The sequence below is a fragment of the Podarcis liolepis genome (genome assembly GCF_965112155.1).
Source record: "Podarcis liolepis genome assembly, chromosome: 1".
In the NCBI taxonomy this organism is placed as follows: domain Eukaryota; kingdom Metazoa; phylum Chordata; class Lepidosauria; order Squamata; family Lacertidae; genus Podarcis; species Podarcis liolepis.
The window spans coordinates 50,897,558-51,185,915 of NC_139554.1; the positions used below are offsets into that span (position 1 = coordinate 50,897,558).

Genomic DNA, 288,358 nt, shown 5'->3' on the forward strand with positions numbered 1-288,358 from the left:
TGATGATTAAATGGCACTTCCACTGTGCAAAGGACTTTGTCATTCCTATCTTATTTTATCCTCACTTACACAATGGAATTTCTCAAGAATTGGTGAAACCAGCCCATTAATAAGATCAACCAGCGCAGTCCTCAGTCATGTATACTCAGAAACAAATCCATTTGATTTCAGTGGCATTTAGATTGGAGCCCAAGCACACTTACTCAAAGGTAATATCCATTGCACAGAGGGAAATTTGGTTCTGAGTAACCCTGCTTTGGATCTGCATGTAAATCTCCCAGAATGCTAAGCCATGTCATTGTGTCCACCCAACAACATACTGCAGGCTGATCCTATGCAAGAGGGAGTCCTGCTGAGTTCACCAATATTGACTGCTAAGCAAGAGTAAATAGGATGATGAGCCTAAAGGCATTTCTGCACCTGCTTCTATTAGAATTCCAACCTGAGTCAGATCCTAAGAGGGTGCAGGAGGGAGGTTTCTATTTGTCACTCCCTGCCAACTAAAAAACAAAACACATGGCATTGGCATTGCCCTTATTTGAAAGGAGGCTATCCTGAAAATTGCCAATGGTTCATGCTAGCACGGGATCACCATCCTTTTTGGACCCATGCGTCAATTGCAAACCAGAGGAACGGTTGTGGGCATCACACACACACACAGCCCCTGCAACCACTGGCTTAAATAGAAAGCTTCCTTCAAGCCTAATTTCAGCCGGTGTGGAGGGCACCCAGTGGGTGCCAAGGAAGACATTTGCAGACACGTGGGCACGCACAGACATTACGTCATTGACCCCTGCCCCAGCAGGTCTCCTGTGCCTTGGACATGGACTTCAGAGGCAGCAAAGGAACAGGTGGGGTGGTGACCCTTGTGTAGTGGCAACCCGGCTCCATGTTGAAACACCTTCACCTGATGCAAAGGCGATTTGTTGCGGAGTGTGCAAGGGTACACAACCGTCCTGGAGCAAGCAGGTTTACCAACTTCAGGGAAGACCAGCTGGAACCAGCTTGGTCACAACTGCTGGCCATGGCATGGGCCTCCCTTTTCTTCATAAACAGGATGGACAGGATCCTAGGGTGACCCTATGTAAAAGGAGCGAGGGATCCTGCACATTTAATTGATATGCAGAAGGTGTGGCTTACATAACAATGCAGCACAGTGGTTAAAGGTCCTCCCCTGACTACCCATGTCCTATATTTGTAAGAGTTCAGCCTGCAGAGAGCAAGGAGAGAAAGAGAACAACTAGGCCACCACTTCAATACTCCACTAGGTCTTATGCTTCAGTTTGTCCCTGCAAGGGGCAGCAGGAGTGGAGTGGAAGACTATAGGAACTCTGAATGGAGTGCTTCCCCCTTTGGAGCTGTTAGCAAAACCCAGACGGGATTTGTTCTGCTGCAGATCCCTGAGCATTGATCCTCACACATGTTTAGCATGCAGTGGCAATGGGTGGAGTCGCATGACCTGCACACGGGGATGAGTGTTTCTGTTGTAGTGATTATGCTGCCAGCTGCAATAAGAGGAATGTCATTCAAAGAAGATGGAGTAGTCATATCTAACAAAAGCAGGTATGGGATGCCATGGCAGCAGTTTGACACAGCAGCATGTGCTTCTCCCCCCCAGATACTGGTGGTTGTTGTGCTGTGATTGGGTGCTGAGTTCCGTCATAGCCTAGGCTTTGTCGTGGTAATGCTGACATTGTGGACAATGATGCTGGGGCAGCTATTTTTTAATCCCCCTCACACACTTGGGAGGGAAATTCTCTTCATCCAGCCTGGGGCTTTGGTATCCTAAGGGAGGGAGTGCAGGATATGGTGCAAGTTTGTTTATCCCCATCCCATCTATGGCTCTGCCTTGTTTCAGCTGTTCTGCTGGTGTGCCTTCACCAATGTAATGTCTACCTCCCAGCATGCTCCACCCACTGGCAGACGAAGGTGGGGGCGGCGGGAGCAGTCCACCCTGGTTGCCATCCTGGGGGGGGTGACATCGTGGCCACCCATTTGGGACGCGTGCTGCCCACCGCGCACCCCAGGGACATGCAGCACAAACCTGGGACGCACGCCAGCCATGCCCCTGCAGGTTCACCACTCCGGATGCTGGGGCATGTAGCTCTGCCCCTGGCTCCACCAGCATATCTGTTTGGGCAAAAGGCATAGGAAGTGGCCTTATATACTTAATCAGATCAATGGTCCATCTACCCCAGTATTTTCTGCACTGACTCACAGTGGCTCCCAAGGGTTTCAGGCTGGAGTTGCTTCCAGTCCTCCCTAGAGCTGTTGCAGTTTGAACCGGAGAGCTTTTTGCTTGCAAAGCAGGTGCCCTTTGCCAAAGCAGCGTAAGTGGCCAATTTTGAACCTAAGACAGCACCTTTGGTTTTACATTTTTAAAAGAAATGTTTTCAGTGGTTGTGAGCTTGCCTGCTGTGCAAACGCAAAGCTGAAGTACTTGTCCAGCACTAGTGGTTTTTAAATAAATAAATAAATACACAGAAAACAGCAAATGTCCTTCCCTACCCTGTACTTCCTTACAATTTTAGGAACTTTCATTACAATTAAATTTTAAAATGTCCTTGTTTTCTGTACGCTTCCTTGCTGTGCAAAGGCAACACTGCAGTACTTACTCTGTTCTGCTGTGTTGTGTGTGTTGTTTTTTTAAAGTTGATAACAGCAATGCATTTCTTTCTTGTTCCCCACCTCCATGCTACAAAATAACTTCTATCTATTATATGGAGTATGATGACATTGGTGCTGGACAAAGGGAATATCTGGGAATATCTAGCAAATGGTAAAATGCAGTTGGGATGCTATTTTTTTGGTTTTGCTACAATTGCGAAGAACAGCCCTTATGTTGTGGCACCCAGGTCATCAAACCTGCCTTAGTCTTTTCTGCTTGCAGAATTGGTGTAATATCCTTGCAGAGCAGGCACAATGCAGAAGAACAGAGGCAGCTGCCTCATTCCAGGTCAGGATGCCTGCACTATCTGCTCTGACTGGCAGTGGTGATCAGGAGTCTGAGCTGGAGGTATTTCCTGTTACCTGCTACTTGAGCCTTTTAATAGGTAATACCAGGAACTGTCTGAAACGTTCAAAGGGGCATGGATATGCGCATGTGTTCATGTGCATGCATGTGGGTACAAGCAACGTATCTGGTTTCCTCAGCAGTCTGCATATGGCCTTTATATCTATGGGCCAATGAGCGAGGGCACTGCTCTTGGGTCCCTCTTCTAGCTACACAAGGGGGATAGCTCAGTGGGAGAGCACCCATTCTACATGAAGAAGGTTCTAGGTTCAATCCCCAACATCTCAAGTTAGCATTGGAAAGACTCCTCCCTGAAATTCTGAAGAGATGCTGCCAGCCAGTGCTGGATGCTGACTTAGATGGATCGCTTGTCTGAATCTGTATAAGGCACCTTCCTATGTTCCCACAGTAGTTCTCCTACAGTAGTCCTTTTGTGCAGTTCCCATTGTCTTCAGGGTGTTTTTTTTTTGCCAGAGATTTCCCCAGTGGATTGTGCACAGAAGCCATCAGCCGTCATTAGGATCAGGGAGTTGGATAACAATGGTTGAGTTTTCTGCATGTCTTTTCTATAGCGAGCCATCTATGGAAAGTTCGATTTGTCTTCTGTAGCTGCTAACATTTCCATAGTGATTTATTCAATTGTGCTAAGCCAACAAAAGAATCAATTTCGAAGCATGGTAGACTATAAATTTTTGAAAGCAATCATGTCACTGCATCAAGCATCTACCGGTATCATTTGCAAACGGGTCCACACAGCAGGCTCCATCTTTGATCTCCCCAAATTTGGAAAAGTATGTAGAAGTTCAAGGCTTTCTACAGTATACGTTTTTAATCAGGGGACAGGGCTGAACTGGAACTGGTGCAAGGAGCAGCCAGCCTTCAGTGTTTGCTTTCAGAGACATCTAAAAGTCACCAGAGACATTACGTTCACAAGTTAGCTCAAATTGTACCCTGTTGAAAAGCAGGAAATGTTGACGTACTAATGCAATATGGTTGGGAACAAGAGTGCCTCGTTAAGCTGGTGCTGCCTGTGGCTTTTATGGTGATTTTATTGTAATTTTATTGATGCGTGTTGTATTTGGTCTAGTTTTATATTGTTAATTCTTGGTTTTAAATGTCTATGCATCTTCCACCTTGGGAGCTTTGGGTGGATTATAAACGGTCATAATAAATAAATAGCCCTCTCAGCACACAGTGGAAGAAGACAAGCGCTGCAGCCAAGTCTGAGTTCATTTTATAGCTATTCAGGAGCAGGCTGATGGATGCAAAGGCAGCGCAAGCCTTGAGAACCAACTCTGGGTTGCAACAAGATGTAGCACCAGCAAGAGGAATGATGGTGGTGTGTTGGGAGAGAATGGCAGATGCAGACCCCCTTGTGGGTCCAGCTCATTTTTCCGAATTTTTTTTTTAATGGTGTGTGTGAGAGAGGCAGTAATGTTTCTAAATGCCAGTTGGTTGAAAGTGCAGGAGGGAGACTGCCCTTGTCTTGCCTGCATGTTTTGCACAGGCATGTGGGGGACCAGGTGGGTCACCGGCCTGATCCAGCCGGCTCTTCTTGTGTTCTTGGCGATTCTGTTTTTGAGTAAGTGGGGGACATTCTCCAAGGGAACTTCGTAATAGCTTCTGAGACCTGGATAAGTGCATTAGAATTCTTGAAAGAGAGAGAGAGAAGCAGCAGCAAATTGTACTCTGATTGCATTTGCTGAAACATTTACTTTTACACGCACAAGAGAGCCCCAAATTCTTCTGACTAATGAGGGTGGGTGGAACTAGTGTATGAGAGTTAACCATGTAACAGCTCAGGTTTTTCCACCCAGTTTGATTACACTTTTTGATCTCGGTGTCTGATCAGCTCTGGAGGAAGAATCCATGCTGTTCATTATGGTCTTGTGTCTATCCGTGGGGAGTCAAGGCTTGAAACAGGAATCCAATCAACTAACACGACTCCAGTGTAATCAAACTGTCTTTGAAGCAGAGCAAGTTGAGCTTCTTTCCCCTGCTGCCTTCAGATGAAAGTTCTCAGAGTTTCTGTCTAGCTTTGTTGTTGACATTGGGGAGGGCTCAAGATGGGGAGGACAGACAAGAAGCAAATTAGTTGGCTTGAAGTTAACTTAGAAGAAGACTTGACAGGAAATGCTTTTGTCAACAGGTGTTTTTATGGCAACCATCCCATCAAGACCACAAGCTGAAAGAGGTTCCTTGGAGTTCTGAGATCTGCATGCACGCTTTGGTTGCGCCCATGGATGGCCTGTTGGCAGGATTGCAGTTGTTTTTAATGATGTAGGGGAAAGAGCCATAGGTCAGTGGTTATGTGCTTCGCACACAGAAGACTCCAAGCTTAGGTTAAAAAGACCTCAGGTAGTAGGACCGAGGAAGAGTCCTCACTGCCCAAGATATTGGAGAACCAATGCCAGAGTATATAATACTTTCCTAGAAAAACCAATTTCATGCTGGGCACAAGGCAGATTTGCATATGTTCATTGATGCTGGAGAAGATAAGGGACAGGACATGTGGACAGGAGCAGACTTGCTTGTTCATAGATCTGCACTATTTCTCAGAAGCTTATACAGCAGGGGTGGGGAAGCACTGGCCCTCCATCTATTGCTGAACTCCCACCAGCCCCAGCAAGTATGACTAATAGCCAGGGATGCTGGGAGTGGTAGTTCAGAAACATCTGGAGGGCCAAAGTTTTCCCCACATCTGATATGCAGTTGGTAAAGTTTTAACATGTTGGGACCAGTTGGTCAGGCTTGAACGAAAACCATGCTTTTTTTAATCACTTGATGTAAAATGAGATGGCTTCCCAGTGTCCAGGATGGATGGAAAGAAGGATGTGAGAACTGTGGCATGTGAACAACAGAGGAGTGAACGGTGGGATTGCAGCTGGCAATGCTAGTCCAGCATTTGAAGTGCACTTGAACACAGATGAAGGGTCCCTCCTCAGCAAGAACGCAGTGTTTCCTGCTATGGTTCTTTTCTTCCCAACGGTTTTTAACCCCAGATGACTCACCAATATAAGCAGTGCTGAGAAACAGCCTAGCAATATGACTCAGCATGGCCTGGTCTTCTTTTTTTGGCAGGCTTGTGAAATGTAACATTCTGGGTAAGCACACGAGTGCCTGCACCACTCCTTCATCCCAGCAGATAAATCGGCTAGATTTGCCCTGGTGTACATCTCCAGAGTTTTTTTGGATTCAAGGAACTGGAGATGGAATTGGAGGCTGAAGAAACTAGACGCAGCAGGAAAAGCCATTTTTGATGTTCCATGTGTCACACAAGTGTGGGGTGTGGAGATGTTGTTTGTGTCTGATTTTGACATCAAAAGGGGCAGGAAGGGGAGGGGAGCTAAGCCAAGTCTTCCTTCTGGGAAGCTATCAGGGCTGGAACCAGAAGTTGTTAGCTTTGCATGTGACTGTCACGGTGAGCCCAGAAGAGTCCTGGTAGATCAGACCAAAGTCCCATCTAGTCCAATATTCTGTTCCTGCACACTGACCAACCAGGTGCTTACGGGAAACCCATAAGCAGGGCATAGAACTCATGTTCCTCAGCAACTAGTATACAGAGGCATACTGCCCCTGATTCTAAAGATAGGGCGTGGCCATCATGACTAATGGCCATTTGAGAGACAGATTTATGGAGGACGAGAATTCATGGGTAGGCAAACTAAGGCCCGGGGGCTGAATCTGACCCAATCGCCTTCTAAATCTGGCCCACGGAGTGTCTGGGAATCAGCATGATTTTACATGCTCAGAATGTGTCCTTTTATTTAAAACGCATCTCTGGGTTATTTATGGGGCCTGCCTGGTGTTTTTACTTGAGTAGAATGTGTGCTTTTATTTAAAATGCATCTCTGGGTTATGTGTGGGGCCTGCCTGGCGTTTTTACATGAGTAGAATGTGTGCTTTTATTTAAAATGCATCTCTGGGTTATTTGTGGGGCATAGGAATTCATTAATTTCCCTCCCCAAAATATAGTCCGGCCCCCTGGCCTTAGGGACAGTGGACTGGCCCCCTGATGAAAATGTCTGCTGACCCCTGGATGAGATGATCAGAACTGCTGTTCTGTATCTTCCTGACTATGAAGTATTCTCAGGTTGTAGAATGGCCCACCCAAGCTGGCTGCTGTTACACCCCAGCTTCCCAGACAGGAAGAGCTGTTAAAAAGAGCCTCTTTTCTGGGCTAGGACCTTATATGAAAGGCAGGCTCCTTTTGCTCCAACATGGTTCTGTGCAGCCTTTGACCCTGGCTCAAGTCCCAGTTCCCAGCCCCAGGCTCAACCTTATTGCTAGCCCTGCTTACCTCCTTGCACTTCATACACTTTACTCCCAAATTAGCTGATAGCAGAGACACACTATGAGAAGAGTGCCTGGACTATGGAGCATGGGGAGGGAAGAGGAGGTTAGCTCCCCTCACCCCTGCCTCATTTTCAGTGTAAAGATGACCTACAATGCTCTTTTGACACAGGAACGACAAATGCAGTTGCTATTGTTTTTCATCAGATTAGGCCCCTGGTTTACGCCAGTCTTGTCTCTCACTCTCTTTTGCAGAAGAGCTTCCCCACCTCTTCCTAGAGGCTTGCTGGACAATGTAGGGAACTTGCCTGTGGTGAGGAGAACAACAAGCATTTCTGTGCCTTGCCTCCAGTGTCCAGGGAAGATGGATTTGTCCCAGGTAGGTGGAGTGAAGCACAATAGGAGCTGCGGCAAGCAGTTTCTGTGCCTGACCTTTCCCAGAGACTGAATGATGCATCTGAAGTGTCTAACGCTGACAAAGTGACAGGAGTGAAAATGGCCTCTATTACAATATGTTATTATCTTTGCTGTGACTCAGAAATGTCTTCGTCTCTCAGGGCAGGAAACTCCAAGCAAGGGCACAGCTGAGACAGCAAGCTCAGCCTCCCCCCCCCCCAGCTGATGTCCCTTTAGATTCTGGGTTCTTGAAATACTGACAGTCTCTTAACAAGGGGTTCCACAAAATCTGCTCCATTTCTCAAAGGAGAGGTTCTGGGGCTCAGACTTGCGTGGGAGTCCTGCTGTCTGCTTGGGAGTCCTGTAATGAGGCAAGATGAGGCAGCAGCCTCAGGTGACTTGTCTTGGGTGTCATTAAGGGCAGTAGAGTGAGAAGCAGAGAGTTCAATAGATCTCAGGAAGAAATAATCAACCAGGAAGTTCTCCTACACAGACCTCATTGCAAAGAGCTGGAGTTACAAACAGACAATGCACCTTCTTTTCCTTTCAATAAACTTTGTGCAGCAGAACATCTTGGTAATGTTCCCTACTAATTAGTAGGAGAGAGGGTACCATTTGGATTTTCTGCCACAGGCACCAAATTGTCTTGGAACTGGCTCCACTGGGAATGCCTATAAAATATGTCAGGAAGGGAACTGAATTTTGTCATTCCTTTTATTTCACTAACAAACCACCACATGCAAGTGAGGAATCGACATAAAGGGAGCAAAGAAGCTGTTTAGGTGTGGCAACTCATTTCTGGAAAAGTGGACTTTGTCATATAAAACTTCATTCTGTGTGAAAAATACAGAAGTCTTTTTTTTTTTTTAATGGATGGCCTGTTCCCTGTGAAAGTCTGCTGAGCATTGTCCATGATTCTTATTCATTCCACTCACAATGCAATTTCAACTTCGCTAGTTTTATGGTGATAGAGAGATTGGGTTCCACAAGAGAGAGGGAAAGTAACCAGCCCAGTTTGGATGAGGAGTATTAATCTGGCTTCCAGACACTTGACTCCCAAATCAAATTAGCTAGACCTGGTGGAGCGAAAAGAGACCATTGATCTTCCTCCTGTGAGGGATCTGGAAAGGCAATGCCCCTTTAGAGTCTTATGGTTCAATGGACTATATTGGATATGATGAACTGGTACCTATAACTCTTATTGTGGTTGCCCTACAAATTGGAGGAGCAGGTTGCTAGGTCTAAAATGGCAGGGAGGTCATTTTTTTAACTTAATATAGGTTATTCTTCTGTTTTATTTGAGGTACATCTGGTGTACATCTCAGAAGACTCCTCTTCAAGAGCTGAGTAATGTATATGCTTCCACTTCATTCACACTTCAAAGGGTGCTTTTATTATAAACCAAGCAATGAATCAAAGCAGTGTCTCTTTCAGCTCCCCACATTACAAGTTTCTCTGTTGTGTAGGTGTGGACCCTCTGTCCGTGGTGCTGAATTGTGAGTGGCTGTTCTATGGAGAGATATGCAGCATACTGAATTCCAGAGTCAGATTTCCCCAGTGATGCCTATCCACAAGTGTTCTGTTTAAGATGACCACTAAACAGTTTGAGTTAAGAATACTTTTGTGTGTGCATTAACCTACAATGACATTTGAGGTGGGGAGAGGGGGAGAAAGGTGCATTCAGAGAGAGAGAGAGAGAGAGAGAGAGAGAGAGAGAGAGAGAGAGAGAGGAAAAAAATCCCCCATCAATATTTAAAATGAATGTCAGGTGAAATTGCAGGGTTTCAGATCAATGTGTCATCTGCTGAAATGTGAACAGCTGCTGCCTTTGTGGATGTATTTCCCTGTTTTTTTTTATTATAGCATCACTGATCTCTCGTCTTCCTGATCTGTTGTGCTGACAGGAGTATTTGAGGAATCTGAGTAGGAAAGCAGAATGAGAGACAGAGAAAGAAGTGATAAAAACAACTTGATGCTATGCCTCTGGAGTGAAATTTTATCCCCAGAGCTGGAGGATTTATAGCAGGTTCTGCTGCAGTGATGGAGTCCTGCTGTTCTTACCAAGTGGCTCCTTAGAAGAGATTCTCTTATAACTGAGGGATTTAAGGTAGATCCTATTGCATCTCAGCGGAATGAACGAAAGTGTCCTGACTTAATAGGATTGCATGCATTGCAAGTTTTCCATTCCAGCAATGCAGGGCAGGGTTCAGACCTATAGAGGGGAGTTTTATGGAGGAAGGCCATTGTAACTCAATAATAATAATAATAATAATAATAATAATAATAATAATAAATAAAACTTTTATTTATATCCTGCCCTGCCCGGCCAAAGTCGGGCTCAGGGCGGCTAACATCAAATATATAACATTGGTATAAAATCAAACAATAATTAAATTACCTCCTAAAACAGGTCAGAATCAAATTAAAGTCTAATTAGATGGCTTTCCGCAGGGTTAGGGTTGGGAACAGTAAGTGCTCATCGGCCCATATGCAACAGCAAACTTTTAACTACAAATAGCTGGGTAGATTTAAAGTGATTTAGACCAAATTCCTGCCATAGTTAATCACAAAAATCTCTTTCACAATACATGGACATAAATGTGCCTCTTTACAGCTAGATCTTGCCTTTAACTTACTGACTACATGTGTGCTTACTTGGGCCCTGAGCTCATCACCAGAGGCATTCCCTTTGGCAGAAGCTTGGAGAGCCTTTTCAGTGATGGCTCCTCACTTGTGGAATACTCTCCCAGATGAGATTTGCCTGGCTCTTATATTAACATATTTTCAGTGCCAGGCAGAGACTTTCCTCTTCTTCCTGGCATTTGATTAACAATATATTTTGCTTTCTTTGGGCCTTCCTTTTTCTACTTGGTTAACCTATTGGTGATCAGGCTTATGCTGTTTATGGGGAGGGGCAGTTTTAGTTTGCTGGCTTTTTTCCCCATTTGTGTTATAAGTTGTTTTTGAGACTCTCTTGTCATGATCAAATGTAAACAAAACAAAACAAAACATACAAAAATTCAAACATATATGCAAAGTGCTTGTCAATCACATTGCTTCCATTCATTGTCCAGAACACTAGGAGGTATGTATCATATATCTCATTAAGTACAAAGGCTAAGGGGTTACTTCTTCTAAGAACAATACCTGAACATTCAGAGAAGGGGGCTGAGATAACCTGAACATACAACCCCCCCAAAAAAATATTGTAGGTGGTCTAAGGCTTGTACAATGATAAATTGCTAAACACTGCACAGTTTCTATGCTGGTTCATATTCCCAGTCTTTTTCATCTTCAACTCAACTGTGCTGTACTAGAATTGGCTCTGAGTCTTTGCTCATTACCCAGCCTTCCCTAAATAGTTCTAATAGTGAACCATAGAGGTCTTGGTTGGCACCATTAGAAAAGCCTTTCTGGACTACTGGGGGCGGGGGGGGGCACTGAAGCCAGTTCATTCACCTACAGTGGAACTCCCTACCCATTGATATTAAGCAGGTGCCTTCACTGCATTGTTTCTGACAACTGTTAAAAACTTCTTTGTTTAGGTAGGTCTACCCAAACTTGTAATTTTGGGTAATTTATTTTATTTTGTGTGTGTGCATGTGTTTATACTTTATATTTGACTTCCTCCAGTAATGTTTTCTTCTGGGTTGTTTTATTTGATGTTTTAATGTGTTGCAAACCGCTTTGAGGGTTTTTTTTCTTAAAAACATAAAGTGGTCCAGAAATGAAATGTGTTTTTGTGTGTGTGCATATGAAGGGTTACACTTGGTCCCTGAGATCCCCAACCCATGTTTTACTGGATTGACTGCTTCGATGGCAAGCTTTCCACACCAACAGTGGTCTTCCTTGGACAGAGCTGGCCATTGTTATATGTAGCACTTCAGAGACCATCTCTTATCTCAGTAACCTCTGCACCTGAGACAGGTCCACATTATCTCCATATTATAGGTTGCATAAAGGCCTGAGGCTAATATATACAGCAGTATCCCTCACTCGCCATGTACGCTATGACAGAGGGACTCCCAGTCTCTGGGCTGCTACCCTACGAAGGCCTCTTGCTAAGAGTGGGTCCACAGAGTCAGTTGGGTCATATTAGATGCCTGCCTAGTAGTAGTATTAGACGCCAGGCTAATGGATCCCTTTGTTTTATAGATGAAGTAAACGAACCTTGCTGCGTCTGGGGCCTTTTTCCGCAGAGTGGGACGTTGAACTTCTGCCCCCAAGCCCTACAGTGAGGGCTCTCTTCACGCCAACAGCCTCAAAACCCAGCCAAGGAGAGATGAGGAAACATTGAGAGCGACGTTAGCAAACCTCTCCTCGCTGCTCAGCTGCGTGGTTGGGCTCGTTTGCGCGCCCCGCTCCGCGAGGAGCTGTCCAGTGCTGAATCGCCTGTCGGGCGCTTTAGCCTTTCTGGTCCTGAAAGCACCCGGACGTGGAACTGGCAGGGCGTTTTCTTCCAAAATAACAACCAGCCTCCCTAAGGCTTCCAGAACAGACACGCTTCGCTCCACCGGAGTTGGCAAATTGCTCTGAGCTCAGGCGAGCCGACGGAGCCACCCCGGCCCTCTGTTTAATCAGGGCTTAACCGGCTTTCTCAATTTCCTCTCCAGCTCACGGACGTGAAAGCTTTCCTGCCAACAGCCTTAGAGCACGCCTTTGTCCCCAACTCATCTCCGTTTAAACAGACGTGAACCGGCGTCCTTTCCAGGTCGCGCTCATTCAAGCTTTCCCTACTGCCAGGGCGGAGCGCGGGGAGGCTTCTCCAGGTCGCCTCGCTCCGGTGGCTAGCTGGGGAGACCCCTCTGACCCGAGGAGATAGTGGAGATAGCGTGCCGAGTGAGTGGTGAGACGGATGACCTCGTGGGTGTCTCCCCTGGTCTCTCCGCTCCCCGCCCCTGTTTTCCAGCGGCGGCCCCAGTTCCCAGGCTGAAGGGGAACAATAAAGAGGAGGAAAAGTAGCGCTCGCAGCGCCCTAATGATTGGATGAGGCGCCATTACATCATTTTCCCCCTTTCCTGGGCTGCCTCGCTGATTTTCTTGCATTGGGGAGAAAAGTGCGCGCGCGCTAGTTAGTAGGAGCGGGAAGCACATCTGGGGAAGAGGGAGGGCTGGGTGTCCGCACCACACACACACACACACACACACACACACGCCCTCCCCCAGAGCGGTGGCCAGCGGCTTGCCCGCTTCCCAGCCCCAGGTGGTCAGAGAGGAGTTTGGAGAGCAGGAAGATGCTCCGGAGAACGTCCCATGAAGCGGATCCTGGAGGGCGAGGGCTCCTCCGTCTCCTCTGATCCGCGCCTGCCGCCCAAGTGCGGGGAAATGGGTTTTGAGAACGCCACGGACAAGCGGTGGGGCATGGCTGGTAAGTTTCACTCGCGGAGAGCGGGCTCTTGCCTTGGGATCGGGGCCGCTGGGAATGCCTTTACCCCTTTAGCGTGCGAAAGGGTCCAGTAGGTCACCCTCCGAGGTGGCTTTTGTGTGATCTCGACCCCCCGCACCCAAACCCCGGGGAGCAAACGAGTTCACCGGATTGAGAGACGGGCATCCGTTTGGGTCGAGCATCCGTTTCCCTGCTACTTTCTCTGTCCGGTAGGAAGCACTGGGGCGCCATGGGGTCCTCCAGCGACCTCTGCTCCGGAACAAGGACACTCCGGGTACTACCTAAGGCACACTGAGAAGGGGCAAGGTTGGCACGTGGGATCTAAGGAGAAGCGAAAACCAAAAAACACAACCCACCCCCAGCCTCTGGGAAGGGGGGGTGACATCCAGGAGGCGAACATCTGTGGGGAGAGGGAGCACGCGGTTGTGTTCCCTCAAACTTTGCGTTGAGGGACGATCTGGAGGAAATGGAATCACCTTTCTTCATTGCTCCCCCACAAACTTTCCCGAGGTCCATTTGTCTGCAACGTCTATTGCGCGGCTTCTTCTGCTTCATTATTTCTCTAAGCGTGGTGATTGTAATAACACCCACGAGAAAACCTGGTGCAGGTTGGATGGATTTACGCCTCTCAAATTGGGAATTGTAGAAAGAGTATCTGGGATTCCTACCAGCTGCCCCCAACTCTTGCCTTTGCTCTGGACCAAACGTCCCGCAGCACCGTGATACGTCTGACAGTGGGGTTCACTCACAGCAGTGAATGTAAGGCAGTAGGATGGAGGGATGGACACCAAGGGCTGAGTTCGAACCAGGACCTACCACATGTTTTCAAGCAATGAGTGAGCGGGCGAGAGTTTCTGTGCGAGTGCAGAGTTCATTTAGTTCACTGCTAGAAAGACACCTCCTTCCCCACCCCCAAATAAATATCTGGAGCGATGGGGTGCAGGTTCAAGGTGAGAGGTCTGAGCCGCTCGGCTGGCTTGAACCAGCTGATAAATATGAATGATAAAGAACAGTCCTTTCCCCAACGGGGACGAGGGGCAGTTATACTGCCCTTGTTCCACCCACTGCCCTCCTGCCTTCAGAGTCCTGCGTTCTCCCAGAGAGAAAAAGCTCTGAGGCAGAGCCCCGCGTTCGGGGAGTTGTGGCATCGAGCTGCCCTTGTGGCAAAGCCACCTGGCTATGGAAGTTGCGGGAGGATTAACCTGACTTCAGATCCAGCTCCTTTGATTCTGCTGGCTGCAGCATTCCAGGAGCAGGATTCAGGATTATGTAAATGTGGATCGTCCCTCTTGGCTAAACGCGTGCTAATTAGGGGATGAAGAGTTGCAGGGCTTTGTCCCTTTCTCCTTGGTCCTTCAGTGGGCTGGAACTGTGGGGATGCGGGGGTGGGGGGCCTTTGGTCCCTGCCCCACGCACCAATAAAAATGGAACTGATAAGAGGGACGGCTGTGGGTGAGATATGACCGTGGTGGAGTTGGTTGTAGCTCACTTAATGCAGGCGCTCCAGTTGCTCTGTAACCAAGGCTAGATGGTGGCGAAGTCTAGGTTCTGTCCCATGTTACCAACGGTGACTGTGACTTGATTATTGCTTGCACATTTGCCATCTGTTTACTTGGCACTTTATCCATGAGCAAAAGCAAACTAGGACCCTGCCCCATGGTAGAGCATAAGCCTCTTAATCTCAGGGTCGTGGGTTTGAGCCCCGCATTGGGCTAAAGATTCCTGCATTGCAGGGGGTTGGAATAGATGACCCTTGTGGTTTCTTCCAACTCTACAGTTCTGTACTTGAACTTTCAACAGTACAGGGGCAACATAAGGGATAGAGGGAGAAATAAGGTTCATGGTGAGAGGCGAGGCATGGTAGGGTTGGTAAAGGGTGAATGTTAGCAAAGTTGTTTTAGATGAAGGACACATACAAGGATGTGATGTGGCATACTCTGTCCTGTTGGGAGTGACCACTGTTCTGGTGACAAGTGTGCGAGAATGTCAATATATGTGTCTGTGAATGATACATTTTGATAGGACAGTAACTGCGGGGTGGAATCAGGATAAACTCTGAGTCCAGTTTAGGCAGAGTGATTGCTAGGATCTCTGGATGAATTTGCAAGAGTGATGGGGGGGGGGTTAGTGGTGGAAATGAATCCCCACTAATAGGATACCAACAGGACAGCTTTGCTAGCACCCTGCATTTCAAAAACAAACAAAAGTTGACCTCTGGAACTCAACAGATTGACTCATAAATTGTGAAATTTACAGCACAATTCTATACATCTATTCTTTACTTAGTAAAGTTCAATGCAAGTTGCTGTAGCCTGAAAGACATGCAATATGGACTACTTCCCCTTGCCTTTGCTCCCAAATGACTTGGAGGCATGCTTCTTTTCAAGAATTTCATCAATCCCAGCAGTAATTCCCCTTCTTTGAACTGCATCCATTTGTTTTAATGTAGCTTTTGATCCCACCCATCCATGTGGCATTGCCCAGAAGCCCTTTCTTTTCGTTTTGCTCTATACATTGCAGGGTATAAAATGACTCAGAGCAGTGCTGGATAAACAAACAAGACAGAAGTATAACATGATGTTCTAGCTATCACTGTGCTCTCATTGCTGCGCTCCTGTTTAAACAGCGGCTTAATTTGGTGTAATGCTTACATTGTTCATTTCGAGGGCAGACCCATAATGCAAAGGTTGAATTTAGTGACATGAGAGCAAGCACCTCTTGGTATCCGGGCATCAAAGCAGGCACCTGCCTTTCTGTCCTCTTTGCCAAAGAGAGGTCTTTTCCCAGCAGCAAACTGCCTGGATCTCAGTGGTTAATTTCCAAATGAATACCTGCCTCCAAAAGTCTGTAAGTAAATGATGTGGGTCATGATGTACAAAGTGAACGGGTTGGTGAAAGTGAATCAGGTCCCATGTTGCAATCTGATTGAGTTAGATAAGTCACAACTATTCAGATAAAATAATACAAAAACACCTGGCGTCTCCCTCTCCTATTTGCGCTGGGGAAAATTGAAAACACATTTTTCTTATTAACAAAATGCCATATGCATGCAAAAATAAGTGTTCGTGTGATGCTCATCTAGAAGATATTTATGTACGGTTGGGCTAATTAAAGATAAATGGAACCTTGACTTACCAGAAATAACCCAGATTTGATGATGTTTCAAATAGCATGGTGTTGTTTTTTTAAATAGGGGAAAAAACAATTGTTGTTACATGTTGAAGTCAAGATGGTTCAACTTTTTCAGTGCATGTGCTGAACTGGTATTTCCTGAACTCTGGATTTGCATATAGTTCAAGGCATCTGAAAATATACATTGAACCAGAATGTGGGGGTTGGGGGTTGGAGAGGCAACTTTAATGTACTGGACCATTCTGAAGCTTGGTTTAACCATTGCAAATCTGATGAAAAAGTCAACTCCAGCATGTTACAAGTGCTACAGCCAAATGACGGCCTGCCCTTCAAATGCTGGAAAGGCAGCAGGGATGAGGAACCTATTGCTTTCCAGATGTTGTTGGACTGCAACTCATATTATCCCATGCTGGCCGGGGCCAATGGGAGTTGGAGTCCAACAACACCTGGAAAGCAATAGGTTCCCTGCCCCTGATTTGCAGCCTCCTGACCAGTCACAGTTCATACAGAGCATATTGCTTTCATACATGCATATACTGCTTGATTGCAAGAAAAATACTCAAAGCCGTTTATCTGCACCAGATACTTATTTTGGTTTTATACTGTTGTGGCTTCTCATAAACAATCCTGGGAAGTGTGATTAGGAGAAGTTGTGGAGAAGTTTCCATTACCTATTTCTAGCCCCCTGCACAGAAAGGCGGATCCCAAAGTTCTTTGGGGAAAACACTGCTAAGCCAATAAAAACCTGGTGTGTGTGCCTGTAACTTACAACGTTTACACAGCTCATGCTGATTGCAAGAACAAAGAGGAGGCTCCTATGTCAGGGGAAATGGCCACTAGGAGTTCTAGCTTTGCGGGAGTAGGGATGGTCCCTCTCGGGGCAGGTGGGGAATTCGTCCTCCAGCTTAGTGAAACGCACCCATAGTCAAAGGAAGACCTATTGACAGGGATGCCAGTCCCATTCTGGGAATATCATGTCTGTTTCCGTAAGAGGCTCCAAATATGCTGTCTAATTGGTAGCTTCTTATAAGGTAGTTAGTTAGGTAATTAGTGTGGAAGTCAGTAGGGCATAAAACTCATGCCAGCAGTGGAAAAGGGTGGCTACGTGCAGGTAAGGATGGGAGGACAGACACTTTTGAAGTTAAGCATATGCCTTCTAATACATGGCTCAAGCCAGAAAGGCACAGCCTCGGAATGCCCTGCCGTAAGATTTTGGTGGCATTTAGAAGCACGGCTCTTGAACAGAAACATATGTCACGTGGAGGAGTTAATATTGCCATGAAAAGTGCTCCTGGCATTGGCTTTCTTTGTCTGACTTACAGTTCACAAAGTCTATACAAACTGACAGAAGATCCAGACAGTCACAGAATGATCTTGAGGGAATATAGCATTTAAGGGGTTTGATGCATGGGTGCCGTGGAGGCTGGCTCTGTGAAAACGAGGGCTAATGCAATACACTTAATAGGTTTCCTTGGTTTAGATGTATACTGACCTCAATGGGCGACCGTGGTTTCCTTTAACTACAATTCCTTTTTAATCTAAATTTAGAAATGACGTATCGTTGGCGTGGTTCAGTAGAAAAGGGCAATGTTTTCATGCTAAAACATGCCACCTGCTGCAGTCTATTAATCTGTTCAATTAAGTTATCTGAGGGTCTTGAGACTTCCAATTTAATTGACAGGAACGGGATGGGCTAGTTCTTGCTTGCAGTTTGTTCCCTTGCAATGCAGGGTCAAAAGCAACACATCATTAATATAAGGCATTCGAATTATCTGCAGAGTGTGCATGTGGAGGGGAGGAATAAGGCATAAGTCAAACTTTGCATGAACATAGAAGCTGTTCACACAAATGACAGTTTATGGATCAAGCCACTTGTGCATGTAAGAACAGGGGAGGGTTTTCATGTGTTACTGAAAAAAAGTCTTCCGTTCAATTTCAGCCTAAAGAAAGCAGGTTGGTGGTGAAAACTTCTGCACCCTCTTTCATGAATTTTGTTTTTTTACAAAAGCAGTGCTGTTATGGATAACTAACTGGGGCCTTGTTGGTGGGCTTTTGGCTGCCTAGGATTGCTGTGTGTCTCAGCTGCAGATTGAGCTTTCCTAGCTTGTTGTCCATAAGCAACTTTGGAACTTTCAATACAAACTAGAAAGTCCATTGTTCCGAGGCTCCGTTCAGCCACAAACACACTTCAGCAAGGTCATTTCCTTTGCCTTGGTACTGTCCCTTCTCCATGGCTTCCCACTGCCCACTTGTCCTGCTAGCTAGGGATGATGGGATTTGTAGTCCCAAAATGGCTGGAGACCCATGTTTCCAAAACCCTGGCCTAGCTAATAAAGCTTACTGGACATGGGAAACACTTAGAGAGGGATTCTACATAGCACAATGGCAATAATTCTGCCAGATGAAACAATTCCATCCACTTTTCACCTTTGTGCTGCTCTGGGGGCAGCCAATGGCAGGGGGGCACAGAGGGAAGAGGTGAGCGAAGGTCCCCTTGTGTGGTGAAGGTTTTTGTGTGGGCTTCCACCAGTGGGACTTGCTAGCTGATTCAGAACCTTAGTATTTATGAGAAATGTCTTACTTGCCTAATATTACTGTCTAAGGCAGTTGTTGTTAATATATTGTCCACATTTCACCCTAATGCCCCAGGGTGGCTTACAGCCTTAAAGCACAATATCAATAACAACTCAAAACAACATGCAATCCTGAAAGCAAAGACGTATCCTTAAAACAATCACCCGAGTGTCAAAAGTCAGGATATAATGAACATGCCAGACATGCCTCTTTGGGGAGGGAGTTATCTAGGGCCCAAGGTACGTATACATATGGAAGTCTGTATGTAATTGCCCTAAATTGATCAAGACAATATTGGCTGAGACACAACCAGGGAACCAAAATTGGTGGCAGGGATGAGATCTGGTATTAGCACACCTGCTTAATGACTTTGAAGACTGCCAAATAGCAACCCAACAGTGTGTCCCATTAAGCAGTATGAAAAAGGAATGTTTATGTGCGAAACTCATGTTGCAGGCATTTAGAAGTAAGGAAATGCCCCGAATAGGTTCATACTTTTTTCTCTAGCTGTTCTCTATATCAGCTAAAGCGATTTCTCATTTTGAGATATAATCACAAGTATGTGAATAAAATACCATATGTTGTGTGTTGGCAAATAGGTGTTTAGGGCTGAAGAGCAATGTTGGTTGTTTGGCAACCGTGTTGCAATGCTGTAGGATGATGGTGCACCCCCTTCCCAAGCCCCCCGAGGAAGCTGCTTGGCCGCAGGTGGCTGATTCAGAGCTACAGCAGGAAGAGCAGCTGGATGTTGCCTGTCAGTGCAGTGCAAAGCACTTCTTCCCTCCAGATGTTTGTGGAGAAGGGGCACCGCTGGATCGCAGCTGGAGATCGTGATTCTTTTACATCTCACCCCAAAGGGATTTTCACTACCATGCAGCCAACTGCTTCTGTACCCCCAATACATTAATACTTCACATTTATCTGTGTCAATTTGATTGCAACAGACAGACGTGGTAAAGAAAGTTGTTTCTTGAAAAGTGAGGCTGTAGCTACATTAGCAGCGCAAAGCATTCTGTGTAGTCACACCATGGGTGTAGCCAGGATTTCTGTTGTGGGGGGCAGGCCTTTTGGGGGGGCAGAACCGCAGTTAGCTATGTATTTTTATTTATTTTAATTGATTGGGGGGCAGCTGCCCCTCCCTGCCCCCCCCGGCTACGCCCATGAGTCACACATCTACCTTTTTCTTTAGAATTGTTCCCTGGGCTGTCCAGGAGGCTTTGCAAATTCATTTTCACCTTACAGAAAGTGGGTTGGCAGTGAAAATGTCTATGCCATGACTGTTCCCACTTTTATTGGTTTTATTTTTATTTTTTACAAAAACAGCATCAGTTGGGATTTTTGTGGCTTTCAGATTCTCAAGGTCTAATTGCTACCCTACATTTGTTATCAGGCCTGTTCATTTGTGACCCAGCAAGCCAAATGCTGCCTGACAATCCGCCAGGGATTTGATAAATCTCCTGCTTTTGTCACCAATCTGGGACTTCTAAAACTGGTCAGTGGGTATGTGTTGAGCACTGGGCAGGCTGTAATCGATGGCTGAAGCACTTATTGAGCTTGGTGGATCATGTCTGCAGGTATATTTATTTACACAAAGGATTTGAAATAATCAGCCCTCACAGCCTCTCTTGCAGGAGTAATGGATAATTGAAAATCATCTGCTTTCTTAAGGGTTTCTTCCAATATACCGTACTTTTTTAAAAAGAAAAAAAACCATCGTCTCAAGAAAGGCTCTGTTCTGCACAGGTCTCATCCTGGTACTACTGAGGGTAATGCCACAGTGCTGCATATCTAATTAGTTGATGCATTAATTCATTGCAAGCCTGGCCATAGCAATTTATCATCCTAGTCCTGTACTGAATGCTCCTGAATGGTAACGATACATTCAGTTAGATGACTCCCTGAACCCTTAATTGACTGGATTTGTTCCTGTCCACTCTGCTTCTCTTGCCATGTCTTTGTGTTTGCTTCTCTGACTGATCCTGTGAGCAGACTCTTGGTTTTTGTTTTTCAAATTACTGTTTGGCTTTTGCCCATGACTTCAAGCCAGGGAATGTGTGGCAAAGCTCCACCCACCTTTTCCCATGATGGGATTAGATACCGAACAGGAGGAACCAAGCTGACACCAATGACAGTGTACAGAGAGTGATTAGCAGAGCCATATCTTAGTTAACCTAATCAGCTTCCTCCTGTAGAAGATTTGCTTTTCCTGCTGAGATGTGTGAGAGGAACCATTTTAGCAACCAGCAAATGGCTCCGTCTTCAGGCAGATATGTTCACAGGAACCTTCTGTACACAGCTATCATGCATATTCTTTACACTTTCCTTGACTGCTGGTCAATGTGTGATTTTTTTTATATATATAAAAAAGCTATGATTTTTACTGACCCCACTAGTTTAACATGACAACTCTCTAGGAGGGCATATGGACGAGAAGCTTTCCATGGGTGCTGTAGTGCTTTGAGTGTTATGCAAGAAGAAAATCTGAGGGCAATTGTATACATTACCGGAACATTACCAGAGCATTCCTGGATCCCAGTTCTGTCCCCCTGCCAATAATAATTAGAAGTTCTCACATGATCTTATGTGATTTCGCTATTAAAATGTTGCCTGGATGGCATGGGATCTAGCCATGGGGGAAAGGTGGGTGTCTCTGGGTGCCTTAAAGGCAGGGCATACATTTAAATAATAAACAAATAAACCCCTGTCATTCCAGTATGAACCAGTCCTTGCCACAGCCATCTGTAAGAACAGGATGCTTGACTAGATAGGCCACTGGCCTGATCCAGCCGGCTCTTATGTTCTTATTAAGCTAGGCAGTTCAGCTTTTCATACTAAGTGGGCTGCCAGAGGACATGGAACCTGCGGGTCATAAACTGCCTTGTTGTGAGGGGTGGGTAGTGGGGAAGAAGGCCAAAAGCAAAGGAGCCATGAAGCTCTGGCAAAGTCCTAGAGCCCTCCCACACCTACTCCCAAGCTGGGAAAGCGCTAAATAGGCTTTGGGAAGGAGCCGTGGGGACTCGAGGACCCTGTCAGGGTCATCTAGTCCAACCCCTGCAATATTTTACCCACTATGGGGCTAGAACCCACAACCCTGAGATCAAGAGTCTCATGCTCTACCAGTTGAGCTATCCCAGGGATCTTCCAGTGTTAAATGGTTACCCTGGGGGCTAAAACATTTTGAGAGGGCAAATGATTTTGGTTTTTTGAGCCTGGATGAACACAGCTACTTGCCTGAAGACCACTGGGGACTTGGCCACAATCCTGTAAAAATGGGCTCTTTTCATTCTGCTGCAACACATCCTCTGTGCAGCAAGCCAATTGTGAAAATATTGCTATTCAGAGTAATCTTCCCCAGCCAGGGCTCTCCAGATATTTTGGACTACAACTCTCATCAGACACCAGGCAGAGGAAAGCTCAACCAAGCTCACTTTAACACCCTTGCTGAAGAACACTTGAAACAAGAAAAAGATAGGATGCAGTTCTTGGGAAGCTGGGTGGGTTTTCTTCACCTCTCAGCCAGTTGTCCTCTTGAGGCCCAGTGGATTAAGGCCTTTTTAGTAGACAAGGACTGCTTCCCCCACTTCCCATCCCCTGCAGTGTATCTGTGAAGAGCACAAGCACCGTGTCACCTGCCCTGTAATTACTCCCTTAGAATCTGGGAGGGAGGAGTTAATCTCTCAGGGCAATACGAACAGCTCTGGCTCTGGCATAGCAGCCAAGCTTCTTGTCTCTCAGATAATGCAGAACAGGGCTGCTGGCAGGGGGGGATATTGCTACTTACAAAAGGGCACTTCTCCAGTGTTTGGAAAGTGATATACACATTCTCCAGATCTATCTTATTGCATCATGTGCAGATACTCTGTGCTCGAGTCCTAGCCTGGGCCTGTCAGCTGCATTGCTGCAATCAACATAATCAGGAAGCAATTGTAGCTTTAATATTTCGGCTTAAGAATTGACTCCCACCCCTCCAAAGCATCTCATTAAACAGCCTTGCTTGATTTTCAAATTAGAACAAAAATGCTGAAAACTTAGAAAAGGGTTCATGCACAGAAAGCAAAGAAGGAAGCACCATCTCCTTCTGGAATGACACAGGTCTCGGTCCTACGCACATTTGCTCAGCTTTAAGTCCCAGTGGATTCATAGGACTGCCTCCTGTACCACTGATGGTTTCAGCTGATGATTAATTAGCTGAAACTAAAATCTGCTTAAAATTGGGGAATACTCAAACTCAATAGCAAAAACACACATGAAATTACTGGTAAAAAAATATGGGGATCCAGGAGAAAAGTGAACTACAAGAAATTTGTGGTTTGGAAATTAGCAAAAAAGTAAATTATCTGGGTATTTGACTCACGACAAAGAATATCAATCTATTCCAGGACAATTACGTCAAGACCTGGAAGGAGATATAAAAAGAATTTGGAGATTTGGAGCAGGCTAAACATCTGCTTTAGGGGAAGAATCTCTACAATAAAAATGAACGTGCTCCCAAAAATGATCTTTCTGTTCCAATCAATTCCAGTGATCGGGGGAGCAAACCGTTTCAAAGATTGACAGAGGGACATCTCAAGATTTATCTGGCAGGATTAAAAACCCAGGATTAAGCACAAACTATTAATTAATGTTAAAGAGAGGGGTTTGTCCCCTACTGCCAGATCTGAAACTGTATCATGAGGTGGCTTGTCTCTCCTGGATCCAGGAATGGTTGACACTACAAAATACTGACTAGAAGGATTCGATAATAGATATGGTTGGCATGCCTATTTAAGATATGAGAAGGTCAAAGTCCACAAAGGCTTCTTGAACCACATAGTTAGGAAATCGTTATATATGGCATGGGCTAAGTATAAGGACTTATTAGAGCCAAAAACGCCATGGTGGCTATCCCCAACAGAGGCATTCTTGGTTAAAAAAATGAGAAGCAATTGGGCAACTTACAAAGATCTATTGGAAGAAAAAGAAAATAGGCTAAAAAAAAAAAAATTAAATGAAGAAATTTGGACCCATTTGACTGATTGGTTACAATATTTCCAACTAAATGAAACATTTCCAAAGGACAAACAGAAAGGTTTTCCACAGAACTTTCAAAACTCTCTAAAATGTACAGACTTCTCCTTGACTGGGAGATCAAGGAGGAAGAAGTAAAATCAGTAATGGTACAATGGGCCAGAGACTTTGGTTACAATATTTAAATGGAATCATGGGAAAGGTTATGGAGGGAGGACCTGAAATTCACTGCGTGTTTGATTTGACAGTGAATTTCATGAAAATGCTCTACAGATGTAAAAATGGCCAAAATGTATAAATCCAGGTCAAGCGTTTGTTGGAGATGCAGGGAGGCAGAAGGCATGATGATCCACATGTGGTGGAACTGCAAAAATATAAGGGATTTTTGGGAAACAATGTATAACGAGCTTAAAAAAATGTTTAAATGTTCCTTCCCTAAGAAGCCTGAAGCCTTCGTGCTGGGCATAATGAATAACGAAATTCTGAAAAATTTAAGGAGAATTTTTATGTATGCAATAGCAGCAGCAAGAATTCTAATTGCAAAAGGATGGAAAGGAAATTCTATTTCCTCTAAATTGGATTGGCAGAACAAAATGTTAGAATATGCAGAGCTAGCAAGATCGACAGCGAGATTCCGAGACCATACAGATTCAATAGAGAGTGGAACATTTACAGAGAATACCTAAAAGAACATTGTAAAAACTTAAATTCTTTGGCAGGCCTGGAATGACCTCTGCATGAAATAAGCGAACATTACAAACCTAATACAACTGAATAACTTAGGAGAGATAAAGTTAAGTGCGTAGTCAAAAAAGTAATTTAGGAACCACAATGGGGGGGTTGGAAGTCATGTTGGAATTAGTTATGTGTGAACTTAAATTTTTTTTTGTAATAAGTATTGATTTGTGGTCATTTTTTATGACTGTTTTGTATTGTTTTGTTTTTAAAATCAATAAAGCATTAAAAATAAAATAAAAAAATAAAATCTGGAGTGTAGCTTATACACCAGTTGTTGTTCATTTCTAGCAATGCATACCATCTACTGGTAGGGGGAGCTGCTGGTAAGTTTCCAGGCAGAGAGCTGATGAGCTGGGCTAATGCTAATGATGCACTATCACGGAGGTCACCAACGCAGTGCCTGTGGGCACCAGTGCACCCCTAGAAGATTTCCATGGTGTCTGCCAAGCCATTTGCTCCCCGTGTACCAGATTACCAAAACAATTTGGATTTAAATACTCTGCTTATGCAGTTTCTCTGGCTGCTTGTAGTTCCTTGGTTTGGCACAAGTCCACTTCAACACTGATTGAGCGGCAGCAGACCTCTGGTTTGGTTGGAGGGCAAAGAGGACCAATGGTGGTCGAGTTGTGCCTATCTGTGCATGGACTGAGGGGAAAATAGGAAATGTGGAATGAGAGGGCAGCACCAGTCAGTATCAGACCACAGGGAGCAACATAATTATTTAATTGTAAGAATCTCCCTCTAGAATCCTCAGGCTTCCTGGGATTTACAGCTCTATGGTGTCTCCGTCTGAAAAGCCTTTCAATTCACTCCGTAGTTATAACTTTCTAGAACAGGAGGAGGACAGAGATGGGTGCAAGAAGACTTAGTGGGCTGTGAGGTTTTACATGGGAGACCCAGCTTTAATTGAATCATAACTCTCACTTGTTAGTGGTTTAGTCAGATTTCTATTGGGGGTTTGCATCCACTTGGTGTGTGAAGTGCAATTCCTTAAAATCTCTAAACTGGATTAGGACCTCCACAAAGCCTTGCGTCACTATGTTTACCTGTCTATTTCTATGTTTCCCTAGGTCCATGGGCTTTGCAAGAAGTAAGGATGTCCAAAATGGCTGCCTGTGTACAGGGGCGGAGGAAGGGGGTGTGATGGGGTGGGCCGCCCCAGGTGTCACCACTGAGGGGGGTGACAAAATGCTGGGCAGCACTCACCGCAGGGCCTGCAGCACGCCTGAACCACACGTCTCTCTTGGGAGTGATGCGGTGGCTTGGGCACCCGCAGGCTCCACGCTTCCCCAAACGGTCCGCCCACTGCCTCCCCCTCAACTGTTGGGTGACTGAGTGGGAGGAGGCAGGCAGACTCCTTGGAGGCCCAGCAGAGCGTCCGGCCCTGCCCACCCCCACCCCTGGGTGCAGGGCACGCACGCTGCCCCAGGTGCCCAATCAACTTGCTCTGCCACTGACTGTGGAGCACTTGGCAACCTCTGGATTTTTGTTGTTGTTGTTTTAAAGCGCGGCAGCAGAGGATTGTCTTTAAATGTTAAATGTTGCACTTAAGTTTTTTAAAAATCCTACATTGTTTTACTTTAATAATAAATAAGTAAAGCCACAGCTCCTCAGTACTCCTTAAGCAGTCTTCTAGGCAGCCTCATGTTGTAAGGCCTACAAGAGGCCTGTGGGGAAATACAAACAAGCACTGGAGGGGAAAGACCAGTATGAAGCTGCAAGGTATCAAAAAATGTACCTACAACCAAAGATGTCACATGGCTATCTCTTAATTATATTAAGATATGAAAGGGCAAGAGACATTCCCTCAATGAAGGATAATGGAGGAAAGTAAATCCATTTTACTTCCTCCACAAAAAGCCTCCTGACCTATTTGTTTGCACTCTGAAGGGAGCTTCTGTGCCTGGAAATTTCATCCACTTTGGTCAAAGAGGTTTTAGCTGTTTTAAGACCCCATACTATAGTGAACGGGGACCACAGAGCTTCATTTTTATAGAACTGTAGAGTTGGAAGGGAATCCAAGGCTCATCTAATCCAACCCTTTATGCAGAGTGGACCAGAATTCAAATTAAAAGCAGAAAGAGCGTAGAAAAATGTACATATACAATATTAATCTTAGGGCCCATGCACCCCCCTGTTATCTATCAGCTAAAATGGGGCATGCTATGTTGTAACCCACCATTGGCCATAGGAAGCTGCCTTCAACTACGTCAAACATTTGTCCATCTAACGCAGTATTGTTTACATCTGGAGTAGCCAATGCGATGTCCTCAAGGTGCTGTTGGGCTGAGGACCTATTGGCCCCAGCCAGCATGGCCAGTGGGCGGAAGTGCTGAGAGTTGTTAACAGTGGATGCTGGTCTATTAGTGCCCCACCAAGCTCAGTCTGCCCTCAACCAGCCTCCGCCTGCTTACCCCCTAAGTTACAATCAGTCCAGGGGCTGCCACTGACTGTCAGCTTCTTCCTTAGTCTCCATGTTGCCTTTGTAGAATTAATCAGGGAGGAGGTTAGAGACAAAGCCGGAACTAGGGTTCATCCACACTTGTGCTTGTCCTGTACCAAGAAAGCACAGGTCTGAGCAGTTTTCCGCTTGTCCCAAACTTTCTAGGCATGGATCCAAGTGGTTTTGCCTTTGTTCCACCACTTTCCCCCAGAAAATCCACTATTTATCTATAAATTAGAACGAACAGCAATATGTGGAAAACCCGATTGCTGTTTGCTCCAATTCAGTGCTAAACCATGGGTTTCCCTTAGGGGAAGTAGCAGGGCAAACGGAAGTGTGGATAAACCCTTAGTTGACCTTTCCTATAATTGGGTCTGGCTCCACCCACTTTAGGGACGCGGGTGGCGCTGTGGGTTAAACCATAGAGCCTAGGACTTGCTGATCAGAAGGTTGGCGGTTCGAATCCCTGTGACGGGGTGAGCTCCCATTGCTCAGTCCCTGCTCCTGCCAACCTAGCAGTTCGAAAGCACGTCAAAGTGCAAGTAGATAAACAGGTACCACTCCGTCGGAAAGGTAAACAGCGTTTCTGTGCGCTGCTCTGCTTCGCCAGAAGTAGCTTAGTCCTGCTGGCCACATGACCCAGAAGCTGTACGCTGGCTCCCTTGGCCAATAAAGCGAGATGAGCGCCGCAACCTCAGAGTTGGTCATGACTAGACCTAATGGTCAGGGGTCCCTTTACCTTTACCACCCTCTTTGGCCTCCCCGCCTTCTTCCTCACTCATCCAATGGACATCAGGAGTTGTAGTCCAACTACAGTGGAGGGTCCCTGTTGGTTGTGACTGGCAGTAGTTCTCCAGGAGTTTTTCCCAGCTCTCCCTGTAGATTCCAGTGTTTGAACCACTGAGCTGTGGCCTTTCCCCAAGGGAATATTTAGATTACTTTGGACTGGAGTGACAAAGTGATATCTGCTTACCAATCTAGTTTAAAGACCTTACAGAATTCACTTTAAAGCTATTCTTAAAGTTAATTAACTAGAAGAGCCTGGTTTCCCAAAGGTTAACTAGATCTTGTCTTATTGAATGTCTTATCTGTCCGCATAAAGCTGAAGGGAGCACACAGATAAACTGCTGGCCTGTTCCAAAGGAAAGATACACAAAGCATTTGCTCATCATGCCCTGACATTAGTCCATTGACTACGTAGTCTGGCTACCCTGCAGCATCTTTTGGAGAAGGCATAGCTTTGCACAGAGGGAGGAGGTGATACAATAGCATTGGCTTCTGGGTGGCATGCAATGCGTGATACAGATCTTGAAAAAACCTGGTACTTTGACGCCTGCACATCGTTAAAGGCTTCAGTCCTAAGCCATTTACACAGAAGTATGCTGCAAAGGGACTGACTTCTGAGTCTTTCTATACTGTACACAATGCTACAACTGGGAAATGAATAGGTAATCAGGCTGTGAAGATTATATTTTTTAATGTAGATGTAAATGATTGCAAGCCACCCTTGGTGTACAATTCATTTAAAAAACAGCTTTTCAATTCTATGTAGATATTGCTTAGGGAAAGCAGATAGGTCAGTTATACCACAAGATATTTCTTACTCTGATACCTGAGCACTGTATCAATTGCGAATGTTTCCAGGACACTTTTTCCATTTATAATACACAGCATTGGGGTCCAGTCCTTCCCGTCTCACATCTTCCATGTATTGTAATGGGAATGCTGCATATGAAACACACAGATGTCCCCTTCCGAGCTGACCTAGCTATGCTACCTCTGACAGTTAAGTCCAGTCGCGAATGACTCTGGGGTTGCGGCGCTCATCTCGCTTTACAGGCCGAGGGAGCCAGCATTTGTCTGCAGACAGTTTTTCCGGGTCATGTGGCTAGCATGGCTAAGACTCTTCTGGTGAAACCAGAGCAGCGCATGGAATCACCATTTACCTTCCTGCTGGAGCAGTACCTATTTATCTACTTGCACTTTGACATAAACTGCTAGGTTGGCAGGAGCTGGGACTGAGCAACGGGAGCTCACCCCGTCGTGGGGATTCGAACTGCCGACATTCCGATCTGCAAGCCCTAGGCTCAGTGCTTTAGACCACAGCACCACCAAGTGATTTACTTAGGCCCATTTATTTCAGTGAGTTTACTTTGAGCCAAATTTGGTTGAATACAGCCCAGTCTCTGTATGGCAGGTGGCCCATGTATGCCCTCCAGATGTTATGGGCTATGACTCCCAGCATCTCTGACCATGGACCATGCTGACTGAAGTGGGTGTGAGAGGTAATCCAAAACATCTGGAGGGCACCACATTCATGACTTCTGCAAATATCCCCAGATATTAAACCCCCAGATATTAAACTCAGAGCCTTGGGTTCCAGCCCCAGGCTGGGCAAAAAAGATTCCTGCATTGCAGGGCTTGCACCACATGCCCTTCAAGGCTCCTTCCAACTCTAGGAGAGTATTATTTTGTGATACTTTTTTTCTGTGAGAACCTCAATGCCTGTTTCATTTCTGTAGCATCTCCATCCACAATTCTCCCGAGCGTCAGCACCTCTCCATTTTCTCATTGCTTGCTCCTAATGACTATGGTGCTGAGCGTGGGAGGGGATCCTACACGATAGATTGATGGATACAAATGTGCAGGGCAGAGCCTTTGAAAAGGACACTGTGGATAATTGCTTGTGTGCATGAAGACAGAAGTTGCTGTTCTGAATCCCGGAATCACACGGCACCTTCAATGCCTCCGGGGTTCTAGGAACTACCAGTGAAAGGCTCCACCACTGATAATTAAAATCTGATTTCATTCATGCCAAACCCACACTGGGCAGAAAGTGTGTGTGCTTTTGTGTGTGTGTGTGGGGGGGGTGTCCTGCAGAAGCCGCTCCGCTAGCAAAGCTTTTGGGTGAACACAGAAATCTGTTTTCACAGATTTAAATGCATTGTTGTTTGAATAGCAAGAAAGGTAAGAACATAAGAAGAGCCTGCTGGATCAGGCCAATGGATCATCTGGTCCAGCATCCTGTTCTGACAGTGGCCAACCAGAAATCTATGGGAAGCCCACAACAGGACCTGAATGCCACACCACTCTTTCCTCCTGAGGTTTCCAGCAGCTGGCATTCAACAGTGGATATGTAATATAGCCATAATAGCTAGTAGCCATTGATGTCCTTCTCCTACATGAACGTGTCTAATCTGTGCTTGTTTGGTTGTCTTTTTTTGGTCTAATCTGCTTTTGAAGCCATTCAAGTTGGTGGCCATCACTGTCCCTTGTGGGAGTGGATTCCATAACTATACTTAAAGTTCCTTAGTGGGCAGTAGCACAGAGGGTGCCAGCAACAGTTTTTCTTTGGGAAATTATGGGTAAACTGCCCAGAATGACTGGTAGCTGGGTTTTTCTAGTGTTCTTTATGAGGTAAAACAGATTAGGACTAGGAAGTATGTAACAGGGGCACCATTAATTTTATTTAATTTATTTCATTTGTCTCTGACCTTTCTTCTAATGAGCTTAGGGCAATGAATAAGGGCCTCCTCCACCCACTGTGGTCTTCCAGATGTTGATAGGCTGCAGATGGCCATACTGGAGCCCAGTAACATCTGGAGAGTCACAGGGTGTCAAGTAAGTCACTCCATCAGAGCAACATTTCCCAGAGTTCCCTGGGAAGAAGGAAAACCTCTCTGAGAACAGTAGGTCCGTGAAGGGAATAGGGGTCTCCCATACCCTCCAACATTTCTCCAATGAAAATAGGGACGTCCCACTCCATAATGATAATTTTTACTATTTATACCCCACACTTCTTACTGGGTTGCGCCAGCCACTCTGAGCAGCTTCCAACATATAAAAAAAACCATAATAAATCATTAAACATTTTAAAAAACACCTCTCTGTACAGGATTGCCTTCAGACGGCTCTGGGGTTGGATAACTCCATACCCTCCAACATTTCTCCAATGAAAATAGAGACATCTAAGGGAAAGCGGGACATTCTGGGATCAAATCAGAAACCAGGGCGGCTTCTCTAAATCAAGGATGTCCCTGGGAAATAGGAACACTTGGAGGGTCTGGTGTCCTAACAACTTTCAGCACCTTTAACAAACCTCAGGTCCCAGGATTCTTTAGAGGAAGCCATGTCTGGTCTGCTACTGCTGATGAAGGAGAGGTTCATCTATGGCTATTCACCTTGATGGCTATACAGAAACTCTGAGTTCCATGTTTCTGTGCGACTGAATGTTGGAAGGCCACTGCCTTCATGCTTTGCTTGTGCATTCCCAGAGACATTTAGGCGTTGACAACTGTGGGAAGGAGAATGCTGGACTACATGGAGCGCTGATCTGATCCAAAAGGGCTGTTCTTTCAGCGCAATGTTCTCTCAGCTACAGCAATGTGGGTATAGCAATACTCACTGCTCAAAAGGACTGAAGCCATGCTTAAGGAGCACTTGGAGCACTCAAAGGGTGCAGCAGACAGGCCGAGTATTATTATTATTAGATTTATAAACCAATCAAATCCTGAGGGCTTGAGAAAGATAAAGATCAAGAGCCGAATCTCTAGCAAAGCAGTGCTGGGGCTCCCGCCTGGCTGGAATCAAAGCCCTTCTTTTCTCTAATCAAACATGACATTGTGCTGACTACGAGCAGGAGAGAGCCCTCTGCATATGCCCAGAGGCACTTTGGACTTTGCTCCACAGATTTGCAGGAGGAAGCCTTTTGTTCAAAACTGGTTTCGGCACTGAGCTGAAGTGAGCCCTGCCACCATCAGAAACCCTGGTAGCGACCCCAAGGTAACAGCCAAATAAAATCAACGCGTTACGTAAAGTGTCGATTAAAATAAAAAATATTCCACCCCAAGATACACGAGGTTGTCATTACTGTAGAAGAAGCATTGTCTTTAAAAATGGGAAGCTACTGTCATGCTAATGACCCTGCTTCTGCTGCTGATAATAATGATAATAATTGCTAACACAAATCTAACCTAACACAATCAAAGGATTAATTGAATAAGTTTCATAAAGTCATAATGTCGAGGAAATAATGTACTATGGTAATGTGCTGTGGTTTCCATCCCACCCTATTCTAAATGGAGCAGGCTGTGTGGTGTTGTGCTGTGTTGTGTTGTGTTCCTCCCGGGAAATTGCTGTTAAGTATGAAGCGAAGGAGCCAAAGCGCACTTAAAATTAGACGTGTGATCATGTGTGACATGTGTCACTAGGTCAGTCACTCAGCTGGCCTGCTGAGTCAAGGCATTCCTTAATCCTCCCTCAAATAAGCTCTTGCCACTACCTACTGATTTGCGGAGGGAAGCAGGACTATTTATTTTCTTCGCTGTGTAGTTCAAAGTCAGCGTGTGGGAGGAGATCTCCTAACCTACAATCCCCCAGAGCACAACACATGCGTGCATTTGAAAATCGGTACATGCATTTATTTTATGGGAAACAACCATCAGTGCAAGTGATCATTTAATACAGAATAGCAAAATAGTTCTACTATCCTGATGTGGCATACCTGGTGCTCCTCTTTAACCCTCATTTTCCCCTTTGCCTCTCCTCCTCCTCCTCCTTCCCTCTCTGCCTCCCTCCCTCCTTCCTTCTCTCTCCTGCCTCTGTCTCAACTGCCACTCTTCCCCTGTCTTTCTCAAGCGACTTTCTCCACCTGTCACCAAGCATTTTGCCGCCTGAGGCAAAGGACAAGATGGTTGTCACCCCCTCCCGCCCGTGCCAAGCTGGACTGGCAGCTACATCTTAACTTTAATGCTGGTTGTGGAATTGCATCCTCCACTGCATGTGTGAACATAGCCAGCTAGTATAGTGGCGCTAAGACAGGCCCCATGGCAGATACAGCTCTGTATTCCAAAAGAGGAGAACAGGCAGGAGACTATGGAGAAATGACTGAGGGTGGTGGCTGCTACTGCCTCTCCACAACATCTGCCACCTGAGGCAACTGCTCACTCTGCTTAATGGTAGGGCCAGTCCTCCTTGGAGAAGGAAAGACTAAGGCTGTGGGGAGGAGAGACATCATAGTGTTCTTAAAATACACGAAGAGCTGTCACACGGAGGATAGAGCAGACTTGTTCTCTGTTGCTAGTGACAGGCCACTCATTCTGACTCCACCCACCATTCCATCATGCTCTGCTGTCACCCATTCTTCTGTTTCAATATGTCTGGCTGTGTTTTTCATTACATAGCAGCTACAATGAGTGTGATTAGGACTGAGGGAGCAAGGGAGGAAGGTTAACCCTTTCCCCCATACTGAGCTTCTGCAGTTGAGTATTTTACATGAGGTGGCAGTTCATAAACACTAAGTAAATAAATAAATACTGATTAAGTTGCTATTTGGCATTGGAGGGAAGCCACTATTGAAGGAGCAGAGGAGGGAGGGTGATTTTCATTGGGATCTTGGCAAAGGGGTAAAGAAAAATAACCCGTTCTGCACAGTGAAGTTCCCTGATCCTGATCTCCCCATGGCTTAAATTTAACCAACAACATCCAGGCATGCTGGGTGCAATTGTGCATTTAACATAATGTGTAGTTTGGCCTTGAGAGCAAATGCTGTTGGAACCCACGAGACTTGCATCTGAGTAAATATGATTACAAGTGAGCTGTACTAGTGGCAATGTCACACTCGTGCCATACGTCCTCCAAACATCTTTCCTGCTCGAGTTCTTTGGGAGCTCCCTGTGCAGACTGATATGAAGGCTTATGTCAATCAACTTGGCATCATTTAAACAAATTGTCTCTTTCCAACAGGAGTCCTTAAACATAAGTCTTGATTCCATCGAATTGCAATATTACTTCAAGAGAAGTATATTAAATTACAGCTTTACTGTCAGCTATGGAATTGGAATGAGATTCCTGCAAAACAGGCTCATAAGTCATTCTGCACAGTCTACCCTGCCACAGAGTTATTACTAAGTCTATGAAAAGATGTGTCCCCTGGTATTCACATGTCTGTTCTCCAGAAGGAAGTTGCAACATATACAATATACAACTATACTTCCATTGGCAGTATTCTGGACAGGAAAGAACTAAACATTTATCATATTTGCAACCTGACTCAGATCAGCAAGTATGGGGTTATCCAACTTTATCCCCACATCAAACCTATATTGTGAGTTATAGTGAACAAGTCAACAAAAACATCACTTTTATAAAGCTTTAACCTTATTGGCTCCTCCCTGTTCCCAAGGAATTCTGGGAATTGTAGTTTGTTGACTGTGAGTTGGCATTTCTTTATTAGAGATCGTTGTTGAGGATTTGGTTCAGCATAAGAATGAGTAAGAGGGCAAATCCTTATCCTACCTCTTAAATTACATATGAGAGCCAGTGTGGTGTAATGGTTAGAGTGTTGGACTATGACCTTGGAGACCAGGGTTCAAATCCCAATCAGCCATGAAGTTCATTGAGTGACCTTGGGCCAGTCACTATCTCTTAGCCTAACCTACCTCACAGGAAGAAACGGGGAGAAGGAGAACCATGTGCCCCACTTTGAGCTCCTTGGAAGATAAAAGTGATATATAAATGTAATAAATAAATACATTAAAAAAAATCTCCCATGCAGTTCTTGTGCAGCCATTCCTGACAAATATGTTTCTGAAGCCACCCTGAAGATGATCCACCTTTCCAAAATGTATTTGGGAAATGTCTACCCAACTTAGCACAAGACCCCTGCCATAACAATGGCAGAAGAGAGGAGGAAGACTTGAAGCTAGCTTTTGCATTTCGCTGCCTGTCTTCCAGCCAAAGAATAATGTTGCTGTTGCAAGAATGCACAGAAGGCTGAATCAGGGGGCAATGAAAGGGCTTATAGTATGCAGTGGAGGGCACAAAAGAGATGTAATGTCTGAATTAAATCTTGTTTGCCCACATAAGTCCATTGCCCAATCCAAACACTGGTTGAGGACCTCAGCCTCTCTGAGATATGTTGGAAACAGAGACATGGTTGGTATGGACAATGTGCCCCAAATGGGAGCAGAGGAAGAATGTGACTGTGGAGAGTCCTGATGCTCCACAGCCAGCCTGAATAGGTGATGCGCTAGTCTAAGCTATATAAATAGGTGTGTTGTCTCATTTGGATTGAAGCATTAAGGATATTGACCATTCCTGTTGCAAGCAGTAGCCTGACATCTCCAGCCAAGCCGCACTCTAGCCTGGAGGATGATTGAAGCCAAGAAGTTGACTGGGAAGCTTGTTCTGCTAGATGCCTTGGGTGTCATCATCAGGGGCATCCTGCTGGACTGCTGGGCCAGGATGGAACCTGGGTTCAATGTATTCTTCTGGTTGTAGTCCTTTAAAGAGGGCAGGTTTCAGAAAGGAGCACCAGGGGACTGCTGACTGACACCCTGTACATTTCCACTTTGTCTCCATGCTGTTTAATATCTACACGAAACAACTGGGAGATTTGGGGTGTACATGGATGACATCAATTTTCTACATATCACAGGCAGGCTGTTGAGTTCCTGAACCAGTACTTGGATTTGGTAACAGACCAGACATGGGCCAACTAACTGAGATTTAATCCAGACATGACAGAAGAGCCGTCAGTCCCAGGAACGTGAGCTGCTGAAGAGCAACAGCAGGAGAGGGTGATTGTCTCCATTCCCTGTTTATAAGCTTCTTCGGGGTCTTTTTGGTTGGAAAATAGGGTGCTGAACTTGCTGGGCATTTGGTATGATCCAGGGCTTTTTAAATGTCCTTCTAGAGAGGCACAGAGTCGAATTCACAGGCAGTCAATTAAAAATATGCTTAACATCACGAATTGCTTAGGCAGATGCCTTTCTTCACTTTGGGGCTGGGGTGTTAATGCCAAGTCAATTCAAGACTTGTGTATGTTGTCTGAACTTCAAAACCCAGCATGGCTACCTTTCTTTTATGCACTGTCTGAGAGTGCTTCATTTCAGTCCCACTATTTAGATCCTTTACACCAGCATAAGCTCTGGAGCAGCTCCAGCCAGGCTTTGTCTTTCTCAAACATAGATGCTGAGACAGAGTTCATTTTTTTAAGATTGCTCCCTGGATAATGATCGTATTTCCACACCTATAGACCCCTGGGTCAATTAAACATGAATGACAACTTGCTCCTGGAGCTGAGTAAACAAATTCCTGCTTGCTAACTAACTTATTAGCATTTAAATCAGGAATCCCAGAAAGAATACAATTTCTGACAACTCTCCAGGGAAGGTTGACCAGTGCCTTCTTATTGTTGCCTAGGTGACAGACACAGCAACACACATACCAAGTAAGAGAAAGTAGCGTTGCCAACTCCCCAAATGGAGTTGGGTGCTTTTCAGCTAGAAACCTAGAGGGCCAAGCAAGTGCAGGATCATCATGTTAAACTCCAGATCATCACAGTCCCAGTTGGTTGTACAAAGGGAAAGCTGAGGTGCAATAAGATCTGGGTAAAGATCTGACCATTATTCAGCAGCTCCCCAGCCACCTGCTTACAAAGTTAATCAAGTAGAATTCAAACTTACTGCTCAGGAAATGTTCACTCACGCATAGCATAAGTGTTCCTTGGGTTGTGGTCATTTTTTATTTGGGGGCATCTTTGATGACGATCAAGTGTGTGTGTGTGTGTGTGTGTGTGTGTGTGTGTGTGTGTAATTTGTAGCCATTTACAAATCTGACATTTTATAAGTCCCGTTTAATGTTGTGATTTTCAGACCTCAGCCTTGGCCATTGTTTCTACCTGATCATCACTTGCATGTGATGGGGGGGGGGAGGAAGTGGCTGACGCAGGGGATGTTGCAAGAGGGCAATGAGTTAAGCCCCCCCTTCCTCACTGGTTCTCTGCTTCATGTTGGCCTCTCCCAAAGCTGCTTTTCCTTGGATTAAGTGTCTGCCTTGGTTCTGCTGTGGGTTAAACCACAGAGCCTAGGACTTGCCGATCAGAAGGTCGGCGGTTCAAATCCCCTGCTCCTGCCAACCTAGCAGTTCGAAAGCACAAAGTGCAAGTAGATAAATAGGTACCGCTCCAGCGGGAAGGTAAACGGCATTTCCGTGCACTGCTCTGGTTTTGCCAGAAGCGGCTTACTCATGCTGGCCACATGACCCGGAAGCTGTCTGCAGACAAACACTGGCTCCCTCAGCCAATAAAGCGAGATGAACGCCGCAACCCCACGACTGGACCAGGGGTCCCTTTACCTTCACCTTTACCTTGGTTCTGTAACACGTGTTTGAAAGATCAGTGCTCATATGCACACTTTTGTCTCTAATAAATGGCATATTGGCTGGCATATTTTTGTTTGTTTGCTTTCTCGGTTTTTTGCTAGATTTTGTATTGTTTCAAAGGAAAAAGAAGTATGCATATAAACCAGGGCCAGCCAATATGGTGCCCCCAGAAGTTGTTGGACTCCAACTCCCATCAGCCTCAGTTCACATGGCCAGTGGTCAGGAGTGATGGGAATTGGAGTCACGTTAGCTGGAGAGCATCATGTGATCTACCCCTGGTAGGAGCGGCCAGCAGCAAGGGATGCTGCCATGAAGCTACTACATCTTCAATTTTGATTAAAATTGCTGTACTGGATTATCTCACATGTCAAAGTCACCAGTGTGAATAGAAAAAATCCTATGCCTTATAGTTTTTGAGTAACAGGTCAGTTGGTAGACCATGAGTTCAAGTCCCACATGGGGTGAAATATTCCTGCATTGCAGAAGGTTGGACTAGATGACCCTTGTGGTCCCTTCCAACTATTCTCTGATGTGGGGATGAAAATTAGGGAAATGTTATATACATGCATTGTGCACCTTTTAAAGCAAACTTTTTAAGCAATGTAGACTAAAGTCACTTCTGGGGCCCTTGAAGCTTAAGCTTCATTACATACGCTCCAACATTTCTCCGATACAAAGAGGGATGTCCTATTCAATAATAATAATAATAATAATAATAATAATAATAATAATAATAATGTTTGTTTGTTTGTTTATACATAACCCATCCATCTGACTGGGTTGCCCTAGCCACTCTTGGTGGCTTTCAGCATATATAATAACATAATAAAACATTAAATATTATTTTAAAAAACTTCCCTATACAGGGCTGCCTTCAGATGTCTTCTAGAGGTTGCATAGTTACTCACCTTTTTGGTTCATAACTCCATACCCTCCAACATTTCTCCAATGGAAATAGGGACGTCCTAAGGAAAAGTAGGACATTCCGGGATCAAATCAGAAACCAGGATGGCTTCTGTAAATCCAGGACTGTTCCTGGAAAATAGGGACACTTGGAACCTCTTTCATTAGTTTCATAGTAGATCCATCCCTGTCTCTGAGCAGCACTGAGCTGCTTCTCTATCCCAAGACATTTCTAAGGTGCCTAGGAGGTACTTACTGGCATGCACAAGAGCGCTCTGTTCACACTCTCGAAGGGGTGTACATCTGTCAGCTAGAACAATCGCTTGCTAAATGTAAACCGGGTGCCGTGACTCAGTAACTAATTAACGACTATTAGATAAAGCTATTATCGCTGAAAACCATCCCTGACTGCATAGCCTCTCTCTCTCTCTCTCTCTCTCTCTCTCTCTCTCTCTCTCTCTGCGAGGCACATGCTTCATAAGCATAAATATCTGTTTATCATTCCAGCCTCCTCCCCCTCACTCTTCATCCTGCCATCGCTCCATCCTCCTGCTTCCTCTCTCTCTCTCTCTCTCTCTCTCTCTCTCTCTCTCTCTCTCTCTCTCTCTCCCACCTTCCCTCCCTTCCATTTCTGGCTCCATCCTCAGGGGTTTAGTTCTAAATGCTGAAACCTGCATTACAGCCAGCAGTTTAACATGACAGAACTAATCCCTTTAGATCTTTACCCTTTTAGTGCTTTTTGGCAAGCAGAGATAAGCAGTGTGGGTCTGGCAATTGGGTTGGAATGATTCTCACTCAGACCATCTCTGGGTTTTGGGCAAATTTTCTCACTGGCTCCAGGAACCTGACTTCTCATGGCCTCTTGGCATCCCTTGACCTTGTTCTTTAGTGACAATTCAAAGCAGTGACCTTTGCTCCAGGCTCAGCTTGGTCAAGGCTCACTAGAGCTTAGCTCCAGATCTGACTTTCCATAACCTGCTTCAGCACTCAGTTATGGACTAAGTGAAACATTGGCTTTAAAAGAGTACCTCTGATCATGTACAGAGTGTATCCCCTCACCAGTGAATAATGTCACTCCTCCTACACCCGTGGGATTTGGGTTGGGGTCCCCCCCCCCCAGTATTAGGTGACCCATTGCCCTAATGCAGTGGAGCTCTTATGTTCTTGATGATGGGAACATTTCCCTTCAGGTGTTATTCTTGCATAAAGAAAGAGCCAGGGCTTATCCACACTTACCTTAAAAATGTTTTCCCTTTTCTTACAAATAAAAAACTTGTTTTTCCCCAAATTAATGTTACACAGATTAGTACACTCTCTGCATTGATACGTGTTTTCTGTAGAGACTAAAGTGTTAATATTTTCTTTTTATATCTGTTTCCATGCACAGGTATAGCTTAAAAGTTCCATGTCCAAGTGTGGGTCTCTCCACCTCTAAACTTTCCCTATGAAAACCTACTCTTTAAAGCTCAACTGGAACAAACGGCAATTTGGATTTTCTGCGGATTGCCGTTTGCTCCGATGGAGCTTTAAAGAGTAGGTTTTCATGGGGAAAGCGCCAAGGGTGCTCGGACACAGAGCCTTAAAGTGCTGACCATGCCTGGAAAGAGCGGAGGAAAAGTAAGTGTGGCTAAGCCCTCTTAGGCATTATGGAACCGAGCTATGCTGATTGCGGGAAGTGGAAACATGTGCTGGAGAGCAAGTCTCCTGCTAAACTGCCTCCAGCGCTCTCGCTCTCTCTCCCTCCGTGTCCCAGGGGCAAACAAGAGACATTGCACAGTTGAATAGGTTAATTCATTTAAATGTATGCAAATTTCAAATTGCTCATTGCTTAGCATCGAGGCAGAGCTAAAGAGGAATGGCTGAGTGCCAAAAAAGCACCCAGTCAAGCTGCATTAAAACTAAGTGGCAACTCGGCGCTCCATCTCGAGTCTCGAGGTGATGCTCCCAACTCTTCATGATTGCCGCCTCTGTCCAATCATGGCAAGGCGGAGTTCACAATCATGGTAATTGCATGGTGGAGCAACATGCTTTGTGCGAGCAGATCTTCAGCATCTCAGGTGCCAAGCAAGGGCTCATCTGCATGATGGGTTAAATTGATACAGGGTAATCTATGTCCCTCTTACCTAGGCATTACAAAAATTAAAGTAGACAGCACTTGATGGGGGAAGAATGGTCTGGTGGCACCTGAAAGGCTAACCAATGTGTTGTGGTATATGCTTTTGCGGGTGGAGTCAACATTCCCAGCATGTTCAGTGATGTCTACACTGGCTTTGTCATGTCCACAGAATGGAAGATAGAAGGATCCCAAGGATGTGCCCTGTGAGGAGCTGGCTTCAGGCACCAGGCCAGTTGGCAGACCAAGGGTGGATCTATACATGGGGGGACGATGCTATAAATAAGTCATAAATAAAATTGTTATAACAAAAGGGGGGAAATGCTATGTAAAATCACATAGAAAAGTTTTGTGCTCTATGTACAGCGCATCTGGTGTTGCATGTTTATAACGCATTCCAAATGCTGTTTTTTGACTAATACAGCTGAGTCCCAATTCTGCACTACAAAGGTGCTTGAAAACATGACATGAGGGCTGGCAACTTCAACTCCACCATGTGGGCAGGGGTGAAACTTGGCTTTAGCTCACCTGGGTCAAAGACTCAGTTTGGCAAAAAACAACAACCATGTGCATTTGTGCAAAAAACAACAACCATGTGCATTTGTTGCACACACAGGCTGAGAGCCTCAATGCTGCCCCTCTGGGGGAGGCTTCAACCAGGGCAAAAAACCCTGGCTAACCCTGCCCTACGCTCTGCATGTGGGAATCCCTTGCAGATGATCGCAGCTCAGCTCCTGGAGATAGACAGGTTTTGCATCCACAGTACTGATCAGAGGAGGAATGATGAGTGCTGGGATGAGTGCAGAGAGAAGAAATGCCATGTTGCACTTGGAGCATCCTTCATCTGCCCCAGCTGCAACAAAACATGTCTCTCCTGTATCGGTCTCTACAACCACAGCAGGCGCGGCAACCTTTCGGCAGTTTGACTTCACCCCTAAGGGCGCATTCCTCCTTTATCTCCCGAGACAGACAAATGCCAACAACTTCAGGAATGGGGAGCTGGTGGTGCTCCAAATTTTGCTGGATTGCAATCTTGACCAGTGGTTATGCTGGCTCGGGCTGGTAGGAGATGAGGCCCGATAACATCTGAAGGACCACAGGGTTTATCCCACCTCCATCTATCTCACCACTTCATGAAGAGCATCTTTAATGGGCGCATACATAAGGCACAGAAAAAGGAGAAGGGGATATTACTGCAAAGTGAGGCCAGAAGACCGAGGAATGGCAAAGGGAGGTGTGATCCACTATTATGAGGAATCAAATCCTACCAAGGTCCAGTGGAAAAGGGGAGGGGAGGGTGACTCACTACCAGCTGCTAGTGAACTGGCAGAGAATAGTGTACAGATCTGGCAAAAGACGATCTGGCAAAAAATAGACTAGAACTCCCTTTAGTCCCAGCCAGCATAGCATCACTTCTTGTAGTAAGCTAGCCACTCCCAAGCCCTAGTCCTATGGACACTTTACCTGGGGGTAACCCCAGGGAACACTGTCTTTCTTCGAAGTAAAACATGCATAACTTTATGCTATAAGGGCTTAGCCACACTTCTGCTTGTCACACTGCTTTCCCTCAGGGAAGATCACTCTTTGCCATTTGTTCCGATTTAGAGCTAAAGAGTGGGTTTTCCCTGGGAAAGGAGTGGGGCAAAGGGAAAATGGCTTCGGCCTCTGCTTTCTAGGCACAGGACGAGCAGAAGTGTGGACAAGCTCTTAGCCTCTATTCCATGGGTAGGCAAACTGAGGCCTGGGGGCCGGATCCGGCCAACTCACCTTCTAAATCCGGCCCGTGGAAGGTTCAGGAATCAGCATGTTTTTATATGAGTAGAATGTGCCCTTTTATTTAAAATGCATCTCTGGGTTATTTGTGGGGCCTGCCTGGTGTTTTTACATGAGTAGAATGTGTGCTTTTATTTAAAATGTATCTCTGGGTTATTTGTGGGGCATAGGAATTCGTTCATCCCCCCCCCAAATATAGTCCAGCCCCCCCCACAAGGTCTGAGGGACAGTGGACTGGCCTCCTGCTGAAAAAGTTTGCTGACCGCTGCCTATTCAGCCCTTGTCTGATGATGTCAGATCTGGCTTTGCACAGAGTCTTTTTGCTTGATTTTTGTTTCTAATGCTTTTATTTATTTTGTATGGCTACTTTCAAGTTTTGTCCCGAATGCTCTCCCTGAGTTGTTACCATTTGTCATGCCTGATTTGTGCTCATTTATTCTCATGCCGACAACACATTTGGCCAATGTAAATGGCAGAAGGCCATGGCTGGCACATGATGGCATATACATCATATTAGCTGCGTTTGCCCAGAGGATGAAGAGACACAATAAAGTTGAGTTTATTATCTCATAATGAACACTGTATTGGTTCATGTGTAGAAGCATCTCCTCTGAGCTATTAATGATGTTTGCATTGATTAATAATGTTCTCTCTCCATGCCGTGCATCAGGGCTGGTACAAAACATCGCTTTCCTACAGAGCAATTTGAAGGTCTTAGTTCTAGTTGTTGACTTCAGCCCAGATTTTGCAACACTTGTAGTTATAGGAGAGGAAGAGTTACCCACCCAGAGCTGCCAGTGCTATTGCTGAACTATTTGTATTCAGGCTCATCCTTGTGGGTGTTTGTGCCAACCTTGGCCACCTGACAGCTAAGACTGCTGAGAAGTCAGGTCACTTATGTGGACAGGTGTTGCCCCCCCCCCAATGCAGGTGTGCATGGTAATTTTTTTTAATGAGCTAAACCATTCTGTATATTTAAAACCAGTTTCATAACTGTGCACCTCAGTTGAGGTTTGGGGGAGGAATAATTTATTATCTCATTATCGGTGATGTCACAGGCACTGACAAGTAGGTGCTTATTGTACTTCCAAAAGAAATCATTGTATTTGGGTTTTTAATTTTTTTTTTTTTTAGCAGATAGCCTTCACTTACTACAAACCCCTAAGAACATTTTGCCAATGACTGACATTCAGTAGCAATAACTGAATTGTGAATCATACACAGTGGTGTAGCGTGGGAGGTGCAGGGGGGGGCCGGCCGCACCGGGCGCAACATCTGGGGGTTAGGGTTAGGGGGCGCAAATCCACGGGTTAGGGGGCGCAAATCCACGGGTTAGGGGGCGCAAATCTACGGGTTAGGGGGCGCAAATTACTTGCCTTGCCCCGGGTGCTGACAACCCACGCTACACCACTGATCATACACAGTACTAGGAGCACAAGTCGCCTTCTACATCTTTGAAACACACAACATTTGCACAAGCCTTCAGCTGCCCTTCTTCTGAGAAAGAGTTTTAAACGGCAATGTGGTCCATCTTTCTCTTGTGTTTTATGGTGGAAGCTACTTTGAGGTTGGAGATCATGGTTAAAAACCCAACCTTTCACCCAGACCTAGTGTTCTATATTGCAAGATTCTCATCTACAAGGTTGAAAGGGCTAGAATTAAGTATGTATTGACAAAAAGCTCATAATCCAATATCTGCTTTAGTTTACTGGCCACAATATTTGGCAAGGGGACATGATGGAGTACTGACATAGGATACTCCTAGTGATCAGACCCTGCCAGGGAAAAGCAGTTGCTCACACTGCTTCAGCCAAATGAGACTACCAGCAGGGCTTCTCCATCATGACAGCAACACAGATCCTGGGCTGCAGCCCCTCCGAGTCAGGTCCTGCTTTTCTGTAGGTTAATTTGCCCTGCAGATGAAGATGCCACCAAACCCAAACTGGATGCATCCTTTCATTAGCTGTGCATGAATTTTGTGTTGGAGTGATTGAATGTGACTGCAAAGCACATCAGCACTGTTAGAAAGCAGCCAAGCCCTCAAGCTAAACTATAATGAGAGCCTTAGGAAGGAGGGGTGGGGAATACACAGAGTACTCTGTCTGTCCACCACAGCAGTCTCAACCTTCCCATAGTATGCACTCACATGGACAAGCATATTTATCTATATCTCCTCTCTTTCTGGAGGGGAAGCTGTCACTGTGCTTTCAGCCATTCAGTTATATTTTGCTGTTGTTTTGCCTGTTCCCACAGTCACTTACGGAGGTCTTGCTATTGGTGTTGTCTGGTTAGCCTTCTTGCCTGCTGATCATTAGATTTACTTTGAGGACCAAATTGTTTTCATTTGTGAATTATTCCGGTTTGCTTTGATTACGATGGGAGAGGGAAAGCATTTGACAAAGTAACTAGACGGATAGACAGACAGACAGATGACGGACAATAACATGTGAAGCAAGCAGTGGATGTCACAGCAATTACTGGGAGCCAGTGTGGTGCAATTGCTGGGAGCCAGTGTGGTGTAGTGGTTAAGAGCAGTAGTCTCGTAATCTGGGGAACCGGGTTCACTTCCCTACTCCTCCACATGCAGCTGCTGGGTGACCTTGGGCTACTCACACTTCTCTGAAGTCTCTCAGCCTCACTCACCTCACAGAGTGTTTGTTGTGGGGGAGGAAGGGAAAGGAGATTGTTAGCTGCTTTGAGACTCCTTCGGGTAGTGATAAAGCGGGATATCAAATCCAAACTCTTCTGTGACAACGGGAGCTGGGGAGAAAGTGCTACTGAGTACTTGGGCATTATTGTGGTCCATAGTTCTGACGACTCATTTCATACATTTATGTTTTCTCACATAAGCACATGCCTGGCAAGGTTAAGAGGAATCTGTGGAGCATCTGTTTTGCATGCAAATGCTCTCAGGTTCATTCTCAGGTAAGAATGGGAATATCTCCAGCCTGAAACTCTGCTGATCAGTATAGTTGACGCTGAACTGGATGGACCAGGAGTGCTCCTCTATGTCAGGAGTTTCACCGCAGGCGAAAAGTGTATTGTCCAAATCAACCTTTGCAAACAACTGTCTAGGGCTCAGCTGGAGAAGAACCCTGCCTGTTAACAGGATCAAAGCTGTTATCAGTAGGATGCCATAGTCTTGGCAGTACCACACTGATCAATCAGATGTAATAGTATTGACCTATCAACACCACTTACTGTTAGCGCAGCAAGAGGAGGCTTTCGCTTTTTAAAGCGTATTTCCCAGAATCAAGTGCGCCACCTAGTGGCTGTTGGCCACATGTGCCGGTGAATCTCTTCACCAAAACCAGGTTCCTATAGAAACAGGATTCCTTAGACTCCTGGCACATTCCATGAGTAGGGCACAGGGGCATTAAGGGCTATGGACTTCACAGAGGCAACGTCATTTGCCAAAACAGAGGCTTCTAAGCAGGGATAGACTTGCACTGGAAGGAGGGCAGGCTTATTGCACACACACCCACACCAGATCCTACCTATCTTGTAGAAGCTGCTCAGGATCTTTCCTCAAGCTCATGTTCCAGTGAAAAGGGCCTGGGCATAGACAGGATTTTTGTTAGGGGGAGGCAGGCCTTTTGTGTGTGGGGGGGGGGGCAGAACTTCAGTTAGCTATGTATTATTATTGATTTTTATTGATTGGGGGGGCACTGCCCCTCCCTGCCCCCCTTGGCTATGCCCATGGAAAACGGCCTTAGTGTGAATCCTTAGTGCACATTTGCAAAGGCTTCGTTAGACATCTACATGCAGGATCTTTTTATCTGCAGATTGCTGGTGCAAGAAGTTTCCATACACTAAGAAAGCTGCTTAGATTTTACAGAGCAAGTCTATATAAGTCCCATCAAATTCAATTTGACACCTATCCCATTGAATTCAATGGGATTTACTCTCAGGTTACAGCTTTTAGCTCTGCTGGCAGGAGTACCAAGGAGGGGAGAAATGCCCCACTAGAAGCCCTGCAGGCAATAACTACAATCTCTGAAGAGGGGAGGTTGATCTACCTCTGCTTCCTCTGGCTGAGGTAATTTCTCTGTGCTTTTGTGGAACAGGTCAGGCGTTGTTTGTGTTGTGTAGTGGTTAGCACATCAGACTAGGACTAGGGAGATGCAGGTTCGAATCCTCACCTAGCCATGAAGGTCACTGGGTGACTCTAATCCCCTCCACAGGGTTTTCATGAAGATAAACTGGTGGTGGTGGAAGATCTGCAGTATGTACTTTGCTCTGAACTCTTTGACATAATACAAAGGGAATAAATCCCTATGGAGACTTTAAACATCTCGTGTATGAACAATACTATCAGGCCCCCTTGCAGGGGTGCCAACTTGAATAAAATATTGGGGGGGGGCAGGTAAGCCCTGTCCCCATAATCAATCTCACACATACCATTTGAATGCCCATCAACTTGGTGGAAGGCCAGCCCCCTCAAATATTTTTTTGGGGGATCCAAAGGGACCTTGGCCCCTAGGAGTTGGCTCCTACACCCCCATGCAATGAAAATGTATCAAGATACATTTCTGAAAGTTTAGATCTGTTATATATGTCATCTCTTAATCCCACATCCTGATCATCCCAAACCTTTAAGCTTATTAAGACTGCAACCCTATTCATGTCTGCTCAGATGTAAGAGCCATTGAATTCAATGGGGCTCACTCCCAGGTAAGAAGGGTTAGGATTCCCACCCCTCTTTGGCTGTCTACACTTGACCCTTTGCTCCGGGCTCCAGTGTGCTCCCACTATTGGTGTTTGAAGCTGACCACCCATAAGGTTAGTCACAATCCATATGTATCCTGCAGTTTCTTGAGAAGCATTGTTGCCCAATGAGTTTTCCCTCAAACCAGCTTCCGTTTCATTAGAAATTGGAAGCTACGGTCAAGCTGAAGTGTGGCTGTTGCACATGTGTGGATGATAGCTCCACTGACTAGGAGATAGCTGCAGGTGAAAGGAAACGAAGGAGACAATGTTCATCAGGTGGTGGCATCCCTGCCCCCCTCTCTGGGGTGTAAAGCGATATAAAAAATGTGACTTGAAAGACAGTGGGGAGAGGGACACACGTGGCCTTTGTCTACCTGATTCCAACCCTCCCACCCCTTTTGCATGGCACATAGAAGCACGTTTAACACACCAACCATTACACCGATAGCAACAAAAAGCACGTTTTTAAAAAATACTTGCAAAGTGCCTTTGTCTACGAGCGCTCCTGCTAAGGGAAAAGGCGTAATGAGGAGGCGGGGGAAGGGAGAAGGAACATGGCATTCATTATATTTTTGCACCATTATCTTATTCATTCCATCAGTGTTCTCCCTTCCACATGAAGGTACAATTTCATTTATTTTTCAAGCACTTATGCAGTTCTTAGTTCTGTTTCCTTCTGAGTATTCCTTGGTGGCATTTTCTTCTCCTTAGCGACTGTAGAACCATAGACCACGATATGTAAAATCCATGAACTAACTGGCTAAGCAAACAACCTCCTAACAGCATTGCTGTGTGAACAAAAGACTGAACCACTAAACACCTGGAGCAAACTTCTGAAGGAATGTCTAGGGAAAAAATCTATTACTTGATTTCTTCACATTGATTATTGTGTATTTGGTGCCTGGCAGCTGAGCACTATATCTCTGATTCACCCATGTGTGATATAATTGGCTGTTGCTGTTACCAAGCAAGCAACATGGATCGAAAACCAAGATTCCACTTATTGAAAGTAAACCCGTGTGTGTGTGTGTGTGTGTGTGTGTGTGTGAACTGTATGTAGTGTGAACAGCAAGTTGATGACGTACAGGGAATAGTAGTTGATGACTGGCTTCTCAGAGTCACACACTGTTTAGTTTTTGTACCATTAAAGATCTCCTTAGTTTCACTGCTAGAGCTAGTTCACACAATCTTCCAACCTGTATGTGATGAAGTATGCTCCTTGCCCTCCCCACCCCCTGCCCCGGCCACCATGAGGCTTGAACAGGTTGTCTGAATTGTTGATCATGACTTTACACATTTTGCACGTTGCCATCGCTCTTTTCAAATGTGGGTAGAAGGGGTGCGAAAAATTGCAGTTTGCAGTTGTGATGAATTATTTATCCAAACAACCTGTTTGACATAAGCAGAATGAAATCTGGGCGAGGGATAAAAAGCAATTATTCATATGCAGAGCAGTTATATGAATTGCAGGCATTGGAGGAGGCGGAATAGGTTTGGTAGGAAATGTGAGAGATCGTCTCGAAAACTGTACTCAGCTGACCATTGTTGCTCGTTGTCTCTGAATCCATCATTCATTTCACGAAGATTGTCCGCCTTTTGATCAATTCACTTACAATGAGAACAACAATCATTCTTGGCGGAGTTTTAACCTTTTTGTGTGTGCCATTAATTTCCATATATTTAGCACTTTTCACCAAACCAAACCTTTTCACCAGCAAAGGTGTATGGAGTCTGTTCCGCATGTGGCCACATCATAGATTTATTTCAAAAATGTCTACTAACTGAATATGCATGGACAGGCCCTCCTCCAAAACACCACATACCCTAGAAATCTCCATAAATCACTTGCCTCCTCAAGGACTCTGCTCATGCCTTAAACCTTCACCAAAAGAAGTGCCCTACATCTGAAGCATTCCTCCTCCACCACTCCAGCCCTAACAAGAGCATTACAATTCTTCATTGCCTTGTCACAAATTGTTGTTTTAGAAACCTACCGCAGATCTCTTGTTCGGGTTATGGCTCTCAGTGCGCATTCTTGCCACATTTATTGACAGCAAAATTGAGTTTCCTTAGAGTCCAAGTTTGTGATGAGGGCTCTGCCCTGGTTTGTTTGTTTGTTTCCTGGTAGGGAGAGGTATAGAGTTGACATGGGGAAAGGGGAATATGTAGGTTTCAATGCTGGAGGCAGCCTGCTGATTTGGATGGGTACCAGAAAGCCTGTTTTGTTTTGTTTTGTTTTCTTATAATGCATCTAAAAGGAAATAAATAATCACATCAACCCTTTTTGCTGTCTGGGAAGGAGACAGCCCACCAGCCTACCTCTTCCCAAGCTCTGTTCTTCTCCAAAGGTCCTGATTTAATAACCACAGATCAGAGGCCAATCTCCTCTGGGAGGAGATTACATTCATATGGCTTAGAGAAATTAATTGGTTTATCTAATTCATGTTGTTCCCGTATCTACATGTTCCTCCTACAGACTTATTAGTGTTTGTCCTTTTTCTCCCCCTGGTGATTATTCTTATTGGGCAGATGCTTCCACTTAGCCTGTTTTTAGTTGCTGCACTTTCCCATTTAGAGAACATATCTGAGGGTATTCTAGCAAGACGGAAGGAGACTTAGGCTGTATATGTACTTAGCTGGGAGAAAGCCCCGCTGAACTTGGTGGGACTTACTTCTGAGTGGACACACATAGGACTGTGCTGTCATTTGTGTGCATGCACACATCCGTGTGTTTGCAGTGTGCAGGCATGCACACATCCATACCCCAGGAAGTTCAGCATAGCCTGAGGGGCTCTAGAAAGAAAATAAATAAATTGGGAAATCTATAAGCACTGCCTTCACAGCAACGAGTATGAAATCTAGTCACTTGCTGCCAGTTTGGGTAGCATACTGAAAACATGAGATTTTATGGTCTGTAAAATCTTTTTTATTTTCTTTTTCCTGTCCTTCTGATCTCTTAAAAAAATCCCGTCTGGGCAGTCTATCTTCCATGTCTCTGTACTGTAACTCTGATGTTTGGCAATTATGTCTTTGAATATTTTTGCTTTCTTGTGTGCACTTCAATCATTGCCTAAATGAAATGATTTTTTTGCCTTACAAGATGGGTTTTCTGGGGGAGGGGCATTCTGCATGCTTTTTTTTTTTTTTTGCTAAAACATCTCTCCATTCTGGGGACCTGAACTAACATGTTGCCTTCTAAAGTCCAACACATGCTAGATGCACAGAGCAATTCTCCTCCTGCACAAATTCATAGGTGTACACAGACATCTCAGGTTGGTAGTCCTTATGGCATGGAGAAAAGTGATAAGTCGTGTCTTCTAAGGACTTGAAGACATATCAGAATGATGCAGAGTTTCTAGTGCTCAGGCAGAGGGGCTTATGTACTCTCCACATGCAATATGTCTGCATGGCTATAGCATGCAAATTATTGAAAAGCATTGAAAGTACTCAATTAACTTAGGTTCTGTCCCCCTAGCAGATGCCTGCCGCCCAACCAAAGTCTTGGGGGTATATTTACCCATGAAAAAAGCTCAAAAATTTGGGCTGCCCACCCCCAACAAAAATCCTTGCTATGCCCATGTATGTCTGTGTATATGTCTTATTATGTTCACTGATGCCTACTCTCCTAGTAAGTGTGTTTAGGAAAACTATTTCCCCCATTTTCCCACCCAGTAATAGCCTCTCTGACTTTTTGGATTTCTTTTCTTGAACCATACAGCTCAATCTTACCTCCCAGGTGTAACAAGGCCACGAAGGTGATGGCAATATATAGGCTGTGAATCCATTACCTGCTTTACACGCAGCCAGGTTGTTCTTCTTTCTCAATTTGGATCAAAGCTGGTTTGGAGGGGAAACGCATCGAAACTCAGAATTTCGTAAGAAATGACAGGATAGATATGGTGGAGGCAGAGTAAAGAGCAGTGTGAACACAACCATAGAGGAAGCCAAACCATCTGTAAAACACAAAGGTGGGAGGTAGGGGATGAGGAGGACAGAAATTGAGTTTGTCCCAGATTACTGGTCAAAGTGTGTCTGCGAAGCCATCTGCTGACCTCTCCAGAAGAGTGGCGAGGAGCAAATCCAATTGGCATCTATCTTTATCACTCCCAATGGTTATCATGCCCAGAGAACCTTTTTCAAAACATCATTGCGTCAGATCTGCAATTTCTCCTGGGCCCTTGCACTCTACAGATATGCCAGACAGCAGTAAACAGGGGAAAGAGACACAAGAAAGGGGATGGATGACACTGGGGGCAAAGGGAAATGGTCAGGGTTAGGGAAACGTCATGAACAGAAAACGCACTCATGAGAGAGAAGAGGGAGAAACTGATTTGTTGATGTTTTATTTCAGCTCACTAGAATGCTCACTTTGTGCCATGCAAGGCTAAGACTCAGAAGCCAGTTCCACTGGCTTGGTTGGCACATAATGCTAAGCAATGGTTTGTTAAACTATAGTGTATTAAGCCATGGTTTATTCAAGCATCCAAACCACAGCAGCTTAGCTATGGTTTGTTCATTGCCTGTTGTCGGCTTATGAACCTCAGTTTGTTTTAATTATGGTTTGGCATTATGTGCAACCTTAGTCCATATGGCGTGAAGAAGCCATTACTCAAAAAGTAAAAAGAAACTGCATCTGAATTCCAGTTGATTCTGATGAAAAAGGGGCTTTTCACAAAAGTTGGCTTGCTGACTTACATTTCTCCCAGTACTTTCACTGCTTCTACCTTTGGCAGAAGAAGAAAATGATCTAGCCTCCATCTCAACCAAAATTAGATTCTGCAGCTAGAAATTTGTCAACAAACCAAATTCCCATGATCTCCTCGCTCCCTCCTTCATATTTCTACCCAGTCCTATTTCAAAGTGCTCATTTTATCCTCTTAACAGCCTTGCGAGGTTGTCTAGGCCTAGAGATAGTGACTTAGCTTAAAGGCATTCTGTCGGCTTTTTGGCAGATTCAAACCGAGCTTTCCACTGCCCAAGTATAATAAGCTGTCTTGTAACTGAAACATTCTTGTCACAAAACAGGATATTTCCACTGGGAGTTTTCCTATATATATTGTTCAGTTCTGTTCTGACTTCACAAGACCTTGTCTTATTAAACCAGGCTAATAAGTAGAAAGATTCTTCTATTCTATGACTTGCTAATGTTTTATTATTGCCCACACAGCCTGGTCTCATCCACAACATCTTCTCCATCCTAATCTCACTGTGCGGAAAAACTTAACTGGGGATATGGCACTGTTTCACCAGCTTTCTCTCAGGCTGCCTCCAAGTGGAGTTCATCCTTCATTTATTCCAGCTACGGGGCCTTGGGTGGCTTGGGAGGTTGAGGAGAGAGAAGGAAACAGCCTCAGGCTGTCAGAACTGTTTCCCATCACATGGGGATTGTGCAAGGATGATACACTGAAGCCATCTCTGGAGGAGCTTGTGGAAATGGGGGAGCTGCCGGTTTACAGAGCAAGGATTTCATTGTCCTATTAAAATCTGCAGAACCTGGCCAGGGCCGGAGGAGATAATTGGTAGCTTCAGGCTGAGAAGCTGACCTAGAAACGGCAGCCACTTCTAGGCAGTGAAGTGACACAGCCTGTCTCAGAGACTCTCTCTCTCTCCCTCTCCCCCCCCCCCCGCTGTCCCCCCTGTCAAGAGTTAGGAATTATCTTGCAAAGGCTTGTTCATGTATGTGATGGAATAGTCAAATTGCTTTTCTGATTGGGCGAGAGTTTTTCAACTAGGACTGCAGGGTTTAATTGGTTCAATTGGTAGATTAACCGATTAAAACTTTGTCTGATTAACTGGTGGGTGCCAATTTTAATCAGCGAGGGCAAATGAAAGACCTGTCGCTGCATCGCACCAATTGCTACTGATTTGGGTTGTTTTACTTACTGAACTTTGTATTTATAAACATAGTATGAAATTTGGTTTTTCGTGTGTTTTGTAAGCTACCAGAGGAGGTTTATTGATAGCCAGCCATTTAAATTTAATCAAGAATAACAATAATAACTCATTCAGTCTCAGCTGAATTTAGAGTAAATAGATGTAACCTTGTCTAGAGGTAGATTTCACCATTCCTTTCAATACAGTATTTGTTTCATCGCCATTTTGCTCTTCCCCCCCCCTGCCCTTTTCACCTCAGAGTTGCCTCCTTCTCTGAACAGGGAATATTAATATTATTCTCACTTGCTTCACTAGCCTGACTTATGAGTCACTTGAGCGATCTGGATTATTTTACTGAACTATTTGTCAAGAGACCTCTGGTGCAACCTGGTACCCGTGATTGCTTGCTCCCTTTTTTCTGCCAGCATTCCTACGCCTTTAAGAGCTGCATAACATGCAGAAATTCAACAGGTAAAACTTTCCATCGCTGCATTGCTATGCTCAGAAATTCCCCCCCCCCCTTGAGCTGTATGTTCTGTTATGCCGCTGCTAAAAGCAATCCTTTCTACCCACTCAGATCCTGCTTCTCAGAGACAGATCAAGGAGGCTTCCTCTTATTGTTCTCTTGAATTTTAGAAGCACCTGGGGAAGACAAATAATAATGAAAACAAAATCTTAAATTAGAATTAAGGCTGCAGTCCTAAACATTTGTATGCAAGCCTTATTTTTGTAATATTTATTTTCATTACATTTTTGCACATAAACTATGGATGGAAGCAATATTGAAACCAGTGTGACTTTCTTCTGAGTAAATATATTAATGATCAGAATGATATGAAGCCACTTTTCCCAAACTAGTGCCCCCCCCATGTTTTGGGACTATAACTGCCATCAGACCTGCCCATTGACCATGCTGACAGGGGCAGTCTACCAACAGCTGCAATCACAGATTCCCAACCCCTCACTGAGGAGGAACTTGTGCCTTCCTTATCAAAGATTCCTAAATTGCAGGGGGTTCGACTAGGAATGACCCTTGGGGTCCCTTCCAACTCTATGATTCTTTTATTCCTAGGAAGGCCGGAAGTAAATGCAGACACTCTGCCCCCTGGGGCAACTGAACATTTGAAAGGGACCCCCAGATTAATAAGTTGTTGAGCTTTTTTGGGCAAAATTGCAAAACAGAATATGCCGTTTGGGAGCTATTTTTATGGGAAATTGGCATGGGCTGCTAAATGTCTGGATTTTCCTAGACTTTTTTGGGAGGGCTGATTTCTGCCTGGCCACTGCTGCCGACTGCAGTATTCCGGATATGTCTTGGGAATTCTGGATGTATGGCAGCCCTAATGCAGTCCACAGTGCATTTGATAAGACAGGAAGGAGAAAAAGGATTTGCACAAGTGTGCTTCCCTCTTAAGCCAGGAATGGTGTAATGTGGTGCAGTGGGTGCGACAGTGCAAAGAAACAGTGGTGGACTTTGGGCTCCCAAATTTCAGCAGTGCCCTATGCGATGTGGAAATTCAGCTCTCCCTGCCTCTCACGCTCCACCCTGCAGTGTTGTTTTCGTGCCCCTGCATTGTGGCTCCCACTGTGACTGCACTGGTCGCTCCGCCTTAAAACCGCCTCTGTAGGAAAACTAGGCAATTGCTCCCCAAAAGCATTTGCAGCCATGCTGAAAGTACCAGTAAAATCCCACAGGTCCTGTGGGGTATTCCAGAAGCCCTGACAGACTGTCTGCACACAATTTAGGGAAACTGACTCATTTTAAGTGGCTACGGTGGCCAAATGATGTATCACAGGCAAACAGCAACATTTCTCCAACTTGCACAGAAGAATGTGTCCCCAGGCTGAGGAAAAGTCTTCTACTGTGGTACCTCGGGTTAAGAACTTAATTCGTTCCGGAGGTCCGTTCTTAACCTGAAACTGTTCTTAACCTGAGGTACCACTATAGCTATTGGGACCTCCTGCTGCCACCGCACGATTTCTGTTCTCATCCTGAAACAAAGTTCTTAACCCGAGGTACTATTTCTGGGTTAGCGGAGTCTGTAACCTGAAGCGTCTGTAACTTGAAGCGTCTGTAACCCGAGGTACCACTATATAAGGGCACACTCTGGTGGAAAAGAGGCGGACTTTGCAGAAGTCCTCGGACTGCTGACTGCAATGGTACAATACCAAGAATATCCAGCAGAGGGTGGGCTCCCCTCAGCAAAACCTTACAGAATGCAGGATCCACAGGCCTATTAGATGGTCACAACCCCCCTCCCCAATCTCACTTGCTTTCTCTGGAGCTCTGTGCATCTACATAAACTCATGAAATAATTTGAAAAAGGTTGTGGGCTCCTTCTGAGGCTGCCCCACTCCACCAGGCAAGCTGCTGTCATAAATAGCTCCCTTGGAGAGGGCCGGAGAGATTTGGGGGCAGAAGGATTTTTCAGACATGGGTTAAAGATAACACAGGCCTGGGAAAATGCTGGGCTTTGAAGAGACGTGGCTGTTCTGGCTGAGCTGACAATCCGTCCAGGGGTGGAACAGGACACCGGCTTCTTTCCCAGTTTGCTTAGCGCCCTCCTACAGCTTCCTGGTAGTAACGTTCAGGTTTGCTTTATCTATTGCTGGGTAGGCTGGCCAGGTTGAACTGTTTTCTGAGGTGGCATACACACTAGACCTTTAAAGCCCATGGCATCCCAGGAACTAGCCCCCACGGTGCTACAGTTCCCAGCAGCCTTAACAAACTACAGTTCCCAGGAAGTGGGAAGTCATATGCTTCAAACCCAGACCAAGTCTAGGAGATGGAAGTGCCCAGATACCTTTCAACAAGGTATTGTTCCACATCTTAATGCCTGGACTAGTCAACAGAGCCTAGGTGTGAGCTTCATTACTGAGTGGGGATCCAAACCTGGGTCTCCCCAGTTCTCATCTGACCCATTAAGGCTTGCACCACACTGACGTTCCTGACCAAGTGTTGCAGATGCATAATATTTCTTCAATGTCTTTCTCTCCCTGCCTCTCTTTCTGCAGATTCTGCATACAACTTGTCTTCTCAGCTGATAAAGATGCCCAACTTCACCAATGACAACTTCACAAAGGAGGACACCCCCAAGTATAAGACGGTGGAGATGGTCTTCATAGCCACCGTCACAGGGTCGCTTAGCCTTGTCACCGTGGTAGGGAATATCTTGGTCATGCTGTCCATCAAAGTGAACCGCCAGCTTCAGACTGTAAACAACTACTTCCTCTTCAGCTTGGCCTGTGCTGACCTGATAATTGGAGTCTTTTCCATGAACCTCTACACAGTCTACATCATCAAGGGCTATTGGCCACTAGGGGCTGTGGTCTGTGACCTCTGGCTGGCTCTGGACTACGTGGTGAGCAACGCCTCTGTCATGAACTTGCTCATCATCAGTTTTGACCGCTACTTCTGTGTCACCAAGCCCCTGACCTACCCAGCTAGGCGGACAACCAAAATGGCCGGGCTGATGATTGCAGTCGCTTGGATATTGTCCTTTATCCTCTGGGCGCCCGCCATCTTGTTTTGGCAGTTCATTGTTGGGGAGAGGACAGTTGAGAAAGAGCAGTGTTACATCCAGTTCCTCTCCAACCCGGCGGTGACCTTTGGCACAGCCATCGCGGCTTTCTACCTCCCCGTGGTCATCATGACTGTGCTCTACATCCACATTTCGCTGGCCAGCCGGAGCCGCATCAGAAGACGCAAGCCTGAGAGCAAGAAGGAGAAGAAGTCCAAGTCACTCGGCTTCCTGAAGAGCCCTTTGGTCAAGCAGAATAACAACAACTCTCCGAAGAAAGCGGCGGAGGTGAAGGAGGAGGCAAAAAATGGGAAAGTAGAAGAGCAGCCCTTACAGCAGTCAGAGACCACTGGCCACCAAGAGGAGAAGGAGACGTCCAATGAATCCAGCACAGTGAGCATCACCCAGACCAACAAAGAGAAGCCAGTGCTGGAAATTGCACCGGCTGATCAAGGGCAGAGCCCAGCCCCGACACGGCTTAACCCTGCCTCCAAGTGGTCCAAAATTAAGATTGTCACAAAGCAAACCGGAACTGAATGTGTCACCGCCATTGAGATTGTCCCAGACAAAGAAGCCAGCTCCACTCCAATCACCTTGTCCAACAGCCGCCCGGCGAACGTTGCCAGGAAATTTGCTAGCATTGCCAGGAGTCAGGTCAGGAAGAAGCGTCAAATGGCAGCCCGGGAGAAGAAAGTCACCAGAACCATCTTTGCCATCTTACTGGCCTTCATCCTGACATGGACGCCTTACAATGTGATGGTCCTCATTAATACCTTCTGCGATTATTGTGTCCCTGACACAGTCTGGTACATCGGGTACTGGCTGTGCTATGTCAACAGTACCATCAACCCAGCTTGTTATGCTCTTTGCAACGCCACCTTCAAGAAAACCTTTAAGCACCTTCTCATGTGTCAGTACAGGAACATCGGCACGGCAAGATAATCTGGAAGCGAGGTGTTGTGGAGACTTGTTCTTTTATTCTCCAACCAGACAGATGTACTGCTGCAACTGTGTCACTAGATTCCAGAGGGAGCCTTTCACCAAATGCAAAATTAAAACCAGAGATAAGACACAACCCTTTTAATCCTGATCGGCCTTCAAGTCACAAAGCAGTCCTTGCGCCTCTAGGACCCTTGACTGCGCTTCTCCAGAAAACGAAGGAGAAATAAGTCAGGAACTGGATGCTGCAATAAGGTGTCATGGACAGACTTCGTGGATCCCACTCCCTGCCTTGTTCCTCCTGAAATGCTGGCTGAACTTCCATTAACCTTTGATATCACTAGATAAAAGCCGTGTCCCCTTCTGATGCCTATGTGCTAAGTGGGACACACAAACATGTAAATGGAAGTTATTCCTTTCCATGGATGTCTTGTTGGTTTTGCACTTGTGGTGTGTGTGTGTGTGTGTGTGTGTGTGTGTGTGTGTGTGTGAGAGAGAGAGAGAGAGAGAGAGAGAGAGAGAGAGAGAATGGGAAGGTTCAGCAATGCTAACAAAGTCATAAACTATGAATGTGCAGACAGAAGGGGACTGTCTCATCGCCAGCCACCAAGCTGGCAGTGGATTCTGCTTGGAGCCTTAGGCAGGGCATGCTAAGACTAGATGACCAACCAAGGCACACTTAATCCCTTTCATACATCCTAGCCCTTTTCCCAGTTGAGTTTCCAGTGGGATTTGTTCCCCTCAGGGAGAGTACTCTACAGCTGGAACCAAACCTGCCTGCTTAAGAGGCTTCCTAAGGAACTTTCATCCTGTGCTGACTCCATCCTGTCTCCCCGCGGCAGGCAGCTGTGCCCGCCAGCCAGCCTGCTGAACGGAGAGACTCACGCCTACCTTGAAACAATGACACACCTGAGTTGTTTTGAACAATAAAAAATCGCAAACGGCACATGTGCGCACGCACAGAGAGACAGTCAGCACTGTGACATTTTTGACCACATGCCAAGGGAAATGCTTCTGCAAAGGTATTTGTGTCGATGTGAAGAGCGACTGTCCTTGAGGCGGCAAATGCTTGACAAGGCCCTTGGAGGATAACGTTGCACCAGGCATCTGCGATAGCGGGATATTCCTGTACTGGGGAGACTTTCAAAGGCCATGTAGCCTCTTTTCATGTAAACAGGGTTTCCCTTCATTTTGGGTTGCTTTTTTTAGATGCCAGCTGCACCACAGTGTCCTCCTGGCTCCAAGCACTTGGTTAAGGGAGGCGCCCTTAACGAAGAGATTTTTGATTCCTCTGTAGAAGCCTTTCTCAACCTTGGGTTCCAATATGTTGTTGGACTACAACTCCCATCATTCCTAGCCAGCATGCCCAGTGGTCAGGGATAATGGGAGTTGTAGTCTGAGACCGTCTGGGAACCCATGGTTGGGAAAGGCTTCTCTGTAGGGTAGGAATGGGCAACAGGTGACCCTCATCATGATGTTGGACTCCAGCTCCCATCAGCTGCAGCCAGCATGGACAATGGTCAAGGATGATGGGAGTTGTAGTGCAGCAACTGCTGGAGGGCTGCAGTTTCTTCATCCCTGCTTATAGGGGCTGGGGGAGGGAAACTAGAGACCTCCCTGCTTGCTTCTGCTCCAAGTGCCTGTGGGCATATCAAGAAGATAGCCACCGAGCTTTGTAAATGGATTTAACCTCCCTTCTAGTCGGTGTCGTCATGGAGTCCTCAGCATGTGGGCTCCAGTGTAAAGTGTACAGCCTAAATCCCAGGATATTCATGATGTCCAGCACAGAACAACCCATTCCAGCTGTTGCTCAGTTTCTCCAGAGCCCAGAGGGTATCTGCACCCTCAGGCACGTCAGCGAGAAATGCAGATCAAGGACCTGGCATAGACTAGGCCAGTGTACACAGGCACGGAAGTCTCCGTCTCATGGTGAAGGACTCTCAGCCTGCGAGACGCCATTGTAGTTGGCCAAAGGCTGCTGCTTCTTTCTGCTGGGGAGGCAGCCATACTGCCACTGCCTTTAGAATAATTTGCATCATGTTGCCCCAAATGCCTTGCAGGTTTTTTTAATTGTTACAACTAACAGCGGGCCCCACTTAAACCAATAAAGTAATTGAAGTAAATATATTAGCTCTTTGGGTCATTTTTTGGGGTCCTCTTTCAATACTCACACGCAAGCAGTTTAGGCATAAAGTGGATTAAATTTGAAATTATGAAACAAGGATGGGGCTCTGTAGCTCTCTCAGTGTCATGGGCTCCATCTTCCATCAAACCCATCCCAAAAGGCCAATGGTTTATGAGAAGTTCCTGGTTGAGTGCAAGAATCATTGCCGACTGACAAGGACGCCAGACTTTTCCTCTCCAGCATGGACTGTGCTGAGTAAACTTTGCAAGCTTCTTCTGCTGGGTCGAGGCAGGAAACCTGCCCCCACAGGAGCCCACAAATGATCCTTTCCTGTGATTAGAGGGTTCCCCGGGCAAAAGGAAATGGACGCCTCACTCGGCCAAAGTAATGGGATTGATCTGAAGAGGGTGACTCTCTGTCAAGTTTTCATGGCTTTGGGACCGATCCTGAATGAGCTCCTCTGGGACCCCTGGAGACTCAACCCGCACTTTGACCCAGGTTAGCTGGGCACTGCCCTGCATGCTGTCTGCCCAAGGGAGCTTCCCCTGCCCCAGAGTCTGGTTCCAATCTTCCTGCAGCATTTCCAGCCCTGTGCAGGTCTGGTAGCAATTATGCCGCATTAACTGAGGAATTCTAGGGAGCTCAAGCGCCTGGGGCAGGGATTTTGTTCTGATCAGCGAAGGGGTGCACTGGGGGGAGAGTGAGGAGGGATGGGCAGGCATTCAGGCAGCTGTCCCTGCAGAAACACAAAGACCCTCAGAGGCCCCTTTGTCAATAGGTACTGACTGGGCAGCGTGCCTGCACTCCCGACCATGTGGAGGCTCTTTTGCTGGCCTCAGCAGAATAGCCGCCTAAACCTACAAACAGCTGCCTCCACCAAGAGGTTGAGAGGTTAGGGCAGCTTTAGTGCCAAGAGTTTCCCAATCTAGGTCACTTGACCCACGTGAGAGAGGAGTTGCAGGGAGGCAGAAGGGCAAGCTGTGTCATCATGGAAGTAAGAGGCCACTGGGATACAATGGTGAGCAGAGAGAAAGATAAGGTGCGGTGTGAACAGATCCTAGAAGGGAAGACAAATAGATTTTGCACCAATCCAGTTGTAATAAATGGGATTTGGTGTCTGCAGCTTTTCAGTTTAGGGAAAATGTAAGAGAGAATATGGTAGAGGTACGTAAAATTATGCAGGCATAGAGAAAGTGGGAAAGGTTTGGAGGGCCTGGATAATAATAATAATAATAATAATATAATTTATTATTTATACCCCGCCCATCTGGCTGGGCTTCCCCAGCCACTCTGGGCAGCTTCCAAAAAAAATATTAAAATACCGTAATACATCAAACATTAAAAGCTTCCCTCAGTTGGTTAGAGCGTGGTGCTGATAACGCCAAGGTTGCAGGTTCAGTCCCCATATTTGACAACTGCAAATTTCTGCATTTCAGGGGATTGGACCAGATGATCCTCAGGGTCTCTTTCAACTCTATGGTTCCCCCACATCTCATAATATTAGAACTCAGCGCTAACCAATGAAGCTGAACGTTGGACAGGCAAAAGAAACTAACAGCGCAGTTAAACTGTGAAAATCGCTCCGTAAGAGGCAGCAACGGCCACCAACATGGATGGTTTTGAAAGAGAATTAGGCGACTTCATGGACATTAACAGTGCCTGCTAGCCCTAATGGCTAGACTCCCACTGCCAGAGTCCGTAAGGCTCTGAATAGGAGTTGCTTGGAATCACATGTGGAGAGAGGGCTGTTGTGCTCAGGTCCTGCTCGCAGGCTTCCCATAGGCACCTGGCTAGCTGCTGTGAGAGCTGAATGATGGATTAGATGGGCCATTGGCCCGACTTGGCAGGCTCTTGTTATTAATTTCAATGGAAAGCGCACAGGGATGCCCAATAGCTCCAAGCTGAGCAATATTTGAAGCGCTAGAGCAGAATGAGCCTGGGCTAGGAGCATAAGAAACGAATGGATATCAAGTCAAGACTATTGATCCACCTGGCTCAGAACTGTCTATTGTGGGCAACTAGCAGGCTACTCTCCAGATGTTGTTGTTGTTTAGTCATGTCCTACTCTTCATGACCCCAAGGAGCAGGGCCCTCCAGGCACTTCTGTCTTCCACTGCCTCCCACAGTTTGGTCAAACTCATATTATACCACGATAGCCACCATCCCTGATCATTGGTCATGCAAGTCCAGGTTGACCGTTCACCAAATGGAGGGTTACTCCTGGTTTACACTGATTGGCAGTGGCTCTCCTTGATTTAAGACAAGTGTCGTTTCAGACCCAACCTGGATATGGAATCTGCAAGGGGCCTTTTGCAGGTGCAACAGGCACTTCACCATTGGGAAACTGGCCTAAAGCTGTTTCTGCAAAAGAGGTTGGAGCATGCAAATTCTGAATGTAGAAAGAAATCATATGTGTAGCACTTCTATGTTGCAAATTGCACAGTCCTGATGCATTTCAGATTCTACAGATTTCCAGAAGCATGGCCATGTTTCTTCCAGCGAAAAGAAGTGTCCCACAGCACCCTAAGCCTGATACATTTATTATGGCAAAAGGTGCCACCAAAGCTCTTCAACAGTGTTTGATACTGAGGCTGCATTCATAAAGCACAGAGAGAAACCCCTATTTAACACAGTACAGCCGATTTCTGATTTCCAGCTATTCCCCTGAACTCACCTTTGCCCATCTGGTACTCTGCAGATGTTCTCGACTACAATTTCCATCAGCCCCAGCCACCGCTGGGAGTTGTAGTGCAAAACCTCTGTAAGGCAACAGATTGGCAGAGGCTACTGTAAATTTCTAGAGCTCTGAATGCAGCCAAGCATGGCCAATGTATCAACTTCTTCTTTCTGGCACTTGTAAAGAGCAGCAGAAGGCAATGCCAGGAGATACTTACCCAAATCCACCCATTCAGTTCATGCAGCATAAAATATGGCATTCTATTGAATTGCTTCTAAGGTAATTTTATTGAATTGACTTTATGCACTTATATATTTTACCTTCTGTAGAAAAAGAAATAAAACACTATGCAGTTTAGAAACTTTATATTTTTTTTAAAGAAAATCCTGTTGCGAGAGAAAGCAGCAAATGACTTAATAAGCTTTTGACAACTCACCCATCTCTCTCTGACGGTAATATGAAAACAACTCAGGATAGAAATGAGTTGAAGGAATCCAGGGAGCAGCTGGTAAAATATTCATGGCATTTGCACTCCTGCTTTCTTAAATGTTTGTGGGGCGGGGAAAGAGGAATGCCATGACACCTGCCTGTCTAGTTAATTGGAAGCCCAGGACCTTGACCCACTAGTAATCTCTGGTTCCTGCCATAATGAAAGTAGCAGCTTTGTGGCATGGAGAGCATGAGGAATAGGTGTGACTACTTTAAACAAAGCAAAAACAAGGAAGTTGTCCTGGAGAGGGGGAAAAAGCAGCCTTCCAATAATTAAACAGGCCCACAAAATGGAGGGCCGCTGCCAGACAACACGACCACAAGCCAGTGAAAGTTCCAATGATTTTCATACAAGAATTCTATATGAAAGGAAAATCTTGCTGTTGTTTGCTGCTTGTTAAAAATAAAATATATATGTTAAGTGCTTCTGCACATGAATCATTTCATAATGAATCACCAGCTCTCTGAAATAAAATGTAAACTGTTATTTCCTAAAATGAACTTTGGGACTAGTGATCATCCATGAAAGACACTGAAGACATTTCTCCACACTGGTAAAATATTGGGTTGATGACTTGTTTGGTGCCCATTTACTCAACAGCAAATTGAGGTTCTTTGCTTTCCTCGCCCAGGACAGATGGGATGAGAAATCACCCAGTAACACTTGACTTGGTTTAAGATGCAAGGTTAGTTTCTGCTGTGGGATTTAGGGCCCATTGTGACAGCCATGCAAATATGTGCACAAGTTACTTACTAGCTGACAAATAAAATACCATTAGTCTGCTTGCTCACACATTCCCTCTCAGATATTTGAGGTACAATCAAAGCCTGAAGGAATCCACTCTCCTCCAGTTTAGGAATGCTGCCTTCCCTTGTTACCCACAAGGTATTCTTAAGTTGGTGCAGGCAAGACTGCATTGTCTTCTATAAGAAGCCCAGTTAAGAATAAACACTGAGGGATGGAATGAATGAGTCCTGTCAGTGGAAGCCCTGTCTAAGGGCTATGGTTTGCACACAACAAGGCTCCCCCCCCCAAATCTCCTAGCTGCCCCATACCCTGAAATTGGCTTGGGGGAGGATGGGAACAGCATGCAGCAGGAGGAAAGGAGGGACTGTTTCATTTAGCAAGCCAAAATGCTTGCGCTGACAGAACAATCCGACAAGCGCAGTGTGGAATTCACCCCCTTCTTAATTGCTGGACTAGATAAAAATCATGTAAGAGCTTGGGCAATTAAGGAACAAAGTTCTGCCAGCAGTGGACAGGGTTAAAGCCATTTCCACACCGTATTCACACAAATCTCTCATGGGCAGTTTGACGGCAAGATGCTCTGAAGCCCCACCCCACTGCTCGGACGGTTTCTCACCAGTCAGCCAAATGTGAAGGTGGGTGGGGAGAAGGTTGCCCTGATTGAAACTTTGCTTTGTGTGAGATCCCCCATCCTCAGCCCAGTGCTGCTCAGCCTATTGGGGAAAAAAGCCAAGCAGTGAAGAAAATGGGGATGCAATAGGGCAGAAGGGCGAAGGAGGGTGTAGGCCCTTGGAGGAAATGACAGTAGGGGATCCAGTGGACCAGAGGTTCCCCCCTCCTACTGCAGGGGAAATTCAGTCTCCAGAACACCTACAATCCAGTCTAAGAGGAAAGGCCCTGTTGCCTCATCCTGCTTTGTTTAACTGTCCTCGGTCTTAGTCCAAGCCCTTCTTTACCAGCCGAGAGGCAGGAAACTCAACAGAGACTTTTCCTGTGACAGACCATTTGGCTCTGGAAAGCTGACAGGTATACGTATCACTCAACGCCGTATCACTCAAGCTCTCCTTGGCAGAGAAACCCTGTATTTATTCTCACCTTGCCCAAAGCGGTTGTTTTAAATATCCCTGACGTCAAGTTTGTTTCACTCCATCGGCCTAAAAAAAACACAACAGCAGGGAAATCTGAATGGACAGCAAGCTCCTTACCCCAGCCCTGCAGTCAATGTCTGTCAGATTTTTCCTGGCCTACTGAGCGTTGTCAAGCTCAAAGTCGCGGCCTTCCTCCAGTGACAGCTCACAGTGTTGTTGTGCTCCTTCCCACGGTGGCACTAGGCCCAGCGCGGCCTAGCTAGCTGCGATCCTCCTACACAGCCAGCACTTCTCTACCACATGGGCTTGCAGCTCTTTGACACAGAAATACGGCATTAACCCACCCCACCGCCCGCAAAAAAGAGGACTTTCCTTTTTTTTTTGTAAAAAGACTTTTATTGGAAAAGAGGGGGCATTGTAAAAAGCAAAGAGGGCTTACCCAGCACCAGTAAAAGGAGGACAAGGCCACAGTGTCCCAGCAAATATAGAGACAAGAAGGGACAGAAGGAATGAGGACATTGTGGCTGAAAAAGATAAGACAATGCTCATAACTCTAGGGAGATTCTTGGGTGGCGAAGGAAAGGCAAAAGGTGGTTTGTTGACAAAAGGTCAAACACAGCTCATGGAAAACACACACCTTCCAGATGGTCTGCTTATGAACAAGCCTGTACTGGATATATATATTTATATATACTGGAGCGGGGAGGCAGAAACAGACATTCACACACAGCACCCTGGGCAGCAGGCACTGATTTAGCCCCTTGTAAGTCTTGAGGGGCTCAAAGCGACACCAAAGTAAGTCCTACTGCACACAGTCACCTTATGAGGAATGTAAGGCAGGCATGGGGCTCCCCCCTTCTCATTAACTCCCCCCTTTCCCCTCCCCTCCATTACACACTCCAAATCAGTTTCCTTGGCTAGCTTAATTTGGAGTTTTGCCTATGGGAAGTTGCATGGGGGACGAGGAAACCACAGGCCTCGCTGCCAAGCTTGCAAGAGAGAGAGAGAGAGATGCGCCAAAGGGCCATATGGCTTCAGCCAAGGAGCCCAAAGGTGAAGAACTCTATCCACAACTTATCAGAGCCCAGCCCCATCTCAAAACGCATCGTGCGGAATTCCGGGGAAACAAACCAGAGCAAAGAGCACCGAGATGCACAGATCGGGAGGAGGGGAAGCATGGTAGAAAGGAGATGTTACAGGGAAGGCAAAAGGGCGCTTTCTTCACGACAGGGTGGGCTTGCTCCCTAGGAAACTAGTGATTAGAAACGGTGTGTCAGTGAAGGGCAAGGTTGTGGAGGCAGAAGAGGGGTGGGATGTGGCAAAAGGGCTGCCAAGCTGGGAGGGACCACGCTGGAGCTCCAAGTGGTGTGTGTCCAAGAGGGTTCAGGCACCATGCCCTGAAGACAGTGGGGCTGCATCCATCGTTCTAGTCCTTCCCCTTTCCTTTTCTGGCTGCTTGAAACAAATGGAAGATCATTAGTGCAACACACCACATACAGGGGCCCCACACATTCTCATTTATTTCTGTGCTGGTCTGGCATTTACTAGCACTCTTAACATGCCAGTTGACCACTAGTCTCCTGGACTTGCATTAGCATACAGGCTGTGCATCTGGAGCACATCCAGTCTTGTCGCTTTTTGGGTTCCTCCTGTCTGGACACTTGCACTTGCCTTGCAGGTGGGAAGATTCTACCATTTATTGGCACCTCACTCCAGCCTCTAGCTTCTCCCCATTCACACAAATGCACCCCTGGGGGGCAGACACTGTGGGCTTTAGATTCCTCTCAGCACCTGAAGCACCATATAATTGCAATCTTGTCATTACCGGGGTGCTTGTGAACTATCACGGGTGTTTTCTTGTAAAAGGTCAGCACGTATAAAGACACCAGTGAGACAAACACTCAGCTCATGAGTCAGCTGTAGTTCTCCAAGCAATACTGTGTTGCCAGTGTGTTTTAGAGCAATATGGCAATTGCATAGAAAACTTCATGTTTCCTAATTTGCCACCCCTAACGCAGGAGTTATATCCTTCTTGGATCATCAAGAGTAATGCGTGGCAAATTATCTAAGGCAGAAAAAGGGAGCCTAAGAGCTGGGACTCACCTTTGGATTTTGACTTGGCCTTAGGAGAGCAGGGCTTTGTCACTTGTATAGTTTCCTGGCACTCGGCATTGTAGAGGGCCTTCTTCAGAGTGCCCGAACGGGACTTCAGACCTGTTGCCGAGTCACAACCACCCCAGCTCTCAAACTTATACTTGCAATCAGCTAGGAGAGAAGTTAAGAGCCATTAGATCTGTTATAGCAAACAAACAATGGTCCTGCCCGTGAGACACCTAAGATCCTAAAGAGTGTTCACCATGGCTATCTACCAAATTGCTAAGAATCATGTCCATGCGGCTCAACAAGTAGCAGATCTAAATGTTACTGGGACGAAATGTTAGCTGGATCAGGGTAAATGGACTGGCAGTGACTGCTGCACAACATTGTCATGGAACTAGGAACTTTGTGGTTTGTAGGCCTGACTCTTTTAAAATACAACACCAAACAAACAGGTAATTTTCAAGGGCCTGGTACGTGGATAAACACCAATGCAGCATGACCATACCTCTTGTATATTTTCCTATCTGCTGTAAATAGCAAGCAAACAAAGGGGAGGAATCCACAGTGGAGGGAAACAGGAAGCTGCAAAGCTAGCACTGACTGCCAAACCTCTCCTCCAGCCAGCCACAACCTAATTCCTCACTAACCTAAATAGAGAAGAAGCAGACACAGGAGCATGGAAGTAAAAAGGAAGTGGGAATAGCAAGACAAAGGGAATGTGTGAGGTGTGGCTTAAAAGTGTAGAAAGCTTCCACTCGGCATTCAAGCCACTTAATTGTCTGCTCAGATCCAAGTTATTTTCTGGAATCTACTATCCTCTGTATTCCTGGATCCTCCTTGATCCCACTGCCCTGAGAGTTGTTGGAAAATGCTGGCATATCAGGAGTCACTCAGAGTATTGGACTGAGTATGGACAGATAATCTGGTATCTCGACAGAAGGCAAGTGACATGGAAGCTGTACGTTATCTCTTGGTGATGGCAACCTTTTCAGTGGGACCCAGATAAAAGGGACTCTGCCGCATACTGCCATCACCATCTTGTTTCCCTTTGGATCCAAGACCCCCTACCAGAATCTCTCTGGCCATCATACCACCATATTCTCTCTCAGATAAGGAGTAAGGTAGAAAGGTAGAGTGTGTGCTCTGCACCCAGAAGATTCCAGGTTCAATCCCTGGCACTTGCAGGCTGGATGAGCCATCTAGGCAAAACTGAGCTTGAAGGACTGATAGTCCAGCTTGGTATAAGGCAACCACATCTATGTTCCTAAGCAGAAGGACAGTCTTCCCCAACCGTCTGCCTCCAGATGTTGTGGACTTCAACTCTCATCAGCCCTAGCCAGCGCAGTCAATGGTCAGGGATGAAGGGAGTTGAAGTCTAACAACATCTGGAGCGCATCAGGTTGGGGAAGTCTGCTTCAAATGAATGACAGCTGCCAGAAACCACAGTCAAGTATCTCTGCGGAAAGCCCAGTTGCCTCCAGAAGCCACAGGATGTGCTTCTAATGCAGAAGTGCTGGATGCAGAACGAGCACATTATCAATTGCAAACTCACTGTAAACAGCAAAAACCGACACTGCATTAACGTCGGCAGTAAGTTGGCATACGGTGTGCACATGACCCCCAAGACTGCATGCACACTCCTCGCTAACTGCCTGCAATCGTTCCAGGCAAAGAACCACAATTTCTCCAGAACTTGTTAAGCCGGTGGGCTGGCTGGCTTCCCAAGGTCCCATTTAAGACTGGTGTGTCATTCCCTAAGTCTCACCCTTCTCTCTCTCAGAGCAAGACACACACTCACCTCCAAATTCCTTCTTCCAGTTGCAGGGGATCTTGCACTTGAGTTTCTTGGTCTCTTCGTTACAAGTTCCCTCGCGGAAGCCAACACCACAGTCTTTGCTGTTGGGAACGCAGGGGCCCCAGCGCCATTCCTCGCAATCCGAGCCATTTTTCTTCACCTTTTCTGCATTGGTCATAGGGGAGCCAGCAATCATTATAACACACAACAAACAGCTTCTCCTTTTCCCCCAGGCCACTGTAAGGCATTAAATGCAGCCCCTGCCCACGCCCTGCAAGCAAGCCCTCAGAACATCAAGCTGCAGACAGGGCCTCATCCCACTTGCTAGCCAGAACTCTCCTAGTCAGCTCACCTTTCTTATTCTTGCCAGCCTCAGAAGATGCAGCCAGAAGAATCAGAACCAAAAGCAAATAGAGTCCACGGACCTGCATTCTGTAGAAGGAAAGGATAAGGAGTCAACTCATGCATCAAAGCCCTGCAGTGATGGCTGGTGCTCAATGGAACTGCTAGGGCGAAAGGCAGGGAGGCCAACAGTAGGTGGCGCCAGAGCCAATGACAGGAAAAGAAAGGCAATTCTAGTTTTATCCCCATCCACCTTCTCCCTGCTGACTTCTGCAAGAGCAACATTAAGAGTATGGAAACTGAAACCCAGAAGGTTTGGGAATCAGTTATTAGTACTGGCTGTATGATTTGCAACATATTTTGAGCAAACAGCTCTCTTTCTGAGGGCTGTTATCAATGGTACTTTCTTTAATAACTTGTGCTAATAGACTGGCAACCCCAGTGACTTCTGCAAGAGTGACTCAGTTTGGAGCAAGGAGATACAAACAGTGATCTGACAAAGAGCTATTTGCCTGAAACACACAGAGAGTAGACCCACTGAAATTAATAGACCTGGTTAACTAAGAGGTCCATTAATTTCAATGGACCACTCTGAGCAGGACTAGCACTGGAGACGACCCACTGGGATTAACACAATGCCTTTGAGAGCATTTCTTCCCTGCCATTGCTGGGATGTCTGTCTTTTCTTGCTCTGTTGTGCTTCCCTTTTTTGGTGTGTTGTGCCACTTGGCAAGCCCGCACAAGGCCTGCACTTACTGAGACACAAACACGCCATTCCCACAGTGGTGCGAGTCAATGGGCACTTCCCCTCACAATGAGCCTTTGGCCCACAAGGTAAAACAAAATGACGTTATTCTCCTGTACCTATTGAATCCTGTAGGCCTATGGTAGAAACTGAACAAGACTCGGGGCCTTTCCCCCCTTTTAATAAGCAAATAAATAATCCGAGGAGCACTGCAAACTTTCTACCCCACCCTGGTCTCTGACACCCCCCTTTCCTAGACTGCAAATCTAGAGCAACGAAGTGGAAACTGGGAAAAAGCAAACCTGCCAAAGGGATTTATGCTGCTGCTGCTGCTGCTGCCTTTCGGAAGCCAGAAGGCTTCTGCGGGCTGGCAATAGTGAGGCCCTGCTCCCCACTCCCCTCAAATGCTCCCACATTTCCCCTCATTTCCCACTGCCTCTTTTATCTGGTGCTCAGCGGGCTGCCTCGCCAATGCCAAAGCTCCCCGAGGTCGGGGGGGATCTCAGCTGCCATGGAATCTTTATCCAGCTCAAAAAGAATCCAGGGTGGGAAAAGAAGCCCCCAACAGGCAAGAGTTTTTGAGAACTAAAACAGAAGATTAAAAATAAAAGCCCAACACAATTAGATCTCATGTGGAGCTTTAGAAGGCAGGCTGCTCCCCCTGCTGGCTCTCTTAATGTCAGCCTATTACCATATCCCCACAAAAGGTCTATCTATGGAAACAAGGCTCAGCGAGAGAGCGCAAGCAAGAGTGTGCCCGTGTGTGTGTGTATGTGCGCACCATAAAGAAGGGGAACTGCAGGTGTAGAGAAGAAGCAGGGGAGTGTGTGCACTGTAGCATTGCAGCATGTAAGCTAGGATGTGTTTCTGCCCACAGACTCAGTGCAGTACACCAAGAGATCTGAACTGCCTCCAGGGCAGATGTTGAGAGTGGCGGAGTATTCAGCAGGCAGTTTGGTGAAGCACCATTCATCTATGGCCTAGCTAGAGTGAACTAGTGGCCAGCCTTCCGATTCTCTTCTTAAAACAACAGCAGCACTATTTTGTTTCAACAAAGAGTCTCACGAGAACACTGGAGGAAAGACATGTAACTCAGGTTGTTTTATTTTTCCAATACCTGGGAACAGGTAACAGGGCACAAATGCAAATCTTACTCACCTGGAAGAGTCCAGCAGTAATGAAATAATAAATAAAGGTAGATTCAGCATACTCATTCACCTGGTGCTCCCACACTAAGAGTGGTGATGGAGAAAAGTAGGGATGTACCAGAAAGCAAAGGGACTGCTTAGTTCTACAGAATCTGCAAGAGCATCATTTTCTGTATGTGCAGCGCTTCTCAGTGGCACCAGGATGACAAACTGTGAGTATGTCTATACCACGGAGGGGGAGCTCTTTTGTTTGCCACTGGATTTTGGTAATTTTGGCCTTAATTTATCAAGTACTGGAATGCTGAGGTACTGCACTGCCAACAACCACAGCTGATTTCAGCTGCAGTTCTGCAAGTCCTGAAATGGTTGCAGGGGCCCCCAAAGAATAAGTGGATGGCACAACTTCCATCTGGGTTTAAAATATAGATCCTCCTACTCTCCCCCACAGTATTTGAATCACAAAACTCATAAATTAACTTGGAACAGAGAAGATTGAGCCACATGCAAAGCACCAAAATTATCCCCCCTTACACCTCTGAATTCTGCAATTTGCATACATGATGCACATGTTTATGCTTGTTTTGCATGTTTTATTCTAATTCCCATAGGCACGAAGCAGACTACGCACGGTACCAAAGATCTATCCTTGAACCAATGAAAATCCTGATCAGCCATTTCCTGGCTTCCGGGTTGTTAACAGTCTACAGAGCCTAAAGCTTAGAAATTTTTAAAAAGATACATAAAAATAAAAGGTGATTCTCAATACCATGACTGATACATGATTTCAAAGTTGCATGGTGCTGCAGCGGAATTTACATAGTTCTATATACTAAAGGTGAGTGGTAGCACTCTAGGCTGAAGCTAAGGCCCCAGGGACCTGGGCATGAGGACTGGAAACTTAGCTTAGCTGTTTAGTTAAGGCTTCTGGCAGATGATGGGTCTGGGGCTTTTGCAGTGCGGTGGTTTTGCATTGACTTTGCAGACATGCAACAACTTCACGGTATCTTTGTTGTGCTGGGGGATCTAACTAGCACATGTCTTCCATTATCTGCACTTGTGGGATATTTAATCCTACTTCCAATATGTCCGTGAAGAGGAAAAACGTGGGGGAAGGAGAAAAACAGGTTATAAATGGTGCTTTGGACGAGGCAACTTGGAAGTGTATCAGACACAGTCCTTTGCCTCTGCCCCCACTGCCAGAGCAGTTCAGAGGAACCGATTGCATCACAGACTGGGATGAAACATGCCGTGCTCAGTGTAGGGGAAAGAAATAGCCCGGAGGACCGAGGGAAAAGAAACACTAGGTCAGCATTTTTGCCCCTTCCCCCACAGTGTCCCCCAGGCAGCCCACTGCAGAGAGCAGCTCTCTTCATTATTCAGGCTCCACTGGGCTCACCTTTTGTATGTCTGTTGCTGTGAAGCGGCCGGATTCATTCTGAATTGAACTGTCACAGAGAATTACACAGGCTGGGGAGCTGAAGGCAACGCCTAAGGGACGAAGGCCACTTCCCCTGCCCCCTTCAGCAGGGGAACTCCCCTCAGGGGAGACAAGGGCCTGTCAAGGCAGAGCCCAAGCCTCTCTTACTCCAGGAGCCCAAGAGCTCAGCACCAAGAGTGGTCCAGATCCAAGCTCTTCCATGACTGGAATATCTGACAACAAGATTTGCCAGATGTGGGTCATGGCGGTCTGAGCCATTTGTCCCCCTTCCAGTGGGAGTTAAGGAGGCAAAGAATGGTTTCTTCTAGGCTCAAGAACAGATACCTAGCAAGTAGAAACCTAAACAATCTCTATGACCATCTACTGTAAAGCTTAAGTCATTTAGGAAAGAGTAATAGCAAGAGTCTAACATGAATAATACCCTAGATGAATATATTGTGTTCATTTTGCGGGGAGGGGAACACTTTCTTTCTGGACCAATTCTCACATTAGGGTTTGCAATCTGGTTGCTGCTTCCACTTGGTCAAGTTATGGTAAGTTTTGAACCAAGCAGGAATTTAATTTATTTGTTACATTTATATTTTGGCTTTGGCTTTGTGGGGATCAGAGCCTGGGTTCTTCAATCTGAATCGAACACCCTTAACCGCCACACAATGTGCGCTGGGCAGATGTTGTTTAACTTTCTATGATAGCCCTGTGGCCTCCAAGAAGTGCTGGCAGTGATGTCAGAAGTAACCCCATGTTCTGCCAATCCTTGATGCGTCTTCCTGCTTCAGAAGCTGCTGGCATGGCATGAGACCTGGCTGCACAGAGCAGCAAACAGACCACAAAGGTAACAAATCAATCCAGGCTGAATGTCCCTCCCAACCAAACAGTGAACATGGATTATTCCCCCAGGAGATCATCTTCAACTTCTTCTTCTTGTTATTAATATTATCTGAATAAATTTCACTGTGGGAAAGTGCTGCACAGCAACCAGGCATGGCCTGAAGGCCAACTCAGCTCACAAGATCTCTGTGGGATTCCTTGTTTCTTTCCCTGCAGCTGATGATATCTGTAATGACTGAAACTAGTTGCAAGAAGGTAGGGAAACTATAGCCTAAATATGGAAGCAACGGCAATACACATTAATGTAGGTTTACTCAGTGCACTTCTGTCTTGAGCTGGCATTTTAAATCGGATCAGATCCTGGCTTATCCTAATCTGTTTGGATGTTATGGAGAACTCTGACTTAAATGCAAGCAAGATCTCCACACTGAAATCAGAGTATAAAGGAGGGGCAAGGGAGGAGTACATGACCACAGTACTTGTTCATGGCTTCATCTTCTACTATATTTTTTGGAATGTTACTTTTTCTGTTTGCTGTGCCTTTGGACATTTCTTAACATCTCTTAACCAAATTTTATGTGATGGTTCCTGAGACTGAGGGGCAAGTCTTTCTTGCATAAAACTGGATTCCATTTTGAATCAAGATGGAGAACCGAACCTTTCAAAAATGTGCATTTTTAAAATTATTCATTACAAAATTGCACTATTTTCTTCTTCTTAGCATTCCCAATCAACATGAGGGTACAGGGCTGCTAGTAAACTATGGTATATGAACCCTGGGACAAATGTCTGAACCTGGCCTATTTGGTTAAGTGCAAAAGCATCACTACAATATCCATTTTGTTCTTCATTTTGCCTTTATTCCTCTTTCTAATGCTGCCTGGCTCTTGTGTGCTACAAATTCCACAGTAAGAGCCTCATCTCCTCTGGACTGGCCTATTGTAGTTCTACCATCTTGGTCTCCTGGAGCTCTAATTGTCCTTTTCTTCATGCAAAAAGAAAAAAGAAACACAGATAATTATCATCCTCAGTTTCCTCCTTTGACCACTTCAAAATCCAGCAGAAAACTGTTGTTCTTGTTTAAATATGCTCCATGCACTTATTCTGTCCTGTGGCATGGATCCTCTGCCCTTCCCTTCTTGGCATCAGCCTGCAGTCTGCTGTTCTCTCCAGCTTCAGCAATCTGCCTTCTCTGCAGTGACTGCTGTCAGGAACATGGCCAATCTCCCAAACGTGCAGTGGGAGGATACACCTTCCTCCGTTAAAATGCAACAATTAAATTAAGAGCAAACGCAAGGAACACATTTAGCATGTATGCTAGATGGGGGAGAAATATGTGGCAAGACAAACCCACCTGAACCTGAGCACGTTTGGCTGTGGAAGTGATGTGGTCCAGTAGAACTAAGAGTAGCCATAACTAGGGCTAGAAGCATGGGAATTTGCTCACCTTGTTGCAGAGTCCATTTTTTAAAAAGTAAACAGAATAGTTATATGCAAGTCCTCGAATGCAGACTCTGATAGGACAGGTGTACAGTGGGCAAGGAGAGAGGGGAAGACACTAGTTTGCACAGTAAACAAACAAACAGCAAACCAGCCATGCAAGTGACCTGTGTAATTCAATAGCGTTCTTAGAAGTCAGGACTTCAGGACTCTGCTGAAGGCTAATTTTGGGAGGCTGCACTTAGTTCTGCATCCCACATCACTATCACTGTCCTGTTTGCTGGTAATTGTGGGAACAGTTGTCTTGCTGCCCCTCAGCAGAGTGCAAGCATTAGGTCCTTTACCTTTCAAATGAGTTTAAGGTAAGAGATGGGCCGGTGGCTACTGTGAATTCATCTGAAGTGAAGAGAAAGCAAAAACCAGAAGAATAAATCGGCTTATTCCTCCTTTTCAGTTTTGTTTTTCTGTGCGTTTACTAAGCTTCCTCTCCCAAAATTGAAACATTTATTTCAATACTCCTTCTCTCCTTCATCCCTCTTGCTGATCATTTCAAGAATGTACTCTATTCCCTTGTGGGACAAAGCTTTACAAGTCGAACAGTGATACAGAACAAGACAGAAATTAAAAGAAGGGAGTACACCGACTATCAGATATTCTATTGCATGGGGGGCAGGGAGAGACACAGTTTAAACAATCCCAAGTGAGAAATTTATTGTTAAGATGAAACTAATATTTGGGGCAGTTCCCCCTCCCCTGCAGAACCCCTGATATTTTTGCTCTCCCTGGATCCTCGACATTTCATTATATGCCTGTCGCATTTAACTTGTCCTGTATCCAGGTCTTAGAGCATACCTCATTTCTGCTAACGCTTTCTCCTCACAGGCTGCACATGCTGAGCTGCAGCTGAAAATTTAGACATACTTTGGCAACAGTCAGGATTGCCAAGGATTTGTCTAACCCTGGACCAAGTCCATGGAAAACCTCTGGGTGATGCTGGAATGGGGTCGCAGGTGCCAAACACAATAACGAGGGGCCCTTTCACTTTCCCTGGCCTCCCTTCTCTGCCAAGCAAGATCTGTTCCAGGTGTCACTTCTAACCCGGTTGTCGGCACTTGGAGATTTAGATGCTGCACTGCCTCCTCTCCACCAGATGAGTCATCCGGCATGAACTGAGCTCCTTCACAGTGGCAATGCCGCTTCAAGCTCACCTATTTACTTGGAAGTAAGTCCCCTTCAATCAGTGGGACTTACTTCTAAGCAAACACAGAACTGGGCTCAAAGTGTCAAACAGCAGTGTCTTGCTATTCACACCCCTATTAGAGCCAATCTACCTCTCTGTTTTCTCCAGGTGCCCTGTCTCCTCAAATAAGTGGGATGGTAATCAGCAGCTCTCCCCTGCCTCTGAGTTTTAGTGCTTACTGCAGTCAAGCAACTTGTATATCGCCTCTGCAGGGATCTCCATAAAGGATGGGAAGAATACACAGCCCTCTGCTCAGTCACAGAACACATTGCTGGATGCTTTTTACAGGAACCATCCAAATCTCTTGTCAAAACAGGAAAAACTGTCAAGTCCCCATCCATCCAGCTGTTCTGGTTTGCTTTCTTTGTCCTCAAAGGCATCTGCACTTGTTCCAGAACGTAAGCACTGCTCACCTGTCTTACATACAGAATCTCTCAGGATGGGCTGTTCCCACTTTGGGGGATAATTATCCATGCTTCTCTCTTCTTAGTACCAGCTTATTATGCAAAACTAATTTCTAATCATTACTAGTTCTGCTGCTGCATAAATGCTGAAGGAAGGACAATGGAGCAAAGGATTAGAAAGGTGTTAGCAGAGCCACCATATGCAACACCTGACCCTGGGGGCGGCGAGTGAATCCCACAGAGCTTCTTTCTCAAACCTCCCTACAGAGTTCTCCTCATTCACTATGCCAAGCCAGCCACAGGGCACATAACTATCTATATGAAAACCTATATAAACTGCAAAATGCTTATTTGTCATTATGGTACAACCACCTGCAATCCTGTACCCTTTCCTGAGAATACACCCCATTGAATACAACAGGCCTTACTTTTGAGTAGGCATGTGCATGTCTCACCATATGGTAGGCTAAGCCCAGAAGGAACTTCAATAGTTGCTTTCAACCCTCAAAACTAGCACATGATCCACTACATTGCAAGTGACCCACACTCCAGTTTTCCCTTATTTCTTTGGCTCCAGATTTCCTTCACATCAGGGTCACACCCACACCACACATTGAAAACACTCTTGTACCACTTTAAGAGTCATGTCTTCCCCCAAAAAATTATAGGAATGGTAGTTTATTAAGGCTGTTAAGGAGACCCCTCACAAAGGTATAGTCCCCAGCACCCTTAACTAGGGCTGCCATACATCCAGATTTTCCTGGACATTACTGGGATTTCAAAGGCAGAATTGACATTGGGGGGGGGGGGGAGCCATGACTCTTAAAGTGGTACAATAGTGCTTTAAATGTATGGTATGGATGTGACCCAAAGTTCCCTCCATGGCAAGAAACAGATTTTCTTCATGATGCACTGCAGATGTCAACGTGATTACATGCTTATGTGGCAAGCGTCATTATTAGCTCATCATCTAACAACGTGAGGAAGGCAGGAATATTTTAAGAAAAAGAGAGGCACCGCTTGCACACAATAAGATAGCGGTGGTACATCATTCAGAAAATGTTTGGATTTATCGTGTTAACTCACTCCGAAACTAGGTGGGAATAAACAGATTCACAAAACTTTTGAACTATTTCACCAACACTCCTCGGTGAGTTTAGAGAACCAGGCCAGACTACATGGAGGTTTGAGAGAGAGTCACGAAGCTCGCTTTCATCACTATGCAGGACTCACATCTAACTTCTTCCCCTGCATACAGAAATGCTGCCAGAACAAAATTACTTAAACACTGGCCACTTTGAAAACCATGGGCTCCAAAACAAGGGACGTATGATTTCTTTTGTTTGTCTGAAGGGACAAAGAACTTCAAATAAGAGAGATCCATTAAATTAAAACATAGGGCATTTAACGGCAGCTGCAGCCATTCTGAATTGCTAAGGTGCCCTGACCACCCACCTTCTTTCTGGTGTTTGCTTCCTGCTCTCTCGAGAGCTACCATATGCCTTCTTCTCTCAGCCCTCTCCGACCTGTTTTACCATGAGCTCTTCCTCTTGGGTCCTTTGTGTTTCTGCATCTTTGGACTTGCCTTGTTCCTTCTTATAAAAATGCAGGAAAGGTTGGCCTCAACAGTCCCCTCAGATTTCCATTTCCTACAGCCAAATGCAGCTTCAACAATATGCATGATTCTTCCACTCCCTCCCACCTCCTTTCCCTCAGGCTGTGTCCAGGCAGGTTTCAGATCCTTCCTTCCCTGCCTCCTCTCCTACCACCTTCTATTCTCAGGCCCCCTCCTCTTCCTCACCAATGCAAATGTTTCCTGGGGTATACATGGCACAAGCAAAATCTCTGTATAAGCCTGCATCCCACCGAGATTCCTTCCCCACTGACTAAGCATCCATCTGGAATGAGGACAAAGCTTACCTGGGAGCAAGCCCCACTGAAGTCAATAGGACAAGACTGCATTGTCAAGGAAGAAGCACCAAACATTGCAAATGTTTCCATTTACCTGGGCTGCCCTACCTAGCATCCATCCAGCAAGATGGATTCCCACTATTCCCATGCGGCTTGCTAGCCTTGGATGCCCTGAATCAGCACACCTGACACTTAAAAAACAAGACAAAATAATCCCACTGGGAGGCACCCAATGAAACCACCACAACTTTAAACAGGGTGGTCACACGGTGAAATAAAAAATATGTGGTGCAGTCTTTTGGGTATATGACATTTCAAGTACTGAAACCAAGGAAAGTGATGCTCACTTGGGTGACCAGGGACCACCCAGTCTAACCTGCCTCATAGCAGGGTTGTGAGGATAAAATGGGGGACAGGGAGAACAACATACACCAGCTTGAACTCATTGGGGGAAAGGTAGCGTATAAACGTAAAAATAAATTAAGAAAAGTGGTGATTAGCTAAAGAGGCTAGGGTACATAAAGAGGCTTTATTCTCTAAAAGGTGGAGTGAACCCATAGAGGGCTATGCATAACTAGCCTCAGGAATGGTTGGTAAATGGTTGAAAGGCAGACACAGGGGCTCCTGACTAGGGATGGATGGATCTGTCAATTTCGGTTCTCCCTGTTTCTCGTTTTTCCAATCTCAAATTCAATTCACTACATTTCGGTAGCAATTTTCTATCCTCTTTTTTAATTCTCATGGAAATTCACCAGTATTTTAGTGTGAATTTCTCCTAATAAATCCATTTTTGTATGCTGTTTTGCTCTAATACATTTTTCCCCAAAGCAACTTCCCCTAATATTTTGCATTTTTACGCGTGTGTTAGTTTACCCAGTACATGCATTTTCTTTACACCTTTCTTGGCTGGAGAACTGCACTGCAAAATTCAGGGAAGTGTTTCTGTTTATGTATTATTTCAGAAAGGATGAACTTGGTTAAGTTCAGCTTTGGATGCAAACCTCTCCCTCATCCCTACTCTTAACATGACCTTTCGGCCAGCAAAATAACAGGAATGCTACCCTGACAGAATGGAAGAAATGTTGCTTTTCTGATTGAGGTCTTCCGTATTGGTTTATCGTCACCATGCAAAACAGATCAAATTTTAACAAATCATAATGGCATGTGGAGATGCAGAGAGAAATTGGTATCATCATCATCAAGAAACTCAAGGGTAGGAGAGCATTTAGAGACACAGTCAGAGGTCTCAACACTATCATGGCTTAAAATCCAGTTTCAAATTCTGCAGAATTCCAAGATTCTTGGCTTTAATAAAGTGGCCACTTCCCCCAACCCCACCAACTCATTAGGACTGCAGATTGAAATGAAAGACAGGACCTAAAATGTGTTCTTGAACACCCTCCTAAACACCTACTACAGCTACTCAAAAATTTTCAAGAACATGGGAAGGAAAAAACAGCAACCTTGCAAACAGAACACTGAATCTAAAGTTGGTAAATATATGACAAACTGGCCTGAATTCCAACTGTAGAAGTAGTTTCAGAAGGTTTTTAAAAGTGCACAGCTCTGTGCATTCTGGCCATAGCCCAAGATCCTCAAGAGTAATTGAGTGGGGGGGAGAGAGAGAAACAGGAATTACCTCAGTACCTCCTTGTTGCCAAGAGTTTTCAGGCTTTGGGTGTGTGGAGACCATCCCAGAACAGGAGTATCAGAAGAGCAGGATGCAGCCTTGCATCTCTGCTGTTACATCTATCTATAAGAAGACTGGATAAAGACCCACTTCAAAGAAACATGGATCAAGGCTTGGTAGAGGAAACACGCTGAGCTCTGAGGGAAGCCCCCTTTACGAAGGGTTCTGAACCATGGCTGCAACAGCTAGTGAAAGGGGTTTTTAAAGACTTGACCACCCACTTCCCCTCTCATAAAAAGAAACACACAGTTTGAGTGTGTGTGTGTGTGTGTGTGTTCAGAGTGAAACGAGGTGTCCTAGTTTCACTGGGACACTTCCTTCCTGGAACCAGCCATGGGGTGGTGTGGGGGGTGGAATGGCAGACAGACGACAACAACCTTCTCTCATTCTTCTCCAAGCTGGAGCAGATCCAAGTGGAGGGGCTTTTTCAATAGAGGTGCTCACATTTTGCATGAGATGCATTCTTGTGTTCCAAAATGCCTGGCTCCTGCCTGGTTTGGGGAGTTCCGTGCTGAGCGAGGGTCAACTCCAGCAACAACAGAACCAAAGGAGGAATGCACAGCACTGTCTCAATTGCAGCAGGAGAAAGGACCAGCAGCCATTGAAATTCTCCCTCCGTGCATAATCATAAAGCATACCACTGGGGGACTGACTGAACAGAGACCCCACTCTTCTGTTTCCCCTCAAAAAAATAAAAAAAAATTCCGCAACCAAAATTGCCTTGGAGCTGGGTGGGATCTCAAGGGCATCTTTTGCAGACCCTTACAGGGATCAGGAATAACGAAGTCACAAACACACATCTCCAGTCACTAGCAATATTAGCCCAAAGAATCCGGATTAGAGGGTGGCAAATGCAAAGTGAGCTACATGCACTTCTACAGAGATGTCTGGGCAGAAGAAAGCTTACTAAAGATAATAAGGGTACAGGCTCTAGCTCACGTAAGTAACTTAGCGCTCTTTAAGCCCTGGTTGCTCCATTGCGACCACTTTCAATGTATGCTCGCAAACATATGTGCGCACACACTATATGTATGCAGACTGATTTTTCAGATTGCTTACTACGGAGAGCATGGGTGTGATCTTGTATATGTGATGCCAGTTAGTATAATGAACCTAGTGCTCAAAACACAAATAAAACAACACTCCCTTGTAACTAAAAGTCGGAAACACAGGACTCAAGATTTGCATCTGGCACACAGCGGCAGACCCAGACCCAGAGAAGTCTTCCCACCCTTTCTCTTCACCCTGCAGCACACCGGTGGGGGAACTAGTTTCTGGGGGAACTAGAAAGATACAGGTTGGTTCCCCGTGGCGTCTCAGCATCCGGACTCTTGCCGGACTCCCAAAGATCCTGGGGCAAAAAAGTTTCAACCAACCGATCCGGCGCGTCCCTTCACCATCAATGTTATCTGGCCGGGCAGGAAACAAGCGGCGAAAGGGATCAGCTCTGAACGGCTATCCCGCCGCTCCTCTTTCCCGCTTCCCCCTCTCGGAAAAGGTGACTTCGCGCCTCAGCATCATCTCGGCCGCTTTCTTTTAAAGCTGGAGAGGCTCCGGGAGCGCCGGGGGGTGGGGTGGGGAAAGACCCCTTTCATTTGTGATGGAGCCTCGTCACCCTCCCGCCCGCCCGCCGTGCCGGTGACCAAACGTGCGTTGCAGCGTTTACACTGGACTGGGATGATCTTCGCTCGAGGCTGCTCGAGCAAAAGTTCCCGGGGAACTCCAAACATGGGCGCTTTATGGAGCTGGGGAAAGCAAACTCAAGCGCAGCGAGGCTTTCCTCACAAAGGTACACGAGTCGCTCGGGGTCCCCCGTCCCCGTCCCCGCCCTCGGGCACGGCTCTGCGGAGCGCACCTTCCTCCGCCGCGCGCCACTTTGGGCGCCGGCCTCCCCTTTCCCGCCGGCGGCGGCGAAGTTTGGCGCGCAAGAAGAGCGCGCCCGGTGCGCGACTTGCCTGGATGGATGCTGCGGGTCTCGTTGCCGGCGCCTGGGTCGCTCTGTCGTGACGAAGGCTGCTCCTCCTGCTTGCCGTGCCGCTCGCCTGGCCCTGCTCCACCGCCCGCCCCGCTATCTGGCTCCTTATCTCGCCTTGCCTTTCCCTTTGTGTCTTCAGAACTAGTTTAAGCTGGTCACATGTGGGCACAACCTTGCGCGGCACGGCGGCGGCGGCCCCCCCTGACGTCACGCCCAGCTGACCACCAAAGGTAGTTTGGGGAGCCCAAAGTTCCTTCCAAGGCTCCTCCTCCTCCCGCCTCCCCCTTCCCTCATGGAATTGGAGACAAAAGGCGGGCCAGCTCAGAGAGGGCAAACTCAAGCTGGGCCTAAGTTGCTGGAGAGACCCCAGAGGCTAGTCCTACCCCAATTCCCGCCCTGCGTCTTCCTCCTCCTCGCCTTCTTCCATGGGGACTCCGAGCAACGTTTGCCAGAGTCTGGAAACTGCCTTCTTGGCCTCTTCCTTCTCTCGGACACAGGCATTGCAGTGCAGGCTCAATGTGGGTTTCATCCCACAGATGCGATACATGCAACATGAATGTGGCCGTTTGCACCAAGCCCTTTTTTCACCTCCGTTCAAAAACATCTTCTCCCTCACTTTTCATTCCTTTTCTGTCGTTTAAAACCCAAAGATTTGGCTTGAGGACAAGTTTCGTGCAACTCTAGAGAGCTTGCACATTGCATTGTGACCATTAAAATTAAGCATTGTGTTTAGTGGCTTTGGCACTAATAATAATAATAATAATAATAATAATAATAATAATAATAATAATAAAATTTATTTATATCCCGCCCTCTGGGCTCAGGGCAGCTAACAACAATAAAACAGTACAAAAGGGTGATGTTTTGGCACCTGTCACACCTCAGTTTTGAAAATAAAGCCAATGTCATCTAAACAGGCTTGTTTTAAAACTGCTCTTTTTCACGTTTTGTCCCATGTTCAAAAGTGGTGCATTGCACAGTTAAAAAGTGTTAATTGTATGTCTAGTGAAAATGTTGCCCTAGCACCTTGATGTCTGTAAGTTACCAGCCTAGTCTTAGCCTAGAAGAAACTCACAATGCCATTTTGCACATTACTTTGTGTCATGTTTTTCACTCATAAGAGTCCTCCAAGGATTGTATTGGGAGGTGATTTAGCAACTTCCGAAATCTTCAGTGATCTAGTATGTACCATGTCAGTTCTTGAGACTGTGCTAAATGAGCTACCAGTTCCCCCATTAGACTGCTCTTTCCAGAGAGTGTAAAAAGCAGCCCATTTTCAGAAGCACTGCTTAAATTACTTTTAATTTCCAGTATGTATATGCTGAATGCAAAACCGACATTGGTTACAATGCATGTCCAGTTTTAAAATGACTTTTCTTCTGCTTCCTGTTGCATATTAATAATCACATTCCTAAGTGTCACATCCCACTGTAAATGGTGGTGTTCTTCGCATCACTTGTGAATGTGACCCAATCTAAAACATGCAATTGACTCTTAATCTCTAGCTATCAAAGTGTGGATGAGATTAACACAAGCAGTTGCAAGCAGGACATATGGATGTGGGTGGAAACCTCTTGGGAATAAGCCCAGTCTAAATGAACCCATAGCCCGAAGCTAGGGAGAACACAGACAGTCCAACCAGAAGGATGGAGACAATAATACTTAGCAGAGGAGTGTGTGCTGGGGGTGGGGAACAGTTTGTCAAATAATGAAGGAATGACGCACTCTGAAAATCCACAGGGGATGAAAACAAGCTTTTAAATTTAGCATCGTGTCCTAATGACTGTTAACCATATTCAAACTGACTGCATCCATGGATAATGGCTTTGTCTTCTTGCATTCTAACATTAAGAACATAAAAAGAGCTTGCTGGATCACGCCAATGGTCCATCCATTCCAGTAGCCTATTCTCACAGTCGTTAACTGTGGGAAGTCCACAAGCAGGTTCCAGCACAAGAACACTTCTTTCCTCCTGTGATTTCCATCAACTGGTATTCAGAAGCATTGCTATCTCCAGCTGTGGATGTATGGCACAGCCATCATGGCTAGTAGCTATCAATAGCGCTCTAAATTTGTCTAATCCTCTTTTAAAGCCATTTTTACCATTATTGTATCATCCATCCATCCATCCTTATGCTCAGAGCCGTCTTTCCCATTGGTCTTAGTGGTCTTTGCCGGCAGCCTCCCCTTTCCCTGCACGCCCGCCAGCTGCGCCCCGCCAACTATATGGTGGGCGTGCGTGCAACTTTCTCCCCAAGCTTCCGCAAGAGGAGAGCGATCCCCGCAGAGGCTTAGGCTCTGCATCTGCTAAAGACAGCCCTGCTCCCGGTCGTTGTCCCCGGATCTTTGCACCACGGCGCCGGGTATGCTTAAGACAGCCCTGTTTATGCTTCCAATGCTTTGCATACTTGCCTTGCAGCTACCAGTAAAAAGGTTAGCATCCCTTTAAATGGTATTGTTTGTTTTGTCAAAAATAGTAATGTCAGAGTGGGTTTTGTTCCTCCGAACTACTCCTGAGCATTATTTACAGTGGAAAGGTGGGGCATAAATACTGATAGACAGATAATGCTTTCCTTCACTTCCGTTCAAGAGACCTGGGAGTTCAGATCAGTCCCAGAGATGGATGCAGAGAAAGGCAGGCATTTATATTTCAGAAGCATCTTGGCGTTGCTTCTTTGTCCCAGTACAATCTGGTGCAGCCTGTGGTTACAGTCTAACCTAGTTAAGAGTTTCATGAATTTTCATCTTAAGGCTTTCCAGAGGGGTAGCCATCTTGGTCTCTTGCAGTAAGTAAGTAAATAATCAAAGAGTCTCATGGGACCTTAAACTCTAACCAAGTTATTATGGCATTCGCTTTTGTAGACACATGCCCTGCAGTACTGTTTTTTCCTAGAAAAAGAGGTACTGGAACTCAACATGAACACCTCCCTCATTCTCTTAGAATAGCAATGGTGCCCACCTGAGAGTTCTGGTTGAAAAAAAGCCCTGCTCCTAAGTCCATGAAAGCTTGTGCCACCATGCAATAAATTTGTTAGACAGCACCATGTTGCAAGATGAGATTTTGACCATGACTCTACCAGCAGTGTTTCCCCTCCACACCTCTTGCTTCTTTCCCTCTGAGGGATAGACCTGTGAAACTCAGAAGCTGGCTCGCTGATTTGTGATTATTATTTGGGTCTAACAGAGTTATTGTGTCACTGTTGTCACTTGAAGGCTGCATTCTCCCAGAGCCTCCACCCCACCTCCCCTGAGTATCTCACAACTGTAAAATCTTAGGAAATGACCCGTTCACTTTTCTCCAGTCCAGAGAGGAATGCCGAGTCTGGCTCTCCTGCTGAGCTGCCAGTAGACTGTGGGAGCTCATGTCATACCTAAGGAATTGGTTTGTGGTGAGGTATGAGACCATTTTTCCACCACCCCCTCTGGGAGGTTGTGCAGAGGGGGCTAAAGCTGTCAAGGAGTTTATGAGCTGCTTCAACACAATGGTTTCTTGCCAAGCCATCCCTACTCTTAATTCACATATTGCTGGCTGATCCCCAACTTCAGCTCAAGGATTATCTCATGCACATTTCCCCTGAAAAGTCTCCTGTATGCAGAGCCGCAATAGGCAGAGTTCCAATGAGTACCTTACTTCTGCGTGGCTTCTTTTTCAGTTTGCACTTCAATATATGGGGGATCAACAAATTTTCTTCTCATATGTTTCAGCACTCAGAGACCGGTGCCTGATTTGAGACACCACAGCAAACTTTGTTTTGCGGAAACTGAGCTTCCAAGCATATAAGCAAACCATGGTTTACTGCTGCTTGCCTGCAGGGCCTTAGTATGGGGTGGTGCTGGTAATGCCACAGAAAGGGGTCTAGGCCCGGGCTGTAAACTCTTGAAAAGATGACTATTGCCAAACAGTCCTTTATCCCTCTTGATCCCTCAACTTGCATCTGATGCCTGAAGCTGCCAACATCAGAGGTAACCAATGAGAGTTAAGTTTTGCAGTGTTACTTTGGATTAGTGTAAGAATAGTTCCATTCTGGTAGTGTTTATATCAATTTTGATCTACATATTCACTCTTCCTTTCCCTATACTGCATATACTCCTTTTGTGTAAACTACTGTATTGGATTTCTGGGTTATGCTGGTTACTGGACAGTCAAGGGCTGGTCATATTCCCACAGTTGCTTAGACCATCGGAACCACATTATCAGTAGTTTAGTGCCTGGGGAGGCAGGCCAAAGTTGCCAAACTCTACTCCCAAGGAGACCACCCACAGGCAGTGGGATTCCCACATCCCTTGCTGTAGGGGACACATCAGGAGAGAGTAATTGGACAGAACCCCCTTTACTACTGGACTACAGGGTTTACACTGCAGTGGAGGACCACCTCTTGTTGCATTTGGTACCCTGGGTTACCCTTATAACTCTGATGAGAAGGTATGGGAAGGCATTTTTGAAGAGGTGGTGCTAACCTGAGAAAGCCCTTGGGATGTATCATCAAGCCAGTTGACCGATCTCCTTGCCTGGACGCTATGTGTCCTGCTCCTTGATTGGTCTGGAGGTGGGTGCTTCTTAGTGTTTGCCCACCACTGAGGCAGACGTAAACAGAACTGCCAGTGACATTGGTAGCAGCTTTGCATGTGGATTTTGTCTTGGGTGGGAGCAGATGCTTGGTGGGGTGGAGCTTGCTCTTCGCCATGATCTGACCACTGAAGCATTGCTGGAGGATACTGCAAGAGAGTGTTTGACCACCGGTATTCATAAGACATCACTCATTATCTGCTATCCTGTCTGTTATATAGAGACCCAGGAGATTACTTTCTGAAACCTTTGTGCACGCAAGCAAAATCGTTCAGTTTCTTTTGGGTGGCAGTAATAGCTTCGTAACACAGACAGTGTCTCTCTATGTACTGGCTGGGGGGGAAAAATCAGGAAAAAGGGCTTAGATAAAATTGCTAAATTGTTGTGGCGATTCAGGTTTAATCAGAACTCAAGCTGGATTTGAGTTTGTTGGTGTCCCTGCTACCTTCTCTCCATTTCCATCATGGATGTTGGCTTAAATTACTGGTGTTTGTTCTGTATTATTTTATTGATGCTATTGCTTCAAGTTTATCCTGGCCTTTGGCTAGAACAATAAACTGATGAACTGAACTAAGAAGTACTGCCATTCATAAAATATTGTATTTCACAGCCTGGTTTTTAAGCCTTTTCTACTTCACTTAGAAGAGCATAATATGTACTAATTCAAATGAGAGCACTTGAACCCCCATGTTACTCATCCAATTCCAGTGACTGGCCTCAGTCCGGTTGTTGTAGGGATAGCCAAAATGATCTCATCCAGATGTTTTGGACTCCAAGCTGCAATCAGCAAAGGCCAGCATAGTCAATGATCATGGATGATAGGAGCTGTTTTCCAACAACTACTGGAGGGCCACTGGTTCCCCAGTCCTGAGCCTCAGACACTTAATGTGTATAACAAGCGGTGGCTTTGAATGGTGGCATATCTCTCCATGCATATCCAAAGATGCAAATCGTGAAACTGGGCTGGTGTAAAAAGTGTTGTTATGCCGCACTGGCAAGCAACGAAACTGCTGAAGCTGCGTGGCAAAGTATGGAATACTGGCTCAGTTGCCTGAGCAACAAGAATAAATTTCTCGCTCCAGCAGATCAGAGAAACAAGAATTGCAAATGGGCATGAAAAAGTGGTAGTCCCCTGCCTCTGGCATGAATGTTTTTTTGTGCCGCTTGAAATGGCAACCCTTACAGTGCAAACCAAATCTTGGGAGATGAAGAAAAAAGCATAGCAGTAGTAGTATTTGGCAAGTTCAGTGGGACCCTAATGCGCATACAGTAAGGCTGATGCGGGGCATGAATTCATTCTTAAGCACACCTGCACCATGCAGAGAAGTCTGTTTCTCCTTTGCTGAATGGGGATAAATAGCTTCATATGGTTCTTTAGTGTTGAGTATACCTGAAGCAAAACTAAGCACTCAATGAATTTTCTCTCTCACTAGTGCTGTTGATCTCTGCAAATTTTGAGGAACTCTGCTGATCGACTTAGGAAAGCTAAAATGTATTCTTTGAAGAGAGCTATTATGGTTAGGAGAAAATGACATCCTCTTAATGAAATAGCAACATTGAAAGTGGTCTGGGGCTTGGAAGAGCTGTCAGCTCCCTCGGCCTGAAAGTGGAGATGAGCACCACACCCCATAGTCAAATTCGACTGGACTTAATCGTCCAGGGGTCCTTTACCTTTTGCTGCATAAAGGCATTCATGGATGGGCGATGCAATCTTTGAACATGAAAGTTTCTGAAAGAAAAGTGGAGCTGCAGAGAAGTAGCCATGGAGGTCCAGGCTGTTGTTTTCTTGGAGAACACAAACCTGTGTCCAGGTTTCTTCCAAAGTGGAGTAGGATCACAGTGGTAGAAGGGTGAGGAAAGATCAGCCAAGATCATACTGCCCGTTTGCTTCAATGTTTGCTTCAATAGCAAACTGCCTGTTTGTCAAAATGTGAATATCTTAGTGGAAGTGTGACAGTGTGCTCAGGGTGTAAAAAGCCTTGGCTTGGTCTTTTGTATTCTGGATGGGAAGAAAAACATAGGTCTGAACACTAGCTCTCTTGTGCATGCTGTCATTCATTTATGGCAAGTTTTCCTGGTTAATTAAGGTGCTGGCAGGATATACATCCAGGCTAGGCTCTGCTGCACACAGATGTACTTGGCACATGAAAGCATGGCCTTGTACTTTTGATTTGCTTGGCTTTGTCTGTTGCCTCCCTCCCCCCCCTCCCCTCTGCTTGTCTACAAATTGCAGGAGTCTTCCTTGCACAATTGCAAAGTTTCCTAAAGGCCATGGGAAGCCATATGAATGCAATGCCACTTTTGAAGACTGATATCCTTCTCAGTAACATGTGATAGCTGTAATCCTACGAGAACAGAATTCTAGCTAGAATTGTACCCAAGCTATTAAAAAGTGTGAAGTGGTTCTAACCTGGGACTTGCTAAGAAGAAACATGATGAAATCAAAAGATATGGAGTTTTAGGCACTAAAATATGTAGCCCCCCCCCATGGCATAGCTTACAACTGTGGACTCGTAATCTGGTGAACCGGGTTCGATTCCCCGCTCCTCCACATGCAGCTGCTGGGTGACCTTGGGCTAGTCACACTTCTCTGACGTCTCTCAGCCTCACTCACTTCACAGTGTTTGTTGTGGGGGAGGAAGGGAAAGGAGATTGTTAGCCGCTTTGAGACTCCTTAGGGTAGTGATAAAGCGGGTATCAAATCCAAACTCTTCTTCTTCAACTGAGCTCTTGGAACTGCGTGTGCACAACTACACACATAGTCCTACTGTTACCTTTTGCATGGAATGACATCATCTGAAGCACTTAAGTGGAAAACACCCAAGGGATCCTAGTACACACAGGCAGTTTCAGAGGTTAGAGTGAAGAACTAAATTGGACATCTTCTGGCTGTCCAAAGGAGAAAAGGTAACTGCTACACTACAATAAATGTCTTTTTCCCATGATTAGTTTGCAGAAGCTTTTTAAAGTCCTGCATTTTAAGGTATGTTCAAATGCCATGTATTACTTACGAAACATGCAGTCTGGTAGGTTCCCCAGAATTTTACTGAATGCACAGCACTAGTACAGAGCAGCCATCCTTGCTATGGAGCATTTGGATGCATTTGGATCCAAAATCTCCCCCCAAAATATTGAGAATTATGGAGAGGGAAACTATTAAAAAGGAGGCGGAAATGAGATATTCCCCCCAAATATGAGTCAGCAAGCTAAGCTGGGAGCAGAATTACAATCAGACCTCAGTCTTAAGTTTGAAACCGCATATCCTTTTAGAAGATATGACCAGGCAATTTATGGGCAGGGTAGTGAATGCCAAAGAGTTCTTTTGAGGAGCTCCAAAATAAACATTGATTAAAAATTCCAAGCTATATTATGAAAAAGAAAATCTACTGCAAATGAAAAAGGAAAGTCTGATTCATGTGTGCAAGCTTCCTCGTAGGAGCCTGCTACCCCCCCTGCCAGAATAAAATTGATGATGCAGCCTTCTGGGAGTCCCTGCCCTATACTTCAGGCGCAAAGCTGATCACCTCAGTTAAGCAGGGAATTCTCCACTATTCTTCATGCCAGATTGCAGCTGCAATCTAAAACTACATTTACATGGAAGTAAACCCTGCTAGAAATAAGTGTGAACTAAAGAGGAGGGGAAGATGCATGTGTGAAAGGGTATGTATTTTTGGATGTAGTGTTGCTTGCAGCTGAAAAGGCTCTTCATTCCTGGACAAAACATCCTTCTTCTAATCCTGTTCAATATCCATACCTTCTTGAGAGGTTCTTTTTCTGATGGTGAGGTCTGCTTTTATTTCACAAGGAAACCCTTCCCTCTCAAATGAAGTAGGTTGTTTGTCTACTGAGTACATACCACAATAAATTGTAATGTTTAAAAAGTTTTCCCAAGACTGTTTTTTTGCAACAGCACGTTAAGATGACAACTGTTCCAGGAATCTGCATGAGGTTTATATGATGCAATATGACAACAGCTTCCCAAGTATGCATTTCAATTCACAGTAACGTGTTAAGAAACTGCTACCTGCAATGGCATAGACAGTGGGATGGAAACATAAATGTACATGGGCACTGTGATGTCACATTGTCCACAACTGTCATTCCCACAACACACAGGTGGAAGCTGCATGTCACAGTAAGCTATCAGCCATGGTTTATGGTGCAAAACGTGCCCACTTTTCTCCTCCCTGGTAGTGCACGGAAGAAACAAACCATGATGCTTGGGCTTAGCATTGCATCTGACTGAACCAGGGACCATAGTTTGCTTTTTGCTCAGACAAACCACAACAGGTAAGAACAAACGTTGTCTTATCATTGTGGTTTGTCTGGAGCAAAAGAACGCAATTCCTGGCTCTGACATAACCATATGTCAGGAATAATGGTTTGTTTCTTCCACATGCTAGCAGTGAGGAACAAAGCAGGCCTGCTTTGCTCATGTGGGGTAAGCCATAGTTTACAACTTACTGTGATATTTGAACATGGCCCATGGGTTGGAATACATGGCAGAAAAAGATTTGAGAACCTGCCAGCAGTTCCACATCCTAAGCTTACAATGCCTACAACAGGTACAGAGAGACAAGGAAGCTAAAGGACGCTGGGCAATCTGATCTGCTGTTTCCACTTCCCCAAAGTGGCTGGGAAAACACAGCCAGATGGGTGTGGTGTAAATAATAAAATAATAATAATTATTGCTAATACTTAGGCTTAGAAGCCATTCCAAACAGTGTATACGTCAATGTATGTAGGAAGCCCCTGTTCACAAAAGGGACATAACACCAGGTTTTCTTGGGGCACAGAAGACCTTGTCTATTATAAACCCCACCCACCGCAGGCAGAAAGAGGGAGAAGAAGTAAAATGTCCATCCTTATATTTTAATGGCAAAACCCAACAAAACATTTAAACTGTCAGAGAAAAGCCAACGGAAGCACACGCTTCCAATACAGTTACAAAAATAATAATAATACAGTCCATCAAAAGTGTCCTAATAGTCTGAATCTAGGAGACAGGAAGTAGGTATTGCACAGGGGAGGAAAAAAAGAAGATCCACCCTCAAACACATTCCTCCCCCTTGGAAGTAAAACAAGCCAAGATTTGAATTGCACAGCAACTCGGCTTAGGACACGCACGCGTGCACAAACACACATACAGAGGAAACGGGGGAACAGTGTGCTTTGGAACTACCTGTACAAAGTTTAAGAATACATATAAAAGGAGGGAAGGAGAGACGGCAGGCTTGTGGGATATGAATGCTTCCAGGGGGCGCTCCTGTACATCCAGCTATAGAAGACCACTTTTCACAATTTAAGACGACCAAAGCATGAGCCCTGATGTAGCTCGGAAGGGGGAGGGCCCTGTGTGACTTTCTGCGGTGTCAGACACTGCTCTTCCACCTCACCTGCAGGATCCATTACTGGCTTGGCCAAAAGACACGGCTGATCCAGGCAGGAAGCATGGCTGCGCCCTGGCACTAATTGCCAGAAGAGCCTTGGGTGTTTTGCCATAGCTCTGGAGAGGAAGGCAGGGAAATATAGTGTGTGCCACAGATATAAGAGTATCTGAATGGATGTCTGGTTTAGGCCAAGTCCACGGTTCACCTGGGAACTGGGCCCAGAGTGCTGTGTTTGGGTGTGGCCACATCTAGATGGGAAGAAGAACACCGCTAGATGGGAAGGTGGATTCAAACAAACACATGGGCATGTTCTGAAGTCTCAGGTGCTGTTGAGGATTGTCAATGCTTCTAATCATAGATAGGAGCATTAGGTACAGAAAGGAAAGTCAGTCCTGGAGGAGGATAGGTTTCCAGGCAGATGCAAGATATTTCCTAACAGAGGATAGCTGGAGAGACGTAGCAAGCTCCTAATCTTTCTGAGTCTTCCAAAACGTAACAGGCCTTTGCAGTTCTTTCCCCCAAATTCAAACCCCTTGCATCTATAGTAAACAAAGATTAGGTTTGTGTGCAGACTTCCTTTACCCACCAGCTTGTCCACGACTCTTATGCCATCTAAGATGCACCAATGCAAAAAAGAGAAAGGGGGGAACACTAAGCAAATGCTTCTTTTGCAAACCCCTATTGCTCAGTGCTCTTCTGCCTTCCAATGTTGTCATTATACCATAGAAAACCATTAGTCTTCTAAACTGTTTCAGAACACAGCTTGCAGCCTCACTGAGGCTAAGTATCCTTGCTGCAAACCGGAGATTTAAACTTACATAAAACAAATTTCATCCACTGCCAGCCTGCTTTTCCTTGGACTTAAGCAGAGTTCTCAGCTCCCTAACCTTCTGACAGGACTGCCTGTTTATAGGATTGCAAACTGCCCTACTAAAAGTCAGCTGGGCGTCTCTGTTGTTTTTGCTTCCGCTCTTGGCTACCTGCTCAATGTATTTCAAGGATGACAAATTAGCTTTATTGCAGCTAGAGACATGCAACTGGTTAAATGCAACTGATCCAGAAGACTCTGGAGAAACCACAGGGCTGGAAGCAAGACTCCCAGTATCCATTGCCAGAGCATGTTGAGGAATGAGTCCCTTCAACATTAGGTGACTGCCTTTTTGTGCATATAGATAGATATGCTGGAGAGACCTGGATAAATAAATTTCTTGGCATAAAAAACCCCAGATCAGCTTGCAATAGTGCTGAAGATTCCTGAATATCATAAAGGGTATGGATACCAAATTACAATAATTCAGGGCAAGTCTTGGCAGTGGGACTGCAGGGGAAGTTGAAGGTGTGCATGTGCATGCCTAGGCTGGATCAAGGAATAAATTGTGAAGACCATTCTTGTTCAGAAAAGGAACTGGGGAGGGGGACAGTGCCATCCCTTGCCACTAGCGACTGGTCCCTCGACAAATGGATAGTGTGCTATTACCACTGGCTGATGCACTTGCTTCTCTATACAGCAATGTATGATAGAGTTACGGCTATCACCCTATACTGAAAAGGGAACCCTATAGCAAAAGCCCTTAGTTCCTACTGGTGATAAGAGCTGATGGCCTATTCAGGGTGGGCTTTGAGTGCCCCTCTCAGCAAACCTTAACACGTTTCGCACACATTCACAACAAGTTGCCATCTCCTCGATCACAGAGTGTGAAAGGGAGAGAGAAAGCAGCATGTAAGAATGGAGGCAAAAAAAACCCCCCCAACCAAACAAAAAAGTAGGAAAGACTGGAAGGAGGCACTTTCTTTTTCTTCTTCTTCAAAATTTCTAGTGCAGCAGACTCAAAAGTCAGCTTGGAGCAGCTTGCTCTTACTTAGAGGGATGAATGCATGTGGTGTGGTCCTCCCTGGACATACCAGGCACTTTCATCCTGTTACATAGGCACCCCTTACAGGTGGGACATACAATACGGGGCCAAAGGGCAAGGGGAGTGGGGAAAGGGCAGATGGGGAGGATATGTTGTGCTGAGGCTGCAAGACTGGCCCATGACTATTTTTGCGAGTAGTCTGGCTGCTTGCCACTGCGGCTGCCACCCAAGGTTCACACCAGCAACGGATCCCAGTGATGTGCGGATGGCAGAGGCAGGGGTGCAACACACCGCCAGCATTTCCATCCCTACGTTCTGCCTCGTCTCAAGAACTGCGGCAGCAACTTTCCAGTAACAGGATACCATCACCAGGGCAATGGGCACAGCTCTTGGTCACACTACTGAGAAAGGCAGGACCCATTGCTGGAGAAAGTGTGGGGACTCTAAAACAGCAGGGACTCTGCCCCTTGGAGACCTCGCAGGCCAGGTGGCAGGGCCCCCCAAGGGGGGCTCCGACAATGGTTGGAAGACACCAAGGTCTTCCTTCCCAGTGCTTCGAGGGAGCAGCAGGGCCCTCTGTAGGAGCTGGAGGCAGACAGGAAGGGAGCATTAGGCAGCAGAGCCCATCCGTGGAATGTGGTGGTGGGGAACGTGGAGTCAGCGCTGCTCAACACCCACTACACAAATAACAGCACCATGGCCAAGCCCAAACAAAGCCCTCAATCTTCTCCATGCTGGATATTCAAGGAAAGGCTGGCCAGGCTCCTGTGCCACTCTACTCCTGTTCCCCAAGGCAGGGATAAGGCATGCTCTGAGCACTACACGGCTGTCTCCTGGTCCTCCCGCTGGATCATCTGGTAGTGCTGACGGTTTTCGAGGTAGGCAGCCAGGTCAGGGTCATTTGCCTTCTCAGCTCTGTGCTTGGGTGTGTCTCCCTGCAAGAGGGAAAACAAAAGGCAACAGCAAGTTATTTATTTTAATTTACTTATCTACTGCCTTTCCTCCAAGGGGCTCAAGTTGGCATCCTCCCTGCTCCCCACCCCTGATTCTATCCTCACAACTGCCCTGTGAAGAAGCAGTGATTGGTCCAGGCACCTCCAGTGAGCTTCACGAGGGAATGGAGTGGGGACCTGAAGTCTGACAACCCAAAACCCTCGTGGAACAATACACCACATGACCAGCGGGCCTTCATCTCCTCTTCAGAGTAACCTGTTCGGCAGCAAATCTGCTGTGAGCCATTAAACTGAGTCTTACCCAATCGCAAGATTTAGAGGCAAGCTTGAATTTCCACCCTTGTTTATATAGTGTTTAGGAATTTGTTTATTTACCTCAGGTGAGCAACTTGCACCATCAATGAAATATTAAACACTAAGATCAACCATAGAATTGCAGATTCAAAAGAAAGAAAACTATTTAAGAGCTCTTGCTTAAAAGTAAGGTATTTGCCTGGGGCCAAAATGACCTCAAAGTGGGTGCCAGGCAAGCTTTCCTAGGGTGAGCATCTCTCAGCCAGGGCATCACCACCAAAAAGGCCCTCTCCTTAGAAACCACCCACAAACACTGCATTTGGAGAGACCCTGCTTTTACTTTTAGGCTTCATATCATCCCCATAGGCACACATCTGGCTTTTGGGGGGTACTGCTTGTGTGGGTCTTCATTCAGTCCCCCTCCCCTGCCATGAACACACTAGGAAAGACTAAGAGAAGTATCCAAGGACAGTGGAATGTGATATTCTGGGGTGGGGGAGGATGTAGAGGGGGAGGGAGAGAGAGAGAGAAAAGAAATCTCATCCTTTCTCCCCCTTTGAAGCCCCTTTTTACAATTTCTCAGAACAACACGGAAGGCAATCTTACTCTGCTACAAGCGATCGCCAAAGAAGAAGACTGCCAAAGACTGCTTTAAAATACATAGGTAATGATAAAGCTCAGAAAAGTTATATTCTACTGAGCTTTAAAACTACCCAAAGACGCCACACCAGATAGTCAAATTCTACTATAAACAACACAATCACGGCTGAGCAGCATTCGGCGACTGCTTAAAGCCCTGGCGACATTATGTGTAATTTTCTGCCCATGGGGTGGGGTAGGGAAGAGTCTGCAGGAAGGGACTTCCCACGAGTTAAGAGAAGCAAGCGAGGGCCTCTGGTATGGGCCTCTGGAGGGACATACGGCTTAGCCTGGAATATCCATGTGCAAATGCAAGCATGAGCAGAAAAAGACTCCGAGCCCTTAGAAAAACGTTTGTGGCTGAGATCTATTAAGTCGAGTGTTGCCTCAAGGAGGAGCAGGAGGAGGAGGGGCGAGACTGGAAACCAAAGGAGCATGTTGGGAAGGAATGCTTAGGGATCTCTGGGAGATTAACAGCTGACAGCTAGATAAGTCCTCAAGGACCTGTTTGCATGCTCCTGCCACCCCCCCCCCTTCCCCCAAACCCAGTTGCTGGGAAAATAAAATAAAGGCCTGCGCTTGAATATCCTCACTACCAATTGCATTGACAGGAAAAAAGGTGATTGCCTTGCACAGTTGTACAATGAAACCTTGCCATAGGCAGCTTATTTTCCTGGCCTGCAGAAGCCAGGATAATCCAAGCAAAAAGAGTGGGGGTGGGCTGGGGTGAGGTGTGTGTCTGGGGAGTGCCCTGAAATACCATCTCCTCCACCTCCCACCCCCACCAGAAGCCTTACTAGAGCTCCTGGTCCCCGAGGAGGCTCACATTTCACGAACTTATTGCAGCCATCTGGACTGCGTCCACTAATGAACTCCTACACTCCATAAAAAGCAAATCTGTTAACAGCTTTCAGCCATGTCTCCCCCTCCCTCTCCCCCTCTCCCATTCCACAAGCCTCTGCCCCCCCTTCCCCTCATTAACTACCCCCACCCTCCACCAGCACGGAGCAAACTCTGCTGCTGAGAAAGGCCAAGGAAACCTGGCTCTCTGCCGTCTCCATTGAAAGTGGGAGAGGGGAGGCCTTCTACGCTGGGCCCTCGCATCCCAGTGGGGAGAAGGCAGCAAGAAAGGAAGGGACCCCGAGACAGTCGCCGGCCATATTTCACAGGGGTGCACAATGGTTTAGATGCAGAGGTTCGTTCTCTCTCTCTCTCTCCCTCACACCCACACCCACACACCCAGAGAGAGAGAGAGAGAGAGAGAGAGAGAGAGAGAGAGAGAGAGAGAGAGTTGTAAATGCAAGCACAAGCTCCACTGGCACCCCCCCACAAAAAAAGGATGGAGAGACAAAGGCAGAGCAAAGGTCATGCACAAACCTTCACCACAAAGAGGAGCCACAGGTTCACATGCAAGAAAAGGGAAGGCAGACATAGCTGTACCACTGCCAGCACCAAAGGTTTCGCTGAATGAGAGAGATGATTTTCTCTTGCAACAAGGAAAACAAGCGGAGAGCTTCTCTACTTGACCATGCAGCATTTAAGCTTGGAATCAGAACTTCAAAGGCGCCTCCCCTCCACTGCCCCTGCAGCCGCATAATTCTATGATGAGGGCAACGTGGACCAAGTCTCTGCTTAAGACATGCTAGTACTATTGGCAAAGATTGGAGGCTCATAAATTCACACATTGCAGTTTCCTCTGTCTGCTTGAGAAGCAGCATGGGTTCCCAGCATATGCCATATTAAAATAGGTAGGCATGCTGAAACTTATGGCACGATGGTAGCCAGGCTGTGTTGTGCCCGTGGCAAATGCACAACCCAGACGTGTGTTGTGTCTCAGAAATGCAAACCCTGCTGGCTGGAGGGCCAGAGCCCATTTCTATGAGCAGGGGGAAAGGGGCATTCTCACTTCACACAGTGAAAAAGCCCCACAAGCTTCAGTATGCTGGCCAGTCTCAAAATTTCATCTTCCTCTCTCACCTTGGTCCTCTTTTTCCCATTTCCATGGCTGCTCACGTTCTGCTTCCAGCTAAAGTCACTTTTGCTTGGGTTGCATCCTGATTCCTGAGCCACTGGCGAAAGGTTAGGGGAGCAAGCGAGTTGCCAAGAATTGGCTATAAAACAACTTCACGCAGTTGGCAAAGGGTTTTTATTGCTTGTCTGAAACGCTCCAATGCTTTTATAGCTCCATTAGCATCGACTTCGGTCAGGTGAACTCACAAGCCCCAGGAGCTTTTGGCTTCATGGCATGAAGCATCCCTACTGGCTGGGCTTATTGTTCAGCTTCGGGTCACAATAACCGGCTGGCAGAAAGGCATCTCAACTGGCCAGAGAATACATGTTTGCTTCTAGTCTGCCGCTGGCCAGCCCCTGGGAGCACTGGGACCAAGGGACAGTCTCAATTCCGTCTCCATCAAGAAGGAATTCTGGCACAGAGACGAAAGTGCATCTTGTCCATTGTACTCTAAGGTGCCCAGACTCTGACATCAAGCGATACTCCACTCGCATATGGGGGGCAGAAGCCTACCCTACTGCTGTGGAGCTGCTCATTTGTATGCCTTTCCTGCTATGGTATCCCTCCCATGCAGGAGCCTTAATAGTCTACAGCTGGGAGAGAGGGAGAAGTCTACAGTGAGACTGTCCTTGCAGTGACCTCAGGGAGTAGAAAGAGGGGAAATGAGACATTCTGGCCCCTCATTTCGAGATAGAAAAAACAACACTGGCAGCAGAAGAGATAAATTTAACTCTTTACAAAGCTGCTGAGTTAAATGCTCCAGCCCAAGCCCAGATCTACCTTCCGATTCAAATACACATTATGTATTTTCTTCCTTGGCTCAAAAGGTAAGCATCCTAGCTCTGTATTCTCCATTCTCTTCTCGGCCAGAACCGTCTCAGGGTCAGTTTACACGCTCGTCAGAATCTATCACTGAAGGTCCCCCCACCCCACTGCTCTGCCCCAAAGTAAATCTACACTGCAGGACTTCACGTTGCAAATGATAGAAGTACTGTGTGCGTTTGCTTATTTACATTTCCCCCTCCAGAAAAGAATATCTCCCTATACATAGAAAACTAGCATATCAGGGAGTCAACTAACCTCTGCTATTTTCCTTGGGACTCTATTGCTCTATGTCTAAGAAGTGTTTGCCTTGTTGTTGTTGCTGCTGCTGCATATAATGGCCTGAAGCAATACATATCCATGGGAGACTTCACCTGCCAAGCACAGAGGCTGCTCCCTAAGGTTTTGCTCTAGCCATTCTCAGCAAGCTCCTAGCTCAAGCTCTTACCTGCAGATCCGTTTTCATCAGTGAAGCTCCAGCCTCCACAATGTAATGGCAGATGGTACGCTGGCGGAGGGCTGCAGCCTGGTGCAAACCAGTCTCACCGCTGGAAGGAGAAGAGAATACAATGGGGGACCAGGATCAACAACAGCCACACTTAACCTCCCTGCTCCGAAGAGCAAAGGGATCCAGAAGAGGGCCTGGATGGAGCCAGTTCATTGCATTAATCTCTGCCTGGGCTTAGTGAGACCAAGAGGTGGGCAGAGTGCCATGCAAGGAGGTGGGGATGTTGGCTTCACCAGGCCCAGCCATTTTCTCCCAGAGGGCTGGGATGTCAGGGAGAGACATCCTGGCTACCCCTCAGCCCTTCGCCCTTCTTGAAGTGAGCAATCATTCAGCCCGGACACTGAGGTCTGAAGAAGCCCCCCGCGACCCTCTCCCAGCTGGAGAGGTGACGTGCGGCTATGGCAGGAGCCTCTTTAGCCGTGCGCCACCTCTCCAGCTGGGAGAGCGCATGCGGGGCTAAAGAAACCATAGCCCCGCGACCCTCTCCCAGCTGGAGAGGTGACGCGCGGCTATGGCAGCAGCCTCTCCGCTGCTCCCTGACCTGCTCTTTGGGGCTGGTGGTGGGCTTCCCCCCGCCAGCCCCAAAGAGCAGGTCGAAAGGAACCTGAAGCCTGGAGAGTGAGAGGGGTCGGTGCACACCGACCCCTCTCGCTCTCCAGGCTTCCAAGGTAGCTGCCTGAACGCACCCCAAACGGCACCTTGTTTTAGAGTGGGAAAACAAGAGGGGAGAAATTCTCCCCCTCTCTGCGCAGCGCCTCCTGCCACTTCGCTGAAGGGGCGCTGGGCAGAGAGGGGGAGAATTTTTTTTTCTTGTTTTCCCCCCTCTATAACAAGGTGCGTCCTATTGTCCGGTGTGTCCTATGGTGTGAAAAATACAGTAATTCGTTCTGGAGGTCTGTTCTTAACCTGAAACTGTTCTTAACCTGAAGCACCTCTTTAGCTAATGGGGCCTCCTGCTGCTGCCGCGCCACCGGAGCACAATTTCTATTCTCATCCTGAAGCAAAGTTCTTAACCCGAGGTACTATTTCTGGGTTAGCGGAGTCTGTAACCTGAAGCATCTGTAACCTGAAGCGTCTGTAACCCGAGGTAGCACTGTATTCACCTTTTCTGCTAAGCAGATCTGTTTACGAGCGAGAAACCTCCTCTCTCCCCACCCCTTAGTGGAATAGTTGTTCCACCAAGATGGCTGCAGGGGGAGCAAGACTATAAAACGGGGTGGGTGGGTCAGAGAAAAAAGAAAAAAGAGCCGGCCTTCTGCCTCCTTCAGCAGGAGACACTTATTGCTAGTAACAGAACACTAAAAACCAAAACAGGGCTTACTTTTCTTCTTCTGCAACATCCAGGATCTCTACAGGAGCTGGGGAGGAAGAGACAAAAGCAAAGCAATGAAGCCAGCCTGCCTGACATGAGCCACGCCACTCCTTATTCATTCCGCTGCAGATGGGAGAGCAGAGCAGACTCTCCCACTATGGCCTGGCAGAGCCCCTATGTAGGAGTTGGGGCTGCACATTTTTTTCATGGACATCAAAAGCCTTTGTGAAAATCAACCCCACAGCTGTTTTCCTATGTGAACAAACATTTTAATCTCCTTCAGCCATAAATTATATAGCACTCTGAATGAGAACTGTTTACAGAACTTTTTTGCATTCACTCCACCACAGCCCTTAAAAGATGCCATTATTTGCGGTCTAAATGTGAGAGAGGGCTTTTAAATCTTGATTTTGGAAGATTTGGGGGTAGGGGGAGAGGGAAGCCAGCAAGGTGACCTGGGGTAGGATCCCAGGCTATCTATGGCATATGAGAGGGACTGCTGCTGGTGGTGGTGATGATAGCTAGAGTGAAAACCAGGCAGGTAAGCAGGCCAGATGTGAATCAGGGACATGCGTGTGTGTTGGTGTGTATGCAGATGCAGTATTTTTCATCCCAATGGAAGGACCCCTTCCTTTCTAATGAATGGCTACTGAGGTTCTTCTAAGTGCAAACCCATTTTGGAAGAAAATACCTCCCTATTTTCAAAACCTCCCCCCTCCCCGTTTTTGCACAAAGCTACTCTCAATTCCTTGGTGGGGTCAAAACTGTAGTACAACGTTCTTGGTGCAACCCAGTGTACCACTTACTATAGTGACAATTAAGGAGAGCATCGTTGATCCCATTTTACAGATGGAAAGCTGAGGCTGAAGTAATAGTGACTTTGCTCAAGGTCATACAGTACACTCAGAGTTAAAGATGAGAACCTATGTGAAAATTCACAACCTTTACTTCCTGGACTGCACCGATATTTGATTCTAACACTCACAGCCATCCTATGAAACTAACACGACAACAAAACAACCCAGCGCCTTTTCTGGTCTGGCTTACCATTTTCAATTATGTATTTGACAATCTCCTTGCTCCCTGATTTGACGGCATGATGTAGAACAGTTTGGCCTGTCTGATCGCGCATCATCAAATCCTTGCCAGCCTTGTGCAGTTCTTTGAACTGCGGAAAGAAAGAACAACTTGAGATGAGCTAGACTCTTGTGAGGCAGGTTTTAAATTGAGGTGACTTTCACAAAAGGTTAAAAACAACCCAGCAAAGATCAAGAGCAATTCATTTTTTTAAAAAAAAGGTTAACAGCTGAAGACCACTCAGAAAAGATGTTGTGTCAGGCAGAAGCATTAAAAAAAGGCTTTTCCAAACAGGTATGTGTTAATCCTTTTAAAAGGTAGTGGTAATGAGCATAACCAGTGCTACGATGGCCTACCCTTGTCACCAATGTAAAACTCTTCTCATACTACAGGCATATGGAGGAAGCTGGGATAGCTCAGTTGGTAGAACATGAGACTCTTATCTCAGGGTCGAGGGTTCAAGCCCCACATTGGGTTACAGATTCCTGGCCTGCATTGCAGAGCGTCGGAGTAGATGACCCTTTTTGGTTCCTTCCAACTCTACAATTCTGTGATTCTATTAAAAGGATCTCCTTGTAAAACAAGGTAAACACAGACTCACATAGGTGCATAATTATGCACAGTAGTAAGTTTAGAAGAGAATTTTTATTTTTAAAAAACCAGCACATGGTGAGAAATCACTCACTCTTCCTTGGTTACTTGCTCCTATAAAATGTACCTTATGGGGTTAAAGCAGGCACATCATCATCGAAAAGTCACTAATAAAGGAATCCCATGGTTGACTCTGTCTATTGCCAGAGTCACTTTCAAGGACATTGAATTAAAAAATATATATACTTCCAAACTCTGAATCTGACGTGAATGAAACAGAACATAGCAAGAGCCCTACTGGATGAAACCCAAAAGGCTGTCTAGCCTAGCACCCCGTTCCCATTGGCCAACCTGAAGCTTACATGCAGGACAGAAGTGCAATTGCCTTCTCCTGCTGTTCTTTCTCAGCAACCAGCACACTGCATCTGATTCTGGAGATAGTATGCAGCAGTCATGCCTAGTAGACACTGATGGCTTTATTCCCCATTAATTTGTCTAATTCACTTTCAGCCATCCATATTGGTGGTCATCACCACATCTTGTGGTAGTGAGAAGCACTGCAGAGCATCACACTTCAGGGTGAAATTTCTCTCTAAGCAAAACATTGTCCTGGTTTGCATATAATGCTAAACGGTGGTTTATTAGACCATGGCTTATCATTACATGTGAACCCATCCCACTAATTGTGGTTTGTTTGTTGCTCATTAACCATGGTTTGTAGTTGGTTTAGAAATCTTTGTTAACATTAACTATAGCTTCATATTATTATGAATCTGGACCTCCTCCTTCACAATAGTTGAGGAGCCATCACTGTGGCAAAGTTAGAGCCATGAGTGAAGAGTGGCAAAGAATTCAAAGAGCTCTCAAGGCTCCACTTCTCTTACTGCTGCTGTTAACTATTCTGTGATGAAATAAACCAAGGTTCAAGTGATAAGTCTGCCAGAAGCCCCAGCTGTAAGTATGGCTTCTTATTTATTAGATTTATTGCCCACTCCTCAACACGACATCTCATAAAAAAGATTACAGCAAATACAAAATACAAATTGAAAACAGATTAAAAAAAACAAGCAAACCATGGTTTAGTGTTATGTGCGAACCAGGCAATGGTGTTAAATAATCCAGAATTCTATCAGAATAGGTACCAGGAGCACAATTTGACATATGTTTCCTAGCAGGGGTCACTATGGGTATGTGTCTACGTTGTGGGACTGTCATGCTCCTGACTTCAAAAGGAGGAGCAAGTTGTCTCTACGCAGAAGTAACCCCATGTCAGTCTCACTCCTGACTGCGGTAGGGATGGGTGTGGGATGCAATGAGGATCCTATAAGGAACATTCAAAATGCTACTGATCTTCATGCGCACACCATCTAGGCAGTCTGATCAGATAACTAAGCACCAGTGTTTTTAAGCCATCAAGGTGTGCTTGCGGTATCCTGGCAGCCATAGAAGGTTCCCTCAGTAGGATGTTCACTGGGCACAGGACAAGAATCCTTAAAAGCAAGCCTTCATTGCCAGAAGTTATCCATTAGTGAAGGCTAACAAGCAGGTCGTTATCAAGAAGCTAGATGGCGCTACCAGGAGACTGCAGCAGTAGTAGCATCATCATTGTATCTGACCCTAATCAGAGATAGGGAGACAATGCCATGGCAAAGGTTACCAGACCCTCCCTAGCTCTGCAGCTTAGTTTTTAGCACATGGTAGCTGTTACCTTGTGGAAATCGTTATTCTTGGCAGCATCTATCAAAGCATCATCTGCAAGAAGGAGACACAGGTTCAGGGTTACAAAACCAAGCAGGAGGGCAGGGAGAAGGTAGAGTGAGGGTCAGAGTGGGCAGACTGGCCAAAGAGACAGCAACTGGAAGCACTCCCACCATGTGAGCAGGGGGCTAATGAAGAAAAGGTCATGCTCATTACCCAGGGACCTCAAGGGAGATTGCCTGTGACTTTTATCTGCCCACTAAGATGTCTGGACAGTAAAAGGCAGTGGTGTACTGCTGCCAAACATCCTCTACACTTCTAGACTTTTCTGACCTCCAGTTGGAGCTGTCTGGAGTCTGGGAGAAGGAAGGACAAGAGTGGAACAGAGAGACCACAACCCAGAGTGGTGATACTTAGCATAAACACAGAACGATTTATGTTAATTCAGCATTTGTTGAGTATGCATTATCTCATTTTACTGTTTGGCTTTCCCCCTACTGCTGCTCTCCTCTTATTTACAAAGAGCGTTTGTGCTTGTGAATGCATGTGCACAAACACATGACAGTGTATTTGCATGTGAGAGGGAGAGATGACATGTGCATGTCTTGTGGACCATCACCGAATTTGATCTGCCACAGAGTGCCATGAAGGTACTGAGCAACTGAGAGAATGAGAGGGATCTCGGGAGTTTGGAAGGCACCAAAATTTGCCGTGAGGGCCCAGGCATGCATCAAGGAGGACTCACAGCTCCATAAAACCCACTGATGAATAGAAGGAACAAATAATGAAGGGAAGTCAGAGGGGTATTGGGGTGGGGTGGGGAGTGGGAGTGGGAGAGGCAAGACAACGCAGTGATGTATGGAAGGAAAGAAACATTCCAGCAGAGGGGAGGACAATTTGTCAAAGATAACTTGAAACCCGCAGGCCAATGAACAGCGAGCACGAAGAGGTGAAGCAGAAAGGGTGAGTGGAGGAGGGGGAAAGCAGGTGTCCCTGAGGGGAAAGCGTTTGGGGATGCCTCTCCATCAGTGACTCACTCACACTTCCAGGAATTAAGCTCTATTCAAGCTCCAGGAAAACATTTTCCATTTGCTCAACCGAGAGAGGCCCCTGAACTTTGCTCGCACATCCTGGAACCCTCACTGGTGCCTGGCAGAGACTAACCCTGCTCCCCAGCCATGAATCCCAAATCTCTACAGGTGGGAGATTAACTCTGCGCCACGATGTTATTTCCAGACAGATTTTACAAATGAGGTGAAGAAGGAAGGTGGCTTGTTAAGTCAACGGGTGTCAGGTCTCGCCCAGCTAGTCATTCCTGCAGCTGCTCCCCGGAAGGAATTCCCTGGTCAGGGCCTCTCTGCAGCACTCAATCCATACAGCAGCAGGGATGAAGGTACTAAGGAACCAATTGAAGGCACTAAGGAACCAATCGCCCTGCATGCCACCACACACTGAAGCTCTCAGCCAAATCCGTCCCAAGCTGTACTGAAAAAATCTCTCGTTCCATCCTAACCTTTTGAGGACTCACCTTTCTGTGCAAGCACAATTGCGACACACACACACATCTTCCATCAATATGCATATTCAGATATGCACATTGAACTGATGCTTCCCAGGATTATGTCATCAAGTTCCAATGTCAACTCCTTCAATCACTGGGTAGTAGCCCCATATACCCTGGGCTGAAAAATGTGTATTTTGACTAGGAATGGCTACCAAAGCAGCTACCATGTTCCAAAAAAGCTCCTCTAACCATCAGAGCTCAAGTTGTCCTGGAGGACCAGCTCCCACAATTTCCAATAGTAGAGAAGCCATGGCATGGCACAACGTTGTGTGAATATTCTGGACTAATGTGGAGAACAGTCTGTGTGAGTAAAATCTAGAAGGGCATATTAAAATACTACATGGAAAACCATCTGCAGCATTTCACTGAAAGTGACGCTGTGTTTTACAGAAGTTAAATGTAACGTTAGACTAGGGGGTGGGGGACTGGGAGGCATGAAAATGAAGCACACAAAATTATAGGTTAGCATTCAATAATTGAGATAAGAAGGAGATATGCTCAAGGAGCACACTAAGAGTAAAACAGTCTCACCTTTGAGGGAATTGCAGCTCCCCATTTCTGAGCTGGGGAAAAAAAGAGAAAATCAAAGCTAAGAGACTAGGTCCTTCCTAAAGCAGCCCTCTTCATCTGCTCAGCTCACCAAGAACTCTCTACCTGTCTAATTTGAAAGGGCCAATAATAGAATTAGCTGTGCTATATCAGAGATTCAGAATTCTATTCTGCTTTGCTCCATATGATAGATCCAGATGAGGGAAGCACAGAACTGAGATATGTAGCAGGGAATTCGCATCCTAGCCATCTTAGTCCTGTTCCTCTCTTTGTACCAGCTTTGTTTACATCTGCCTCCCTTTCCAGTATCAGCATACCAGTCACGCTGCAACCCTGGCTTCGTATGCCATAAGATCTATCGGCCACATGATCCTGAGTCAACTTCCATCCTACGAAGGTTAAAACAGATGAACTAATCGACAGCTCATCCTGGCACATCAATGCCAACGGTGTAAGACTCCCTATGCCAAAGCATTCTCCCCACCTTCACATTGGAACATAAAGCAAACAGAAGAGGAATAATGACTGCCTGAAGGTTGAACTCTCATCCTCCAACTTGCACCCATCCTTAAGCTATTCTTCCTTGGGCTCCTTCCCTCAACCTCGCCTGGTCTTTCTTACCTCCAGGCACTAAGCAGACAGCCTCACCTGGAGACTGGGGTGGATGTTGGTGAACCTGGGAGAGCAGCGTTTTGCCTTATCGGTGTTGAGGGCACATCAACAAGGTCAGGCATGGCAGGAGATGTGCCCACGGTCTGGGTGCGCACCAGTTCTGGGTCCAACACAAAAAGCTCATCCTGAGAGATCTCCGTCACATAGTTGAGATGTTCCTGAGAAAGTACAAGTCAATCATTTTATGGATGGGATTTCTTCATGGTAAACAGTTATTAAAGAAGGGGTCTCTGTGTGTATTTTAAGATAATATGCAATGTGGATTTTCAAGATGGGAGTTCAGCAATTTGAACAAAATCCTGGGAAATTTGTTTTTTTCCTTAAAAGAAAGCAAGATTTCAATTTTGTTGGTCGTGGGAACAGGACTGGAGTTAAAAGAAAATTTGCCTCCATAAATTTAGAAAAAACATAAAGGATACAGAATCCAAAGTGGAATTTTGGCAATCTGTTTATACAATATATATTCTCTCCAACTCTGCTCTCTGCTTATCCAAGAGAGTCAGTTCTATTTTCCTAGTCCCCAGAAAAAAAGAGAAAATCCCACACAAAGCGACAATTACAAATTCTACAATGAAAATTATACTGAAAATTGGAAATTTGTGCACCAATTTATTTCTATTGAAGAATTTTAGCTCTTTTGTTTCAGAATTTTAAACATAACAAAGCTCCAGATCTTGTGGCCACAACTGTGAATCATGCACTATATGGTTTACAGATGTAATACACTAGCACTACAGGGAAACTATGTAATGTCACTGGGGACAAATAAATAATTACTTTTATTTCAGGTCTAATGTATGTACTAGCCTTTCCAAACCTCCCATGTTTCCTGGGCATTATTCTCTAGTGACATGCCACCCTGAATATTTCTTTTTGGATGCACAGAAAATGAAAATATCTGACCTCAAGACTTAATCCCTTTATTAAATAAATATAATGGCAGGGGCCTGAGACATTCTGAAGGAAATGAAAACCAAGTTGCAAGCAGCAATGTATTCCATGGGCAGCATGCAGGCAGACAGTCTCAGATTCCACAGTCTCTTGAGAACAAACTGGAACTCACCTGGGCACGGTCTATTCTGTAAAACCGATCGGCTGTAGTTGCTGCAAGAGAGGAAGAGAAGGACACGGAGTGTTTAGCGTCTATATATAGCCCCAGTGTATTCAAAGAAATTCACGTAACATCTTAGCAACCCTTACAACAACTGTGTGATATAGATCCAATATTAGCTCTGCGCCTGGACTATGAGGGTGATAAAGCAGAGGGTGGTTATAAATCAGAGATTAATAGCATGCTTAAGGACACCTAGTGAGTTCTCACCTGAGGAGAGATATGAACCAGAGACAATCCCTGATTTATAGCTCGGTCTCTTACATTACAATCCTATATATGTCTACTAAGAAGACAGTTTCAAAGGGGCTTACTACCGGGTAAGTTAGTATAGAACAGCAACCTTAGTCACTCTCAAATTTGGGTTAGTGGAACTAACGAGAGAACAGGAAAAGCAGAACTAGTTCATGAATTATACTTGATGCATATCAAGATGTCAGCTGTAAAAGAGAGGTATATATGACACAACAGCAGAAGATTCCAAAGTGGCAGAGTGCTATTGTACTTTGTTCAGCTTGCCAGACAGTTGTCTCCCCCACCCCTTGTGGGCCAGGTGGGGGAGACAGGTGAGCATACCTATCAATCACCTGAGACCTTTTGTTTCTGCATGTGGGGGTCTTCAGTCTCCACCCCTCAAAGCACTATCTTGCCCAGAGCAATGCTTTACAATCCTTACTGTGGTTCCTTTTGAGAAAACAATTCAGTCAATGCCCACTGCCCTTTTGGATGGCAGGTTTAGCAACATTCCAACTCAAAAATACCTAGTGGGAATGCAGGATTATTTTAATTTTTTGTTTCTTTTTGTATGACTGTTGTTTGATGAAATATGCCCAGGTGATTTCCTTCTCTTCATGTATTTCTATATGTACTGAATTGTGGGGGGCAACGGCCTTGAGCAATAAATTGTTATCTTCCTCACAGCTTTGAAAGGGGTTTGAAGATCTGATAACCAGCTGATTGTCAGATCTTACAAACAACAACAACCTTCCAAGTTCTATCTTGCTCAGTCCTTCAAAAGAAGCTTTGCAGTCGCAACCAATAAGTTGTTTAGGCACTGGGCTTGCAAGTTCCTCACCCCTGCTGTAAGCCCTCCAGATCTTATCAAGGAGGGCCATGAATGCTTGTTGTTACCAGGACCATTTGTGGTGACTATGCTGCAAGCTGGCAGGCAGCGATCCAAGAGACACTTGTAAGAATGGAACAGCTGCATTTCACATAGCACCAACAACAACACAAGACAACTTTCCAAAATGCAGCTGCTGAACCTTCACCACAGAAATACTACCTTGAGGGAACACGAGCAAATGAGCAACAACCTTGCATTTACTTTGCTATAATCAGATCATTTGGCAAGGACCTCCCATTTGAGAAGCAGCGGCCTTGAGCATCAAAGGACCAGCTAAACAAAATATATGCAGACAGGATGTTACCACGAGCAACAGATAGAAAGACAATTAGAGGGGGTCCCCCCAAACTTTTTTTTGTGCCACCAGAAGTAAAGAGTACTTTTTTGTATGCTGAGCAGCAGAGGGAAGCTTCCCAAATCTGCTTTGCAGCTGCTGTGGGACTTCCCTGTGCATTTGGATGATCTGCTTGCAGGTGTGGGAACTCTTGCCCTTCGCAACACAATGATCCACATTTAAGAAGTCGCCATGGGAGTTTGCGTATCTTCCATATTGTGAGGATACACAATACATTTATATAAATGGTACACACCGAGTCAACTGGATAGCTTCTAAAGTTCTGACCTTGGTACTGGCAAAATTGACTTCCTAGCCAATATATAGATCTATCTCTGTTTGGGTAGCTTAACTACTTCTTTTCTCATGCACTCTGGTTGGATCAATAGACAGATGGAGCAAGTAGATAGGATTATCCTAACCACGGTATTGCCAATCCTTCTCGTCACAGAGCACCTGTCAGATGCTTTAAAAAATCACATTGGCAGAGCAATCCAAACTGTCTGTGGGTGGACAAAGAACAGGGAGTGGCTATATGTACAGCTCCATTGCTCCCAACAGACAGGCAGAAGGAAGGCGGGTGGAGAGGCAAAAGCTTGAGTTTACACCAGCCTAGTCCTGCTGTAATGATCAGGCCTAGATTGAGTGTGACACCATCAAATGGTAGCACTGGGGCTGGCCTAGGATCCAGGGCCAGCCCAGCTCCTCTCTGCCCCTAAATTGCTCATTTTGGAGCTGTGTGTGGGTTGCCACCAGCAAGAAACCACCAGTGGTGTTTCCAACCTCCCTCTCTTTCAGCAGGCAGAATGGGGAGCAGGTGCTGGCGGAGCCCAGAAGTTGTTCTGGGCTGGCACCTCTGCTCCACTCAACCCACTTTGAAGCAGATTGGGGTTTGGATTGCCCCCTAAGCACCTGCTGATTCCTTTCTCCTTTTGCCAGTGGTGGATTAAATTCTCCTGCCTTCTCCTCACTGCAAGAAGTGAAGTTACAGGGAACCAGGCAGAGGGTCTTCTTGGTAGTTGCACCCGCCCTCTCATCAGATGTCAAGGAAATAAACATCTATCTGATTTTTAGAAGACATTTGAAGGCAGGGAGGTTTTTAAACGTTTGAGGTTTTAATATTTTGTTGGGGGCAACCCAGTCAGACGAGCAGCATATAAATAATTACTATTACACAAAAGGCATTGGTAAAATATGCAGAAGATTTTGAGGTACACAGCTGAATGATTATGGGAGCGTGGCCAAATAAAACAAATATACATCCGTTGGAACAGGCCCCCAAATACTCTCAATTTGTTCACTGTATAACTATGATCTGAGGACTCCTGGGGGCTGTGATCCGAGGTAAGCTGGGGTGGAGAGAGAGAAAGGACTACAGCCCAGGTAAGTTGACCGTGTTGCATTATGGGAGCTCTCCATAAGGCTGAGGAGGTAAGTGGTCAGACTGAGGTTGCTATGGCTGGGCCCTACAAAGACCGGGGAATTCTCCTTGGGAATAGAGCAGAAATAGTGAGGGGAGGGAGGGGTGTCCATGACACAAGCCAGAGCAGATTAGAGGAGTGAAAGAGCCTCGTTTATCCTGTCCTGGGGAGAGATTTACAGCCACAGAACTGTTGATGAAGGCCAGTAATTCAACCATTTTAATGAGCCTGCATTGCCCTTGAATGCCACTCCAACCTTTCTTCTTCCAACGCATTTTCCTCAGTTTGGAACATGCTGCTGGGAAACTGGCAGAAAAGAAGAAAATAATCTGCAGCAACCATATCTGAGAATGGGCTCCTCCTCGTGATATGTGGTGCACACAAGAGACTCGCCCCCCCCCCCCAGTGGGACCCCATAATCATACACACAACAGCAATGCTGGCAATCTTATCCCTTTCCCTCTGGATCAGAGGCTACGTAATGATGTGATTTGGAAGAGCGATTTCCTCTTATTCTGGAGAGAGCAAGGGGCTGGGACAGGGTGAGAGGCAAGCTAACAGTTTTGCAGCTGACTCGGATTCAAAGGTCAGCACCATACTATTCCTTGAGATCTGCGCTGGGGAGTTACTGGAAGGGATCTAAAAAATAAAAATAAATAACTTCAGACAACTGGGAGGGGGAGACTGGGAAACGGCAAAATGGGATGAGGAGGAAAGTAGTTTGAAGGGAGAGTTTGTCCTTCAAGCTACAAACTCAAAAGGCGCTTGAGGTCAAATCATTCACTACTACGTCAAGACGTAAGAATTTAAAAAGAGCCTCCCTGGATCAGGGAGCCATTTAGTTCTGCACCCTGTTTGTAGACTGGCCAACCAAATGCCTGGGCCCTCACCCCTACTTGTGATTTCCAGCAACAGGCATTCAGAGGCATATTGCCTCCGTCAATGGAGGCAGAGTCCAACCTTCATGGCTAGTAGCCATTCACAGCCTCATCTCCCACGAATTTGCCTGATTCTCTTTTAAAGCCATCAAAGTTGGGGGCTGTCATTACTTCCTGTGGGGTGAGTTCCAGAGTTTAGCTAAGCGCTACGTGATGGCTTGGCATCACCCCAACCCACCCATGTTAGTCTCTTGCTCTCTCCAGGGATCTCTCTGGGTCAGTACCAAATCCCACTGAACCAGGTGCTTCTCCCATCCCTCTGGGCCCCCAAGACACTTCTTGTTGCTGCCTGCTATAATCTTGGTGGAGGGAGGCCTCATGGCTTTGAGGTATAGGGCTGCAAAGAAGCTCAACGGGCCATGCAAGTTGCTCCCCGTGTCTTTGGGAACTCATTCCAACATTGCTTACAAGGGCACAAAAGCCGCTATTGTCCCAGCCTGTGGGAGAGTCTCACACTGTTGCTCAAACCAAAACTGAGAAACGGCAGAAATAAATAAAATGTGCTAGTTAAAAGTGAAATGTGCAGTCTGGAAGGCTATAGGAACACAGAATCAACCCTTCAGGTGGTGGTGGTGGGGAGGAGGAGGAGGAGAGAGAGTAGGGGCTGAGAGAGGAGCTGGAACAAAGCTGTGTTTGTAAACAAGACTCTGCTGCCCTGCAGAGCTCTTGGGGGTTCATGCAAAAACACAGCCGGTTGGGTCACAGGCCCAGCAAAGGAACAAAACAAAACAAAACCAGCCAGTCTTCCTTCTCTCCCTCTCATTACTCCCCCAATGCAAAAGCTGTAATTGAATTTGATGTACAAAAGGAAACTCTGAATGCAGCATATTCACTGGTCCCAAAAAACTACTGCTGAAGGCGGCTGGGCGAAACTGCCACGTCTCCCTCATGCCTTTTCCTACAGAGCCATCTGCTGGAGAACAGCAAGACTAATGTCGCTGAGAGAAGACGGCCCAATGTGAAAGAAATGACAAGAGATGCAAACTTCACTCCCTGCTACTGCAGTGCTCTGGTGGGAGCCAGCAGTACCTCCTGCCGAGGGAATACTCAGCACTCTCTCACTGAGGCCTTGATTCTGCTCTGCTGGACCACAGAAAGCTGCCTTAGTTTAGCTGACTATTGTCTTCACCGGGGTTGACAAACGTCCTGCTCATGCGCCAAATTAAGGTCTGCCAAATCACCCAATTTGGTGTGAGTGTGTGGTTGTTTTGGTCAGCCATACCCAGCTGCTGCTCACCTGATGTCACTATGATGTCAGGTGTGAGATAGGAAAAGCTGCAGCTGCCAGGGAATAACCAGGAACTGAGGAGCATGCTCTCAACATGGCTTGTATTTGGAGCTGTTTAAATTAAGCACTGAATGCAAGTTCCGCTGCTCTGCAGTGGGATTAGATCCACCTGATGTCATATGATGCCAGGTGGCTGACAGGTATGCGGACTCAGCCACCTATCCAATATGGCCTGATGAGGGTTGGCTGGTCACTTTTTGATAAGGCCCACCAGGCAAAAGTGCTACCTGCAGTTATCAGGGGTTGAATCTGGGTCCTTCCACATGCAACGAGGACCTAAACGAGGACCTTTTAGGTGGATTTATTACCATCTAGCCCCTATTAACAAGTCCTAAAGCAGCAAGCCCAAATTACCCGCAGAAGGAATGGGAAACGCCAGGCCCGTGGTCAAAGGAGGCCCCTCTCAGGCCTCTCTATTTGGCCCTCAGAACTCCCCAGCCCACCCAGCAGCAGAGGACATGTTTAGCCACAAAATGCCGCAAGTTCAATCCCTGACAACACCAGGTAGTGTTCGGAAAGTCTCCTGGTCTGACCCTCTGGAGAGCCACAGCTGGTCTGTATAGATAAGAGAGAGCTAGATAGATCAATGGTTCGATTGAGGCAATGTCTTGTGCTCCTTTGTACTCAGGAGAAGCAAAGGAAATAATTCAAAAGGCAGCATGGAACAAGTGACGTTTCCAACGGTACTGACCAGCACTATTTGAGCTCTACATAAAACAAAATTATAATTATAGAAATATATTCCATTACAGCATCGATGGCTCTGGCAACAAATTTCCGTAGCATTAGTCATGGAACCTTTGATGCACTGAGCCCCCACCTACTGACTACAGAGTTAGTATATATTTACATATCCGCTCCACACACACACATATACGTATGTACTCACAGTCCAGGAAGCACCACTTGGGGGACAGTTTCTGGCATGACAATGTCTTTGGTTTGGCTCCGTCCCCTTCCTGCATCAAAGCAAGCAAAAAAGAATCAGGTCTCCTTTCCTACCCTCTTTTCAAAGCCTCTTCTGGCTTGCTCCAGCACAGATGCCTCAGGTGGACTCAAGACACATGCTTTGACACAAATCGGAAGGCACAGAGCACATGGATGCAGCTCAAGACAGATGCACTGGACAGATACTGATGAAAGTCCATCATGCACAAAAAAGGCAGAAGGGGTGTGGGGAGAAGAGTCTTTCAACAAAGGGGAAGTGGAGACAGAAAAGATACACACCTCTGGAAACAGGCTCTGAATAGTGGAAGGGCCTGAAGGAAAATCCTGTGGAAAGGGAAGGAGCTGGGTTACCGCTACCATTAGGATATGCTTGCATCCCCATAGCTGTAGGAACCTGCAGGGTGCTCCTCACATCTTCTGGAGCAGCCAGCCTCCATATTGGCCAGTGTAATCCAAAAGCAAGATTGCACAAGCACCAGCCAGGAAAATGGTTTCAAGTGTGGGAAAGAAATTTAGGAGGAGGACGAGGAGGAAAAGACAGCAAAGCCATGTGCCATGGCAGTCCAAGTGCCCTAGTTTCACAATGAGCTTCAGGCTATGTTGGCCTTCCCAGCTGGACAATTTGATCACAGCTGCTTCTCATAATCATTGTTATGACCAAAATCAAGCTTGAGAGGTTCCAGGTTCTTTTGCACTGAACACTATATCCACATCCGGTGCAGTGTGTTTTATTACCTGCCTGAAACCTAAGGGCTGGACAAAGGGCAAATCCGTAAAGGCAGGTAAAGGGAGGGAGAGAAAGCAGTTTACGGAAGATTGCCCACACAATCTCATTTCCTTTGTAACCAAGCTCCAGGGAACGGATTTCTCCATGCATTTATTGGCTTGAGCCAAAGCAGGAAGTCAGTGACATTTCCCAGCTAAACAAAAATATTGGTGTGTCATTCACAAAAGCTGCCAGGTAAGGTGCAAGCTTCACTTAGAACTGGAGGCATCACAGTGATGCGGAACAAAATTCTTGTAACTAAAACTCTAGGCAAGATAACTGAAATTCTATCCAGGTTCGAGGCATGAAGAAGTTATTATATTTGCAAAAGACTTGTTACAAATTAGAATGCATCCAACGTAAGTCACAGAGTAGACTCATTAAAATCAATGGACACAACTCATTTCATTTATTTCAGTGGGTCTATTCTGAGTATTAGTTAGTTGGATACAACCCTGGAATATTTCCTCCGGCATGTAAAGCAATGTGGGAATGAGCCTGCACTTACCTTGACCCCTGACCGCCTCCCAACTAGGAGTTACCTCCCTGGGTTACATCAGAACCGATGACTTTTTTATTTATTTATTGTACAGTGGTGCCCCACAAGACGAATGCCTCGCAAGACGAAATACCCGCTAGACGAAAGGGTTTTCCGTTTTTCGATGCACTTCGCAAGACGAATTTCCCTATGGGCTTGCTTTGCAAGACGAAAACGTCTTGCGAGTCTTGCGATTTTTTTTGCTCCCCAGCCTTTTTCTAAGCCGCTAAATAGCCTTTTAGCCGCTAATCCGCTAAGCCTTTAATAGCCGCTAAACCGCTAATAGCGCTAATCCGCTAATAGGGTTGCTTCGCAAGATGAAAAAACCGCTAGACGAAGAGACTCGCGGAACGGATTATTTTCGTCTTGCGAGGCACCACTGTAGGTATATTTACTTGCTTTCATTGAAATTCCCAGGGCATCTTACACTGAATTCTTTCCTTTTACCCAAACTACACTGCATACAACACCCAGCTTTGTTACTTCAGGATTTGTTCATGCAGGTTAACAACTTTTCCCCACATTTCTTTAATCGTATGGGGCAGGTGGCAGTGGGGACATTTAGGTCGACCCTTAAACTATGCAGACGCATAACTAAACTACTTCCTGTTGCTCTGTATGTTATGAATCGTAAGCAGAGGCAACTCCTGCTGCTCAGTCAACTGTTACATTTCATTTGAGGGGCAGTTAATTACAACTGGAGAAGCACAGATACTATGGCAGCAGGGATATCCAAGTGGTATGTCACTTGAACAGCAGTAGAATTATAGCAAGGTTACACCCTCCCCTTCTCCAAGTGTTCTGCTTGCATCTCACCTCCTGAAGCCTCTCAATGTGGGTCCGGCATATCTCCAAGTCACTGTCTCCTGGCACAACGATAATTCCCAAGGGCACAGCTGGAAAGTAAGAATGTTATCAACAAATACCACTGAACCTGCTAAAATACATTCCTGGCGTATCAGGTATTCACTGAGCAGAAGCTAGGGGACAATTCATAGATGCAACACCAAGGTTGCATGTTTGATCCCCTTATGGGACAGCTGCATATTCCTGCACTGCAGGGGGTAGGACTAGATCATCCTTAGGGTCCCTTCCATCTCAAGCATCATACCATCTCACAATGCACAAGGGAAGCTACTTATCTGAAGGTATCTAATGGACAAAATCTTTGTGCATGTGGAATTTTAATATGTCAGGGAGAAATGCTAGGCTAGAAGCCTTCTCTCACAGATGTGTTAGCTTTGCACATACAGGGAATTTTGATGTGAGGGCTCTTTAAAAAAAAAGACTAATTAAGATGCTGCCATGCTAGAGTAACACATTTGAATAGGCTGCCAGAAGGGCAGAAGGTGCCAGCGACTTGCCCACATGCTGTATTGTTATGGACAAAGGTGTGCAAGTATAAAATGGCTCCAGAAAGTTCCTGCAAGTTGTTCTAGGCATCCTTTAGCTAAAGAGGCTCCAGCAGTGGAACCAGCTACTCACAGGCCTCCTTGAGCTTCTCCTTGTCGTAGTGAAGTGCTTCGTAGTCGTGCATGCCAATTCGGCTTACGCGGATTCTTAGCCGTTCTGGAACGGGCTGCTGACTGTTTGCGCAGCAGGAAGGAAAAGTGCTGATTTAATTAAGGTGGGGCTGCTTAAGGAAAGGAAGACAGCATTGGTGTGGGAGGGAAGGGAGGGAAAGAGGGGGAGATATGGGGTGGGGGAAAAATCCCAGAATGTGATATGAAATCCCCATGCACAACAACAACTATTAGAGTAGCATTGTAGCATTTAAAAACTTGCTTTCTGACTAGTGGACAGGAACTCAAAACAACAGTTGCATTTGCAATCGGCTCTTCATTTAGTCCATTAAGGCTATCAATAGGTACTAGTCCTGATGCTTGTGTTCACTGTCATCAGATGTCAAGGAAATAAACTAACTACAGTATCTGACTTTTAGAAGCCATGTGAAGGCAGGCCTGTATTGGGAAATTTTTAATGTCTGATGTTTTACAATTTTTAAAAATATGTGCTGTAAGCCACCCAGAGTGGCTGGGGAAATCCAGCCAGATGGGCGGGGTATAAATAATAAAATTATTATTATTATTACTATTATTATTCAGCACTAAAATGGGCATCCAGTCTTTGAGAAATCAGAAGAAAAAACAAAGTGGCAGGCGGGACACCCCTGGGCCCCCGTTATGCCTCTAGCCACGCAGGTTGCTTCCATAACACTGGCCCCAATTGCCATCTCCCATGTACAAATGCAGGCAGGCCAGAAGGAAGGGAGGCACAATTCCTGGCTTCTTGGGAATGTGCTTCTTTATGTAAGAATGATAGAAACTTGCAGCAGGCCTCATGGGCAATGTAGAGAGGCAGGAGACCAGCACAGTCTCAGTACTGGGACAGAGCTGAAGATGGGGGTTAAATGTTGCTAGTTCAGCACGACAATGCCAAATGGAAGCGTAACAAGCAGCCATGTAGATGTACCTAGGACAGGAAAACAGGCTTGCCAAGAAGGGTATGAATGCCAGAAAAGACACAAAACCCACCTTTTATTATGCCTTGAATGGGATAAGCAGCATAATAAAAACCTTTCCCCCCCCCCAATCAGTACAATGTAGGAAGCTGTGCACCTAAGATCTTGTGCCACTCATTAGTGTCTAGGAGTCTGTGATACAACTCTCCACTCCCTTCCCCCAAAAGAAAATATAGCAGAGAAGGAACTTTGCTTCCGCAGAGCCCTCTCTGTGGGCTCATATAACCCTGCTTCCTCCATTAATCATTCAGCTGCTTGCCTTTAGGACTAGGACAAGGCAGAGCCTTCCTGATAAAGCAGTTGAGAAAAGGCAGTTACGCTTTTATGGTGGGTGGGGGGAAAGGGTGCTCAATATCAGTGTTTTTTGGACTTCAGAAGACTCAGTGCTGCATAGCTAGAAAACCCAATACATCTGTCTGTAGAGACTTTAATTCTGTTGGGTTTTATATATCTTACATTTCATAGTATTAGAACTTGCCTTTAGGATGGTTTCCAATGCATTTTAATCCAAACCTCTGGGATATAGTAGGATAGAAATCCCACTCAACTCAGCAGTTAAGCTCACAGCAGGCAGTCCTGCTAAAGGATGAGGAAGCTCATCCACCATGCAAAAGGTTTATTACACTTTGAACAGGCAAAGCCACCTGCACTCCCTGCCCCAAAGCCTTGGGGGTGGTCCCTTTGTCAGGTAGAACGTACTCATTAAGCAGAGGCATGGAGTTGCGCCTCTTGGTCTTCTGCACCATGTTGGCCTGGTTGCGCAGGGATATGCGAATGCAGGAAGCCCCCAGCTTGCAGGGCTCTCCGTCCACTTGCATGGGGATGGCCTTGGACGTGGTCAACAGCACCTCCCGGCACTGGTGCAACCGCTCTCCGTGGCCGCCCACTTGCAGTGCTGCCTACAAAAGGAAGAAGAGTGTTGAACAGGAAGGGCCAACCAACGACCAGCGTCAGTGGAAGACTGCACATGACCTGAACCTGGGAAAAGAAACATTTTCCCATTACCAGCAGCATCTGAGGCTGCTGTGCAGTGACTCAAATCAACAGCCTCTCCAGCCTAGTATTGCCAGCTCTGACTTGCAGTGGCTGCCCAGAGGTCCCAACAGGGGTGCTTCCCAGTTCCTGCTTCTTCTTAGGACTCTTTAATGTTTAAGTAGAGATGCTAGCAGATGAACTTGGGAGCTGAGACGACATGCATGACGTATGTATACCACTGAGCCAGGGGAGTGGGCTAGATGACTCTCAGGACCCCTTCCAACTCGACAGTTCTATGATTCTATCTAGTTTAATACTTGTGTCAGACAGCTCCTCCGGGCAAGCTAATAGTTAAACAACAGATCAAGAGGCTGGCACTGTCCTTGTCAGCCAGGCAGGCTTAGCGGCAGCTTAGTTGGTCTTGTTTACTTGTTCAGGTTGCACCAGTGTTAGTGTTATAGAGGCTAGAAGTTCCAGTCCCTCCCCCCAATTCCAGCTGCCTCTGCTGTCCTTGATGACCCCAGAGATCAGCCATCAGGAGCTGCCCTGGCTTACCAGGGATGTCATGGTGAAGCCGATGACCTCAAGGCAGCCGTCATCATGGCGCTGGGGTTCAAAGTCATGGTGCTCCCCGGGATTGCCCCAAGGCATGGTGCCTGCGCAGTACCTGCACGAAGACAGGAAGGAGGGGAAGTGTGTTGGGGGCAGAGGATAGCACACCTCTGATCCCTGAGCGTTGGGAGGGAGTCAAAGGAGGGGGAACGTTCCCCGACAGGGAGAGTTACCACTCACCTTGGAATGTTTAGGAAGACGAGGCATTGTGGCTTCAGATCTTGGATTTTGGGGGTCAGGTCTGTCCCATCACACTAAGGAAAGAGGAAAAGGCGACAGTCAGCTGTCAAGGCTGGCTGCAGCACAGAAGAACCCCAGGCGTTCTTTCTATCCCTTTCGTGAGGGAACAAAATTCTTAGCGCCTTGATCTTTCCCAAAGATGCATTTGTCCGCAGGGTTTATCTTTAACACGGCAGCAGAATGACCTTCTCAACCCAATCAATAACCAGTGCCCTCCAAGTGCCTGTTGGCCCCACAGCTGACTCACCACCACTTTGATGTGTTTCGCTAAGTCTCTGGAGCTCCCCATGAGGAAATCGGAAAATGCCGTCTGCCAGAAGAAGAGAAACCGAGTTAGTTCACAGAGGCTGACCAGGCACTGACTAATTTCAAACGGCGCTCTTTGATCCCCACTTATCATGTTGCCTTGGCTCCACTAACCTCTTACCTGCTGGAAGCAAGGCATGCACCCCAGTCAGGATTAAATCCCATCCCCCCCCATCAAATGATGTCACCAGTGATGTCATCTTATGGGTGGGTAGATTAGGAGAACTGACCCCCCAAGATTGGCCCACAGGACAGAAGTTCCCCACCCCTGTTCCAAAGGCTTCCCTGGGAAGAAAAACATTACAGTATGGCCTGCCCTCCAGATGCTCCACATGTTACAGTGAAAAACTCTGGGGACACACTGAGACCAAGGGAACAATTCCTAACTGGGCTGTGAAAGGACATCCCAGTGAACTTACCCCAGCATAGAACATTTTATTCCGAAATCGGCTGTTAAATTTCTCTGGATTGGCCTCTGCAGAAAAAAAAGGTTGCTATGGGTTACTTGTTGCCACATTTGTGACATTAAGTCACATTTCTGTCTCCATGACTGGTTAAATCACTGAAGCACCTTCTCTGCATGCGCATCTCCCCACATTAGAAAAAAGCAGCAGAAAGTCTCTAGTCCCCCACCCAATATCCGCTACCAAAGTTGACCGTCTCTTGCCACAATGTGCTCACACAGCACTCTACTGTATGACAGGATTAGGGGATTATTATTTGTGCTAAACTAGCACTAATATGGACCTTTACCCCTCTTGTTGAAAGGAAAGGCATTTGTTGTACCTTGAAGCCAATTCCTTGTCACTTTCTTCTCCCTCCTGAGTAAGCCCTCTGCTTTCAGCTCATGACCTCCAAAATCATAGGTATGGTTTCCCCACAGGAGGCCATCCCTCCAAGCATGGTGCACTGAGAGCATTGGCCACATCCCACCTGTTGTTGCTATTTACCTCGGGACTCGTGGAATTCCAGTGTCACCCGGGCGTCAAAACCAAGGCTGAAATAATTGTTGAAGACATCAAGTGGGAGCTAAAATTGAGAGTGAGAGGAAACACCACTAAATCTGAGGCTCTGATGAAGGCGAAATGACTTTTCAGCTACTCTATAAATACCCATATGTGACTAAGCAAAGCAGAATTCAATGGAAAAATGCTCTCCTACCCATGAGGGGGGTGGATGGGGTGAAACAGTAGTTAGGACAACAGTGTTTTGTCATAGAAGTGCCATGAACATCAAGAGACAAGGGATGAAAAGCCCTGGAGTGGGGAGCCTTAAAGAGTGCTTTAAGGTAAAAAGTAGAGACTGTAGATCCTTAGAAATATGCCACGGCGGGGTTTTGTTTTGTTTTAATTTTCATTTATAACAAAAAACAACCACCTTTCAATGATCATTCAACAATATTTCTAACATTTTAACCTCGACTTTCCTCCTCCTCTTTCTTCGGTTCCTTAAAGTTTCCCCCCCTCCCCCCCTGCATATTCCAATTGTTTCAACTTATTCTTTTGATCATCTGTTATCATATATGTTTCAGAAACTGCAAGTTTTTACAGTAATCTTGCTAGTGTCTTAATCTGTTTGCAATTTGCTTGTAAATATTCAACAAAACATTTCTATTCCTTAATAAAAAGTTTGTTGTCTTGATTTCTTAATTCTTCAAGTTAAGTTTCACCATTTCTGCATATTCCCTTAATTTCTATAAGCCATTCTTCTCTGGTCCGGACTTCTTCTTCTTTCCATATTTGAGCAAATATTATTCTAGCGGCTGTAGTTGCATACACAAATAAGTTTCTATATTGTTGAGGTAGCTCTGATCCCACAATCCCCAAAACAAGTATGCTGTGGTTAACCTTTTCACACTGGGCAAATTGGCTATCCTGCTCCTTTCCCTGTCTTACTTTCTTCATAGCTATCCTACTTGCTTACTTTACATACATGGCAAAAACCATTAGGTTAGCTAGGGGCAGTTGCAGTTGCCATAACACACCTGACCCACCATGAAAGAAACCAGAAGGAAGCATACTAAGTATATCTTTGGTGGGGAGACTGTGGCAGCTGGCCCTAAAAGGGCATGATGGTGTCGTGGGCCTCACCTTGTCTGCCGTCGTCTCATCCTTCTCTTCAGCGTTTGCCTCAGGATTTGGCTCCACCTGCAGACTCCAGCGGTCCAGCTGCACAATCTCCCCCTCTTCTACGTGCGACAGGATCTTTGACAAGGGCTCGTCCGTGTAACCCTGTGGGTTGAGATGATCTCCGTGAAGGACTGGCGCAAGATAGTGAGCATTAAGTGACCTCCTTTCGGGAAGGGCTCTGGCTGAGTATCAAAGGTCCAATCCCCAGCAAATTAAGCAGGGCTGGGATAGACTTATTCCTGGAAACCTGGAGACCCACTGCCAGTTACTATAGATAATACTGACTTAAGAATAAGAATACTGACTTATAGGATAAGTGGATAGCTCAGTTGGTTAGAGCATGGTGCTGATAACACCAAGGTTGCAGGTTCAGTCCCCGTATGGGACAGCTGCCTATTCCTGCAGGGGGTTGGACTAGAATTCAGAATTCAGGGGTGCCCAAACTTTTAAGTTTCCTGCTTGGCAGGGGGTTGGACTCGATGGCCTTGTGGTCTCTTCCAACTCTATGATTCTATGATTCTATAAGAAGGACTGACTCAGCACATCTCACACCCCACTGCTGACCTGGAACACAGTAAAGTCTATAATTGGTACCGAACTGGCAGTCTTACCCCACCCCAGTTCAACGTCCTTGCCAGGTCATTTCCAGTCCCCAGGGGAAGAATGGCCACAGGCGGTGGAGGGTTCAGGCGCAACTGGTCCAAGATGGAGAGGATCCACCCCACCTATTTAGCCAAGAAAGACAAAGGTTCAGACAGAAATTCGGCTGGGAGCTTCCCTTGCTTTTTTTTTTGGCACATGGCTGTTTTCTCAATATAGGCCAAACTCCAAAAAATGGCAAAAAGAGAGAAGCTGTTAGGAACTGGGGGAAGACCCCATGAGTGGCTACTAGGCCATACATTGCCAGTTAATCTGGTTTGGAACCGACTGGTCACAAGCAAAGCAAAAAAAGAATAATCTGTGAATACTAGAGAGTTATGCAAAAGCAGCTCATAGTTTAGAGAGAAGTGGCATGTTGAATAAAGGTCAGCAGGGTAGCAGTACCTGAGCAGTCACTGCAGTGATTTATCCACCAGCCACGCTAATCACAAAACCACCAATGCAGGCCTTGCTCACAAAAACCACTGTCACTAGCATGCAATTCAGCTAGCATCTTGGTTGAAGAGGAAACACACTGCATCCTGGGCAATGTAGTCTTGAATAATGATGAGTGTGTTATAGAACTTGGTGGACCCATCCTTCTCATTTGATTTAGAGCCAATGAACTGTCTCTTAATTGGCTATCCATAACTGCTATCCATGGTGGCCGTGTTCTATCTGCACTGTTCAAGGTGATACACCTCCAAATGCCAGTTGTTGGGAATAAAATGTAGGGATAGTGCTGTTGCACTCAGGACCTACTTGCAAGCTTCCCAGAGACGTCTGGTTGGCCACTGTATGAAGAGTCCTGGGCCAGATGGGTCTTTGGCCTGATCCTGGTCCTCTTGTGGCGTTATAACATAAACCCTGGCTTTCTTCATAACTCATCAAGTGCTCAAGGGATCACGGCCACTTACCGTACCATCTCCCCCACATGCCAGAATTCGTAGGTTGTGCACTTTGCGATACATCTCCAACCTGCACAAAGCCCAGAAGAAGTGATAGTTAAGAGGACAAGAACAGAATGTGCAGCATTAACAGGAAGCAACCCCTCGTTTTCATATAATCTTTCAGAAATGTAGAAGCTGAGTAAGAACCCATCAAGACATGTTTGTCTTTGGAACCAATCCTCAATCTGGCACAATCTTCATGCTACCAGAAAGAGCTGTATGGCCAAAATCAGAGGAAGAGGGTACTGGGAAAGAAGGACTGTACTTTGGATGATGTAATTTAGACTAGGAATTCCCAACCCCACTTATTTGGGAGAAAGCTCCACTAAAATCAATAGGATTTACTTTTGAGTGGACATGGGTAGGACTGCACTATTAGATTCTCCTTCCTTCAGGAAGCAGAAGGTGTCCTGGTTAGAAGGTGTAAACAGTAGTTCTTTTTTCTGCTGCACTTGGGCCCTAACTGAAAAGAAGCATAGCTGCTAGGGACTTGTGATGAATTTGAGAAACGATGGTTCTGCCCTGAAGTCTGCTTCATTATCTGCGTGTGAAAAGTCTCTCTCTTAGCCCAGGTGGGCCCTTCAAATGTTGCTGAACAATACTTTCCATCACCCCTGGGCACTGGCCAAGCCTGCTGGGGCTGATGGGAATTTCAGTTCAGCCAAAGATTCCCTAATTCACCTCATAGGGTTGTTCATTTTCTTCTATTCCACTCTCTCTTTAGACCATTATCAGCACTTTTCAACTGAAAGTACTTCACTGTATATCAAGCAGTACAAGTACCACCAGTTGAAAAGCCCTGCTTTACACAGTCAACAGTAGCTTAGATTGAATGGGTCATCCAGCTTGAAAAATGACAGAACATCAGGTGTTCCCACTCTTCTTGTACTAAAGTGCCACTCTCTGCTCCTTGGAAGATATACAGGATGCAAATGTAAACACACACACACAAAAAAACCAGAATATGTGGAGATTTTCCGGGAATTTCAGTCCTGTGTCTTTTAGAAAAGGCCTCTCTACTGGGATGGGGCTAAGACTCATTCAGACAGATACTCACGCTTCTTTGGGGCCTCCCTGGCTGAGATCAAAAACTTGTCGAGGGTTGAGGTACCACATAAATGACTGGATTATTTTTGTTCCCTAAAAATGATGGAGAAAGAAGAGTCAGGAAATTCGGAAACAAACTGAAGAAGGACTAGGGCTAAAATACAGATGTGTCAGCATATGGTCTGCAACCAATGGAATAAAATGCTTGAAAAATACACTTACCTGATTCCCACCACTTTTGGGGTTCACAAACACAAGCAGCGGCTTCATGAGAGGTGCTGGGACAGGCTTGATGACGAAGGGTTTCCATCGCCCTTCCTGCAAAATAACATTAGTAATGATTAAGGAAAATGACCCAGATTATGGTGAAATAAGAGCTTATGCCTGGGAAGCTCAATTCGTTTGTTTTTGTAGGACCCCAGTTATTATCACCATTAAAGTCTACATTACTCTGTTAGTACAAGTTGCGTAAAACTGGACAAACATGCATGATCTGTTCTTCATGGGCAAATATAAGCAGGGATGTATTTTGGCTTTGGCAGAAGTTGGAGTTCAATGTTCATTTCTGGTCAAGGTCTCTGGAAACAGGCATAAATATAATGGGGAAAGTTGGGCCACTGGAAGCTTCAATCATCGGTTGCCAGCTTTATAAGTTTCATTACAAAAGTACAAAGTTGTTGTCAGCCTTTTCTCCTTTTGGACTTCAATCCCCACCATCCTGAGAAACAAGCTGTCTCCTTTTGGTCTGCCACTAACGTTGCCTCAGGTAGGGAAGCAAAAGCTCCCCAAGCCTTTAATCCCATGTGATCAGTTAGCAATATTTAGGATTTATTGACAATGTGGTATCAAAGCAGCATTAACTAGGTTCTCCTCCTCCATTCAAAAACAGTACTTAAATTCAGTGACTAAACCTTAATGATTTAAAATGTGGTCCTCCATTTGCTGCAGTTTCTCTCTGCTAACAAGTCAAGAGCCATCCTTAGCACACAGCATCCTTAGTAAACTGACAGCTGGTGACTATGCAACTGAACTGTACATTATTAGTGATCACCGGAGACTAGTAATTCTATGACAGAAATGGGGACTCTGTGGCCCTCCAGATGTTTCTGAACCACAACCCCTACCATCCCTGGCTAGGGTTGATCAGAGTTTAGGTCCAACTCTCATCCATCCCAAGGTTATATTATAAAGGAGCCAAGGGAGGGGGTGGAGGGAAGTCAGGGGATTCAAGTAATCCCATACTGTGGATTCAATACGGATCATATATATAGTTCTTTTAAATGTTTTATTTTATGCCTTTTATTCTTCTTAAAGTAATGCTTTTGTTTTTGTGAAAATTAATAAAAATATTAAACAAAACAAAAATCCCAGGGTCCCTATCTTTGGAAAAGTAACTGAATGTGTTACTGAACCATATTCCCAGCAGAAATAGACTAGAATTCTATGGCTGACCCCTCTCCTCCTCCCCTTTGTAGAATAGCACAATGAAATGTTGAAGCATTCAGTCAACCAGAGTTTCCCAAGGTAGCAACCATGACTTCCCAGTTTGGACAAAATGGGAAATTCCGCTTAACTGGAAACTTCCTCATGTTGCTGAAGGGTGCTGCAAAGAGGACGCTTGAGCAATCAAAATGCTCATACATACGTTTGCTTATTAAGCCAAGATAAAATCATTCAAAGACAAACTATGTCTTCTAAAATTCATCACAGATTATATCAGAGAATTCATCGTAACTGTTTTTATCTTGCATGGTTGATCATCAGTGTAAGTTTCTCCATTTTTTGTGGTTATATACATTTAGTTACAGCATTTAATCCTTCTTATGTTTGTTATGCCAACTTTAAGATAAAAATGGATTTTCTATATACAATTATTGGTTTATAATGCAAGTATTTATATTATTACATTTTGTTCAGTTCTTCTTAATTTTTGAGCAGAGGATGCAGTTCTGCCCTTTCAGAGATTCCATTTGGGAGATTCCATGCAATTTCACTGTTTTTCTTGAAATTGAGGAAAATCAAAATACCTCCTCTATTTTGATATGTTAGTTAGAACGTTTGCTATTTGTAAATTAACCAAGCAATTGTTTATGAGAGCACAGATTATTTTTTTAAAGTGTTCCACTTCCCCCAGCATGCTAAAAACATTTGTAAGTAAAACACTGGAGGAAAAACCCAAAAACTAGTCTATTGTCTGGTATTTTTGCCACTGATCTCTCAGCACCACCACCTCTTCAGTTTGCATCTTAGTTCTCAGTCTTTCCCTATCCTAGTTCTGTTCTCTGACCTCAGGACCCTTTTTGCTGGATTTCCTCCTGAACGATGTCCTCTTTTTCTTCTTACTTGACTTTAGCGGGTTCTAGAGATGAGGGGAAAGAAGAAGCAATGTAAATGAGGAGCTGGTTTAAATGAGGCCCCTGTTTTAAATGGAAAAGAAACCCGAGGGGGGGGCAACCTACTTGGGGATGCCGGACCCGTAGGATCCAAGTGGGGGGGATGACAACAGCGGCATGTGCCCCTAGTGAGCAGGGCTCCTCAATGTGCTGCAGCATGAAGCATGAAACTTTACTGTGATACTGAAAGGAAAAGGAGAGAGCCAGTTAGTGTCTACAGAACTGTCCAGGACAATCACAGCCTTCAGTGTGTCTGTTCCAAACACCAACCACGTCTACCCACGCAGCAGAATGATGTAGCAATCAGGGGGTAAAGTGATAAGGAATGGGCTGTACCACTTCAGATTGCAGGGGGCAGGATCACCATTTTTAATGCTCCCCTTACTTTAAGAAAAACAAAAACAAAAAAAACCTAAACAAGAAGACTAGTACAGTGGTGCCTCGCAAGACGAAAAGAATCCGTTCTGTGATTCTCTTCGTCTAGCGGTTTTTTCGTCTTGCGAAGCAAGCCCATTGACGGATTAGCGGATTAGCGCTATTAGCGGCTTTTAGCGGCTTATCTGCTGATCGGGTCAGCTGATAAGCAGCTTAGCGGCTTAGAAAAGGGGGGGGAGGGGAAAAAACCAGCAGGAACTCGCAAGACATTGTCGTCTTGCGAAGCAAGCCCATAGGAGATTCGTTTTGCGAAGCACCTCCAAAACGGAAAACTCTTTCGTCTAGCGAGTTTTCCGTCTTACGAGGCATTCGTCTTGCGGGGCACCACTGTACTTCCAAACTCGGGCGAGGGAGGCAAAGGAGGCAGAGGTGTTTGTGTTTAGAAAGGGAGGGCAATTTAGCAAACAGATACATGCTGCACTCACTGCTTGCTTACACCAGGAACAGCTGATGGCTACAATCTCCTTGCTGTGAAAGGCGAATTTTTGCTGGAAACCCTGCGCAGGGAGACAGGAAAATAAGGAGAAAGTTGCACATCACTTCGTTTCTTTTTATATCATAGCAATAAACCTGTGGTCCTTGAATTTACAACAACAAAGAGTCGAGTAGCATCTTAGAAACAAATAAATGTAACGTGACGTGAATATAATGTGGACATTGGAGCAGAAAAGACTATTTATGTAGGTGACCACGGCTGCGCAGATGTTATTGACTCAGAGATGGAAAGAAGATAAAGTCCCGACCAGAGAAGAACGGCAGATTAAGTTGATGCATTATGCCAAAATGGCAAAAATGACCAGAAGAATCAGAAATCAGGAAGACCAAAATTTTAATAAGGAATGAGGGAAATTTATAATTTATCTTAAAAACCATTGTAATCAGTTAAAATCATTAGTAGGATTGGAATAACACTCGTAGTTTAATCGTGAATTTTTGATATAATGGAGATGTAAAAGGTTTGGATTATTATAAAAGATGCAGGAGGAAATGACTAACAAGAGGACCCACAAAGGGGAGGAGGGAAGCACAGGAGATTCTTTGGAATCTTGTTTTTACGTTGTATGCTGGATATGTGATTGTAAAACTTTAATTTGAAAAACCAAATAAATAAATTTATTTTAAATAAATAAATAAATAAATAAATTATTTATATCCTGCCCTCCCCAGCCAAAGCCAGGCTCAGAGCGGCTAACAACAGTAAAAATAACACATAAAATCACAATCAATTAATTGAAATACATTCTAAAATCAATTCATTCTAAAATCAATTCAAAATCAAATTAATGGCAACCATTGGGCTGGAGTGCTATGAGGATTACAGAAGGAGGGGGTCAGGCTGCGCCTTGGCCAAAGACCTGGTAGAAGAGCTCTGTCTTGCAGGCCCTGCGGAAAGATGTCAAGTCCCGCAGGGCCCTTGTCTCTTGTGACAGAGCATTCCACCAGATCGGGGCCACGGCTGAAAAAGCCCTGGCTCTGGTTGAGGCCAGCCTAACCTCCCTGTGGCCCGGGACCTCCAAGATGTTTTTATTTGAAGACTGTAAGGTCCTCCATGGGACATACCTGGAGAGGTGGTCCCGTAGGTACGAGGATCCTAGGCCGTATAGGGCTTTAAAGAAAGAATATATTGTGGACAAATATCCTTCATCAGACACATAACTCTTGTCCCAATGTGCTAGTCTTTATAGGACCAAAAGGAAGTGTATTTCCCCTCCTACAGTCAGGGCTTTCCCCCCGGTGAGTTCCAGCTCCTCTTTGGTGCATTCCGGCACCTCTGTAGCTGTTACCATAAAGCACCAATGCTGCAGCAAGCAAAGGCTCCAGCAGCTCAGTCAGCTGCTTGTGGCTGGAAAGCCAGACAGGATGTTTGTGACTGTTGCCATGGAAACAAAGGGGCAGTTCATTCTGAACTGAGCACCGGATGTTAGCTCAGTGTGTGTGTCATATGACCCGTACTGGAAGTACATGGGTGGAGTTTCTTCTTGCTGTTGTCGAGTGCAGACATGTTTCTCTGTACTGATATGAGAGACAGAAATAAAGGATGTAAATAGTTTTCTGTCTGCTTCTTTCCCCTCCTTGGGGGACACCAAAGGGGAGAGATGATGAACGGTGTGTTCCTCTCACACATCTGAGATGAATCGCCGAGACCTCGCCTGCTTATCAGCAGAGTGGAGACGCGGGGAGGTCGACAGGAATATCTGCCGGTGCCTACGCTGTGGCACATTCCTCTGACCAAGGCAGAATTCCAACAGTGGCAGCCTTCGGATGGTTGCTGTTTTCTTCGATCCATCGGACATCTGAATGAGAGGCTGGTGGAAGGTCCTCCTCTGCTCCATGGAAGCCTGATTTGAGAGGCTGATTCTCTGCAGCCAGAAGCTGACCAGAAGAAGCTGACAGCCAAGCCGATGCTCAAGGTATGAGACTTTTAAGGGCTTAAAAGTGTGAATGCAGATTGATTCATTCTCTGCTTCACGGAGAGCATGTGTGGGAAAGCAGCTCCAACTTAGAAGAGGCCTGCATTCCAGGCATTCTTGTGGTTTCCTGTCCAAGGAAAGGAATGCGCTGTTGCCTAGCAACGTCCTTCAGAAGGCTGTGCCTCAGAGAGGAGAAATGGAAAGTTACTCGAGAGGGCTGGACAGTCAGATAATGCTTCAGAGAGGCGAAAACAAAGTTTGTTATGACTAGGTCCTCACGAACTGCTGGAAGGGACTTTCCAACGCAGCCAGAGTCAGAGTTGCCAGGTGTCAAGAGTGTAAACAAGCCAGCTATTGGATTTTAGAGGCTTGTGTTTTAGAGTCAATGCAAGGACTCAAAATGGATGCCAAGAAGGGGGGAGGTTTTCCTTCTCCACCCCTCCTGACCAATGACAATTATTCATCTTGGTCTGTAAAGATGAAGGCCCTGCTGCAGAATCAGAGACTGTTTGAGGTGATTGAGAACCCCATCCCAGCAGCACCAACGCGTGCTTGGGAGTCACAGAATGTGAAGGCTAGGACTGCCATAATTCTGTGTGTGTCAGACTCGCAGCTTGTGCATATACAGCATTTGGAATTTGCGCAAGAGGTTTGGAACGCGCTGCGTACAACGCATCAGAGAGATGCCGGTTCTTCAGCGTTGCTGTATTTTGAGAAGTTGACCAATTTGAGATTAGCGCCTGATGGAGATGTTCAAGCGCACCTGACAGAGATGAAGTATCTGCGTCAACAGATGGTGGAACGCAATTTCCGTCTACAGGAGGAAGTGTTTTGCTTCATGATGATAAACAGCCTTAGCCGCACCTACAAGGTTGTTGCCAGTCAGCTTGGTTCGCTACCTGCTCAGGATCTGACCGCGGAAAGAGTGTGTGCCGTCGTCCTGAACGAACACGACAGACTTGCTGCACTGGAAGTGAAAGACAGAGGGAGGCAAGAACAGAGTTCAAATCTTCCCACTGCTGGTGATGCTGTAGCATTGAGTGCTGTCCGATGCTACAATTGTGGACAGACTGGGCATCTACAGCGAAACTGTAAGAAGCCGCGACAGTCAAGAGGAGCCAAGAACAGCTCTACGAAGCCTGAGGCATCAAGCAAAAGCCGTACCAACTGCCAGGTGAAACCTGCAAAGGCGATGATGGCGAAAGGAACCACGCCAGATGTTGGGAACGCATTCATAATCGATACGGGCGCCACGAAGCATCTCTGCCCACACAGAGAACTGTTTTCGACGTTGAAGAAGCAAAGCTTCACTGTGAAACAAGCCAACGGTCAAGAACTGGAAGCGACTGGAATTGGAACTGTGTATCTTGAGAGTCTAAACTTGACTATAAGCGATGTTTACCTGGTTCCAGAACTGAAATTTAGTCTGCTGAGTGCTTCGCAGATTGCAAAGAAGGGACTAAAACTGTACTATGATGCTAAAAGATGCAAGATCTACAAAGATGGAGAACTGTTTCTTACTGCTAAAGAGAAAGATGGACTGTATTTGTTGACTTTTGATCAAAGTGATTACATGAAATGTAATACTTCTGATTCTAACGAATTTTCTCTTACAGGTCTGACCAACAAAGAGAACACCAAGAAAGTGGCTAAGAAGGTCCACAGAGCTTTTCAGCGGGTGTATGCTGATGTGATTGGACCTCTAGAACCATCTAGAGGCGGTGCAAAATATTACCTTGTGTGTGTTGATTCTTACACTAATTATTCTTGGGTTTACTTGATGAAGAAACCGCAGGAAACTTTAGAAAAGTTTCAGGAGTTTTGTGACAAGGTCAAAAGTATGCATGATGCTAACATTGATTGTCTTTTCACAGATGACAAGCCAGTTTTTCTTTTACAGGATTTCCAGAGGTTCCTGGATGAGAAAGGGATAAGACACAAACTTGCTAGTTCCGAAGAAGCATGGAAGAAATGTGTCTGTGTTAGGGTGAACAAAGAATTGCAAAAGGGGATGCATGCGCAATTGCTGAGTTCACATTTACCACATGATTATTGGGCCGAATCTTTAGCGTCCTATCTTCATGTGTGGTTGAGGAAAGTCTCAACAGAGTTGGGATGTTCTCCTTTTGAGAAGCTGTTTAATAGAAAACCTTCTGTCGCCTATTTTAAGGTTTTCGGGTCTCATGTGAGAACAGAAGCTCCAAGTGGGGTAAAGAATGCCAGAGGCATCTTTGTAGGTTATGAAAAAGGTCTCTACAGAGTAATTTTGTCTGAATCTGGTCAGGTGATTCTCACAAAATTTCTAGAGAGTGCTCCTGAACAGGAGAGAGTGATAGTTCACACTTATTCCACAGATGATTCTGATGATGATGATGATGAGTTTGATCTTATTGAGTTCAGTGGTACTGATGATGATGACACTGATAGCTCAGACAGCTCAGTTGTCACAGTCATTGAGAGGAAATCTCAAATAATGACTAGACCCTCAGAAAAGGAGGATGAACCAATGATTAAGCTTAGTACTGGTTCTCCAGAGAGTTCAGAGGCTGAACCAGAAAGCAGAGAAGAGCAGCAGCTCTTACGGAGGTCTGAGAGAGCAACGAAGGGTGTACCACCCAAGAGGTATTCAAAGGAGTTTGCTAACCTTGCATATGTTGCTGTTGTAAACGATCAAGGACAGGTTGAAGCAGTGTCTGAGTCAGAGACAAAGGCACAACAGAGAGTTGTTAACCAAGGAAATGCGAAGTCACACAACCAGAGAGGTACATTGGTAAAACCAGTGGCGGGTAGTTCCAAGGGTGGAACTGAAACAACAGGGGAATGTTATAAGTATAACAACTGTTTGTTTTCTTCTCTGGATGACGCTTTGCTCGCAGCACGCATTGATACTTTAGGGGGAGGATGTTACCATAAAGCACCAATGCTGCAGCAAGCAAAGGCTCCAGCAGCTCAGTCAGCTGCTTGTGGCTGGAAAGCCAGACAGGATGTTTGTGACTGTTGCCATGGAAACAAAGGGGCAGTTCATTCTGAACTGAGCACCGGATGTTAGCTCAGTGTGTGTGTCATATGACCCGTACTGGAAGTACATGGGTGGAGTTTCTTCTTGCTGTTGTCGAGTGCAGACATGTTTCTCTGTACTGATATGAGAGACAGAAATAAAGGATGTAAATAGTTTTCTGTCTGCTTCTTTCCCCTCCTTGGGGGACACCAAAGGGGAGAGATGATGAACGGTGTGTTCCTCTCACACATCTGAGATGAATCGCCGAGACCTCGCCTGCTTATCAGCAGAGTGGAGACGCGGGGAGGTCGACAGGAATATCTGCCGGTGCCTACGCTGTGGCACATTCCTCTGACCAAGGCAGAATTCCAACAGTAGCATGGCAGCATGGCGCTTGGGACTGCACGACAGAGGCTGTGAGTGGAACACTGACTGGTGGGGCGCGGAGAGGGGAGCTCAACAACTTTGGGTGGGTTTCTGAAAATGGTCTGTGGGTGAGAACCTTGCCATGAATCTCAGTTATGACACAGGTGGTTGTTGTTGCTGTTGTTGTTAATGTGATTATATAATTATATAACCATTATAATACGTTGCTGTTGTTTGGAGAAGGAAAACTCTGATCCCTCAGTGCCTTGCAGAATATCTTTGGGAGAAGAAAAGGCTAGGGAGGAAACTCTACACAAATCCAGATTAGAGTCCCTAAGACTGTTGAATGGCACCTTGTATGCCTCCTTCCAGCAACTCCTGAAGCCAAGCTAGGGTCAAATACATTCGGTGCTCCTCATGCAGTGGTTTGACTTCACCCCGCGAGGCACACTCTATTGTCTCTCGAGACAAACAGATGCCAACAATGATAGTAACTTATTTCTAAACCACCCATCATTTGAGAATCACAAGGCTGCATATGACAATAAAAAATTAAATAATAATAATAATAATAATAATAATAATAATAATAATTTATTATTTATACCCCGCCCATCTGGCTGGGTTTCCCTAGCCACTCTGGGCGGATTCCAACAAAACACTAAAATACAATAGCCTATTAAACATTAAAAGCTTCCCATGCAGGGCTGCCTTCAGATGTCTTCTAAAAGTTTGGTAGTTACTTTTCTCTTCGACATCTGGTGGGAGGGCGTTCCACAGGGCAGGCGCCACTACTGAGAAGGCCCTCTGCCTGGTTCCCTGTAACTTGGATTCTCGTAGTGAGGGAACCGCCAGAAGGCCATCGGTGCTGGACCTCAGTGTCCGGGTAAAACGATGGGGATGGAGACGCTCCTTCAGGTATACTGGACCGAGGCCGTTTAGGGCTTTAAAGGCCAGCACCAACACTTTGAATTGTGCTCGGAAACGCACTGGGAGCCAATGTAGGTCTTTCAGGACTGGTGTTTTATGGTCTTGGCGGCTGCTCCCAGTCATCAGTCTAGCTGCCGTATTCTGGATTAGTTGTAGTTTCCGGGTCACCTTCAAAGGTAGCCCCACGTAGAGCGCATTGCAGTAGTCCAAGCGAGAGAGATATATATTAAAGCCAGGCAATTCAAAACATATTGTGCAGAAGACTCAAGTTCTCTCAAAAGCCTGAATAAACATGCCTTCAGATGGAAACAAAGAGGTGATACTGAAGAGGCCTCAGAAAGATGTGTAGCAGTGTCAGAAAACAAAACTTCAGTACTGTATCGCTTCCCAGCAACTGAAGCGCTTGATATAAGCTCAAGTTGCGTAAGAAACTTGATCTGAAAAGGTTTTTTTGCAGATCTCAGTTCCAGCTTCATTGTACCCTTCAAGCTATATCCGCACAGGTTTTCCCCTCACCTTTCCACACTGTCGACATTTCCCTTCCTGACGTCTCCGGTGTACCCAATGATGCCGCACAACTGTAGGCTGTGGAGAAACATGTGAACAGTTTAAAGCACGAGGAAATGGGAGAGACACATATACCGTCCCCTGAGCACACATCTAGGCTGGGATGCTTAGAAGCCAAGGCCTCCAATGCTGCCTTGACAATCCAGAACAGAGTAAGCCACCTTCACCTTCCCCTGCTTCAGAACCCCCTCAAACTCAGAAAGTGTGCCTCAGAGCCAAACAAGGACAAATGCAGAGCACTTCCAAAGGAAAGTATTCAGCGCCCATTACTGAAGATCATAGAATCATAGAATCATAGAGTTATAAGAGACCACAAGGGCCATCGAGTCCAACCCCCTGCCAAGCAGGAAACACCATCAGAGCACTCCTGATGAAACAAGTACTTTCTTTTTAAGATGCACCAAACACAAACTATTCAAAACAATATTACATGGCATTGAATACAAGAATAGTCTACCATCTACATATTTGCCGCGAGTAATACCTCAAGGCTATGAGCAAGCAATCCATGTTGCAACACAGAGAGATTATGCTATATGTAGCTTTTCTTTCTGAAACGAGGTTAAATACACAGGAGTAACAGGCAAGGCTGTGCTTAGCGGCAAAAGGAACAAATTCCTGGTCCCATTTAACAACATGGATCCTCACGGCTTCAAATTTATTAAATTGTTAGAAGTCGAATGAGTATAGGCTGTTTAGTGAAATTACCTTAACTTAACCACAACATGAGATAGCTGCTCATTTCATGGTTATGTCGAAAATAAAGTTCTGTGGGATGCAATCTGTAGCTTTGAAGGTGGCTGACAGGATGATTTTCAGCAATCCTATGCACTAGGACTTCTCTCATTGACTGAAATCAATGGACAGGGGCAAAGAGCAGGGCTTTCTCTGCAATTAAGTGCCCTCTCCCTTATTGGATTTCTCACTCTTCCCCACCACACCGCCCCGTTGCAAAAAAGAAGAAAAAAAGGCCTTACTGGCTATCTTTGTCTCTCAGAAATCAGCTAAAGGCATTTTATTTCAGCTGGTGTTCAGAGGCAGAAACAGATGCCAATTTTATGATAACTTGTTATTTTTTTATTCCCTGTAAATGTTTAATTGTTTATATATTTTTATGGTTGTTAATGTTTTGCTACTAACTATTGCTCTATTCTTAACTGTAAGCTGCCCCAAGAGCCATTTTATAAGGGCCATGTGGTAGGATATAAATGCAATACATACATAAATAAATTTGTGCAAGTATTCAGCAAAGACCATAATTTACTTTTTTCCCTAGTCTCTGTTGAAAGCGAACGCTGCAAGCACGGCAACTCAGGAAAATGTGACCAGGTTTTTATTTTTACATCTTTTCCTGTACAATCTTCTTAACTTTTCTTGATTACTCAGATATTCACCAGATTCACTCCAATAATGATCCTATTAGGAGTCACAAAGGTGAGACTCAAAGACAGGCTGCACTTCTAATCCCACCAAGCCAAGAGAAAACACACCAAAAAACAAGTCAGGCTAAAACCTAAGGGTTACCATAGTGACTTGGTTACTAAGAATGAGAATTACAGTGGTACCTCGGAAGTCGAACGGAATCCGTTCCGGAAGTCCATTCGAATTCCAAAACGTTCGGAAACCAAAGCTCCTGCAGCCAATCAGAAGCTGTGGAAGCCGCATCGGATGTTTGGGTTCCAAAGAACATTTGCAAACCAGAACACTCACTTCCGGGTTTGCGACATTCGGGAGCCAAAACGTTCGACTCACAAGGCGTTCAGGGTCCAAGGTACGACTGTACACCTTCCTCCACTGGGAATGCTATGTCTGTATGTTAAAATTGCTTGGCTCTTTAAAAATATGTTCGAAGGAAGATTCCTTTAGGTCTACATCCAGTTTGAGAGCCGGTGCAAAGTCTGTTCAGGTGAAGCACAGGTTAAAGTTTTCTCTATGAAGCTGTAAGCACGTGGATGTGTTAAAATCTCACTTCAAGTATGGACGCTGCCTGATGGTTTGCCAGTATGGATACTCATTGGCCCAGCCCTCTACCTTTCAGCACCATGGAGAGTTCTCTTCCTCTAGGGACTGAATTAAGTGGTGGAAGTATGCCATGACTAGCCACGCACTCCCCAGCATGCACCAGTCCCTTCAGAGGTTATTACTAGTAGCTCAAGAGTAGTCAATGATGTTTTTGGGCTACAACTCCCATTACCCCTGATCATTAGTCATACTGGTTGGTGCTGATGGGAGTTGTAGCTCAACAGCATCTGAATGGCACTGGCTACCTCTGTACTAACTGGTAAATTAGTCCACTCTTTCCTTAGATTAGAAAACTCCACTCATTACTATAATGTATCAATAACAGATAATGGGTGGCATCTCATTGTTGTACCTCGATGTGCAGATTTTCAAAAGAAATGCTCAGGAGGGATGGGCCATAGCATGTCTTTTACTGCTCAGACACATGTTAGCACCTCAAGTTCAGGGGGGTATACAACTTTAAACCTGGCTATGGGCAGTTTGTCACCTCAGAACCGAATGAGGCCAAAGATTTCACAGCCACCTGCATCAAAGGGTGCATGCACACAATTTCCTTGTGCTACAGATCAATAAACAGTCCACAAAGCTCTTACCTCTCGGACATTTCTTGATCCAGATTCCCTGAAGGAAGGCTTGCATCGAAAATTTATCTGTGGATTTAACAGAAAGATGGGTGGAAAGCTTTGTTGTTGTTGTTTTTTAATATAACATAAAATGTGAAGCATTTCTGTCCTGTGAGGACTACATTATTTGCCATTCCCTCTTTCCTCCCACTCAGTCCTCTCAATGAATAATTGAGCATATGCACATATGAGATTACTTTATATTGAGTCAAGCCATCAATTCATCTAGCTCAATACTATCTATTCTAACTGGCAGCAGCCCTGCAAGGCCTCTCACAGAGGCATTTCCCAGCCCTGCTGCTTGAAATCATTTAAGTGGAGATACCAGAGACTGAACCCAAGGCCAGCTGGATGCAAAGCTATCAGCTTTGGCATCTCTAAATGCAAAAGTTATTTGCCTACAGAGTCAAGAAGGAACAAAATATGACAGAGGGAGCTTGGTTCTTAGGAATTTCTCCTAGCAGGCATATAAGCGTTCATGGAAATTGGATCTGGCAGGAACGTTCCTTTTTTAAAAAGGAGGTTGATATCCCATCTCTCCAAGCACAGCCCAAGAGCTTAACTAGATTTTACTCACTTTCTCTAGCTGTTCTATGCAGGGTGTGTGGACTACAATCTTGCAGGCAGCACACTTGCGCTTGGAGAGAGGTTTTTGCTGCAAGACAAGGAAGACAAGAAGTTTACATCATCTGCGAGTGACTGGCAAGCCTGCAACAAGCTCAACACTCAAATAACTGTTTGTTCAGAGAAGAAACCATATGGAGCACACAAGTGTAGGGTAAGAATGCTGAAGGTAATGGCTTCCTCTTCGTCCTTCCATCCCAATATATGCACCAGGGGAGAGGATGGAGATGGAATGGACTGTGCATGGAGTGCATTACCTCCCACTTTTGTTGGCCTTAATGAAGCAAATGGAATCCAGGCACTGAAATATCTTGACCGACTGATCACAGCCCCCTACCCGCAAAGCAAAGGGTGCCATCAAAGGGATAGCTGGAAATATGTATTTATTTCTATCATTCTGTATACTTGAGGTGGGTTCTCATTTCCCCCCAAAAGCCTTATAAATTAAAAACATAAAAACACCATGCAATCAGGGGGAGAATTACAAGCTAATTTAGATGAATTTGCATCAAGGAAGTTTCTTCCAGCTCTACAAGATAAACATAAAGCTTGTGATTGCATTTCCGCCTGCTTTTCTTTATTTTTAAATCTTCCTGGAAAGCTTTTTCAGTGTGACTCACCCTTTTGAGGCAGCCAAAAAAGATACAGGCGCACAGTACAAAAGGGGGAGGAAAATCCTGAATTCTAATACTAGTAAGATACAGTGGCTAGAATGAATAAAACTCATTTAAAGCAGTTTGTAGAATTTGCTACTTTAAAAAAAAAAAAAGTTGGGAGGGCAAGGAAGGTCACCAAATGCTGAACAACAAGTATGCAGAGATAAGGAGTGTGTGGACATTCGGCAGAATTACCAACTTATCATCACAGAATAACAGAAGTGTAGAGTTGGAAGGGTCCCTCGTCCAACCCCCTGCAGTGCAGGAATATCAACTAAAGCATCCACGACCTCTGCTTAACGAAGGAGTGTCCACCACCTCTTGTGAGCGTCTTACTGCCAAATAGTTCTTCCTGATGTTTAGTTGGAATCTCCTTTCTTGTAACTCGAATCCACTGGTTTGGGTCCTACCCTCCAGATCAGGAGAAAACAAGCTTGCTCCATCTTCCATGTGACAGCCCTTCAGATATCTGAAGATGGCTACCAAACCTCCTCTCCATCTCCTCTGTTCCAGGTTAAACATACCCAACTCCCTCAACTGTTCCTCACAAGGCTTGGTTTTCAGACCCTTGATCATCTTGGTCACCCTCCTGCCCATCTAGCCCACTATTAAGAGTGGCAATTCATTCAAGGCCCCAGGCAGCGTTGCTACCTCCAATCTTTTCTAGCGAGTGATGCTGGGGGAAATGAGTCTGGGTCCTTACAGGCGGTATTCAACTAGGTTTTACCCAGAATCAACCCACTTATTCATATTCATGAATTTCAATGGGTCTACTCCCAGTAAAACTTAGTTGAATTACCACCCTAAGGACACAAAGCATGTACGCTGCCGCTGAACCATCGTTCTCTATAACACATGAAGCTGCTTTGCACAACATGACTGGTTTGCCCTTGCACTGCTTTCCCTCAAATTGTTAAAAGAAGATATGGGCAGGGTGGGGGGAGGCGGGAGAAATAATTTTGATCGGGACCTTTCCATGAGCAAAGAGTTTAAGCCCTGCTTGGCGGTGCCAATCCAGTTCAGGCCCTCTACCTTCAGGTTTTGGGTTTTTTTAAGAGCTACAAAAGAACAACCTATGCAGCAAATATCACATCTAGTTTGACCCAGAGGCTGTTGCCTGACTGGCAGCAGTTCTTTGAGACCCTTTTAAATGGAGCCGCCAAGGACCTTCTGCACAAAAAGCTCATGCTCCACCACCAATACATTGCCCCACTTTTACTTAGACATTTTTGTAGAATACGCTGTAAATGTGCAGGTTCTCTCTGTGCAGCTAATAACACTACACCACACACACACACACACACACACACACACACTGCAATTCAAAACAATAAGCAGAAAGGTTTCTCATGTTCATACTTCCAGATTTTGTGCTAGACACCATATCCCACAATGTATGCTAAGTATCCTTTAAAAATCACCAGGTGCCAATACCCATTGCACAAACAGAAGTGATGTGAAGGGCCACTCCCCCCCCCCCGTACACCACCCTCATTTTCCCCAAAGAAAAATATTTGCTCTTGTAACCTCTGCTTGATGGTGTTCTGGGATGTGCAGTTTAAGGCATTTTTTTGTTTCCTCCACTAGATGGTGCTGCAGACTCACACAAAAATCAAGGTGACCAGTTAGGGGCATCCTCTTGCCAAGGCTTACCAGCATTTTTGCAACACAGTTTTGTTCCCCCACATAGCAGAAGTCCCCGGAGACATTGGTTTCAAACCAAATGTGCTCCCCGTAAACTGCAGCCTCCTGAAAGACAGAAGTAATGTTGTCATTCCACAGTACTGTTGCAGGGTCACACTCAGTTCAGAACCTAGCCACAATTACATCCGGTCATTAGCTTCAGGGGAACTAACTTGACTCTCCACTTCAGCCCCACAGATGAACTGAGTCAAAACTACACATTGCTTTAACCAAGCTTCTTTTTGGCAAGACTCCACCGCCACACACATGCCTCGGCATCATCCTGTTGCACATTCTGCTTTCCTGTGCCCACCAGTTATTTGCCATTGACCTGAAGCAGGCACAAGGAAAGGATTTGGTTCAGCCTACAAGCACGACATGAGACAAGGGTGACGCTGTGGGTTAAACCACAGAGCCTAGGACTTGCCGATCAGAAGGTCGGTGGTTCGAATCCCCGCAACGGGGTGAGCTCCTGTTGCTCAGTCCCTGCTCCTGCTAACCTAGCAGTTCAAAAGAACGTCAAAGTGCAAGTAGATAAATAGGTACCGCTCCAGCGGGAAGGTAAACGACGTTTCCGTGCGCTGCTCTGGTTCGCCAGAAGCGGGTTAGTCATGCTGGCCACATGACCTGGAAGCTGTACGGCGGCTCCATCGGCCAATAAAGCAAGATGAGCACCGCAACCCCAGAGTCAGTCACGACTGGACCTAATGGTCAGGGGTCCCTTTACCTTTACCTTACAAGCACGACATACCAATGGCTCTGATCAATGGGAAGCATAGAATGGCCAAATACTTTCAGGTATAGATATGGGGACAGGAGGGGACTTGCCAAGGTGGCAGGAAATAAACAGATTTCAACACATGGCTCCCATTTGACCTTCACAGGTTAGCTTTGAGTTCACCCACATGGCAGCTTCCCATGCTGCCTGTTGATTGCTGTAATGCAGAGCACAACTAGAGCTACAGGAACCATCCTGTGGAAACTCAGGTACCATCACTCCAGAGAAATGCACTACTTGTTTCCTGACCAGACCTGCTTGGCTTCAGCAAGTCAAGTGACTTGACTTCAGACTACACCCTGGCCAATGATACCCTTGCTCCAGAAAGCCACCTATGTGTGGATTTGTACTGGGCAAAACTTGTGCAGCCAAGCCAATGGGAAAGAACCCATTCATTATCTTTCCCTGCTCACCTCCCCCCAAGGGGAGAAGGTAGAACTTACGCTCCAGTCGACAGTACTGCGGATCTCCCTGTCTGAATCGCTTCTCAGGGCTAGTGGGGGGGTTGGCTGGGCAACCAGGTGCTGGAGACCAGACTTGGCAATAGCTTTTCTGAAAGACAGGAAGATTATCCATAAAAACACCTGGAATCATATTAATCATTATTATTCCTAAATGCAGCATTTGCAAGCCTTCTGGGGTGAAAGGATGCTAAAAAGAAAGGCATTCCATGTGTTAATATCAATTCAAAAAAGCTGCCTAAAATGAGGCAGAAATTATTGGAAATCACAGAGCAGGTAATACTTACCCAACTCAGCGGTAGGCAGTAAGTTTTATTTTCTACCTTGTGGCAGTGAAAAACAGACTATTCTTCACAACTGCTTTAAGTCATGCCACACAACAACTACTAATAAATGCCAAGTTACTGGCAAGCTGAAATTTACCATGTGGATTTTGTACCATGCCACTGCAAACACCAGCCATGAAGAAAGGCACGTGGTGGTTTAGTTAAAAAAATCCAAGTGGCAGTTGAATGTATACTATTTCCATGAATCCTTCCTCCCAAAGGTGTGTGTGTGTGTAGCATATTCCATGAACAGATCACTATTCTCTCAAGTGGATGAAGACTAATAACACAATAACACAGGCTTGTGAGACTCCTGGGAAGATGAAACAGAGCCCAGGTTTCCTGCTGCTTCCGAAGCAAAACATTCCAAGGCTAATTGGGGTGAGAGTGGGAGAAGCAGCTGGGTATTTTAGAGCGCATATTTAAGATCACACATCTTACAGGACTCTGGCTCCTCCATCATTCAAACACCATATCCAACTGGCAATTCTTAGCCAAGGTAAAAGGCAACCTGCAATACCAAACAGACTTTGTGGGAAGATGCAGGAAAACAGCCAGCTCTTTGATGGAAGAGCACCCTCAAGGACCACATGGAGGATCCCTTTTCCATGACAGATCCCTTATTCAACCACATTACACCACTATCCGGGGTGGGGGAACAGGAAGCAGGGAGGGAAGGGTCACGGCAGCCAGGAGACCAATGCAATGCAGAGGTGTAAAATGTCACAGTTGGAAACTCCCATTTTCAAATCCCTGCTTGGCTATGATGCTTAAGGGTGTCCTTGGGTGACTCACTTTCTCTGAGCCGAATGAACTCAGAATTTCTTGGAGGAAGAGCCAGACAGAAGTGCAACTGGCGGAAATGGGGGGGGGGGGACCCACTGCACCTGTCCTGTTCTCAGAAAGACACAGCTGAAGCATGCTTCTTTCATAACTGATCAACCTGCAAGGAAGCACTGTGGTTGTGAGTCAGGGCTGTGCTGGTCCTCTCCCCTCCACCTCTACCCCAAAGAGCTTAGTACCCCTGAAAAAGCCATACATACGGCAGTAGGGCTCTGCAACCTTCAGGGGAGTCGCTGCTGCAGCCATTGTGGACAAGATCCATTCCCAGGCATTTATGGGTAGTCAACGCCAGCCAACTGGTCCCAAGAGGAACCTTCCACCTCCTGGCAGCCCTCCGCGTCCTGCATGACTGGAGCAAAGCACCCGGCTTGGGGGTTTCACTTGAGCGCCGCCTCTGGCTCAAGCATCTGTAGCGGCCTTGAAGCCCGTAGGCTGCTCTGCTGTGCACAAACTCTGCTGGGAGGAGGTGGGAGGACCTGCGGCGCAGGTAATGAGGGTCTCGCAGGAGAAGCCTCAGGTCGTCAGGGTGCTGCGTAGCACACCGCGAAAGCTCAGCTTGCAGCTCCTTCCTCTCCTGCTCTGCTTTCAAGCCAGAACCATCAGAGCCTGAAGAGGCAGCTTCCTCACTCCAGTCACTCTCCTCAAGCCCCTCCTTGGGGGACTCTGAGCTGGAGCTCTCAGTGCAAGGCGACTGCCTCTTTCCTTCCGCCTCATACACCTGGATGAGGCTGGCCAGCAGCAAGGAGGGCCCTATGAGATGAGTATCTATGGTGCGTACTCGCCCCCCACGCTTCTTCTGGACGGAAAACCGAGGACTCAGGCGAGGGGTCGTGGTGCTGGATCGCCTCCTGCTGGAGCTCGCCCTGCGTTTGTGCCGGGAGCCCAAGCAAGACAGCCCTTGCAGATGAGCGCAGGATTTGCGGCGGTGTTGCGTTAGGGTGGCAGAGGGCTGGCCCACCACAGAGCGCCGCCTTGCTTTGCTGGCCGGCAGGGCCACCACACTGGTGCGCCGGGGCCCTAGCGGCGCAGTCTTCTTCCTGAAGTGCCTTTTGAAAAAGGATTCCATAGCAAATGGGGGCTGTTGACAAAGAAACCAGGTGTTTTAAATGAGGACTCACCCTCCCTCCCACCTACCTAACCTGGCCTTCAAGATCTAAATGAAGAAATCATGGGGCACCCCAGACCCCAAGCACTACTTGGACACCAGCCCCGGCCCTCCCCGGCCCTCCAAGCTCCAGCCAATTCTTTTTGGCCATAACCAGTCCCGTGTCAGCTTCTGACGCCCAAACAATAAGACATCTAGTACCCTCTCACTCAGTGGAGCCAAGTCACCCAAAATATCCAATTCACCACACAGCACTAGGGGAGAGGAAGGGGGAGAAAGAGAAAGAGAAAGAGTTTCACTTATGGGGAGATTACTGAGCCAGAAAACTAGTACTGGTGTTATTGTTATTTGTGGCCAATCTGAATGTGGAAAAATGCAAGAACTGAAAACGGTGCTGAAATGGCTACCATGTGACAATTGGTGGTTCCCAATGCAAACTCTGAGGCACATGGGTGAAATCTAAGTGTCAGCGAGTCAACGGTTCATACTAAAAGGAGGTGCTTTGGCTCCATGGACTTTTTCACCTTAAATGAGGTGTCAAGGATAAAAGCTGCTCAGGCTACTTCTGTTCTATTTTAAAACAGCCTGGGCCTGAGTGCAAACAAAATACACGTTGCTTCAATCTGCTTCCTGCTTGTCAACTGTACACAGAAGATCAAAACTGGAAGAACAGAACATTTTCCATTTCGTGAAATTTAAAGCCGAGTTTAGAGAATTTGGTCCAATTAAAAAAAACAGCCAGAAGCAGACTAAGAATGAGACAAAAGATGACAAAAGATGCGTCTGTGAAGCAATAGCAGAGCTCTACTGATGCCTAATAATGGAACAACAGGAATTCTTTTTCTTTTCACTACTTGCCAGCACTCACTGATCGGGTGAATAGAACTGCTCAGAGTTCTAAAATACAATTGTACCCGAGGTCTCTTATCTTTCTGTATCTGCAACAAGCACTCTGTTCAATCACAAGTGTAAAGCACATTTTAGGTCCCTGTTAGTCATTCTCTCTATATGATGTGAGTAAACTTCAAAAAGATTGCTTTTTTTCAAGCAACAGTAATTCTTAATAGTCAGAAGCATCCAAATCTCACTGCAAGGCTCAGCAACCATTCCAATCTGCAACTGGATATTCATACGTTCTGTGCAAAGCAAAAATGACTCATGTTTCTTGATTTAATCTATAGCTCTAGTTTTGATAGGATATCAAGAGACAGTAATCTGATGATATCCAGGCATCCCACACACCTGCCATGAGGCCAAAACTTTTCAAAAGTCTGTTAAAACTGGGCAGGCAGATTATGTGGCAGTTACCCTGCATTAGCATTTCTTTCAAGCAGTCACTTTCCACAGCAAGTAATTAGAGATTCCTTTAGATTTGCGTTTAGCTCCTACATACAGCAATGAAAATGTCTCTGTCACTCAAATCTGGGCAGCCCAATTTGTGTATTATACAATTTGTTTGCTAATTATACTATAAATACGAGGCATTTTCTAAGAGCTGCCCCTTGCACATGCTACAAAATGTTGAGAAAGAAGCAATGGAAAACTCTTCTTGCCTTGACATTTGCTCATGGCACTAAATAACAGTCCTCTATTACTCTTGCATTATTTGTATAGTGAAACCAGTTATACACAACGTGCCCTTTCAGCTGTCATTGTTCCTTAAGGCTGAGAACACAGCAAAGCATGCGATGAGACTCCTATGGTAAAGGTAAAGGACTTCTAGATGGTAAAGTCCAGTCAATTTCAACTATAAGGTGCAGAGCTCATGTCCGCTTTCGGGCTAAGGGAGCTGGCGTTTGTCTGCAGACAGCTTTCCAGGTCATGTGGCCAGCATGACTAAACTGCTTCTGGCACATGGAGGACCGTGGCGAGTGCCAGAGCGCATGGAAACGCTGTTTACCTTCCCGCCACAGCGGTACCTATTTATCTACTTGCACTTGTGTGCTTTCGAACTGCTAGGTTGGCAGGAAGACTACTATGACAGGCTGCTGTGTCATATTGTCCCTGTTCTTGCTGCTTCACATTTAAAATTTACAAGGGGGAATCCCTGCTTTCCTCCCAGATTTTGAAACCTTGGCAGAATAAAGCACTCTTCCTTAGCCTGTAGAATTCAGCCCAGATTTGAAGGAAATATAATACCTTCACAGTCAGCAGTAGTAAAGCTAAAACTACACAAACTTTATTGGGAATAAATGCTGGCTTTTTTTCTTCAAATCTATTCAATTCAATTGTGGATAGGATTGCTGCCTTAAACATATATTTAAACTCATTAATTTTAAAAAATCAGCTTCGCAGCCAGGGTTCATTGTGCCTCCCCACCCCTCCTTGTACAGCAAACACATGTGCATTAACTTTCCCAAGCACCTGAGTATTATCTGTCCCTTTGATTCTCAAGAGAACATTATGGGTATTAATGGTTTAATCCTTTCACATCCAGATAGAAATGCAGTAACCTTTTGGTACCTCCTCTGCCAGCCTCCAGCACGCAGGATAGTAATAATTTGTTTTGGGGTTTGGTGGGCTTATTTACAAAGCTGCCTAACACTATCCTTTCACTCCAGCGAACTGAATGTTACTGAAGATTCCCAAGTCAAAACATACACTGAAGATCAGTAAGAGACCACACAGGGATAATTCATTCTCAATTTTAGAGTCTGTGCAGTGTGACCACAGGTAGACCATAAGGGAAGTTATGTCCCACTGAATTTGGCGAGATTTGCTCCTGAACCATTGGTACGAGTGCACAGAAACATATTCCTGATGTGAATAAAAGTTTTCACGGACTTTAGTCTGTTTGTGACGGTACAGCATGTGCTGGTATCCCGTCAGAGCTTTGAAATACTCATTATGGCATAAACTTTTGTGCGCTATAGTGCACTTCATCCTGCATCTAACAGAGTAGGCTCTAGTCCATGAAAATTTACACCACAATAAATCTCTTAGTCTTTAACGTATCATAACACTTAGTAGGTTTTGCTGCAACAGCCTAACACAGCTACCCCTCAGGAACATGTTGCTGAAAACTGAGTTTCGGAACAAATCTGTTGTTCTAGTATATTGTTTAGCTTTAAGTTCATAAGTTTATTGTTTTAGTGATGTATTCCATCGGAGGTTGACCAAGAATACAAAGTCTGCCTGCCTATGGGCTGGTTTTCTTGAGATGGCCATCCAAGACTGCAGTGGGCATCACATACAGCTCAATAAAGGCAATTCCTGAGGAACCTGGTGAGAGCTTGGTCAAAAAACTAGCTTTAAAATGCTCTGTTCTCAAGAGTGGATACTGAGGGGGAAATCTGGTGTTTCTAATTAGTTGCTGGTCCCTTGAGTCAATCCCTAAGTAGACACTTATTCAAGGTTAAAGCAGAGCTCAGTTCTGGAAAATAATAATAGACTGAATCATCTTGACAAGCTGCTTTCCAGAGTTGGTTTTCACCCAGTTCCATATAGCACAGTGCATAAAAACACTCAATAGGCATAGTAGCATTTAAAAATATATATATACTTTAACTAAACTCAATCCACTTTTGTCTTAATTGCTGGCCACCCAGATTCCGTACGACGAAGAGCTGCTGATATTCTTGATGGTAGAGAGTATAGCTTCCATGGGGGGGGGGGGAGGATATTTTGCACCCAAAACCTTAATGACGTGTGAATCAGTGCCACAGATTTCAATGCCATGGCATAGAGCATTTGAGCAAGCACTTTGTTAAAGTATCTTTAGGGCAGGTTCCATTACCTTCCCTCCCTTACTCTAAATGAACTTAATCAATGCTCCTAGGGTTTTTGTGCTTTGACTTTCACTGCCTCCATATGACACTTTCCAAGAGAGGGCTTCGCTAAAGGGTAGACCCAGGTATCTAAATGAATGAGTCCGTTCTATAGTTTTCTGATCTAAACACCACTTATACCAAGGACTGTGTTTGCCAGAAGTAATAATCTTGGTTTTAGAGTAATTTATAGATAGGATTTCCTGTTTACGGTATATGCTGAACACCTCCATGAGATTTCTGAGGCCCAATCAAGAAAGCACTAAAATTATCTGCATACATCAAGACTGAGATCTTTCTGTTCGTAATTACTGGGGGGTGGGGGAGGTTGCATTGGCCAAATATGACACCAAATCATTACTATAAAAGTTAAAAATAGTGGGAGCCAGAAGGCAAACTTACTTCATTCCTCTCAAAGTCTTAAAAGCATCGGTCGTACCATCATTTAAACCTACTCTGACCCTCATTTCTGTATTACTGTACAGTTCTTGGATCAATAGCAGAAGTCTGCAGCCAACGTTGGCAATTTGAATTTTCTCCCAGAGTCTATTTCAATTAAGAGTCGAATGCAGCAGAAATATCAATCTCAATGTATATTTCCTTACAATATGGTTCAGAGTAAAACACTGATCAATGGCGCTGTATCTTCCTCTCAACCCTGCTTGTTCTTCATGAATAATGTTGTTACTTTGCAACCACTCTGACAATTTTTGAAGGAGATACCGGGAATATAGCTTTGCAGAGATGTCTAACAAGCTAATTGGCTGATAGTTTGTTGAGCATTCCTACCACCTTTCTTATAAATCGGGAAACTGATATGTCATTTTCCATCCAGAGGGCATTTGGCCAATGTTGTTTATAGTGGTAAATAAGCCACTCAGGATAGGCACCCAACCATTCTGCATATTCCTTATAGAGCTCAGGTGGAAGCTTTTATCTTCTCCAAGAGCTTTATTTTATTTTAAGCAGGAAACCGGGCCTTTATCTTATTATAGGAGGCTGGTTGTCAGAGTCAGGTTGGTTTGAGAAATCCTTACACACTGCTGGTACATGTGATTGGGAGAAATATGGATACACTGGGAGAAATATTTAACCCAATCAGAGGCAGGAATCGAGGTTTTCTGTAGTGATCTCACTTCATTTAAACCCAAGAATTTGTCTTCCTTCTGCTCCGTTACTGCTAGTCCCAATTCCTGCCTTTCCTTTGTAATATTCATGACACACATACACCTCCTTCCTATCTCTTTGGTAAACAGACTAGGACTATATTCATATAACAGCTGTCAAGTGAGGACACCCCTGTAGCCAGAGTGGGGCAAAATGATGCACCACCTCTCCTCTCAAGCTGTGTTTCCCCACCCTCTGGATTTGGGGGAAATTTTGTTTGTGTGTGACATGACAGCCTCCCTTTAAAGAACGACAGCTTGCTTCAAGAACAGGAGCAATTTACGAACAGAACCTCTGAAAAATTCAGTGAACAGGTCAGGACAAGTGCACAACAAAAGCCTCATCTGGGAGAGCCCCCCAAATTCTGCTCACTCAAGACTCTCCCTGACTGAGGGTGGGTTTTTCATTATCACAATCATCCTGTAATCCCTTAAGTGATTCTGAAAAAAACAGGCAGTGCTGATCCTTGAAGAGTTAAATATTAGAACTTTGTATTATGGGCTAGTCTACCTCAGATTCTCTGCTTTTCAGTTTAAGTTGTGTTCTCTAGTCAGCCAGCAATAAGGAAGCATGCCTGCAGTAAAAAGTAAGAATTTGTTTATTCTGCAGTTATTATGATGAGCGCAGGAGGATTGCTGAAAAGGTGTACTGTGAACCTACCATGGAGAAAGCTCACATGTACACAAAGTATTTTTATAAGTTTATAAAATGACATCTACAATGTAGTAAATATTTTACAAAGTTAAGGACTCTGTCTCACTGACTTCAACAAGTTATGCATATTTTTCTCAGCATCACTCTCCCTAAATGCTCAACCATGGTTGCATTGTAACGCACTCTTTGCTTTTAAACCTGTTTTTGTTTGTTTTGTTTGTATTGGTGTTGCGATACAATATTAAAATTTATTTTTTGAGATACCTCCTCACTAATTTTTAACCTCTAAATTACAGCATAAACTAATTTGTTTGCTTTACACCTTTTGGTACCCCCCTTGTTCACTGCATCCCTAACACCCTGGCAAAACAAAACATATGCCTGTCATTTAATTCCTGGTGTTCATACTAAACTTTCTGTTAACCTGCATAATTAGCTATGTAAAGGTCAGGTTAGCAAACTCCCTGTATTAACTTACATAACACTCCCCTTTAGGAATGGGGCTGCCCCACCTATGGAGCTGAGAGAAGAGATCTTACATAAACCAACCTGACTTTCACGTTGAACCTCAACATGAGTTTCAAACCTTCTATCAGGCTGGCAAAAGAATTCATTTAACAATCAAGACCTTTTTTTATGAACAAAACCCGTACTACATTTTGCCAAACTGAATGATATAATAATCTATAGTGTTTGTGTGATGAGAATGAAAAGCTTTAGGTGGAATTAAACATCATGTTATGGTGATCGTCCTGTCATGACAAATATTGCAGCTTGCTAGGTGGAACGATCCCCACAGGCTGTTCTCCTGACACACACACACAATTCTGGGGAGCCAATTGGGGGAGGAGAGGAGAGGGGTGGAAGCCCTTACACAAGGCTTATGCTGATGGGACTTGAAGGTGAATCATGCTCTTTGTGTCTCTGAAACTGTAGATATCGTAAATATTAGTTCGTGTGAAGCATGAAATATTTTTTATTATTAATCATTATATTTATGGATTGGCTTTCCTCAGATACCATCGCAATGTACAATGAATAATAAGCAACAAAATTACATCTGAAACTAAAACATATTCAAAACTAAAATATCCACAAAGCATCAAACCACACAGCAGCTGCTGCATATCTAATTGAAAATGGCCTGTTGCATTTACTCAGAGTGATGCTAATCCATACTGAATCTTTGCAGCGGAAATAAGAACATTTGTTGTTCTAGCATTTTTGCGTATCTGAATATGCTGCATAAAGAAGTCTTACAGAATTTATTTCTGATATCCTTAAAGTCAGGGGTGGGGGGAAGGGAGAAAGAGAGAGCAACACACAACATGCACACACAGTTTCTCTAAAGGCCCTGATTCCGGATCATAAGCCCTTTCACTAGCAAAGCTTGGGGCTTTGATCTGCTAATGATCTGTAATCAGGGTTGTGATAAGCTTAACTTAATGGGGCATGTTTTCCTTTCAAAAGGCAGCTGAAACTCCAGCTTAATAACCAAGCTGGGTCAAGTCACACAAAGCATGTTCCTTCCTCTCAGCCTTCTAGCAGGAAGTGTGGGTGCCGAGATCAAGTTCCACACATTTCACTGTATCTTGCCTTATTCCTTAGAGAGCGAAGCAGAGCCAGGAGAAAGTTCAGTGCAAAGGGCTGTCAACTGAGATATCCCCAAATCCAAGGAGAGTTCCAGCTTATTGCTCTGCACTGTTTTAACACCACCCCCTGCATACAACAGGCTTGGCAATCCCCAGTCACAACTCCCAACTCAGGAATCCTGCAAGTCACTAGGCAGTTGACTACAAAGGCTCCAACCATCAGTGCCTTCTGTGAGTCTTTTGGTGTGTAGAATGAATGGTAGAATGTGGGTATTCCTGTGGCCCTCGGTTTGCCATTTACCCCTAGAGTAAGACACAAAGCCTGTTGTATTAAATGCAGCTAGCTTGGGACTGGTTTACTTTTGCAACACAGGAATGTCCATTTCTCTCCCTTCCAAAAGGCAACAGACTGCAAAGACCAGCATATTGCAGGAAGGGCAGACCCTGAAGCCTGCCAAGTGGGGTTTTTCCTATAACATCAGCTACTAGCATCCCCAGGATCAGGAAACTGCTAGAAGTACAAGCGCTATTAATAATCCCCACTGTTGACACAGGGACCTCGTGGGCTCTGCTCACTATCACTTTGCCATCAGAACGCTAAAAACAGGCAGCCGCAGAGGCTTGGGAAGCTTGGCCGGGGATTCCGCTCCAACTCCGGTGCGGCTCACATGCCAGAGCTTTCCTTCAGCTCGTGTTTCCTTACTCCCACACCCTCCTGACATCCCAAGATGCACTTTCTCATAGACGAAGCTGCCTTTGCCTCCCCTCTCGGAGATCCTCTTTCCACTCTAGCTGGGCTGTTGCATCTCCTGATCTGCAGCGGTTGCACCGCACAGCACTCGACCACGCTGAGCTCGCCAAAGGCATGCGGAAAGGAGGAGGGCTTTCCTTGCTATGATAGTTGCCAGGGCCTACGCTCCGCTAGATGCAGCGCACCAGATTAGAGGGGCCATTTGTGGTTGAGCAGCATGACCGAAAGCCACAGTGGCTTGAGAAGAAGGAGGGTGTGCGTTTCTCACAGGGTCTTCCCCTGACTCGACAGAGTTAGCTGGCCCGGCCCAGTTTCCCCTTTCATTTCCCAGTAAACGTGGCATATGAATCATACACCACATGCACCCACCTGGCACCAGAAACATGCAGGGGATGATCCTTGAGATGCAAAGCCTCTTGAATCATCTGAGGCACTCGAGTTCTCAGTTACTGGAGAGGGACACTCAACATTTGCCTGAACAGAAGTTCTCTCTCTCTCCCCCCACCAACTGCCTTTTAACCAGAAAGGATGTGCTTGTTAAGCTGCCAAGAATTCTGAAGTACACAGGCAGTTATCACAGAAGCCTCCGCAGTTTGAGTGCCTGGCCTTCAGAGCCAAGCTTGCACGTACGTAACAGCCTTGTGGGGTGAGAGAACCAAGCTGGCTGTGCGCGAGCAGCAGCCAAGTCTTATTTTAGGGCTCGCTGAAGAACCACAACCAAGTGCCAAGGCCTGCTCGACAAGCAGGTGTGTCTGCTCACACTCAGACTTGCTACTGAGGAAAGCAGTATTGGCAATAAATGGGGTAACAGAAGCATTTTAACAACAGCCAACTGCCTCTACCAATGAAGGATTTCTGTTCTCTTCTGCAGCTAAACAAGACTTGCCCTGGCGTCAGGGACTGGCTGGACAATGAGACTGGATACTGAGGAGTGGGAACCAAGAGAACTGGGGTTGGTGACTGTCTTGGAAGACGGGATCAGTGGTCTAGGGGAGCCTGTAACAGTTGGAAGATGAGAGTCTGAGGCAGAAGAAGCTGCAGGATTGGAGAGTGAAGAACAAGTGCAAGAGGGAGGGAGAGGTCTGGCTGGTGTAGAGGAAAGGGCTTCTACACCTCCTCCTCCACCTGCCCCCACCTCTCTTGCTGCACTGTCTCCCAGGACCAGAGGTGAGAGGAGCAGAAGCTGGTTACATGCAAGCAGAATCTTCGCCTGCCTGTGTGCAGCATAAGCTGGACCTCTCTGCTGCAGCAACCACCTCATCAAGTGTACACCTAGAAGCTGCTGAGAGACAACGGAATGACGGACATGACTTTTCCTAAACTGGGAATGTACAGTCAATTCTTCACACTGGACATTCCTTGCCTGACGGCACCGTGACACCTGGCCAGGCAGTCACAGGGTAGTCACAGAAATAATTCTCCAGTTACATGTGCAGGTCTCTTGGAATGAATGTGCAAGCAGCCTCTATGCCAGAGAGGGGGAACCTGCAGCCCTCCAGATGCTACTGGACTACAGCTCCCAACATCCATGCTGAATAGGTCTTATGGGAGTTGGAGGCCAACCAAGTCTGCAGGGTCACAGGTTCTCCATCCCTGCTCTATGTGCTTAGTTCTTGGCATAACTACCTTACACACTGAAACCATCATGGCCCCTTCCTCCAAGGACTCTGGACTCCTTTTGTGACAATGCTCAGAAATCACTAATCCTCATCACAGAACGATAATGCCTGGGCTGAGCACCATTATGACCATTAAATGAATTTGAAACTGGTTTAAATTTGATGTGCAGGCACACTTAACTCACACGTGTCCTGTTCTAACAAGTCCTAAAGTACTTATGGAGTGCATCAGCATGAAGAGGTCAGTGAAGACAGTTCTAGAGGAAAGGTCAAAGAGCACTGCCAACTTCTCCAGCATTTCATTATTAGCAAATATCCCTTTTCTTATTACTTCAGCATTGAGAACCCACAAAGAAGCAGCTCATATCCCCAAAGACACACAGAGCAACTCCATCCAACCACATCAGGAGTAACCTTTGTTCCTCTAGAAACCTTCTGAATGGACAAAGAAATTCCATTATTTTCTTACGCAGACTAAAGTATGGCCTCAATATCTACTGACTTATGTCTTTTGGTCTGTGTCTTTCAAATCTATAATTTGAAAGACATATAATCTTTAAACATATGGCACAACAATGGAGCAAACTGCCTAGGCAGGCTGTGGAATCTTTTCTTGCATCCCCCCACCCCAGAGCTATCTATGTCTACTGGTAGTAGATAGGTAGCCGTGTTGGTCTGCCATAGTCAAAATAAAAAAAATTTCTTCCAGTAGCACCTTAAAGACCAACTAAGTTAGTTCTTGGTATGAGCTTTCGTGTGCATGCACACTTCTTCACTTCACACTTCACACTTCACACTTGAAGAAGTGTGCATGCACACGAAAGCTCATACCAAGAACTAACTTAGTTGGTCTTTAAGGTGCTACTGGAAGAAATTTTTTTTATTTTGACTATCTCTACTGGGTACAGAAAAACGTATCTGATAGTCTGACTCGGTGCCTTTCTGGGGATCTTCCAACCCTGTGGGTTTGATCAGACAAGCAAATTTGTAAGCCTGTATAACTAACAAAAACAAATAATACACAGATGGTTTATTAACTGGGGTGGGTGGGTTAACAAGGCTACCCAAAGGAGAGACATTGACCTTATTCTGAAATACCGTAACTCCCCCTTACCTTTCCATCTTTGTGCTGAAGGAGTGACAGAATTTCTGGACTTGCAGACTTTTGATAAGGCAGTGAAAATATTTTGCAGCCTTCCTGTTCTATACTTACATTTATCTATACCCCAGAGTCCTACCATAAAACTTAGAGCAGCCTTCTCCAACCTGGTGCCCTTCAAAATATTTAAATCATACCTTTCGTCAACCCAAGGCAGAATGGTCAATAGTCAGGAATGCCGAGAAGTGTAGTCCACAATAACTGGAGTTGTGGAGGGTGATTTGAACAGTTTACAAGAGGCTACCAACCATCTCCCTTCCCAAGCTCCGTTCAAGACACAGCCAGCTATCAAATCCGACAGGGCAGGGAAGCATAATCCATAAAGCTATTTCATTTCTGTCCTGCCAAGCAGAATGCCATAATCCAGTCTTCACTAAAATGTGTGTGTGTGTGTGTGTGTGTGTGTGTGTGTAAAATTACCAACTCCCCTGTCCAATGAAAGTTCTGTACTTCCGAAATTTAATGTAGAACCACCTTCTGCTCTGCAAGTTGAAGCCATGAGATAATACTATCTCAAAGAGTTGCAGATAGCTCTTCTTAATATCATTTTGTGTTTGCTGGCTCCAGTCTGCCCAGTAACCACAGCTCTTCAATCTTCGTTGTCCCCGAAGGGGGCAATGACAATAAAGATATTATTATTATTATTAATGTTATGCTGATGCTAATAAGCTTTTGCCAGGGATGCAGAACCAGACGCACACAGTCACAACAGGCAAGGGATGGCAGATTCCTGGTTCCACAGCTTTGTTCCTTATCCGTGTATCAAGCCTAATGCGCAGCAGCAGGATATATAGTCTTACTACTTAGTTACCCAAATCTGGCAGAAAGGAAGACATTCTTCACATTCATGCACACACAAACATCACATAGATAACCATCTAGACTGGGGAAAACATGCCGTAAAATGCATTCACTGCCACGTTTAAACAATGCTATTTACACTAAAATAAACTGTTAGAAGGCTGCACTCTAAGCAGAAGAGACAAGCAAAGCAATGCTGCATAGTGTGTTCATGGGGAAATGGGCCCTTGTGGGCTGAACTGGACCTACTACTCACCAGGACCCATCCCTGCATCCTGTTTTAAATGGCAGGAAGGAACATGAGAAGCAAGAAAGAAGGAGTTGCTCTCAACACATCCAGATAGGAAATGGGAAGTGCTAAGTAACTATAGCCCAGCGCCTCATATCTGCAACAAGATGGAAGGTCAAATGGTGCAACTTTCATATTTAGCTCACCGGAACATAGGAAAGCTGCCTTATACTGAGTCAGAACATTGGTCCATCTAAGCTCAGTGCTGCCTACATCAACAGGCGGCAGCAGCAGCAGCAGCAGCTCCTCCTCTCTGGGGTTTCAGATAGTATTCTCTCCCCATAGTGCTTGGAAATGCCAGGGATTGAACCTGGGTCTTCTGAATGCCAGTTTGCTTCTGAATACAAGTTGCTGGAGCTGCAGGAAGCGAGAGCGCTCTTGCACTCTGGGTCCTGCTAATGGGATTCTCAAAGGCTTCTATTGAACAAGACGCTGGACTAGATGGCCCATTGGCCTGTTCTTATGTTACCACTCTGCTACAGTCCTTCCTCGTTACTCTCATTAAAAACTTCTGATATGCCCAAATGGCTGAAGCGACTGAGCTGAAATGACAGAAAGTGTGCATGTGTGTGTTTTGTAAATATATTCTCCCACTGAAACAGTGCAATCCCCATTTGCCTTGGGGTTTTTTTTTGGGGGGGGGGTGCAAAAGGTGCTAGAAATCTTCAATTCTCCATACAAACACACGCAACCACCCACTTCCCAAACCGACTGGCCACAACACTGGGTGCGCTATAAGCAGATACATGATCTCCCTTCAGCACTCGCCTCTCCATATATTTTGTAGCTTGATTGCATCGCAGCCCCAATTGTCTGCTTCTTCAGCATCATTTAAAGATGCTCTGCTTCACAAACACAAGTTAAGTCATCATTTAGTCAATTAGTTTTGGCTAGATTATAAGTTATTTATTTTATTTACTTAAAAATATACACTCTGCTCTTTCCCTGTTTAGGGAAGTTTTTTAAATGTTTGAAGTTTTATTCTGTTTTTAATGTTCTGTTGAAAGCCACCCAAAGTGGCTGAGGAAACCCAGCCAGATGGGCAGGGTAGAAATAATAATAATAATATTACATTATTGTTGTTGTTGTTGTTGTTGTTGTTATTTTTCTTAAATCATAACAAGCCAGCTGACTGGCTTTGTGAAAACTTCACTGTTTCTTAAATTTGAAGGAAGGAGTTAGATTTTTTAAGAGTGGTGCCAAAATAGCAGCTGATGAGGGCTGCGAATAGCAGTAAAACAGCACAAAGAAAGAACAATCCCCATCCAGCTTTTCACCCCAAAATCTGAAGTGAAAAACATAGTCTCTCAGCACCATTTAATAGTCATGTCCCTCAGCTCACAAGAACTGAACAGAGAGACCCCACTATTCCCAAGGTTCTAAAGGGATGGCACAGAGTACTTTGGTATTTTTTTAAGGGCATAACCCTCAAAAGACAAAATATAACTTACGGGGGATCCATTTGAGATATATCTGAATGACAGAAAACATAAGAATCCAAAACTGTAAGGGAACACCCTCAGGAATAATAATGAAGGAATGTGTGGTGTTCTCAACCCTTAACTGCCTACTTGTGTTTGATGTACATCCTCAACGTACATTATTCTGACATTTTCCTTGCCAGAAGTATTAGCCTACTAAACTTTAAACTGGAACTATGGTAACATGTTTTATAGTGCCCCCTCCCACCTTGACATTCAGACATGTTTTTTTTTTTGGTTTAAAACCAAAAGGTCATCACAGAAATGTCAAGCATTACAGTCATAAAAGAAATCCAGCCTGCCCAAGAGGAAAGAGACCTCTCCCTTTGGGCTGACGTATTTTCAAACTATGTAAAAATAGAGCTGTTCCATGCTTTAATATTACCATCTCTTTCAAATATGCAGTAAGTAAATTTATACATGTATGACTGTCTGGGCACATCTGCTCCTCAACTGTGAAGCCTTGATTGCTGGTTGGAACAAAACGTTATTATGGAGCCTAACCAACCTTGGAGCAATTGGTTATGACGGCAAAACTCCTGCATCGTGTAGGAAAATAATGTAGCAACTGAGAATACATATATTAGCTATTCTAGGTTCTTAGGCTAGGTCAAGTGCTGTGAAAACCCAATCATCTGTTGACTAGGAAGGTGAATGGCATTATTAGTTTACCTAGTAAAAATGTCAGCAGTTGGGGTTGATAAACACCTTGCTCTTTGTTTGGTCTAGTCCAGGGGTCTGCAACCTTTAAGACAAAAAGAGCCACTTGGACCCGTTTCCGAGGGGGGGGGGGACTGGGAGCCGCAAAACCATTACGACATTTAAAACAAATATATCTCCGGAGCCGCAATCTGACAGCGGGCGGGAAGGTGACGTTGGGACGGTGCGTGACTAACGCACGCACCGCCCCCATGCGACATCACAGCCAGTACAGCGCCCGTCACAGTGGGGAGTGTTGGGGTGCACAATGCGCCTCCTCCCCTCGCTAGTATCCGCCCCGGAGCCGTGGCAAAGGTGTAAAAGAGCCACATGTGGCTCTGGAGCCGCGGGTTGCTGACCCCTGGTCTAGTCCTTTCCTATGGCATGTGTACATGTTTATGGTTGCCATATAGGGGCCATTTTAAGTCACTCCACATGTTGGCTTCCACCATGTAGAAAGTGATAGCTCAACATTCAGAACAGACTATTTTCTCCACTATTCTAAACCTTCAGGTTTGCTGTGGCATGGAGGAAAGTCACTTCATCCAAGCCATAGAGAGAACTGCATGACACAAACCATTTGCTACATATAGATTACCAGATGGCATGCTTTAAACAGGGTATAGTTTGGAACTACTTCTTGTATAACATCTTCACATTTTGCCATAGCACACGGTACCTTGAGAAGATGAAAGCATTCTTAAGATACCTAAGCCCAGTCTGGAGAATTTCAGGCATAATGTTAAAAGGCAGAAGGCAGCCTTGAAAAATATGGATACAGTGCTAAATAGTTTGGCTACAAGGAAGTTAACCTGTGGGAGCTCCACTTTGGGAATACAGAACCCTTGTCTCACACAAGTAAATTTAGACGAGCTTCGCCAGAGGGACTTGCTCTTTACAACTGGTCTGTGTAAGGAAAGCAGCTGTTGGTTCACAAATCCCTTGACAGAACAGAAGATGGGGAGGAATTTTTTAAGGAGTTTCTTTCATATTTTTTTCAGCATAGAATCTGAACAGGGGAAAAACAAGGCCCTGCTACAGTCCCTGGTCTGTGATCTACTGATAAAAAGAAAAGGCCACCACTGTCTCCCCTATGATTCAGGACAGAGACCCAGATGCAAACTCTGAAAAAACTGCTGGGGACCCTGCTCAATAAACCACACAGGACCTCTGACACCCTCTTGCCAACCTGCATTATTCAGCAAATACCCAGTGAGGCTGCATTAAGCAGACAAGCCTGTCCTATTACTGCTGCAGCTGTCCACACCATCTCATCCACTTGCCAGTCACACTACCATCTGGTTCAAAAGACATTTTTTTAAACATAGTAAAGTTCTTATGGGTGACTTAACATTCGGTCCTCGTTTCTTTGCAGTGAGATGTCTGTATGAATCAACCCCCACAAGGAGCACTAAAAAATTGCTAAGGTACAGCACAATGTCAGTTTAATTGTTTTCTCCTAACCAGATAACTCAGGTTCTCCAACATGGATGCAGGTGCATACAAACACCTCACGTGTGAAATAAAAACCCAAGGGGTAAATGCAAAAGCACACTGCCCTGTGCTAACTTCTGTTCCCCCGCCGGGTGAAACCAAGCTCAGCACATTCCAACATATTAAAGGCAACCTTTGAAGACTACACAACATCCAAACGCAACTAGTAAATTGGCCTCAAGTTTGTTGCAATAAAATAAAAATGAAGTCACTTTGCACCTCCAGTCTCAGGAAACTCTCTCTCTTTCAAGGCCAGGTTCATAACAAAGCAGAGAGAAGATGGAAAACTCTCCCCCCAAGCTGGAAACAAAGGCGGCCCTAACTGCAAATCCCCTCAAACCTATGGTTACAAACGACACAGAACTGACCCACAATAACACTCCCTCCGGAAGCTTCTGAAACTACTGTTGAGCAGCTTCCAACAATGTTTAACCCACCCGGCAAAGGATCTCATCCTGCTCTCCTGCCATGTCTCTAGAGTCACAGGGTGAGGCTATTTCACACAGAGATCCAGCATTTCCCTTCCCGCTTTCAAAAGCGCCTCACTTCCTCACCCTGAATGGCAAACCCTAAGCAGAGAACGGTTAAACACGGGGTGGGGGAGGAAGAGGAGGGGACGGGCAGAGCCTTTGTGACCTGATCCGAAGCTGAAGGGAGAATTCTTGCAGGTGAAGAGGAGCCTGGGTAGCAGCTGCAGGAGGAAGAGAGGCTGCCAGCCCTGAAGAGATTCAGTCCTAGTTTGGAGAGAGAGGTCTCTGTTTATCCCACTGCCTCCTCCCCATGCTGCAAATCATGACAGCCCTTTTTAAAATAACCAACAGGCACTTCCTCCTACGGCTGCTATGGGGGCGGCTACCTCTAAGGGGGCGGGGAATGAAATGAGTGAGTGAGTGAGACACAAACACAAACACACTTACTGACCCCAGCTAAGTTCAGCGTTCAGACAGTCCTTGCAGAACAAGAAACACACAATAGAGCTATATTACTCAGGGGCCAACTAGCAACTTTTTATTTTATTAATTCTATCTTAACACACATACACACAACGTGTCAGGGGTGGATGGCAAGAGAGCATGCAAACAATTCTAGCTCCACACACACACACACTTTTGATTCAGAAGTATTTTATTGGCCAAACTTTTAAAAAGCGTTGCATACACATCCCTTAAAGGGGACTCAAGAGAATCCTGATCTCTTGGGAAGACACCTGCACTGACCCACTTCTGCTTCAGTAGAATTGCACTGACCCACTTTTGCAACTGCAAAAGGTCACTTTCTTCATTGCCTCATTTCCTTCCCATCCAGTCGTTTCTCTGCTTAAAGAGACCTTGCACTCAGTCATAAGCTTTGCTTATGACATATCTATCAAATAGTGCAGACAACCATATTGGACCATTAGGAAAACACCTTAGTTTTATTACTTGGTTCTAATCAGGGTACTGTGCCACTGTTGCTGCTTCAGTTACCTGAGTGAAGAGTGACAAACAGTCCCACCCACGGTAGTCAAAGCAAAGTGCCATTGAATGATATTCTACTCCATCATGATGACAACAAAAATTATTTCCCTGAGTGATTTCCCGTGCAAGCTGGGAACAGCTATTGCACTTGATACAACTCATTTAAGTTGAGCCCTTGATATGTTCTCATGTGGAATGTACATACAGATGGAACTGCAGATGGAAGGGAAGCTGATAAATTTTATAGAAGTAGATTTGCATTTCTGCTTCCTCAGCACAAATATGGACATTTTCCAGGTCTCATTTTGCACAACGTTTGTGCTATACCAGGGGTCTGCAACCTTTAAGACAAAAAGAGCGACTTGGACCCATTTCTGAAGGAAAAAAAACTGGGAGCTGCAAAACTCGTCATTATAAAAAAAAAAAAAAAATTATTTCTTTGTTTGACCCCTCAGAATTACTCCTCCTCATAGAAATAAACGTTAAATTAACAAGTTACCTTTTTCTCTGTGTGTGTGTTCTTTACTCCCCTTCAAAACAGTGACCAGCGTACATGCCCCTTACAATGTAGCGGGCGGGCGGGAAGGTGACGTCGGGACGGTGCGTGACTAACGCATGCACCGCCCCCATGCGACGTCACAGCCAGTACAGCGGCCACCACAGTGGGGAGTGTCGGGGCGCACAATGCGCCTCCTCCCCTCGCTAGTATCCGCCCCGGAGCCGCGGCAAAGGTGTAAAAGAGCCACATACAGCTCCGGAGTTGCCAACCCCTGTGCTATACAGTACTGCCTCAAACTTGGACAATGGAATTATGGGAAAGCAGTCAAGAAGAATCTTAAGAGTCACACCTTTACTTTGTGAAAGTGAAAGATGTGAAACATACATGCAGGCATTAAATCAATAAGATAGTTTATTTTTCCTGCAATTAATTTGTGAATACGCGGGACACATTTTTAAAACATGTAGATGAAAGCAGCTTTCAACAAGCTTTAGTTTTCCTTTTGCCCCCCCCTCCCAACAAAAAGTAGATCTATCAAAGTTCACTACAATCTTCCTCTTAACTAAATAAAATACATATTACAGGATCATCATACAGGAATACATTTTAATATTTAATGAAGATAATGCTTTCTTCTCCACTGTGTAACAGAGGAATAATATGTAATTTGGAAAGCAGCCTAAAAGGGCAGACTAACCAAATATGGTTAACCACAATGCTGAGCACTCTAATTTTTAAAATCATTCATACTGTAACATGCAAATATTAAGATACTCAACTGACAGCTATTTTCAGCCCTTGTAAGAGAGAGTAACTGTGGGGGGGAGCTCTTTAGCTCATGCTGGAAGTGTGCTGGCTATGCTATTTTATACCAGCATTTCCCGTAACAAAAACAAAATAGAAATGTCAACTGCTGCAAAATGTTGCAGTATGCTGAGGAAGGTAAATTGTACCCCTCCCTATTTCCACAACAGTAGCGTCCCATCTAACATGCGTTATCCTGTTCAGGGTTCCAGAAAGGCATTCCTCAAAGAAGGAAACCTCCCCACCCCTCTCCCCCAATTCCTATTTTTCTTTTCCAAGTGATACTGAACATTATGTGGCTACTGAACATGCTCCATCCCCACTGAGATATTTGTGGGGTAAGAAAGAGTGGGTGGTGCCTGTGCAATGGGATGTGGGTGGCGCTGTGGGTTAAACCACAGAGCCTAGGACTTGCCGATCAGAAGGTCGGCGGTTCAAATCCCCGCAAAGGGGTTAGCTCCCGTTGCTCGGTCCCAGCTCCTGTCCACCTAGCAGATCAAAAGCACGTCAAAGTGCAAGTAGATAAATAGATACCGCTCTGGCGGGAAGGTAAACGGCGTTTTCGTGCACTGCTCTGGTTTGCCAGAAGCGGCTTAGTCCTGCTGGCCACATGACCCGGAAGCTGTACGCCGCCTCCCTCGGCCAATAAAGCGAGATGAGTGCCGCAACCCCAGAGTCGGTCACAACTGGACCTAATGGTCAGGGGTCCCTTTACCTTTACCTGTCCAAACTTTTGAGGCTCTGCTGAATATAGAAGTGGATAGCCTGGTGAAAAAGAGCAGCAAAGCAAACACCAGGGCTGCTGTGTTTCTGACACTTACCAGGAAGGAGAGAGGCTGTGAGGAGGTTGGCACAGTGTGGACACTTCAGCCATTGTGACTGCACCACAGTGACCTCCCCATCTCTTCTCCCTCCTAGTAAGTAGCAGCAACACACCAGCTGCTAAGCTAGCATTGCAGCTTTCCCAGTTATGCCAATTCCCCCCATTGTTTCTCAGTGGCTCTGCTCTGACTGGACCGTTAGCACTCAGCAACTGTGCTCACAATTAGGAGGACTACTGTTGGGTGACCAGCTCACTTTTACATGCATCTAAAATGAAACGAAACAAGCCCTTGTGTCTGGGAAGCCAAACCACGACAAGAACACCAGGCGCATGTACATAGGTGTTTGCTGTGCACCCACTGTGTATTTGCTATGTTAAATACTCCTGCTGTAAATGCAGTAAGCACATTTGCTGCAGGAAGTATGGAGTTGCCCTTATATAGAATCATTTGGCAGAGAAAAACTTGGGGCTTGGAGACTTGCTTCTTCCCATACTTTAATTACGAGATATTCATGAAATTTCCTCCCATAGTACAGTGGTACCTCAGGTTACATATGCTTCAGGTTACATACACTTCAGGTTACAGACTCCGCTAACCCAGAAATAGTGCTTCAGGTTAAGAACTTTGCTTCAGGATGAGAACAGAAATCGTGCTCCGGCGGCACAGCGGCAGGAAGCCCCATTAGCTAAAGTGGTGCTTCAGGTTAAGAACAGTTTCAGGTTAAGTACGGACCTCCGGAACGAATTAAGTACTTAACCTGAGGTACCACTGTATGCAGAATAACTCAGCTGGGAAATAATGACAGTTGGAGTGTTAAATCCAGAAACTGCCCTACAGACAGTGAAACCATTCATTCATTCCAAAATGCTTTGCACACAGGCAGCACTTAGTAATTTAGAATACAGTGGTACCTTGGGTTACAGACGCTTCAGGTTACAGACTCTGCTAACCCAGAAATATTATCTCCGGTTAAGAACTTTGCTTCAGGATGAGAACAGAAATCACACAGTGGCGGCGCAGCAACAGCGAGAGGCCCCATTAGCTAAAGTGGTACCTCATGTTAAGAACAGTTTCAGGTTAAGAACTGACATCCAGAACGAATTAAGTCCTTAACCCGAGGTACCACTGTATACTGACGTTTAAGAAAAAGAAGAGACTATACAACACCATCTTAAGGGGTGGGGCAGAGGTCACAATGCAGTTTTAGTGCAAGAAGCATGTCATATGTCACATAAGAAGCATATGTTAGCCCATCGCTTTCTGGACTGATTGCTAGCTCTACTCACCACACTGCTGTATCAGATACAGGAGGGGGAAGTTGCATTATTGCTGCTCTGCTGATGTATAACTAGAAAACCTAACACAGGATGTCATAAACCGAAGTAAAAAGACGGACCGAAGTCTTCATAGCCATGATTGTTACATACTTATGCATTCATCTGTGAAAGTGTGAAATGTCAAATGACTTTTCCAAAGGATCAGGCACAATCCTTGTACACCCAAGGGGTTCTTTTTCTCCATGGCTGATACAGCTCCAGGCCCATTCTTATGCCCGTTTAAAGGAAAGGAAGCCCTTGAGTTCTGTGACAGCCCAAGAGAAGAAGCAGGGGAAAGTGCATTTGTTAAAATATTAATTACCGTATTTTTTGCACCATAACACTCACTTTTTTCCTCCTAGAAAGTAAGGGGAAATGTCTGTGCGTGTTATGGAGGAAATGCCTACGGGTGGCATGCCTATGGATTTTCCTCCTCTAAAAGCTACGTGCATGTTATGGTCGGGTGCATGTTATAGAGCGAAAAATACGGTAAATATTAAATAAATGCTTGGTCCACCTTTCAACATTTCCAGGGCAGTTTACAGTATTATTATTATTATTATTATTATTATTATTATTATTATTATTATTAATGTTGCCCTTCCTCTGAGGATCACAGGGCAGTTTACTGTGACAATAGGTCAAAAAGCACAGTAAAATAACCAATAGCTGACAACAGTAAGGGGCAGCTCTAAAAACAACCACAGCAGAAATGAAAATACACCTGAGATCAACTGGAACCTGGGCAAATAAAACTGCCTTTGCCAGGCACCTAACAGACATTTGCCAGGTGATACACCCTTGGGAGAGAGGTCTGCAAACAAGGTGCTACAACCAAGAAGGCCCTGTCCCTTGTTGCCACTCACATCACCTCAAAGGGGTGGGGGTGGTGGGCACTACCTAAAGGGGGTCTGCCTCTGAGTAAGATCTTAGCCTACAAGGAGGTTGATGTGGCAGAAAACAATCCCTCCAGTGACCAAAGAAAATCACTTGAAGAAAGTGATTACTCAGTTTTCTTCAGCAAAATGGGGACAAGTGTAAATATTTCAACACTCTAGAGAAAGCGTAATTTCTCTCACTTGCCTTTCAAATTGTAGCATGAAGAGAACCGAGGTCAGATAATATCATAGCAGATGCTCTGGGCAGCTGAATTACACCCCTTTTTTTAAATGTTCCAGGCCAAAACTATATTAAGAATGGCTTTTGGATGCAGTTAAGTAGCAGTTCACATCCACATAAAACCATGAAGATCACTGGGGTGGCCTTGAGAAACCTGCCACCTCTTAGTGGAAAAAAATGGGACAACTCCCTGAGCTTCAGGGAAGAAATATGAGATGTTGCTATTATGACACTTCTGTACTCCTGTATTTCAGAGGGTTAGACTAGATGATACTTGAGGATCCCTTCCAACTCTACAATTTTATGATTCAAGAGGATACTCAATGTAGGTAATGATGCTCATGGCTTTAATACAATATTTGGCAATTGCGGACATCTCTCTTAAAATCCCAGCTGCTAAAGTGGTAGGATAAAAGTTTTAACTCACCAAAGATGCCTCTAATGCAGGCCCAGGCCAACTTGGCCCTCCAGACGTTTTTGGGACTACAACTCCCATCATACCTAGCTAACAGGACCAGTGGTCAGGGATGATGGGAGCTGTAGTCCCAAAACATCTGGAGGGCCGAGTTTGCCTATGCCTGTTCTAATGCTTCATTCTTGCAATAATGTAGCTTGCAAATGTGATTTGTATGCCCCAAAAACTCAAGCGCAGAAGGGAATTTACATATCTTTGCAAAATTAACTCATGAGTTGGACCACTGAGGTTTAGGAACTTATTGCTTGAGAAAAAGAATCAACATGGCAAGAACTACCAAAGACAGTAAGTAGGTGACAATTTTCAGTGAACAAAAGTACAATACAATTCTTGGTGAACAAAAGTACAATACATGTTAAAAAATCTTCACAGAGCTTTTGTTCAGTCACTTAAGCAAGGAAGTTTGAAACCAGTCCTCCAGGAAAACTGGGGGTGTTACTCAATTAAAATAAATCATGCCTGGTGAATTATGAGATTTACTGAAATTAATTGATTGTTTTATTTATTTATTTGTTTAAAATATTTACATCCCACCCTTAACATAAAAATCTCAGGGCGAGGAACAATAGCTTCAATAAAGAAGAAGAGAACAGAATAAGCATCACACGAGAAGATAAAAATACAAAAACCTATCACAGATAAACATCAGTATGAATTGCCAAATACATAGATTAAATCTGAAATGATACATGTTTCTGAAAAAAGAGAGAGGGTTATTTCAGTCCCAAAAACTAGAGAGGGCCACATTTGGCCTCCAGGTCTGAGGTTCCCCATCACTGTTTTGACAAGCGATCCATTGCAAATCACGGACTGCCCTTCAATGCAGCAGGACTGAGGTCCTGTTCTCAGAATGCAAGAGTCATTTATGGGGACCTGATACAAGCACAGTTAAGCTACACCATACAGCTATACAAAAATGAAATGGGAAGTAACTACACACTAGTGCCTCCTGTATTCAAAGTGGAAAATGGAAATGGCAACAGCACACTCAATGTAATGGAACAAAGGGTCTCAAGGTATAAGAGTCTAAGGTAGTGATTTATTTAGTTGAAAACTTGTACCCATAAGGTGACAGCCTGCAAGTATGAAAGAAGTTCATAGAATATTTAATATATTTAGACTGTTACAGCAAGGTGCTTGTGTCAGTACTCTCATGTAGCAGATGGAGAGGTTTCTTCTATGTTGTTATCAGCAAACAGGATATAAACAAATTGATATATTGTATAGCAGTAGTATATCCTCTTTTGATACATCTCCCCTAAATTTGTAACAGTTTACTTTCTATGAATAAAAACATTTGATGAGCTTCTTTTTTGAGGCAAGTAGATAATAATGAGTTTCATTCTTACAAGGCTTCACATACTGAGACTGGAGACACTACATACTGTACTTGCTCCACTGAGTCTGGGCATTGTGAAGATACATCTAAGCATGAAAATTAAACTAAATGGTATGCCATCTACTCCAAGGAGGATTCCCCCCCCCCGAGTGATTCCTCCAGGCGCACCCCACCCCCCCAAAAATGGATGGTTGCAATTATTTTCACATTTCCTTGAAAGCCCTACTGAGCTCAATGTGGTGCCAAGCATGCTTAGGGGAATAAATAGGCTTCAGTCCTAAGCACATATACAGTTGTATCTTGGTTGTCGAATGGAATCAGTTCTGGAAGTGCGTTTGACTTCCGAAAATGTTCGAAAACCAAGGCGCGGCTTCCGATTGGCTGCAGGAGCTTTCTGCACTCAATCACAAGCCTCCGAAGCTGCACTGGACGTTCTGCTTCCCCCAAAAGTTCGCAAACCGGGACACTTATTTCTGGGTTTGCGGAGTTCAGGAGCCAAAACATTTGAGTCGTAAGGCATTCAACAACCAAGGTACAACTGTACTTGGAAGTAAAGTCTACTAAAATTAATGATAACTTGCTTCCAAATAAACTTGCATAGGTGATCAAGTGTTTAAGTGTCCATTTACGGGCATGAAGAGCTCTAGTAAAGTGAGAACACTTTCTTACTGCAAAGTCCCCTTGAATTTCAAGTACTTAGGTACAGATTAAATGTTGTTTTAGATTGCACTGCAGCATTTAATAGATTGATCAGTTTCAAAACTTTTATTCATCCTAGAGCTCCCCCAAATTTAACTGGATAGGAAGGTTTTTTCACAAGTATTTACAAGAATACAGTCATACCTTGGAAGTCAAACAGCTCAGTTCCCGAACATTTTGGCTCCTGAACGCCACAAACTCGGAAGTGAGTGTTCCAGTTTGTGAACTATTTTTGGAAGCCAAATGTCTGACGGGGTTTCCGATTGGCTGCAGGAGCTTCTTGCAGTCAACCAGAAGCCGCGCTTTGGTTTGACTTCCAAGGTACAACTGTACTAGTATTTAGGGAATGCTGAATGGCAAGCACCATCTTAAGAGGCATCTCTCATTTTTCTCTTCCTTAGGAGAGAATGCTTCTTCTAAGATGATGCCTGCTAAGATGCCAGGCGAAGACACCTAAAAACAAAGGCAGTATGCTTCTTGCTTCAGAATTCAGATCTATTGTTCTTATCCATATGAACATTTAATTAATGAATCTTGTTGTTGTTGTTTAGTTGTGACTGACTCTTCGTGACCCCATAGACCAGAGCACGCCAGGCACTTCTGTCTTCCACTGCCTCCCGCAGTTTAGTCAAACTCATGCTGGTAGCTTCGAGAACACTGTCCAACCATCTCATCCTCTGTCGTCCCCTTCTCCTTGTGCCCTCCATCTTTCCCAACATCAGGGTCTTTTCCAGGGAGTCTTCTCTTCTCGTGAGGTGGCCAAAGTATTGGAGCCTCAGCTTCACGATCTGTCCTTCCAGTGAGCACTCAGGGCTAATTTCCTTAAGAATGGATAGGTCTGATCTTCTTGCAGTCCATGGGACTCTCAAGAGTCTCCTCCAGCACCATAATGAATCTTAAACTTATACAATTAATCAACTTTTTAAAATGAGGCAACAGCCCTAGTTTTGGAGGAGCATTATCTTGCTGGTATTAAAGTTGATTTGATCTTTTGAAACACACATAGCCCCTTCATTTACAGAAAGGAAAATGGTTTTATTTTAACTGTTCCCCAAGATTATAGACAGAGGTTCTGAGATGACATCTGCAAGCTCCTTTAGTACTAGCACCAGCACCACTGCATTACGTGCCATTGTCGGTACTCCTGCATTGCAGGGTGTTGGACTCAATGACCCTTGGGGTTCCTTTGAACTCTACTGTTCTATTATTTTATGATCTACTGTTTAGCTAGGGAAATTTCAGCACCATTTCTTCTTGGGCATCAAATCTTATTGGGAAATATATTTTTTTCAAGGGGGCTTGTTCTCAGAGCTAATCTAATTCCTCAACATACTTCTGGGATACTGCTATAGGAAATATTAGATGCTGACTTTCCTTGTACAGTTCCTGGACGTGTCTGTTAGCAATACCTAACAGATGCTGCAAGTCCTGGTGCTACAGGGTTAACAATATCTATGCAGCAAGAGAGAGCTCTCAGTAGGGAGGCTAGCAAGCTCTCATTAATGGCTTCCCTTTTTAAATGAACTTCCCCTGGGCGCAAAGCTGAGTGTCAGAAAAAGCAGGGTAGAAGCTAATGAGTAAATGCTATGGAGAGTTCTGTGCTCTACAAAGGCACTAAACAGCAGCCTCCTCCCCTCTTCCCAGGGAAGTCTCTACAGGGCTCCATTCCCAAATGGACAATTATGACAATGCTCTGTTTCTATTAGGTGGGGGGGAGGGAGGGAGGAAAGGAGACCAGGGAAGAGAGATACCTGCTTGCAAATATTCAAAGAGAAGCAATTCCTAATGAAATTAACTATTTACTGTGTGTGTGCACACACACAAACATCAGACTGCTGGGCTAGGGCAGTGTTTCTCAGGAGAGTATGCTGTAAAAGCCTTATCACTGGGTACACTTTAAAAACTAGTGTTTGAAAAGGGGCCCATTTCTAACATATGTCTGCATTAGAAGGAGGATCACATATTCCCCCTGGTGTTTAAAGCTCAGTACCACATCTCCCAAGCTGCTCTCGAGATCAAAGTAGCTAGGCTGCGTGACAACTCTATAATGCAGGGATAGGAAACCTGTACCCCTCCAGATGTTGCTGGATCCCATCACCCCAGACCACTGACCATGCTAGCTAGAGAGTTGTCGTCCAGCACCTTTCATATTGGGTTAACTTTTGCTGGTGAAAAAGAACACAGGATTTTGACATGCATCAAACGACTTTTCTGATGGCATCATATCAATTCCTATTCTGGACAACAGCAAGAGAAAGGATTTTGCACAGGGAAAACACTCATCTTTCAGCAGAGTGGCCATTTTTGTTCGTTGTTTTTTCTGCACAATTTCACTCATGGATTCCTTAGGCTCACTGAGAATATTGCTATTTGGATTACGTGGTTGACAAACAGTGTCAGGGTTTTTTTAAAATAATAAATGTTTTGTTGGAAAAATGTTTACAAATATCAATTATTCTTGGGGATGTTAGCTGTGAACTTTTCACAAATTTAGTTTCTCTCAGAGTATACACAAAATGGCAACTCCAACTGTCCTCATCCACCCAGAGGAGTGACATAAAGTATTAGAGAGTGAACAGGAAGCTTGAGACTCCGGCCTTTCACATCTAACAGAGGATGAAGAAAAAAACCAGAGACTCATTTCTGTTGATAACCTTCTGTGAAGATGGAAAACTTATATGACTTCACCCACTAAACATCTACCAAGAAAAGCAAGGCTATTATGAAATTGTGAATTCAGATCAGCCCCCTTGGGATAGACATCAGTACAGTCACACTGCTCTTCACTGATGGCAGGAAATTTTACAATGTTCATATTGTCTAGATACAAGAATAATGGAAGTAAACAAAATTATGAAAGGAGTTGCAAAGAAGATCCAATATTCCTTTCCCAAGGTCTAGTAAAGTATAAGATTAACAATCTTCTCAGTGGGATGCAGAATAGTCAATAAAATGCACACCCCACAAAATTTTTAAATTACATGCCCCCCCAACCCATCAAGATTCATAATTGTTTGAAAACAACTGTTATTGGGTGGGGGAATAGATCTTGGTCCATGCAACAATATTAACTGTAGCCACTAATGACAAAGGCATGATATTATGGTTGTTTGATGTGCATGTTTTACAATGTCCACAATTAACATTAATTATCACACAGGGCCTGATGAGCTGAACCCAAGGACACTAAAGAAGCTTGCTGGTGTAATCCCAGAGCCTCTATAAGCATTCTTGGAGAACAGTTGAGGTCCCTGCAGACCAGAGGCAGGCAAATGTTATCCCCATCTTCAAGAAGGGCAGGGGGAGACAGCCAAGGTAACTACTAACTAGTCAGCCTGTGGACCCATCATTGTTCAACGTCTTTATAAATTACTTGGATGAAGGAATTGTGGGGATGCTCATCAAATTTGCAGATGGCACCAGACTGTGAGGGGTAGCTAATGCCACAGAAGACAGAATCGGGATTCAAGATGACCTTAGCAGATTGGAGAACTGAGCCCAAACTAACAGAATGAATTTCAAATGTAGGGTTCTATACTCGGGCAGGAAGAATCAGCTGCACAAATATAAGATGGGGGACACCTGGATTGCTAGTAGTACATGTGGAAAGGATCTATGGGTCTTTAGTAGACCACAAGTTTACCATGAGTCAACAGTGTGATGCAGCAGGAGCAGCAGCAAAACACACACACAACCTAATGCTATTCTAGGCTGCATCAACAGAAAGGTAGTGTCCTGATCAAGGGAAGTAATAGTCCCTATCTATTCTGCCTTGGTCAGACCCCACGTGAAGTACTGTGTCCAGTTCTGGGCACCACAGTTTAAGAAAGATATTGACAAGCTGGAACATGTGCAGAGGAGGGTGACCAAGATGATAAAGAGTCTGGAAACCAAGCCTTATGGTTGAAGGAGCTGGGTATGTATAGACTAGAAAAGAGGAGACTGAGAGGAGATATGATAGCCATCTTCAAATATCCAAAGGGTGGTCACATGGAAGATGGAGCAAGATGGTTTTTTCCTGCTCCAGAGGGTAGGACCCAAACCAATGGATTTAAGTTACAAGAAAGGAGATTCTGACTAATCATCAGGAAGAACTTTCTGAGAGTAAGAGATCTTCAACCGTGGAACCTTGGAAGGTGGTGGACTCTCCCTCCTTGGATGTCTTTAAGCAGAGGTTGGGTGGCCATCTGTCATGGATGTTTTAGCTAAGATCCCTGCATTGCAGGGGGTTGAACTAGAAGATGACCCTCAGCATTACCTCCAACGCTACAATTCTATTATTCTATTATTCTAATATGCTTGGTCTTGCTAAGGGGAAAACGAAGTAGCTGAGAATTAAGTGGCAACTCCAAGTAGACCTCTCTGGGTTCACTGGCCCACCCGCCAGTATCAGTCATTTATGGGAAAGCCTCACTCGGTAAGGTCATTTCAAAGAGATAAATTTCACTCTGTACACATAGACACGAGGTTCCAGATTTGCATGTTCAAGCACCGAACGCTGCTCCCTGGCACAAAGGTTAGTGACTCATGCAGACCCAGTAAGCAGCCTTTGTTTCAGAGGCCCCCATTAGCTCTAGCAGGGTGAGATGTAGGCGGAAAAGCAACCTTTGCTCAGCTGTAGACGGAGCTGCAGCCTTTCAGCACCACAGAGCTTGGGCAAGCTAGTAAAAAGACCACATACTTATATACTGCTGGCCTGTGCTTTATCCTGTGGACTCCCCCATCAGCCAGGTTGGCTGCCCTGGTGGCAAGGCAGGACATCACCATGGGACAGATGGAGTCTGGGGATACAAAGACAGTGGTCAGCAAGACCCAGCCATGCCCATGACTAAGAGAAAAAGCTTTCCTTTCTTACCCTTTGTTCTGCTTGTACTTACTATAGCAGACATATTGCACCTCTCCCCGGAATAAAAAGGTGAATGCCAATGACATGTCTATGGAGTACAGAACAGCACTCAGAGCAAACAGCAATGCCCTCATATAGGCAGACAATCCTTTTTCCCTTTCTGAAGTCACAAAAGGCAACTCTTCTCCTAAGCAGACCCAGACCTATCCAGAGAACACTGCCTCTAAAATCACTTTGGGCTCTACATTCAAAGTGTGAATGTGAAAGCATAAGAAGAGCCCTGTTGGATCAGACAAAAGGCCCAAGTAGTTCAGCATTCTCTTTGTACATTAACCAACTAGATGCTCTGGGAAGCTTACAAGGTCAACAGCCCTCTCCCATTGTCCTCCAGCAACTGATACTCAGAGACCCTTGGATTTTAAGGGGGTGCACATAGCCATCATGGTTAGTAGCCATAGATAGCCTTATCCTCCATTAATTTATCTAACACCCCTCACCCTTTAAAGCCATCTATGTTTGTGGCCATTGCTACATCTCATGGCCCTGAATGCCGTAAGAACTATGTGCCATGCGAAGAAGGACTTCCTTTCATCTGTCTTCAGCAACACATGAAATTTGGCTTTCCTATGTACTGTAGTTGCAGAAATCACAGCACCTCAGTAGAGATGCAATGGCCTATTAATGATCCAAAACTATCCGACATTAATGGTGGTGATCCTCGCTTGCCGAAACATAGGCTGCTTAATTCAGAAGAAGGCTGGGATCGACATCCACCAAGGAAAATTCAGTACATACCAGACTGGAAAATTAATTGATTATTGTACCTAACTTAATTATTGGCACAATGAGGTTTGAGGGTCATAAATATACATGTTCTGTATGGAGGTTTTTGGCAATTGGTCAACTGCAGGGGAAGGGAACCTTAGGCCTGTGGGCCAAATGTGGTCCCTCTAGGCCTCTCTATCCAGACCATGGGACATTCCCAGACCACGCACCCCTCCCCAGGCTATCCTCTTCACTGGTCCTGCTCTGTGCCCTCCTTGAGTTCCACCCAGCTGCACAGTCAGAAGGATCACTAGGGGCAAAGATGCCTTAAAATTTATTAAGATCATCTGATTGATTAAAAAGGTGTCCCCGATAAAATCAGGCAGCAGATTTTTTTTAAATTTAAACATCTACCCATACTGCACAGGATTTACATACTGCTTGACCATCAAAAACCATTTAGCCATCAAAACATGTAATCTATTTACCTAAAAAAACAATTAAAATGTTGATGAAATCAGGTATGTGTTAAAAACAAGCTGACCTAAAAAAAATCAAAAGACAAATTTATGTAAAATCACAGCAGTTTAAAAATATAGAGAGACATAATAATTACATGTTAGGCTTCATGTCTTGGTAGGCTTGCCAAAACAGGCACCAAAAACAATACATCAAAGGTGCTTGCCTAATATCAATGAGCAGGGCGTTCTAGGGTGTAGGTAGTGATGGTGATGCCTTTTTTTTAGAAAGATGAAAACAATGGCTGGCAGGTACCAGCTTAAAAGAGGCATCATTCATTGCCCCGTCTCACAAACAGAAGGGAATTCCTTTCCTGTAACAGCACTCACTACAAAGTGTGCACGCACCATATAAAACCCAAAATATGAAGGGGTTTTCCTCATAGTTATCGCTACAACCGATGATTACAGCTCCCAATCTTTAATCATCAACAGAGCTGTTTAACACATGGCGCTTGAGCAAACTGGATGCCCCATGGTGTTTCGCCACTAGTTATCCTGGCACATGGCAATGGTGAGCGAGGCAGAATAAATGCAAGATGTGTTTCTCGCCACCAGGTGGAGGCACCTCCCTAACTAGCCAGAGGCAAGTATCATCATCCGGTGGCTTTGTCAACACTTTCCAAACATCTCCTAGTGTGTGTGACCCAGATACTTCAGAGCAAAGCTCAGTGAGGAGAGTCAGGTGGCAGATCTAACAGGGGAAGCTGCATCACCCTCCCCTCTCCTGATCACTACACCAGCCTGTCTCCTGGCGCTCATCGGCAGCGACTCACCTTGGCAGCTAGACACAGATATTGATTTGTAATTTAAATACGTTGCAGAAAGGCTCCAGGCATACACTGCACTAAACTGACCCTGAAGCTTTGTTTAATCAGGACTTTAAAGAGAGAGGGAGATTTTAATTAATAAATACCCAAAGTTCCATATGTGGACAAGAGTGGTAAGACAACAAGCAGACTTGTTTAATACCGATACATTATCAAGGCAATTCCTTCTGTGCAGCAACAGGAGCTAATTAGCTATTTTAGAAAGCAAAAATAGATTTAAAAAGAGGTCTCGTTTAAATTCTCCGCCTGCTTCCCATCATAAACAAATGACATTCAAAACTCTCAGGAAAGGTGCACAGAGCCCCAGCCCCTCTGAGTAATGTTGATCTAGAAGATGATAAAGAAGAGCTCCTTTTTCTCCTGACAATGAGACCTTTGAAAATTTAGCTCTTGGTTTCCCCGTGGGCAAGCGCTCTTCCCTTTAAAAACTCTGTGGGGTTGGGTTTTGTGGCTTTATGTAATCGACCAGCACCCGGATCATTCAAGACATAAACCATAGGCCCAATATCCGCTTATTCCCTGTGGTGACCTGAGCACCCTTAGCCTCTAACAACTATATTCCAGTCTGCATCTGTATTTGAACTATTTTAATGTGTGTGTTTTTAAATATGTGACTTTTTAAAGTTGTTTCATATATGGAAGTGTTTTTAATAGTTTTATCCTTTTCTTGTTTTCTGGTTGTCACTGTTCTACCTGTTTCATAATTGTATACTGTATTTCACTGTTGTAACCCACTCTGGAACATTATAGCAAAGGGCAAAGTGAGAAATCTGATAAAATAAATTAACAAGAGAAAGACTGCAACACTCTTAGTTCCAACTTACCCAATAAATAATGGACCTGGGGGGGGGATGAAAATGTTCTAGTTCCTCTCTGACTGAACCTCCAAATACAGAGACCTCCAGGCCTCAAAGTCAACCCTAGACTTGCTTATCATCTGCATTTTAGCTCTGTAAGAAGCCACCTCAAAGCCAGCTGCCTGGACCAATTCTTATAAATAACTGCACAATCCTACTGGAGGACAAAGCCAGACAGATTGAGGGCCCAGAATCCTGATGGCCAGTGCCGGTGTCACTTCCTGTGTGAAGTAAAGAATGACACTGGAACAGAGTTGGAACAGTGACATTAGACAAAACAAAGCAAAAATCTTTTAAGGAAGACGCACCCCAGCATTAATTATATTCTAAAGAAGTGATGTGGGCTTTCCAGAAAATTTTCACCAGGAAAATTTTCCAGAGCAAATTAGGATAATTTGCATTGTGTAATTTGCATTGGGGGGAATTCTTATGCCCTAGATAGTGATCTAAATTAGCGTGTTGACTTAACTTGCATTTAGCAAACGAAGGTAAACACTCTGAAGTTGCCAAGCTTGCTTCATGTTCTATTTTCAAATGTCATCCATTCATTGTGAAATGGAAAATTTTCCATGGGAAAATTTAGCACTGGAAAATTTTCTGCACATCATTGTTCTAAAAGGAGGAATGCAGAGCAAAGAGCTGGAAGGGAAAGCAAACAAGGGAATGGCCACAGAAATTAAAGTTGAGGTGATCAATCAACTTCAAAGCTTTCGACAGGTTTCATGTGCTTCTGTAAGGCAAGGTAAAGGAGCAGTGGCCTCAATAATGACAAGAATTTTTGGCATAATGAAGAACCGGATACCTGAAACTGAGCAACAAAGACTAGCGGGCAGTGATACCTGCCAAGATCCAGCATGTGTGAATCCAAGCTAGACTAAAGAGTGCAAATCATAGCAAGCTGGCCACATAATTCCTGTAGGTGATTTATGGGCCTGCTACCAGAGCAGGTGAGAGGTCAAAACACACCAGGTGCTTTGTTTCATTTAAGTAAGTCTCTCTTTAGAGCAGGGTGGAGAACCGGCAGTCCTCAGACTAGTTTCATGTGGCCAGCAGGAAGCAAGTTGCTATGTAATCCTGCAATGATACAAACTTCACCCACTTTTGGCTCTGGCTATGACCACCATCAGAGGGACGCGGGTGGCGCTGTGGGTTAAACCACAGAGCCTAGGACTTGCCGATCAGAAGGTCGGCGGTTCAAAGCCCCGCAACAGGGTGAGCTCCCATTGCTCAGTCCCTGCTCCTGCCAACCTAGCAGTTCGAAAGCATGTCAAAGTGCAAGTAGATAAATAAGTACCACTCCGGCGGGAAGGTAAACGGCATTTCCGTGCGCTGCTCTGGTTCGCCAGAAGCGGCTTAGTCATGCTGGCCACATGACCCGGAAGCTGTACGCTGGCACCCTTGGCCAATAAAGCAAGATGAGCGCCGCAACCCTAGAGTCGGCCACGACTGGACCTAATGGTCAGGAGCCCCTTTACCTTTATGACCACCATCAACAGCAGCCCCCCCCCATATCCTTCATAGGAAAAAAGGACTTCCTAAGGCAAGAAGGTTGCTTTAGAGAGGCAAACTATGTGAATGTTTAGGCCCTGTGTCACTGGTGACCATGAGCCAAACCGCACAGCCACTGTTAGATGCTACTCTTATCCCAGCCAGGATCTATTCAAGTCTTCCACTTCCCTTCTCTACAGTGAAACCACTCACTAAGCTCTGTAGTGTGAGAGCTCGGCCCATGCAGCTTCTTTCAATCTGCATCTCAAAGTAGCCCTCTCAGGGTAAGGCTGCCTCCAGAAACTGATCTTGGCATAGCTGTGCATTTGCTCCATGTGCACATGTTCCACGGAAGGAGCAGTATCCTGAATACCAATTGCTGGAAACTACCAGCGCTAAAACCTCAGCGCCTAGGACTTGCCTAGGTTCGAATCCCCGCGGCAGGGTGCACTCCCGTCATTCGGTCCCAGCGCCTGCCAACCTAGCAGTTCGAAAGCACCCCCGGGTGCAAGTAGATACATAGGGACCGCTTACCAAGCGGGAAGGTAAACGGCGTTTCCGTGTGCTGCTCTGGTGCCGGTTTCGCCGGAGCAGCTTCATCATGCTGGCCACGTGACCCGGAAGTGTCTGCGGACAGCGCTGGCTCCCAGCGTCTAGAGTGAGATGAGCGCACAACCCTAGAGTCTGGCAAGACTGGCCCGTACGGGCAGGGGTACCTTTACCTTTACCTTACCAGAGAGGAGAGTGCTGTTGTGCTCATGTCCTGCTTGCAGACTTCCTGCAAGTAGCTGGTAGGCCCCTGTGAGAACAGGATGCTGGCCTAGATGGGCCATTGACCTGATCCAGCATTATCTTCACTACAAATACAAACACAGACACAGAGACAGCAATATGCAGCTCTCTTTTTCCAGGGGTGGATGGGTGCTATCTAGGGATCTTCTATCAAGATAATTCTGTTTTGAGATCAAAACATTTTTCCACCACTCAAAACTTCAGTAATCTAACTGAAAATATGGTTAACCATCCCACCCATGAGAAATATGATGGTGTTCACACAAAACACACATATTAGACATTACCTGTGACATCTACTAATTATATCCGGATAACTTAGTTGGCTAAACGCAGGGATCAGCAAACTTTTTCAGCAGGGGGCCGGTCTACTGTCCCTCAGACCTTGTGGAGGGCCAGACTATATTTTGGGGGGGAGGCCGGAAATGAACAAATAACCCAGAGATGCATTTTTAAAGAAAGCACACATTCTACTCATGTAAAAACACCAAGCAGGCCCCACAAATAATCTAGAGATGCATTGTAAATAAAAAGACACATTCTACTCATGTAAAAACACACTGATTCCCGGACCGTCCGCGGGCCAGATTTAGAAGGCGATTAGGCTGGATCCGGCCCCCAGGCCTTAGTTTGCCTACCCATGGGCTAGAGCATGGTGCTGATAAGGCCAAAGTTGCAGATTTGATCCCCATATGGGACAGCTGCATATTTCTGCACTGCAGGGGGTTGTAGTAGATGATCCTCAGGGCCCTTCCCAACTCCACAATTCTATAATTCTATGACTAACACCTGCACCAGAGGTTTAGGAATAAAAAGTTGAAAATAAACCTTTTAGTGGCTGAGTACCCCCAGCATTTGTGTAGCCCTTTAATCAGATCACATTTAGCAATTCCCTGACTGGATTTTGGAATCTGTCTTACAACGCATGATTATGGCGACAGAAGGAAAAGAGGCCTGGTTAACATCCTCTGAGATCAAGTTTTGGGGGAAGAGCAAACGACACAGCCAACTCTGACTACTTCGAAGGGGCGTTACTGCATTAGTAATACCCTCTAGCTGGTATTTTGACAATTTAGTTCCATAAATTAAAGACCTCCATCCTGCCATACTATATGTGAAGATGAGAAATTAGCTGGGAATACTTGTTTTTATGCATTCTGCATCTGATGTGCTTTGACTACTGCTTTCTTTCCAAATAAGCCCTGCTAAATGTATTCTGTTTTGCTGTGAGATCCCGATTCAATTCATACCCAAAGGTTTGCGAGAGTGGGACAATGGCTGCTTTTAAACCAGTCTACCGGCAGTATCCCAAAGGCGAACCTGGAAGCCAAGTATACTTCCCCAGACTATGGGGCAAACTATGCTTTTGGGTGGCGACCCCACACGGTCGGCGGCTAAGCAGCTTAGTGCAGAATCAGGACAGCTCAAGGCAGCAGCCACTGGTGGCGGGAGAAGATGCAATTCAAATAATCCGATTGAGAAAGAACTTTCACATGAAGCAGGCAAGCGAATGGCTTGACACACACTCCCCTCCCTCTCCCGTGCTGTGGGCAAAGGGGGCGGGTGATCTGTAAGCTTCGGCACTTGGCAGCCTACACAAAAAGATCAGTCGCTAGATACCGGGATCTCCCCCACCCACTCTTCCTTCAAGATAAGGGCCTCAAACCACCTTGGAGCTGGCTCTTGAGTACACTCTAGACAGTAGGCCTCATGCCATTCTGCAAGTGGGCTTCCTAGGTCCAGATAGGATGAAATGTTGACAACATCAGATAGGAAAGGTGAGGGAGGCCTTTGGTAGTGCCAGGGCCCTGGGAAGTAAATGCGTATCTGGGCTAGAGTCGTATTGTGACAAAAATAAAGAAGTTAACACTAGATATCAAAATCAGCGGGGGCGGGGGAGGAAAGGAAAGGAGTAGAGGCAAACCTCAGAAGGTGCTGTGAAAATGTTTATTAGAGTAGTGGTGTAACAGCGGCAACATTAATTTCATACCTCCTGCAAAGTTTTTTTCTTGAGGGTGTACACTCCAAGAGAGAGAGAGAGAGAGAGAGAGAGAGAGAGAGAGAGAGAGAAACCTCCCCATGTAGGAAATGTGGAATTATTATTGCCTCTAATGAAGATCTTTATGTTAGACTAAAAACCTCATCAAGTGCTGCAAACTTTCTGGAGAACCTCTGTGACAAAACAGCATCCTTTGAGGTTCCCCTCTCTTTTTCTTCCTAAGTTGTCAGCCGTGTACAGGCTCCCACAGCAGCTGAACAAACTTGGTTGTTTGTGGCAACAACTTTTTCTTTGTGTATGTGCTTGGAGGGCAGGGAATGGGCCATTTGCACAGCTGCAGCTCCAAGTTCCACCTGTGTTTCCAGAGCAACAGTGGTAAGTCTTGGGGCTTACAAAAGACAGAAGGTCTTGGATTGGAGAAGCCAGCGTCTCCAGCCAACGCATAAGACCACATCGGCAGTACCGGTGAACTTGTTTCATTCCACGTTGGCTTGCATCTGTGTGGCATCTTGTGATCGGCTCCATGAGTTACCATAACAGAATCACATCCTCTGTCTGGTATGTAATTAGGGTGACCCGTGTCATTTCCCCCACGCTCAAAACTTTCCCCTGAGCTGCACAGATCTTCTGCCTACACAGATTTGTTTTCTTAAAAAAACATCCTACCATGAATCGCCTCGTCCTCCCAGTATTTCCTACTCAGTTGCTCATCATGGTGTGTACTGGGGCTGAATATGTACAACCATGAAAGATATAAATCAAAATTTGCCTGACCATAACTCTTTTTTTAGCCACATACTGATGCAGGGACTTCCGCCTACAATTGTTCTGCAATGTAGTTAAGCTGAAGTGGAGACATTTGTCTGCCCCAAATATGTTTCAATTGTATGGAGTGTGTGCAAGCTGTATAATGTGCATCTGGGAGATTCATACATGGAATTTTGAATCTGCCATACAGAGAATCTCAGCTTTTTTAAAAAAAAAATGTTTCTAGTCCACATGACTGTAATGTGATGCTCAAAAGTAGTTGGACAGTGACTAGTGAAAAATCAGAACTCAGAGGAGGGCAAATAGGTTGGATTACAACAATGTGTTATACATGGGGCTGCCTCTGAAGACGGTTGAGAAACTTCAGCTGGTTCAAAATGCAATAGTCAGATTGTTCACTAGAACAAGACGGTTTGAGCATATGACACCAATCCTGGCACAAGCTGCAGATGAGTTTCTGGGCCCAATTCAAAGTGCTGGTGTTGACCTATAAAGATTTACACAGCAAAAGACCTTAATACCTTAAGGACTGGTGGAAGAGGACTGGAAGAAGTTCAAAGACTATTTACAAGAACATTATAAGCTGTATGAGTGTTAGGAGAATGCATGACAGAAAATAATATGGCATCAGTAATTTAGCTATTAGAGATATGAGTAAGCGACGTATAAGATAATGATGATTTTTGAGATAATATTATGTTTAAGATAATTGGTTTAATATATGATAAAAACATTGATAATTGGGGACATAATATCCGAGAACCATTAAGATGATTTGAAATAAGGTAATAAATTGCTGTTTATAACTGTATGATTGAGAACGCAGGAAAAGGTGATGTGAGGAAGTCCAAAGTCTATGGAAATATGATTTATGGATAAATTGATTTTATGCATTTTTCCCCTTTTCTTTCCTTTTTCTTTCTTTATTCTGTAAATCTTTTCTATTTCTTCTTGTGATGGCATTATGTATGTTTGTTAACCTTTATTTTGTTTAAAATTTGCAATAAATATTTTATAATAAAAAAAAATACCTTAAGGACTGCCTCGCTCCATACAAACCGCCCTGGACACTGCGCTTGTTACCTGAGGCCCTTCTCTATGTCCTCCATTCCAGAGAAGTTCAGAGGGTGACAACAAGAAAAAGATCCTTTTCTGTGGTGGCTCCCCGATTGTGGAATGCTCTCCTCAAAAGAGGCTCAGCTGGCGCCATCATTACATGTCTTTACATGCCAGGCAAAACCATTCCTCTTTAACCCAGACCTATGGCTGTTAAATAACCTATAGCCTGTGAAAGTGTGGAGGAGAGGACTGTTACTATTAAGATTATTTAGCTATTAGGCTGTCTATCACCATGCTTTTTACTATGGCTTTATTTTTTAATATTTTTTTTTTTGTAATGTGTTTCTAATGTTGTACACTGCCCCGAGAACTTTTGATAAAGGGTGGTATACAAACTGAGTAACTAAAAATAAATAACATAACATAACGCAGATACTGCGGGTCAGATGGACGGGAAGTCCACTTCAGTCCAAGTGCCTACCAGTCATACACTCCAACATAAGCCTGCTCTGAACCTTTGAAGACTGCCATTGCGAAACCACTGAAAAGGAAAGGAAAAAAGAAGTGGCTGTCTAGATTGTTCTCTCCAACCCCTGGAGAGGGCCTCAGAACAGCATTTATTGGAATACACCCACGTCCAGGTCTGTGACCATATTTGTATCATGACTAAAGCTTGCCATTAGCTGGCACTGCCAGGAATGGCTTAAGAAGAAGTGCATTAAGAGCTCAGCAGTGACCATTAGCAATGGCAGGAGATGGTCTGCAGGGCATCCAGAAAGCATTTCAAAATGCTTGCAAGAGCAAGAAAGAGCAGGTGTGAATGTAAGCACATGTAAAGGGAGGCAGGGTTAGAGCTGGAATGCCTGATTGATTCCAAACACACACACACACAGTTCCTTTAGCAATGGTTAGGGGGTTGAAAGTATTGCTGCCTGAACAACAGAAATCAGCCTCCTCTTGTGTTTGGAAAACGTTCAGTTAGACCATCTGGTAAGTCCTTTGGGACAAGAAATGTGATTTCTGCTGCCGCCTACAAACTATAGGAGATACATCAACACAAGGACATGTGCAATACAAAGGCAGGCTCTCTGAAAATGGAAACATGTTAATGAATAAAAAGATAGCTGATGTCATTCACTACATGAACCTAAGCCTCTTGGACTGGGAAGATCACCTTGCATACCATGTAGGGCAGCTGTTCCGAGCTTCACAGAAGCAATGGTGGTAGTGGTAGACAACAAATGCCTCAAACAAAAGGAACAATACAGAAAGATTGAAATATAACAAGCAATTATGGGTACAGTCATAAACTAAGAAGACTGCCCAAATTATGTAATAAAAACATGATTCAGGCAGAGACCCTTTCTGTATCGTTCTTTGCAAGAAAGTGAGAAAGGAGTCTGACAGTTTTAACAAAGACTTTGGCAGCGGCAGAAATGAGGGTTGCAATAAGTGTTCAGCTACAAAAAAAGGGAAAACTTGCAAAGACTCAGTTTGGATGCACAGCACTGGTAAGATGAACATATACTAGAGCAGCGGTAGGCAACCTAAGGCCCAGGGGCTGGATGCAGCCCAATCGCCTTCTCAATCAGGCCCGTGGATGGTCCAGGAATCAGCGTGTTTTTACATGAATAGAATGTGTCCTTTTATTTAAAATGCATCTCTGAGTTATTTGTGAGGCCTGCCTGGTGTTTTTACATGAGCAGAATGTTTGCTTTTATTTAAAATGCATCTCTGGGTTATTTGTGGGGCACAGGAATTCATTCATTTCCCTCCCCCCTCCGAAATATAGTCCAGCCCACCACATGGTCTGAGGGACGGTGAACCGGCCAATGGCTGAAAAAGGTTGCTGACCCTTGTACTAGAGTTTTCTAGGGTGCCTGCACTGTGAGAGCACCTGTACAGAATAAAAAGTCACTTTAACCAAACCAAATCAGAGCATTCCACTAAATTTATCCAGGACAGGAAAGGCTGGGGCAGTAGGCTGCTAAAGTAAAATTCTGCCCAAGATGGTCAGGCACAGATTTTCCTGTATTTAATATTTTCCAAAGCACATGAGCCTGATGAAAGGTTCTGTCTTAAAACACAGGAAATAAGACTAAGTCTTCAACCAGCCTGAGGATATTGCAGGAAGCAGGACAAGCAGTTGTGACAGTCCTGTTCTAAAAGGCAAACTGAATTCTGCGCTGGAAACTCTGCATTTAATAGCAACTTGTAACCGATACTTTTACTTAGCAGATATTTTTAATCCAACAAAGTGTGAAAGGAGGACGGTTAACATTACAACACAGCCCACACGTCTGCTTCAGTGCTATATTAAATACAGCTTATGCTGTCCCATATTATCAGCATGCCATATATTTTCCTTTATTGGGCAAAAAGTAAGACTTGCTGTGTGGCTTTTGTTCTACCACCCTGCCTTACTATCAGCATGAGCCCCAAAATAATTCTCTGAGTAATTTTTCCCAGTTCACCAAAAGGCCTATATAGGATTATTATTTTTATCATTTTTGCCCTCTGGAAATAAACACAAGATATATGCATGCATGTGAAGACGGGGATAATTATGCATTTTTCATATTCACTAAGCATGCAGCAAAATGGTGGGCACAGATGGATGAATGGCAGACAGGCACTCTCCAATGGCCCAGTCACCATTTGGCATCCGTCTTGTCGTATGTTCCACAGACATACATGTTCCCAAAATCCAGCCCTCTGTTGAGATCTCAGGAAACTCTGAACATTTAGAAGCTAAAGAGTTGGTTTTCTGCAGCCACAGAAAACCAGTGATGCTACAGCAGAGTCCATCAACGTGGTGCCCGCCAGATGTTGGAAGCTGAGGTATTGTTTAGGGGTTTTTGCTTTCGGTTGTTGCTGTTTATATTTTGTATCTTTATTTTGTATTATGATTTATGTGGAAATTGTTCAATTTGGCTGTGTTCTTTTTGATGTTTTGTTTATTGTTTATGACTACTTTTGTTATGTTTGTAGTTACGTAATTTTTATATGTTGTAAACAGACTTGAGCGTGGTCTTAACTTTGGAAAGGCAGCATAAAAATAAAATGATGAATGGATGGATGGATTGGTGTTGCACTCCAATGCCCATTAGCCCCAGACAGCATAATCCTTGGCCAAAGATGATGGGAGCTTTCGTCCAGCAGCTCCCTGCTTTATGGCAACCCCATGAATCTTCCTCACCACACAAAAAATTATACAACTACAGTGGTACCTCGGGTTACATACGCTTCAGGTTACATACGCTACAGGTTACACACTCTGCTTACCCAGAAATAGTGCTTCAGGTTAAGAACTTTGCTTCAGGATAAGAACAGAAATTGGGCTCCGGCGCGGCAGCAGCAGGAGGCCCCATTACCTAAAGTGGTGCTTCAGGTTAAAAACAGTTTCAGGTTAAGAACAGACCTCCAGAACGAATTAAGTACTTAACCTGAGGTACCACTGTACAATACACATAATTTATTATTATTATTATTATTATTATTATTATTATTATTATTATTATTATTATTATTATATTGTAGAGGACCATCTTGCACTAAGGAATAAATTACACCACATTACCATACAAAATCCGTCAATGGAATTATAGACAACCACAAAAGTGGTTTGATCCAATCTCCAAAGCCTTATTTGGTTACTTAAAAAGCTTTCATCTCACTGGCAAGCTACCACATACTACTGGTACAAGTTTACTGGTATGTGACATACACACACAATTACACCCCAGGGGACAAAGTCATATAAACAGCCCAGAATCATTTCATATTTTAGTGGGGATCAGGAGCAGTTGAATCATATAAAGCAACCATCTGAGGCAGTGCCCTTCATCCATGGTTGATCTATCACATTCAAAGCAACAACCTTCAGGAAGGGAAGGACTCCACTTCATTATCAGAGTGGAGAGGCGTGGGTTTGACTTGTGTCAGCTCAGGGGGTCACCTGGGAACACAAAGAGAAACTGGAGCTCCAAAAGAGTAGAGCTGAAGGCTAAATATAGAAGGCTCACCGTATCTCGTTGAGAAACCGTCTCATTGTGTGTCATGAACAAAAGCAAAGAGAAAACCCACACATAACACTCCTCCCTTCTATGTCACCCCTACTGCTAATAGTTTTCTCTGCTCAACCTTCCACAACAGGGCATTCGGAGGGTTCATTGTGTTCCACAATTCTACCCAAGAACAGAGTTTGTTACTGGGTGTAGCTTTCAGCAAGCTGAAAATTCCTGCTTTCTCGCTCTTGTTCTCTCTGTCACACATGCACACTTTGAATTTTTGGATGATACGTTCCAACCAATATGATGCAATTCTCTCTCTCTCTCTCTCTCTCTCTCTCTCACACACACACACACACAGAGAGAGAGAGAGAGAGAGAGAGAGAGAGAGAGAGAGAGTTAGTTAGTTAGTTAGTTAGTTAGTTCCTGGTCTCCTCTTTGGGTTCTATAACCCACAACCTTCAAAATTTCCCTTGCTTGTTCATGCCACTCCACTAATGCCAACAGCACTCTACACCTAGATTTTGTGGGTTATTTTCCTTTTGCCCCATCTGACTAGTTATCACCTTTCTATTTAGGTCTCTCTTCTGTTAAAACCACATGCTCCCCTTAAGTTCCTGTTTATCAGCAAGCAAGGTACTTGCATTCACACACAAATCTCTTGTGTACCAAAAAACAAACACACACGTACAGCAGGGAAGCCAACACAATGGCCTCCAGAAGATGCTATACTACAACTCATCCCCAACCACTAACCCTGCTGGCTGGGACTGATGGGAGCTAGAGGGTACCACTTTGTCTACCCCCTGTACAGAATGCACTTTTCTCATTACTGAAGAACTGCAGCTAATCCAATGACCCCCTTTGCTCCCACCCACCCACTCAAAATTAAGGATCTAAACCCCAGACCATATGGCATGTCAGTAACGCAGGTCTAAGCCTCAATACTTCTGTTATTAGAAATTAAGCAGTACTTCCATATCCTTTGCCAGCATAATTTGTAAGCTCTTTATAATCAAACAGCAACATCCTCCTCCATAAAAGTCCCCATCCCAGCAAGTTCTCTATTTGTCACCCCCACTTAGGACTAAATTGTACCAAGGCTAAGTCCAAGTATCTCTTTTTAATATCAGTGCTGAACCCAAACAAAACAAAACAAAACTAAAATAAAATAAATAAATAAATTCCTTCCAGTAGCACCTTAGAGACCAACTGTTAGTTATTGGTATGAGCTTTCGTGTGCATGCACACTTCTTCAGATACACTGAAACAGAACTCACCAGACCCTTATACAGTGGTACCTCAGGTTAAGTACTTAATTCGTTCCGGAGGTGCATTCTTAACCTGAAACTGTTCTTAACCTGAAGACCACTTTAGCTAATGGGGCCTCCCGCTGCTGCCGCACCGCCGGAGCACGATTTCTGTTCTCATCCTGAAGCAAAGTTCTTAACCTAAAGCACTATTTCTGGGTTAGCGGAGTGTGTAACCTGAAGCGTATGTAACCTGAAGTGTATGTAACCCCTGAGGTACCACTGTATATAGTGAGAGGGTGGGGAGGGGTATTACTAAGAAGGGTGGTGGGAATGGGTGATTGGCTGATAGGTGTGGTAAACCTGTTGACGACTGTTAACAACTGCAATTGGTCTTACAGGAAAAAGCAAGGGGTGAGATGGCTAAAAATAGCTTTATCATGTATAATGAGATAAGAATCCAATGTCTCTATTCAGACCAGGTCTCTCCATGGTTTTAAGTTTGGTTAATAAGTTGCAATTCAGCAACTTCTCTTTCCAGTCTATTTCTGAAATTATTTTGTAATAAGACAGCTACTTTGAGATCTTGTATAGAATGTGGGACTTATTACCAAACATCTGAGTAATACCCCATATATATCTATATCTATCTACACACACACACAGAAACATACACATTCTACCTAGACCACTTAAAGGATGAGCACAACAAAGTCCACCGATATACCTAACAGCCATCCCCTTTAAAAACCATAAGCCTATGCAAACAAGAATGCTTTTGCCTTATTAAGCAAATTTGCAATATTAAGTGTTGCTTTTTTAAAAAAGCACAGGTTACGTCCCCACTCACACTTTGCATCTAACACACAGTTATTTGGTCTATGACTCAAGGGCCATTTAGTTCAGCTGTTTGCCTAAAAAGGTAGTATCGCCCACCCAGTCTACCATGTGCCAGAAGTAGAAAACCAGTGTACCCCAAGAGGTTACTGCTGGGAATCAAGTCCATATGATTCATTAGCCATGCCAACCAGGTCTCATGCAAGTGTCAAGGCACAAGTAGCTTGGGGCCCATTGTGGTTTGCCCTCTCTCACCACGGCTCAACATTAGGACATGAAAGTACAAGGGTGTGGCAGCTGAGGCTCACAACGTCTTGCCTGGGCACCAGTTCAAACAATAAGCTATGTTCCCTTCTGGGATGTGTTTCTTCTCAGACATCACTCAAAGTACAAGCAAGATCAAATCCGCAGGCACCGTATGATATATGAAAACATGACCCTACTGGAAAGCCTCTTGCCATGGAGCAGGTCAGGCCTCAAATTCAGTAGGGCAGAAAGAACAAAACTAGCAAACAGCTCTGCACATGAAGAACTGCTCCCCTCCCTCCACAAGAAACGAAGAATTAAAAAGCCGTCTAAAGGGAGCACTTGCAGGTTTCCTTGCAGGCTTGAGACAAGCCTGGTTAAGACTTGCAGGTTGGCAATATGTACTATACAGCACTGCACCCCCCCCATACATGAAAACAAATTTTAAAACACACAGGCACTGCTGGAATTTCCTCCTTCTTCCACTGTTGCAGACTCTTGCATACAGCTTCAGATTCATTTGACCAATCACAAACAGCACTGTTAGTGCAAAACTACATATGATGTTAAGATGGATGTGCTAAAAATTGTACTAACGTGCCTGCTTTTATTTTGAAGCAGCAGCAGCTATGGGTCTCCAATTCAGATCACACTTGCTTCCTGCTGAAAATCATCCCCTACATGATCGCTACCCCCCCAAAAGGTACTGTTTGAAATAAACACTACATCTAGGGCAGAAAGCAATGAAGGAGCCATTTCCAGCAGAGAACTTTTGCAGGGCCCTGAGTCAGATTTAGATAACTTTCTGGATCAGGGCCCTCTGGCATCCTTTTCCACGAAATAAAAGCAGGGAGGTTAAAGCACACTTGTTTAAGCACATAACTACTGTTGCATATAGCTTGGCTCTTACGAGTTAGGGATGTCATCTAGGAGCCAGTGTGGTGTAGTGGTTAGAGTGCTGGACCACCGAACTGGGAGACCAGGGTTCTAACCCCACCCCCTCTGCCATGAAGCTCACTGGGTGACGTTGAGCCCGTCACTGCCTCTCAGCCTAACCTACATCCCAGGGCTGTTGTTGGGATTGAAGGAAGAGAGGGAGAATCACGTATGCCACCTTGAGCTCTTTGGAGGAAAAAGTGGGATATAAATGCAATAAATAAATAATACTTCTGTCCATATTCCCTCAAAACATTCAGAAGGGTTTTTTTGGTTTTTTTTGGGGGGGGGTTTGCATCCTCTCGAAACGGGTAGGGTGGGGAAGCTTTTCCTGTGACCTTTGATGCACTAGTGATTATCGCCAAGAACTCACAGGTCTTGTTCTTTTCTAGTGAAACCCTTACTTGGTGATAATAACCACTGAATGCAGTAAATGCAGAAGTGGTAGGCTGCAGCAGCAATATGGAGACTAGAAAGGAAAGCCTAAGTAATGTTTTTATTTCATTTGTATTTTTGCCTTTCACCCCAAAGTACCACTTTAGCATGATACCAAGTTTTCAGGGTAGGTAGAACTGAGAAACATGTCCAATGTCACTTCCTAAGCTTTATGGCTGAACTTGGGCTTCCCACATCCTCTAGAATGCAACACTCTGGTCACACTGGGGGTGAGAAACTAGCTACACCATGTTCTATATTTTTCTTCCACACACAAAAATAGAGTATTGACATTCAAACTATGCAGTACACTTGAGAGGTAAGAGCTTCACTTCACAGCAGAACTACAGATGCAGACTTTCCCCTCCTATTCATCTCCTGTTAGGAATTTTAGAGTATTCCCAGCATCTGCCCTATTACTGCTGGGTGTCATCTTCACTGCCAGGTCTAGAATTGAGAAGAAAATGAAAATAGCGCACTGTCCCCCATCTCAGTTCCCCTGTTGCTACCTTTCTCCAGAAACCCCCACCCCAAGCATACCTCCAAGACAAGTACAAAACTCAAAAGGCAATTAGTGCTCACCACCTGCCACTCATCAGCCCAATTAGAAGAATTACCAAGCTACAACCCGGATGCATGTACCATGCACTTCCCTCAATCAGCACTGCAGCCAATTATTCTACACTTCCCTTAAGACAATTACAAGGTACAGAAATAGGCCTGTTGTCAAAATGCAGGAGCCCAACTTACAGCAGCTCTGGGTTCAGAGGAAGTTGCCGCTTCCTCTTCCACAGCCTCACACCCACATCACACTCAGATTATGAGCAACTGTTTTCCCAGGACAGAGTGTTGTGGGTGCCACATTTGTGGTGATATCACAGCCCTGGAATATCAGAACAAGCTACCTTCCCATTGTTTCTCCCACCACTTCTTATCAGAACAGAGGGTTTCTGGTGTCAGTAATTGAAGACAGGGTAATGAATGAAAGCTGAAAACAGCCACTCCCTCAGTTACTTTTCACCACTGCTCCATCCCAGCTAATAGGCCCTTGTTGATATGACCCATCACAGAAATCCTTTTTGCCCACAGCGCTTGGAGAGAGGGCTGAAGCAAGTGATGAAGTGCCATGGTTGCCCTGCAAATACATGCCAATTAAACAGCAGCAAGATTCTGAACAGACATTAGAAATGTCATTTATATAGCACATGCCAGGATAGCTGTGGGGCTTAAACGATGAACCAATCTCTCCAACGAGAGATTGTCCTTAATATGTCAGTAAAACAGCTTGTGCTATCCTAATCACCCCAGTTTGCGAAATTATTTTGAGCAAGTCTCAACTCTATGCATGCTAGAACAGAGAAATTAACCCATCTCCCTAATTTGCAGATAATTGCATGTGTTGGGCTATGCCCAGAGATCTAATCCGGGCCAAAAAAGACAAAATGCCAGAGAATATCCTGGCAAGCACATTTTCGGGGGTTTGGAAGTTTTTGTCTCTTGAGATGACAGCACATAAGCATGGATTTACTTCCACTGTAGAGCAGGGTTAAGGAACTTTGTGGCTTTCCAGATGTAGGGCTCACACTCCCACATCACCCAAGGCCAGCATGGTCAATAACTAGGGATGCCAGGAGTTGTACTCCAGACACACCCAGAGGGTTGTAGGTTCCCCATCCCTGCTACAAAGCATCCCACCTTGATTGAAAAGCAAAAGAACAAGGTATTCTAAAGTACTGTCAGGCAACACTGACTGACTGAAAGGGGGGGGGGATAAAAAACCGCACAAACTCCTGTGCACCAAAACCAATGGAAAGTTTTCTTAAGCCACATCAGCCGAGCCTAGCTTTCATCAGGCATGCCTGAGGGATGCAGAGCTCATATTCAAATCACACAACTGTGTGGGTTGATGGAGCTTACCTGATGAAAACAGAGCCCACAACACTTACGCTGTGGAACAGCAATAACAAGCAAAACTGATCTTCAATAATGGCAGGAAGGAGAAATGTTTATTATGTATCATCAAATGCTATATAGAAGTAGTTTTTCCTTCTCATCAGGAAAGCCCTGAATGCTAAGGACATTGTGCTACTTTAAGTGGTAATTCACTGAAATTTGGCACTCGCTGATTTGGCCTCCAAGTGACCAGATATGGGACCCCATCCTGAATGCAGTTACCGTATTTTTTACACCATAACACTCACTTTTTTCCTCCTAAAAAGTAAGGGGAAATGTCTGTGCGTGTTATGGAGGGAATGCCTACGGGTGGCATGCCTACGGATTGTCCTCCTCTAAAAACTACGTGCGTGTTATGGTCGGGTGCGTGTTATAGAGCGAAAAATACGGTAAGTGCTGAGTGAAGACTCAGCAGCTGCAACACTCCACTACTCCAGTGTAGTCCTTCAGCTGTGGAGAAGTCTAGCAACATGCTACAACCGCTCTCAATTCCTCTCTCCCATCAGAAGAAAGGACACGATCGACGTACTTAGGCTACCAATGCTTTCATCCTTTTCTGTTTCCATATTAAGACCAGGAGATAAAGAACACAAAGAGCAGCTGCCACCAGGTTATATTGCTCATTCCTGCCAAGTGGGCACATTCATTGATGTGGGTGACTTTACTGTTGCAGCAGCATCCAACTTTTTGGGGGGTTTTTCCTACTATGAGGCAAGAGTTGTGCAATAAGCATACAATGCTAACCCAGTTCTTTTTTTTAAGACCCCAAGCAGCCTTAAAAACCCCCCAAATATGCATATAATTTTTTCTGAAGGCATTTAGTTTTCACATCAGAAGCAGCATGTTAAGGTTGTATGTTTGTAAAATTCAAAGACAAAATTTTATTAGATTTACTTGCAATGATGTCTTGGCTTTCTTTTGGTGGAACCCAAGAATCTCTGCTGGGGTCCACCGTAATTGATGCACACAGTGTGCACTGATACAACACATCTTGTAATTCATACCTGCTACATCACACCCATGCTTTGTTGCTTAGAGTCACATTCCAGAAAGTTACATTCCAGAAAGTTATCAGAACTGGAAATTTGAGAACACTACTGCTACAATAATGCTACAATATTCAAGCTTCATGTAAGACACAACATAAGATCCAACAAAACTTTATTTGGAATCGGGGTATATAATTAATATATATGTGTGAAAAGAAGAGAGAGAGAGAGAGAAACCAGATGCACAAATGCGGCTCCTCAGTACCCGTTCAAGACACCATGTTGCATATTTTCTGGCATCACCACCCTTATCATAACACAGACAACTTCATATGAATTGTCAGGAAAGGGGTCTCCATGCACTGTAATTATTTCCTACATCTTGGAAGCACTAGTGAACACACTCTCTTTCACCACTGGATGCTATCAGAGGAGAGCAGTTCTAATTGGCCTCTCTCTTTCCTCTCCTGGTAGCGTCCAATTAGAACTGTTCGCTCTCCTCCTTTCCAAGTGTGTTGGCCAACCAGAAACAGACAGTGAGTGGAGCACCCTCAAAGATCTGACTATGGTTGGGCTGGGCTGCAACAGTGAGAGCTGTCTGTGGTTGTAACCATCACTTTCTCAGGTTGCTGTGAAGTCTGCTTTGCAATTTCCCCCACTGGATTTATGGAGCTCAAGTTAGTGGAATTCAGCAAGGGACGGGTTGGTAGCAATGCCAATGTTTACGTAGCTCCCCTTCAACATGCGACGCATGGGCAACTGACTCAGTGCCCCCGCCCTTTAAAAGGGCTGCTGGTGCCATAACTGTTCTGGCTAGCCCCCTGCTCTATCAGTGGAAAGAGTAACAAGCTTGGCAAGGAGGGAGTATGGAAGCAGGCATGCCACGGATAGGAAAAAATGTATTTGCAAAGCTATGTCTCCCCACCCACCTATGTGGTCTAAGAGTTGCCAGATTCAGTATGGGAGTAGGTCATTATACTTTAAAACAGTTGCACAGAATTTCAGAAAGTGCTGCTTCTCTCATTTTAGTGAGACTATAATGGGTTAAGCTGCTCCCTTCAAAATCTACAGCAAGCGCTGCTGCTGCTAAAAAAAGGCACCTGTCTCCATCTGCCACAGAGTCTAGCTATCTCCTAAACAATTATTGGTTAATGTTTCTATATTTATATCCCATATTTCTTCCATCAGAGAACCGAAGGTGTGCAGAAGTGGTTTCAAGATGGTCAAAGTAGTGGCTTCATGTGCTTTCAGATCTATCATGCTGTTAATAGACCACTTCTGTATGGTGGGGGAGGAGTCACTAACTTCCTTCTGGCATTCCAAAATGCGCAATAGCTTTTCATAGATAGCAAACACATCTTCTAACTACCATCATAGCCCAAGGGGGGCAAAACTAAAGCACAGACATTTAGATTTGTGTGGAATTCAGCAAAGGGTGAGGCAAGTGGAAATTCCTAGGGATGTTGGGAATCACCCTGGAGCAAATATGGATTTGCATTTCAGGTAAGGCAGCAAATCTATTGTGTGAGGTAACCTAGCCAAGTCCCAAGACATACAGTTTCTGGCAGAGATAGCTTTGTATGACTGCCTGGTAGTACACAGCTGCGGCTCCAGAAAAAAAATGTAGATAGGATTTAAATACCTTACTGTGGTAATAATAATAATAATAATAATAATAATAATAATTGACAGGCACAAAGGAATCTGCCTTAACCTGACATAGCGTATTGGTCCATCTAGGTTACCCAAGCTTGGGTCTCCAGCTGTTGTTGGACTGCAACTCCCATCACCCCTAGCTAGCCGGACCAGTAGTCAGGGATGATGGGAATTGTAGTCCGAAAACATCTGGAGCCCCAAATTTGGGAAACCCTGATCTCATTCAATACTGTCTACATAGACTGGCAGCACCTTTCCAGAATTTCAGACAGCAGCTCTTTGATAAAGAAGGTAATGACCAAAGGAGGAATAAGACCTACCACAAAACTGTCCTGTCACCATCTCATATCTGGCCTAGCTGTCTCTTCTGACAACTTGCCTGAAGCAAGATTGATCCCTGACCAAACATGTATACTGCACAGTATATGCAAAGGTGGTGCCGCAGTTGTCTGCACTTCCTGAACTTGCCATTGCATGAACTTGCGGTGTTGCCTTTGCTTAGAGGTTGAGCGAGTAGAGCAGCCCCTTGCAAGTAAACATTTAAAAGCCAATGAGTTTACATGCCGGTGCTCAGCAAAGGTAAACAGGTCAGAAAATCTAGGGATGGTCAGTATGTGAGAGGTGGAATTGGAGACATGTGGAGACAGGGGGAAAGGCAGACAGTGCATGGATGTGTTCTGCGCCTGGAATGTATACATGTCTGAATCTTCTTCATGTAATTCAAGTCTTGAATTGCTCAAAAATGTCACTTGGAATGCTCCAAACCTGCCTCATGAGCCCCTGTCTGCCCACCCCAACCATACACTTTAAAATGTCCCTGAAAAGTCCTCAAGGCAAAAGTGGTAAAATTTACCACTAGCCTATTAGTGCTACAGCCTGCTGGTTCTAGTACCAGCCCACGCATTCGTATGGGCCTACAAAGTCCATAACCATCATAAAGGTAAAGGTAAAGGGACCCCTGACTGTTAGATCCAGTCGCAAACGACTCTTGGGTTGCGGCACTCATCTTGCTTTACTGGCTGAGGAAGCCGGCGTACAGCTTCCAGGTCATGTGGCCAGCATGACTAAGCTGCTTCTGGCAAACCAGAGCAGCACACGGAAACGCCGTTTACCTTCCTGCCGGAGCGGTACCTATTTATCTACTTGCACTTTGACATGCTTTCGAACTGCTAGGTTGGCAGGAGCAGGGACCGAGCAACGGGAGCTCACCCCATCGGATTCGAACCGCCGACCTTCCGATCGACAAGCCCTAGGCTCTCTGGTTTAGACCATGGCGCCACCCGCATCCCATAACCATCATACATACCTAATATTTAACCCAAATGGTCTGTGACCTGAGTGATTGCTAGTAGAAAAGCTTGCAGCTGGGAACAGCTACTGTCTAATACTCACCAATTCACCAATCCTCATGTCAGCAGCCATTCCAAAATGCAAACGTAAACCATGTGTAAACTACCTCAGATGTGCTCTCCTTTTATGGCTTTCACACCCAGCTCCTCTACTCCCCTCCCTCCAGTAAATGAAACAGCATACCTAAGTTTTCCCCTATATGTCAAATCACTCAAGTATGTATAGCTAGCTGCTACACTTAACACATCAGTAAAGCCTCTGGGTGCCTTGTTTATGCCACCCTTGCTCGTCATCTTCCCAACACAGTGGTCCTGGTAAAAGCAGACTCTGCTAGAAAGGGGAAAGTGCATGCAAGTGCTGAAAGAACCCCATATGGATCTGCACCAATTCCATCACACTCTGTTCCAGAGTTGGGGGGGGGGGAATTAGGACAGTCAACCAATTAAGGAATTTAATTAGTCTGCTGCCTTTTAGCTAAGTATATTTGAATATAGGGATTTTGAGATCCTGAAGGAAGTATGACATAACTTGCAATTTAAGAAAGCTATCACTCACTGTTTTAAAAAGAAAAACCAAAGGTGACCTTTCCTTCCTTTTCATTTCCTATTATAGTAACACATCAGAACTGAAATAGCCTAAAAATGAACAAGTGGGACCTAAATTCAAAGCTCCAATTAAAACTAGACCTCCTCAGTTAGCCAACTAAAACTTAATTTTAATTATCACAGCTTATTGTCGAAAAGAAGGAGGATGACGTTTCCTGCTAAGAGTTGTGGAATTATGAAAATGAGCAGGCCGCATTTGAAAAGCTTGTTGCCAGAAGTTGGCAAAACTTCTATAACACTTTCATGCTTCATAATTCTGAGGCTCATCTCAGGATTTTAAGGGGGTGAATTATGTAGTTTGACTTTTAAAAAAACACACCAAAAAAAAACCCTTATGGACACATCTTATTAAAACCAAGGACTGGATGATTCATGTGGCAAAGCAGGGTAAGTTTCCAACCAAGAGGCCAACATCCCACTACATCTGTTCAGAATATATGGAAGGAAATCAACAAATACGTGAATTCCTTTTCGCTAACGGTCAGCACCAAGGATCACCTGGGAAATGAAGTATATTGCCTCTCCCTACTTAGTAGTAGATAGGTAGCCGTGTTGGTCTGTCATAGTCAAAATAAAAAAATTCCTTCCAGTAGCACCTTAAAGACCAACTAAGTTAGTTCTTGGTATGAGCTTTCGTGTGCATGCACACTTCTTCAGATGCACACTTCTTCAGATTCAGTGTGTATCTGAATAAGTGTGCATGCACACGAAAGCTCATACCAAGAACTAACTTAGTTGGTCTTTAAGGTGCTACTGGAAGGAAATTTTTTATTCTCCCTACTTAGTATGTTTTTTTAAAGAAAGCAATTATCCTCCATACTGGCACAAAGTGATAACACACATTCTCCCTTTCCCAAATTTTCTTTTCCGTGTAGACCCTCCTCCCTCATAGGAGTTTATAGAGTCTCCCTCATAGGAGTTTATGCTATTAGGGGTGGTATTCTAGAAGAAGTTCAGACAGACATGCTGAACGACAGCTGTCACCATATTGCAAACAGAAACTTGTTGCTTTCACCCTCCAGCTCACATCCTGCCTGAGAGTCACGTGTAAACAAGAATGGTTTTAACACTCTTTCTAACAAAAGGGACTCCAATGAGATGAAAGAGCAAAGGTAGACCAACCTTGCTGGAGGGTGCGCTTCTCTGAAGTTAGCCTTGGGGTGGGAAGTTGCAGCATGCATGCAGCAGGGTCTGCTCGTGCAAAGGGACCTCTGCACCTCTCTACCCTCTGGGCCCCCTAAACCTTATCTGGAGGGTTGGGGAACCCCCAGAACAGAATTAGGGAACACAAGAGAGGTCACAAGAGGAAGAGTCTCATTGTGTGAGCAGATCTTATTTCCCATGCACACTCAGTACTATGTTAATTCCACCCTTAGATAGTAGACACTGGAAATTAATAATTATTCTGACGGGGGGAAACATAATGGGGGTCAGCACAGCACCACTCCAGAAAGCTCTAGTAAGAAATTAGCACATCATGCCCACAAATAAGGTAAAAAGTAATCCACCTCTCAAGCACTTTTCAGAGCAGTCAAGAAGAACCAAACTCGGCCCTGCACTTGGTATGTTCTTTCTGATGACTGAGGAATTGGCTTCACAGAACTTTGCTCACAAAAAAGGCACATTCATCTCATTAGAAGGACAAGACCAGAGTTATTAAAATCTGAGTAATGTACATTCGTTGATATGTAGAACAGGGGGCGGGGGGGATTAAGTGGTCCACTGAGACTGCCTGCAATTTTCAAGCAGTCTGCAGGGGATTGGAGGGGAGGGTTCAGAATCACTGTTCTAGAGGAAAGCAGGGATCAAATTTATCAAGGAGGAAAGCAGCAATTATCCTTTCCATCCCTCAAGGACTACAATGATGTTTCGGGTTTAATCTGGAGAGAAAGAAAAATCATCTGCAAACCAAATCCTCCAAATGCAGCTTTTAATAGATGGTTCCAGACCTCCCTTTATTCACCTTGCATTCAGGGATAAAATGCAGCCAAGTCATCCACAGATTTATTTTATTTCAAAAGTGAGAGTAAAGGGCCAATTTAACTGCTTTTCAGGTAAATACACCACATCCTGCCCCTCATGACTACATAGTTCTCAACCAGCATGGAGTCGAATGAAGGCGACACACATAATATCCTCTCAGCATCCTTCACTAGTGACCTCTAAGTGATCAAGGGACCACATGTCTGGCTAATTCTAGAGCGGGGGAAACTCTAGGGACAGATTTGTTGGGGCACAGTGGGATGCCTGTCAGGACCAGGTGCATAATTTGACCTAGAAATGAGAAAGCACAGACCACATTAGCACAAGGACACACTTTTGCCTCGGCCTCCCACCAAATAGATTTTTAACCTCTTGCATTTTTTACCGATTTTTTCGCATAGATGTCACAATGGCAACTTCACTAAAGCTTGCCATTTAAACATGGGCTAATACGGTTACGCACAAAAGTTGGCCAACAGCCACTATGACTTTTAGGGAGCCCAGTCATTTGCCATAAAACATTGTCGACAGCTTAATCAGATACCAGGGCACTGTCTTCTGGGGTTCAAATTACATCCCTTGAAGCTGAAATTACAGCCTGCTTCCCATCTATACCAATAGCTTCCCACACAGAAGTCCTCCATCAGCACAGCGAGATGGCACTTGTGCAGCATAACAACGAGGTGTCAGACCAGCTTCTGCTTGCTTTCCATACACAGAGTACTATTCCTAGGAGCATCTGACAAAGCAGTATGTTCCACAGCTACCTGTGTGTAGGAAAGAGCCAACACTTGGGAGCATTTGTTCAAGCTTCTAAATAAAAAAGAATGGGGTCTGGAAGGAAAAGGTGTCTGAGAATACTTTGCAGGTTTTTTAAGTGGAAAAAAAGATTGAAATTTATAATATTAAAGGGAAACCTTGCCATTGCCATAAAGAATGATATTCAGTTCTTTGAAATGGGTATCACTTCCCTTAGCAGCTAGAAGGATTCATCAGCAGGATTTTATCTATATTTTGAGTCTGCTGGCTGTATTCCTTTCACCTGGAATTCAACACCTCTCCACTCTCCTCTACCAAACCAATTCACACTAATGTTTTTGCCACCTCCACAAGGAAAGTGACCAGGGAGATGCATCCAAGTTCAGCTCTTCCAAAATGTGATGCCAAGACTAGCATCTCCAATTCACACTTTACGGGCAGTCCAGTTGTGTCTCCTGTACCTGTGAATTGAATTGAAGTGCTACATAACCCCAAATGCTTAAAACTAGAAGCCTACAAAATGCCAGCTTTGAAGAGTGATTGCTCCCAAGCAATCAATTAGCACCCAAGTTTTGATCAGATTTAACAGCTTTTTTAAAAAATAAGAATAATTAATGTTTCAGGATCTAGGTATACAAGACCTAATTACTTGCATGCTAATTTGATCATCAAGGATCACAGGGAAAAGACTGGCATTCATTAACAAGCAGTGCCCCTCACTAAGACATAGATGGTGTAACGTGAGCTTCAGAGTTACCACAGCCCCAGACAGAAATGCTTCATCAATGCTTCCATTCCTGTTCCAGCAATTACAGGTGCCCTGGTTTTTCTCAGTCGTGTAAGATAGGGCAGCTGAACTGTAAGGATAGAAAGGGAGAGTCTGATACTTCTCAAATGAGAAAGAGAAAAGGGAATATTTCTCTTGAATCTAAGCTCCTCTAAATATTCTACATAAACCCCACCACAGCTAGACCTGTAATTCAGGTTTGGGAAAGGTATGTTTAGTATTATTCCCGAGTCATCCATTCATGCTGGATTTATGTTGTGCTCTGACAAAATATAGACTATACCCACTGAAATATTTTACATACAACCCATCCACACCACTGGTGCAGTTGCTTTCTATAGAAATCTCTGGGCAGAAGGTAGGAAATCAGCAGTGCGTCGAGTTACTGGATACTATGGATCCAGAAGCAGATCAAGTGGACCCAGATTCTCACACTTGCTCCTAAAAGAGTTTTATTCAGCCTTGTACTTAAACATTCACCTGGTAGTAAGTAGCCTTTATAAAGCTGATTATAAGTGCATGGGTTTACCACTATATTTAATACAGAATAGCTGCTACCATAACCACATGTTTCTATTCAGAAAGAGGTGACCAATTAGAACATTTTTTAAAAAAAAATCACAGATGAGCGAGTTAAACTTTATATATATATATATGAAAAATCTATCACAGGGCCTCAAAATTCACCACCATCTAAAAAAAAGAGGAAAGAATCAACAAAGAGAGATTTCTGTGGACTTAGGCCCAAATTTCTAACTATCCATGGCAAAGTTCACAAACATTGTGAAACAAAATGAAAGTTTATTCAGGGAAAACATGAATTCATTTATATACAGTGCATTTGGTTGATATGACCATGATGGTCAAAACAAACTACAAACATACAATGCATTCTAGTTTGGTTATCCATTGATTTAACTTTTAGAGCCATCAACTGCCATATTATGGGAGAATGCCTAGGAATAAAGGCAGGCAGGCAGACTACAGATCAGCCCAATTTCAAGTAGGTCACAATAGAACTACCCATCCCTGGGTGTTTGGAGCACCCCCAGCATAGCTGATAATTGTGTGCAATTTTAGCCCTTGCTTCTCCTCTCTTTAATTATGTTCATTCTGTGCAAGGGTACCTTGAGAGGCATTCATACTTGGCAAGGGGAATCCCAGAAGCACGTGTACACTGCTGGCCTGCATGTGCAAAACTAGATTCAAGCTGCAGCAAGAAGGAAGGCAAACAGCATTTGTGATGAGCTCAGCCCAGAAAGTGGGGCTTTGGGCAGCGGGAGCAGTAGTAGTAGTAGTGAGGACTTGCTAGCCATCCCCCATCAGCTGCCTACATGCAATTGGGGTAGCATTAGGGCATTAGATCTGCTGGCCCCTCCAGCTTCTCCTGAAATGGCTTGGTCTGAGACTGGACCAACAACTGCAGCCAGTGAGCACTTGTCCCAGTGGCAACATGGGCCCCATGAAAGCAGCCCCCAAAGCAGTGAGGTTCAGCCTTAGCTGGCCTAGCAAGGCCAAAATCCTTTTTGAAATTACTGTCTCCCTCAGAGAGAGAGAGAGTGCACAAGCGAGCATTACTCTGCCTTCCCATTCTCTCCAGTGTTTAAAGGAGATAGTGTTTGCATGAATCCATGGCGATATATATGTGACTTGGCTTACTTTCTTAAGCAAACATTTCTGCATACTTTTTGAGATTTCTGCCATGGATTCCCCGGTTGTCTTAAGGACTAGTCTCAGTCTCAGCTTTCTATAAAGTCTTCTAAATAACTCCTCAATAATATACTGCCTATACTTTGTAAAAATCCCATGCACACTGATGGTGTGTGTGTGTGCATGTATGTGTATTTCTATCAGCCCGTGGCTGAGCTCACCTGCTTGAGTTATCTGCTCTGCAGTTCACTTTTAGCTCTTCCTTTCTACTTGTGGCACTCTTGTAGCCTAGATTATGTTAGCCATCACAAATCTTCCAGTCATGGGGATCATTGGTGTCAGGTTACTCGTCAGCGCACACAAGAACTACACACCAAGGGAACTGTGGTCATGGTGTGTCTGTGGATTTGTGGTTGAAGATGAAAGATGGCACAGCCATCGTAATAAATGTTAATTCTGGTTTTTAAATTGTATTTATGTCACTTCTTTTATTTCCTAATCACTCAGCATCCAGCACATTGCACCACACTTGCTACAATAGGCAGAAAAATAATTAAGCAGTCCCCCAAGAACCTCAGCAATTTTCAAGTGATCTGTGAGACAAAAAAGGTAGGAAACCATGCTGTACACTAAAGAAAGAGTTTTTGGTGGGTTCACATTCCTATACTGTGTGACTTTTCCAGCTAACAGACTCTGGAAATCTCCAAACCTGAAATCTTCCACTGTTGTCCAAAAAGCAACACAGAGATTACAAAGAGAGTCCCTATGGTATAATGGTTAGAATGCCAGATTAGGACCTCAGATACCAGTGTTAAAATCCCCACTCTGCCATGAAGTTTACTGGGGTGCTTGGGCTAATAGCGCTCTCTCCCCCCCTAACCTACTTCACAGGGTTGTTGTGAACATAAAATGGCCAAGAAGAGAACCATGTATTTCACCTTCAGCTCCTTGGAGGAAAGGCAGGATATAAACGTAAAAGTTGTGTTTGAATATGAGATCAGAATTTCCAGTTATGTTACACAGGGCCTGAGGGCAAACAGCACATTGGAAAGGACAACCCTAAGAACCATACAACTACAGTACGTGTGCCTGGCAAGGATGTTTCTTCTTCCCTGATACCGCCTCCTCCATTTCTGTCTCCCAGACAAATACCAACAGCCCAGTTCCTTCCAAGATTTAGGTGCCACGAGGGAATAGCAAGCTCAGTGTCACAATGAGGCAGAAGGCTATAGCCTTTGTTTTTGTAACCTCAACTAGTTTCAAAAGCTACTATTCCTTGTCAACAGGCAATGACGCCCAGGGACATTTTGTGAAGCACTTGGTGGAGGCATGGGGTGGGTGGGGAGCTATTAACTTTTCCCACAAAAACGGGGTGGGGAAGCACACACAGTCTCTACAAACAGATATAACAACACTTTCATTTGTTGAATGAATGTGCTCAAGAACTAACCAGTGAGAAAGAAAAAATAGTTTTTGAGGGGCAAGAACAAGAGCTGCACTTGATGTTTACAGTTTGCAATGCCGGTCAATGCTTTAGATGCTCCCCAAGACAAGGAACAGGCAGGGACAACCCTTGAGTGCATCCTCCCAAGACGCTCTACCTTCCTTCTATTAATTCGCAGCACCCACCAGCTCTTGATACCGCGCGTTCCAAAACCCCAACGCTGCAGGCTGGAATCCCGGGCTGCTAGTCTCATGTACACTGACGCTGAGAAAACGGGGAGCGGGCAGAGAAGAGGGGAATCACCTCCACACGTTCCATGATTCCACTCTGGCTCCCGAATACGGCGGGGCAGGTAACCGGACTGAAGAGGTCGCGTCAGGCGATCTCCATGACGCGCCCCAGGTGGGAATCGGGGCACCCCGGCGTCACCCAAGAACGAGGATCTGCGCCCCATTTTTTGGAGAGCTCGCCCACCCGCTCACCTGCGGCCGAAGATCTTAAGCCCCGTAAACCTCTTCTTGCTGTGCCTCCGCGCGGGGACCTTCTCCGGCTCCGGACACATGGAGCTCTCCGAGCTAGCGGAGGACGGCGAGCTGGAGCAGGCGGCGGCCGCCGCCGCCGCGGCACCACCACCACCGGCAGCGCCGCCGCCGCCCAAGTCCCTCTCGGTGCCCTCCTGCGGCTCCATGCGCCTGCCGGCTGCGCTGCTCGCTCACCTGCCCGGCAGGACGCCAGTCATTCCCGCGGGACAAGACGGCGGCGATCGGGCTCACAAGGAAGCGGAGGCGGAGGCAGCCTCTCGCCCGAGTCCATGAATCCGCTGCCAAGGCGGGCGAGAGGCGGAAAGCGGCGCCAGGCTGCCTCGTCCGAGGGCGAATCTGCGGGGCAGCTCCCCAAGAACAGCAGCAGCAGCAGTCAACTGGCGCGCCACAGCTTCGCGCGTCCCCGCGGTGGGCGCTGCATGCCCAGCTCAACCCTCGGCTGCGATCCCCGGCGCGCCTCGTCGGGAAACTGGAGCGCTGCAGGAAGTATCAGCAGCAAGCAAGGTAAGAGCCCGAGGACCCCAGATAGCTGCCCGGGAAGCTGCCTCCTCGCAGCCCGCACACCCAGGCAAACGCAGGCAGCCAGCTCCACCTGCCGTTCCCACGTGCGCACTGCATGCGCAGCAGCCGGCGGCAGAGCGAGGGGCGGGACGGAATAACAGCGGCCGCGCAGGGAAGGCCTGGAGGAGCGCCCTCCCTTCCAGGCAGCCGGCGGGAGAAATAGAACTGACACACGGACACCTCTCTCCTCAAGGAAGACTAGGGGACAGATCTGGGGGCAGCGTGGCCTGTGCAACTGTAGGAGTTACTTGCATCCATGGGGGATCCGCAGGCCAGCGAGGGAATTCCATCTGGGATACTGGCCTAGGACTGTGGCCCAGGGCTGGCGGGTTGGTGGCAGCGCCACGGAGTGACGAAGAAGTGCTTTTGCTCTAAGCATCTGGATTCGTCGGACCTAGCTGGGTGTTCTCACCGTTCTGCCGCTGCTAATGGGAGCCTCATTTGCAGTCTCAGGCCACGTGCCTGAACAGAGCAAACAGATTGCAATACTTTATAGGGAATGGAAGCTAGAGAGAGAATATGTATTCAAACAAAAAGTTTAATTCGGTTTGGACCAAAAACACAAAGCTAAGCATGAATCAGAGGTGCCAACTTGAATAAAATATAGTGCCCCACATACACACACTATTTGAAGGGAAACACACATCAACTTTGTGTCCAGCCCCCTCAAATATTTTATTGTGGGGGCTGAAGGCCCCACTGCCCCTAAAAATTGATTCCTATGGCATGACAATAACTTTTGGCGCTGGTGATCACCTACATTGCAAAGGCACTTGGTATCAGTTACCTATGGAAATACAGTGGTACCTCGGGTTAAGTACTTAATTCGTTCCGGAGGTCTGTTCTTAACCTGAAACTGTTCTTAACCTGAAGCACCACTTTAGCTAATGGGGCCTCCTGCTGCTGCCGCGCTGTTGGAGCACGATTTCTGTTCTTATCCTGAAGCAAAGTTCTTAACCTGAAGCGCTATTTCTGGGTTAGCGGAGTCTGTAACCTGAAGCATATGTAACCTGAAGCATATGTAACCCGAGGTACCACTGTATCCCTGCAAAGCAATTTGAGGTCTCCCCCATGAGCCAGGACTTGGCTTGTTTGGTTTGTGCCTCCATTGGTGAAAACTAAAGACATCAAGTGTCTCCAAGCAAATTTTCACATTTTGTGTATTTCCCCACTGCTGCTTTTAGCCTAAGCTGCCCTCTGTAATTCCTGGAGCCTAGCCTTCAGCCTTATGTAAGTGCAATTTGGAACATTATGAATGAGCCAGGGCGCAACTTCCTCCTAGAGGCTTCACTGTCCTGCTTCTCTGGGATTACTCCCTGGAATTTCCAGATTAGATTAGACAAATAGGACCTGCAACAACAAAAATTAAGTGTACTGGTAACTTCCTAGCAGAGTTCCTGCCAGCCATCAAGTAATGCTCTCCTCCAGAATGCTGTGTTGCATTCTATTTCACTCTGCACCACCACCACCACGTTTTTTGTTTTCTGACTGACGCTCAGCATTCCATGGATACCAAGAATGCTCAGTCACCATAGGGCTGTTCTTTAAAGGTGTGGCCCATTAATTGTTGTATTTTCAAAAGGATTTTCAGTTGGTTGGTTGGTTGGTACTTCTGCAATCCTTGGGGTACATAAAACACAGGAAGCTGCATTATACTGAATGAGACAATCAGTCCATCTAGCTCAGTATTAACCACATTGACTTGGTAGCATTTCTCCAGGGCTTCAGGAGGGAGTCTCTCCCAGCCCAGTCTAGGCTGGGATTGAACCTGGGACCTTCTGCATGCAAAGCAGAGGCTCTACCACGGAGCTATGGGCCTCCCCCCAAATATACCAGTCATTCTGATACCTCTTCTTTTTTTTCTGTGGTTCTGTTTTGGCTTCATTTCTGTTGACATCACTTAATTTCACTAACATGGAAATGATTAGATTTGCATTCCCATATTCTTCAAAACTCTCAGCTATTTTGATTAATTACCGGTATCTTTCTCTTTGGAGTTACACTTGTGTGCATCTATTTTGCCTTACATTATGGCAGTTCTTCGTGGCAGCAGGGCTGTATGTGAGCAGCACAAATCCCAGCTAAGGCTTGTGATCACAGTCTCACTATAAATTGGAACAGGACAGAACAAATTGCCCACAACATAACAAATTGTGGCCCACAAAACATTAGCTTGTTAACTTCCTGCTCATGGCAGGAAGAATGCTTGTGACTTGCATTTGGAAACATCTTGAGGGAGTCACAACAGGAGCCTGATACAGCAGGTTTCGTTCCTAGCTATATCAGAGAAGCTGACACAAAAAATTCACTTGTTCAATGGCTAAACAAAGCAAGACACATTCTATTCAGTGTGGTTTAATTTTCTTTTATTAGGGGCAGATGGGGCTTGTCAACCTTCTCAGTGATGGAATGCCTTCCCATCAGATGTCAAACAGATGAACAACTACAGTGGTACCTCGGGTTACATACGCTTCAGGTTACACACTCCGCTAACCCAGAAATTCTTCAGGTTAAGAACTTTGCTTCAGGATAAGAACAGAAATCGGGTCCGGCGGCGCGGCGACAGCAGGAAGCCCCATTAGCTAAAGTGGTGCTTCCGGTTAAGAACAGTTTCAGGTTAAGAACGGACCTCCGGAACGAATTAAGTACTTAACCTGAGGTACCACTGTATATGACTTTTAGAAGAGGCAGCCCTGTATAGGGAAGTTTTTAATGTTTGATGTTTTATTTTGCTGGAAGTCGCCACAGTGGCTAGAGCAATCCAGTCAGATGGGCAGCATATTATCTATTATTGTTATTATTATTAAAAGTGCTGTAACATAATAGGCCCTTTATCTTGCACAAAGCCCACACACCCTGCTTTGTAATCTCTTAAACTGTGAGGCTGGATTTCTGGTTCCTGACTGTGACACAGCTGATACAGCTTTGCTTCAACTGAATATGCTCAATATGTACTCGTGTTTTTTTAAAAAAAATGTTGTTTGGATTCTTGCAAGGACTACATGAGTTATATTTGAACTAAGATTTATTTTTCTGCATCTTTATATGGTATAGTTTCATTGAAAGCCTTAAAAAAAAGTTGGCACAACCCTAGCATGTGTTTCGACATCTTATGCACACAGAACCTGGCAAGAAAAGGAGGTCGCCTGGTCCAGCCCATCAAATCTTCCTAAGGGGAAAATAATCTCATACCAAAGTGCAGAACTATTATCCAAGTTTACAAATCTCCAGTAGATCTCTTACCTAGTGTTATAAATCTCTGCTGTCTCAGAGGTCCGATAAGTGTAACAGCAATCAGTATGAAGACACCACTTGGATTAAGAGTTTTGATGCTTCAAGCAAAAAAGCCAGGAAAAGAAAGATGGAGAGGGGTGGGAATCCCAAGTTAACCACTGAACAGTATTGGGGGAAAATGTATATCCCCAAATATGGTAGCCACTTCCACTCAGGCTGCCCTCGAAGACTTTTCAAGCAGCAAATGTTCTTATAATAATAATTGTATTATTTATATGCCACCCATTTACATAGCCAAATTGCGTGGTGCAATTGGAGTGATTGCCCCCGGGGCTGTGCCTTTCATAATTATTATTTTTAAGTAAGTCTCTAGCACTTCCAGAAGGCAAGTTATTAATAAAAATGTGCAGCCTGACTACAGATAAAGAGTTTCCTGAAGTCAGGGGCACAGGTTTTGCATTGCTGTGTTTCATCATGCCACTGCTTTTAAAATCCTTGCCATTTCATGAGACAGAGCATAATGAATTGTACTTGAGTTATCCTTGCAGCTTGCCCAAACCAACTCAGATGTTCTCGGGAGCATTCAACTAAGAAACGATTCCATCTGCATGAGTGCTTTCAAAGGGATATATTCAGACATCTTCAGTGGGTCACAGGGTACGTGTGTGAGGGAAGATGCAGTACAGTGTGGTAGAGTGGAATGTATGGAGGGAACAGCAACACATTATGTTTGCGGCTAGACATTCCCCTCTCCCTCCATCCCATTGCTTCTTGCTCTGAATAGTTTCTTGCTGTCTGTTTTGCTTTTCCCCTCTCACCTAGATCTGGTATTCAAAGGCCTACCACTCTGTGGTTTTAGAAATGGAAAGCTACGTACCACTTTGCCGTATCGCTCAACATGCAGACTATTTATGCTCACCAAGGGAGAGGGTGACTTCACCTAGGAAACCCACACCTGTTCCCTGGAAATGGGAGCAGCTGTCAACATCATCACTCCCTCAAACCCACACAACACACACACACCTCTTTCCTTTTTTGCAAAGCAAATGAACTTCACAGCCAGCTCCTTCCTTTCTTCTTGAGTTTTCACACATCAGCTCACTGGGAGCCCAGCATAGAAGCAAGCCAGGCCAGCTCAATACATTTTGCTGCGTGAGGCAAAAGGCAAGTGCACTCCCCCCCCCCCATTCCATGTACAGAAGCCAACAGGGCAGGCAGCTAAATCTTATTTTCAATACTAGCAATGGGGTAGTATCCTCTACAGCGCCTGAGAGCAGCAGCTAGTGTCAAGGGTGCAGATCAGATTGTGTGGCACCCTCGTCTTGGTCCACTTCCCGCCCTTCAGCTTCTGCCATCCAAAGCAACTGTCACACAATATTTACATGCCACTTGTTAATACCTCAAAGCAGTTCACAGAAATAATAATACCATTTCATCAGTAAAAATGTTCTGCCTGACAACAGCGTGAGCCCTGGATGGGAGCAAGTTTGGAGAGCATCCCTGGGGAGGGGAGAGAGGTCATTGATGGAAACCTTCCAGTTCCAACCACAAAAAGTGGCAGGGGGAAGTGCCCAAAACACACCCTCCTTACTCCCCACAACAGTATCTAGGAAGAAATGAGGATACCCCCTTTGCAGCTCCATCACAATGGCTTCTTGAGGGGAAAACATTCGGGATTCCTGGAACCACATTTGCTTCCCCACCCCCATTTCCTCTCCTCTCAGGACACCCTGCATCCTACCAGCCTCTCGGATATATGTTAAAGCCATTAGCACGGGAGGAGGAGCAGCCTGGCCGCCTTGTCCCCTGCCCCACACAGGCCTCCCTTCCTCCACGCAGGCGGCGAATGGCCCCAAGGGGAGGAAGGGATTCCATGGCAAAGGCCCTTTCCCTCCACAATAGCAGGATGTAAACAACAGCTCTCCGTGCGAGAGACCAGGGCGTCAGCCCAGACGGCGAGAGGAAATCAGCAGAGTCCCAGCCTGGCCGGCCGGCAGTACCTGGCGGCGGTGCTTTTCCCGGGGGGGCTCCGCGGGACATCCCACGACCGGTGCCACCACATCTGCCCTTCGGGGACGGGCAGGTCCTCCTCAGACCACCTCGGACCTCCTCTGCACGGCCTCGCCGCCCCTCTTCCCGCGGCCGGGCTGCGGAGTCATTCCCGGCAGGGCAGACCCTCGCCAGCAGCTCCTTGCCATCAGGTCCGCAGCGCGGGGCACACTGGCTTTGTTCGCGCGCTCTCTCTCCACCCTGTTCCTCTTTTTATGGGCTTCCTGAAAGGGTAGCAGGCAGCCTGAGACGGCCGCCGCAGCCGCCGCTGCACCACGCTGTGCAAAGCATACACGCGCACCGATTCCCAGCCCACGTTGCTTCTCTCAGGCGAGAGAAGCCTCGACGCCGAAGCCTCTCTGCTCAGACTTGGGCAAGTGGCAACAAGTTCCCGTCGTACAAGTCTCTCTCGGGTGGCGAGAATTCTCCCTCAGGGCTGAAGCGCCTCCTTACGACAGCGGAGGAAACTCCTCACAGCCTTTCCCCGGTTGAGAAATGGCCATCTGAATGCGTTAGGTCAGCTACTCTGGCTACACACCACAGAGAGGCCATGGTATTTCTTCCCTCGCTTTGGGAACAACCAGAAGCACGCTCGCTCCCCTTTCTGGCCCTTGCCCTGCTAACCAATGAAGGGCGTCGGCGTACTAAACACTTTGACCTAATACGTTTGGCTGCCTGGTTGGGGGGACAGCAAAGAGCACCCCTTCTCAGCACCAGATTTGGGGTGGGGCAGATCCCCTGTACAGGGTGCCAAGCCGAAGGGGCTCAAAATTGAGAAGATGCATAACTGAGAAGATCCATTTGGGGACGCCAAAGTTTGGCCTCGCACAGTGTGGGGAAATACCGGTAGATCTTTGGGCCTGATTTGTTAGTCTTTTTGAGAAACTGCTGGGATTCCTGAGTACTGAAGCTGAGCACAGGTGTCCCTTATTAGGCCTTCAAGGTTAAGGCTAATGAGAGTGGGGTGATCCAAAAACCATGGCGGGAGGGGTGAGTGCTCATTATCTGTAAAGCTCTACCAATTAAGCCCTATGATTGGGCATATCAGGTCATATGATTCAGGTCAGTTTTGCTTAAACTCAGGGTTTGGGCTATTGTAAGACAGCGCTCATCGTGCAATGATCACTACTACCGGTCATGCTGCCCAACTGAATTCTGTTCTATGCTCAGGAACCTCTTGCCCAACTTGCACCACCTTGAGTGCTAGCTAATTAATAACCAGACAAGACAGTCTTGTTGCTTTCTTTGCTTCTAAGTAGCTTTAACTTGTGTTGTGATTTGAAGCCTTTTTCTTCAATGAATCTTGTTTTTTAAATAAAGTTTTTATGTGTTTTTGAAGAACAGCTTTTTGTTTGAGCTCCTGGACCTGTTAGCCTTGGCTGCACCTTAGAGATGGGCCTTTCCTCACACACAGGGTGCCCTATTACGAAAGATTACCAAAGTCCACCCCTGCCCCTCTCCTATGTAAAGGAACATGGTACCAGTGCTATTTTTCTAGAAAAAGTGGTGCAGGAGCTTACCATTAACTTCTCCCTTGTTCTCTTAGAATGGCAATTATTATAAATTAATTTGGAGATAGTATTTAACACTAGTCAGATTAAATCAAATAAACAAGGAATATTCGGTGTTATGTTGGAGGGGATGCCAGGAAACGGAATTATGTTCACATGTGGTGGGGGTGTAAATATGTAAAAAAAATAGTGGAAAGGGTGTTTAAAGAGATAACAGAAATGACTGGGTTAAAGCTGACCAAAAGTCCAGAGGTAGCATTATTATCAATTTACAATGGGGTGGAAGGTTCACAAGCTATGAAGGACTTGCTTCCAAATTTATTGACAGCAGCACAAATTATTATAGCCAGGAAGTGGAAGTGGCAAGCAGAATATAAAACGGAAGAGTGGTATAAAGAGGTGTGGGATATAGCTATTAATGATAAATTAACATGTGCCATTCACGTAAGACGGGGAATATGCAGGAGAAATGATTTTGAGGAGATATGGAGGGTGTTTGTAGAATTTGTACTGTTAAAACAGAAAGGGGTCAAACCATCACAAGAGGTGTTTAAATTTTGGGAGGTTGGATAGTTGTAATGGATTGGTCTCGGTGGTGGGGTGCACATCTTTATTCTTATTTATTTATGATTATTACTTTGTAAAAAAAAAATTTTTAAAGAATGTGTTAAAAAAAATTAAAAAGAAAGAATGGCAATGGGGTGCCCACCTGAGAGGTGCCGGAGCTGAGCTCTGATGAGCTCCAGTTGGGGAAAAAAAGCCCTGCATAGTACCAAAGCTGGCCAAGTTATTTTGGCACCTGAATCAGGAAATCCCACAAGCGCTGTTTCCCAGCAGAAAAAATACACTCTTACTATAATTAACAAGTTGCTTGTCCTCTGTGATATCCAAAATCATCTGTCACCTCACTCTGACTTTTACCTAGCACTTTAAATATGCTTTCTATGGACTCGACTGCACTAAACATTTAAAGCAGTATTATACCACTTTAAACAATCATGGCTTCCTAGCCACCACAACCCAATAATTCTGGAGGCTGTAATTTGTCAAAGGTGCCTAGAGTGGTTAGGAGAGTCTTATTCCCCTCTGAGAGCTACAGTCCTCAAAGTGGTTGAACAATCAGTGCCTCTTCCAAGGGAACACTGGAAATCGTAGCTCTGTGTGGGGCATGCGGGTCTCCTAACAAATCTCAGTACCCTTAACAAACTATAGTTCCAGGAGCCTTTGTGGGAAGCGGTGACGGTTTAAAGTGGTGGGTTACTGCCATAAATGCATAGTGCAGATGGGGCCCAGGTTACTGTCTTTGCTGTCACAGCAGCCCCGGAAGGCAAGTCTCTTGTTATTTCTATGTTATAAAGAAAGAAACTGAGATTGAGAGGTGTGACACTTGCCCAAGGTCAATGTTCGTGGTGGAAAAGGAACTTGTACCCTGATCCAAATTTAGTGCTCTGCACTGGCTCTCACAGACTTGTAGAAGATGGCCAAATGCAAAGTCTAAGTTTGCATACAAATCGGCTTCTCCCTGCCTGCCACCAAAAATGGCAGACTTTCAGTTTTAGCAATCTCCCTACCACCACCTACATCAATAAGAGACATAAATTTAAACAAAAAGAGCCCAACATAACTTTTTAATTCCTTCAAAGATATGAAGGGAGTGTTGTATAAGACAGGAAAAAAGTGAAGGAGCTAAATGGCTGACCCAAGAGTGAAATTAGATATTATGTTATTCACATCTCCAGTCCTTGCTGGCTGATTCCCCCATGCCCCAATAAGTAACCAGTACAGAATGGGACTGTGGTATGAAAAGAAATTTTTCTTTATCTTTAGATGAACACTTTTAGTATTTCTATTGTTATTTTTTTATTACATTTCTTGTTTTATAATTATATTTATATTTTTATTCTACCATAAATTGATTTAGGACACCTTTTGAATGTTGTGAAATGATACTCAAATATAATAAACAAAACTAAAACTAAGCTTTGCCCTGCCTCAGGCTTGATCTAAATCAGAAAAGGGCACACCTGCAATTTGTAATAAAACAAAAGTATTATTTTCTGGTGAAGGCAGATCTTGCCACAATAACACATGGCTTCTTTACTTCCCTGCTGAAAAAGGGTCAGAAACCTCAGCTGGCACAATAATGCAACAGGTAGGATGCTAATGGGACCACATTTTTGATCTTCATGTTACATCTGAATTGCGTCAAGCTCGTTGGCTCCCCAACTTGTTTCCAGATCTGTTTGAAAGTGCTAGTTTTGGCCTTTAAATATCTAAATGGTTTAGGATGTGGACTGTGCTTTATTGATTATTGCTGTATTTTGATTGTGTGAAGCTTTGAAACTTTGAAAAGGCTGTGAAACTGAAAGGGATGAACAAAAAACCCCCCTAAGCTACATTTCCCAGCACTATCTTGCAAAACAAATATAACAGACATAATTTAAACTAACCCTCTACTGTTCTATGGCCTCCTCCAGAATTTCCTAAGATTTCATAGCAAAGTTTACAGTTTACAGGGTTCATGTGACTTAGCTAAAACTCCATGAGGAATTGAAAGTACAGTGGTACTTGGGTTAAGAACTTAATTCGTTCCGGAGGTCGGTTCTTAGCCTGAAACTGTTCTTAACCTAAGTTACCACTTTAGCTAATGGGGTCTCCCACTGCCGCCGCCGCACGATTTCTGTTCTCATCCTGAAGCAAAGTTCTTAACCCAAGGTACTATTTCTGGGTTAGCAGAGTCTGTAACCTGAAGCGTCTGTAACCCGAGGTACCACTGTATCAAGAACAGAAAGTAGGAGAGAAAGGCTCAAGAAGTGAGTAGGAAGTAGTGGTGGTAAGAATGACCCATATTATATCATCTGATGAGTGACAAAGAGTATGATTCTACTGTCCTGATGGCTTTCCAGCACCAATGGGGAACAGAAAGACCTTTGTTTTCACATTCAGACCACAAAACACTGATAAACAAAGGAATCTCCCATTTTAAAACTGCGAACAGAATGCTAATGAATTTTCTTACAAATAATTGTCATCATGACCTTATATATGTTACCATTTTATTTTTGAAAGTTAATTCTTTTTAAGGTTTGAAAGGATCAATGACAGAAAAATAATAACCCTTTTCTGGTTTTCCAACACTACAGGGAACATTGTTAAAGGGAAAGGACGAAATACTGTACAGCTTGAGCACGCCTATCTTTATTACAAGAATTGTTAATAAACAAAGCTGCATATTACATACATAGCATTATATGCACTAAGGAATATCACAATAAGATGTCCACACCTATGTCATTAATGATATTGGCAATTTATTGCATTTATATCTCAGGCCGTAGTTTTCAGAGCAATTCACAGCAGCACATTGAAAGATGTTGTAGGACTGTGATATGATGCACATTTCATTGGGAGCAGCAGCAACTATTAGTGAATTCAGTGGGACTTACTTCCAAGTAAATCCACGCTTATCTGCGAAATGAATATATTAGTTTTAGAGCACTTTTACAGCCATGGCATTGTCTGAGCAATTCTAGTGACTGTAGTATGGTAAGAATGATTGCAATTATTTTAGAAATTCCTAGTCCACACACTCCATTACAGAAGGACAGGTCTTCGGGGAAAAGAAACAACGAATCAGATTAAGACTGTGATCCTGTGTGCACATACCTGAGAATATTGAATATGACGGGGCTTACTTTAAACTGTATATATTTGCACTGCACACTTTTAGCAAAGATTCACCTGTTGGGTTTAAACCCCTTTATTTTCTGGGAAACAGCTGTTGTACATACTTGACCTAAGTAACTGTTAGGAAAGTGTGGTTTTCTACACAGCTAGTGTAACCGCTGCCATTGCAGGTGCTGTGTGGAATGTGGATGTATGAATGTCAGGACGGGAGATTTACTTTAAAAGAAGACAATTTAGAGGCTAAGTGTCTCTCTACACTATGTACAGTGCAGGAAAACTTATTATTTAACGAACTCAGTGATAAACATCAGCAAATTTACTTTCTCATCTGTTTCAACATTCTCTCATTTTGTGAGCCTTTTAAATAAATAAATAGGTAGACAGATAGATAGAAAGATTAGATAAAATGAACTGAACTGTGTGTTCCGCTTTCCAGCACTGGGCTACATTTCTCTCCAGATTGTTGTTGTTGTTGAACAAGCGTGAGCTTATTTCATCAATCAAGACAATGCCACTGCAGCCAAACACTAGTGTTCAAGGTAACTCAGTGAAACTGGCTGGCAGTATATTCAAGACAAACAAATAAGTGCCCCCCACCCCCAGGCAGCACATAATTAACTTACGAAATTCACTTCCACTGGACATGGCTTGCCTTAGATAGTTCCAAAAGGGCATTAGACAAATTCATGGAGGACAGGTCAACCAATGTCTATTTGCATGATAGCTGAGTGGAGCCTCCAGCCTGAGAGGCAATATACCTTAGAATGCCAAATGGCAGAACAAATGACAGGAGGGCTCTGCTCATGCTTTGTTTGTGGGCTTCCTGAAGGTATTTGGCTGGCTACAGATGGAAACAGGATACTAGACAAGATGGACTTTTGTCTAATCCAGCAAGGCTTCCTTTCTTTTATTATGTTCTTAACTGCATCCCATCCCTTTCTAAGAGATCAGGATATCATGCTGTTGGTGCTAATGCAACTATAGCACACACACACAAACACACACACACACGTATGGGATTTAATATCATCTGCATTTGAAGAGTGGGTAAAAAATTCATGAGATCTGTGGGAATTTACTCAGGAATGAATGTGGCATACCTTGACTATGGAGGACATGTATGTTCATATGAACGCCACAAAACCTAATAGGTGTGATCCAGCTTTAACAAAATCAGTGGAATGGTTGTAACTGATTTCTTTTAGAGATATTTTGAACCCGGAGCACACAGAAATCCCAAGGCAGCATTTACATTGTGCTTTGGGGTGCTTTAAATAATGGTGCTGCTAGCTAATTTAAATGCTTAATGTGAAGCATTTTAAGGAGTGTGATGTTGAAAGAGCCATAGCTTACAGTGGCAGCGGCAGAAGCAGCACCAAAAGGAGACTGGCTCCAACAGTATCTACAGAAACACTCGCACTAAGAAGGGTGTTTCCCGTTGATGTACAGCAACAATTCTCAAACATTCTCCCCCGAGGACCACTTGAAAATTGCTGTGGGTCTCAGTGGACTACTTAATAAACTCCTGTTGTTCTACAAATTAAAGCACATACATAATTTACGTTTTAATAACTACAGTCTTGCCTTTGTAAAGAGATGGATCCGCCTGTTTTGTTGAGCAACGCACTATGATCACTGTCACCAGAAGAAGAAAAAATACTGTAAAAAGTGCAGCTGTTCTTGACTGTTCCACAGCTTTTCCTGAATGGAGCTCATGAGCCACAAGTTGTCCACAGAACACAATCAGAGGCAGATTTTAGGCTCTTAAATTCAGTGTGTGTCCCCGTCCCCCCACCTCTCATGCTCTATTCTGCAGCATTGTTTTGACGCCCCTCCTGCAGGGCGGTGCCCAGAGCAAGTGTACCGGTCATGCTACCCTAAAATCGCCTCTGACACAGTTTGAGACTTTCTGCTCTACAGAGTACACTTGCTGGCCCTTGGGCTGCCAGGTGGTATCAGTTTTAAGGAGCTTTAAGGATACTTGGGGATTTTCTTGCTACACATCTGCACATTTAAGAGATCATGCATGCTACGTCTTGAACACATCACCTTCCATCAATAAACAGGAGAATGGCATTCAGCCTGTGCCAGTTCCAAACTATCCACACGACTCACAGAAACCATAGAATCATTTGTAGAGTTATAAGGGACCCTGAGGGTCATCCAGTCCAACCCCCTGCAATGCAGGGATATTTTGCCCATCATGGGACTTGAACCCATGACCCTGAGCTTAAGAGTCTCATGGTCTACCAGCTGAGCCATCCCATGTGGGATGCTTTTTCCAGGGGCACTTAATGTGTTTTACTGTGTCCTGCAGCATTGAACATGGAATGTAGAAAATGCTGCCTTATGCGCATGCCTTTGTAGCATTTTAAACCATGCTTTATTATGATATAACAGACTCTGAGAGCGTACATTCTTACTGGCTTAAGATCTGTAGGTTTTTTAATGTATTACCATGCATTGCATATACCATAACACAAGAGTTTCCCTTTAACAACAAATTAGAACGTATGTACTACTTCAGAATGTGTGTATCACTTTGGAATGTTTAAGCCTCCTCCCATGGGTTTTCTCAGCATCATTGTGGCAATGAAAAGATTTGGAACTGCAGGTGCAGGTTTCTGCCAGAAGATGGTGCCCGGTTCCAGAATGGAAAGGTGAGTTGTGGGGGATGCATGGCTTGTCAGAACATTGATTGAGGCCATGTAGAGATTGTGAATGGTGGGCGGTGAACCCAGGAAGCGCATGATTGAACCCAAGCTGCTCTGGTTATCAGAATAGAATGTTTCTGTCATCTACAAACCCTTCTGACACATTTAGAATTTCTCACAATGCCTGCTTTTGAATCTTTTAACTGTTATTTTGCTGCTGTTCCTCCATAAACTGCTTTTGTTGTCTTTCGAAGGCCAGGTAGGCACTAAAAAGCAAATGAACACATAAATTTCACATCCCCACCATAATCACTGCTAAACTTTTGAAGACCCTAAGCTGCATCAGTTTTGCTCTGTGACAAAAGCCAAGGTCCCTGCTAGAATCTGCTGGAAGGCAAGAGAAATCCTGTTAAGAATTCTCCAGTTCCCAGTTCTCTGGGTGTGTTCATCATGGATAGTGATGCTTCCTGAGAAGAACAGACCTCCCATTCTAGTCCATCCGTTCTTCCCTGGCCACAGAATGTACTGCCTATCCGAAATGTATACTGTACTGTCAAGCCTGTGCAATTTGCAAGGAACCTGGGAAATTCTGGGCAGCAGTTGGCTTGTTACACTTTCTTGCACACAAAGCCGGATAATATTATGACAAGCAACAGAGATCAGTTCAGTTGGCCCAGATAAGACAGCCAACAAGCACACATTTCAGAAAGGTTCCCACCACCCCGCCCACCTTATAGGGCAACCTGTAGATTTTTGGTGCTAGTCCTTCTCAATCAACAACAAATCGAGCATCAGCCAGTGGTTAGGCTAAGCCAGATTGTTCCTGCCCTCCGTTGTGCATCTGAAAATGCTAAGCGCAGGAAGCGGTGCCCACCAGCTGAGAGGGGAGGACAGAGCCATATGCAGCCTGGCAGAGAAGAACAGCCTCCCAAGCAAAGGCCAACCGACTGAATGAAGAGGTGGGATTGGCAGGAAGAGAGCACAACAGAGATGGGCACCATGTGTCGGTTCCTGCAGGCTGCTCAATAATCCCTTTGGGAAAGTTTCCAGCCAAAGGAAGGAGGAAGCATTAGCAAGTGAAGCCATCTGCCAGGGGAAGAGGAAAAACATGGGGGCGACTACCTCCAAATTGTTCAGCTACCTAAACTATCTGAAGAAACAAGTGGGCTCAGAAAAGATCCTGACAAAGCCAGGCTCAAGCTGGGAGATATAGCAGCCTCTTGCACTGGGGGAGTCAATCATGTACAGCAAGGCCTAGCCTTATTTGAAGAGGAAAAAGCAAGAGAAGAGTGAGCTGCAGTGAGCGCTAGTGAGACACAAAGTCAGAAGACTGCTAAAGCCTAGTACGTTTCAGAGGGTGCTTTCCCAGGCCCCACCACAGGCATAGGCAAACTTGGCCCTCCAGATGCTTTGGGATTACAATTCCCATCATCCCTGACCACTGGTCCTGTTAGCTAGGGATGATGGGAGTTGTAGTCCCAAAACAGCTGGAAGGCTGAGTTTGCCTATGCCTGCCCCACCAGGTCTCACCAAGAATCCCAGAACCTGTACCTTTCCTCTTTCTTTGAGCATGTGTGTGTGTGTGTGTGTGTGTGTGTGTGTGTGTGTGTGTGTATACCTATTTTTTGCACCATAACACTCACTTTTTTCCTCCTAGAAAGTAAGGGGAAATGTCTGTGCGTGTTATGGAGGAAATGCCTACGGGTGGCATGACTACGGATTTTCCTCCTCTAAAAACTACGTGCGTGTTATGGTCGGGTGCGTGTTATAGAGCGAAAAATACGGTGTATATATATATACTTTGCCTAAGTCACCAGTTCCCTTGCCCTGCTGGAACTCTTGCAAACTGGACTCGCAAAGAGCTGTGTCTATTCATTACACATCAGCTGCTATGAATCTTTCAGGCAGCACCAGGTCTGATAATAATAATAATTAGGAATCTACAGTAGTGCCCAGCGAGTAATGCAAGAGTGTGAACTTGCTCCCTTCGGTGCCCATTGATTTCCCACCTTTGCCAGAATTGGCAAATCTCACTCTTTGGGGGTTGTCAGTTGGCACCGGGTCTTGGAAAAAGCAGTGTTGTCCAAGTTGAAGGGCAGCACAGCAGTTGTATTCATGAAGCACTGGCCTGTGAACACTTTTTTTATTTTTTTGCTTTAAGAGATGCTGAAACACAGCTCACGTCAAAGAGCTGCAGACACAGATTGGTGGGAGCAAACGGGGATTTGATTATGCTATTCTATGAAGGCTGATTAACATGCTTTAAAAAGGATTCAAAGGGAAGGCTGAGCCGGAAAGAACTGTTCATCAAACTCCCTTCCCATAAAGCATCCATCCCATCTGCACATGTCTTCCCACCTGGGAGCGGAGGATGTAACTCCTGCATCTCATTTCCCAGCCCACAAACACAATGACAGCAGCGTTCCAGGCTTCACCATTGTCAAAGTGGCACACAGCAAGGCCACTGAGACTTCACGCGATGCAGCAGCAGGGACAGCTCACAGTAGGAGCCCCGCATCCTGGCTGCACAAAGTGCCTTTGTTTAGCAGCATTGCACCTGTTTACGATGGGAGTGCTTGCCACAGGCCATGGCTACTGCGACAGTTCCAGAGAATAAAGAACTGTAAGGCATGGGATATTGATCAGGCTGAAGGAAATTATGAAGTGTTTGTGGATAAGATTCGAAACGGAAAGAGGAGTACATCCTAGTTGGCTCCAGCAAGGCAGGACTTTGGGGCAGATGTCTAGGGCTTCATTCAGCAGAATGACCAAGAGGGCAGATCAGCAGGGCTGGCTTATCAGATTTTGAAATGAAGTAATACTAGCACCTAAAGGAAAGTGGGTGGGATAAGACCATTAAGTCCAGAGTCTGAAATTAGCTAACTGCACCACTGAGCACATCAAACCCTGTAGAGATAATTATCTTTCAATGTGATACAGTTGGCAGGTTGCTAGCTTTTGAGCTTTGTACTTTGTTCTGAAAACAACAATGCCAAGGTAATCCAAGTACTGTACAAAAGAAAGCTGACGTCTGCAGACCTACATATACTTTTGCACACTGTATTGTTCAACTTACCAAATGTGTGGCCTTTTCCTATTCTGCAGAAAGAGGGAAGTTTTGGAACTCACATGGGCATATTTTAAAGGTCTAAACAGCCTATATTTTCATGCTTTACTTTGCCGCATATTTTGTTATTTTAAATCTCTGTGGGGGTTCTCTCAGCAAAGAGTATTTCCCCCCAACCTGGATCCTGGTATCCAGGAATTCATTAACAGACAGATAAACAGGTAGGCAGATAGATAGATATAGATTTCTCTTGCACCAACATAATGCACATTGGTGAAGGCGTCTCCACCCCCTCTCTGATGTGTCCAACATACAAGAGAGAAATGACCTTGCTGAATTTTAATCTGCTAATGTGTACATAGCCTCAGTTTACTCAAACATCTTCAGGCTTTGACCAGTCACTTTCAAAACTATTTCTGAAGGTGCATAAAAGCTTGAAAGCTAAGAGTCTCTTACGCCAGGAACCTTTCATCTAGAAGCACCCTCAGGTTACTGAATTTGGGACTCCATGACAATGTCTGTGCTTGTTCTACCCATGGAATAGCAGAATCATAGACTATATACAGCCCTGATCCTTGGTAGTGAAAGAGCTAGAGCTTAGCAAGTATTTCATTGGGTTTGTATAGATAGCAAGCTCATTGTGCAGTGGTACCTCAGGTTAAGAACTTAATTCGTCCTAGAGGTCCGTTCTTAACCTGAAACTGTTCTTAACCTGAGGTACCACTTTAGCTAATGGGGCCTCCTGCTGCCGCCACGCCATCACTGCACGATTTCTGTTCTCATCCTGAAGCAAAGTTCTTAACCCGAGGTACTATTTCTGGGTAGTGGAGTCTGTAACCTGAAGTATCTGTAACCTGAAGTGTCTGTAACCTGAGGTACCACTGTACTAGGTTTTTCTTCCTCATACTCCTCCACCAATTTTTAGAAACGTTCTCTGGGCTGTCTTGTGATCTTTCTTGTGATCTTCCTTATTTCTGTGCTTCTCCTCAAAACTTCAGAATTTGCAAACTCATGGTCTGAGCTTAAAAAGTGCTATATCACTGCATAAAACAGCTGAGTCTGTGGTTCTCATTGCAAAGGCATAAGTGATGTGTTTACATTAGCAAAGACTACAATCCCACTACTGGTATTACAACACTGTCACCCTCCCTGCTGTGATAATTTGTCAAGCACGTGAAGATGAAAAGGAAACTCCAATAGACCGGGAACCAAGTTGTCATGACTTTTGTGTAGTTAAGAGGTCCTCATGGAAAATTACATTTTGTGCTCAGGCAGTCTAAAGCAGATTTCTAAGATGCAAGTAATAAGTGGCAGGTTACAAACCTCATTATTATTATTTTTCTATTTTTCTAAATCTACACAACCTCATCTCTTCCCAGAACATCCCATTATGCCCCTTAAGAAGTGTCTCAGTTGTTTCCCTGCTATTGTGTAACCAAAGCTTCAGTCCTTATCAAGATGTAAGTACCTCTGAACTCAGCAACTTTCCATGTGAACATATTTAAGCTCACACTGCAGAGGGTTGGACTAGATGACCCTCAGGATCCCTTCCAACTCTACAATTCTATGATTATATGTTCCACACTGTAATAGTGCTGCACTGTAAACAGCTGCTGCAGTGAAGCATTAAACTCTGGAGAGCACAGGGTCAAAAGAATCCGTGAATCCTAAATTCTGGAAGTAGAATTAGATCCTACAAGAATGCTTTCCAAACCACCTTGGAAATTCCCATCAGGGAAAGGGGTATAAATAAAATATATAAGAATACATACATACCGTACATAATTTTATTTGTATGCCGCTTTCCGATAGTTAAAACCGTGCTCAAGGTGGCTTTCAACATAACAAAAGTAGTCATAAACAATCAATAAAACATAAAGCACACCACCAAATCAAACAATATACTACTACTACTACTACTACTACTAATAATAATAATAATAATAATAATGGCTGCCAGCTCCAGAGAAACAGGCAGAGTAAGTGACAACACTGAACAAATGTCCTGTCTGCTGCTCTGGGAGTTTTGGGGAGCAGAAGAGCTACAGTGATGGTTACATCATGGGAGCAACATTAGTGTGGGATCTGTTGCAAGAGATGGCTGTTTGGGCAAACGGGTGAATCTTCTAGAATTCAGAGTATGAGTCTCTCTGGTTCATAGACTCATATAGTTGGGCTGTGTACACATTACCAGCTTGAAACACAGTTTGCTCATTCTTTTTCTCAGTTTGAATTGAAGCAAGTTTTTGGGGAAATGCATCAAAATGCAGCATTTCCTAACAAATGACAGGATAGAAGTGGCTTGTGGCTAGCATCATGTGTACACTGCTTCCCAAATCAGCAGTGGAAACCACACTCGATGCAGAATCAATAGGAGTGTTGGCCCAGCCTTGAAAGACCTTTATTCCAAACTTCTCAATTCAGAATATCCTCTATCAAATGAGTGCCTAGCTTCTGCCTGAAGGACCTCGAGCAAGGGAGAGTGCCCACCCCTGGCAAGTGCCCTCCATGTCAAACTGCTCTGGCTATCAAGAAGTTTCTTCCTAATGTTCCTCTGAAATCTACCCTTAACTCTGCTCTCTGGGGCAGCTGCAAACAGGTATTTGCCCTCTTCTGTGTCACAGCCAAGTGCTGAAATAGGGCTGAAAAGAAGTATGCATGCACACGAAAACTCATACCAATAACTAACTTAGTTGGTCTCTAAGGTGCTGCTGGAAGGACTTATTATTATTTTTTATTATTTTATTATATTTGTTTTGTTTTGTTTCAACTACAGCAGACCAACACGGCTACCTACCTGTAGCCTCCCTGGTGTCCCTGCACCTACCACAGGAATAGTTGATAAGCCTGAGAGATAAGGATAACAAGTAGGCTTGTGTTCCTGCAACTCCTGACCTCTAGTGCTAGTGCTTACTAGGTAAACAAACCCATCTGTCTGCAACATAAAGTGTAGAGGTAAGGAGGCCACCACGCAGGAAGAGTAAGGGATAGATGAGAAAAGTGATGCTTAGCTCCATACGAAGGATCACATCAGGGGAAAGAGCCCAAAAGGGCATTAGAGAACCCTTTGTGACATATGGTGGGTCCCAACAAAGACATTTCCCAACAGCGGATTTTGGGAGTTTATTATCCGCTGAGTATTCACAGGAAGACACAAGCATTTTTAAGCCAACAATGGCTGAGGAAAGCATAAAAAGCATATCTCTTATTCACAGTGATACATGTTTTGTGTGTGCAAAAGTTAGGAGCCAGGCAGTTTTGGAGCTGCCAGGGAGCAAGGGGGTGAGTGCAGGATGCAAGCTGGTGAAGACCTGCTTCTAAGAAAGGCTAAGGAAACAAAGAGAAACTGGTATATAAACATGGGGGCGGGGATTGGAAAGCTAAAAAAGTGAGAGGGATTGAAGAAATGGGGAAGAGAAGAGAAATGAGAAGGAAAGAGGAATAGAATAGAATAGAATAGAATAGAATAGAATAGAATAGAATAGAATAGAATAGAATAGAATCATAGAGTTGGAATAGACCATAAGGGCCATCAAGTCCAACCCCCTGCCAAGCAGGAAACACCATCAGAGCACTCCTGACAGTGAGAGAGGTATTTTGTTCTAAGAAGGATGTGTTAAAAAGAACAAAAAGTTGCAGGGAAAACAATCCAGTCTCTCCATCATATTTTTCTAGCTTCAAAGACCTCACCAATTTTGGCAGCAGCAAAAAGAGGGGGAAAGTAGGCAAAGCATTAGGTTTGGTAGAACTTCACACTTCCCAGTCATCAGATTATCTGTATTTTAAAATTTTAATACCATTTTGATTTTATCACAGCCAGCAGTGGCCAAAGGCGAATGTGGCCCTTTGATCGGCTACACCTTACACAGAGCTACACACATTGTTGGCAGGAGGAGAAATCTACTTCCTGTTCTCATCAGCAACTCAAGTGCCAGTCACCAGGCAGTTTTAAAGTTGAACATCTGAGGCTGGGTTGCTGCACTTCTGCCCATTCACATGGGCCATTCCCAGCACACACTTTTACTATATAGGAAAATGAGATGGTCTCTGCAATCCTATAATCAAAATTAAGTCAAATGTATTTAAATAGGGTTTACTCTAAGGAAAGTGGGTATAGGATTGCAGTCTAACTGTTTCAAAGCCCTATTTAAGCCTTGAGTGTGTTACTGGTTCCAGACCCTCCAAGTGTCTCTATTTTCCAGGATTTACAGTCCTGGATTTACAGAAGCCATCCTGTTTTCTGATTTGATCCCAGAATGTCCCACTTTTCCTTAGGATGTCCCTATTTTCATCAAATAAAGTTTGGAATGTATGGCGTTATGTGACCCCTGAGCCAAGGAGATAAGCAATTATACATCTGAAGGCAGCCCTGTATAGGGAAGATTTTTCATGTTAAATGTTTTATTGTGTTGTGATATATATTGGAAGCTGCCCAGAGTGGCTGGGACAACCCAGTCAGATGGGCATGGTATAAAGAAAATTGTTGTTGTTGTTGAATAGGATGTCCCTATTTTTATCAGAGAAATGTTGGAGGGTATATCGTTCCCTACCATTTTACTCCACTCTAATAAGCACTTCTGGCAGTCTTGGCAGATAAGAGCCATAGGGCCTCTTCTACTAAAGGTGAGGTGCTGACTCCACCCTTTGAGAAATCTGATCTGTTGGCACCAGAATTCTTTGCACCAGCCAAACTAGCCATAGACTTTGCTAATGGCTTCAGGAAGTGCTTTCCCTTGTGCTTGCAATACCTGAGTACGATGAGGATTGTAATGGCCCAGGTGCTGATGTAGGCCAAAGGGATGCTGGGAGATTAATAGAGTCACAAATCCACATTTTAAAAGTTGACTTCCACAGAGTCCTTTTTGAGCACTGGCGGATATCCCAAGCCTCAGTTATGCTTTGAGTATCATTTAGATTCCCATCCCCGCCCCCGCCCTCCCACTGCAAGGTGATATTTTGCAGTCAACTGATGATGAACATTCGCAAACATTCGAAGCCTCTGAATGGTTCAGCCCACACAATATGAATTCAGCAATCCAGGCTGCCTCACTTGTGTGGCTTGAAAACATGTTCAGCCTTTTGTCAGCTGCGGGGCAGAGGAATGAAAAAAGCACCCTTGTGGCAAAAAAAATATGGGCACATGAATTTTACCCATAATCGGCTGCTTCATCCAAGCGCACAGTGTGTACCTATATTATGCCGTACCTTATAATCTGTAAGTGGCATACACATTTTATTTTTACATGCTGTACGGTGTTGGGGGCAATTGCCGCTCACTTGCTTCAGTGTTTACACACCGAGGGTCTCAGAAGTCGTTTGAATAATGTGAGGAAAAGTAGGGGGGCCTTAATGAAATTTACAAACCCTCTCTGCCTAACACCTGCTAGACAATTACAGACAAATTGTGCCCCCATACATTTCTAAAAACAGCAGCTAAGGGGGCTGTCATAAAAGCTAAGGAGGGGGCATGCCCCAGTGTAATCGAAGCACCGCTTGTCTCCCTCACAGATTATGAAATCCTTCCATGGTTATGCTACCCACGCAGCAGCCTACCTAGTTTTGTAATGTGCAATATGGCAATTAGTAAAACTAGTGGCCAATTAGTGGGCCGAGAAGCTTTTGTCTCACTTGCTTCTCTGAATGACTTCCCCAAATCCCCCCGGGTGAATCACTGCTAAAATCAGGTATATAAACATGAAACCTACTTAGGTATTTATTGCAGCCGCTTCCGCAAAGGCTGGAACCAGCGAGCCTTGCAAATCCATTGCTGCTAAGAGGCTTGGCTCGGGAAGTGCTATATATAACTTGCTCCGGCAGCCCACGCTCCCCCCGCCAGAGACACCTCCACACACACCACATTCTCTCTATTTCTGGAAGAAACATTTATTTCCAAGTCCTTAAAAATATCAAGGCTGCTTTTTCTCCTCCTCCTTCTTTTACGTAAAAGGCTGATGCTGCTGCCACCCTCTACGCTTCTGCCGGCTGGGGGAGCACAGCAGGCAGAGGACTGGCAGGAAGTGCCCATAGGCAGTTAACATGACGTGAAACGTGGGGTCTCGGGCAGGCTGAGGAAATTTTGCCTTCGCAGGAGTTGTATCACAATCTATTTGGGCTCAGTCATCCTCTTTCCAGGGAGCCTTTTGCTAATCCTTATGCCAACCCCCCCCCACTGCAAAATAGTAAGGTAAAGGTAAAAGGTAAAGGACCCCTAGATGGTTAAGTCCAGTCAAAGGCAGCTGTGGGGTTGCAGTGCTCATCTCGCTTTCAGGCTGAGGGAGCCGGCATTTGTCCACAGACAGCTTTCCGGGTCATGTGGCCAGCATGGCTAAACCACTTCTGGCACAACAGGACACCATGACGGAAACCAGAGTTCATGGAAACACCATTTACCTTCCTGCCACAGAGGTACCTATTTATCTACTTGCACCGGTGTGCTTTCGAACTGCTAGGTTGGCAGGAGCTGGGACAGAGCAATGGGAGCTCTCTCCGTCACACGTGTTTGAACCGCCGACCTTCCAATCGGCAAGTCCAAGAAGCTCAGTGGTTTAGACCACAGTGCCACCCACAAAATAGTATAACTAGGTTGTGTGCTCACCATACATTTAAATTATTCTTTAAACAGTGGTGCAGCAATAAAACTGCTAGCAAATTTGCAAAGCTAAGCAGGGTCTGGCATGGTTTCCTATTGGATGGGAGACTGCGTGCTGGGATTCCTGCATTCTAGTTGGAAGACTATAGAGCTGACCCTGATCCTACAGTCCTCCATTTTTTGACAAATGCTTTGGAGGAATGGGAGGTGGTTAGAACAGCTCACAGCGTGCTGTACGTACTGGGTTATACCTGCACATCCATCTCCTTTGATGTGCCCATGGATTTCCTCCTGCCTGGGTTCTCTTTCGACCTGGTGGTTAAGACTGCCATCTGTCTGGTGTTCTTTAGAGGATCTGCAGTGTTAGGCAACAGGCGCATCTCAATTTTCCTCTTTGCAAATAGCTTGAATTTGTCTGCATTTGCATGTGCTAACCTGTGAGCACAGACTGACATACAAATGTGATAACATCACCTGGAACTTTTCACTCTTGGCACTCCCTTGCTGTATCCAAATTCCCCCACCTGTAATGTTTACAGCAGCTCCAGGATTTTGGAATGCCCTACGTTAATCACAGGTTTGAGCTATCCCAGGACTTAAACAAGTCTAAGGAGGACAGAAAAGTACTGAGAGCCGGATGGTTGCTGTATGCAAAACCTGAATATTAAATTCCATCTCACAAGGATTGTTCTGTGTCCTGATTCTTACTCCTAACAATCCCAGTTGCCTAGTTTGTTACACTACACAGCCACTTACTAGATTACAACCCAAAAGCCAAGACTGGTCCTGCACATTGTACTGCAACAGTATGTGTCTGTGGCTAGGCCTGGCTTTCTGCACAAGACCAATTCTGGTTTAGAGACATTGCCAGCTTCATCATCCTGTCTCTGCCTTACTTTCTTTCTTCAGATTCCAGGTTGGACAGTGATCTAAAATGCTGATCTTCCTTCCATTCTGGTCAGAAAGTTTATTGGCATGAATAATACAGCCGCCCTGTGGATGTCAAGGAAATAAACAACTATCTGACTTTTAGAAGACATCTGAAGGCATTTCAAACAGAGAAGTTTGAAATATTTGATGTCATATTGTGTTTTAATTTGTTGAAAGCTGCCCAGAGTTGTTGTTGTTGTTGCTGTTGCTGCTGCTGCTGCGTTGGTTAATAAAGGATATTCTGACACAGACTGATATATTTTCTTCTTAAAGCATTTAACAGGCTGCGGCACACAGACACACACACATCCCAAACAGAACAAGTTTTCTGTGCCTAAAAGGTGTCTGTATGCATCCTTGACTGCTTAAAAAGCGACGTTTTGAACATTTTGTCCTGACTGACAACTCCATGAGTCACTTTCAACAACTATCACAGAATTAATTATAACTAGAATCTGCAAGTGTTACAGGTAGAAAATATAGGTGTGAAGGGTGGGTTTTTTTGGGTCATCAGAAGAGGCATACAAAGTTTGCTAATGGTCCCAATCAGAAGAAAATTGGAACTCAAGGATGGAGTTTTCAGAACTTTCTATCGAAAGAACCCTTGGCCAGATAGGACGATGAAGCAGCTTCCCCACAAATCCAAATGGTTCATATTAGTTTGCAATATGTTCCATTCCTCCCACAGGGATTCTGGGATAATTGCAGCAAGCTAATCCATTCATAAAACATACCCTGCGCACCTGGAGAAGCATAGCTTGGAAGGCAAATCCTGTTCACTTCCCTTTCCCAGCCTTGATAACCCCTCACTCATGGTGGCATCCAGGCCAGAATGCTTTTAAGCTTCAGAAAGTAGACCATTGTGTGCACCATGTTAGGGCAAGTCATGCCTCTGGCTTTAAGGTAGCCCCCCTGTGTCCAGCTGCAACATACAATAAGGGACTGAATGGTGGCATTAATAAGCAGTGTGTAACCTGGAAGCAGTCCTTTGCTTCTGACAGTAAGAGCTGTTCGACAGCAGAATGGTCTCCCTTGGGAGGTGTGGACTCTCCTTCGGAGGTTTCCACCCATGGGCATAGCCAGGATTTATGTGGGGGTTACTTAAGTATTTTTATTGACTTACATGATTGGGGGGGCAGCTGCCCCCCTGCCCCCCGGCCACGCCCATGTTTCCACCTGTCCTGGGTGCTTGAGCTGAGATTCCTGCATTGCAGGGAGTTGGACCAGATGACTCTCAAGGTCCCTTGGTATCCTCCAGATATTTTGGATGACAGCTCCCCCTAGCCCACGCTGGCTGGGGCTGGTGAGAATTGTCACCCAAAACATATGGAGGCACCGGGTTGGCAAAGGCTGCTGCAAAGTTTCTAGAGCATAGCTCACAGATCATGCTGCACACCTGCTAAGAATGGCTAAATGTTTTGAGCCGGGGCATTTGAACAGCAACTTTCCACAACCTCCGTTTGCTGTTCTGGCACATAACCATTAAGTGCCCAAGGAAACATTTCTCCTTGGGCAACAATCTTCTTCCTGTGAGAAGCCAGAGATATGCCTTTCCTGGTCCTTGGATGAAGCATTTTGTCCATATACAGTGGTACCTCGGGTTAAGAACTTAATTCGTTCCAGAGGTCTGTTCTTAACCTGAAACTGTTCTTAACCTGAAGCACCACTTTAGCTAATGGGGCCTCCTGCTGCCGCCGCACCGCCGCCGCACGATTTCTGTTCTCATCCTGAAGCAAAATTCTTAACCCGAGGTACTATTTCTGTGTTAGCGGAGTCTGTAACCTGAAGCGTATGTAACCTGAGGTACCGCTGTATACTGTGGGGATCATATGTGCTATAGCAGCACCATTCATTTTCCTGAATTTTAGCCCCCATGGACCCCAGATCTGCTGTGCACAAAGTTGGCTACCCAAGTCATTCTAGGAGACCCTAAGCACAAGTCTATCACTAGTTAGTTACAGCCTCTCTCCCTCCGTCCAATGAGCTCAGAGCAGTGCTTTGGCTTCACAACAACCCTGCAGGGTAGGTTAGGCTGAGAAAGTGACTTGTCCTTTCAGTGAGCTTGAATGAGAATGATACTTGAATGGGGATGTAAGCCCAGGCACTTTCCACATCTAAATCTAGCATTTGAATCACTGCAACATACAAATTCACCGTTAGATCACCGTTCTCAGATGCAAGCAATGGTGTTTGAAGGTGGGGGTATGTCACCCCCATTTTATCTGTTTGCAGTAGAAACACTAGTATCCATGAAGCAAGAATGTTTTCTGTATAAAGTATTTTCCTTCATATGCTGTTCAGGACAGAGGGTTGCTCCATGAGTGTACAGTGAATCACTTCAAACCGCCATCAGTTATTGACTGCTGAAGTGTTTATATGGGGGTGATCAGGGAGAGTCAGCATGCGAGGCTGGTAAGGCGATGGCAGCTTCTGTGGGGGAGAATGGGCAAGCTTTTTAGTATCACAAAGCTCTTCTTCAAGCAACCTGGGAAGCTTTAAATTTAGCTCTGAGCTTTCAGTCATAGTGAACCATGGCTTCCTATATTCTGTGACACCCAGTTTTGTTTGTTTAATGCTACCAACTTAAAGTGCTAAGGGGTTATTATAAAGCTAGTAACTAACGTGGCATTGCAAAGTAATATACTTGGAGTTATTTTTAGCTTTAATAGAGAACAGCTCGAAAGCTTTCACACTGTCACCTACGGAAACCTGATTTACAATTTACAAAAACAATAGCTTAGGTTACAGGGTACGAATTATTTACTCCTTCATTTCTCCCTTACTCACAGGCCCATGTTGTGGCAGCTGTCCTTCGACTTTCTCGTCCCACCACCCCATTTTACTCCCATACAGGTACATGTGTCCTTCTGATCCCTTCCGCTAATGCAGTCACCAAGTCTTGGCATCAGCTAGAATGAAGTCTGTAGGTTCATAACAGGAGTCCTGCCCTGGACCAAGAAGAATGGGGCTTCTCCTCGCTGGAGACATCACAGACACGAGTATATGGACTGGAATCTCAGCTAAGCATGTTGGCTACTGGCTCAGACCCAAGTCGATAGCCTCACTATAAGGGAGCCAAAAAGAATGGCTTGGGGTGGTGCGCTTTCAAAGGCAGAGACAAATACAGGAAACACAAATGACTGTACCTGATTTAAATTTATTTTCTCGACCACCCCCGCCTCCAGGTTTCCCAGTCATACACTTCGGATGTTTTTCTGCCTCACTTCCTTATTTACATTTCTCTGCCATCGACAGATGCTTAAAGTGTTTTTCAGGGGGAAGGGAAAGAGATTGTATGCGAGGGTAAAATTACATTGATTTAGCCGATCAATTCCCTAGTTATATTAAATCTGTTGCGACCATCTATAATGATAAAGGGGGAGCTAAGTGGTTATTGGACTCCAGCTCTTATCGACCTCCTTCAGCATGGCCAGCAATCAGGGATGATGGAAGTTGCAGGACAACTACAACTGGAGGGGGTGCCACATTGGCTATTCCTGTACTTGAGACACACACACACACACTTAGACTTTTGGTTGCTGACTGAAAAAGACTAAGGCTGCAACCCTAGGCACACGGACTTGAGACTGAGTCCCCATAAACTCAGCGGAATTTATTTGCAAGCAAACATGCAGGGGACTTGGATGTTGCTCAGCCCTGTGTCTCCCCCAGACCCGCTTTCTGGTAGTTCACAAAACATTCAGAGTGAGCAGAAAACCACCTGAAGACTCACTGAAATGTCTTGCTTTCCCTAAAACCAGCCCCCTTGGTGACTTGACCAGAGGAAGCCCTTACCTGTAGGACACCTGTTTTCTGATGGTCAAGTGCAGAAACTGATCCTCCATCTGTGCCCTTAGGGACGGGCCTGCTTCGGCTCTCTCCTCTTCCGGCTGCGGGTTCAAGTTGTGGCCCAGCTGCAGGCTGGGGGGCAGTGACTTCCCGGCTCCGAGAACCCTCCATTCTTCTCTTGCAGAGCCTTGCCAGCTTGCTCTAGCTCCCCTGGCTGCTTCCTCTTCTCCAGCAGAATCGCATCCCCTCCAGGTCCTGGGAGAAGCTTCAGCCATTCTCTCCCAAGGAAGACGGACTCAGGCACTTGCTTCCCGGGCACTTGCTACCCAAAGGATCACAATACTCAGCCCTGCTGTTCTTGGCGGTGGGTGTGGATTTCTTCGGAAGGAAGGAGAGAGAACAAGGAAGTCAGCTTGCTTGGCTGAGAAGATTTGACAGGTTCTTCAATGGGTGGCTATTGTTGCTTTAGAATTATCACTCATCAGCCTCATTCATTCAGGAAAACAAAAGCACGAGGAATTCCGGGGAGGGAGGGGGATCCCAGAAACTTAGACAAGACGGAGGAATTACACACACACCCCAAATCCAGCTGCCTTTCTAGAGAGGCTGGAAGATTTTTTTAAAAAAATTGGAATAAGAAGTTAATATGACGGCCAAAAGAGAAAAGGAGGCAGCGAACTCGGGAAGGATCAATTTCCGCCAGAGGAGATGGGGAAGCCTTCTTCTTTTTCTGTTCTTGCTGGAGGGAGAAAAGGACCAGTCAGGGTTTCTTCATGACCTGGGATCCGATGCTCTCCACCTCGGCGTCTTCCTCCAGAGCAGCCAGGACAGCCGTGATAAGAAAGCACCCGCGGAGAAGGAGAGACTCCGCGGACCCTGCTGCCGCAGAAGACAAAGCAAAGGGAGAGACGGAGGGGGGAGAGGGAGGGAAGGGGGCTGTGCTAACGCTACACCGGAGAGCAGTGTCACCTATGAGACACTCGGAAGCCGGCACTTAACCCTTTATAATCCAGGCAGAACCGAGCCCAGGAACTGTGACCTGATCCTAGAACGCCCTGAGATTTGGTTGAGAAAGGATTCGATCTTAAAGGGAGGGGGTTCCCAAGGGATCATCTAGTCTGACCTCCGTGCACACGTGGAAATCCGAAGGGTGTGAACAAGACCACACACGAAGAAGAAAGGTGGGTGAGTGGTCTGCTAGGGTGATTTCTGATGGATAAAGAATAGGGTTCACCCAATAATAGCGGGTTTTATTTATTTACAGTATTTATTTAAAAATAGTGGGCGGGGCGTAGCTGTTCCTTTGGCAACTCGGTGATCTCCAGCTGTTTTAGACTAGTCGCATCCAGCTGTAGTCCAAAACAGCTGGATGGCACCAGGTGCTGTACAAAAAGAGTGAATAGATGTTTTAATTCACATTTTTTTGTCTTAGGCAAGTCACGCCTCTGTAAAATGGAAATAATAATGACCTGCCTCGCAAAGGAAACACCGTGAAATCATTAAAAAAATAATAATAATCCTGCTTACTTATCCGTATAATGAGGTGGGAGTAAGAATGGGTGCTTGCAGGAAACAGATGGGAATGAAACTTTTATAGCTTGCTGTACTATATATAGTGCTATCAAAATAAGAAAATAATAAAAAGGACTCTTAGGGGGTGTAAGGCTTTAGCTTCTTCCTCTGGAAAAATGGCTGCATGCTTGCCTTTAGCAGAAGGGAATAAACTTCAGGTAAATCTCATTATCCCAAGACTCTCCCAATTTATTATTGCTGGTTAAATGTGATTCTCTCCAGAGCTGGCACCTCCCTTGCTCTCTGTGCATCAAATAGTTGGGCAACTGTCAGGGGTATCTACTGGACAGTGCCCAGGACATGAGTCATAATAAAAGACAAAATGCATGCATGCACATAATGTGGGCATTCTTTAAAGGTTTGTTGTTGCTTTTATCTCTTTAGTTCTTTCTGGGATGAGTACTTTTATACTCTACAAGGTGAATACCCAAGTCTTCCTTTACAAGAAACAAAAGCATGTCAACAATTAAGAATTGAACACCTTTCCTTCTCACCAATATACCCCAATTCTTATTTGTTTCCCACCCACCCCCTACCGTTCACTTCCCCTCTCTAACACAGGAGGGCACAGTTTCCATTTTTTAACCCCCCCACCCCCAAAACGAAACAGGTACAGTGTTACCCCAGGTTAAGAACTTAATTCGTTCTGGAGGTCCGTTCTTAACCTGAAACTGTTCTTAACCTGAGGTACCACTTTAGCTAATGGGGCCTCCTGCTGTGGCCACCGCGTGATTTCTGTTCTCATCCTGAAGCAAAGTTCTTAACCTGAGGTACTATTTCTGGATTAGTGGAGTCTGTAAACTGAAGTGTCTGTAACCTGAAGCGTCTGTAACCCGAGGTACCACTGTACTGTATTTTTCTCCCAGCAGCTTGGCTATCCACTAATGAAGTTGCCTAACACATCCTCCTGTGCTTGCAGGGAAGGGTTAGGGCAAGTGGAATTCTTCCTAGGTCTTCTTGCATCTGTCACCTCTACATCTCTACCCTGCTCCCATGTCTCTTGGTCACACTGGAAAGTATGCACCTGGCTTCTAGAGGCTAAGACAGCACTGCACCAGAAAGCAAGCACAACTTGGTGAATGGGCAGGGATGCTCTGAGGACTAGAATAAATTATACCAGTAGAAACTGGCTCTATTACATGAAGTACCCAGCCAATGGGGATGTACAGCACATGCAGATATTTATTCTCTGAAGAACCAATTTGGTCTTGATGCACAAAGATCAGGCAACATTCAGAAATCTTCCCTTCCTCTCTCTCTCCCACTACCACCCCCACATTTATGTATGTATGTATGTGTGTGTGTATGTGAAACCACAGCAGGATTGTGCCTGGTCTGCATTTGTAATTCAGGGGATGAAGCACCTGACTGTCCTCTCCAGAGATCTGTAGTGTCATTTATATACAATTTCTTATCACCAAAGGGTGTGAATCTGCTTGGCCACCAATCCTTCCTGTTAACCAGAATCTTGGCCTAGTTGCTGACCATCACCTCTCATCTGTTGCCTAGAAGAAGAAGAAGAAGAAGAAGAAGAAGAAGAAGAAGAAGAAGAAGAAGAAGAAGAAGAAGTGGAGGAGGAGGAGTTTGGATTTGATATCCTGCTTTATCACTACCCTAAGGAGTCTCAAAGCGGCTAGCAATCTCCTTTCCCTTCCTCCCCTACAACAAACAGTGAGTGAGGCTGAGAGACTTCAAAGAAGTGTGACTAGCCCAAGGTCACCCAGCAGCTGCATGTGGAGGAGCAGGAAAGCGAACCCGTTTCACCAGATTACGAGTCCACTACTCTTAACCTCTACACCACACTGGCTCTCCTGAGAGCAGGCAGCCTTTCAGTAATGGAAAGGAAGAGGCGTCAGAGTGAGTTCCTCTCCTTCTGTCTCTCAGCTGTCTCATAAAGCCCAACCAGGTTCAGTGCTGCCATCTTTCTTTTTCTGGGGCTCAGTTATCCTCCGGCACACTTCTTTGAAGTCTCTCAGCCTCACTCACCTCACAGGGTGTTTGTTGTGGGGGAGGAAGGGAAAGGAGAATGTTAGCCGCTTTGAGACTCCTTAAAGGGAGTGAAAGGCGGGATATCAAATCCAAACTCTTCTTCTTCTTCTTCTTCTTCGGCACAAAAGGGGATTTCAGCATGGCATGCACACATATCTGCGAGAAGGAGCTGCTTGAGATTTGCAAGAGAAACCGTGCCTGCTCTTTGCAGACCCGAAACCACCATGAGGAAATAATGTCAGCAGCACCTGGGAAGTGAAAGGGTCCTTGAATCTGCGCACCAGAAACAAGTCATGTCACTTGTGTGACATCTCCGCCTTTTACATTCTCTTTGCCTCGCTAGGGTTACACCCATCAATCGCTTGACATCTCAGCCCCCCACACTTCCCACATCTTCCTACTGCCTTGTCGTGACTTGTCATTTAGCCAAACTCCCCAGGCTTTCCTTTCAAATCTCTCCCATGACTCAGCCCCATCAACCCCCAGATAGCATTAGTTCCTCTTCTCTAGATCAGCTGTCATCTCCTCTGCCCAAGGTGCACATTCAGCCAGTGAAATGTACATTCATTTGGTGTATCTTACATGCCTCAGCATACAAGAGACTATCAAATGGTGGCACTTTGTTAGAGTAAGGCTTGGACTATGGGCTGTTTTTGCTGCACCTATGCTCTTATTTCCACCTTCCCAAGAGAGAGGCCAGCTCTGCATGGGCCTCACAGTAGCCAGAGTAGCCAGAAATGGGTGGCTAGACCTTTCAAAAAAATCATTTGGCTCCAAGGATTAATGCTCCCTTCTGCCCATGAACAGAAATCAGCCTTGCAATTGCTTTATTTCTCCTCTGCTAGACCACTGAAATACAAAAATGGATTCTGTGCTGTTTAAAGCTCAATGTTCTTTATGCTTCTGCCAGATAGCTAGAGGCTGATCTAGCTGAGTCAATATGCTTCTCACATTTAAAACCAGCCTAAGGGGATTTCACAGCAAACATGAGTCTGAAACTCTCCATGGGCAAAGGAGGCTGGGTGGGGGATTCTAGGGAGAAAGTGACTGTCAGTGGGTGGGGGGGGGGGTTAGTCACCCACTTGTCTCTCTTCTCCAATGCAGGCCACTTCCTCCTGTTGGTCATTGCAGCTGCTGCAATGTAATGTGTGTAGTTTGCTAACCAAGTCTCATGTTGGCTATCTGGAATACAGTGGTACCTTGGTTTAAGAACAGCTTAGTTTAGGGGTCAGCAAACATTTTCAGCAGGGGGCTGGTCCACTGTCCCTCATACCTTGTGGGGGGTCAGACTATATTTTGAAGAAGGAAAAAAATGAACGAATTCCTATGCCCCACAAATAACCCAGAGATGCATTTTAAATAAAGGCACACATTCTACTCATGTAAAAACACGCTGATTCCCGGACTGTCTGTGGGCCGGATTTAGAAGGCGATTGGGCCGGATCTGGCCCCTGGGCCTTAGTTTGCCTGCCCACAGCTTAGTTTATGAAAAATTTGGATTAAGAATGCTGCAAACCCGGAAGTAGGTGTTTTGGTTTGTGAACTTTGCCTTGGAATAAGAACATGTTTTGCTTCCTGTTGAGTGTGTTCCATTTGTAAATTGAGTCCCCACTGCTATGGGAAAGCACACCTTGGTTTAAGAACACTTTGGTTTAAGGATGGACTTCCGGAACGGATTAAGTTTATAAACCAAGGTACGACTGAAGTTGCTGCAGCGAACACTAATAGCAAAACACATTCTCAAAGTGCCTGCCAGGCATTGCTCAACTACAGTTCCCATCACCCCTGACCATTGGGCATGCTTGCTGAGGTTGATGGGAATTGTAGTTCAGTAACATCTGGAGAGTCAATGGTTTCCCACTCCTGATATACCTAAGGCAGCAGCAAGAGGTATCAGCAGACGGCTGGGGAGAGGGGGTAACCGTAAGTTAACAGAAGTACATAAATGTATAGGAAAAAAGGTCTGAGTGGGGAGACTCTCCAAAACAGCCTAATGTGGACTGGTTACGCTCTGTGGCCACTGAGTGTCTGTTGGGGGGGGGGAGAATAGAGCAGTAGCCTCTGGATTTGGCCCATGAAGCCTTTGGAGTGAACCCCGCCCACCTTGCCCACACCTGATGTCATTTGTCAATAAGGCATGGGAAAGTCCAAGCCCGTCTCCAGAGGGAGAACTGGGAGCAGCTTCTAAATGAGCTCCCAATTCCTCCTTTGTAGCTATGGCTTAAGCTGGGCACCCTTATCTGAGATGGTGCTCCGGTTTCTTCCTTTGCAGCTGCAGCATGAATCTAGAAGAAGTGTCAGATTCCAGATGCCAGGGAAAAAATATGGGAGCATTCTTCTTTGCTGTGCCCTAGAAGAGTTGTTCGTGAAACTGACCAGACAGGCAGCTCCCTATGTTCCAATTTTTTCTTCATTTGGCCACGCAATTGTGGCATCACAGAACTGCCCAGAACAAAGCAGTTTCTGCTCCAATGCCACACTTTCTCCTAAAAGAGCAACAAGGTCAGAGAGAGAGTTTTCTCCCACAGCTAAAAATGAAGTTTTTGCTATCTCCGCCTCCTCACTTTCTTTTCACAGTGCCTGTCTCACACTCATTGACGCAGACATTTTCTTTTTGCCTGAATGTACCTGGAGGCACTTGGTGAGTTGTGCTGAGCCCACGGGCTTCTGATAAGCTGCAGGAGAATCTGTTGCCATGTGACATGACAAGGATTAACGTGCCCCACTTGACCGTCAAAATGGCATAATTCATTCTGTATAATGACAATTGAGATCCTCCAAGAATAAAGTCCGAGAAAAGCAAGGCTTCCGTTAAATTTACTTGGAAGTAAGCCCAGTTTGAAATCAGTGGGGCATACTTCTGAATAAACATTCATAGGATCAAGTTGCATAGCCAAATAATAAGAACTATACATAAAGTCATATATTGGCCTTCTCTCCTCTGAACATCCAGCAGAATGAGGTGGTAAAAGCAGAGGCGGATTTAGGGCAGTGTGACTGGTTCCCCCACACTGGGTGCCAAGCCTAGGGGGCGCTGTAGGGCAACACAGCTATGTGCAGAATGGAAGGCAAAAGGTGGGGGCTGCTGAATTTTGCCCTCTCACAGGGCACCACTGAAATCTGAAAGCCCAAAATCCCGCCCCTCCTTGTAAAATCCTGAGCCGGTTGAATGCATTCTACCACTGCAGGTAGGGGGTACCATACTGGATCACTTCCCACATAAAATATTTCATTTCAGTTTCAAAAAAATAATCAAACAAATGCATCAGGAAGGACTATTCAAAATTTATAGTTGCAAGTTTTTGTGTGTTTTTTAATGTGGGAAACTTGTTTTAAAAAAGATCTTCCACCTGCAGTTGGGAATGGCACAGGTCATTCTGTCACCTCAGGATTCTGCCTTTGCCTTATCTTATCCATAAGGCAAGAGGCTAAGATTTTTCTATTTAAATGTATGGGGCATATTTGTTGCTCAGTGCATCCAAATATATTCCTGGATCCAGTCAGCTATGGATCCCTTCCCCACTAATCTGTGCTGGGGTTTCTTGCCTTTCACCCATAATGTCTCCAATGCAGCATACAAATCAAAACATTTACAAGAATAATGTAATAAGGCCACCTGAAAGCCAGTGGACTGTGTGCTGGAGTTTGTGCAAACTTCTTTAACCATGGGTCCCTGGATGCTGTCGGACTACAACTCCCATTATCCTTGATCATTGGTTAAGCTAGTAGAGATGATGGGAGTTGTAGTCCAACAAATATCTGGTACCCAAGGTTGAAGAACTGTATAAAGTGTCAGACCAGGAACAGGGAGATCCTGGTGTATGTTTGGACAAAACCTCAGTACAATCTTTATCCTTGCTGATCCCTCCAAAGGGTGATTATCTTTGCTGACAACTTACCAGGTAAAAAACAGTCTGGAAGTCAGTTGTTCCAGTCTCAAAGAGGATGGGGCATCTATTCACTTTGCTGATGATGTCACATAGTCCCAGTTGCTGGGAGAGATACAAAGGCCTTTGCTTCAAAATTTTAGCCCATGGAAAAGATTAATCTCTGAGCGAAGTGTTGTAAATATGTCCACGGAAATAAAAAATTATCTGGGAGCAATGCTCAGCTAATGCTTAGCTGCCTTGGTCACAGCATCTTGGTCACTGATGAGCTTGAGATTCTATCAGGGGAAATGATTGAGTTTGCTGAGCATGACCTGCTCCTTATAAACCTCATTACAATGATTTCGTCTGGCTCCATTACTCTCCAAATGGCCCTTCTGCCTGTCAACACATGCGGTGAGTGATAAGCTGCCGCAGCAGGTCAAGGAACTGCAAAACGATGACCCTCCTGCCCCAAGTTTCAGGGCTGCTAGTTGCAGGGCTTCCCCGTCTGAACAACACACACCCTTTCCCAAAACCATGGGGCTGAAGGAGGACGGAGCTGTGTCTACTGCAGGAGGGAAGCATATGTCTTTGATTCAGTTATATGTACGTATAACTATGAGGATAAAACTAATACAATTGGGTTCTATCTAACAGTGTCACTCAGCAGAGAGCAAGAAGGCTTCTGTCAATGGAATGGGAATAGAAGCAAGTTTCAGTAATTCTGCCCTCCCCCTCCTGAAGCTCCAGAGGATTGGGGGACTCTCCTTACCATCAGTTGAATGACACCATAGGGTGGCCCATTGTGTCTACTTCTGAACTGCTTGGGGTTCTCAGCCAGTTATCATCTTGCTGGCATCCATCTGTCCTGGGAGACAATAGAAGAGTTTGCCTTTGGGGGTGAGGTCAAGCCTTTGCACGTTTGCAGTGCCTGCTGTGGCTATATATACCTGAAGGAGCGTCTCCACCCCATCGTTCAGCCTGGACACTGAGGTCCTCCTCTAAGGGCCTTCTAGCGGTTCCCTCACTGCGATAAGTGAGGCTACAGGGAACCAGGCAGAGGGCCTTCTTGGTAGTGGCACCCGCCTTGTGGAACGCCCTCCTGTCAGATGTCAAGGAAATAAACAACTATCTGACTTTTAGAAGACATCTGAAGGCAGCCCTGTTTAGGGAAGCTTTTAATGTTTGAAGTTTTATTCTGTTTAATATTCTGTTGGGAGCCACCCAGATGGGCGGGGTATAAATAAATGTATTATTATTAATTATTATTATTATTATTATTATTATTATTATTATTATTATTATTATTACTATAGAGACTGATGCAGGAGGCATATGTTTTGTTGCAGCTGGGGCAGATGAAGGCACCCAGTTGTGCTGCTGCAGAAGCACCATGGCATTTCTTCTCTCTGCAGTTTTTGGTTAATTGCTCATCTGCCTTTTAACTAATCAATAAATTAATTATTTTCTGCTAGGGCTTATGCTGTTGCTTCAATTTTATTAGCTGCCCCAGCCTGAACGAGAAAAAAAAGGCAATGTTTCTTGGTGACTATGCATGCTGACCAGAGAATGTACAAAATACAGTCAAGATACGTACATTCCCCAAAGTCTGTTGGATATTATACATAATGGCCAGAGAACTACAAATTTCAGCTGAGATATCTACATTCCCCAAAGCCTATATATCGACTGGCACAATTCCCTCTTCGTGGAATGAATATGCGCACATTCTCCATGAGGCCTGTTGATTATGCACCAGGAGGGGGATGTAAAGACTGGAGTTAAATTGTCAGTCTGTGACAATTCAATTACAGCATAAACGTATGCCAAATGTCCCTTCACAGCAGCAGTAAAAGATGACAACAGAATCATTTTAGCATTGCTGAGTAAAGTAGCCATACGATTAGTATTTAAATGGATGCAAAATGAGCACAACAACTCTTCACGACAGATGTGCTTGCTGACAACACAATCATCTTGCTGAACAGATTCCCACCTGTTGTGGGAAACCAAACGAATAGAACTGGAAAGGTGAAATCCAGCAGACTGATGCTGGACTTTGCCCTTGAACAGGGGTCAGCAACCTAAGGCCCATGGGCCACAAGCGTTTAACCGGCACACAAGCCACCCCTGAACCGAGCTGCCCGTTCAGTGAGTCCCCGCATGCTGTGCTAAACCGGCACGGCGCGGGGAATCGCTTCTGTGGCGCCAGAAATCACATCTGCACATGCATAGACACTGGAAATTGCGTCTGTGCAGACGCCGGAAATTGCATTTGTGCAGACGCTAGAAATCACACACACGTGATCTGGCCCACAGAGGGATCTCCGCTGGAGTGAACCAGTCCAGGCGAAGTAAACCTTGCTGACCCCTGCCCTTGAAGGTCCTTTGATCTGAGATGGCCACCCCCATCACTAAGGGAGGGAACCTGGTAGGCTGAAAGCTTCTGCTGGTTCCTGAACAAAGTCCTGACATTCCATTGCCATTTTTTATTTGCAGCAATGGCTGGTGTTGCACTAGCATCTATTCCTATGGATTAAAAGATCAATACAGAAATTGATCCATTAGGGCAAATGCAACATTGTCTTACCATCCTCAACTGGCCCCTACCTACCTGTCTCTCTACTGACTTACGTCCCATCCAGGAGGTGGCATTTGCTTTCACCTTCCTGCTCCTTAGTATCAGTCTCACCCTTGCAGATCTCAGCCGGGAGGAGGGCAGGAGCAAAACTAGGGTGTGGGCTTGGCTTATCATTGGTTCTAGCGCCACCTGCTGTTGACCTCTCTGCCTTCCTCCCTGTCATGAACTGGCACGACAACGGGGAGGAGGAAGATGATCCTGGCGAGGGGTGCAGCTGGGACTGGGTCACACGGGGCAAGGTGGGGGTCGGGAAAGTTGGTGTAGGAAGTATTCACGGAGTGACAGAGGATGACGAGGAGGTGGGGGCACTGGCGGAGGAAGAGGAATGCGGGGAGCACCCCGCACCTGTCCGCGCGATCCCAGTGGGGTGCCATCGCGGCTGCCCCCCGCCCACGCTGGGCACCACGCCCCTGCGGGTGGCACGGCACACTCCTGGGACGCATGCCAGCCCCGCCCCCGCCTGCTCTCTGCCCCCCAGTGCCAGAGCATGAAGCTCCGCCACTGGATGGGGTCTGTGCACAGGAACCAGAGCAGCAGGACCCATCACCAGAGCAGAGGGGCTCCTGTTTCCATGAACATGGCGGGCTCTAGATATGTAGGGAGCAGCAGGCAGCATTCTCCAGGAGGCTGAGGCAGGCAAGGGCCCACAGCCCAGCTCCCTAGCTGGCCAGGTGGGGCTCACTAGCTCAGGGAGGAAGTGTGTGGTTACAGAGTAGGCGAAGAACAGGTGAGGGTCTCGTGCCTCGTCAAGCCCAGATGCTGCAATCAGCAGGCAAAGTATAAAAGGGAAGCAGAGCTGAGCTGCTGTGTTTGCTTAACTGCCCATGTTGAGGGAACTTGCTTTGGATGCTCCTGGGCCTCTCAGGACTGTGCTTTAGTTTGGACTTTGAACATGCGGATTGACCCTGGACTGGGGATTTTGACTTGCTGCCAGGTAGGCCAGGGTTTCAGGGTGCTCCCTACCAATTCCAATGGGCAGCAGCCCCCATACAACCTGAAGCTCCCCTGACCTTGCCCCTGCTGCCCTCCCCACACCCCACACTCCACCCTCACCCCTATGAGTGGCCCTGCCACAGCCCCTGTCACCAGCACCAGTACGAGCCATTGATGTGATTTCCACCCAGCCGAGTGTGCTTAAGGCTGCTGCCTTAATCTTCCAGCTGCAGCGCTGACTGTCCTTTTAGCACAGACCCCTTAGGCTTTGCCAATGTAAAATGCCAGGCTTTGCTGCTGCGCCTTCCACTGAAGCCTGGCAGGCTGAAGAATCACTGTAGCTCCATGCCAGCGAAAAATTCACATGCTTAATTTCCACCTGTTGGGCTGCTGTTTAAAAGCCAGGGGGGAGAGGGAGTAATAAATAAAACTGGCAGCACTGACTGTATGAAGTGGGATAAGGGAGGGAACATATAGCTACTTTTTGATGGTGGAGCCAGAGGAGAGGAGCTCTGATCTGTCTCAGTTGGAGGTCCCTTAAGGAGCATGGTGGGAGGAGAGGGCACCCCCTCTAGGGGCTCAAGGCAACTGCATCCTCTTTCTTTCTAAGCAGGGGGTAGAAGAACTCCACGGTTTTTTTTCTGTTTACTGAGCCATGGAATTATTTCATTAGTGCTTTTTATCCTGTGACATTTCCTCTGACACCTGTGCTCTGGTATCCCCAGGGCTAATTAGCAGAGTGACCCACAGTGAACCCGGGGGTGTGATTTCCAGTCAGCTGGAGGTGACATTTCCTCCCTTGATGCTGCTATTGCTGATGCTGAGGTACTGAACTCCAAGCAAGGGCTTTTGGGGAGGCCTTCAGCAGGAGCTCTGCATTCCTTCATTTCAGTGAAGCTGCTGTTCTGTTGGGAGGGGAAGCGGAGACCAATCCCTGCCACCATCCCTCCCTTAGCGCCAAAAGCTTTGGCCCTGGGCACCTGAAGGGGTGGTGGAGAACACAGTTGAAGGAGCTGAAGCAAGGCAAGGTAGAAAAGAGAGGCGATCGATGGGATCCTACAGTTACTACTTCCACCCAGTTTAGGTTAGAACATTATTATTGCTGCTATTTATTGATTTATGAATCGGCTTTAACACACAGCTCAAAGCAATTTAACAGCTGAAAATAGTTCTTTAAAAAACCAGTGCAAAAACAACCAAAGATGGGTGTTTGTGTTTTGTTTTTCAAAATTAAGGCAGAAATCTTGTCATCCAGCTAGAAAAAGCTTTGACAAGCAGCAAAAAAATTATGTATTCCATTGTTTCCTGAAAGTGCAGATAGTGATATGCATGTTGTATTTCAAGAGGAACGTGTTGCTCCACAAAACAGGGGCAGCCACACCGAAAGCCCTGCTCTGAGTTGCTATGGAGCAGGCTTCTGATATTTTAGGGACTTGGAAGGAGAAACTGTCTTGCAGAACAGTGAGTTACAGGATATGCAAGTATGCAAGGATAAGAGCTCTGCTGGATAAGACCAAAGGTCCATCTAGTTCAGACGTGGGGAATCTTTGGCTCCCCAGCTGTTGCTGAACTCCAACTCCCATCAGCCCCAGCAAGCACGACCCAATGGCCAGGGGTGGTGGGAGCTGTAGTTCAACAACAACTGGGATCCACTGCACCTGGAATAACCAGCAGACACACTCCTTGGAAGATCTGAAAAGATTGGCTCTGTCTGTGTCAACTTTTACCAGCAATTGATAAAAGTCTATTTGACTTGAAATGATGAAAGGGCAAAACAAGTGTGACCCGAGTCCACAGCATAGATTTCAAATGCACACAAGCACCTAACAATCCTGGGAAATGTAGCTTATGTCTCACATGGCTACGATCCCCAGCACCATCAACACACTACAGTTCCCAGGATCATTGGAGTTTGTGTACTTTAACAGTATGCTGTGTGTGTGCAACTTAAGGTCTGTGTGATGCCACTTTCAGTCCCCTTGTCATGGGCCTTGTTTTGGGTTTGTGGGGTGGGGTGGGGAGGAAGGAGGAGATGGCCTGGCGTCTCGAATGTTAATTGGGAGGGGGGAATTGAAGGAACCATAGGATTCTGTCCCTTGACAGCGGGGAGAGGGGAATCAGCTGGGTAGAAAAGAGATTGCTAGTTCTAATCACATTCACCTCAGACTTCAGTTCACAGGAATTTGTTTCTATTGTCACTCAAATAAACACTCTCTTGTTAATCTTGGGTAATTGTCAGTAAAACCCACGCTTGAAGGGTTTGAACACCTACTCTTCTATCTACACCTGCACAACCCTTTAGCACAGTGAGGCTGCGACAAACGATTATGTTTCCAGCCAGAGTTTTGCTCTCCTTTGTTTCCTTCTTGTGGGCATGCCTTTCATCCTCCTTACATGCCCCCACATTTGCTATTTAACCATAACACTGCTCATATTCATGGCTTGTAAATCAGAATCTCTATTATAGTTGTGTGTTTTTTTAAGCGGCTTTGAAGCTGCCTGAAAGGAACCTATCCTCCAAAACTATACATTTGCAGGTGCTTTTTGACTAATCCTCTAATTTTTGACTAATTTTCCCCCTTTGAAAATAAATGTGACTGAGCTGGATTATTGGAGCAATTTCCCCACCCACGAACATAGCGGTGGAAATGGCGCTGTGGTCACCGTTGCCAGGCAGCTTAACCGTGCTTTCCACTTCTCTGCCAGGATTAGAGAAGGGGGAAGGAGGGAAATGGACTTCTAGATGCAGACCTGTCGTAAGTGGCAGGAGCGCTGAATCGGCAGGATCCACATGCCTGAACCATGGCCCAGAAAGAACGAAGAGCATCTTTAGAGCTGTACTGTATCGGCAGAGGAAACAGCAGCTGTACTGCAAAATGGCTAACAGCATTGCTAAACCTTCATGCTAACCAATACTTCTTAAAGCAGGGTGGTGGTAGTTTTTCCATCGCCTTTGTTTTTGCCCTTTGACAAAGCAGCAAAGCGCTCCATAATCACTAACCACTCCAAGACACAGTCCTTTCTTGGATCTAGACACTCTCTTGGTTCTTGTGATTGATCTGACCTGTATGCAGTATTTCTATTGATTTCCACCTTTTGCATTCTGCTTTTGTCCTGGGCTGAGCCGGATGCTGTTTATTTTATGTATTACACTTGACCCTGATCTTCATCCAGGTTGCTCCAGCAGCTCGCACCCAATTGCTCTTTGATCTCAGATTCAGCTGCTTACAAGCCCAAAACCTCCTTAGTTTCAGCAGTAAAACGGAATCCTGGGTCTTCGGACCATTCTCAAGACCAGGGGTGGCTCCAAGTTTGAGGGGGTCTTTGGCAAAGTGCCCGTTGGTGGGCCTGCTCCAATTTCAATGAGGCCCCAGGTCTACCTGGCAATGGGGAGCAGCAGCAATGGAGCAGTGAGCAATAAACACAAAGGCATAACATAAAATCATTGAATACTTCATAAAAGCATAAACAGCAAAATTCAACAGTAGAAATAGACACAGCAGGATGCTTTTATGTCTGTTAATTTTTTAAAAAGAAGAATTCCTCTTATGGGCAGCTACTCAAACTGTAAAATTAGCCTCTTCTGAAATAATTATATCAAAAACTAACTTGTTGCCTTATTAAATCTTTAAGAAAAAAACACAATTTGTTTTGAAAAAAGGTCAGGGGCCTTGCCACTCTATCCAGTATAAGGTGTAGGATGGCTGAATAAAGTCCAGAAGGTTCAAGGGTTATAGAAAATTAGATATGAACTTGGTTATAAGAAAGTTATGGTATGGATTGGCATAGCTAGTTTGCTTGCCTTCTGGTGATTCAGGCTACCAACTGTGCCATTACGGCCTCTCAGAGAAGTCCGAAGTAATGCACAGCACACATATCATTATTAAAATTTCAATACCACCCTACAATATAAAACCACAAAAATACATACCATAATATCAAATAAAAACAATACCCACTACACACAGTTTAAAAGGCCATTGATTGTTTAATCAACCAAAGGCCTGAAAGAAGAGGACTGTTTTTGCCTGGTGCCTAAAGATATATATAATGAAGGCATTGGGCAAGGGTCCTTTGGGAGAACATTCCACAGGGAGCCACTGCAGAAAAGGCCCCGTTCTCATGTTGCCACCCACTGGACTTCTCGAGGAGGAGGCACACGAAGAAGGGCCTCAGATGATGATCACTGAGTTTGGGTTGGTTCATATGGGGAGAGGCAGTCCTTGAAGTATTGCAGTCCTGAGTTGTTTAAATCTTTGACTTTGAATTGGGCTCGGAAACTGATTGGCAGCCAGTGCAGTTGGGCCAGGGTTGGCATTCTTATGCTCAAACTGCCTTGCCCCATTGAGCAACCTGACTGCTGAATTCTGCACCAGCTGAAGTTCCCAAGCCCTCTTAAGAGGAAACCCCACATATAGTGTGTTGCAGCCTAACCTAGAGGTTACCAAAGCATAGGCTATTCCTGTCCAGATGGGGGCGCAGCAGGACCACCAGAGGAAGCTGATGGAAGGCACTCTGAGCCACTGAGGTGGGGGCAGTAGCGACCTTCAAACACCTTAAAATACATTTACTCAAGCTTTCCAGGACTCGGACTCTAAATTTTTATTATTTTGTTCTGTACATGACTCAGTTTTATTTGTGATAAACTGTTGCATTTTCTTGGCATCTAGTTTTTAGGACATTTTTATCGAATTTTGCTGTATTTTATTATTTTTTATGTAAACTGCTTAGATATTATCATGAGACAATATATATAATTTTATAAGAAAACGAATAAATACATTTTTGATACAGTACCAAACCCTGCAAAACCTCTTGGTCAGAGGTGATAGTGAGCTGAGTGTGGACACCACAATCGATCATGCCTCCATCATATTTTTTTGCAATATTTTAGAGGAAAGCAATATGATTTTCTGTTTCCAGCCTTCGGGACCTTCACTATAAACTACTGTCAAAAGCCCTTCTTAAAGACTAATAAAAATGTCTTAATACATCAGGAGAGCTTTGCAAAGTGGAGGTGACAAGCAAAGTGGTTGTAGGCAAGGCAACTAAAGAGTAAATTGCTCTGCTACATGACATTCACTGTTTAATTCTTAAATAACAAGAGTTGCCTGCTGAGCTAGGTTTGATGACCTGCTCTTGTGCTTTTAAATATACAGATATGTTTTTTACTCTGCTGTTGTGCCTTTAACAGCAACACTGCTGATCTCCGTGCCATAACAACATTCCTCTGCTGAGAGCATTTTGCACTAACTGCTCCTTCCAGATCAAGCTCAAGGGCAGCCCCACATACAGTGCATTGCAGTAATCAAGTCTTGAGGTTACTAAGACAGAGTATTTCCCCCTACAGCTTTCCTGACATAAACTTTTCCTTGATGAGAAACATAGATCTGTTTTCTGCTGCTTTCATTATCATAGTTTCCCATAAAGGATCGGGGGGGGGGGGTGAGGACATAGAACAGTTGGGGAAAACACTGGAGTCTGACCACTTCTCAGCTGGGAGCTCAGAAAAGGGGGTTGATAATTGGGGTGAGAGCTTGGCTCCTCAACTATGCACAAAAACTCTGTGTGAAGGAATGTTTGGTGAATGAGATGAGGTTTGGGGGGGGCTGGTGGAACCCTAGATTAAATCTGGTTTTGGATTCAGTATGTTGGTCTTTTGGTATATGTACCTAGGAGATTGTTGAGATTAGTACAGTGGTACCTCGTGTTACAGACACTTCAGGTTATAGGGGCTTCAGGTTACAGACTCCACTAACTCAGAAATAGTACCTCAGGTTAAGAACTTTGCTTCAGGGTGAGAACAGAAATCACGCAGCAGTGGCAGCGGGAGGCCCCATTAGCTAAAGTGATACCTCAGGTTAAGAACAGTTTCAGGTTAAGAGCGGACCTCCAGAACGAATTAAGTTCTTAACCAGAGGTACCACTGTAACTGTATGTGAGTGGGGGTATGAACCAAATTGGATCTGAATTGGGACAAAGAACTCAACAAGCCCTACCTGTGTTTTAAGGCACAAAAACAACTGACCAGTGGCAAGCTTGATACAAATTGCAAGTACATGAGCAATACCTGTAAGCATGGAAATTTAGATTATTCTTTGTATACAGTGGTACCTCGGGTTAAGAACTTAATTCATTCCGGAAGTGTGTTCTTAACCTGAAGTTGTTCTTAACCTGAGGTACCACTTTAGCTAATGGGGCCTCCTGCTGCCGCCGCTCCACCACCGTGCAATTTCTGTTCTCATCCTGAAGCAAAGTTCTTAACCCAAGGTACTATTTCTGGGTTAGCGGAGTCTGTAACCTGAAGCGTCTGTAACCTGAGGTACCACTGTATATGTATGTGTGTCAGAACTAGTGCCAACACTGTTATCACCCTGTCACGGGAGCCTGTATAGGGGCAAACCAAGACCCAGGGTGAGCAAAAGTAAATTTAGTTGCAGTGATACCAAGGAGACAGCAATGAGCTTTGGGTCCCTGCTCTCTTGACAGAAGGGTTCCCAAGTAACTAGAGCTATTTCTTTAAATAGAAGTCATCACTCCACTTTCACATCGTATCTGCGCTGCACAGAAATAAAAGCCAACTCTTTTTTCCTTTGACAAAGGCATCAGTGCCCAGTGCAGATCGCCTGCCTACCCATTTCCTCCTCAGTATGTTAGGGAAGAATGATACACCCACCTGGGGGCTGTATCTGCAGTAAATGGCATAGAGCTCGGCAAGGAAATGTAGCCCTCCCGGTAGAGGAGCAGAGAAGGCTTCATCTGAAGTGTATGATGCAGTGCCTAATAGGTACCCATTGTTGAAGTCCCCGTCCCCCAGTTGCACAAAATTATGGTAAACAAGCACATGGAGCTGTGTGTGAAATGACAGAACAGCCTTTATGATTTGGAAGTTTTTTGCTCTCAAAAGAAAAGTCCATCCAGGTCTGCCTACAATAAATTAAGCAGATTGAAAGAGCAATCCTATAAACCAGAACTTGCTACCATGACGACAGGGATGCCACTGAAAGCAGGAGGCCTGGCAAAACCATTAGGTAAAGAAAAGAGGCTGCCATGGGCAGCTGATCTGGCCTGTTATGAAAGGGCAGCAAATTACCCATTATTTTTATTTTTATTGGACTTTTAGCACCAAGGAAGCCGAGAGCCACTTGGTGAATTATCTGCCTCAAGTGCCAATATAACTTGACTGGCCTTGGGAATTCTGGACCTTGACCTGCGCAGAAGTAGGATCATTTTTTTGTTCTGCATCAGGCAGAGAAATTGACACTTTCAGAGAACCAGTTTACTGGGCATTCACTCTGTTTTGTTTATGGTGAGGTTAGACGTTGTGTCAAACAAGTGTTATTCCATACTTTCCAGGACATTTCCCCATTACTTTCCTTACTGCAAAAAAACCAGTCTTGGGGGAAAGCCCATTTGTTGTGCAGGGACTCCAAATCAATTCTACTTGCATGAACTGAATTTATCACTGAATCACACCTGACAATCTGCATGTGCTCTGTGTCTCAGGCCAGCCCTGGAAAGTAGCATCCCAGTTGCACCTTCTCAGCAATCTGTAAAGAATGCAGCTTCTCTCATTTTAAAAATGTCAAAATAGAAAAAAGATTCCGCTTGGATCAGACCAAAGGCATGTTTGGTCCAGCATCCCTTTTTCTGCTATGGCCAACCACATATCACTGAGAAGTCTACAAGCAGGAGACAAGGGCGAAACTGACAGCTGCTGAAGACCTAAGGTCCCCAAATTCATGTGTCAGTAAACTGATAGGTCAGCAAAGCAAGTACATTTGGACTTGGGGGTCACTATAAAGTACACTCACCACCCATGTCTGAAACCAGTAGTTTCCCATAGGTGACAGAGGTCTGACAAGCATGTGGAACTCCCCCCTGTAAAAGCTTTCCCTTGATGTTGTGAGTATTTGTTATTGCAGAATGGAAAGGGGAAGGGGGCCATTTCAAGAGTGAACAGTCATTCTAGCTGCCGGAGGTTTTAATGTGAGCAACAAATGCAGATTAATATACATTAAACCCAGTAGTTAGATTGCTGCTTATGAAAATAGTATATGTATTTCCCCTAAGAGCTTGTTCACATTTTACGGTGGAAAAACGAAGTAATTTCTCCAGGACTATATTTTTAGCTTACTGGGTGGGTGTAGTGCTGGAAGACTATTGGAATATTTTGATGTAGGCTCCGTGGGTCCTTACTTACATGTACATATTCACAGTCTAATAGTCCCAAGGCTCTGATGGAATCTGGCTAAACCAGAGGAGGGGAACTTTTCCAGTCCTGAGATCTTCCCGGGAGACACATCCCATTGGTGGGCAGACCCAAAGGCAAAAGAGGCAGAGCAAATATCACTGTTACCTTTGTACAGCACTGCTTCTCCTCCATCCAGACAAGCAAGAGGCATTATTCGGGTTCAAAGACACATTCCAGCCAGGCAGAAACACTCTCGGAGGAAGTGAAATGGGACCAGCTGGTATGGCTGCATAGCAGGAGTGGCTTGGGAATGAGTCCCAAGGGCTGCATAGAGAGACCTTGAGGGCCCGTTTGGCCCATAGGCTGAGACCCCTCACCCCTGGGCTGAAGTAGGGCATTTTCAGAGAACACCTTTCAAAGATCTCAGCCTTTAGGACATCTATTGGGCTTTTAGAACTCCTGTGAATGTTGGATTCCTCCCTCCACATTTTATCCTCAACAGTCCTGTGAGGTAGGGTAGACACATTTGATTTCCTTGAGAAATTGCTTTGAGGAAGACCTAGGTGTTCCCTCCAGGTCATGCAGCTGCCATTGCTGGGAGCCTGGAATTTGCTTTTGTTTTTACCGTACAGTGGTACCTCAGGTTACATACGCTTCAGGTTACAGACTCCACTAACCCAGAAATATTGCTTCAGGTTAAGAACATTGCTTCAGGATGAGAACAGAAATCGTGCTCCGGCGGTGCAGCAGCAGCAGGAGGCCCCATTAGCTAAAGTGGTGCTTCAGGTTAAGAACAGTTTCAGGTTAAGTACGGACCTCCAGAACAAATTAAGTACTTAAGGTACCACTGTATTATGTCTTTTCTTTTCTTTTTTTGCATTGTGATTTTTTGTCCTGTGAACCGCCCTGAGTATAGAGCAATGTGCAAATTTAATAATAGCACATCTTTTATTTGCTTGTTTTGAAAAGCAAATATGCTTTTCTCCTACCAGCAAGGATAGTACCCATGCAACAAGATTTCTTCCTCATCTATTATATTATAAGTATATTATATTATAATTATATTATTATAATACAATAGCTACCGGGGTATTGCTATCAGAATGATAGATCTAGGAGGGAAGCTGCTGTCATCATTTCTCAGTAATTAACATTTCTGTATAAGCCCTCAGAGAAACACTGCTCGGCTCAGAGACCTCTGCTCACAAAGGGAGAGCACAGCTATTATTCGGTGAGTGATGGCAGGCCTGCACTTGCACTGAGATTTGCTAAATTAATAACCCCTCAATTAAATAATGAAGAATCTGAACAACAGAGCTGATGCTGCATCTTTTTTTTTTTTAATTTTGCTGCTCCAAAGCAATTGCAGAGCTAGTAACAGGAGGAAAAGAGTGATATATTTAAAAAGAAAACTAGGCAAACAACAGCTGCTAGACTAAGAGGAAACAGCGACCTGCAAAGAGAGGAAGTTCATAGAGGCCAAGCTCGCAATAACTCTTAATAAAATACAATACAGAAAATAGGATCTGAGAGTCTCCAAAATACAATATCTTAAGGGATTGGCAATAATACAAAATAAGGTTCATTATGTACAAACAATTTCTGCTTTTGGTCTCTGTACAACCATGTGAACTTGAGGCACGCATGGACTATGCCCAGGAGCATGTCTAACTATGGAACAGTGGTTCTTTATGCTGGTTTTGGGTTGGGACAGAGAAGGGTGTTTTAGGGTTGGGGTGGGGAGGCTGCAGCGGTATGTGTTGGTCCCTGGTGCACTTGACTGGAGAAGAATTGTTCTGAAGGATCTCTCCATCCCTACATAAACTTTGGAAAGGAAAGCCATGGCTGCAGCTTGCTGACTTTTACATCTGTCCCAAATGTCACCAGGAAACATTCAATGAATGGGGGCAAGCAAGGAACATACACTTGTCCCTACCATCTCTTCAGTCTCATGTTTTAAAGGGGGAAATCATAGGTAAAAGGAAAAGTCCTTGAGGTGGCTTGTCTAGAGAAAATTGAATGAAAAGACTGTCTGCAAAGAGGGTCAAGAACTGGGATAAGGCAAGTGTGTTCCTCATCACAGAGGAACTGATTCATGGGGGTGCTTTGTGAACTTTGTTTAATGTTTAATGGGGGGAAAGCCTCCTTTGAAGAATGTTTTTCTTTTTCTCTTATCTGAACATTTAACTGTAATATGTCTCTTCCTTTGAATTCTCTAATTTTTTTTTAATGTAACTATGTAAAAATAAGTCACAAAGTAGAAATTAAGCTTTTTCTGACACGGAGACAGACACAGCTGGGAAAAATTTATATAGTACAGATTTGTGTGCCAGGAAGTTGGTAACTTTTGGTGACATATTGCAGAGAGAGGAAAGAACATAACCAGTGGCCATGGTGATAGTGAGTGGGGGTAAATTAGAGGGCTGACTGAGGCTTCTGTCCAAGTTGCCAGACGCTATCCCTGATTGTGGGGAATGCAATTTTGACACTGGGAATCAAGTGTATAAGAGGCGGAACTCAGGGCCAATTTGGAGATGTCTAAATGGAACATCCTCTCCCATGTGCTGTGCAATCCTATGCATGTTTATGCAGAAGGAAGTCCAATGGACCTTCTCCCCTAGTAAGTGTGTTTAGGGTTGCAACCCACGCCCCTTACAGTGTAATCCTGCACATGCTTACTCAGGAGTTAGTCCCACCAAGTTCAATGGGACATACTCCCAGGTAAACATGCATGGAATTGCAGCCTTAACCAGGCATCTACTAAAGGATCCTACATCCAGACGGAAGAGGCCTTGAGGGTTGGCAGCTGCTACAAGTATTCAGCTGCATCACTGGAGATTCTGTCTCTGCAGAAAGAAAGAAAAAAAGTACCAGTCAGTCATTTTGTCACCTGCTATTTATTTCTCAACTCTGGCCTCTGATAACTGCTCTGTTGCTGCCTCCTCCTCATTATAATCATCATCAACAACAACATTTTATATATTTCTGTCCCACTTTCCCCCCAGAACTGGGACTCAAAACAAGCACAGATATAACACAAAATCCTTTGTTCTATTTTTCAGGTTGGCTGGTGAGGTTCCTCGGAAGATTCTCCTATTTCCTTATTTCTCACTGTCAGTTGAGTGGGGTGGGGTTCTCTTTGCCTGGACCAAGTTTTCCCAAACTTGGGTCTCCAGCTGCTTTTGGACTACAGTCCCCATCATCCCTGGTAGCTTGTAGTCCAAAAACAGCTTGAGACCCAAGTTTGGAAAACCCTGGAACATAGCTCAGAGTTGAGAGTTTATGCTGTGCACACAAGAGGTCTCAGGGAAGAATCAGAAACTTTAGGTTGGTGGTTGCAAACAGAGAAGAGAAAACACAGCCTGCCCTCGTGACTCTTGAAGACTGCAATCAGCAGTGATGTTATGGCATGGAAATAAACACCATGAGTGGCTGACGCCTGCAGATCTGTTAAAAGCACAGGAGTAGTGGTTAGTGGTTAGCTTTAAAGTTGGCAACCCTGCTTAGACCCCACGTTGCACTTCGGAGATGGAATATAGCTGGTATGAGCTGGAAAGAGAAGAAAGCCCCACACCTGCTTACCTCTCCTGGAATTGCTTCTTGGGGTTAGTGAGAGCTGAGCTGGTCTGGTTCTGATCTGGCCCCTCCTGATGGGGCTTGTGCAGGTATTTGGCTGTTTCGTGGGCCACAGCCAGGGGGCTGTGAACATGCTCCTGAGGTCGCTGTTCTTCGCTTTGGCGTTGGTCAGCTTCCCACTTGTCAGGATGCTCCACAGACATGAAGGAGCTGTAGCCTTCCTCGAGGGAGCCCCCATGCTCATCGTAGAACAGAAGGTGCCGTGACTGAACTGAAAAGGGAGAGTTTTGTTAAGGGCTGAGAACAGGAACATCATGAGGCTGTTCCCAGCCCACTCCCATGTGCCAAGGCATGTAGATAAAGCCAGTCACAGAATATAGAGACATCTTGACCATCACACACATACTTATTGCAAGGCTTTGCATTCTCTCCCCTGCTTGTTCTCAACAGCTACACAGCAAGCAGAAATCTAGCAGGTGAGGCATTCATCTGCTGCATCTCCATAGGAGTAAAAGCGACACTGCCTGTTATGCAGTTCTTGGAGGCTAAAGAACCAGGCCAGAAAAAAGTGGCAACTGTAAGAAAACTTAATTGTCGGATACCTGCCCAATATTATTCACTAGAGTGAATTCAGTGGGCGTGTTTTCATAGGAGACCCATATAGTTCCACTTTCAGGTCCCATTATTTCGGGACAAAGAAACAAAAACACTTCTTCCTAAAATCCAGCTGTGGGACCCAACATTTTTTTTTTTCATAAAATGGTGTCATGTGATCATAATACATCCCAAAACTATGTGAAAATGTTTTCTGACCACTAGCGGAACCCTTTGACACCAGAGTTGGGACCAAGTCTGCATATTGCAGGCCTTCCAAATAAGTTTCTGCAAAACAACACCTTATGGTAACAACTTCTTCACACTGTGGTCATGATGTGCAGTGTTACTTCCATGTGGATGTTATATGTAGAATATACCAGGCCAATACCAGAGATTCTTGGTGGCTGCTACAGAGTGAAGTTGCCACACAGAAGCTGTGATTTATAGGCTGCTGCTTTGTTTGGGCCAAGAATGTGCAGCGAAAGGCAGCACCTTTGAACATGACATCTGTACTTTAAGGCAGTGTTTCCCAACCTTTTTTGGGCAAAGGCACACTTGTTTCATGAAAAAAATCTCGAGGCACACCACCATTACAGCCCCGTGACGTCAGCGCGCAGCGTCACGCCGGGAGGGACGCACGAAAGTGTAAGTTTCAATTTTTCCCCCTCCCCCTTGCCTTCCTTCTGTGCCAACCGCCAAAAAGCCAAGAAAAAAGCCAAGACTTTAGGGCAGCAGGTCGACACGGAAGAAGCTCCTACCTAAGGACAGGTGCGACGGCCGTGTCCTCTTCTGCCACACTTGGCAGCCCTGCCTCACGGTCGTGACTCCCACCCTGATTTCTCCCCGCAGGTCGAGCGGCACAGGCAGTCCAATGTGTCCAGCCCAGACACAAGCCCCGCTTCCCCACTCTAGATCCTGAATGCAACCAAGTGCTCTGGACTCCCGAGCAGGGTGGGAAAGAGGACTCGCATCTGGTAGCCTCCGGGCTCCTCGCCTGCTCGAGGGATGGCATTGCAGGCAAGCTGCCGGCCGTCGCCATCGCCACCCCCTCATGCGAGTGGACCTGCCCGGAGTGGTGGGCCGGGGGAGGCTCGCTCTCTGTGGGGATGTGGCCCGCACGCGCAGCCCCGCTTCCTCCTGCCCAGGGCTGAGCTCCTTACCCGCGATCTCGGTCTCGCGTACGCAGATCCCCCTTATTCCGAAGCTCGCGCCACTAGCCGGGGCTCTCACACCGTGCCAGGGCGAGGCGGCGCGGCCCACTGACGTCATCGCGGCTCGCCGCCGCCCTCGACTTCCCTGTTCCCTCCCCTCCCTCGGGTCGCCGTGGTTACCAAGGACTGCAAGCTGCTCGGGCGAGCGTGGGGCATTAAGTGGGAGAAGGAAAATTAAAATTAAAACTCGCCTGAAGGCCGCCTCTCCGGATATGAAGCTATCTTTCGAATTTTTTAATTTTTCCCACGGCACACCAGGCAACATCTCGCGGCACACTAGTGTGCCGCGGAACAGTGGTTGGGAAACACTGCTTTAAGGAGCAAACAAAGTCCTTCCTCTGCACCACCCCATGCCTGTATTTAAACAGAGCTGAGCCTGATCAGTGTTTGAATGGGAAGCCTACATATGTTGTTCCAGCTTTTTAAGGGATGGTTGGGATACAAAAGCAATAAGGAAAAAGCACTACTAAAACTGCCACTGAGGCTATAAAACAGACTATCCCAACTGCTTGAGGGCTTTAAAACAGGCCATCTGTTCTGAGAGAGAGAGAGCGCGCGCTATTCTTCCTCCCTTCAAGGCTTTCAGCTGGTCTGGCTACCCAAGGGCCAATATACACATTGCAGCTGCCTCCCTACTGAGTGTTGGCTGAGCCATAAACAAACAACTTAGGTCTGGTTGTGGCCTCCATGCTGCCAGGCTTTAAAGCAGAGCATCCTGCCTATGGCTGTACCCAACAAAAGGGTACCAGCTGTTAGGAAGTTATTGGAGATTTTAACCCCCCCCCCCCCCCCCAATTTCAAAATGCCAGCTCAGTTGAGATGAGGAAGCACTTAGACCTAGTGCTCATGAACAGCAGATAGGTTGGTAAGCCAGTGTCTGGACTGTAGCATTTCAGACTGCAGGTGAGGCCTCAATGGAATAAATAATTCTTATGTACTTATTTAATATTTCCCCCATCCTTTCCCAATGAGCTAAGAGCAGCATACAAGATTCCCTGGCACCAGTAGGGAATCACAATATCCCTCTGTGATAGATTAGGCTGATAAATATTGATACTGTCAGGTTTACGGCTGACTTTGCTACATTAGGGACTTTAAGCAGGCAAAATATGTGCTCCCTTTTCCATGACATCTAATTTTCCACAAAGAGGAAATTTGTATGAAGGAGAAAGCTAGCGTGGTCAGGGAGTAACAAAGGAAGCTGCCTAATGTGAGGGCTCAATGGACAATGAGGCTGACCGGGTACAAGGCAGCTGGCTGTGTTTCTCCTTGGCAAGCTAGCTCTCTATTTACAGGACTTTTTTAAAAAATGGAGACGCTTTCCATAATATCAATCCCCCTCCCAAGTACACTCCTTGTACAATCTAAAGTGGTACAGCCCACAGGCTTATGTGGGAACCAGGCCCTTGTTTCCAGCTTGTCTTGCCGTGTGTGTTAAGGAGACTCATTAGCCCAAAGAAGGATTTTAGATCAGAGGGCTGAGTTGGAGTGACATATATAGGCCCCATTTGCACTTTAAAGCAGTATCATACCACTTTAAACCATCATGGCTTCCCCCAAAGAATCCTGGGAAATGTAGTCTGTTAAGGGTGCAGAGGGTTATCAGGAGACCCCCTATTCCCCTCCAGAGCTACAATTCTCAGAGTGGTTTAACAAGCAATGTCTCTTCCCAGAGACCTCTGGGGGTTGCAGCTTTGTGAGTAGGAGTCTCCTAATAACTCTCGGCACAATTTTAAAGGCAGGCTGAGAGTGAACAAATGAACTGGAAGATCACATGTTTATTTGAATTTGGGTTTTATCTTCCAAGGTCAGGGAGACTTCCTGGCTAATTGGTTTACTTCCCATGGTGGGAGGAACAGGAGAAGAAGCATCTATGAGAAAGAGAAGGAGAATGAATCCTTTAAAAGGCAAATGAGGCTTTACTGTACAGCTAGGCCATAGGACCATGTAAAGAATAAACTGGAGCAAGCAGCTCTGGAGGAAAGGTCACTCAGGAAACTAGAGCAATGCATCACTCTAATCCGTGTTTCCCAAACTTGAGCCATCAGCTGTTTTTGGACTACAACTCCTATCATCCGTGGCTAGCAAGACCAGTGGTCAGGAATGATAGGAATTGTAGTCCAAAAACAGTGGGAGACCCAAGCTTGGGAAACACTGCTCTGTTCAAATGATACACTCTTGTGAATAAAACAAACCACAGGGACAAGACTGGCTGTGTACACACCATACATTTAAAGCTCGTCTCCACCAAAAAAATCCTGGGAGCAGTAGTTTGCCTTTCACAAGCCTATAATTCCCAGCATCCTTAAACTACAGTTCTCAGGATTCCTTGGAAGAAGTCATGTGCTTTAAATGAATGGTACATATGCAGCCTTGGCTAGAGCTACCATTAAGGCAGAAGGATAATATGCACCATTTGAGGAAATGGCTGGCTGGATTCAGCAGTGACTTGGGGTAGTTCTGGCTCTTCAAGAGGGCTTTAGTAACAATTAGATCACATGTGACTCACTTTTACTGGTTGTGTATATGTCTGACGTTGGAGCTGTTTTTACTGTCTGCGATGCTGAAGAGAATTCTGGGAGACACGGCATTAGGGAGCCCAGAACCAGAACAAAGCACAAAACGAGGACCTGTGGAGCAGATATGGCAGAAATAGTCAGTGCAGTCAACAAACAGGGCGTGCATATGTACATGAGTTCACACAGGTCAACTGAGGAGAAAAGAAGGAAATCATAAACTATTACAGTACGGTGAAAATCAACAGAATTCAGTTACTAAGCACATATTTACTTTAGTATTTAGTTTAGATGTGTGTACAGTGGTACCTTGGTTTGCATATATCTTGGTTTGCATACGTTTTGGATTACAAACACGTCAAACCCGGAAGTGTGTGTGCTGGTTTGCAACCTTATTTTGGATTACAACCCATTTTGGGAGGATTACGAATAATTTTTTTTTTTGAGGCCCCATTGGCGAAAGCGCGCCTTGGGTTACAACCTGTTTTGGTTTACAAACAGACCTCCAGAACGGATTATGGTTGTAAACCAGGGTACCACTGTACTTATTCCATTAAAATCCCAAATGCCATTATGATACTTGCAAGCAAACCAAACCACCTGACATCGGAATGTATTACATTTAGGTTTTAAAACAAATTATTTACTCCATTTCTGTTCTGCCTTTCCTCCAATGAGCTCTGGGCTGCATACATGACCCTCCCACCCCGGTTATTCTCACAACAACCCTGTGAGGTAGAACAGGCAGAGAAAAAGTAATTGGTCCAATGTGAGCTTAGTGGCTGAGTGGGAATTGAAACTGGATGTCCCTGGTCCTAGACAGACACTTTAACCACATTTAGAAGAAAAGTAGGAGAAACAAAATTCAGAGACCACTAAACTAAAACATGTCATTCTTGTCCATAGAAGGCTGACACCTCCCCGTCCCCCCGGCAGGACTTGTGATTTGTCTCACTCCAAACAAAACATGAACTGTAACAAATGTTTCTTCTTGGATTACCACTCTTGGGTTTGTCTGGGGGAGACAAACTACAAATCTGGCCTAAACACTGTCCAAGTCCAAGACCACCTGGGGGGAAAATGAGATATATGTACATAACGAAGAGATAAAGCTTAAGTAACCAAGGAATGGATAGCATGCAGACCTTACCATCAAGCAGGTCCCTGTCTGTGTGGAAGCCATTTTATATGGCCTAGAAACTTTCCCTGCTACCAGAGCTTGCAGCTTTTGTAGTTGCTGGAGTAGAGTCCTATGAGAGAGCAATTTTTTACATTTAAAAGAAACTGTTTAAAAATAATCAGAGAAAGAAAGAAACAGAGAGAAATCCAAAGACATTACAAATTCAGAAACTTAATTATTATTTATTGTTATTATTTATTGACTTTATATACCGCCCTATACCTAGAGGTCTCAGGGTGGTTCACCCTGAGCTTAATACTTTCAATGTTCTTTTTTAAAAAGGGAAATTCCCTTACTCCAAATAGGATTTCCCTTAAAAAAGGGGGAAAGTTGACAGCTATGCTGTATATTCACAATGTAAGTTATGAAATGTAAAAATCAATTAAATGTTCTGCTGGAGATGTAAACATGTCAGAAGAATACTTATATGAACAAGTCGTGCAAATAAGATGCTTCTTTAGCTAATGCTACCTATTTACAGACCCTTTCAACATTAAACATGGAGACTATCTTACAAACTGCTCTACCATGGTAGGGTTTGCACATTTGCCTATTTTTGTTAAACCCCCAAAATGTTGATATCCTTTGGGATTAATGCCTGAAAACCTCATTTGTCCATAGGTATAAAGCTGGGGTTGTTTATTTTTCCAGTCGCTGCTATCTTTTAAAAGAACAGCGTGAACAGTTTGGGGCGATGACGTAATTACTGCTGCACATAGTGAACCATGGATTCAGACTAGAGCTGGATTAGAGTACGTAGACCTGGGAACCATTTCAGAATAACTGCTTTGATGCACATAAACAGGAGAGGAAGGAAGAGTGAGACGGGAGGGGGCAGGGTGGGGGAGATCTATTATTCCAAATACAACCAACAATAAACGGAACTCCAGAATTCATGGGAGAAAGGGTTCATAAACTGAACACAAGGGTTCATAAATTGCCCAGCAGATGGCAGTCACCAACCACCAACATAGCTAGCTACTTTAGCTACTGAGAAGCCGAGAATATGCTCAACACTTCCAGGGTCTCTAGGGAGCAGCATCAAGCCACAAAGGTAGGGTCAGAAGCTGCTGTTAGGCAATCAAAGGAAATGAGTGTGACAAAGAGTCTCTGAATGAGGGCAGGGAGCTCAACTGCAAGGTCAAGTGTGCTGGCAAGATTAAGAGAGGGGATAGGTCTTGGATAACAGGGTCACTGATGATAGTTTCCCCCATTTGGTTGAAGTCTTGCAGATTACAGAAAGCTCTGTGCCTGATGGGAAGAGCCTGGAAAGGCAGCATCTAAGGCTGATTACAAAGGACATTAAGCAAACCATTCTGGGAAGCTCCTCTAGAGGTGCTTTATTCCTGCACTATTCAGACATCTGCTGCTCACAAAGGAATGCCTTAATTCTGCCCACAGATGAAACTTGGGTGCATTTCAGAGGGCAAATAAGCCCATACTGTTTGTGACTAACAGGAATGCTGGAAAGAGAAGACCAGGTCATGTTTCTGCATTGCTCACCTAGACCAGGAGTAGCCAATGTGGTTCCCTTTGGATGTTGTGGATCACAACTCCCATCATTCCTGACTGCTAGCTATGCTGGAGATGATGGGAGCTGTTATCCAGAATATCTCGATGGCACCACATTGTCTTCCCCTGACAGAAAGTTAATCCTCTATAAAGAAAAATCTGTACTCCTGGGTCCTTCTCCCTTCTCAGCACCTCTTGGTGTGGATAATACATTTGTAAAGCTGAAAAAGCTATTCATGTGACCCCAGCCTGTGGGCATGCATGGAGAAAAAGAGTGAAACTAGAGCACAGTAGCCTAGTTTAGGATGTGAAGGTGTTGCCCCGAAACCTGCTGTCTTTTGCATATGTTTTATGTGCTGTGACTTTGTTTTGTTTTGGCCCTTCATGGGAGGCTAGGCAAAACTCCCGGTCCCTCCTGTTGTCTTCTCCCATTGCTACATGAAGCGGATATTTTGTCTTCTCCATAAGCATCAAAGGAAACAAATTCCTTGGACAGAGATTCTGCCAGACGGGAATAAAGGGGCCTCAAGGATTCTTCAGGCAGAAGCCCAGCTCACGGCAAGAGGCAATATCTGCTTCTTTGTTATGGCAAGTGTGATGCCTTGGAGGGGGTGGCACCACACCAAAACCTAAACCAGAACCGTACAGAGACAACTCTTCCCCAGATTATGAACAGAGGGGGAAACGCACAAGCTGGTGTCAGTCTGTTGGACTAAGGAGCTATCACATCCACACCACATATTTTAAGCACATGACTTCCGCCGAAGAATCCCAGGAACTGTACTTTCCCCCTCTCAGACCTACAGTTCCCAGGATTCTTAAGAGAAAGCCATGTGCTTTACATGCAGATGTGGCCTATGAGGGCAGCAGTTTAGCATTCTGTTCCCAGCCTATTTGTTGCTAACAGGCCTGCCATAAGAACTCCCTTAAAACTGCTCCTCATGTAGCTGCTAGACTCTTTCCTAAGATTTCGTGTCTCTAGGTCAGTGTTTCCCAACCGGTGTTCCGCGGCACACGAGTGTGCCGTGAGACGTTGCCTCGTGTGCCGCGAGATGCCTGGAGGGAGGCGGGCGAGTCGGGCGGCGAGAGGCGGGGTGGCGGCGGCGAGGAGAGGCCGCGCCTCCTGCTGCTGCCTGGCGCTCCTCCTCGCAGCCGGCAGCGCTGCCTGGGCGCCTCCGCGCGACTCTGCCTCGCTGGGTTTGGTCTCCCAGCAGAGACGGGTCACACGCGCCCCTTCCTCCCTCCCTCAGCCTGCGCGGAGGGAGAGCCAGAGAGAGGCATCGCTCCTGCGCTCCGAGGCGGATTGAGCGCAGCTGAGAGGAGCTGCCGAGGGAAAAAACTTTCACTTTTGTGCGTCCCTCCCGGCGTGACGCTGCGCGCTGACGTCACGGGGCGGGGCTTTACTGGTGGTGTGCCACGAGATTTTTTTTCAGTAAACAGGTGTGCCGTTGCCCAAAAACGTTTGGGAAACACTGCTCTAGGTAACACTCTCCGCACCTCAAAGAACATAGAAGAGAGTTTCATTTAATGTAACCAAAGGCTAGGGCCTCAACCACTCAGTCAGCATAGAAGGCCTGGGGGGAAAGTAGAACACCACACAGTCCCCTTTTCCTTCAGGCATCTTGATTGGCTCTGAGCTCAGCTGGTTGTGTTTTTTGCCTCCCCCCCCCCCCATAAAACCCTTCCAAAAGATCAGGTTCTAATCTGCACATTTGGCTGGTGAACTTCAAGTGACTGAGCCAGGACTGACTTCCTTGCTCCCTTCACCTCAGCCCCATTTAACCCTCATCCTGGTCGCTGACTCTTGTTCACCATGGCCTGTTCCTCACCCTTGACTATATAGAAGGCTTCCCGGGATAATGATTCCGGCTTATACCTACCTGACCTTGGCAAGCACTCTCCCTAGAAACCAATCTACGATTAATTTCACTTCAGCTGTCAGCCAGTTGGTCCCAAGGCCAGGCAGGCTACTGAGAGAGAGGCAGGAAATGGTCCACTCAGAGGTGCCCCCATCTGTACCTCCATCTGTCAAAAGTTCCTTCCTGGCTGTCATAACACAAACATTCCTCATTTGCTAACCAAACCCAGCTGACTAGCTGCTGCTGCTGCTGCTGCTGCTGCTGCTGCTGCTGGAAAAATGAAAAAGTTATACTTCGGGGTAGGCCAAGAACTCTCTTCTCTTTTTGTTCCCAGCCTTCCCCTGACCTCCCTTTGCTTGGCACCATCCTTCCGTCAAAGATCAAATGTGGGTTCTCCTCACCTGTTTGCATTTTCTAAGGTCTCTACTTTTTTCCACAGTTCATTGTTCTCAGATGTATAACTTTCAACCCTGGAGAAGTAAAAACAAGCCCCGTTTTAAAAATAAAGCAATCCATCAGCCTGATCCACACCCACCTCCAAAATCTCATCCTTAAGAGCCAACCTAGATGCAGCAATGAATTGCAGTTAACATTCACAGTTTTGTGATGTAAATAACAGCAGCAAGGAAGCTTCAGAAGTCCCTAAACAGTTAGAGTGGGGGGGACGGGACTTTAACTCCTTCTGTCCCTATAATGGTCCTGACAAAATAGCTTCTCTGACATCGCAATCCTACACGCGCCTACTCATAAGTAACCCCCCCTTTAGGTTCAACAGGATTTACTTTCAGGTGCATATAGCCCTGCTGCTGCTATTTGCATTTCAAGAGAAGCTGCACTGGTGCCACTCTGGAGATCCTTGAAATGCAAATAACATATTTGGAAAGGCAATTTTATCAAGACTGTGGTGGAGAGAGAGAGAGAGAGAGAGAGAGAGAGAGAGAGAGAGTTAACCTTCCTTTCCCACTCCTGTCCCAAGGCTGCTCAGAATTCCCCTTAGATGCTGTTTGCATAACAAGAAACACTTTTTTTAACTCTTGGGGGGAACTGATTTTCTAGATCCATTTCAACTGGCGTTTTAGGCCTGGTTTTGGTACAGAAACTACTTGGGTTGCCCTGTGTGATTACTTCTGTTAGGAGAGAGATGAGAAACATGTCCCTGTTAATTCTCCTTGACTTCTCAGCAGCTTTTGATACCATCAATCATGGTATCCTTCTGGAGTGGCTGTCTGGGTTTGGGTTTGGGGTGGGCAGCACTGCTTTGCAGCGGTTCCAGTCCTACTTGAATGGTCATTTCCAGAGGGTGATGCTTGGGGAGTGCTATTTGGCCCCATGGAGCCTTCATTGTGGGGTTCCTCAGGGTTGGATTTCATCTCCTATGCTGTTTAATATCTACATGAAACCACTGAGTGGGGTCATCCAGAATTTTGGAGTACGTTGTCAGCAATATGCTGATGGCACACAGCTCTACTTCTCCTTTACATTTGCAGGGGTGGCAGAGGATGTGTCTTGTGTTGGTTATGGACTGGATGAGAGCCAATCCAGATAAGACTTGGGCATTATTAGTTGGTGGTTCCCTAGAAAAGATGAATGGAAGGTGGTCTGCTCTTGATAAAATAGCACTCCCTCTGAAGGAACAGGTACATAGCTTTGGAGTTCTTCTGAGTCTACTGCTGTTGCTTGAGGCTCAGGTGGCCTCAGTGACACGTAATGCCTTCCATCAGCTTCAGCTGGTGGGTCAGCTGCACCCATATCTGAGCAGGGATAACCTAACACCTGTCTATGCTCTGGTGACCTAGATTACTGCAATGCATTATACTTGGGGCTGTCTCTGAAGACAGTTCCAAAACTTCAGCTAGTGCAGAATTCAGTTGCCAGGTTGCTCACCAGGGCAGGACAGTTTGAGCATATTGAGTTTCCATATTTTGAAGAGCAAAAAAAGAGGAGACATTTGCCAACTTCTACTTTTAACTATGAATCACTTTGACAACTCTCATTTTACAAATGCGTGAAAAAGAGGGTGTGTCCTGGAAAAAGAGGACATATGGCAACCCTTAAACCAATCCTGCAGCTGTAAACGCAGAAATTAGGGCTGAATAAGCCCTGTTTGTAGGAAGTATAATTTTATATTTTCTTATTCAGTTTTATATGCCACCCTTCAATTGGGGGTGGGGGATCCAAAGCCGTTCACAAAAGTACAACAAAATGCAATAAGAAGCAACCATTAATGGTAAAGGTGTACAGTATTCCTGCTGTTTTTACATGGTGCCCTCTGTGCAGAACATGTTGCAAGAAACTATTGTTATCTCCCATATAGCATTTTTCTATGTACAAAGTTCTTTACAATTCTAATTGCATTTACCTACACTATGGAACTGAGAAGTAGGTTAGGCTAAGTAGATGGTGATCGACCCAAAGTCATCCAGTAAGCTTCATGGATGCTTATTGTAACAAAAGCTACTGCCTCATTCACTGATCCACGCTTCTTCCTTTTTCAAGGATGAGGATCAGTGAGATGGTGGTACCAGGCTAACCACAAAGAATAGCACATTTGTTATTGAATTCAAGGACACAGATTCAAGGACATCTCACCCAGCAGCAAATTCCTTTCATGGGAACAGGAACTAAGGAATTTGTGCTATAACAACTCTGGTTTCTCCTTCCATCTTTATTAAGCTATTTGCAGTGCTTGGGAAAGCACACCAAAAGCTCAAGGGGTTTTGAACAGGCTGGTGGAGAACAATCTTTCTCCCTTGGCACTCGAGTTTCATTTACATAATTGTTACATGGTGAAACGTTCGATTTAAGTGATATTGTTAAGAACATATCATTTCATGCATTTATTTATTAGATGTGCATCTTACTCTCTGGGTAGCAGGTGGACTTCTTGAATCATTACATTCAAGACTTTGTCAACAGCACGACTCTTTCCTAAAGCAGAGACGCATTAGGGAAGAGACTTAAGAGAATGTGCCACTTCTGCAAGAGGGTCACGATGCTCCAGTAATTCTCATGATGCTGCCAAGTACAAAAGAAACTACTGATCTTACAAATCCAGAGTTAATGTAGCATGGAAGCTCAGAGAGAAGAACATACTTTTTCTCCAGACACTCCACATATTCTTTCTTCTTCCTGCGACTCTCCTGTGCAGAAATCTAAGGAAGGAGGAATACCAACGTTAGAAATGCTAATGTAACCTCCTGAAGAACAATTCCCATATAGTAACTCTCCAACCTGGCACCTTCTGGGTGTTTTGGACTACAACTCCCATCAGCCCCAGCTAGCATGACCAATGGTCAAAGATGATGGGAGGTCCAAAACAGCTAATATAATAATTATAATAAAAATTTATTATTTATACCCTGCCCATCTGGCTGGGTTTCCCCAGCCACTCTGGGCGGCTTCCAATCAAATATTAAAAACACAATACAGCATTAAACATTAAAAACTTCCAATAATAATAATTATCTAGGAAGTACATGGGTAGGGAAGGCTGTTCAGGGGCGCCGACTTATAAAAAATATTGGGGGGGCCCATACCGGGGTCCTGCCGCTGGTTCGCTCGGGTAGCCGGGAGAACGCAGTTCGAGGTGGCGGTGTTGGGGAGAGACCCTCGCTCAGGGCACCACTAGACTTGGCGGCCGGCGGCCTATCTGGGGGGTTTTGGAGCGTATTTCGGCGGAGCGATTGGGGAGGAGGGGGCTTGTTGCCGGATTCTTCAGCTGAGCTGGAGATCCGCTGCTGGGGGGTCCCTGGGCCGAGTTGTGAGCACGGCCTGCTGAAGGGAGATCCAGCCGATTGCGCGACGGGGACGGCCGGGGCTCTCCGGCTAGGGCGCGCGGCTGGCTGGCTGGCGAGGGAGCAGGTGGGGAGGAGGCGGGGGTCCTCACTCTCTTAGGAAACGCACCCGCGCGCCCGATTGCCACGAAGTCCGAAGGGTGCGTGTGTGGAATGAAAAAGCAAAAACGAGATATGGGCAGGGCAGGCAAAGAGTTTTCTGCAAGAGGATGGAGGGCAGGTTGAAGAGAAAATCACTCAGGATGAGACAGTCAAATCAGCCATGATAAAATGGGCTCAGGATATTGGGTATAACATCATGTTTGAGGACTGGGAAAGGTTATGGACCACCGGAATGAAATTCACGGCATGTAATGCCTTGAAGGAAAATATTATGAAAATGATTTATAGGTGGTACATGACCCCAGTCAAGCTTGCAAAAATATATCACCTGTCTGATAATAAATGTTGGAAATGTAAGGAGGCTGAAGGGACATTCTTTCACCTCTGGTGGACTTGTCCAAAAGTGAAGGCCTTCTGGGAAATGATTTATAATGAGTTTAAAAAGGTGTTTAAGTATACCTTTCCCAAGAAACCAGAGGCCTTCCTCTTGGGCATTGTTGGCCAGAAAGTGTTAAAGAAGGATAGAACTTTCTTTATGTATGCAACTACAGCAGCAAGAATACTTATCGCAAAATATTGGAAGACACAAGATTTGCCCACACTGGAAGAGTGGCAGACGCAATTGATGGACTACATGGAACTGGCTGAAATGACTGGCAGAATCCGAGATTTGGGAGAAGAAACAATGGAAGAGGACTGGAAAAAAATTAAGGACTATTTACAAAAACAATATAAGTTGTATGAATGTTAAAAATTTACACGATTCGGAAACTATAGCTTCAGCAATTAGATTTGGGAAACAGGAAATTATATTTTAAGTAAGAAAAGGTCAAAATCTAAGGTAATACTATGTTTAATTTAAGATATAAGTAACTGATGAAAAGTATGTTAAATTTAGAGGTATAGTATTTGAAAAGTACAAAATAAGGTACGAAACAAGGTAATAATTTGCTGATATCTTTATTATAAAGAATGCAGGGTAAGGGAGATGCGAGGAAGTCCAGTTAGTTATATAAAAAATGTGTTGAATGGTTGGTTTTCTTTTCTTCTTTTTCTTTTTTCTTTTTCTTGTTCTTTTACTTTTTTCTTCAGTGTATGTTTCTAACGTTGTATTTGAAAACTTAATAAAATATTTATAAAAAAAGAAGAAGAGAAAATCCTTTTGCTTTTCTGGGGCGCAGGGAAGTCTCAGAGCCGGAGGTTGGGGAAGGGACCCCCTTTGCTCTGCCCTCTTCTCCCGTCTTAGATTCGCATGGGGGTCCCCGCCCGAGCTTGCCTGGCCACCGGGCCACACAAGGGCCGCGCTCTACGGGGCGCACCTTGCTAGCCGCGCAGCTGTCCTCCGCGGCTGTGGAGCGGCCCTGCGCCGGTGCCCAGCCCCTCTGGGCGCCCGCTGCGCTGCCAATGACAAGCGGGCGACGTCGCAGGCGGGGAAGGCGTCGCTTTCTTTCCCGATCCTGCATCCTCCCAGTCTTCCAGCCCTTTTTTCGGTTGGAAGCTCGTCTCGTTCGCCCTTCTCCTTTCTTCACCCTGCGCGCAATTTTCCTCCCTCGTCTCCCTCCCCATTTCTCCTTCCTTCATTCCTGACTGACTGACGGGCTTGGGCTCGGGCTCAGGCTCCGGGTCGGGCTCGGGCTCCGGGTCGGGCTCGGGCTCAGGGTCGGGCTCCGGGTCGGGCTCCGGCTCAGGCTCGGGCAGCCACAGCGTCGGCGGTGTTGGGGATCGGCGGCGCGGGGGGATGGCCCTCCCGGGGGAGCCGGCGCTGCTCAATGGGGTTGCCAAGGAGACAGGCCGGCCGCCCCCCTCCCCCGGCCCGGCGCCCCCCGCCGCGCCGGTGCCCGTTATCGAGCTGGTGCGCGCCGGGCGCCCTATAAAAGCCGCGGACGCGCCCACCGCCGCCCGAGATTATTGGGGGGGCTGAGCCCCCCCAAACGAATTTTTGAGGGGGCTCGGGCCCCCTCAAGCCCCATGGAGTCGGCGCCTATGAGGCTGTTCTAAGGGGTCAAAGTCAAACTAAATGCTATGTGAACAGCATCACCCACATTTCGTTGTTGTTTTTTAGAATTTAAAAGCAGCCACGGAGAAGCCCAATTTGGATCAGGGTCACAGCACTTGGGAGAGTTAACCCTTTCTACCCCACATCAAGGCGCTGCTCCCTTTGCTGGACAAAACCTTCAATGGTTACCTTGTGCGTGATATAAATTGGGGGAATGGATGTCAGGAAAAAGCAGCAATGCAAGAGCGAGCTGCGGGGAGGTCAACAAGGATCTCAAGCCGAGTGCCTGGAGAGTGGCCAGTTACCTCTAACTGAGGTCTGAGAATCCGACATCGGCAAGGGAGGAAAGAGTTAAAAACCCCTCTCCCAGCATCACAGCCCCAATCTCACATAAGAACCCTGCTGCTCTTTTAAATTAAAAATTGTGTGTGTGTATGCGCGTGCGTGCGCACACACACACACACACACATATACAGAAGATAACCTGTAAATAGATTTTCTGTGTCATATCTAGTTTGGCCCTGAGGCAGGCCTCCTGTCACTACATAACTCCCCAGAGCACTTTCGCATGTTCTTGCGCCAGCTGAAATGGGAACTGCATGTGAGCTGGACTTCTGCTTTCTGTGCTCCTTCTATGTCACTTGCCCACTGTGGTCATGGGGAGATGCACACGACAACAATTAATTAATTTATTAATTTATATCCCGATTGCCTATTTTCATAATCATAATCAGAAGGTCTTCCAAGAAAAGATGCATTAAAAAGTATGGTGTGCTCTTCAGGTTTCCTACTCTGTCTAGTTGATCAGCCCTAATTTGGCTGCTGTGTCATAATCTGGGAAGGCTAGAGGTAGAGTACACACACTTTGCCTGCATACGGTTACAAATTCAATCCCCTGTAATAAATAAAATCCTCTGCTTGAGACCCTGGATGGTTGTCCCTAGCAGAGCACAGAGCTAGGTGGGCTAATGATCTGATGGTGTATGCAAAGGATCTTCATGTGTTTGTGTGGCTAAGCGCATGCTTTGCACACCAAAGTTCCCAGACTCAGTTCCTGAAATTTCCAGTTGAAAAATTATGCCTCTATCAGGGCTGGTGATCTCCTGACAACCAGAGTAAGCATTACTGGGCTAAATGGAGCAATACACTGACTCAGTGGAGGGCAACTTCATATATGATCTATTAAACTGAACTGACAAGCCACATTAATGTTATTGAACTTGAACCATTCTCCTTGTGCTATTTACTTTAATAGGACTGGTGCCCTGTCCCTAAACATTTGCAGATAGGTAGCCGTGTTGGTCTGCCATAGTCAAAATAAAAAAATTCCTTCCAGTAGCACCTTAAAGACCAACTAAGTTAGTTCTTGGTATGAGCTTTCGTGTGCATGCACACTTCTTCAGATACACAGATGTATCTGAAGAAGTGTGTATGCACACGAAAGCTCATACCAAGAACTAACTTAGTTGGTCTTTAAGGTGCTACTGGAAGGAATTACCTAAACATTTGCTCCAAGATACCTTACCTTGACGCCATGATACAGTGTTTTTTGAGGTCACCCTATCCTGTTTTAAACACTTACATGTTGCTGAATCAAATGTTATGATCAGAATGCAAACCAACTTACAAGCAAGGGCTATGACAACTTCTTTGTGGATCAGAATTTCCCAAAGTGGCTGAATCACTTGGGCCAAGTGGGATGTATTTTTGTCTGAGTCACAACAGGTGACTAATGCATACTGTGGGCTCGTAATATGGGAACTTACATTGAGTGGGGATCCACCGTTAGTATTTCATATCACTCCACAGACATTTGCTTGCTCATTCACCTGGGTGAGAAACAACTCTTTCTGGGCAATTAGCTGATGAGACTGTCCACTCAAGAGGCCCATTATGCTCACAAAGTTACAAGGGAATGGGTAGTATGCTGCAAACAGTTTTGATGGAATGGTGCATTTATACTGATCTTCAAAGCTTTTTAAATATATTAATAAAGGAATGTAGGGGGGGAGAGGGGAAAGAAGGGGTGTCTAGTTTTCCAAATTCTCCAGCTAGAAGGCCCACGTGCTGCCATCACACTAGGCCAAACTGTGGCTCAGTGCAAACACAAGGCTCCAGGAGAGGAGGTTCTTTCAGTTATATGGGCTGAGTCTTAGTCATGAAAATCATAATATTGGGACATGAGGACAAATAAACAATTAAGCATGATGACTCCCAGAGCGCAGATTGCAGCAGCTTTGCTCCTTCCAGCTTCCTTTGCTGCTGTGCCATGCTGAGATAAGACATTGTTTGCCTTAGCATGTCATACAAACTCAGGCCTGTGTTTTAGCTCTCACAAAAAAGCACAGACCATAGGACAAACCTTAGTTACAGCTGTGATTAGTTTGGAGAGAGCTAAACCATGAGCCTGGGCTTCAACAACATGGTAGAATACTGGTAAACTATGGCTTAGCTCAGCATGGTACAGCAGCAGAACGACTAGGAAAGAGTAAAAAAAGGTGCCATTTCCTTGCTGGAAGTCTGCTTGCTCATGCGCTCATGCTAAGCCACAGTTCAGCTTAGTGTGATGTGCGAAACAGGCCCTTGTCTTGACTTGCAAAGGGATATATTGTCTCCTGTCCCACTATTATGATGTTCATGATTAAGGCAAAGACCTTGTAATAGAAACAACTGCATACTCATTCCCAATTTACCTCAGCCTCTATTTCCCTTCCCTTTATCTGCTGTTGCCCTTGTGTCAATTTTTAGATTGTAAGAAGAAGAAGAAGAAGAGAAGAAGAGTTTGGATTTGATATCCTGCCTTTCACTCCCTTTAAGGAGTCTCAAAGCGGCTAACATTCTCCTTTCCCTTCCTCCCCCACAACAAACACTCTGTGAGGTGAGTGGGGCTGAGAGACTTCACAGAAGTGTGACTGGCCCAAGGTCACCCAGCAGCTGCATGTGGAGGAGCGGAGACGCGAACCCGGTTCCCCAGATTACGAGACTACCGCTCTTAACCACTACACCACACTGGCTCTCTGAGCAAGAATGAACAACTAAATAAATCATCCTTCTCATCAAAAACTGTGATGTTGAAAATGCCCTTGATGGTTATTTTTAAAAAGAACTTCTTCAAGTTCTAGATCTAGAAAGCTTATGGCAGCATTCAAAGCCCTATCACTACACAGATTTAATTTTAGCCGGAGAACCTCAGATGAGGCAGCAAGTTAAAGAAGGATGATCACACACATACACATACACACACACACACACTCCTGATTTTTCCCAATTCAGTGGAATTATTGACCTTGTTCTTGATCTTTCGTCTAACTCTTTTCAGTGCTTTCTCCTCTGCTTTGGTGAGAGGCAGCTTGGTTGGGATGGGATAGCCCTCAGCAATCAGGGTACGTTTCTCCTCCTCGGTTAGGAGCAGGGGTCCCGAGGTCCCTTGTAATTTCTGTAAGTGAAAAGGAAAAGCAGCAACATTTTCAGAATTCATATCAACAATCCCATCCCTAACTTTCCCCTGCAAAAAGAAGGGCCTTGCCCCAAAAGTCACTATTGTACCGCTTGAAATTTGGGGTTGATATACTGCTTTTTTGCGGGGGGAGCAGCATTCCTCATTACCACAACCCAAGAGGCCTAACTACAAGTTACACTAATGGCTTTGCATCGTGAAACTCCAACTCTCCAGGCAATCTGAGAACTGTAAAATCTAAGGCAACAAAAAAATCCCCCATGCATGTGGCAGAGGTCAGTGTAAATGCCTCCTGCCTGTCTCCTAGCACAGAGCTGGGTCATGGAGCCTGAGCTTCCACAGACGCTGCCTGCCATGAACCAGGATTGGCAGGATAGGCAGCAACTGTGGCAGATATGTTCTATGTTTATGACAATATTTTACTCTCTTGCTAACTATGCTGTTTTAAATATGCATTTTATATTTGACTTACTTTAGTAACGTTTTCTTTAGAAAAAAAAAATTTTACTGCGTTAAATGTGCATTCTATACTTTACCTCCATTGTAATGTTTTATTTTGAAATCTTTAAGGTAAGATTTTAGTTTCCTTTCAATTACGGTATGTTGCTTTGAATGTATACTTTATGTTTAGCTTTCTTCTGTTTTGTTTTATTCTGTTACATTTTATTTGATGTTTTAATGTTTAATATTGTAAACCACTTTGCAATTTCCCCCCTTAAAGATATAAAGCAGTATAGAAATGAAATGAATATGAATAATAAGTAAGTGCCTTAAAATAGCTCCTTTGCCAGTAGTTATGGATTATTTCAGCATCATGCTGATGGATGAATCTGCCAATTTCACTTTCTTATTTTTTCAATCTTAAGTCCAACTTACCCCCTTTCTACATTAGTTTGCAATTTTAAAAAAACATTTTGCACAAAAAATCATACATTTTTTGTGTGTGCTTTTAAATGTACTTTTGTCTACTACAGTCATACCTTGTGTTGTGTTAGGTTCATGTTGCATCTTTTCGGCTTGGGAAGGCAGCAAACCCGGAGGTGTATACTTCTGGGTCTTGCTGCGCATGTGTGCGCAGAAGCGGCATTCTAGTTACGGACTTTTCAGGGTGCGAATGGCACCCCAGAATGGATCAAGTCCGTAACTAGAGGTACCACTGTATATGCATTTCTGCAAGCAAATTTTCCTGACTTTTTGCACAATATTTTAACATCTATGCACATTTTTTAAAATGCATATTTTGTTGGGAGAACTCCCATTACAAAATTCTGAGGAGTGTGAATTTCGAAGGGCAGCACATTTCCGTTTGTGCATTGGTTCAGAAAGTGCAAATTAGGAAAGTTCACACTTAAAATGCAAACCATTTTGTTTTCTCCTCCATCCTTGTCACAATCCTGACCTGTCACACATTCCCACTGTGCACCTTATTAGGGGGTCACTGCCAAAAGCCACCCTGAACCTTGTGCTCCGAGCCGGGAGATGCCTTATGATTCACAACAGGAGCTCCCTGCTTACATGTGGTGCTGTGAGGAGAGGAGAAGAAGAGATTGCTGTGGAGGAGCGTGCAGTAGGGCGGACTGGGCTGGAGGGAGGGAGGGATCTTGGGCTCTGAGATCCGTCACTGTCACTGCCATGGCTGCTGGGAGGAGTCGGTGGCATCTGCACCAGGTCATCTAATGCAGGAGATACAAAGCAGAAGTTAACAGATGGTAACAGCGCACTGAGTCATGGACAGTGAAGGAGAGAAAGTACAGTGGTACCTTGGGTTACATACACTTCAGGTTACAGATGCTTCAGGTTACAGACTCTGCTAACCTGGAAGTAGTACCTTGGGTTAAGAACTTTGCTTCAGGATGAGAACAGAAATCCTGTGGCGGTGGGAGCGGGAGGCCCCATTAGCTAAAATTGTGCTTCAGGTTAAGAACAGTTTCAGGTTAAGAACGGATCTCCAGAACAAATTAAGTTCTTAACCCGAGGTACCACTGTATTTGGTGAGAGAAGAGTGCGAACAAAGGAGTGTTTCCAGGTGACATTGAGACATGGAACTGTTCTGGGAACAACAAGGCAGTAAGAAAGAGACAACGCATATTAGGAGAATCTTAGAATTATAGGCGTGAAAGGGACTGCGAGGGTCATCTAGTTTAACCCCCTGCAATGCAGGAATCTTTTGCCCAATGTAGGGCTTGAACCCATGACCCTAAAAAACCAGGGAAGGTTACATGAAGACAATAACACTAAAACATTTCACTGAACACAGATTTTTAAATGAAGCAGGAATAAATTAAGCTAGGAGGACTGCTTTGTGAGCTCTGGCAATAACAGTGTATTAAGGCTCATGAGAGGGGTTTGCGCTAAATCGTGGAGTGAATATTTTATTGCCTCCTATGCAACAGGTCCCAGGTTCAGTTCCTGGCATCACCAGCTAAAAGGATCTCCCATACAAAGACAGACTTCCAGCAAGATCTTGGAGAGCTCCTGCCAGTCAAGTAAACATAAATGGTATAGATGGCTTAGTGCCGTGACTTAATATAATATGGTGGCCTTCATATGAATCTTTGGTGTTGCCCACATCAAGGTCCTAAATGAGAAATAAATATTTGAGATATGTTGCCTTTTTATATAATATGCAGCTTGGCTCACTTGCTTGATTCATCTGAAGCAAATTGTTCTGTGCACACCATTATGCACAGGGCATGTTGTGATCTGTGTTTTGTGGCGCAATTTGACAAGGGGCTGATAGATGAATATTCCTATCTTTGTGCAGTGGTTTGGACTTGTTTTCATGTGGTACTGTGAGCTCTATGATTCTATCAATGCAAGCAAACTTTGATTATCTTGAGACAGCAGTAAATCTTTGGTCTGGGGTGCAAGCTTGAGCCACTTGGACTAAGCACCAAAATAACTGGATTCTTGATGATGATTTGTTGTGATTGCCATTCATTCACATTGTTCCATCAGTGATGCACAAATCAATTCACCAAATTCAGTAAGATGGATATCTGAATTCAAACCCAGATAAAGGGGGGAAATGAATCAAGGAAAGGAATGGAGGGGGTGGGGGGAAACCACTCTTTGTTCTGTAATGTTTGGGGATGTAGAGCATACGGATGGCTTTCCAGCTCCTCTGAGTAATTGGTTCCACTGCAGAACTGCTCCATTTTGCTGCTCTTAGCATCGCTTGCCAGCCTCAGCTATTTAGCTTTCCTGACGCCGTCTTTACAAATCTAAGCTGCTCATCCTCGGTGGCCTGTTCCTCTTCCCATTGCTTATGCATGTCCTTTTTTATTTTCATCTCTGCAGTAGGCTTTTTGTGCTGTCACAGTGTCTTTTTAAGATGCCTCAAACTGGAATAATTTGTAGCCTTATCAACTCCATCTTTAGGAACTCCCACCCATCCTGGCATCCTTCCCCCCCCCCCCCCCGTATCTTTAGTCATAAATTCTTACCCATTAAAGCCTATTTCAACCAGTTTTTCTGAAGCCCAAGGTGAACACGCTCATCTTTAACTTTACATGAGATCATGAATTCCATCGTGTGACAGTCACTCCCCCCCCCCATTCTTTTGGACAAGTTATATTCTTCAATTGCTCCTTTCCTATCATGAGAGTTGTCCCAACAAGAAGTCTTCTGGAACCAGTGGCGTAGCATGGGTTGTCAGCACCCGGGGCAAGGCAAGTAATTTGCGCCCCCTAACCCGTGGATTTGCGCCCCCTAACCCTAACCCCCAGGTGTTGCGCCCAGTGCGGCCGGGCCCCCCCCCCCGCACCCCCCACGCTACGCCACTGTCTGGAACGTACTCCCCTTGTACCTTCCGCCAGAACCTGGATTTGTCAGATGCTGCCTCTCCTCCTTATTTAATGGACTGCTGATGGAAGATGCTGAGCTTGCTAAAAGTCACATTTCAAAAGACGCCTGTTTTGCGAGGGTAAATAATGAGCTGAGCATTTAAGAGGGCCTAATATTTTGTGTGAAGCATTGCTTGCTTACTTGAATATGAATGCTTAGTGCCTAGGGGGAGGGTATTACATTTTAGAGCAAATAAATAAATGTGCTCATTTGTTCTGAGCAGACCCCTCTGTGGTGTGCTAATGACTGCCAAGCTGCATTCTTGATGTCATTACCCTTCTGGAAACAAAACTGAGATCCTTTACAGTGATACCAGACGCATGAGAACTGGCACCATACGCTAATATCCTTCTAATGGCTTGCCACTAAATGTCCTATACAAAATGAAACAAAAAACCCTCAAAATGTCTGATTGTAAGACAAGCCCTGCTGGTTCAGACCAAAGGCCCCTCTGTTCTGGCATTCCGCTTCTCAGAGTGTTCAACCAGATGCCTATGGGAAGCCCAGTGCAGGGCTGCTGTTCAGAGGCATAGCGACTCTGATCCCAGAGACAGAATACAGAACCTGGGGAACCTGTAGCCCTCCAGATGTGGTTGGACTCCAGCTCCCACTGACTCCAGTAGAGGTTGGAGTCCAACAACATCTGGAGAGCTAAAGGTCCCCCATCCCCAATATAGAATATAGCTGTCATGATTTAATAACCATTGCTAGCCTTTGCTGCCATGATTTGCCTAATCCTTTTCTAAAGTCATCAAAGCCAACGGTCATCACTACATCTTGTGGTAGCAAATCCCATAATCTATGTATTGTGAAGAAGTATTTCTCTGTTCAGCACCTGTTTAAAACATTTTTGTTTAGGCAAGTTTATTTAGACATGTATTTTAATCTGTTTTTACTTGCTGTTGATTTCAATTATCCTTTGCATGTTTTAAAACACCTGTTTTTAGTTGTCTTCTATTGATAATTTTAATGTGGCTTTGTAAACCACTTAGAGGTGTTATTTCAATTCAGTAGTATATACATTTTGGTTTTTTAAAAATAGTTGTTTTGTTTAGCAAGGGGTTGTATACCCTTTCTCTTGGTGAGCTACTTTCCCCAAACAATAAGCAGCCTGCTGAGAAACAGCATTGGTGTCTCGGGTTTCACAGCCAGCTAAAGGTTTTCCCAAGCTCCAGGCACACTGGCATTTGCATTTCACAGGTACACTGTTTAGTCAGTGCCATGCGACTATGAGAAAGCCCACTAAGAGAGGCATAGCACTGCTAGTTGGAGAAAGTACACACAGGCACAAGACTCATGAAATCACTAATACTCAGAGAACTCAAGTACTTGTGCCCTGCTAACAATTGTTTCTTGCAATCTCATTAGGTTAGTTTAGCAGCATCAGCGGATTACAAGCGAATCCCACACATCCACAGCTGACATCACTCATAGTAACCTTTGTGGGCTGGGGGAGGAGAGAGAGATGCTTTAGAAGCTTGTGCAAATGGGTTGGTGGAGGATCCACTCTGCAAAAGATAGTTTTTTTAATTAATGAGGCTGGAGGGCTGATGAAAGCAACTTGTAACTATTTTCTTACCTGTTGGTACATTTAGAAATTGGTTCACCTCTCTGGGTTCAGCTTTGATTATAGGTTGGGGCGTCATTTCTATGGGAGCCTGTATGAAAAAATACAGAATGCAATAGTTTGATTTTGCAAAGGCAATTCTTGCATGACTCCACCCTGCAGATTAAGAGGTTGCTTTACCATGCAATGTAGACTCACAAGGTGCAAAACATCGTACTGCAGCCCATCATTTGCTTCTTATCATTTACTCTGGCCTTTGATAGTTAAGGTTTTTTTATGCAGGACACACCTCTATACATTGCTCAATGTATATCATTCTGCTCCATTTGCAGTCAGTTTTACAGGTTTTATAATTGTAATGGTTTTAGCCACTTCTATAATTGTATATTTTATTGTTACCTGTCCTGGGACCTTATGATGAGAGGCAGGTAAGAAACCATATGAATGAATGAATGAATAGGTGGGTTCATTCTGAGACCATACAGTTCTGCACAGGTATGGTGTGATTTCTGACACCCTTCTGGGTGCCACTGAGGCCTGCACTTCTTTTTCTAATGATGGAATTCTGTGCCACGGGTAGACACAGAGAGCAGCAGATCCTGTGAGTACCACAATGGATGGAAGAAATCCTCAGATGCAGGGACTGGAATTATTAGACACTGTGGCATTCAACCCAGGAACCATGAAGGTCAGGCATTGATACTCTGCTCCTTGCACCATCTGGGCCTCTGGTCAGAAGAGAAAATGGCAGGCAATTTGAGCTGGGATGCAGCTAACACAGACCAGAAAAATCATGTGATTCTGAAGGGCCAATCCCATGCTTGTTGTATGTGTCATGTTCCCTCATTCTGCACAGCTTGAAAAGAAGTTAACCCAAAGGCCAGGTCACCTTTGATTTTGTAGCAGACAGCTATAAAGACTGAAGGCCAGAGCTGGGGAACTTGTGGCCCTCCAGATGTTGCTGAACTATAGTTCCCATTAAGCCTGACCACGCTGGCTGGGACTAATGGGAGGACCCTGCACTAGAGTATCCCTCTGGACTTCCAGGCTGGTTCCTTGCCTGCCTGCTGCCTCCTCTGTTTTGGGCACTTGCCACCTCTCCAGCCATTAGAGGCCGGACTTTTTCAGCAGTTGCATATTGTCAATGAAAAGCCTTCTGAGCTATCATTGAGCTATGGAGCCTTCTAAATGCATGGTAAGAGTGCAGAAGGTGCAGGTCAGTTGATAGCTAACCTGCCCTGAAACAAAACTTATAGTGAATACCAGCATGCCCTGTGACTACAGCCATAATCCTTCTTGCTTTGATGACAATTATTTCTCAGCCCTCCAGTTCCCCCTTCTTCTCCATCTTATCAACTTGCATACCAAAAGCCAGCTGCTCAAAGACAAGCAAAAACTTTAATAGAAAAAAAAGTTGTCTCCAGGGAAGTCACAATTCAAAACAAGAGTGTTTTGCCAAGGGAGAGTGAGCATCATGCAGGTGTGCTGCCAGGGTGCACGGCGCAGGTGGCATTCACTTTGTGGACAGAATCAGATTTGTCATTACCTCCTCTCTTCTCAAGCTGCTTTTAAAAAATCCATTTAAACTTTTCCTCCACATTCTCTCCCTCTATTTTGATCTGTTGTAATCTGAGCTGGGAGTATTTGCACAGCCTTTGGAGATAGAGAATAGCCTCTACTGTTCTCTGGGCCTTCTGCAGGACCACTCAACAGCTGATTCTGATCAAATGAGATGAAGAGTTAACTGGAACAGCACTTGGTTCCCAGCTGCACCAATGCAATCCTCTTACCAGCATCCCTTTCCCACCAAAGACATACACACATACACACACACACAAAAAACATTAAACAGACATATTTCACACTGCCTCATACTGTAAACACAGCTCAGGGAGGGAGCTTGGTATGGCTGTCAAATGCACACACGCGCCACATGGGTCTGCATTTGCAGGCCCAGGGAGTTCAAGCTGTGTAAACAGAGAAGGAAGTTTGTGTACATGTTTGGCTCAAGTAGCTGGCTTGTTGCATCCAGTTTCCCTTACCCACCATAAGTGAAAGGAAGATAACCCACGCTAGGCTTTGCAACAGATCAGGGCAATCACTCACTTTAGTCCGGACAACAGGAAGAACTGCAGGCCAGGGTTGGGGAACCTATAGTTTTCCCGATGGTACTGGACTGCAGCTCCTATCATTCCTGACAATTGGCCATGTTGGCTGGGACCGATGGGAATTGGAGTCCAACACCATCTATGGAGCTACAGGTTCTTTACCCCTGTTGTAGGTAATGTAAGAAAAACCTAATGCTGCCTCTGACCTTACAAAGCACCCAGCAGTGACAGTTACGGTCTAATACTGTAGGTCCTTTGCCAGCCTGAGAGGCAGTTATGTGGTATAGTTAAAGGTAAAGGTAAACCAGGTCCAGCCGTGGCCGACTCTGGGGTTGCGGCGCTCATCTCGCTTTATTGGCCGAGGGAGCCAGCATACAGCTTCCTGGTCATGTGGCCAGCATGACTAAGCCGCTTCTGGTGAACCAGAGCAGCACATGGGAATGCCGTTTACCTCCCCGCCGGAGCGGTACCTATTTATCTACTTGCACTTTAATGTGCTTTTGAACTGCTAGGTTGGCAGGAGCAGGGACCGAGCAACGGGAGCTTACCCCGTCGCGGGGATTTGAACCGCCGACCTTCTGATCGGCAAGTCCTAGGCTCTGTGGTTTAACCCACAGCGCCACCCGCATCCCATGTGGTATAGTTAGGTAACTTTAAAATCTAGATTTCATGGTTTTATGGGCCAGATGGTGACATGTGTTAACACACTGCTTTCAACACGGGGTGTGTTTGGCTACCCTCTGGCTCATACTACTGAAAGCAGCCAAGGAATAATTTAAATTTCTATAACGTCCTTCATCAGACGATCATAGGGCATCATCTGGATCGCAGTTTCCTCCCATGACTGATTTAACGCTGCAGTGCTAAACCTAGAACAAAAGCAGGAAGGTACCGCTAGGAAAGGGTACCAATTGGTGCAGGAGTTTGACTCTATAGATTTTTAAATTTTATTTTAGACTGTATTTTGTCACAGGTCACTTTCATGCAGATCCTACTAATTCTGGGCCTTCCATATGAACTAACAGCTATCAGCAAGAGGGTCAGCACTCTTTCCAGACATGCCTTAGGTGTCCTCTGTTCCCTTTCCTCCATTAGTGGCTTATTTCAAATCAGTCATAACAAAAATAAGAAACAGCTAGATTTTATCTCCCGCCACATAACAGCCCTTTCATTTGGAATGAAGGGCTTGCAGGAAGATAGGTTGCAGCACAACTTGTTATATTGCAGACAACAATGATGCAGCAAGCTCACCTCTTCAGGGACTGGCAACCTTTGCAGTGGGTTCAGGTTCAGCATGGGTACTGCATTAGCTGGCAGCTGGGTCTCAGGAAGTTCTGGTGCCATGTTCTGCTCCTGTTTCACCAGGATGGAACACAGCTTGTGCTGGAGGGACCACATCCCATTTTCCAGTTCTGAGAAAAGAACCACATCAAGTTGTACCGTAAGCAATGTAAGGTGTGTGGGTGTGGGTCTCCAATGTCTTCTAATTAATACACAGGAAATGTTGCAGTAGGCGGGAAACCCCAGTAATCTCAGCAACAAGCTCTGCTGTTTCAGAAGGCAACACCAAAACCCATCTGCACTATACATTTAAAGCAGTTTCATACTGATATAAGTAAAAAAGAAACCTGCTCCTTTTCACTTATTGGGTAACCAAGAGCCCATATAGAGTCCCTTTGTAGGTTCTCTGTTGGTAGAAGAAAATAACAGAGACCAACCAGAGGATATTGAGAAGCAAAGCAGCTAGTAAGCCTGATCTTTATTAACTGTTGCAACAGGGTGCCCCCCCCACACACACACAGGAGAGAGGAGGAGGACCCAGAACAAAGGTGTATCCGCCCTTATATAGACATTTTAAATTGCCCGCCCTGGAGTCCAAGACCACCCCCAGAAACATCATACATATATCACAGAAGGGGTGTAGCCCAAGACCACCCCCCAGATACAGCATACCTACATCAAAGAAAAGGCGGTCTACAACAGAAATCTGAGTGCATTGTTTATCTCCTGTCTGGCAAGTTACCTGATTGCATTATCTGGGTTTTGGCCACTCTTTTGTTATTATAACTACTTAATTCCTGAATCTAGGTCACAGGTCACAGGCTCACACCCTGTTCATATCTTGAATGTGCCCTTAAGACAGGATTTGTGAGGACAGGATTTGTGAGGACAGGATTTGTGAGGAAAGAGACAATGGGGAGGTTTCCCACTTTGACCTTGCAGAGAAATATTTGAGGTCAATTTGTTCAGGACCTTTTCTGTTATGAACATTTATTTTATATATATATATGAACTTAAAATTCTTATAACAATACCATTTTAAACAACCAAAGCACTGTGGGAACCGGAGTTTGTTTAGGGTGCAAAAAATTATTAGGGAACAGCTATTCCCCTCACACAGCTAAAATTTCTAGAGTTCCCTGGGAAGAGGGATTGATTGTTAAACCACTCTAGGAACCGTAGCCTCTTACGATGATGCATGGTATTGTCTGCAAAATGTTATTCCACAATAAATGTGTCTTAAAGACACATTTGGTCTCTGTGTTGCTTTTGCTACAGCTGGTTAAACAGGGCTACTCTTCTGAAATTTGCAGAATTAATGTTTGCAGAATTGTGGTGGCTATAGACTCGCCTAAGCCCATCCTCAATTCAATTTGACACCGCTACTTGGTCAGACGCCAGGTGAAATATTTTATATTTGTGGATCCATTGTTGCTCCCCTTGCAAACAACTTATCAGGCATACCATTGTAGAGTCAGATATCTGGTTTTAGCTGAACACAGTAGAACACTCAACACACCAAGAGCAAAATGTTTTTAAAAGCAAATTCCTCTAGTACTGTTTTTATTTTTGACAAAACAGCTCAAAACAGAACTTGTCAAAACGGACCGTTCCTTACCAAGTGCTCTCTTGTAGTCTTCCCAACAGCTGTTATTTGCAGTAAAAAAATTAGTATGCTGCTAATTCCAGGCAGAAACAAGCACATGACTATTACATACAAACTACATGGAAGCTTTTCAGTGCTAGGAACAAAAATGAAAAGGAAATTTTCTTTCAGAAATAGCTCCTGCTTGAAACCCTGGAAGACCTCTGCCAGTCATTATAGACCATAATTAGCTGGACCAATGGTCTGGTTTTGTATAAGGCAGCTTCCTATGTTCTTTCTGCAAAGGTCTGCAGGTGCCTCCTATTGCAAATTGCTGGAGGCACTTATCTGCTTCTTGTCTGCTGCATTCATTTATTCAGCAGTAACTGCAGCTGCACTGGCTTCTGAAATACGTCTGTTAGTAAAGTGACCACAAAGGTTCCCTTAAGAAAAAAAGCAAATACAGTAACAATGCTTAATCTCATGTTGTATCTAGAGAAGCAACATGAACACATCCAGCAACATTTACTATTATGGTCGTTCTATTGGGAATGGAAGAGAGGCGACAAACTAGCATTTTGTGTATGGAAAAACAAGAAAAGAATTAGCTTAGCTACAGTCTAGGCTTGGTCACAAGTTATCCTGCAATATGTTATTATACTGTTACTTAAACGTTCACTAAATAATAGCAGGCTTGCATCTCGATAGTGTCTTACATATATTAACCATGAGGTTCCAAGAATATATATGTCCTAGGGTAGAGAGTAGAAGACATTTACAGCAGAGAAACAAAGTACTGCATCCACTACTCCTTCACCATGCTCTGTTCTAAACTCCTCTTCTAAAGTGGTTCTTAATTAAAACAAACAAACTGCATCAAGTCTCAATTAACTTAATGTATTTATTTACAACATTATTTTTTTTACCCAGTTTTTCAATTGAAAAGATTGTCAGGGCACTTTACAGATTTTTTGTTTTTAGACAATCCTTGCCCTCAGCCTCACAATCTCATGGCACAAAGGGGGGAAGTGATGGTGAGAGAGGAGGGGGGAAAGCAAACAGGCACCAGTTCTTAAAATTACAGTGGTACCTCGGGTTACATACGCTTCAGGTTACAGACTCCTCTAACCCAGAAATAATACCTCGGGTTAAGAACTTTGCTTCAGGATGAGAACAGAAATTGCGCAGCAGCGGCGCGGCGGCAGCAGGAGGCCCCATTAGCTAAAGTGGTGCTTCAGGTGAAGAACAGTTTCAGGTTAAGAACGGACCTCCGGAACGAATTAAGTTCTTAACCCGAGGTACCACTGTGCTCAGTTTGCATACCAAAAACCAGCTGGAGTGGAAACAGTGTGTGGAGAGGAGCCAAAAAAAGTCTCTCAGCAGGGGCAAAGCAATGGCCCAACTTCCAACCCTGGAGCCTAATGTATTTGTATGTAAAGATACGCAGGAAGTACAGTCAATTCCTGTACTTCTTACCTATTGATGATCCTGGGGATTGAATCAAGAACCTTTTGAACTGAGCCTTGGACTACCCTCATGGGCTATCTGGGGCAGGTTGCCATGAATGAGACCATTTTAGAATCATAGAATTGTAGAGTTGGAAGGGACCACAAGGGTCACCTTGTCCTATCCCAGGGGTCAGCAACCTTTTTCAACCATGGGCCAGTCCACCGTCCCTCAGACCATGTGGTGGGCTGGACTATATTATTGGGGGGGGGATGAATGAATTCCTATGCCCCACATATAACCCAGAGAAGCATTTTAAATAAAAGCACACATTCTACTCATGTAAAAAAAAACACTGATTCCTGGACCGTCTGCGGGCTGGACTGAGAAGGCGATTGGGCCACATCTGGCCGCGGGCCTTAGGTTGCCTACACGTGTCCTATCTGCTGCAATGCAGGAATCTTCTGTCCAAGGTGGGGCTCAAACATATAACCCTAATATTAAGAGTCTCATGCTTTACCAACTGAGCTATACCAGGAGAAGGATAGCATTATATGCTTATTGCTCAAAAAAAGCTCTCCAGGCATAGAAGGAAATAAGGGTGTGCATGCAAAATAAGAAGGTGTTACGATCTATCCGAATAGGCCAGGCCCAGTATAAATATAGTAAAGGTAAAGGTAAAGGTAAAGGGACCCCTGACCATTAGGTCCAGTCGTGACCGACTCTGGGGTTGCGGCGCTCATAAATGTTGTTAAATGGAGTTCGACTGTTGCAGTTACTCTGTAATAAGTACTGCCAGGTCCATTGTGAAATTAAATTTACTTATTGCTAGTTTGGGGTGTGTGTGTGTGTGTGTGTGTGTGTGTGTGTGTGTTTTAAAGCAGACAGTGTTATGCTTAGTTTACTTCTTTAACAAAAAAAACCCAAAACCTTGCTTCAGAAAGCAGTACAGCCAGACAGTACTTTGAGTACAACTCAGTTGAATACCGCCTCTTAAGACAAAATAGATATTTAAATAGTCTTTGCATGCGGGCGGGGGGAGATTAATGCACAAACAGGGCAAACTTATGAATAAGCACATGCAAAACTGACATGGACCAGAAATAGACTAATTGGTCCATCCCCAGATGGCTGCACCCTGCTGTGCTCGGCGCGCCAAGAGAACTGGCTTGAGCAATCTCCCCTGGACACTCCACATATAGTCAGATACTTGGAATGTGTGTGTGATAAACACTAGGGACTCGTAATCTAAAGATATTTGGGGGGCGGGAACCCATTGATTCTCCAGAGCTGTGCAAGGGTACTGGAGATGAGCAGTCAGGGAAAGATATTAACTGTACTGTCTTCTTTTCTCATCTTGCCTTCTGTGCTTGCTGCAGCACGCAAAGGAACTTATAGCACTCCATACTACAGAACTGTTCCTCAGTGCCATAGTCTCCCACCTTTGCTATGAAGAAATGCACTTCAGAATGAAGGACTGTAGCAGAACCCAGAAGCAGCTAGCGTACCCAACCGCCCCGTCCTTAACATTTGGCAGAACAAGACTGCTGCCTCAGGCACCTGATTCTGGGTGTCATGTAAGGGCAGCCAGTTATTAATTATTTAATTGCATCTGCACTGTTAGGGAGACACACTTGTAGGATGTTCTGTCTCGGCTGCCAAAATAAATTGGGTATTACACACCTTGATTTGAGAGGGGGAACATTTGCTGTTCCTCCTCAGGCAGCAAAATCCTTTGGGTTAGCCTTGTGCACAGGCTTCCGCTAAGACAAAAGATTATTAGCCATCCTGTTTTACCGATGGTCTCGATCTTGAGTAGGAGAGGTTTGTTCTGAGCAGAAGCCCATGGAGGAAGCTCACAACCTGAATACATGCTGCATTATGTATGAAAATATTGCAATTACCAAAATGTACATCTCGTGGATGGGGAAGGTCCTAGGAGCGTACCACTGGAGAGTACCTTACCTTCCCAAGCATGCTGGCATACATTCCCTCACACACAGTGAAAATTGGTACAAATCGCAGACAAGGTTTGGCATGCGGCAAGCTCTTTCTCTAGATCAGCCCTGCTCATTCCATTTTAAAAGATCTACGGACGAAGGGTGGTATACAAATTTAATAAAGAATAAAAACAAAAATAAAAGAAGGATCTACCAAAAAGAGGGAGGAAAGGGAAATTTCTCTGCCTCCTCTCTTCTTAATGTTTGGTATCACTCAGCATGGATAATCCCTGACCACAGCAGGGAAACCTATTCCCTGCTTTTGCTGAAAGGAAGGCTTTTCTTCTCTTGTGTATACTGAATCTGTGCCATTCTCTCTTCAGGCCAGCTGCTGTCCTTCAACTGCTGGGACACCCACATGGTCCCACAAATTACAGGATCCTCTGCTGGGGTTGCTCTAAAAATATCCTGCCATCATGAATTATCCTAAAATGAATTGTTTTAAAAATAGGCTCTGAAATGACTGTTCCTCTCCGTCTCCTACCGAGAGATCTGCGGGTAAGTAAAAAAGCCACTTAGTCTTCCACACGCGCCAGTAAGCACTGGCTGCAGGCAGCGGCTTCCACTGTGTCTACTACGCCCAAGCCAAAAGTGCCAGGAGAGGCACAGAGGTCTGTGCATCCACACCCAACAACCTAAGAGTCCCTTTTCTCTGCTGCTGCCAAGAGCCTGTCAGAGGGGGAGGGGAAGAGCGCAAGTTGACATGTTTTATTAGGCCTCCTTCTTGGAACGGGGATGCATGAGTTTTACAGAACTTTTTCCAGGCAGGTTGCAGCAGGACAGGCCTTGACACAAGAGGAGGAGCTTAGAGTTAGGTCAGTGGTAGAGCAGAAGCTCCCAGGCTCAATCCATGGGATTCCCAGGTAGTCTGAAACCCTGGAGAGCCTCTACCAGTCAGTGTCAACAGAACTAGACTGGGCAATGTTTTGCCTCAGGAGAAGGCAGCTTCCTAGCCTCCTAGAAGTACTCGGCAGTACTTCTAGAAGTACTCAGAAGTACCCTGATGTCAGAGGCTGTGTGAATATTGAGATGCCCCACAAGTGAAGAAGGGGATCTCTACCACTGAGCTGTGGTCCTTTGCCATTGAAAGGAAACCCACATATATAACTGTACACAATGTGTGCACTCTTGTATGTGAGGGACTTCATTTGTTGTTCAATAATGGCCTAGGCCAGGTGTACCTGAAGGAGCATCTCCACCCCCATCGTTCAGCCCTGACACTGAGGTCCTCCTCCGAGGGTCTTCTGGCGGTTCCCTCACTGTGAGAAGTGAAGTTACAGGGAATCAGGCAGAGGGTCTTCTCAGTGGTGGCGCCTGCCCTGTGGAGCGCCCTCCCATCAGATGTCAAGGAAATAAACAACTATCTGACTTTTAGAAGCCATTCTGGCCCATTTGGGGTGCTCCATCACATCTAGACTTAGTTATATTTTAAACTAAACATTCTAATAAAGATCCTAACAAAACTTGCTGGAGTCCATTCATTTCCCCTCAGTATGGTTGTTCATTCTTTGCCTCGACATAGGCAAATGGCTCTAAAAAGTTTCACTGCCAAACAAATCCTAAACACCACCGTTATTTTTTTCTGCATTGCCTCTATTGTATAACCACATTGATGATTTACAGTATTTAAGTCTGATGGATGGAGAAACAGATAAAGTGAACCAAGACCCCAGCATATATCCCCAAAGGAGCTTACTAGTTCAATACGGCTCAAAGCAGCAAGAACTGCTTTGAAATATGGGAACACATTGTAATATTCAGTGAATAGTACGCTAGTAGGAGGTCATTTTTTTGGACCAGATCCAGTATGGAAACAACTAACTCTCACACTAAATGACGATAAAGCAGTAAGTTTTCTCTCTCCCTCTCTTAAAATAGTGGGTTAGTGACTCTTACTGAGTCATGAAGCCAAAATCCCTGTTTAGTCTGTTGTTGCAAGCCCTGATTAAGAAGCAAAGGTCATTGTTAAGTCTGGTATATATTTTAATATAACAGAGCTCAGTTCTTATTTGAAATGGTCAATTTCTGTTTCTTCCATTACTGCTGCTCTGAGCAAAGGACACTTGGTAAGCAAGGAAAGCTGAAATTGGCTTTCTTTAGTTTGCTGCAAACCACAGCATAATCTTATGCATGTTTACTCAGGTGTAAGTCCCACTGTGTTCAATTAGGATGCTCCCTAGTAGGGATACACAAAACTGTCAAGTTCGCTTCCTCTCTGTTTCTAACTTTTCCAATCTTAAGTTTAGTTCCTCATATTTCCACATCAGTTCACAAAACATTTCTTTTAAAAGTCCTTATGAAAATTTGTTAGCAGTTAATGTGTCTTTCCCCTAATATATACATTTCTGCAAGCATTTCCCCCCAATATAATGCATTTTGCATGTTCTTTTCACTGGTATTTATTTTTGGATTTTATTTTATTCATTGCATAAGATTTATATACCACATGATTGTAGAAAAAATTCTCATAGTAGTTTACAAAAAAGAGAAAAACAATAAAATTATCACTAAAAATGTAGTCCTAATTTAAAACATACAGAAGGTTAAAACCACAATAAAATAGACTAAAACAAATTAAAACTGCTACAAATTTTCTAAATGTCTGGGTAGGCTTGTCTAAATGAGAATGTCTTCAGCAGACACTGAAGGAATACAGAGAAGGTGTCTGCTGGATTTCAATAGGCGGGGAGTTCCAAAGTTTCAGTGCTGCCACACTAAATGATAAAGTTCTTACAGATGTGGTGCCAGTATTATGTGGCACTTGTAAAAGTGGCTGAGTTGGCACATAAATATGTTATTCACACTTTCCCATAGTATATGCATTTTATGCACATTATTTGGATGGAGAATTGCAATATGTATGAATTTCAAAGGATCGTTGTTTGCCAGTCCATACTGTTTCAGGAAATGCAGATTAGGTAGGATTACATTGTGTGGTTATTACTGCAGCCTTATTTCCTTACCTAGTTTTCCTTTCCTGGGCTGTTCCTACCTGGTTTTAGCATGCTCATTCAACTTCTCCAAACCTCTTATCAGAAGGAAGCAGGATTCTTGAAAAACATGTCTCCAAAAAGAAGGGAGGGAGAAGAGGCCTGCACACCTTTCTATTTCAGCCTAATGGGGTATTGGCACTGGTGGAGGAAGAGGAGTGCGGGGGGAGCACGCCGCCACCAGCCGTGCGAGCCTGGTGGGGTGCCATCGCGGCTGCCCCCCCCCCCCCGCGCGCAGGGCGCCATGCCCCCAGGACGCATGCCAGCCCCGCCCGCCCCGCCTGCTCTACTCCTCCTGCTGTCAGATTATGAAACTCCACCACTGGGTATGTGTA

General features: G+C 45.2%; 4 protein-coding genes across 23 annotated transcripts in view; 1 reads left to right on the plus strand and 3 right to left on the minus strand.

The window, feature by feature from the left end:
* The first annotated feature begins 12,437 nt into the window (after positions 1–12,437).
* CHRM4 (cholinergic receptor muscarinic 4) lies at positions 12,438–59,085 on the plus strand. 2 transcript variants are annotated; one of them, XR_014516832.1, is made up of 3 exons: positions 12,438–13,070; positions 55,535–58,305; positions 58,369–59,085. XR_014516832.1 is itself a non-coding variant. In XM_083464645.1 (2 exons), exons 1-2 carry the CDS (start codon positions 12,956–12,958, stop codon positions 56,980–56,982), a joined length of 1,563 nt encoding a protein of 520 aa, XP_083320771.1. In that variant the 5' UTR covers positions 12,438–12,955; the 3' UTR covers positions 56,983–59,085. The 2 variants fall into 2 exon arrangements, 1 of the variants encoding a protein (XP_083320771.1); XM_083464645.1 differs by having other exon boundaries at positions 55,535–59,085.
* A 5,394-nt stretch (positions 59,086–64,479) lies between these two features.
* MDK (midkine) lies at positions 64,480–81,373 on the minus strand. 5 transcript variants are annotated; one of them, XM_083466099.1, is made up of 5 exons: positions 81,143–81,373; positions 68,354–68,433; positions 68,005–68,166; positions 66,210–66,371; positions 64,480–65,558 (listed from the first exon to the last, which is right to left on the minus strand). In XM_083466099.1, exons 2-5 carry the CDS (start codon positions 68,430–68,432, stop codon positions 65,533–65,535), a joined length of 429 nt encoding a protein of 142 aa, XP_083322225.1. In that variant the 5' UTR covers position 68,433; positions 81,143–81,373; the 3' UTR covers positions 64,480–65,532. The 5 variants fall into 5 exon arrangements, with proteins under 5 accessions (XP_083322225.1, XP_083322222.1, XP_083322226.1 ...); XM_083466096.1 differs by having other exon boundaries at positions 64,480–65,561; positions 81,143–81,331; XM_083466100.1 differs by lacking the exon at positions 81,143–81,373 and adding an exon at positions 79,137–79,392.
* Positions 81,374–90,580: 9,207 nt separating this feature from the next.
* On the minus strand, positions 90,581–231,077 carry DGKZ (diacylglycerol kinase zeta). 14 transcript variants are annotated; one of them, XM_083462565.1, is made up of 33 exons: positions 230,981–231,077; positions 230,209–230,580; positions 140,481–140,589; positions 139,230–139,325; positions 136,874–136,951; positions 136,267–136,323; positions 133,601–133,669; positions 126,805–126,876; positions 126,011–126,127; positions 125,839–125,910; positions 123,774–123,869; positions 123,562–123,644; positions 122,472–122,532; positions 121,527–121,640; positions 120,877–121,017; positions 119,737–119,815; positions 119,206–119,261; positions 118,728–118,790; positions 118,421–118,494; positions 118,184–118,295; positions 117,353–117,552; positions 115,618–115,718; positions 114,949–115,028; positions 113,108–113,152; positions 112,770–112,839; positions 106,726–106,766; positions 105,639–105,820; positions 104,973–105,004; positions 102,888–102,931; positions 100,559–100,679; positions 99,521–99,557; positions 98,140–98,239; positions 90,581–93,907 (listed from the first exon to the last, which is right to left on the minus strand). In XM_083462565.1, the coding sequence occupies exons 2-33, from the start codon at positions 230,475–230,477 to the stop codon at positions 93,791–93,793; spliced, it is 2,988 nt and encodes a 995-aa protein (XP_083318691.1). In that variant the 5' UTR covers positions 230,478–230,580; positions 230,981–231,077; the 3' UTR covers positions 90,581–93,790. The 14 variants fall into 14 exon arrangements, with proteins under 14 accessions (XP_083318691.1, XP_083318694.1, XP_083318684.1 ...); XM_083462568.1 differs by lacking the exons at positions 230,209–230,580; positions 230,981–231,077 and adding exons at positions 171,459–171,558; positions 202,072–202,160; XM_083462558.1 differs by lacking the exons at positions 230,209–230,580; positions 230,981–231,077 and adding exons at positions 141,868–142,745; positions 158,882–159,026.
* A 19,641-nt stretch (positions 231,078–250,718) lies between these two features.
* CREB3L1 (cAMP responsive element binding protein 3 like 1) overlaps positions 250,719–288,358 on the minus strand; it is an 81,404-nt gene continuing 43,764 nt past the window's right edge. Inside the window, exons 3-13 of one of the 2 annotated variants that reach the window (XR_014516833.1) lie at positions 279,973–280,133; positions 276,626–276,704; positions 272,716–272,873; positions 271,030–271,179; positions 264,945–265,003; positions 262,253–262,321; positions 258,451–258,550; positions 257,294–257,414; positions 252,983–253,247; positions 251,543–252,246; positions 250,719–251,094 (exon numbers count right to left, since the gene is read on the minus strand). Coding sequence is in view for 1 of the 2 variants with exons in the window: in XM_083464664.1 (XP_083320790.1) it covers positions 252,210–252,246; positions 252,983–253,247; positions 257,294–257,414; positions 258,451–258,550; positions 262,253–262,321; positions 264,945–265,003; positions 271,030–271,179; positions 272,716–272,873; positions 276,626–276,704; positions 279,973–280,133 (1,199 nt within the window). In the remaining variant the exon portion in view is untranslated. Of the gene's footprint in view, positions 252,247–252,982; positions 253,248–257,293; positions 257,415–258,450; positions 258,551–262,252; positions 262,322–264,944; positions 265,004–271,029; positions 271,180–272,715; positions 272,874–276,625; positions 276,705–279,972; positions 280,134–288,358 lie in introns of both variants that reach the window. The other variant, XM_083464664.1, reaches the window with a different exon arrangement.

Bases quoted from the DNA above. Each gene is read 5' to 3' on its own strand.
- CHRM4 (XM_083464645.1), top strand. From the start codon at position 12,956: ATGAAGCGGATCCTGGAGGGCGAGGGCTCCTCCGTCTCCTCTGATCCG. The intron at 13,071-55,534 runs GTAAGTTTCACT...CTCTTTCTGCAG, and splicing joins CAAGCGGTGGGGCATGGCTG to ATTCTGCATACAACTTGTCT.
- DGKZ (XM_083462558.1), bottom strand. From the start codon at position 142,733: ATGGAATCCTTTTTCAAAAGGCACTTCAGGAAGAAGACTGCGCCGCTA. The intron at 139,326-140,480 runs GTAAGTTCTACC...TCTGTCTTTCAG, and splicing joins GCAGTACTGTCGACTGGAGC to GAGGCTGCAGTTTACGGGGA. The intron at 126,128-126,804 runs GTGAGTGCAGCA...TTTTCCTTTCAG, and splicing joins GTTCCTGGTGTAAGCAAGCA to TATCACAGTAAAGTTTCATG.
- MDK (XM_083466096.1), bottom strand. From the start codon at position 68,432: ATGCAGGTCCGTGGACTCTATTTGCTTTTGGTTCTGATTCTTCTGGCT. The intron at 68,167-68,353 runs GTGAGCTGACTA...TGACCAATGCAG, and splicing joins GGCTGGCAAGAATAAGAAAG to AAAAGGTGAAGAAAAATGGC. The intron at 65,562-66,209 runs GTGAGTCCCAGC...ATTTGTTTCAAG, and splicing joins GGCCAAGTCAAAATCCAAAG to CAGCCAGAAAAGGAAAGGGG.